Genomic DNA, 288358 nt, shown 5'->3' with positions numbered 1-288358 from the left:
GCTCCAAATGACCCGAAACTTGACAGGTGGTCTACCGGTGCTATACCAGGGCCACTTGGCAAGGCTCAGTCCATTCCGAGAATGTTCAACACCCGCACACGAAAAGATACAAAAGGGGTGCACCGGTGCACGTGGGAGTGTCGGATTACGAAACGGACAACGGGGAAAATGCTCGGATGCATGAGACGAACACGTATGCAAATGAGATGCACATGATGACATGATATGAGATGCATGACATGAACAAAATGCAAAACAAAAAACAAAACCCAACCACGGAGGGAATATCATATCAGATAGCCGAAAATGGCATGAGTTGGAGTTACAAATATGGAAAGCTACATCCGGGGTGTTACACACGATCTTTTCTGAAGACCGTGTTTTTACTCCCACATATACTGCCATCACTCCCTCCAATTGAAATGGCTGATAAACAAGAAAAGTAATTGAATGTACAGACATTGTAAGATAGACAGGTGCAATGGATAGTAGGGAAGAAAACAGGGCATGAAATAATTCACATTTATGTTGTCTTACCAAACAGAATAGCAGGACATAATTTCACATATATGATGGCTAATTAAACAGGATAGCATGACACAATTTCACATGTATGATGGCTAACTAAACAGGATAGAAATACATACTTCAAAATATGATGACTATGTAAACAGGATGACATGATATAACTATACGATGTGTCTATTAAAGTGGTTGGCATGCCATAAATCACAAACATGCCGTCGATGGAAACATGATGGCATGATATAATTCACGGATAGAATGACATAATTTAAAATATGATGACTATGTAAATAGGATGAGATGATATAACTATATTATGTCTTTAGAAAATGGGTTGGCATACCATAATTCAGATACATGCTGTCTATGTAAACATCATGGCATGACATAATTCAAATATATGCCTTATATACTAAGGAAGTGAGCAGAGAGCAATCACATATATGATGTGTCAAGTAAGGAGATGGCATTCAATATTGTGTATACGATGTAAAAACTAAGCATTGCAATACAACATATGCACGATATGAGTAATACAACCCTGCCAAGTTTGAGCATACACCTCAGGGGGATAATAGGACCGGTCACCTGCCTCTGAATCCTCCTCTGATGAGCTATCTGTAACCAGCAAGATATCTGCTTCAGCAGGTAGCATTGTCTCCTCTAAAGACCTTGTTTTCACTCTAGATTTCTCCATCACCAATTCTAATGGCTGATGCACTGGAAGAGCAGTTGAGTATACAAACATTGTCGACAAAAATATTGAGAAATACAAAAAAAGGACGCCATGATATAATTCACATATATGACGCTTGCCTAAACAACATGGCATTGCATAATTCACATACATAATGCCTTGCAACAAGATAACATTGCATAATTCACATATATAATGTCTTGCAACAAGATGGCATTGCATAATTCACATATATGGTAATTAGACACTAAACAGGTGGCATTCACACAAAGCATGTCTAAACTAAGAAAATGACATAGCAATGCAAGATACCATACGCACGATATGAGGAACATAACCCTGCCAAGTTAGAGCATGCACCTCGGGGGGAAATATGACTGGTCATCTGTCTCCGAATCCTCCTCTGAGGAGCTATCGGTAACTAGAAAGACATGCGCTTCGTCAGATAGCATTGTCTGCTCTCAAGACCTTGTTTCCACTCCAGATTTTTCCATGACCGTGCCGAATGGCTGATGCACAGGAAGAGTAATTGAATGTACTAAAATTGTTGACAAATTTAACACATAATAAAAAATGATGGCATGATATAATTCACATATAAAATGACTGGCTAACCAGGGTGGCATTGCAAATTTTAGATATATGATGCATGGCTAAACAAGATGGCATTGCATGATTCCCATATACGATAAAGAAACTAAACAGATGGCATTGACCCAAAGCATGTCTAAACTAAGCAGATGCCTTCTTTAATGTATACAATAAGCAATGCAAGGCACCATATGCATGATATTACCGACATCAGCATGCCAAGTTAGATCGAAGACCTCATGGGGCAAATAGGAGTGGTCTTCTCCTTCTGAATCCAACTTAGAACAATTATCTTCCTCTTGATTACGATCCGGAATGGGTGGAGGGGGGCTGCCTTTGCGCCCACCATGGAATGACGTCTACATGAAATTTTATTGCCATGCAAGGCTCGTCTCTTTTGCTCTACATGATTAGTTCCATTGTGTACAATAACTGGCATGCATAGGAATAAAAAATAGTGAGATTATGTAAGGAGTGCATGCACAAATCCAGAGTGATGGTAGCAAACTATGGATAGACCCAAAACTAATGATAGCAGGCAGATAATATCTTTAGTTAAAAAATATAGATAATGGCTCCTTTAATGCTTGTTTGCACCCAACATGAAACTCATAGTAGACACTCGAGATTAACCCGATAGTAGACAGATAGTACTGATTGCTGCCCCAATATGTACCCCACAACCATTTAAAAACTCAAGTTTCAGCATTAGTTTGGACCTGACTCGGAGTCTAATAGGTGAACACAATGATAATGTAGCATCTCATCATATTAAGCGACGCATAACGTAAGCAGACATGGAAGAGTGCTACCTCTCTTGCGGACCCGTGTAGTCCTCATGGTCATCTGCTCAGTTGATGATGGTAATGCAGTTGTCGTGGCTGCCGGCGGCGGGGGAGAAGGTCTGAGGCGGCGAAAGACAGTCTGGAGAGCGGATCCCTGCTGTGGTGAACGCTTCCGTTGTTGGAGCACCTGAGCTGGGGTGGAACACAACGCCGCAGGAGCAGGACAAACCACACAAGGTTTTCTTTGACACATATCTATAAAAGAAGTAATTGAGTAAGGGCTTGTTTGAATTTGAGGATTCTAACAATGCACAGATAGGAAATAGACAGGAATAGGATAGGAATGCACGTGCAAAACAGAGAATTTAAAAACACAGGATTTCTGCCAATCTGGGTATTTGATTCACAACAATTGGAAGATCACAGGATGCAAAAAAGCATGGTGAGATTAAGTCAAACCACAAGAAAATGTACAGTTATAATGCTATTATGCTACTATCTCTTAGTCTTGTGCTTGATGAATAGGAATATGAAAAGGAGGAGAAGTGGAAATTAGAATTCCTATGGTTTTTCTTTCAAGGAGACACTAAAGGAACAAATCCTACAGTTTTCCTTTGCTCCATTCCTTTGCACCAAATTCATGAAAAGTAGTACCATAGGAAACTTTCCAATTCCTATGTTTTTCATTCACTTTTCCTTTCAAGCACTGGCGATTCTAGTAGGCAGGATTGAGCAAGGAAAATCCTACACTAAAAAATGTTTTTGTGCTACTTCTATTACTTTGGACCCAGGCCACTGCCATACTAGCTCAACTCCCAGGCCCATCGACAAACGCACAGCTCAAACGCGCAAAGATAAATAATGATGGCGTTCAAGAGAGTCCATCACGGATAGCTAAGTTGCCAGGTACCTCACTGCTTGTCATATAGTAGGATAAAATAATCGTATTTCCCATTACCACGAGTGCTCAGTGGACTATATATATAACATGTAGAGTAAAAAAGAGATGCAACAAGTGTACAACCTCTGTGGCGAAGCCATGTCGATCTCAGTGTGATTGGGTTGGCCGGTGAGGATGCTCCGGTTGACTTGGCTGTCGGAGGAGGGGAAGAAGATCTTAGGCGTCTGGAGATGGAGCCCGAGGTACTGCTCCATTGTGATGGAGGGTTTTGTCGTTGGAGCAGCTCCGGTGAGTTGTACGACGCCGAGGCTGAAGCAGGACAAGAGAGACAACGTTAACCTGAGTGGAATTCCAATAGCGTCTCCAATACATGACGTAAAATACATAACCACAAAGTGCTAGATGTAAAATACATCAGCCGCTCATCTCTGAACTTAACTGTCGAAACTGAATTTAACTGTCGAAACTGAACTTAATTGTCAAAACTGAATTTTGCTGTTGAAACTGAACACACTAGCAAGGTGAGGCTACACGTCGGTCGACTGACTTTTTCATCTCTGGTCAGTCGATTTTGCAGCCATTGGATACGAAATCAAGGGCCTGTGGTTTATCTTCAACCTCCACCCCCTGAGCCTCCAGCCACCACCGGCCAAACAGCAGCCCCCCACCGCCCGCGGCCGGCGGTGCGCTCCCCCGCCCGCCCCGAAGACACTCCCCACCACCGGTGCGCCGCCGCCCCGGCCATTCCTCTAGCCCCCCTCGTGCCGATCTTTTTCTCTGGCGATCCCCACACCCCACCCCGCCAACGCCCCGCCACCGTCGGGGACCACCGCCCCCACCCTGGACCCTAAGATAGATAGTGGGGTACCTCTCCAGTGAGCCCCCCTCCCCGTTGGGGCTGGTTCTTCCTTCACCCCGGCGAGCCCCCCCCACCCCCTGAAAATCGTCTGACCCAAAAGTCGATTCAGTCGACTGAAGTGTAGCTAAATAGGAGCAACATCGCAAGAAAGAGCAAGAGCGAGAGCAACAGCGCGAGCAAGAGCAATAGCAAGAGCAGACCAGGTAGGGGACCGAGAGCAAGAGCAGAGCAGCAGTGCGAGCGAGAGCTAAAGTAGCAGCAACTCCTACTAATGTGGACGTTGCCACCGAGGAAGCAACACGGTGGAGGAAGTGCCTGGCGACGCCGCCATGGATGGAGCCGTGCCGTGTCGGCTCGAGACCGAGCGCCGGCAGCACCTTGAGATCGAATCAAGAAGAAAATGCGGCGATTAGTGTACAACCTCTTTGGTGGCGTCGATTAGGCCACAGCTTCATCCGAGGAAACGGTGATGATGATGCTCTTCCAGTGGTGCAGGTGAAGACAGCAGCGTGGGAATGGAGGTGGCGTGAAAGACGAGGGGAACTGTCGGTGTCAAAACTGGTGGATCTCGGGTAGGGGGTCCCGATCTGTGCGTCTTAGGCTGATGGTAACAGGAAGCAAGGGACACAATGTTTACCCAGGTTCGGGCCCTCTCGATGGAGGTAAAACCCTACTTCCTGCTTGATTATATTGAAGATATGTGGAATACAAGAGTAGATCTACCACGAGATTGTAGAGGCTAGATCCTAAGAGCTAGCCTATGATGGTATGATTGTAAATGTGATCGGCTTTCTAAGGACCATCCTCTCCGGTTTATATAGACACCGAAGAGCTAGGGTTTACATGGAGACGGTTACAAGGAAGGAAACATAATATCCGGATCGCCAAGCTTGTCTTCCATGCAAAGGAGAGTCCCATCCGGACACGAGCCGAAGTCTTGAGTCTTGTATCTTGACGCTTCCATAGTCCGGACGATGAACATAGTTCGGCTGTCCGGATACCCCCTTATCCAGGACTCCCTCAGTAGCCCCTGACACCACCGAGGATGCGGGTCTAAGCTGCAATCGCCTAGATGCCCAAGTAAGTAACTTCAAAGCTGGACACTTCATTTATATTTATCATAACCTTTATTCTGAAAACCCTGCCGTGGCCAGGAATGGCTTAACAAGGCGGAGAGAATTAGGTGTCCGGCGCCACTTCCTGAAGGATCGCCTGGTCCCACTATTGCCAAGATTCTCGGGCCGGGCGCTCAGCAAAATCCCTTCAGGGAAAGGCGAAGGAAAGGGCAGTGAAGCCGAACTTCACGCGCTATACATCCAGACCGGGGAAATCGCTACCTCTCCTATGGAGGATAGCCATAAAGGGGAGGTCAAAGCCTCCTCCCCGCGCGGGAAGAAGAGGGCCGCCTTCGAAGATTTGGAGGCGGAGATGCCCAAGCAAGGGAAGAAAACATCGCCCAAGGGCTTTGCCGCGACGGGCATCCTCACCGCGCCATGCCCACCAGGGGGCAGCCCTCCAACGAGCCGTAAGTTATTCATTAATTCAAAAAGTGTGGTGTTACTCCAAGATCCATAACCAGGACTTTGTCTTTTGTAGTCCGGCGAGCAGCTCTTCTCAACAGAGTTCATCGTCGGGGGACCTTCGTCTGGAGATGATGGAGAGTGAGACTCCACCCACCTCTCCGCCTTACAAAGCGGGCGACACAGAGGTGTCATCACGGAGGAGTCCGGATCTGCTGAAGCCGGAGGCTAATACGTCAGCCGCCCTAGCCCAGAGCGTTTAGCTCCCACGTGGGGCGATGAGAAGGGTCCGGCGCAGCTTACTGTCCAGCCGGACGTACTGACGGGTCATCTGGAGTGAGCCGCGCTCTCGGAGGAGCACCGCTCCTTAATGGGCATGGTGCTCATAAAGATTTCATCCGCTACCAGCGGTTTGAATGAGGCATTTACAAGCCTGCTCAAAGGCTCTGAGGTATGTAGTAAAAAATGCACAACTTTTTGGTTATGAAGCATGCGCTAGGTGTGCTCCCTATAGATAGTAGCCCCTGAGACTCTGGTTGCCCATCGTAGGCGGAAAACGGGGGATCATATACTAATGTCTGCGCCGTACATGTGCGCAGGTATACAAGGGTTTGGCAGCCAACCAGTCTTTTGAAGCTGCCGAACTAAGGAGGCAGATCGGATCAATAGATGCTGATATCATGCTGGTGAATAAGCGGCTGGAGGAGTCACAGGGTATGTGCTTGGCTTCCCTTATTATGATGTATAGGGAAATGTAAGAGGGGCTGTCGGTGTCAAAACCGGCGGATCTCGGGTAGGGGGTCCCGAACTGTGCATCTAGGCAGATGGTAACAGGAGACAAGGGACACGATGTTTTACCCAGGTTCGGGCCCTCTTGATGGAGGTAAAACCCTACGTCCTGCTTGATTGATATTGATATTGTGGATGTTTACAAGAGTGGATCTACCACGAGATCAAGGAGGCTAAACCCTAGAATCTAGCCTATGGTATGATTGTAAGGGTTGATGTTGTTCTGTCCTACGGACTAAAGCCATCCGGTTTATATAGACACCGGAGAGGGCTAGGGTTACATAGAGTCGGTTACAATGGTAGGAGATCTACATATCCGTATCGCCAAGCTTGCCTTCCATGCCAAGGAAAGTCCCATCCGGACACGGGACAAAGTCTTCAATCTTGTATCTTCATAGTCTTGGAGTCCGGTCGATGATGATAGTCCGGCCAATGATAGTTCGGCCGATGATGGGTATCCGGCTATCCGGACACCCCCTAGTCCAGGACTCCCTCAGTAGCCCCCGAACCAGGCTTCAATGACAATAAGTCCAGCAGGTGTGTAGTCTTTGGCGTTGCAAGGCGGGTTCTCCTTCAAGTTCCATGTACCTGCCGAACAGTGTCCGGCTTCCTCATCAATGTTGCGTTTCTTGGCTTCCACGCCCAATAATGGCCTTCTTCCACGCATCGCACGAATGCGAAAAGCCAGGGTGTCTTTTATGTTTTACCCCCTAGTTGTGCGAATAATCTGCCTATAAGAGAGGCAAGAATCCAGATCCAAATCACACCATCTTCCTCCCGCGAATACTCATTGGAGCGCTTTCGACCAAGAATCCATTCCAACATGGACCGTCAACGCGGCTCCTCTTCTCGCGCTCCCGGCCCTCTGCCAGGAGATTGGAGGAGATGCTCTATTCCGCACAACGAGCTGGTGAAGCTCCAAGCAGGGGGATATCTCCCTCCGGCCTTCATGGTTCCGGTTCGAGCCGGACTGGCCACCTACAAAGGTGGGAAGCAGGCGGAGGCTACCCCAAGTCCCAACAAAGGGGAGCGGGTATGCTTCGTCCCCTATCTGATAAGGGGACTCGGATTTCCTGTACATCCGTTCCTCCACGGGCTCCTGGAGTTCTACGGACTCCAGCTTCATCACCTCACGCCCGCCTCGATCCTGCATATTGCGGGTTACGTAGCTCTTTGCGAGCTATTCCTGGGCGTCGAGCCCCATTTCGCGCTGTGGAAGAGGTTGTTCTGCCTTGTACCCCGCTCTCACGAGGGGTCCATATATCAAGTGGGCGGCGCCGAAATATGGCGCATTGCCGGGATCGGATATCCATCCGGAACCCCTAAGAAGGCGTCCGAAGACTGGCCTTCGGAATGGTTTTATATAGAAGACGCTCCGCTGCCGGACCCTGTTCGGATCGGCCTCCCGGAGTTCAGTCATGCTCCTCTGAAGAAACGCCTTAGTTGGCGCCCGCGGAGCCCCCAACTGGAGGAAGACAAGAGCGTCCATTATTTGATGGGCCGGATAAGGTTACTGGCCCATTCCGGGTTGACCATGATTGGAGTCATGGCAACATGCATTATGCGGGGGGGTGCAGCCACTACAATACAGGGGCCACCCCATGTGGGATTTCAACGGGGAGGACGATGCCACCCGTCATGGCCGCAAAGGGCCGGATTCGACCGAAGACCTGGTGAAGATCCTGTCCGGCCTGTATAAGGGGGAGAAGGAGGATTTCCTTCGGACGAACCTGTTAAATGGGTTCTCCATGAATAATCCCCGGCCTTGGGTAAGCAAACACTCCGCGTGTCCATCCCATGCTTTTGAAACTCGAGTTTCTTTATATTGTGTTCTTCTTTCGACGCAGGAGCTGCGTCGGGTGGTGGAGGACATGCTAAGTCCAGCTCCGCAACCCGAGGATCCAGAGAGATCCTGGGATCCGGCCTCCAAAGAGGATCCGGACATAGAGGTGGAGCTAATCGACGGGGTGTTCCACCAGCTCAGCATGGATAATGCTTTCGTCGCCATTATGGCCGACTATCCCGGACTATATCCGGCTCCCCAGGTGATTGTGACCGAAGTCCTGACACCGTCATTCCTTCCTTTCTTATTTCTGACCACCGTACATGATGGTGCTGTGCAGGAGGCGCCTCTACGGCGGGAAGCCAAGCCCGCAGCGGCTGACCAACAAAGGCCAGTCCAGACCAGTAGGCGGAAAAGGAGCGCGGCGCGGACTGAAACGTCGCCGCAAAGGTATAGCTCACAATTCATTATTTGGAGCAACGTTCCTAGGGAGCGTTTGAGTGCTCATGACTTTTGTAGGAGAAAAAGCGCCCGCCGGACTGCGGGCGTAGAGATTGCCAATCCGGCCTCTACCAGCCAAGCTCCAGCGCCTGGTCTGGAGGGGGAGGCGAGCGCAAGGCGCGAGCTGGATACTCCTCCAACGGAGGATGCCGACAGACTGTCCGCCACCAAATCTAAGGTGGAGAGCGCCATGAACCACAGGCGTCGCCGGACAGTATTTCGTGACGCGTGCTTCTCCCCCGAGGCGTTAAATGCCTTTAACGCGGGGGACGCGCACCTTCGTGCTGCTCAAGATGGTTTTACCAGAGCCACGGAGCAGTATGTAAAAGACATATGGGTAAGAGAATTTAATAGTTATATATGCCAGTAGCCCCCGAGACTTAAAGTAGTTGTATTAACTGATTTAAGGATCATTTGAACTATAGGATCTTACAAAGAAGAATACCCAACTGTCTCAGGAGCTGCAAGAGTGTAAGGCCCAACTTGAGGCCGCACTCGCTGCCACAGGAGGAAACACAGGGACCTCTCCTGGTAACACATTATTTTAAAAAAGATAAGTAGTGTGTGGCCTATGCACAAGTCTGATAATGACGTTGCAGGTGCTGCCGGACAAGATCCGGACAGGCAAGAACTTCTGCGCCAGCTGAAGGCCGGCGAGAGGGTGCTACATAAGGTGCAGCATGAAAGGAACAAGCTCCAGGATGCCCATGCCCAGCTTGGAGAAGAGCTAAAAGGCGTTCGGGCCGAGCTATCTAGCTCCGTTAAGGAGAATCAGCGGCTTCGTCGCGGCATCTATAGTAAGTGCTTGAGCGAACTCCTTTGAAAAGAAGAGTTCGGCGAGGAAGTCAATTGACAAAATATGTCTGTAGGTATACTCACAGGTCGCCCTGTGGAGGAGATGCCCGTATCAACGGGTTATCAACTTCCCGAGTTGTTGCAAATGATCGAACGAGTTCGGCAGGCAATGAGCGGCGTCATCCAGGCTTTATGGCTAGCCTTCTCCCTACCCGAGGGCCTTGGGGAGCTTGCGGAGAAGCTTCAGGGAGTGCGGCAGCGCTTCCATTTATGGAAGATTTCAGCCTGCCGCCAAGGTGCCAGGGAGGCCTGGGCCATGGTGAAGACGCGGTACAAGAAGGCGGATCCCAACCACATGGCCGAGGTCGGACCTGTGGGGCCTGATGGGAAGGAGATCCCTGTGAGTTTAGTATACGGCCAAGTAGAGTTGGCCGCTAAATTTTGCCAACAAGACTGTAAATTAGACAGCCTATTAGACGGGATTGAGGAAGAATACAGTCAGTCGATTTGACAATGTATTATAAAATGACATGTAAAATGCCTTCTAGCCAGATTGTAGATTGTTTGTCTTTGCCGACCTTTTCGCTTCGACCTCGGGACCCTAGAGTCCGGAGTGTGTCCGAATACCTTCTCGGTTATGAAACAACCGGGGTATGCATGGAGACCAGGCGTAGGGGTCATTAGTGCTTTATCAGACAAGTGCCCAACTAGTTATGTTGTATTACATGGTTAGTAAGAAACATCTTCTAGGGAGAATAGTTCCGTTAAGGGTTCCTTTCCTCTGGGGGAGGCATGCCCTAAAGTGCATGTCCGGACTGCGAAAAAAAGCAGAAAAACATCTGGGGGTAGATAAATAAGTAGGTAAGAAATCATCTTTCAATTCACCGACCGAATATTCCCTTAAGAACGCTAGCTTTCGGCTTCACCCAGTCTGAGGTACACATCCGGCTGACCCGGCAGTAACAATCGCAGAGGTGCTCCCTTTACCTCCTAGCCGAACAATCGGGAACGTAGGGGTAAGCACAGGAGCCAGGCAACCCAGCTTGGCCAAAACATAAGTCATATCGATGCATATAATGGTGAATAAAAGGTACATGTGGAAGCTTGACACATGTGCTGGGCATGAAGCCCTTATAATTAAGCTTCTGGTAAAGAAGCCCCCAGGTATAATGAGTGCGGATGGCACATCAAGTTTGTGTGAATAATGCGCAAGTAAGCCCTTAAGGGCTTTTTAGTAAAAGGGTTAAGAGAAGAAATGGAAACAAAAGACAGCTGAAGTGTAAAAATTTGAACGGGGGAAGGGACGAACTCTTAGTCCGGTGCTAGGCATAGAATCTTCGGAGGCGGGCTGCGTTCCATGGGTTCGGCTCGAGTCGGTTGTCCGACGCATTCCGTAGACGGTACGCTCTGCCGGTCAGGACCTGATCGATAATGAAGGGACCCTCCCATTTGGGCTTGAGCTTGTCCTTTTTCTTGTCCGGCAGGCGTAGAACTAGTTCGCCAACGTTGTAAGTCTTGGACCGTACTTCTCTGCTTTGATATCTTCGAGCCTGCTGCTGATAGAATGCAGAATGAGCCTTGGCGACGTCGCGTTCTTCCTCCAATGCGTCCAAGCTGTCCTGCCGATCCAGCTCGGCTTCTCTTTCTTCATACATGCGCACTCGAGGTGAGTCATGAATAATGTCGCAGGGCAGAACTGCCTCTGCGCCGTACACCATAAAAAATGATGTGAATCCGGTAGTACGGTTGGGCGTTGTCCGCAGCCCCCAGAGTACGGAGTCGAGCTCCTCTACCTAGTGCGTGTCAGATTTCATAAGTGACCGCACTAGTCTGGGTTTGATGCCACTCATTATTAGACCATTTGCTCGTTCCACTTGACCGTTGGTTTGAGGATGATAGACTGAAGCGTAATCGAGCTTAATGCCCATATTTTTGCACCATGATTTAACCTCGTCGGCCGTAAAATTCGTGCCGTTATCGGTGATGATGCTGTGGGGGACGCCAAAATGGTGTACTACCCCGGAGATAAAGTCTATCACTGGTCCGGACTCTGCCGTTTTGACTGGTTTGGCCTCTATCCATTTGGTGAACTTGTGGGTTCCCCCTTTAAGGGGTCCAACCATGTCAAGCCCCCAGACCGTGAACGGCCAGGTAATGGGTATAGTTTTGAGGGCGGTGGGTGGCATATGCCTCTGATTAGCAAAGAGCTGACAACCGACACATCTTTGGACTAAGTCCTGAGCATCTGCCCGGGCCGTCGGCCAATAAAATCCTGTACGGAATGCCTTTCCTACGAGGGCCCGGGCTGCTGCGTGGTGTCCGCCTAGTCCGGCATGAATTTCAGCCAGGAGGTCTCGCCCTTCCTCTTCGGAGATACACCTTTGAAGGACTCCGGTTGTGATTTTCTTATAAAGTTCTCCCTCGTGGACCATGTAGGCTTTAGATCGCCGAACTATGCAGCGGGCCTCATTTTGGTCTTCGGGAAGTTCCTGCCTAAGTAAGTAGGCCAGGAATGGTTCTGTCCACGGGGCGATTACGGCCATTATGTCGTGGGCCGAAGGTGTTATTTCAGCGGCGGAATTGCCGCTTATGTCAAATTGCTCTGTGTCGGTTGGTGTGGCTGCTTTCGGTTTGTTATTTCCGGACTCCTCTTCCCATAGTACGGATCGCTTGAACAGCCGTTCCAGGAAGATGTTTGGAGGGACAGCGTCACATTTTGCGCCGATGCGTGCCAATACGTCGGCCGCTTGGTTATTATCCCTGGCTACGTGATGGAATTCGAGTCCGTCGAACCGAGCTGACATTTTTAGGACAACGTTGCGATATGCTGCCATCTTTGGATCCTTGGCATCAAAGTCTCCATTTATTTGGGATATTGCGAGGTTTGAATCCCCGCGCACCTCTAGGCGTTGGATGCCCATGGAGATTGCCATCCGGAGACCATGTAAAAGGGCCTCGTATTTGGCTGCGTTGTTGGAGTCCATGTACATTATTTGAAGTACGTATCGGATTGTGTCCCCGGTCGGGGACGTCAATACGACGCTAGCCCCCAGTCCGGCCAACATTTTAGAGCCGTCGAAGTGCATAATCCAATTGGAGTATGCGCCGTACTCTTTAGGGAGTTCGGCTTCGGTCCATTCAGCGACAAAGTGAGCCAAAACTTGTGAGTGTATAGCTCACCGAGGTTTGTAAGTTATATCGAAGGGTAAGAGCTCAATGGCCCATTTTGCAATCCTGCCCGTTGCATCGCGGTTGTTTATAATGTCGTTAAGTGGTACTTCGGAGGCCACTGTTATCGAACATTCTTGAAAGTAGTGTCGGAGCTTCCGGGATGCCATGAACACCGCATACGCTATCTTCTGATAGTGCGGGTAACGGGACTTGCAGGGGGTTAACACAATAGATACATAGTACACTGGTTTTTGAAGAGGGAATTTATGCCCTTCTGTCTCTCGTTCGACGATGAGTACCGCGCTTACAACTTGACGCGTTGCCGCGATGTATAACAACATTGGTTCACCTAGGTTGGGCGCAGCCAGGACCGGATTTGTTGCCAATATGACCTTTATTTCTTCGAGTCCGGCGGTGGCAGCATCCGTCCACTCGAAGTGTTCGGTGTGCCTGAGGAGGCGATAGAGGGGCAATGCCTTTTCTCCTAAGCGGGAGATAAAGCGGCTGAGAGCCGCCACGCATCCAGTCAATTTCTGGATCTGTTTGAGGTTTTTTGAAATATCCAGCTGTGATAGAGCTCGGATCTTGGCCGGATTTGCTTCAATTCCTCTACCGGATACAATGAAGCCCAAGAGCTTTCCGGCTGGTATGCCGAAAACGCATTTTTCCGGATTCAGCTTAATATCATATGCTCAGAGGTTGTCAAATGTGACCCTCAAGTCGTCTACTAGAGTTTTGACGTGTTTAGTTTTGACGACTACGTCGTCTACGTATGCCTCTACTGTTTTGCTGATCTGGGTAGCCAGACATGTCTGAATCATGCGCTGATATGTTGCGCCGGCGTTTTTAAGTCTGAAGGGCATCGTGTTGAAGCAGAATGGTCCATATGGAGTAATGAATGCCGTTGTGGCTAGATCCGCTTCTGCCATCTTGATTTGATGATAGCCGGAGTATGCGTCCAGGAAGCACAATGAATTGTGCCTTTGCTTTTTGATTTTTTTGTCCGGTGCATGAGTGTAATGCACCCTTTTGTTGCGGACTAGGGTTGTATTCGGGGCCGGATTGTCCCAAAATTCATTTTTGGTTTTCCGGACACTCTCCATCGCACAGTATTTTCGTACTATGGACGCCAGGTCGGCAAAGCGTGTAATTTCACGACGGCTGACAGCGTTCAAGATTCCCTCGTCCGTGCAATTATTGCAGAAAATTGAGATTGCGTTTTCCTCTCGGCAGTCCTTTATCCTGTCCATAACCAGGAGGCATCTGGCCCAGTAGTGATGTACTGTTTCAGCGGGCTCTTGCCGGATTAGAGATAGATCGCATATGTCTGGGCGGTTGGGCGGAATTAAATCCGGAACCCCACCCATCTCAGGGCTCAAGGGCCGAGAAGTTTCCAAATTTGGAAGCTTGGAAAGTGGAACGTTGTCCAACGAGTCCGGTCCGATGCCTGACTTTATGTTCAGCGCTTGATCGAAATCCGCTCCTCTGCGGGAATCCGGCATGGAGGGTTCGGTAGCCCGGAGACGACTAGTTTTCAATATGGGAGAAGGATCGTCGCGATGTTCCTCTACCACCGTGATGTGGTGGGTAACCTGGGGAGAGTTTATATCTCTCAGATCGGTTTTAAGCCCGATCTGATTGTAGTCGGTAGCGACTCCCAGGGCGGCGATCCGATCCAAGACTTCGTTTACAGACGAGAGCTCTGCTGGATCTAGCTGCTCGGTGAATTCCGAGTTGACGTGAAGATTGCTCTCGATGACCCAAGAGGTCATCGTTGAAGCGGTGGCCGGACAGACGGTCATAAGAAAACCTCCTAGCCGGATAGTTTGGCCGGCGGCCAGGGCTCCATTGGCGAAGATACCGTCCTTGAAGATGGGAAGAGGCATCCCTCCTATCGGTGATGGCACAGAGGAACTCTCAATGAAAGCACCAATGTCGGTGTCAAAATTGGCGGATCTCGGGTAGGGGGTCCCGAACTGTCCGTCTAGGCCGATGGTAACAGGAGACAAGGGACACGATGTTTTACCCAGGTTCGGGCCCTCTTGATGGAGGTAAAAGCCTACGTCCTGCTTGATTGATATTGATATTGTGGATGTTTACAAGAGTGGATCTACCACGAGATCAAGGAGGCTAAACCCTAGAAGCTAGCCTATGGTATGATTGTAAGGGTTGATGTTGTTCTGTCCTACGGACTAAAGCCATCCGGTTTATATAGACACCGGAGAGGGCTAGGGTTACATAGAGTCGGTTACAATGGTAGGAGATCTACATATCCGTATCACCAAGCTTGCCTTCCATGCCAAGGAAAGTCCCATCCGGACACGGGACGAAGTCTTCAATCTTGTATCTTCATAGTCTTGGAGTTCGGTCGATGATGATAGTCCGGCCAATGATAATTCGGCCGATGATGGGTATCCGGCTACCCGGACACCCCCTAGTCCAGAACTCCCTCAGGGGCAGAATATAAATGCCATGTGGTTGCACTGCAGATGGTGCTGCCGCCATGCAGGCCCTGAGGGCGGAGCTTGATCTAGCCAAGGAACAAGCTCGGGCTAGCAATGCGGCTGCCCTGAAGGCGGCCGAGGAATTGAGAGCCGAACAGGCTGCTCATCGCCGAAGCGAAGAAAAGATAGCCAAAATAGCTGGGGAATTAAAGAATGCCACCGACCGGTACACACTTCTTGAAAATGAGAGTAAGGCTAGTTCGGCCGAGCTGGACAAGGCACTTAATGCCGCCAAGGAGATGCAGACCGAGATCCGCAGTATGCGGGAAGAACTTCAACAGGCCAACAAAATCGTGGCTGGGGGCTCATACTTGTTGCGGACGAAGTTCTTGGATCCCAGGTATGCTCCCGTGGCGGGGCGCTTGAGTCCGGCAGACGTGTATGCGGATTTGGCGAATAGTACAGCTGACACTGTCAAGTTCTTCGAGGGTCAAGGCGATGAAGAGGTGGAGAATATTTTCTGGTCGCAGTTCAATGCTCCCACTCACCCGCTGCCGCTAAATGAGAAGGTGGCTGCTATAGCGGAGCTCCACAGGCTGTCCGGGCTGGCAATGTAGTCTGTAATAGACCATCTTTGGCTGAAGGGGCCTAAGCCGGACAACTATTTTGGTTTGGTGCAGCAGTTCCTTGGAGCCGTGTCTCGGATTGATGCCATTAAGAGGTCGGCGTGCATGGAGGGTGCGCGGACGGCACTGGCCCGCGTTAAAGCCTATTGGACGGATATGGAGGCCACTGTAATAGCGACCCAGGATCCGGCGGGAGGCCAATATCCGGCCGAGCACTACTTGGCGCAAGTCACGGAAGGTGCCCGCCTAATAGAGGCGCAGTGCCCGAAGAATGTTTCATTCGAGTGATAAGTCTAATCATTGTAGAGAACAATGTTTTAGTTTAATTATGAGGCTATGTTTATACTTTTGCCCGAAAGTATGATTGTTCCCCCTATGCGGCCGTTCTTATATGTATAAGTAGTCCGAAAGATAGCAGTCGTTGGCTTCAGCCCCCACGCATGTAATGCGGGGGTGTTCGCGAAAAAAATATATGCTTAATCACACTTGATCCAACGTCTTGGTCCATGAAGGAGGTGATCGCACGTCGAACTAGGCAACCGGACTATATAGCTGTAACATTTTCGCTTAGCCCTGGGAGTATAATAATGGGGCTACTATGTGGCCCCTGGTACCTTAGCGTGCATCCGAATACGGGCGCATGTGTACATGGCCGTCAGGGTGTGCATTCGGTTTTTTCGGTTCGATTCAGTTCAATTTATACAGTTTTTGGTTTATACGGTTTTTATACTTGGTTTATACGGTTTTATACGTAGATACGGTTCGGTTTCGGTAATAACCATTTACTTTCGGTTCGGTTTCGGTAATAACCAAAATAACCAAAGTTGACGCGAATTTGTATACAACAAAAATTTATTTGGTCACACACTTTCGTTCATGACATGTATGTAGGTTAGATCTTCTTGTGAGAAATGTGTATGTAGATTGGGTAATTAGATGACATGATTTAGTTGTATGCATTTGTAGCAGCAGATACGAGGGATTAGGTAGGTGTTGGAGGTCCACATGATTTGGTCTTGATTAAATGGCAGTAGATATGATTTATTAAATGAGGGAGGAAGCAGAAAATGGAATGATAGAAAAATCTTGCACCTCCACGCGGTCACAAGCCTCAACCCAGGCCAATCCTTCCTTTTTTTGAGCGATGAACTCCCTTTTTAGCGATCAACTGCCTGGGATGACACCGCGCGTGGTGGATCGCTAGACAAAGTGGCCGAATGGTGAATGGGCTGGATACTTTGAGCCCAAATAAACAACGCATGTGATGTGCCCTAGTTCTGGTTGGTTCAAGCTGTAGAGATTTAGTACCACCTCGCCTATTGAGCTGCAGCGGGATGAGCGGATGGCTATAAAAGGAAGGGTGGTGAAGGGCTCAGCTCATATTCTCGCACACAGACGCGAACTTCGGTTATTTCAGTTTAACCGAATGGTTTTCGGTTTCTAACCGAAAAAACCAAATGCTAAATGGTTTCTAGAATTGAAAACTGAAACTGAAACCGTAACCTGAAAAAACTGGAAATTCGGTTCGGTTTGGTTTTTTTGGTTCGGTTTTTGGTTTCCGGTTCGGTTTTGCACAGGCTGACATGGCCGGGAAACAGCCCTTCGTTAATGCGGAGGAATCTTTAGGGATTTTGGTGAGTCTTTGAGTGGTTGAACAGTCTCTCGCTATATCATGACGGTCAGTTTTTAGCTTTCTCTACTGAGGTTCTCATCTGGAATAACCAGGGCACAATCGCAGTAGTTCTCCTTTGGCCTGCCTTAGCCGGATGATAGCAAAACGTAAGGCGCAAACCCAGGAGCCGGGCAAACCCAACATTTGACCAAAGACATGATTCGGAGCTGATGCATATAAGGCCAAACTCGTGACGCCGAATACTCCAGAGGGTATTCGGTCTTTTGTAAAAGAAGATAGGCTGACAAGAGCCTATTGTACACCCTTTATTCCTAGGTACGTGCAATTTAGTCCACCGTGGCCAAATGCCAAAAATGGCAGTATCCTCTGTGGGTATAGAACCCATGGGATGGTTTAAACAACAAGAGGCGGTAGAAAAGGTTTACACATGGGCTTAATCTAGAAAGAAACCTATTGCACAGGGCCCTGTTGCACGTCTGTGCCTTTATCTCCGTTGTGCCGTATCCTGGAAGGGTATCGCGCGAACGTTGTCTGTAAAAAAAGACTTGTAGGAGGGTGCAACGTAAGTATGCGATTAGTAATAAAAGTGTAAGCTATTGGCCTGCCAATAAGGTCGAGCCGAGCGTGGGGCTGTATTGAATATATGCAGCCCCTGGTTTCCATTATGGGATTACATATACGGTGCCCTGTTTGAGTTTTATCCGGGCGACCGGACTCGTCTAACTGTGTCTGCGGTCGTAATGACCAATCATGTTTTCTAATACTGGAGGACGCTTATAGTCCGGCCGCCAGGGCCGTCGCGTACTCCTCTGCGCGTGAAAGGCGCTCTATGAGTCCGCTAACGGTGATGACGCCACGTGGACTGGACATCTTGATTATAAGGTGGCCATAGTGTGGCAGTGCGTTGAAGCGGGCGAAGGCCGTTCTTCCTAGCAATGCGTGATAGCTGCTTCGGAAGGGTGCGGCAGTAAAGAGCAGCTCTTCGCTTCTGGAGTTGCCTGGGGAGCCGAATGTTACTTCTAGCACGACGGAGCCCCTGGCGCAGGCTGCAACGCCTTGTATCACCCCTTCAAAAGTGGTGTTGCTTTGTTTAATTCTAGATGGGTCTATCCCCATTCTGCGGACTGTGTCTTCGTATATTAAATTGAGACCACTGCCGTCGTCCATGAGGACACGGGTGAGATGGTATCCGTCGATTATTGGGTCAAGCACCAAGGCCTGTGATCCTTCTTGCCAAATTGTAGTTCGGCCATCCATGTGATCGAAGGAGATCGGACGGGACATCTAGTGAGACGTGGGTGCGATAGGCTCTACATCGTGCGCTTCTATGGGCGCGCGTTCATGCCTTCTCATGGATGTGTAAGTCACGTGGATCATATTTACTGTTTTAACCTCTGGCGGGAATTTTTTCTGTCCCCCAGTGTTCGGCTGGTGAGGTTCATCCTCTTCTTCGCTTGGTGTGTCCCTCCCCTTGTGTTCGGCATTTAATTTGCCGGCCTGCTTGAAGACCCAGCACTCCCTATGGGTGTGGTTCGCAGGTTTCTCTGGGGTGCCATGAATTTGGAATAGTCTGTCTAGGACTCTGTTTAGACCGGACGGTCCATCTTTACTGCCTTTGAATGGCTTCTTTTGCCGATCAGGTCGAGAGCCCCTGAATCTGGCGTTGACCATCGTGTTGTCCGGGCTCTCTTCCTTGTTTTGGTGCTTGTTTTTATTACGCCGTGGCTTCCCATTGCCATCCCTTATTTCGGATGTGCTGGGGTCGCTGGTGCCTTTACGGGCCAGCCAGCTATCCTCACCCGCGCAAAAGCGGGTCATAAGGCTTGTTAAGGCTGCCATTGTCCTTGGCTTTTCTTGGCCGAGGTGTCGGGCGAGCCATTCGTCACGGACGCTGTGTTTGAAAGCCGCCAAGGCTTCAGCGTCCAGACAGTTGACAATTTGATTCTTCTTAGTGAGGAATCTGTTCCAAAGATTGCGGGCGGACTCTCCGGGTTGTTGGATTATGTGACTTAGATCGTCTGCATCCGGAGGCCGGACATAAGTCCCTTGGAAGTTGGCCCTGAAAGCGTCTTCGAGTTCCTCCCAACTCCCAATTGAGTTTTCGGGGAGGCTTTTCAACCAGTGTCGAGCCGGTCCCTTCAACTTGAGGGGAAGGTATTTGATGGCGTGGAGATCATCCCCACGAGCCATGTGAATATGCAGGATAAAATCCTCTATCCAGACCCCTGGGTCTGTCATGCCGTCGTATGCCTCTATGTTCACATGTTTACAGCCTTGTGGGAATTCATGGTCCAGTACTTCTTCGGTGAAGCACAGGGGGTGAGCAGCCCCTCTGTATCTGGGCGCGTTGTGGCATGTAGTCGGCTGTTGTTGTGTCTGGGGTTGATTCCGAACTGGCATCTGGCTTGTATGAGCATTTGGGTGACCAAAGTCCCTTGCTGGGGTGGGTCTTCTAGATCCATATATGGACCTGGCTGCACCGGCCTTCTTATCCGGATGCCCGCGTGGATCGTGCGCAGTGTCCACAACCGCTCTGTTATGTTTGTGAAGCGGTACGTCTGGTTTCTTGGTCGGATTTTCTTTTGGTGGAACGTCCGCGTCGTCAAATTTTGGCAGTAGCTTGCGCTTTGGATAGCTTTTCGTATGGCGGTCATCGCCATATCTTTCTTCAGTGTCTAGCACTTTATTCCATCTTCAGCTGAGCTTTTCCTGTGTGGCTTTGAGACGTTGCTTCTGCATTTTTAGACTTCTTGTGGTGGCCATAAGCTTTCTGTGGAGGTTGTCTCGTTCCACTTGTTCGTCCGGGATGATGAATGCATCGTCGTCCGGACTGTCTTCCTGTTCTAGGGCGGCGTCATGAGCTCGTCCCTCCGGATCATTGTGTTCGGGTATTTGTTCCGAACTTGATTTGGCGTGACCAGGCTCGTCCTGCTCCATCGCTGGGTCCGTGTGGTCATTATTGCTCTTGGAGTTTGTGGGTATATCAGCCCTTATTGCGCTCTTGTTGCTATTTTTGCCATTGCTGGACTTTGAGCAGCGTCTGCGCCACCTTTTAGGCTTTTTCCCGGGTGTTTTATCTTGCGGTTTATTGTTGTCGTCCTTATTGGGAGTATCTACCATGTATATATCATGGGACCAGGTAGTAGTCCCGCGCCCTGGGGATTCTGGAACTTCTCCTGCATCGTCATCCATACTGTTGATGTCTTCGGAGCCGAAAGCATGCACATGGTTAAATCTTCGATCATGGCAATGAAGTGGGTGGTGGGTGGGCATCGAATTCCTTCACCGCCTGCTTCCCACTCGGGCCGGACATAGTTCGGCCTAGAGTCTCCTAACAAAGAGAGAGATCTTACTAAGTTCAGCATGTTGCCCAAGGGCGAGTGTGAAAGATGTCCGTAGCTGTAAACTCCATTACCGAAGCCCAGCCTGGCTCGGCTGGCTCAAGAGCGGGCGGACCGGGGCCAACAGCCGGATATGAGTCCGGGGGCCCAGGGTAACATGCCTCCACAGAGGTGGGACCTGTGTTCGGCTCCACCGCTGATGAGTGTGCGGCCCGCGGGGCGGGGTCCAGCCCTCCGTCTATAGGCAACGCAACCTGCCCTAGATGTAGATCCAGGGCTGCTTGGGGGATGATGTCCTGAGTATTTCCTGACTGCAGGTCTAGGCCGTGCTCGCCTTGACTGTCCAGCGCTCCTGGCACAGGCTCGAATCCACCGAAGATCAAGTATCCGCAGATGTCTTCCTGGTAGATCAAGTTTCCAACCCTGATCTGGCGGCCAGGGGCGAAGCTATCGATCTACTCCAACTGGCCAAGCGAATTGGCCCGCAGTGCGAAGATGCCGAACACAAAGATCTGTCTGGGGAGAAAAATCTCACCCTGGACTGCGTTGTTGACGATAGAGGATGCCATCAAGCCTTGAAGCAACGACACAAAGGAACTCTCAATGAAAGCACCAATGTTGGTGTCAAAACCGGCGGATCTCGGGTAGGGGGTCCCGATCTGTGCGTCTTAGGCTGATGGTAACAGGAAGCAAGGGACACAATGTTTACCCAGGTTTGGGCCCTCTCGATGGAGGTAAAACCCTACTTCCTGCTTGATTAATATTGAAGATATGTGGAATACAGGAGTAGATCTACCACGAGATCTTGGAGGCTAGACCCTATGAGCTAGCCTATGATGGTATGATTGTAAATGTGATCGGCCTTCTAAGGACCGTCCTCTCCGGTTTATATAGACACCGGAGAGCTAGGGTTTACATGGAGTCGGTTACAAGGAAGGAAACATAATATTCGGATTGCCAAGCTTGTCTTCCACGCAAAGGAGAGTCCCATCTGGACACGAGCCGAAGTCTTGAGTCTTGTATCTTGACGCTTCCATAGTCCGGACGATGAACATAGTTCGGCTGTCCGGATACCCCCTTATCCAGGACTCCCTCAGGAATGTCGGGGCAGCTCCTTGGAGGTGGAGGACAGGGTGGCTGAACCGGTGGGACGACGAGATCGACGACGGATCTTCATCCAGTATGGTGGATGAGGGACGTCAAGGTGTTGCTGTGGACGATGTCGTCGGGTAAGAGGCTCCGGCTGGGTGGCGGACGGAGCAGGGTGTGGGGTTTCATCGCGGGTTTTCACAACCTCGATGTACGAATGGGTGGGCGGATGGGATGGCAGTGGGGAACCATGGCTTAGGGACGCGCTTGTCCGAAATGTGGGGTAAGTTACGAAAGTACCCCCACCTATTTGAGGCGGTTCTTTCGGTTCAGGGGTACCACGGGCATTTTGTGTGTCGGGATTTCACAGGAGGTGGGAGTTTTCGTGCACGTTGTAATTTCGGAATAGCAAGGCGCGGGTTGGGATGGAGGGAGTTGTTGGAGCACACCAAGACAAAGATATATCTTAAATATTTCGGGCTAACAAGGCGCAGGTTGAAGAGGCGGGAGTTTCACAGCACGATAGACAGAGACGCTAGCTTGAATTTTCGGCATAACAAGGTGCAGCTTGAAATTTCGGGAGAACAAGCTTAACGTGTACCAAAAAAAAAACAATTTGCACCTCAACACGCACAACACACACACAAACACCATTTAGACTAGAGTAAGGTACACGTGCATTGCACGCATGAGATTTGGCAACCAAATTATGAATAAATACCACATTATAGCATGTAAGCTTTGAGTCATATATGCATGATGTAGATGTTCATTTAATTCTTATAGTTCATTTCATTCAAAATCATCTAGTTCTTATAAGAAAGCTAATCTATTTTAAGATTCATGGAATTGTGCGTTGTAAGACATAAAGTAAAAACAAATAATGGCAAATCATGTAGAAAAACATTTGGGCAATTCTGATACGGAAGATTCTAGCACAAAGAAGAAGTGCTTGTGTTTTGATGTTTGTGCATTATGCTTAAGTTCAACCATGGAGTCTTCTAGATTATACATGTGGCGAAATCTGGTGGAATCTAGATGATATCCAACGGCCAGTAGTGCTCAAATTAGCCATCTTTGGACCATCGGATTCGCCTCATCCAATGACAATCTTTCAAAGTTAAAGTTACCCACACACAATATAAAAAAATATAAAATATAATATATATAGGGGTATAGATATAGATATGTGATGCGAAAGCCACCCATCATCTCCAATTAGAATAGTGTGTCCATGCATGGATGCGACGTGGCCAAATGATGTCTGCCATCGGTATCTCAAATTCAAATCAGTCTGACCTTGTTCAATTTGTATACATTACAACATGCTCGTTTCCAAACCACACCGCGCAGATCTTCATTATATTCATGCATGCATGGGTTTCAAACATCAAGATCTCTTATTCAAATATTTGAATTCAACTTTACATTGATTATGACCTCACCTAGTCTTTTACACCCACACAGCCGTCTTCTCTTTATAATTGTACCACTAAGTTTGTCTCGTGCATGCATGCACAAACACTACCAGTCGGCATTATCCATTGCACACATGCAATCTTTTTCTTCAGGTCGGTCTCCCATGAAGGCACACACCCACACACATCCCCCTCTCCATCATATCAGGCATTCTTTATCTCTCACGTGTGCATGCGCAATTATTGATGTTCCTCTATGTATGTGTATATATAGCTAGGTCTTTCATAGTTTTCCACACAAACCGATCAATCGATATGTCCAGTGAGGTCTCACCCTCTTTCCCACGTCCACATCGATCAATCTATACCTCTCTATATAGGATTAACATATATAGCTAATACACCCACATTAATTATATATCCAACATCCCCCTCTCATCATCCATGCCTTCCGCTTCATCTCTCAGACGTGCGCACAATGGCGAAGACAGGGGGCAGTAAGGGCCCTACCCCCCCTAACATCACTATATATCGGGGCTAATATGAATGTGATCATAAGACAATTGCTGCTAAAAATGGTTTAAGTTCATGAATTAACCCTCCTCGTAAAGGATTAGCAATGCTTGCCCCCTAGCTCATTTATTTTTCATGGCTCCGCCACTGCTCGCAACAATGCACGTTCTCGCCCCCTCTCTCTAAATACCGATCTCGCACTTGTGCATTCCTTCATAGTCTCCCTCCACTCGGCCCCTCGCACTATCTTCTAGCCCCCCACCGGATTTTGCCACATTTACAATCTAGCAAACTCCATGGTTGAACTTAAGCATAATGCACAAACCTCAAAACAACAGTGGTTCTCTTTTGTTCTAGAATCTTCCGTATCATAACTGCCCAAACTCTTTTTCTAGTTGAATTGCCATTATTTGTTGTTACTTCATGCTTTACAATGCACAATTCCATGAATCATAAAATAATTTAAGGGCTTCTTTGATACAAAGGATTCTCAAAGGAATTTTGGAGGATTCTAATCCTTAGGAATTTTTCCTGTCTTGGTTGTTTGATTCGTAGGATTGTAAATCATAGGAATTTTTCCAATTGATTCATTTGCACTAGATTTGATAGGAAACATCCCATCCAGTCAAACCTCTTTGAAAGAAGTCTGCGTTTTTTCTATGCACAATCAAACACTCGTACAATCTTGTAGGATTCAAGACGACATTCCACTATAATCCCAGGTTTTTCCTATTCCCGCCTTTTGGAAATCCTATGAATCCAAGAGGCCCTAGCTTTTTTATAAAAACTAATTGATTTTGAATGAGATGAACTATAAGAATTAAACGAAGGTCTACATCAGGCATATATGACTCAGAGCTTACATGCTATAGTGTGGTATTTATTCATAATTTGGTTGCAAAATCTGATGCGTGCAATGCACGTGTACCTTACTAGTACTTCGAGTATGTGCAAAACACGTAAATTAGAATTCCAATGGCACGCTAAATTCATGAAGTCACGTGGCACATGTGGAGGTGTTGTCGCGACCTGCTTGTGTGGATTGATCACAGTGATGTGTTGCTGGTTCCAGAAGAATGTACTCGTCCTCCCTGAGCCATACTGTCGGTACATGCACGAAGCGAAGATGTGCACGCACGCCACGCATGCACTCATTCCCTCGCACGCACACGCGGGTACACGGGCGGACACAATTTTGTACCAAGATCCACCCCATGTGATAATTTTACGCGTGTAAAGTCGTTCACTTCATTGATGCTCATTTAATACAGCGCATGCAAATTGAGTGGACGTGAGGGCGGAAGAAAGACATTACTACTCCACTGCGCGCATGCGATTAGTTAAATCATGGGTTGCTAGTAGTACTTCCATTGGTCTCCTTCGTATTTTGTGCCAACTTTTGACAGTAACATAATATTTATGCATTTGAGCAGTGTAGTCTACTAGAAATTTATGTTCCAATAAACTCATCGGGCACCATTTCGGGCCTCGAAACCAAAACCATCAATTAATCTTTACCTTGTTCCCATCCCATTCGAAAGCCTGCTCACACCTACTAGTATGTACCAAACCTTAACATGTTCCCACTATGCAGGTACTAGTACTAGTACTAGTACTTAGGTTATAAAAAGGCGAACTACCTAACTCTCGTGGAATTATCACGCCAGATGTCCTAACAAAAGGACTTAGTCATCGAGCCCTCGCAACGAGATTAGCTTGAAGGGGTTAAACTGGAACAAAGGACACGAGGAGTTTATACTGGTTCAGCCCCTTGCGGTGAAGGTAAAAGTCTACGATCCATTTGTTGTGGGATTGATTGATCTCGATGAGCAGGGAGCGAATCCGCTTTACCTATCTCTCGAGCTATTGTTTCTTGTCCCTGAACCGCCGCCGGGTCGTCCCTATATATACACAGGTTGATGCTCGGCCGGTCTACAGAATCCCAAGGCTGGCTCATACAAGTGTCCGGCTCGGTTTCTTCCTTTCCCTAACTTACAATACAAGTTGTACATGTATGGCGGTTTACTACTATGGTCCCTAATCCTCCATTGGGATCTAGGCTTCTAAGCCTCCATAGTTAAAGCGCCATGTACTTCGTCTTCATGTGTTCTTTATGAAGGACTCCTTGTGAGTGTAATCCAGACCCTCCTGTGCGGTTTAACTCAGTAATCATATCCCCAACATTAGGACCCAGATTGGTTTGAACCTGTTCATGTCAATCTTCAACTTAGAGAAATTCTGATTTGAACATTTTCATGTTGATCTTGTAAACCGCCGTGACATCCTCTTCTGTAATCGTCGTAAACCGCCGTGACGTCATCTGCATAAAAATGTCACATATATTCCTCTTTTATTAATTGACCTCCGAAGATCGAGGCGGCAGCTGTGCCCTACATTCCCTTTTTAGGCTCCTCGATTTTCGTGCCTGTCACTTATACCTTTGCCTTTATAAATAATATCGGGGGTCCTTTCCATTCTCCCCCTTGCCTCTTCGCATCTTCTTCTTCGTCACGACCCCGAAGAGCTCGAGCATCGCCGCCGCTATCGACCTTTGCATCTACACCAACAAGGCCGCTGCATCAACCTGTTCTTGACAAGAAACACTGCGACACTCCTCCGCTGCCCCGCAGCCTTGGTAAGTACTCATCTTCCCAACTATCAGATCTGCATTAGGGTTCCATGGTTCTTCTATGTTTCATCAGGGTTCATCGGTGCTCGTATGTTTTCCCTTACTGTCTCATTGAATCTAGACAAACCCGACATCTTCTTTTTGCGGCTGAAGCTGTAGCTTTAATCCGCCTCGCCACAATATCTCTTCGTTCCTGGATAGATCTCATCTGGACCTTTGCTGTTCTGCTGTCGCCATTTTAGGGTTCAGAAATTTTTCTTTACTGAACCATGGTAGATCCAAAATTATAACACCATCTTGTGAAACCTGTTTCTGCAGCACTTAGTAATTTTCGGATATGTTTCTTCCACTGTAGGCGGTTTAACTTTTAGAAAATGATAATCCGCCAGGTACCATTAGCCCTCATGTAAACCGCCATCTTGACTTGAGCATCAGTATCTGGTTTAACATGCATACATGCTCCGATTAAATCCCCCGGTTTAACACCGGTTTATGCGCATCAATCTTGAACCATGAACCGTCATTTGAACTTCCTTTACAGTTTGTCATCAAAAATGGCCAAGCAGTTCTCTTCTTGCAATTGGGTTCCCTCCCGGATCAAAGAAGAGCAACTTACGGGGTATGTTCTGACTGGCGCTTTAGCCAAGAAGGAGATCATTCATTGGCGAGTCCCTGGCACAGAGAATCCTCCTGAACCTCAAGATGGAGAAGTGGTTGTGTTTATGCAGCATCTGGACTGAGGGTTCAACCCTCCCGGATCAAAAAATTTCTGTGATGTGCTTGATAGCTTCCAACTCCATCCTCAAGATATTTGACCGAACTCTGTGTCCAACTTCTGTAACTTCCAAGTGTTTTGCGAAGTTTACCTGCAAGAAGAATCAACTGTTGACCTGTTCAGAGACTTCTTTCACTTGAACCGCCGAACCGAGTTCACTGACGGCCCCAATACAGAGCTTGGCGGGGTATCGATTCAAAAAAGTAAAGAAGTCAATTTTCCTCATGCCAAACATCACAGCCACCCCAAGGATTGGAATCAGACATGGTTCTACTACCGGAGCACTGCTTCTGCTGATGAAAATCCTCTGCCGGGTTATCGTGCTTACCGGCTCAGCAATGAACATCCACTGCCTCAACGGCTTACTGCTAGAGAACGACAAACATATGCACCACAGCTTGCTAAGCTCTAGGCTTTTATGGCAAACGGTTTAACCGGTATTGACCTTGTTCTTGCTGGGTTTCATGGGGTATCTTGCCCTTAAGCCGTCACACCAGATTAATGCACGAATATACTGGGGAAGTCAAGGATCCTCAACGGCACACTGAAATACAGATGACTAATGATGAGGTCACTGAGTCTGTCAAAAAGATACTAGATGAACTGATATCTGAGTGCAGCAAGATCGGGCTGCGTCCCTTTTATGCCTCCAACAAACCGCCAGCTGTAAGAGTTTTATCCTTCTGCTTTTAATCCGTCCTCCTTTTAACACTTTCTGGTAATCTTCTGTTTATCCTTGCAGGACAAAGATCTATTCTGGAAAAAGAAATCTCAGGATAAACCGGCTAAACCAGTGGACAAACCGGTGAGAAGCACCCCGTGCTAAGAGCAAGGCCACAAAGAGGCCAGCAAAGAAGAAAACCGCCGAGTCCTCTGATCCGCCCGAAGATGTTGATGAATCAGAGCCAGAGGTAGAACTTGACTCCCTTGGTTCATTTTTCATACATCTTATTAACAATGACCATTATCAGGATGATGCGGAAGCGAGCCATGCTGGCCACGTAGAGGTAATCTCCCTTTCCTCCAATTCCGATCATGTGCCAGTATGAAAAGTTCGTCGCGCAGTCTGAAAAGTGAAATGTTCACATCCTCTCACTCATTTGGATCCACAATTTTGTTTGAAGACACATCACCCTGAAGCTCGTCGCACAACCCGACATAGTGGCCAGCAAGTCACTTCCTCCGGTTTACCAGACACCCCAATCCGGAAGCACCGTGCAGATGTCTCTTGTAATTCTAACAAATCTTATCCCTTGGCGGGTTACTTCCGATACCCTCTTAATCCATCTGACTCGAATTATTAGGTAACTTCCAATTCATGTTCTGGCCACTCATCAACCACACAAATGCCTCCTCTCAAGACCGTCCTTGGGTGAGTATGATAATTTTAGCTTTACATCTTGCACCGGTTCACCATATTAAGCTCTGTTTGCTATTTGTAGGACCAAAGCCCGACTCAGCAAAAAAGCAAAACTGAATACTCCCACTAAGGAGTTTTAACAGGAGAGGACCTCAGAAGGTACTGGTGGAGATATTGATATTGCTATGGATGATCCTGTGCCACAAGGTCAGGACACTTATGTTGATCCGCCAGAAATTAATCCGGCCAGTCCTCATGTTGATCCACCAAGCCCAGCTGCCAATCCACCAAGTCCAGCTGCTAATCCACCAAGTCCAGCTGCTAACCCTTCAAGCCCAGCAAGAGCCACTGCCAAACTGTCCAACGCAGATGAAATTATTGATGGCAAGACTGACGATGTGATAATCACTAGTTTTGGCCACACTTCTCCTGGCAACCATGTCGCTTTGTCAAAGCACAGTGCCAAAGCGGAATCTGCTACTGTGGAGAAAGGTAAATGGAAGACTAATTTGTCAAGCTGTGCTCATCTCAGTGCTCAGGAGCTCCATTCCGGATTTCTAAACCGCCTGTACACAAGTCGTGATTATGAAGCCAGTTTGGTTAACTTGATGAAGGAGCGCCATGAGGTAACTTTGGTTCAAACATTTATAAATCTTTCCTTGTGCTTTATATCATCTTCATTATAGCCCCCAAGGGCCGGTTTATCTCTTTAAGATGAATCGGGACTTTCTGTTGCAAAGCTCAACTTTGTTGAATTCCTTTACATCCGGTTGATCTGATCAATTAGGCATTAGCCCCCAAGTGCCAAGATGAATACTTGTATTGAGCCTTGGGACTTCAGATAACAGTTATTTAAGAAGCAATCCGCATTAGCCCCCAAGTGCCAAGTATATAACTTATTATGTGCTTGGGACTTTCGATAACAGTTATTTAAGAAGCAATCCGCATTGGCCCCCAAGTGCCAAGTATATAACTTGTTATGTGCTTGGGACTTTTTGATAAAATATCTGTTTTTTGCAGGTTGACTTGGGCAACAAAGATTCCCAAATCGCCGATCTTCAAGAAAATATCAAGTCCCAGTAAGCAAAAACTTCCAAAGCCAAGGATGAATTGAAGGGCGCTTTAACTGCCATGGAGCAATTAAAGGATGGCTTCAAAAGTGAGCGGGAAGACTGGGAAACTGAAAGGGCCGCTCTGTTAAAACGGGCTGAGGATGCTGAAGAACCTCTTAAACCGGTGGCAGAAGAGGTCACTGGATTAAAGCGTCAGATCAATGCAATGACTTGTGCTATATTTGGTAAGTACTCTTTGCAAGAGCCTTTCTTAAACATTTGTGAAACTGCCGGTTTAACAACAAATTCTTAAACCGGTGCAGGTAGTCGTGTTGCTCATCTGGTCTCGGATATGCGATGAAGTTAAAAGCAGCTTATACTTTAATAGAACAACTATATACCGGTGCTCAAAGAGTCATCTGCGCGGCCTCATACAATAAACCGCCGCCAAGCTTGATCAAGGACACTTTAGCCAAATTATTTATGACACCTGCCTAGATAGAGGAGGTGAAGCGATCTGCTACAAGGGCTGGTGCTTTATCAGCACTGACTCAGTAGTCATATCCCCAACACTAACCGAAAATTACTCTACCTTTCCTCCTCATAAGTGCTTATTCTTCGTCTGTCCTTGCCATGGCTGGTGAGCAGAGCTCTAGGTCGAGAACTACTCATAACACGGGAGGGACAACCAAGGCTGCGGAAAAAAAGAGGGCTCGCCACCACGCAGAGACCTCGAAAGATCTCTGGCGGGCAGGCGATGGCTCCTAGGAGTGCCCTAGCCGCGGAGGCGAACATGCCGAGCCGGCGGCGCTGGAATCGTTATCCCTCGATGGCATGCCCGATCAGCTCAATAAGCACCTCAATAAGCAGAAGGAGTTCATCTAAGGTTTGGTGGAGCTGGTGAAGGAGAGCCTCGACGACATGCCCGTTGAGCTTAATAAGCAGGGGGAGTTAACCGCCGGCTTGGTGATGCTGCTGAAGAAGAGCATTGCCTCAGAGAAGAAGGCGACCGGCGAAATCCTGTGACTTCGGGAGGACAAGGCGAAGCTCTGCCACTAGATCAACCTATTGAAGGAGAAGAACGCCGGCTAGAAGAAGCTGCATGAGAATAGTAGTTCCTCGATGAAGATGCTGCAGGCCCTCATCATGGAACAGAAGGAGGAGTTGGCGAAGCTCCGCATCAAGCACCCAGCTGCTGTCAAGGTACATAATGCGACCGTGGAACAGATGATGAAGGCTCGCGTCGAGAAATCCCGCATCATGGACAGAATGAAGAAGATGGCGGAGGAGACGCGCAAGGAGATGGAGGTTATGGAGGCGATGAAGAAGCAGTTACGACTCCGCGGTGAATTAGATCATTTGGGGTGATAATCTTCCTTCTTCTTTTGCTCCAGTGTTTCATCTTTTGCTTTGGGTGTTTCGGCGCACGTGTCACGTTCTCTGCGAGGCATGAATAGAACAATGCTTTTTTTTGAGGGAATGAATAGAACAATGCTAACAATGAGATTGTCGGTGTCAAAACCGGCGGATCTCGGGTAGGGGGTCCCGAACTGTGCGTCTAGGCGGATGGTAACAGGAGACAAGGGACACGATGTTTTACCCAGGTTCGGGCCCTCTTGATGGAGGTAAAACCCTACGTCTTGCTTGATTGATATTGATATTGTGGATGTTACAAGAGTGGATCTACCACGAGATTAAGGAGGCTAAACCCTAGAAGCTAGCCTATGGTATGATTGTAAGGGTTGATGTTGTTCTCTCCTACGGACTAGAGCCATCCGGTTTATATAGACACCAGAGAGGGCTAGGGTTACATAGAGTCGGTTACAATGGTAGGAGATCTACATATCCGTATCGCCAAGCTTGCCTTCCACACCAAGGAAAGTCCCATCCGGACACGGGACGAAGTCTTCAATCTTGTATCTTCATAGTCTTGGAGTCCGGTCGATGATGATAGTCCGGCCGATGATAGTTCGGCCGATGATGGTAATCCGGCTATCCGGACACCCCCTAATCCAGGACTCCCTCAGTAGCCCCTGAACCAGGCTTCAATGACGATGAGTCCGACGCGCATATTGTTCGGCATTGCAAGGCGGGTTCCTCCTCCGAATAATAGAAGATTGTGAACACCAGGATAGTGTCCGGCTCTACAAAATAAATTCCACATTCCACCGTAGAGAGAATAATATATACACAAGTTCAATCTGCTGACGTTTTTTGCGGCATGACGTCACACCACTACCAAGCCATTACTTGAATTGTTTTTTACTTTACCACCTCAGCGCATTTAGCGAAGCGGTTTCCTTGGCACGTCTTGTCGAAGCAGAGATCGTGTTCCCCCTTAATCCGGGATTCTCATCAATACGGACGTGGGTAACCCAACCGCGCCCGTCGCCACGCTCCCTCTATCGAAGGCGAGTCCCGGGCGGTCACGGAGACGGCTCTTGGTATTCTCCCTCTTTATAACGGGACCAAGGCTCGTTTCTTTTCCTCAATCCTCCATTGAATCCTCTTCCTGCTCCAAGTTCCAGCACCTAGAGCCCCAGATTCGAGCGCTTCGGACCTTCAATGATGTCCGGTTCCGACCTCCAGGGCCGGTGGATGCCCTCCTCCGTCACGGAGGAGGACGTGCTAAAGCTGCGGGAGGCCAAGTACCTGACTTACGAGATTTCGCACAGGTTGCCTGCCGAAGAGCAGGCCATCCCCACCCCCGAGCCCGGCGAGTATGTTGTTTTTGTATCCCACCTCCGTCGGGGTTTAGGCTTCCCGATGGATCCTTTTGTGAGAGGGCTCATGTTTTACTATGGGTTGGAATTCCACGATTTGGCTCCGGAGTCCATCCTCCATATCTCCGCATTAATCTTGGTCTGCGAGGCCTTCCTCCGCGTCACCCCTCACTTCGGCCTGTGGCTGAAGACCTTCAATGTGGCGCCGAAGATGATCAGGGGGCGTCAAACGGAGTACGGCGGGGCGGCCGTAAGTAGGAGGGCCGATGCCCCGTGGCCTGCGGGCTCCTTCCAAGAGGAGCTCGGCCTGTGGCAGCAAGAGTGGTTCTATATCACCATTCCGAGGGGCAGCAGACAAAAGCCGCCGCCCTTATTCCGCCCGGGACCTCCACGACGGTTGATGTCGTGGGTCAACCAAGGGTTCAACTGGGGGCCGTCAAAGGACGTGCCCCTACTGCAGGGCCGGATTCGAGATCTCCAGGCGAGGGAGATCGATCTGGTCGTGGTGATGCAGGTTATGCTGATCAGGCGCTACTTGCCCTGCAAACGCCGTCCTCTCCGACTATGGGAATTTAATCCGGAGGGACCACGGATTCTCCAACACTCCATGGGCAAGACACCCGTGGAGATGTACAAATTATTCTTCGGACCTCAAGTGGCGCGTCCGGAATTGACCGAGGATGCTGGCCTAAGGTGCAATCGTCCGGATACTCAAGTAAGTAGTTCCAAGTCCGAACATACCGTTTGTTTTCCTTTTGATGATTCGCCTTATAACCCATTTCCTTCTAAACAGGAGTGGATAGCGGAAGCAAAATTGATATGGTGTCCGGCCCCCCTCCCCGAGACCGCGCCGATTTCCGTGCTGGTCTGGATGCTGGAGGTTGCGCCACCAGAGGAAGGCGAAGGGGAAAGTGGAAAAGCTACTGCCTCACCTAAGGAGGCTCTTGAAAGAGGGGGGATCGAGAATCCCTCCCTCCAAGGGGAGAAGAGGATTGCCTCCGAGGACCCGGGGGCTAAAGCCCCTAAGCGGGGGAAGAAATCTTCGCCAGAGGGTCCTGCTTCCGGGGAGGCCCCGGCCGCACAATCTCCCTTAAAGGATCAGCCCTCCAACGAGCCGTAAGTAGAAAGAAAGGATTTTTATAATAAGGGACATCCCTTTTAGTGCTTCTGAGGATAACTAAAGTTTTTACCTTGTAGTTCGGATCTCCGTCCTTCGCAAATGAGCTCGTCTTCGGGGGACCTTTGTCCGTAGATGATGGAGAGCAAGACGCCTCCGTCCGGGGCGCCGTCGGATAGGGCGGACGAGCCTGAAGTGTCGTCAAGGAGGGAGCCCCCGGGTTTGGCGAAGCCGGATAGTGCGGCGCCAACTGGTGTACGGCTAAAGGATCTGCTTGAGAAGGCGTCTATCTCAGAAGATCACCACACATTGATGAGTGTGGTGATTGAAAGGATTTCATCCGCCGAAGGCGGGTTGCATAATGCCGTCAGGAGTTTGCTGGCGGGTTTGAGGTACGTAAAAATGACACACCTTTTGACAGCTTTGCATATAGAATGCGCCCTATATAGATAGTAGCCCCTGAGACTCGGTAGGTTGTTGAAAGCGACAGCGTGTCGAGGATCAAAATCGCAGGTTTAAAGTTTCGCCGTGCCTATGTAGGTGGCGGGTCGTCCGGGGGCCAGCCGGACTGATGGAGTTGCTGAACTAAAGCGGCAACTCACCGTTGCGGATGCGGACATCACGCTGGTCAACAGGCGACTTGATGAGTCGCAAGGTAAGTGTTTCTGTGCGGTCACTTGGTAAGGGAGCCGAAGCCAACTTCTTACTACATGTGTGTGAAATGCAGATAGTGCTGCTACTGTGGAGAGCCTTCGGGCTGAACTTGCTCAAGCCAAGGAGCAGGCCAGAAGGAGTAACGTGGCGGCCTCGAGGGCGGCCGAAGAGTTAGCGACCGAAAGGGCCGCACACTGCCGAAGCAGGGAAGAGATGGCCGAAATGGCCGTGAAGTTAAAAGATGCTACCGACCGCAATGAGGCTCTTGAGAAGGAGCGCCTGGCGGGGCAAGAAGCCCTGGGGAAGGCCACCGACGAAGCCAAGGATGCCCGCTCAGCAATGCAGGCTATAAAGGAAGAGCTGCGCCAGGCCGAAGACATTGTAGCTGGCAAGCCTTTTCTGCTGCGCCGAAGGTTTACGGATCCAAGGTATGCTCAGCTGGGCCAACTGTGGGGTCCAGAGGACCCTTATATGGACTTAGCAGCGAGTGGGGCGGATGCCGTTGTGCATTTTCGAAGCCAGAAGGATCACAAGACGGAAGAGCTGTTTTGGTCTCAATTCCATAGTCCGGAGCGTTCACTTCCGCTGACCGACCGTTTGGCCAAGTGGGCTGAGCTGAATAGGTTGTCCGAGCTTGCCATGACGGATATCGTGACCAATGTCTGGCCGGATAGGCCCAAGCCGAAGAGTTACTTTGGCTTATTGCAGCAATTTCTTGGGGCGGTGCTGCATATCTAGGCGATGAAGCGGTCGGCCTGCATAGAGGGTGCGCGGATGGCACTCGCCCGTGTGAAGACACATTGGACAGAGATGGATGCCACCGCTGTTGCGACCCCGGGTTCGGACGATAGCCGGTTACCCGCCGAGCACTATTTTGGCGAAGTGCTGCGTGGTGCTCGTGTAATAGAGTCGCAGTGTTCAAAAAATGTTACGTTCAAATGAATGTTTTATGTTGTAAAACAATATTTATGATGTAAGCGCCTTTTATACTTGTGCATTCAAGTAATGTAATATCTCCTATGCGGCCGTTCATGTATACATGTGTATAACCTGAAAGATGGCAGTCGTCGGCTTCAGCCCCCACGCACAAGGTGCGGGGGTGTTCGCAAAAAATAGCACGTTTTCACACTTAATCTGACGTCTCGGTCCTGTAAAGGAGGTGGTAGCGTAGAAAACGAGGCAACCGGACTATAATGCTTTATCACTTTCACTTAGCCATGGAGTTCGAGGGTGGGGCTACGACATAGCCCCTGGGGGCACCGCGCTCTCCGAATTTGGGGCGCGTATGTGCCTGATCGGGAAACGGCCCTTCGTCAAAGTGGAGGAATTCTAAACATTCCCTTGGTCGATCGAGTGGTTGACCAGTCTCTCGCTGTATCATGACAGTCAGTTTTTGGCTTTCTCTACTGAGGTGCTCGCCCAGCCGAACTGGGGCACAATCGCAGTAGTTCTCCTGGTGCCGCGTTAGCCGATGATACGGAACGTAAGGTAGCAAAACATAGGAGCCGGGCAAACCCAACATTTGACCAAAGACATGATTCGGAGCTGATGCATATAAGGCCTAACTCGAGACGCCGAACACTCCCAAAGGTGTTCGGTCTTTTACAATAGCGGGCAGCATAATGCCCTAAGCCCCTTGTGTCCAGGTACGGGCAGGTTCCTCTGGCGCGGCCGATGCCAAAACGCCAGCCTCCACTCTGGTTATAATGAGAAACCAGTGGATTATAGCAACAAGAGACTGTAAGAAAGGTTTACATGGGGTCTTAGTCTGAAAAGAATCCTTGAAACGGGTCCCTACTCCACGTCTGCGCCTGTGTCTCCATTGTGCCGTATCCTGGACGGGTGTGCACGTCGTTCATCTGTAAAAAGAGAGGAACTTAGTTTGAAAAGAAATCGTGCAAAAAGGTACATAAAAAATTGAAATATAAATGTAGAAAGCTGAGCTTATGGTAGCTCATTATAGCTTATATACATAAACCCTTGTAAAGGGGTGTGCGGCTAGGTAGCCCCTAGCTTATTTATTCCGGACCCGTCCAGCCGTGTCCGGGGTCTTAGCCGACCTTTTTAATGAAATGATGCCACGTGGACCGGGCATTTTAAGCGTAAGAGACACGTAGTGTGGTATTGTGTTAAAGCGGACGAAAGCTTCACGTCCCAGTAGTGCTTGATAGCTACTTTTGAATGGGGCGACATGAAAGGTTAGCTTTTCTCGTCGGAAGTTGTCAGGTGACCCAAACACAACTTCTAGTAATAATGAGCCTGTGCACCTGGCGTAAGGGCCTAGCGCCACTCCTTTGAAGGAAGTGCGGCTATGTCGAATTGTAGTAGGGTCTATCCCCATCTTGCGGATTGTGTCCGGATATAGCAGGTTTAAGTCACTACCGCCGTCCATCAGAACTTGCGTAAATTGCAGTCCGTCTATTATGGGATCCAATATCAGAGCAGTCCATCCTGCATTCCGGATACTTCTGGAATAATCCAGATGGTCGAAAGTGATTGGTTTTGACATCCAATCTCGGTGTTCCGCTGGGGTGGACCGTGTGACACTTGTCTTAGCGAGTGCCGTGTTGTATTTCTGTACTATCACATGAAGTGAGTTTACTGTTTTGACTTCTTGTGGGAAAGTCTTCTGACTTCCGGTGCTCTGCTGGTGGGGTTCGTCATCATCCTCGCTTGGCGTATCGAGCCCCTTGTGTTCGGTGTTGAGTCTGCCGGACTATTTAAAAACCCAACAATTTCGGTTGGTATGGTTTGCAGGCCTTCCGGAGGTACTGTGGATTTGACATATCCGATCCAAAATTTTGTTTAAGTTGGATAGCTCGTCACTGTTGTCCTTAAGAGGCAGTGTTTTATTGTTTGGCCGCGAGCTTGTGAATCCGGCGTTGACCGCCGTGCTCTTTGGGCTTTTTTCTTTATTCCAGCGCTGATCTTTCCTGCGCCGTGATTTTCCGTTTCCATCTCTGATCTCGGATGTACTCGGGTCGCTGGTGCTGCATCTTGCTAGCCTGCTGTCTTCTGCTGCGCAAAAGCGCGTCAAGAGGCTTGTTAGCGCGGCCATTGTTCTTGGCTTCTCTTGGCCGAGGTGTCTGGCGAGCCATTCGTCTTGAACGTTGTGTTTAAAAGCTGCTAAGGCTTCTGCGTCCGGACAGTCGACTATTTGGTTCTTTTTGGTAAGGAACCTGTTCAAGAATTTGCGCGCTGACTCTCCGGGCTGTTGAGTTATATGACTTAGATCGTCTGCATCCGGAGGGCGGACATAAGTCCCTTGAAAATTTGCTCTAAACGCGTCCTCAAGCTCTTCCCAACTTCCAACAGTGTTTTCTGGGAGGCTTTTGAGCCAATGCCGAGCTGGCCCTTCGAGCTTGAGGGGTAGATACTTTATGGCGTGGAGATCATCTCCTCTAGCCATGTGTATGTGTAGTATGTAATCTTCTATCCAGACTCCGGGGTCTGTTGTGCCGTTGTATGCCTCTATGTTTATGGGTTTGAACCCTGCTGGAAATTCATGATCCAGCACCTCATCAGTGAAACATAGTGGGTGTGGGGCGCCCCTGTATTTGGGTTTTAGCCGCTGTCTTCGAACACTTGTCGTGTTGTTTTACTTCCTGGGGCCCTCCTTTTTGGCCCATAGATGGACCTAGTTGGGCCGTCTATTTTGCCAGGATTATAAGTCGACTTGTGTGCGGCGCCGTTTGCCGCTTTTGGCCTGTCATCTGGCCGTCTATCCGGCCAGGCGGCCTCTTTATTTTTTGATTGTGAGGGCTCTATGGCTTCCTTGTCAAATTCCGGCAGCAGCTTGCGCTTCGGGTAGCTCTTTGTTTGATGGCCATTGCCATACTTGCCTGCGGTCTTGAGTACTTTGCTCCACTTCATTCTGAGTATGTCTTCCGCTGTTTTGAGCTTCCGTTTTTCCTTCTTCAAACTTCTTGCAGTGGCGACGAGCCTTTTGTGAAGGTTCTTATGCTCCGGTGGTGTGTCTGGTGTGAGGTTGTCCGGACTGTTGGTTGCTCTGGGAAGGGGTTGATCATCCGGTTCGTCCTGTTCGGACGGTTGCTTGGTTGCATGTTTGTCGTCCACTGGTTTGCCCTGCTCTATAGCTGGGTCATTAGGAATGCTGCTTTGATCAAGGCGGGACTTAGGGCGACGTTTACGTCTCTGTTTGGTTGTTTGTCGACGGGATTATCCTCTGCTGCGTCCCGTTGTTCCTCGTTATCGCTTCCTTTTGGGGTGTCCACCATATATATGTCATGTGATGAGGTGGCCTTCTAGTGCCCTGTAGGTGCTGGATCTTGGTCGTCTCCGGCACTGTTGTCCATACCGTCGATGTCTTCGGAGTCGTAGTTTAGCACATCGGTTAGATCGTCGACAGTGGCTACGAAGTGGGTGGTGGGTGGGGTTTGAATTTCTTCGTCGTCCACATCCCAACCATCCTGGCCGTAGTCCGGCCAGGGCTCTCCGGATAGCGAGAGGTGCTTCAGCGAATTTAAGATGTTGCCGAAGGGTGAGTGCTGAAAGATGTCTGCAGCAGTGAATTCCATGATCGGTGCCCAATCGGATTCGACTGGCAGCGGCACAGGAGGTTCCGAGTCCGGCAAGGAGTCCAGCACCTCGGAGTCATGGGCTTTATGCGGGACAAGGTCAGTGTTCGGCTCCATCGCTGTAGAAGTTGCAGCTCCCGAGGCGGTGTCCAGCCATCCGTCCTCGATCTGTGCTATCGGCTCCAGACTATAGGTCGGAGCGGATTCGTATGCGGCCTCCAAGGTGCTGTGCAGCGGCAGAGTTAGGTCGTGCCCATCGTGACAGCGCGGCATGCTCGGCTGTGGCTCTGATCCATCGAAGATCAAGTCCCCGCGGATGTCGGTCGTGAAGTTTAGACTTCCAAACCTGACCTGACGACCAGGGGCGTAGCTTTCGATCTGCTCCAGATGGCCAAGTGAGTTGGCCCGCAGTGCGAAGCTGCCGAATATGAAGATCTGTCCGAGGAGAAAAGTCTCACCCAGGACTGCGTCGTTGTCAATTGAAGAGGCCATCAAGCCTATCGGTGACGACACAGAGGAACTCTCAATGAAAGCACCAATGTCGGTGTCAAACCGGCGGATCTCGGGTAGGGGGTCCCGAACTGTGCGTCTAGGCGGATGGTAACAGGAGACAAGGGACACGATGTTTTACCCAGGTTCGGGCCCTCTTGATGGAGGTAAAACCCTACATCCTGCTTGATGGATATTGATATTGTGGATGTTACAAGAGTGGATCTACCACGAGATCAAGGAGGCTAAACCCTAGAAGCTAGCCTATGGTATGATTGTACGGGTTGATGTTGTTCTCTCCTACGGACTAGAGCCATCCGGTTTATATAGACACCGGAGAGGGCTAGGGTTACATAGAGTCGGTTACAATGGTAGGAGATCTACATATCCGTATCGCCAAGCTTGCCTTCCACACCAAGCAAAGTCCCATCTGGACATGGGACGAAGTCTTCAATCTTGTATCTTCATAGTCTTGGAGTCCGGTTGATGATGATAGTCCGGCCGATGATAGTTCGGCCGATGATGGTAATCCGGCTATCCGGACACCCCCTAATCCAGGACTCCCTCAGAGATGACTAGCAAATTAGATCATTTTTTATCGCCATATGGCACTGGGCTGCCATGTTTCGTGCTCCTCCATCATAGTACTATTCCAGTGGAAAACTTGAGTATACCGGATGGTTCTTTGCTCCTCCTTAGGTCGTCGACGCATTTATATGAGCAGTCAAATCACAAGGCCCCGCCTTCCAGCAGTAATGAGCCATCAAATCACAAAGGCCCTCGCCTCTCGTGAAACCGACCAAGCTAGACTGCCCGGCCCTCTAGCCTTTTAAATATTGTATACTTTTGTACAGTAGTAGTATCGATGGATTGCGCCATGGAGCAAAACTTGAAATTTTTAAAAAAGGTGGTACATATAGAGAGTGCTCGTCGCCAAATTATGCATATAGTACTATTAAAAAGGCTAGTCACAATAATGGTGTCTTGCACAACCCACCCCTCAAATAAAACTAAGCATCCTGGAATTCTTTGACAAAACTAAGCACCCTGAAATTCTTTGACAACTAAACTGATGGCTATATGATGTTGGCCATATATACTGTACATATATAATGTGAAGAAACGAGTGGTAGTACTATACCAACTAAAAGATGAAATGTAAGAAATACTAATATGTACGTACTTAAGAGTTAAAGTAACGAGGAGAAACATAACATAGTTCTGCTGGGGGCTCAGCACAACACACCCCTCAAATTAAATTAAGCACACCTGAAATTAAACTTTGCAACTATTCCGGTAGACACTGCATTAGAACCACCATGAGCAACGACACTGCCACCTTACTCGGACTCCTTGTCCACGTCCTCGACTTCAGCCTTGTCCCTCTTCCTCTTGGGCGATACTTCTTTGCTTGAACCGCACACTTAGCTCTTGCTCTTCATCCAACCCTTGTAGATATTGAAACAAAGATAGCCATCCATTGCAGCATAGTGGATGTGGTCTACATCTAGTGCATTCCGCTGCCATGCATAATGATGCAACGTGTATGGAGGTTTCTCTAGTTTACCGTACGAAGGATGAACCATGGCTCTTGCCAGGGTCAACATTGAAGGCTGACGAGAGGACACCAGCCGATTCTTCTAGAGGTCGAAGGGGTTGCCTACAACGAGGCCTATCCGACCCAGGACTTCTTTGTCGTTCCTAAAGTCTACAAAAACGAATTTGACTAGGTTGCTCTCGAGGAAGTTCTTAAAATCCAGGCATTTAACGTTGGCATGGCATATGTGGTAGACCAAGCATAAGTCATGCACGCAAACCTGGATCATGGTGGGCATCTTCCTCTCTTCGTCCTTTAGATCCTTCTCTCATCCCAGGACTGTGGTGTACTCTACATCTAGCCCAGCGACCCACTCATCATCTGAGTTTTTGAACATGCGTCTGAAGCGAGAAAGGAATCCTTTCACCATCGGGGAAGAACGGGTGTAGGTGACATCGAACTCATCGCCGGTGATGGTTCTAACCTTGTACTCACCGTCGATCATGGAGATTTGGGACACCATGGATTAGGGAGGAGGGTTAGGATTAGTGGAGCTACCATCATGTGAAAGGACGGGACGACTAGGAGTGAACTGTCGTAGTATTAAAGGACGTGCGGGGACGAGTAGGAGCGAACTGCCAGCGTGCGACGGCAGGGTAGTGGCTTTCCATTCTCCCATGATACGGGCTTCCGAGAGCCCTTGGATCTGAGATCGAACGGTTGCATGGCGTGATTCTAGACCTATGGGTGAATATCCTATCCTGGAGGGTTATTCTACAAATTTTCAGCAACTTAGCATGCGACCGTTTGATCTCAGATCCAAGGGCTACCAGCAGTCCGTATCATGGTCGCGCCTACTGTCGGTGTCAAAACCGGCGGATTTTGGGTAGGGGGTCCCGATCTGTGTGTCTTAGGCTGATGGTAACAGGAAGCATGGGACACAATGTTTACCCAGGTTCGGGCCCTCTCGATGGAGGTAAAACCTATTTCCTGCTTGATTAATATTGAAGATATGTGGAGTACAAGAGTAGATCTACCACGAGATCGTAGAGGCTAAACCCTAAGGGCTAGGCTATGATGGTATGATTGTAAATGTGATCGGCCTTCTAAGGACCATCCTCTCTAATTTATATAGACACCGGAGAGCTAGGGTTTACATGGAGTCGGTTACAAGGAAGGAGACATAATATCCGGATCGCCAAGCTTGTCTTCCACGCAAAGGCGAGTTCCATCGGACACGAGCCGAAGTCTCGAGTCTTGCATCTCGACGATTCTACAGTCCGAATGATGAAGATAGTCTGGCTGTCCGGATACCTCCTTATCCAGGACTCCCTCAGTAGCCCCTAAACCAGGCTTCAATGACGATGAGTCCGGCGCGCAGTCTTGTCTTCGGCATTGCAAGGTGGCTCCCTTCTCCGAATACTCCAATGTTCCCATCATGACGAACAGTGTCCGGCATCTTCATCAATGTTGTACTCCTCGGCTTTAGTGCTTCAATAATGACCATTTACACGTGTCGAGCGAATGCGAGGAGTCAAGGCGTTTTTGCATTTTCCACCCTCAGTCCTTCGGGCTAACCGTCTATTTGAAGAGACGGGGATTCCCGGATCCAAACCTCACTCTCCCTCCTCGAGCAAGCATCCAACAGAGCGCCCAGAAAAAACCACCCCAACATGGCCGGTCGTCGCAGCTCTTCTGCTCGCTCCACTTGCCCCAAGCCGGGGGACTGGGGAGAGTGTTCAGTTTCCCATAGCGATTTGGTAAAGTTACAAACCCAAGGGCTCCTCCCGCCCGCGTTCATGGTCCCTGTCCGGGCCGGAGTGGCCACCTATAACGGCGGAGAACAAGCGGAGAGATCCCCCAATCCATCTCGAGAGGAGCGAATATGCTTAATTCCGCATGTGTTAAGGAGTGTCGGCTTTCCTATTCACCCGTTCCTTCATGGCCTTCTGGAGTTCTACGGCCTCTAGTTGCACAACTTTACCCCAGCCTCCTTACTGCATATAGCAGGGTACGTCGCCCTTTGCGAGCTATTTCTAGGCCGCGAGGCTCATTTCGGACTGTGGAAGAAGCTGTTCTGCCTTGTCCCCCGCAACCAGGGAGAATCCCCATGTCAAGTGGGCGGGGCCGAAGTATGGCGTATCGCTGAGACCGGATACCTATCCGGTACTCCCAAGAAGGCACCAGATAACTGGACTTCTGAGTGGTTTTACATCGACGACGCTCCCCTTCCGGATCCAGTACGGACAGGACTCGCCAAATTAAGTAACACCACGCCGAGGGCATGTCTAAGCTAGCGCCCCTGCGGCCCCCAAGAAGAGGATTCCAGGGAAGTACATTTCTTGATGAGTAGGATGAAGTTACTGGCCAAATCCGGACTGACGATAGTCGAGGTGATGGAAATATGCATAATGCAAGGAGTGCAACCGCTTCAATACCGGAGCAATCCCATGTGGCACTACAACGGGACAGACAGTGCCACCCGCTGTGGCCGTAAGGGTCCGGACTCCCCCGCCGCACTGGCAAGGATACTGTCTGACCTATACAAAGGAGAAGAGGAAGAATTCCTTCATATCAAACCGCGGGACGGATTCTCCATGTACAACCCCCCAAACTGGGTAGGTCGTCATTTATTTCATCGCTTCACTTATTGTGGTGTACTTTGCTAAAGTTACCTGCAATGATATTTCTGAGCAGGAACTGAGGAGGGACGTGGAAGGAATCTCCAGCCCTTCCCCGCAGCTAAAGGACCCCGAAAGGGCCCTGAATCCGGGACTCGAAGAAGACCCAGATGCGGCCGTCGAGCTTGTCGACGGGATATTTTATCGGGCGAGCCGTGACGGCGCCCGGTAGCTATCGTAGCTGATTATACCGGACTGTTACCTTCGTCGCGTGTAAGCCAAGCCGAAAACTCGACCCTCCGAAGAGGATTCTTTCCTGATGTTGCACCTTGTCCCTGACATGTCGCGCTTTTACAAAAGCGACGTTCGGAGCGCATGGGCGAGCCCCTAGGGACCTGTCAGCCATAGGTGTCCGGATTGGGTAGGCTCAAGAGGAAGGCGATTAGAACCGACACGCCTCTACAGAGGTAAGCAAACAACTTGTCATGTAATTTGTTGTCGTTTGAAGTATAACAGTGCCCTTTGTACATCTTGGCAGGAAGAGGAATATCCGGACAGTATCCGGAGATCCTGCCAACCACGCCTCCACCAGTCGGGCTCCAGGACCAACTCTGAGAGAGGAGGCGGACGTAGGGCCGACGCCGCGTAGTCCTCCGACAGAGGACACAGACATGCTCTCTACCACAAATTCGGAGGTAGAGAGCATCATGCATCCTCGGTGTCGATGGGTCATGCTTCGCAACAACATCTTTTCCGAAGAGGCATTTAATGCCTTCAATTCGGGAGACGCATACATCCGAGCTACTCAAAGCGGACTCGCTCGGGCGACAGTCCAGTATACCAAAGATATACGGGTAAGAAAGCTTGATTAGCATATATATAGTAGTAGCCCCTGAGACTTGAAACGGTTGAAGCAACAGGTTTAAGTATCAATTTGTGTGCAGGTTCTTGTAGATAAGAATGAGCAATTGTCTCGGGAGCTAGAGGAGTGCAAGACTCAACTGAGGGCCACAGTTGCCAAGCTAGAGGAATCCCAGAAGGCCTCATGTGGTAATATTTATCTGAATTTTATGAAAATGCACCATTTGGCAACTGGCTAGTATGACGAATTTAACAGAAAGTTCTGCAGACAACCCCAGAGTAAATCCGGAGGGCGGCGGGGATGACGAGTCGCATCTCCAGTGGCAACTAAAGGCCGGTGAGCGCATTCTGACGCAAGTGAAGCATGATAAGAATATGCTCCAAGATGCCAATGTTCGGCTGGACGTGGAATTGAAAGACGTCCGCGCACAGCTTGCGGACTCCATGAAGGAGAACAGAAGGCTTCGCCGGGGCATTTATCGTAAGTGCCTAAACGAACTATAGTATAGTTCGGCGAGGAAGCATATTGAAAAAGTTATATTTGCAGGAATGCTGACGGGTTGCCCTGAGGAGGAGATGCCCACTTCTGCAGGTGATTTATTGCAGGACCTCTCACAACTGCACGAGCGAGCTCGGCAGGTGATGCTGGGCATTGCGTGGTATTTGTGGCCATCAAGCTCCCTGCCAAAAGGCATGGGTGGGGGGCTTGTGGACATGCTTCAGGGAGCACGGCAGAGCTTCCGTTTGTGGAAGATATCAGCCTGCCGGCAAGGTGCAAGAGAAGCATGGGCGATGGTGAAGACGCGCTACACCAAGCTGGACCCGAACCATATGGCCGAAGTTGGACCAGCCGGGCCAGATGGGCAAGAAATTCCCGTGAGTCTAGTATATGACCAGGTGGCGTTAGCCGCAAAGTATTCTCAACAGGATTGTAAGTTAGATAGCATGTTGGATGGTATAGAGGATGAATATAATCAGTCCAAATGACTGTGTAATTCGATGGACATAAGTAGCCCCTAGCCGGATTAAAATCATTTGTCGTGGCGGACCTTTTCGCTTCAGCCCCCGGATCCTAAAGTCCGGGGTGTGTCCGAATACCCGCTCGGTTATATAAAACCGGAGTATGCGTGGAGACCAGGCATAGGGGTCATAAGTGCTTGAATAGACAAGTACCCAACTAGTTATGTTATATTGCATGGTTAGCAAGAAACATCTTCCAGGGAGAATAGTTCCGTTAAGGGTTCCTTTCCCTGGGTAAGCATGTGTCAAGGCACATGTCCGGACTGCGAACCAAAGCGCAGGATACAAAACTTCTGGGGATTAATGTTATAATAAACGAAGACATCTTTTGTTCACCGACCGAATATTCTCTTAAGGAAACTAGCTTTCGGCTTCACCCAGTCTGAGGTACACATCCGGATCAACCGGCAGTAACAATCGCAGAGGTGCTCCCCTTATGCCCTAGCCGAATTAACGGGAACGTAGGGCATAAACACAGGAGCCAGGCAACCCAGCTTGGCCACGTCTTAAGTCATATCGATGCATATAATGGTGAAGAAAAGGCACACATGGAAAGAGAAACGCATGTGTGACGGGCAAAGAGCCCTGAAAGTAATTTATATTAAGCTTTCGTATAGGAAGCCCCCAGGTAAAGTTTACACACGTAGTGCAGCCGTAATAATCCGGGAATCCGCACTGTATTGAATACTGTGTGTGAAAGGGAAGGGATCGAGAAAGGAAAAAAAAGGGGGGAGCATAATTGATAAAGGAGGGTTAAGGAGACGAACACTGAGTTCGGCGCTAGGCGTAGAATCTCCGGAGTCTGGCCGCGTTCCATGGGTTCGGCTCGAGTCTGTTATCGGACGCATTACGTAAGCGGTACGCTCCTCCGGTGAGAACTTTGTCGATGATGAAGGGGCCTTCCCACTTGGGCTTGAGCTTGTCCTTCTTCTTCCCTGGTAAGCGTAGAACGAGTTCGCCAATATTATAAGTTTTGGCCCGCACTTCTCTGCTTTAGTATCGTCGGGCCTGTTGCTGATAGAATGCGGAACGGGCCTTAGCGACATCACGCTCCTCCTCCAGGGCATCCAAATTATCCTGCCGATCTAACTCGGCTTCCTTCTCTTCGTACATGCGTACGCGTGGCGAATCATGTATTATGTCGCATGGTAGTACTGCTTCCGCGCCGTACACCATAAAAAATGGTGTGTATCCGGTGGTGCGATTCGGCGTGGTCCGCAGCCCCCAGAGTACGGAGTCGAGCTCCTCGACCCAATGAGTATCCGACTCTGTCAAGGATCGCACTAGTCTGGGTTTGATGCCGCTCATGATGAGACCATTTGCCCTTTCGACCTGACCATTTGTTTGAGGGTGGTAGACGGAAGCATAGTCGAGCTTAATGCCCATTTTGCTGCACCAAGCTTTTACTTCATCGGCTGTAAAATTTGAGCCATTATCGGTGATGATGCTGTGGGGACACCGTATCGGTGTACGACCCCGGATATAAAGTCTATGACTGGTCCGGATTCGGCCGTTTTCACTGGTTTGGCTTCTATCCATTTGGTGAACTTGTCAACCATGACCAATAAGTATTTTTTCTTATGGCTTCCCCCTTTAAGGGGTCCGACCATATCCAGCCCCCAGACCGTGAAGGGCCAAGTTATGGGGATTGTTTGGAGAGCGGTAGGGGGCATATGACTCTGATTGGCGAAGAGTTGGCAACCGACGCAGTGTTGGACAAGGTCCTGTGCGTCTGCTCGGGCCGTCGGCCAATAGAAACCTGTACGGAAGGCCTTGCTGACTAGTGCTCGAGCCGCAGCGTGGTGCCCGCCCAGTCCGGCATGGATCTCAGCCAAGAGCTGCCGCCCTTCCTCTTCGGAGATGCACCTTTGGAGCACTCCGGTAGCACTTTTCTTATAGAGCTCTCCTTCATGGACATTGTAGGCTTTAGAATGCCGGACAATGCAGCGTGCTTCGTTTTGGTCTTCAGGGAGCTCCTGCCTATTTAGGTAGGCCAAGAAAGGCTCAGTCCACGGGGCGATGACAGCCATTATTTCGTGGGCTGACGATGTTATTTCGGTGGTAGAACCTCCGACTATGTCTGATAGTTCAGAATCTGGGGATGTATTCGGATCCGTGCTGGTATTGCCGGATTCCCCTTCCCATACCACGGATGGCTTGAACAGTCTTTCCAGGAATATGTTTGGTGGGACGGGGTCGCGTTTAGCACCGATGCGGGCAAGGACGTCTGCCGCTTGATTGTTTTCTCGAGCCACATGGTGGAATTCGAGCCCCTCGAACCGAGCTGACATTTTAAGGACGACATTGTGATAGGCCGCCATTTTCGGATCCTTGGCATCAAAGTCTCCATTTACTTGTGATATTGCGAGGTTTGAGTCTCCGCGCACTTCTAGGCGTTGAATGCCCATAGAGACTGCCATCCGAAGACCGTGCAACAGAGCCTCGTATTTGGCTGCATTGTTGGAGTCTGTGTATAATATTTGGAGGACGTATTGGACCGTGTCTCCGGTGGGAGAGGTCAGGACGATGCCTGCTCCCAACCCGGCCAGCATTTTAGAGCCGTCAAAGTGCATGATCTAGCTAGAGTACGCGCCGTACTCTTTAGGGAGTTCGGCTTCCGTCCATTCGGCGACAAAGTCAGCTAATACTTGCGACTTGATAGCCCGCCGAGGCTTGTATGTTATGTCAAACGGAAGGAGCTCGATGGCCCATTTGGCGATCCGGCCCGTGGCATCGCGGTTATTTATTATGTCGTTTAGCGGTACTTCGGAGGCCACCGTAATCAAACACTCTTGAAAGTAGTGTCGTAGCTTCCGGGATGACATGAGGACCTTGTATGCTATTTTTTGATAGTGTGGGTATCGGGCTTTGCATGGGGTGAGGACTGTGGATACGTAATAAACCGGCTTTTGTAGCGGGAATTTGTATCCGTCAACCTCTCGTTCGACGACGAGTACTGCGCTTACAACTTGATGTGTTGCAGCTATGTACAGCAGCATAGGTTCGCCGATAGTTGGTGCTGTTAGGACTGGATTACTGGCCAATAAGGTCTTTATTTCATCTAGTCCGGCCGCGGCTGCGTCCGTCCACACGAAGTGTTCGGTGCGTCGAAGGAGGCGATAAAGAGGCAATGCCTTTTCTCCTAATCTGGAGATAAAGTGGCTTAAAGCAGCCACGCATCCAGCTAGTTTCTGGATGTGTTTGAGGTCTGTTGGTATAGCCAACTGTGACAAAGCTCGGATTTTTGCCGGATTAGCTTCAATTCCTCTATTGGAAACGATGAAGCCCAGCAGTTTTCCAGAGGGGACGCCGAAAACGCATTTCTCCGGATTCAGCTTGATGTCGTATGTTCGTAAGTTGTCGAACGTAAGCCTCAAGTCATCAATTAGGGTTTCGACGTGTCTTGTTTTTATGACTACGTCGTCCACGTATGCCTCCACTGTTTTGCCGATTTGCTTTTCCAGGCATGTTTGAATCATGCGTTGATAGGTTGCTCCGGCATTCTTAAGCCCGAAAGGCATAGTGTTGAAGCAGAAAGGGCCATATGGCGTTATGAAAGCTGTTGCAGCTTGGTCGGACTCTGCCATCTTTATTTGATGGTATCCAGAGTATGCGTCGAGGAAACACAGCGAGTCGTGTCCGGCTGTGGCATCGATGATTTGATCGATGCGAGGGAGGGGAAAGGGATCCTTGGGGCAAGCCTTGTTAAGGTCTTTGAAGTCGACGCACATGCGCCAGGATTTGTCCTTCTTTGGTACCATTACCAGGTTCGCCAGCCAATCCGGATGTTTGATATCTCTGATGAATCCGGCCTCAAGTAGCTTGGCTAGCTCCTCCCCCATGGCTTGCGTTTGGGCTCCGAAAATCGCCTTAGGGTCTGTTTAACAGGTTTGTATCCCTTCAGTATGTTGAGGCTGTGTTTGCCCAATCCATGTGGGATGCCCGGCATGTCTGATGGGTGCCAGGCAAAGATATCCCAATTCTCGTGCAAGAAGTCGCGCAGTGCAGCGTCCATAGCGGGGTTCAACTGTGTCCCGATGGAAGCTGTCTTCGTGGGGTCCGTTGGGTGGACTTGGAATTTGACTATCTCATCTGCGGGTTTGAATGAGGTGGACTTGGGTCGCTTGTCGAGTATCACGTCGTCCCTGTCCACGGTGGCGCGTAGCATGGTTAATTCTTCTGCCGCTAGGGCTTCGGATAATGCTTCCAAGGCCAGCGCTGCGGTTTTGTTTTCGGCGCGGAGTGCGACGTCCGGATCACTAGCTAGAGTGATGATTCCATTGGGTCCGGGCATTTTAAGCTTCATGTACCCGTAATGGGGTATGGCTTGAAAGCTCGCAAACGCGTCCCGCCCTAGAAGGGCGTGGTATCCGCTGTTGAAAGGAGCCACTTGGAAGGTGATTTCTTCGGACCTGTAATTCTCTGGGGTACCGAATACCACATCGAGTGTGATTTTTCCCGCACACCGTGCCTCCCGACTAGGGATTATTCCCCTGAAGGTCGTGCCACTTTGTTCAATGCGGCTTTTGTCAATCTCCATCTTCTTGAGTGTTTCTTCATATATTAGGTTTAATCCGCTTCCGCCGTCCATGAGTACTTTAGTGAGCCGAAAGCCACCCACTATTGGGCTAAGGACCAGAGCGGCCGGCGCCCGGACGGACTGGAATTGGGGTTCGTCACTGGCATTGAAGGTTATAGCAATGTCGTTCCATGGATTTACTTTTGCCACATGGCAAATTTCAGCGGAGCTTCGATGCGCTCGCTTGCGCCTATTGTTTGAGGCGAAGGTCTCGAAGACTGTCAGCACCGTATTGTGTTCCTTGGCGGGATGTGGTTCTGCTTTATGGCTCTCGAGGAGATCCTCGCCACTCTTAGCTACCTGCCGGAGTATCCAACATGCTCTAAGGCTATGGGTCGGCGTTGCATCCGGCGTGCTGTGAAGCTTACACGGCCCGTTGAGCCATTCCTCCAATACGGTTCCACGCCCTGGGGCGGGTTTTGGTTTCTTGGGAATTGAGTTGGTCGATTTACGAGAGTTCGGCCATTTAGTTCGGACAAAGGTTCCGGTGAGGGCCGTACTATCCCAAAATTCTGTTTGGGTTTTCCAGGCACTTTCCATCGCACAGTACTTTTGTACTATGGTTGCTAAGTCTGTAAAGTGCACTATGTCACGGCGACTTATAGCATTAAGGAGTCCTTTGTTCGTGCAGTTCCTGTAGAAAAGAGAGACTACGTCTTCCTTGTGGCAGTCCTTGACCTTATTAAGAGCAAGGAGGAATCTAGCCCAGTAACGATGTACCGTCTCCTGGGGTTCCTGCCGGACACGGGAGAGACGGATAAAGTCCGAGCGGGCGTCGTTGGCTGAATCCGGATTTTGATCCGATCTGACGCCCGGGGGCACGGGAAGTGCCGAGCCTGACAGTTCGGGATCTGGAGTATTACCTAATCCCTTTGGCCCAGCGCCCGATTCTAAGTCCGGGACCTGGGTCACGTATTCCTTTGGGTGGGTGTTCGGCTCACTGAGTTCGGTGATCCGGACATAATTCGTCCTCAAAGTTGAGGAGCAACCCACGTGTGGTTCCTCCACTACCGCTATCTCATGGGTGGCCGGCGGGGATCTAATGTCCCTCTGGTCGGGTTTAAGCCCAATCCGGTCGTAGTTCGTACCGACTCCCAAAGCGGCGATGCGATCCAAGAGCTCGTTAAGAGAGGAGAGCTCCATCGGATCCATCTGTTCGGCAAGCTCCGAATCAATGCGAAGGTTATGCGTGATGACCCGAGAGGCCATCGTCGGCGCGACAGCCGATGGGGCAGTCATAACGAAGCCGCCAAGTCGGAGAGTCTGGCCTACAGCCAGCGCTCCCCCATAGGTGATGTCGTCCTTGACAACGAGACGAGCCATCGAGCCTTTGCAGCTGGCGACACAGAGGAACTCTCAATGAAAGCACCAATGTCGGTGTCAAAACCGGCGGATCTCGGGTAGGGGGTCCCGATCTGTGCGTCTTAGGCTGATGGTAACAGGAAGCATGGGACATAATGTTTACCCAGGTTCGGGCCCTCTCGAGGGAGGTAAAACCCTACTTCCTGCTTGATTAATATTGAAGATATGTGGAGTACAAGAGTAGATCTACCCTATGATGGTATGATTGTAAATGTGATCGGCCTTCTAAGGACCGTCCTCTCCGGTTTATAAAGACACCGGAGAGCTAGGGTTTACATGGAGTCGGTTACAAGGAAGGAAACATAATATCCGGATCGGCAAGCTTGTCTTCCATGCAAAGGAGAGTCCCATCGAACACGAGGCGAAGTCTTGAGTCTTGCATCTCGACGCTTCTACAGTCCGGACGATGAATATAGTCCGGCTGTCCGGATACCCCCTTATCCAGGACTCCCTCACCTACCACTACCATCGCGTCGCTCGCACAGTCGCACCCTTGGAGATTTAACACGGTGCGTTAGTCGATCTGATGTTGGCATGTCATACATAGTCATCACTTAGTCACTCATACTACAACAAGGTTAGCTATAAGGTTGGCTATAAGTGTATTTTTTACTTCTCTCTATCTCTTTCTTTGTACTCCCTCCGTCCCATAATATAAAAAGTTTTTGACACTAGTGTAGTGCCAAAAAGGTTCTTATATTATGGGACACATGGAGTAGTATTTATTGCATTTGCCAAGGAGTGACCTCTTCCAATGAAATGGTGTGCTTATTATTTTTTGTTGCTTAAGTAATGGGTAGTATCATAAGTTAGTATCATGCATATGATACTAGTATATGATACTACCTCCCTAATGCATAGTATCATATACTAGTATCATAGGTGGCTTTATTTATTGCCATGCATGACACAAAGTTGTATTGCATTTATTATGATACGGTATCATGATATGACACTTAACCCTCTCTTTCTTCATTTAATTCTATGCCACCTCATCTAAATTTCCTAGTTGGCATGCATGATACTAGCTATGATACTCCCATTACGACCATCCAAGTTTCCTTCATTTAGATAGCTATAGAATCAAAATTGTCTTTTCACCTAGGTACACGCGCTTAGCACCATTTCTTCCTTGGGTCACCATTTGGCAACTGGCTAGTATGACGAATTTAACAGAAAGTTCTGCAGACAACCCCAGAGTAAATCCGGAGGGCGGCGGGGATGACGAGTCGCATCTCCAGTGGCAACTAAAGGCCGGTGAGCGCATTCTGACGCAAGTGAAGCATGATAAGAATATGCTCCAAGATGCCAATGTTCGGCTGGACGTGGAATTGAAAGACGTCCGCGCACAGCTTGCGGACTCCATGAAGGAGAACAGAAGGCTTCGCCGGGGCATTTATCGTAAGTGCCTAAACGAACTATAGTATAGTTCGGCGAGGAAGCATATTGAAAAAGTTATATTTGCAGGAATGCTGACGGGTTGCCCTGAGGAGGAGATGCCCACTTCTGCAGGTGATTTATTGCAGGACCTCTCACAACTGCACGAGCGAGCTCGGCAGGTGATGCTGGGCATTGCGTGGTATTTGTGGCCATCAAGCTCCCTGCCAAAAGGCATGGGTGGGGGGCTTGTGGACATGCTTCAGGGAGCACGGTAGAGCTTCCGTTTGTGGAAGATATCAGCCTGCCGGCAAGGTGCAAGAGAAGCATGGGCGATGGTGAAGACGCGCTACACCAAGATGGACCCGAACCATATGGCCGAAGTTGGACCGGCCGGGCCAGATGGGCAAGAAATTCCCGTGAGTCTAGTATATGACCAGGTGGCGTTAGCCGCAAAGTATTCTCAACAGGATTGTAAGTGAGATATCATGTTGGATGGTATAGAGGATGAATATAATCAGTCCAAATGACTGTGTAATCCGATGGACATAAGTAGCCCCTAGCCGGATTAAAATCATTTGTCGTGGCGGACCTTTTCGCTTCAGCCCCCGGATCCTAAAGTCCGGGGTGTGTCCGAATACCCGCTCGATTATATAAAACCGGAGTATGTGTGGAGACCAGGCATAGGGGTCATAAGTGCTTGAACAGACAAGTACCCAACTAGTTATGTTATATTGCATGGTTAGCAAGAAACATCTTCCAGGGAGAATAGTTCCGTTAAGGGTTCCTTTCCCTGGGTAAGCATGTGTCATGGCACATGTCCGGACTGCGAACCAAAGCGCAGGATACAAAACTTCTGGGGAATAATGTTATAATAAACGAAGACATCTTTTGTTCACCGACCGAATATTCTCTTAAGGAAACTAGCTTTCGGCTTCACCCAGTCCGAGGTACACATCCGGCTCAACCGGCAGTAACAATCGCAGAGGTGCTCCCCTTATGCCCTAGCCGAATTAATGGGAACGTAGGGCATAAACACAGGAGCCAGGCAACCTAGCTTGGCCACGTCTTAAGTCATATCGATGCATATAATGGTGAAGAAAAGGCACACATGGAAACAGAAACGCATGTGTGATGGGCAAAGAGCCCTGAAAGTAATTTATATTAAGCTTCCGTATAGGAAGCCCCCAGGTAAAGTTTACACACATAGTGCGGCCGGAATAATCTGGGAATCTGCACTGTATTGAATACTGTGTGTGAAAGGGAAGGGATCGAGACAGGAAAAAAAAGGGGGGGAGCATAATTGAAAAAAGAGGGTTAAGGAGACGAACACTGAGTTCGGCGCTAGGCGTAGAATCTCCGGAGTCTGGCCGCGTTCCATGGGTTCGGCTCGAGTCTATTATCGGACGCATTACGTAAGTGGTACGCTCCTCCGGTGAGAACTTTGTCGATGATGAAGGGTCCTTCCCACCTGGGTTTGAGCTTGTCCTTCTTCTTCTCTGGTAAGCGTAGAACGAGTTCGCCAATATTATAAGTTTTGGCCCGCACTTCTCTTCTTTGGTATCGTCAAGCCTGTTGCTAATAGAATGCAGAATGGGCCTTAGCGACATCACGTTCCTCCTCTAGGGCATCCAAATTATCCTGCCGATCTAACTCGGCTTCCTTCTCTTCGTACATGCGTACGCGTGGCGAATCATGTATGATGTCGCATGGTAGTACTACTTTCGCGCCGTACACCATAAAAAATGGTGTGTATCCGATGGTGCGATTCGGCGTGGTCCGCAGCCCCTAGAGTACGGAGTCGAGCTCCTCGACCCAATGAGTATCCAACTCTGTCAAGGATCGCACTAGTCTGGGTTTGATGCCGCTCATGATGAGACCATTTGCCCTTTTGACCTGACCATTTGTTTGGGGGTGGTAGACGGAAGCATAGTCGAGCTTAATGCCCATTTTGCTGCACCAAGCTTTCACTTCATCGGCTGTAAAATTTGAGCCATTATCGGTGATGATGCTGTGGGAGACACCATATTGGTGTACGACCCTAGATATAAAGTCTATGACTGGTCCGGATTCAGCCGTTTTCACTGGTTTGGCTTCTATCCATTTGGTGAACTTGTCAACCATGACCAATAAGTATTTTTATTATGGCCTCCCCCTTTAAGGGGTCCGACCATATCCAGCCCCCAGACCGTGAAGGGCCAAGTTATGGGGATTGTTTGGAGAGCGGTAGGGGCATATGACTCTGATTGGCGAAGAGCTGGCAACCAACGCAGTGTTGGACAAGGTCCTGTGCGTCTGCTCGGGCCGTCGGCCAATAGAAACCTGTACGATTGGCCTTGCTGACTTGTGCTCGAGCCGTAGCGTGGTGCCCGCCCAGTCCGGCATGGATCTCAGCCAAGAGCTGCCGCCCTTCCTCTTTGGAGATGCACCTTTGGAGCACTCTGGTAGCACTTTTCTTATAGATCTCTCCTTCATGGACCTTGTAAGCTTTAGAACGCCGCACAATGCAGCGTGCTTCGTTTTGGTCTTCAGGGAGCTCCTGCCTATTTAGGTAGGCCAAGAAAGGCTCAGTCCACGGGGCGATGACAGCCATTATTTCGTGGGCTGACAATGTTATTTCGGTGGTAGAACCTCCGACTATGTCTGATAGTTCAGAATCTGGGGATGTATTCAGATCCGTGCTGGTATTTCCGGATTCCCCTTCCCATGCCACGGATGGCTTGAACAGTCTTTCCAGGAATATGTTTGGTGGGACGGGGTCACATTTAGTGCCGATGCGGGCAAGGACATCTGCCGCTTGATTGTTTTCACGAGCCACATGGTGGAATTCAAGCCCCTCGAACCGAGGTGACATTTTAAGGACGACATTGCGATAGGCCGCCATTTTCGGATCCTTGGCATCAAAGTCTCCATTTATTTGTGATATTGCGAGGTTTGAGTCTCCGCACACTTCTAGGAGTTGAATGCCCATAGAGACTGTGATCCGAAGATCGTGCAACAGAGCCTCGTATTCGGCTGCATTGTTGGAGTCTATGTATAATATTTGGAGGACGTATTGGACCGTGTCTCCGGTGGGAGAGGTCAGGACGACACCTGCTCCCAATCCGGCCAGCATTTTAGAGCCGTCAAAGTGCATGATCCAGTTAGAGTACGCGCCATACTCTTTAGGGACTTCGGCTTCCGTCCATTCGGCGACAAAGTCAGCTAATACTTGCAACTTGATAGCCGAGGCTTGTATGTTATGTCAAACGGAAGGGGCTCGATGGCCCATTTGGCGATCCGGCCCGTGGCATCGTGATTATTTATTATGTCGTTTAGCGGTACTTCGGAGGCCACCATAATCGAACACTCTTGAAAGTAGTGTCATAGCTTCCGGGATGACATGAAGACCGCGTATGCTATTTTTTGATAGTGTGGGTATCGGGCTTTGCATGGGGTGAGGACTGTGGATACGTAATAAACCGGCTTTTGTAGCGGGAATTTTTATCTGTCAACCTCTCGTTTGACGACGAGTATTGCGCTTACAACTTGATGTGTTGCAGCTATGTACAGCATCATAGGTTCGCCGATAGTTGGCGCTGTTAGGACTGGATTACTGGCCAATAAGGTCTTTATTTCATCTAGTCCGGCCGCGGCTGCGTCCGTCCACATGAAGTGTTCGGTGCGCCGAAGGAGGCGATAAAGAGGCAATGCCTTTTCTCCTAATCTGGAGATAAAGCGGCTTAAAGCGGCCACACATCCAGCTAGTTTCTGGATGTGTTTGAGGTCTGTTGGTATAGCCAACTGTGACAAAGCTCGGATTTTTGCCGGACTAGCTTCAATTCCTCTATTGGAAACGATGAAGCCCAACAGTTTTCCAGAGGGGATGCCGAAAACGCATTTCTCCGGATTCAGCTTGATGTCGTATGTTCGTAAGTTGTCGAACGTAAGCCTCAAGTCATGAATTAGGGTTTCGACGTGTCTTATTTTTATGACTACGTCGTCCACGTATGCCTCCACTGTTTTGCCGATTTGCTTTTCCAGGCATGTTTGAATCATGCGTTGGTAGGTTGCTCCGGCATTCTTAAGCCCGAAAGGCATAGTGTTGAAGCAGGAAGGGCCATATGGCGTTATGAAAGTTGTTGCAGCTTGGTCGGACTCTGCCATCTTTATTTGATGGTATCCAGAGTATGCGTCGAGGAAACATAGTGAGTCGTGTCCGACTGTGGCATCGATGATTTGATCGATGCAAGGGAGGGGAAAGGGATCCTTGGGGCAAGCATTGTTAAGGTCTTTGAAGTCGACACACATGCGCCATGATTTGTCCTTCTTTGGTACCATTACCAGGTTCGCCAGCCAATCCATATGTTTGATATCTCTGATGAATCCGGCCTTAAGTAGCTTGGCTAGCTCCTCCACCATGGCTTGCTGTTTGGGCTCCGAAAATCGCCTTAGGGTCTGTTTAACAGGTTTGTATCCCTTCAGTATGTTGAGGCAGTGTTCGGCCAATCAACGTGGGATGCCCGGCATGTCCTATGGGTGCCAGGCGAAGATATCCCAATTCTCGCGCAAGAAGTCGCGCAGTGCGGCGTCCATAGCGGGGTTCAACTGTGTCCCGATGGAAGCTGTCTTTGTGGGGTCCGTTGGGTGGACTTGGAATTTTACTATCTCATCTGCGGGTCTGAATGAGGTGGACTTGGGTCGCTTTTCGAGTATCACGTCGTCCCTATCCACGGTGGCGCGTAGTGTGGTTAATTCTTCTGCCGCTAGGGCTTCGGATAATGCTTCCAGGGCCAGTGCTGCAGTTTTGTTTTCGGCGCGGAGTGCGACGTCCGGATCACTAGCTAGAGTGATGATTCCATGGGGTCCGGGCATTTTAAGCTTCATGTACCCGTAATGGGGTATGGCTTGAAAGCTCGCAAACGCGTCCCGCCCTAGAAGGGCGTGGTATCCGCTGTTGAAAGGAGCCACTTGGAAGGTGATTTCTTCGGACCTGTAATTCTCTGGGGTACCGAATACCACATCGAGTGTGATTTTTCCCGCACACCGTGCCTCCCGACTAGGGATTATTCCCCTGAAGGTCGTGCCACTTTGTTCAATGCGACTTTTTAAATCCCCATCTTCTTGAGTGTTTCTTCATAGATTAGGTTTAATCTGCTTCCGCCGTCCATGATTACTTTAGTGAGCCGAAAGCCATCCACTATTGGGCTGAGGACCAGAGCAGTTGGCGCCCGGACGGACTAGAATCGGGGTTCTTCACTGGCAATGAAGGTTATAGCAGTGTCGTTGCACGGATTTACTTTTGGCACATGGCAAATTTCAGCGGAGCTTCGATGCGCTCGCTTGCGCCTATTGTTTGAGGCGAAGGTCTCGAAGATTGTCAGCACCGTATTGTGTTCCTTGGCGGGATGTGGCTCTGCTTTATGGCTCTCGAGGAGATCCTCGCCACTCTTAGCTACCTACCGGAGTATCCAACATGCTCTAAGGCTATGGGTCGGCGTTGCATCCGGCATGCTGTGAAGCTTACACGGCCCGTTGAGCCATTCCTCCAATACGGTTCCATGCCCTGGGGCGGGTTTTGGTTTCTTGGGAATTGAGTTGGTCGACTTATGAGAGTTCAACCATTTAGTTCGGACAAAGGTTCCTGTGAGGGTCGTACTATCCCAAAATTCTGTTTAGGTTTTCCAGGCACTTTCCATCGCACAGTACTTTTGTACTATGGTTGCTAAGTCTGTAAAGTGCACTATGTTACGACGACTTATAGCATTAAGGAGTCCTTTGTTCGTGCAGTTTCTGCAGAAAAGAGAGACTACATCCTCCTTATGGCAGTCCTTGACCTTATTAAGAGCAAGGAGGAATCTAGCCCAGTAACAATGTACCGTCTCATGGGGTTCCTGCTGGACACGGGAGAGACGGATTAAGTCCGAGCGGGCGTCGTTGGTTGAATCCAGATTTTGATCCGATCTGACGCCCGGCGGCACGGGAAGTGCCGAGCCTGACAGATCGGGATCTAGAGTATTACCTAATCCCTTTGGCCCAGCGCCCGATTCTAAGTCCGGGACCTGGGTCACGTATTCCTTTGGGTGGGTGTTCGGCTCACTGAGTTCGGTGATCTGGACATAATTCGTCCTCAAAGTTGAGGAGCAACCCACGTGTGGTTCCTCCATTACCGCTATCTCATGGGTGGCCGGCGAGGATCTAATGTCCCTCTGGTCGGGTTTAAGCCCAATCCGGTCATAGTTCGTAGCGACTCCCAAAGCGGCGATGCCATCCAAGAGCTCGCTAAGAGAGGAGAGCTCCATCGGATCCATCTGTTCGGCAAGCTCCAAATCAATGCGAAGGTTATGCGTGATGACCTGAGAGGCCATCGTCGGCGCGACAACCGATGGGTCAGTCATAACGAAGCCGCTAAGTCAGAGAGTCTGGCCTACAGCCAGCGCCCCCCCATAGGTGATGTCGTCCTTGACAACGAGACGAGCCATCGAGCCTTTGCACTGGCGACACAGATGAACTCTCAATAAAAGCACCAATGTCGGTGTCAAAACCAGCGGATCTCGGGTAGGGGACCCGATCTGTGCGTCTTAGGCTGATGGTAACAGGAAGCATGGGACATAATGTTTACCCAGGTTCGGGCCCTCTCGAGGGAGGTAAAACCCTACTTCCTGCTTGATTAATATTGAAGATATGTGGAGTACAAGAGTAGATCTACCCTATGATGGTATGATTGTAAATGTGATCGGCCTTCTAAGGACCGTCCTCTCCGGTTTATAAAGACACCGGAGAGCTAGGGTTTACATGGAGTCGGTTACAAGGAAGGAAACATAATATCCGGATCGGCAAGCTTGTCTTCCATGCAAAGGAGAGTCCCATCGAACACGAGGCGAAGTCTTGAGTCTTGCATCTCGACGCTTCTACAGTCCGGACGATGAATATAGTCCGGCTGTCCGGATACCCCCTTATCCAGGACTCCCTCACCTACCACTACCATCGCGTCGCTCGCACAGTCGCACCCTTGGAGATTTAACACGGTGCGTTAGTCTATCTGATGTTGGCATGTCATACATAGTCATCACTTAGTCACTCATACTACAACAAGGTTAGCTATAAGGTTGGCTATAAGTGTATTTTTTACTTCTCTCTATCTCTTTCTTTGTACTCCCTCCGTCCCATAATATAAAAAGTTTTTGACACTAGTGTAGTGCCAAAAAGGTTCTTATATTATGGGACACATGGAGTAGTATTTATTGCATTTGCCAAGGAGTGACCTCTTCCAATGAAATGGTGTGCTTATTATTTTTTGTTGCTTAAGTAATGGGTAGTATCATAAGTTAGTATCATGCATATGATACTAGTATATGATACTACCTCCCTAATGCATAGTATCATATACTAGTATCATAGGTGGCTTTATTTATTGCCATGCATGACACAAAGTTGTATTGCATTTATTATGATACGGTATCATGATATGACACTTAACCCTCTCTTTCTTCATTTAATTCTATGCCACCTCATCTAAATTTCCTAGTTGGCATGCATGATACTAGCTATGATACTCCCATTACGACCATCCAAGTTTCCTTCATTTAGATAGCTATAGAATCAAAATTGTCTTTTCACCTAGGTACACGCGCTTAGCACCATTTCTTCCTTGGGTCACCATTTGGCAACTGGCTAGTATGACGAATTTAACAGAAAGTTCTGCAGACAACCCCAGAGTAAATCCGGAGGGCGGCGGGGATGACGAGTCGCATCTCCAGTGGCAACTAAAGGCCGGTGAGCGCATTCTGACGCAAGTGAAGCATGATAAGAATATGCTCCAAGATGCCAATGTTCGGCTGGACGTGGAATTGAAAGACGTCCGCGCACAGCTTGCGGACTCCATGAAGGAGAACAGAAGGCTTCGCCGGGGCATTTATCGTAAGTGCCTAAACGAACTATAGTATAGTTCGGCGAGGAAGCATATTGAAAAAGTTATATTTGCAGGAATGCTGACGGGTTGCCCTGAGGAGGAGATGCCCACTTCTGCAGGTGATTTATTGCAGGACCTCTCACAACTGCACGAGCGAGCTCGGCAGGTGATGCTGGGCATTGCGTGGTATTTGTGGCCATCAAGCTCCCTGCCAAAAGGCATGGGTGGGGGGCTTGTGGACATGCTTCAGGGAGCACGGTAGAGCTTCCGTTTGTGGAAGATATCAGCCTGCCGGCAAGGTGCAAGAGAAGCATGGGCGATGGTGAAGACGCGCTACACCAAGATGGACCCGAACCATATGGCCGAAGTTGGACCGGCCGGGCCAGATGGGCAAGAAATTCCCGTGAGTCTAGTATATGACCAGGTGGCGTTAGCCGCAAAGTATTCTCAACAGGATTGTAAGTGAGATATCATGTTGGATGGTATAGAGGATGAATATAATCAGTCCAAATGACTGTGTAATCCGATGGACATAAGTAGCCCCTAGCCGGATTAAAATCATTTGTCGTGGCGGACCTTTTCGCTTCAGCCCCCGGATCCTAAAGTCCGGGGTGTGTCCGAATACCCGCTCGATTATATAAAACCGGAGTATGTGTGGAGACCAGGCATAGGGGTCATAAGTGCTTGAACAGACAAGTACCCAACTAGTTATGTTATATTGCATGGTTAGCAAGAAACATCTTCCAGGGAGAATAGTTCCGTTAAGGGTTCCTTTCCCTGGGTAAGCATGTGTCATGGCACATGTCCGGACTGCGAACCAAAGCGCAGGATACAAAACTTCTGGGGAATAATGTTATAATAAACGAAGACATCTTTTGTTCACCGACCGAATATTCTCTTAAGGAAACTAGCTTTCGGCTTCACCCAGTCCGAGGTACACATCCGGCTCAACCGGCAGTAACAATCGCAGAGGTGCTCCCCTTATGCCCTAGCCGAATTAATGGGAACGTAGGGCATAAACACAGGAGCCAGGCAACCTAGCTTGGCCACGTCTTAAGTCATATCGATGCATATAATGGTGAAGAAAAGGCACACATGGAAACAGAAACGCATGTGTGATGGGCAAAGAGCCCTGAAAGTAATTTATATTAAGCTTCCGTATAGGAAGCCCCCAGGTAAAGTTTACACACATAGTGCGGCCGGAATAATCTGGGAATCTGCACTGTATTGAATACTGTGTGTGAAAGGGAAGGGATCGAGACAGGAAAAAAAAGGGGGGGAGCATAATTGAAAAAGAGGGTTAAGGAGACGAACACTGAGTTCGGCGCTAGGCGTAGAATCTCCGGAGTCTGGCCGCGTTCCATGGGTTCGGCTCGAGTCTATTATCGGACGCATTACGTAAGTGGTACGCTCCTCCGGTGAGAACTTTGTCGATGATGAAGGGTCCTTCCCACCTGGGTTTGAGCTTGTCCTTCTTCTTCTCTGGTAAGCGTAGAACGAGTTCGCCAATATTATAAGTTTTGGCCCGCACTTCTCTTCTTTGGTATCGTCAAGCCTGTTGCTAATAGAATGCAGAACGGGCCTTAGCGACATCACGTTCCTCCTCTAGGGCATCCAAATTATCCTGCCGATCTAACTCGGCTTCCTTCTCTTCGTACATGCGTACGCGTGGCGAATCATGTATGATGTCGCATGGTAGTACTACTTTCGCGCCGTACACCATAAAAAATGGTGTGTATCCGATGGTGCGATTCGGCGTGGTCCGCAGCCCCTAGAGTACGGAGTCGAGCTCCTCGACCCAATGAGTATCCAACTCTGTCAAGGATCGCACTAGTCTGGGTTTGATGCCGCTCATGATGAGACCATTTGCCCTTTTGACCTGACCATTTGTTTGGGGGTGGTAGACGGAAGCATAGTCGAGCTTAATGCCCATTTTGCTGCACCAAGCTTTCACTTCATCGGCTGTAAAATTTGAGCCATTATCGGTGATGATGCTGTGGGAGACACCATATTGGTGTACGACCCTAGATATAAAGTCTATGACTGGTCCGGATTCAGCCGTTTTCACTGGTTTGGCTTCTATCCATTTGGTGAACTTGTCAACCATGACCAATAAGTATTTTTATTATGGCCTCCCCCTTTAAGGGGTCCGACCATATCCAGCCCCCAGACCGTGAAGGGCCAAGTTATGGGGATTGTTTGGAGAGCGGTAGGGGCATATGACTCTGATTGGCGAAGAGCTGGCAACCAACGCAGTGTTGGACAAGGTCCTGTGCGTCTGCTCGGGCCGTCGGCCAATAGAAACCTGTACGATTGGCCTTGCTGACTTGTGCTCGAGCCGTAGCGTGGTGCCCGCCCAGTCCGGCATGGATCTCAGCCAAGAGCTGCCGCCCTTCCTCTTTGGAGATGCACCTTTGGAGCACTCTGGTAGCACTTTTCTTATAGATCTCTCCTTCATGGACCTTGTAAGCTTTAGAACGCCGCACAATGCAGCGTGCTTCGTTTTGGTCTTCAGGGAGCTCCTGCCTATTTAGGTAGGCCAAGAAAGGCTCAGTCCACGGGGCGATGACAGCCATTATTTCGTGGGCTGACAATGTTATTTCGGTGGTAGAACCTCCGACTATGTCTGATAGTTCAGAATCTGGGGATGTATTCAGATCCGTGCTGGTATTTCCGGATTCCCCTTCCCATGCCACGGATGGCTTGAACAGTCTTTCCAGGAATATGTTTGGTGGGACGGGGTCACATTTAGTGCCGATGCGGGCAAGGACATCTGCCGCTTGATTGTTTTCACGAGCCACATGGTGGAATTCAAGCCCCTCGAACCGAGGTGACATTTTAAGGACGACATTGCGATAGGCCGCCATTTTCGGATCCTTGGCATCAAAGTCTCCATTTATTTGTGATATTGCGAGGTTTGAGTCTCCGCACACTTCTAGGAGTTGAATGCCCATAGAGACTGTGATCCGAAGATCGTGCAACAGAGCCTCGTATTCGGCTGCATTGTTGGAGTCTATGTATAATATTTGGAGGATGTATTGGACCGTGTCTCCGGTGGGAGAGGTCAGGACGACACCTGCTCCCAATCCGGCCAGCATTTTAGAGCCGTCAAAGTGCATGATCCAGTTAGAGTACGCGCCATACTCTTTAGGGACTTCGGCTTCCGTCCATTCGGCGACAAAGTCAGCTAATACTTGCAACTTGATAGCCGAGGCTTGTATGTTATGTCAAACGGAAGGGGCTCGATGGCCCATTTGGCGATCCGGCCCGTGGCATCGTGATTATTTATTATGTCGTTTAGCGGTACTTCGGAGGCCACCATAATCGAACACTCTTGAAAGTAGTGTCATAGCTTCCGGGATGACATGAAGACCGCGTATGCTATTTTTTGATAGTGTGGGTATCGGGCTTTGCATGGGGTGAGGACTGTGGATACGTAATAAACCGGCTTTTGTAGCGGGAATTTTTATCTGTCAACCTCTCGTTTGACGACGAGTATTGCGCTTACAACTTGATGTGTTGCAGCTATGTACAGCATCATAGGTTCGCCGATAGTTGGCGCTGTTAGGACTGGATTACTGGCCAATAAGGTCTTTATTTCATCTAGTCCGGCCGCGGCTGCGTCCGTCCACATGAAGTGTTCGGTGCGCCGAAGGAGGCGATAAAGAGGCAATGCCTTTTCTCCTAATCTGGAGATAAAGCGGCTTAAAGCGGCCACACATCCAGCTAGTTTCTGGATGTGTTTGAGGTCTGTTGGTATAGCCAACTGTGACAAAGCTCGGATTTTTGCCGGACTAGCTTCAATTCCTCTATTGGAAACGATGAAGCCCAACAGTTTTCCAGAGGGGATGCCGAAAACGCATTTCTCCGGATTCAGCTTGATGTCGTATGTTCGTAAGTTGTCGAACGTAAGCCTCAAGTCATGAATTAGGGTTTCGACGTGTCTTATTTTTATGACTACGTCGTCCACGTATGCCTCCACTGTTTTGCCGATTTGCTTTTCCAGGCATGTTTGAATCATGCGTTGGTAGGTTGCTCCGGCATTCTTAAGCCCGAAAGGCATAGTGTTGAAGCAGGAAGGGCCATATGGCGTTATGAAAGTTGTTGCAGCTTGGTCGGACTCTGCCATCTTTATTTGATGGTATCCAGAGTATGCGTCGAGGAAACATAGTGAGTCGTGTCCGACTGTGGCATCGATGATTTGATCGATGCAAGGGAGGGGAAAGGGATCCTTGGGGCAAGCATTGTTAAGGTCTTTGAAGTCGACACACATGCGCCATGATTTGTCCTTCTTTGGTACCATTACCAGGTTCGCCAGCCAATCCATATGTTTGATATCTCTGATGAATCCGGCCTTAAGTAGCTTGGCTAGCTCCTCCACCATGGCTTGCTGTTTGGGCTCCGAAAATCGCCTTAGGGTCTGTTTAACAGGTTTGTATCCCTTCAGTATGTTGAGGCAGTGTTCGGCCAATCAACGTGGGATGCCCGGCATGTCCTATGGGTGCCAGGCGAAGATATCCCAATTCTCGCGCAAGAAGTCGCGCAGTGCGGCGTCCATAGCGGGGTTCAACTGTGTCCCGATGGAAGCTGTCTTTGTGGGGTCCGTTGGGTGGACTTGGAATTTTACTATCTCATCTGCGGGTCTGAATGAGGTGGACTTGGGTCGCTTTTCGAGTATCACGTCGTCCCTATCCACGGTGGCGCGTAGTGTGGTTAATTCTTCTGCCGCTAGGGCTTCGGATAATGCTTCCAGGGCCAGTGCTGCAGTTTTGTTTTCGGCGCGGAGTGCGACATCCGGATCACTAGCTAGAGTGATGATTCCATGGGGTCCGGGCATTTTAAGCTTCATGTACCCGTAATGGGGTATGGCTTGAAAGCTCGCAAACGCGTCCCGCCCTAGAAGGGCGTGGTATCCGCTGTTGAAAGGAGCCACTTGGAAGGTGATTTCTTCGGACCTGTAATTCTCTGGGGTACCGAATACCACATCGAGTGTGATTTTTCCCGCACACCGTGCCTCCCGACTAGGGATTATTCCCCTGAAGGTCGTGCCACTTTGTTCAATGCGACTTTTTAAATCCCCATCTTCTTGAGTGTTTTTTCATAGATTAGGTTTAATCTGCTTCCGCCGTCCATGATTACTTTAGTGAGCCGAAAGCCATCCACTATTGGGCTGAGGACCAGAGCAGTTGGCGCCCGGACGGACTAGAATCGGGGTTCTTCACTGGCAATGAAGGTTATAGCAGTGTCGTTGCACGGATTTACTTTTGGCACATGGCAAATTTCAGCGGAGCTTCGATGCGCTCGCTTGCGCCTATTGTTTGAGGCGAAGGTCTCGAAGATTGTCAGCACCGTATTGTGTTCCTTGGCGGGATGTGGCTCTGCTTTATGGCTCTCGAGGAGATCCTCGCCACTCTTAGCTACCTACCGGAGTATCCAACATGCTCTAAGGCTATGGGTCGGCGTTGCATCCGGCATGCTGTGAAGCTTACACGGCCCGTTGAGCCATTCCTCCAATACGGTTCCATGCCCTGGGGCGGGTTTTGGTTTCTTGGGAATTGAGTTGGTCGACTTATGAGAGTTCAACCATTTAGTTCGGACAAAGGTTCCTGTGAGGGTCGTACTATCCCAAAATTCTGTTTAGGTTTTCCAGGCACTTTCCATCGCACAGTACTTTTGTACTATGGTTGCTAAGTCTGTAAAGTGCACTATGTTACGACGACTTATAGCATTAAGGAGTCCTTTGTTCGTGCAGTTTCTGCAGAAAAGAGAGACTACATCCTCCTTATGGCAGTCCTTGACCTTATTAAGAGCAAGGAGGAATCTAGCCCAGTAACAATGTACCGTCTCATGGGGTTCCTGCTGGACACGGGAGAGACGGATTAAGTCCGAGCGGGCGTCGTTGGTTGAATCCAGATTTTGATCCGATCTGACGCCCGGCGGCACGGGAAGTGCCGAGCCTGACAGATCGGGATCTAGAGTATTACCTAATCCCTTTGGCCCAGCGCCCGATTCTAAGTCCGGGACCTGGGTCACGTATTCCTTTGGGTGGGTGTTCGGCTCACTGCGTTCGGTGATCTGGACATAATTCGTCCTCAAAGTTGAGGAGCAACCCACGTGTGGTTCCTCCATTACCGCTATCTCATGGGTGGCCGGCGAGGATCTAATGTCCCTCTGGTCGGGTTTAAGCCCAATCCGGTCATAGTTCGTAGCGACTCCCAAAGCGGCGATGCCATCCAAGAGCTCGCTAAGAGAGGAGAGCTCCATCGGATCCATCTGTTCGGCAAGCTCCAAATCAATGCGAAGGTTATGCGTGATGACCTGAGAGGCCATCGTCGGCGCGACAACCGATGGGTCAGTCATAACGAAGCCGCTAAGTCAGAGAGTCTGGCCTACAGCCAGCGCCCCCCCATAGGTGATGTCGTCCTTGATCGGCCTTCTAAGGACCGTCCTCTCCGGTTTATAAAGACACCGGAGAGCTAGGGTTTACATGGAGTCGGTTACAAGGAAGGAAACATAATATCCGGATCGGCAAGCTTGTCTTCCATGCAAAGGAGAGTCCCATCGAACACGAGGCGAAGTCTTGAGTCTTGCATCTCGACGCTTCTACAGTCCGGACGATGAATATAGTCCGGCTGTCCGGATACCCCCTTATCCAGGACTCCCTCACCTACCACTACCATCGCGTCGCTCGCACAGTCGCACCCTTGGAGATTTAACACGGTGCGTTAGTCTATCTGATGTTGGCATGTCATACATAGTCATCACTTAGTCACTCATACTACAACAAGGTTAGCTATAAGGTTGGCTATAAGTGTATTTTTTACTTCTCTCTATCTCTTTCTTTGTACTCCCTCCGTCCCATAATATAAAAAGTTTTTGACACTAGTGTAGTGCCAAAAAGGTTCTTATATTATGGGACACATGGAGTAGTATTTATTGCATTTGCCAAGGAGTGACCTCTTCCAATGAAATGGTGTGCTTATTATTTTTTGTTGCTTAAGTAATGGGTAGTATCATAAGTTAGTATCATGCATATGATACTAGTATATGATACTACCTCCCTAATGCATAGTATCATATACTAGTATCATAGGTGGCTTTATTTATTGCCATGCATGACACAAAGTTGTATTGCATTTATTATGATACGGTATCATGATATGACACTTAACCCTCTCTTTCTTCATTTAATTCTATGCCACCTCATCTAAATTTCCTAGTTGGCATGCATGATACTAGCTATGATACTCCCATTACGACCATCCAAGTTTCCTTCATTTAGATAGCTATAGAATCAAAATTGTCTTTTCACCTAGGTACACGCGCTTAGCACCATTTCTTCCTTGGGTCACCATTTGGCAACTGGCTAGTATGACGAATTTAACAGAAAGTTCTGCAGACAACCCCAGAGTAAATCCGGAGGGCGGCGGGGATGACGAGTCGCATCTCCAGTGGCAACTAAAGGCCGGTGAGCGCATTCTGACGCAAGTGAAGCATGATAAGAATATGCTCCAAGATGCCAATGTTCGGCTGGACGTGGAATTGAAAGACGTCCGCGCACAGCTTGCGGACTCCATGAAGGAGAACAGAAGGCTTCGCCGGGGCATTTATCGTAAGTGCCTAAACGAACTATAGTATAGTTCGGCGAGGAAGCATATTGAAAAAGTTATATTTGCAGGAATGCTGACGGGTTGCCCTGAGGAGGAGATGCCCACTTCTGCAGGTGATTTATTGCAGGACCTCTCACAACTGCACGAGCGAGCTCGGCAGGTGATGCTGGGCATTGCGTGGTATTTGTGGCCATCAAGCTCCCTGCCAAAAGGCATGGGTGGGGGGCTTGTGGACATGCTTCAGGGAGCACGGTAGAGCTTCCGTTTGTGGAAGATATCAGCCTGCCGGCAAGGTGCAAGAGAAGCATGGGCGATGGTGAAGACGCGCTACACCAAGATGGACCCGAACCATATGGCCGAAGTTGGACCGGCCGGGCCAGATGGGCAAGAAATTCCCGTGAGTCTAGTATATGACCAGGTGGCGTTAGCCGCAAAGTATTCTCAACAGGATTGTAAGTGAGATATCATGTTGGATGGTATAGAGGATGAATATAATCAGTCCAAATGACTGTGTAATCCGATGGACATAAGTAGCCCCTAGCCGGATTAAAATCATTTGTCGTGGCGGACCTTTTCGCTTCAGCCCCCGGATCCTAAAGTCCGGGGTGTGTCCGAATACCCGCTCGATTATATAAAACCGGAGTATGTGTGGAGACCAGGCATAGGGGTCATAAGTGCTTGAACAGACAAGTACCCAACTAGTTATGTTATATTGCATGGTTAGCAAGAAACATCTTCCAGGGAGAATAGTTCCGTTAAGGGTTCCTTTCCCTGGGTAAGCATGTGTCATGGCACATGTCCGGACTGCGAACCAAAGCGCAGGATACAAAACTTCTGGGGAATAATGTTATAATAAACGAAGACATCTTTTGTTCACCGACCGAATATTCTCTTAAGGAAACTAGCTTTCGGCTTCACCCAGTCCGAGGTACACATCCGGCTCAACCGGCAGTAACAATCGCAGAGGTGCTCCCCTTATTCCTCCACCTGACAGCAGGGACTCACTGGACGGGCCACCGTATTTCGTGCAAAAATGTTTCCCCCCTGACTGCTGGGACCCACCAGCTACACCTTCGCATGCAAGGAAGTGCATCCGAGGAAAATAAAAAAACGATTCGCCCCCCTGACTGCTGGGACCCACCAGCTACATCTTCGCACGCAAGGAAGTGCCTGACAGTCGGGACCCACCTGGTCGAAGCGTACGTAGCATTGTCATTCTGGTCGCGAACGTGTATGTACATACTGGTCGATGTAGAGGCGCGCACGTGTGGTTGTACAGGCGTGCATGTGTCGTAGTAGAGGCGCACACGTAGCACGTACACGTACGTACAACGGCCAGGGTGCAAGAAAGAAAATACGGCCACATACGTACATACGGGCGGGGTCTCGAATGCCTACTCGTGCATACGTACGGCCAGGGCTCATGTACATGGCTGGGTCGGAATGGAGAAACTGCGTCGTCGTCGTATTCATGGGGAGGCAACGTAATGCGTTGTTTTCATCGGGAGGCAACAGAATGCGTCGAATTCTTCAGGAGGCAACAGAACGCGTGGGAGCCAACCGTCTTGGATGGAACATGCGATGGAAACGAGGCTTGGTGTACCGCACAATGGAGGAAACGGCCTTGTGTTTGACCGGTCACGTTCGAAACGGGATCTTGTTCATCGGGAGGGGTCTGGCGTACCGCCAAACAGAGGAAACGGACCTCCTACGGTCGAAATGGGGTCCTGATGATCGGGAGGGGTGTGGCATACCGCAAAACGGATGAAACGGACTTGTGTTGGAGTGCTACGGTCGAAACGGGGGTCCTGTTCATTGGGAGGGGTGTGGCGTACCGCAAAATGGGACTCCACGAGATACTGTTCATCTCCACCGTTGACCTCCTTCAGCCTCCATGGGCTATTGTTCATCCACCGTCGACCTCCTCCAGCCTCCACGGGCTCCTGTTCATCCAGCCTCCACCGCGCGCTACTCCACCGGCTACTGTTCAACCACCCCTCTCCACGGGCTCCTGTTCAACCACCCCTCCATGGGCTACTGTTCATCCACCCCTCCACCGTCTACTGTTCATCCAGCCCTCCACGAGGTCGTCCTGTTCATCCATCCCTCCACGGGGTCATGTTCGTCCAGCCCCAACCGGCTCGATCGATCGGGGTCCTGTTCATCCAGAGGCAACGCCACGGGGTCCTATTCATCGACCCCCACCGCTCACTGTTCATCCAACCACCCCCCGCTATGCTCACTGTTCATCCAGAGGCAGCATCAATCGGCTTCAGTTAGCAGCAGTAGCAAAGGAATCGCTCGATCGGGTTCAGTTAACAACCATCGATCGATCGCTCGGGTTCAGTTAGAGCCCAATGCCTCGCTCAGGTTCAGTTAGAGCTAATGCCTCGCACACACGCGCGTATATGTACAAGAGAAACACGCATCGCTCGGCCCCTGACCACCCACCATAACCAAGAACTCCCCAAAATTTTCCTCGTCCTCGCTTCTACCATGGATTTTTCCATCATGGACGGCCCAAAGAATGTCATGCAGCTGTGTCTCCAGCCCGCCTAGGATGAAAAGCCCATTTTTCTGTCATGATTTTTTGTTATAGAAGTAGGAGCCCACCACATCTATGATGATACCGGGTTTTGTCACAATTATCGTCATAGAAGTGTCATAAGTATGACAAAAAAATCATTTGGACAAAATGTCACGGATGTGTCTTTTTTTGTAGTGGAAGCCGATCACCTCTACGATCTGTCTTTAGGACTAATTACATGTTGGAGAAGATTAGGCGCGGAGTTGGATGAGGAGGATAGCAAAACCAATCTCTCTTTCTGCAGTCCCACAAAAAATGTAAAAACGATGCCCGTGTGACGTTTTGGCAGAACTGCACAAAACACTCTTAAGAAAAAAGTAATTTGTGCAGTTCACCAAAAGGTCGCAATAACAAGGAGGTGAAAATTGATAGCCCTGTTTGCAAAAGGAGATAGAAAGGAAACAATTACTGCCCGATAACATGAGTTGTAGACACATACACTGACAAATAAGAAGCATATTCCATGTAATTCGGGAAAGATATCACATGGTGGTTTGTCAAAAATGGTTTGAGGACGAGATTGCAAGATGGAAAGTACGCCGGTGGAGATACATTTTAAGCAAACAACTAAAGAAGATCCACATGCAGCAACGTGGGAAGATTAGCAGTGGAGCAAAGCCGGAGGAAGTTGTACCAGAGGGTCATCGGGATGTTACTAGGAGAGCGTCGGCGGCCGGGATCTGCCCATACTGCAGCAGAGAGCAAGTGGCGAAGGCCCTACCGTGCCGGAGCTTGGTCAGAGAGAACAACGGGTACCGCAGATCGGGACGTGCTGCCTCAACACTGTCGAACAGAGAGACGATGCACATCCTCCCTTTCCACCGGCGAACGGGATGCGGCCGGATCACTGACCAATGCTGAGAGAGTGAGAGAGGCCACCGCCGCCTTGTGTGAGATGGTGTGACGAGAGACAAACCCATTTTTCCATTTTCCCATGGAAATCGTTTTATATTCTGTACGTGCCATTGAGGAATATATAACTTTATTTAATACTAACGCATTAAGTCGAACTTTGTTCCATCTAGTCGTGGTACCCGACCCTCCTTTGAGTAAACAACCGCTACACGCATCAAAATTATCACGTGGGCTACCTTTTCGTACAGAAATGAACTCCATCGTGTACCCGCGCGGGTGTGGCCAGGAACGAGATGTGAGTACGTGTGTCCTGCGTGCACCTCTTATTTAGGTGCAGGTACGTACATGGGTGGGTGTGAGAGAGATGGTTTGTGCGAAACAGAGGTAATGTGTCGATGATATCTCAAACAAAAAAAACGTAACATATGCAATGTGTGTGAAACTGAGTCATGGACGTGAGATATCGATAGAATTGAAAACAGGGATGAAGTGTGTGGCTGCGCGATCGATAAAGAGTGCCATCGAATTTGTATTTGCCCACGTCAAAGATACACGGCGGCTGGCCTACTGGAATTTGAGAGGGCAGAGGTGCAGTTTTTCTCTGTGGCATGGATACCTACCTACAACGTTCGACTATCGGTGTGTGTGGGGGGGGGGGAGGGGGCAGAGACCGATCGACTAGTATATGTGTGGGGAAGGAGAGAGACCTAGCTATGTATTGAGGGAGATCGATCGGCATCCATGGATATGTGTAGTAGATGAATAAGGTTGGGAGAAAGACAAAGGTAGAGTGTCGAATGGTTGGTGGTGGAGTGGAATCTCACAACTAGTGGGAGAGGCCTGCTAGACAAACGGAGGGTACGAGTGCAATATCAATAAGAGAGGGCGGGGGATGTCTGTCTGTCTATGCACGTGCGTGTGAGACACGGATCGGGAGGTATGCAAGGATGATGAGGGGAGACGATATGGTTTTGGTAAGTGTCGGTGTCAAAACCGGCGGATCTCGGGTAGGGGGTCCCGAACTGTGCGTCTAGGCGGATGGTAGCAGGAGACAAGGGACACGATGTTTTGCCCAGGTTCGGGCCCTCTTGATGGAGGTAAAACCCTATGTCCTGCTTCATTGATATTGATATTGTGGATGTTTACAAGAGTGGATCTACCACGAGATCAAGGAGGCTAAACCCTAGAAGCTAGCCAACGGTATGATTGTAAGGGTTGATGTTGTTGTTGTGTCCTACGGACTAGAGCCACCCGGTTTATATAGACACCGGAGAGGGCTAGGGTTACATAGAGTCGTTTACAATGGTAGGAGATCTACATATCCGTATCCCCAAGCTTGCCTTCCACGCCAAGAAAAGTCCCATCCAGACACGGGACGAAGTCTTCAATCTTGTATCTTCATAGTCTTGGAGTCCGATCGATGATGATAGTCCGGCCGATGATAGTTCGGCCAATGATGGTAGTCCGGCTCTCCGGACACCCCCTAACCCAGGACTCCCTCAGTAGCCCCTGAACCAGGCTTCAATGACGATGAGTCCGGCGCGCATATTGTTCGGCATTGCAAGGCGGGTTCCTCCTCCGAATAATTCGTAGAAGATTGTGAACACCAGGATAGTGTCCGGCTCTGCAAAATAAATTCCACATTCCACCGTAGAGAGAATAATATATACACAAGTTCAATCTGCTGACGTTTTTTGCGGCATGACGTCACGCCACTACCAAGCCATTACTTGAATTGTTTTTTACTTTACCACCTCAGCGCATTTAGCGAAGCGGTTTCCTTGGCACGTCTTGTCGAAGCAGAGATTGTGTTCCCCCTTAATCCGGGATTCTCATCAATACGGACGTGGGTAACCCAACCGCGCCATTGATGGTGATGCTTGGGAGATAAGCGAGTTTTACCAGGCAGGTGGGGGACGCATAGACTTCGTCCGCCTATATAAGGGATAAGGATTCACCTTTTCACCTACGCCTTCTTCCTCCTTTGCTTATCCATCTCCGCGCACTCGAGCTCCAGCGCCCAAGTTCGCGCATCTCGTCTCAACCTTCTCTGACCATGTCCGGAGCGGGAGGTAAATGGTTGGCCTCCACCATTAAGGAGGAGCACATCGCCAAACTGCGCGGCGCCGGATACCTCTCCGGCGACATCGCGCACCGGCTGCCCGACGAGGGGCAGCTCATCCCCACCCCCAGGCCCCATGAGAGGGTCGTTTTCCTTCCCCACTTCCTCCGCGGACTGGGCTTTCCATTTCACCCCTTTTTCCGGGGGCTCATGTTCTACTGCGTCCTGGATTTCCATGATCTGGCGCCGAACTTCATCCTCAACATCTCGGCGTTTATCGTCATGTGCGAGGCCTTCCTCTGCATCCAGCCCCACTTCGGCTTGTGGCTCAAGACCTTCAATGTCAAGCCGAAGGTAGTGAAGGGCACTCAAGCGGAGTGCGGAGGCGCCATGTTGGGCAAGATGCCCAACGTCCTTTGGTTCGAAGGGACCTTCGTGGAATCCGTCAAGGGGTGGCAATCGGGGTGGTTCTATATCACCGAGCCGCGCGACCCTACGTGGGCGGCGGCCCTCGAGTTCAGATCTGGTATCCCTACGCATCTCACCTCCTGGAAAGAGAAGGGCTTGCTGTGGGGTAGTTCAGAGGAGGTGACGGGACTCCAAGCCTGCATCCAGAAACTGGTGAAGAAGCTCAGGCTGGTTAACGTGGTCCAAGTCATGCTCGTCCGCCGGATTCTCCCATGCCAAAAGCGGGCATTCAATCTGTGGGAGTTCGATCCGGAACAGCACCAGGCGTTGAACGGGCTCTTCGACACGATGTACGAAGGCGCCTGGAGGGTGCTGTTTAAGGGCGCCGAAGCCCCCGCATCCGCGACTGAAGATCGCGGATTTCGCTCGCAGCGCCAAGCTGACGAGGTAAGTGATTCTACCCCTTTACGGGACACTTGCTTTTCATAGTTTGATTCTATGCGGGTTTTAATTTCCCCTTTTCCTTTGACAGGACTGGATGAAGAAGGCGGAGCAGCTCGTCTGCCCGGCTCCCATGCCAGAAAACCCAGTAGACGCCCGTCTAGCGAGGCTGCTGGTTCCGGCACCGCACGTGGTGTCGGAGAAGAAGGCCAAGAAGGAGGCCGCGGGTACTCGAAAGAGTTCCCGTTTTCAGGTGTCCGACGACTCCGAGGCGGACTCCTCCCCCGAAAACGAGGAGGAGAAAGAGGACTCTCTCCCAGAGGAGGGAGAGAGGAAGAGGAAGGCTTCCCAAACAGGGGAGGCCGAAGGGTCCAAGAGGGGAAGGACTATTCCCCCGGACAGCTCCGCCAACATCAACGTTGGCGAGGAAGAATGGCCTTCAAGGGCCAGGCCTCCGGCGAGATCGTAAGTATCTGGATTCCTGAATGATTTTTCTTTTGTGTCACATAGTGTCATTCTAATGCCGCATGCTGCCTGTAGTCCGGCCAATGATGATCTCCCCACTTCATCGAGCGGGTCGTTGGCTCCGTCGGATGTAGACTCCATCCCGACCGCCTCCATCCCTCACGGCACCGAGGACGCCGAGGTGGGATCCCAAGAAGGGACCCATCAGGGGGAGGCTCTAGAGGCGCCACAAGGCGGCCTCCCGGACTTTGCGCCGGACTCCACATCGGAACCCGCAGTGGTTCCAGAGTCCGGCCGACGGCCCCTTCGCAAGAAGGGCAAGACCGTGACGCCGGCGGCTTCCGTCCAACCGGAGGCACCGGACAATTTGTTGGAGGCGCTCCAGAGCGCTTCCATCGAGGAAGAACACCGCACTATTATGAGTGCGGTGATTCAGAAGGTACAGCTCGCCAAGAGCGTGCTGACCGAAGCCTGCAGTAGCCTTCTATCAGGCTTTGAGGTAAGAAGTTAAAAATATGCAATGTAATACCGCATAGACAGTAGCCCCTGATGCTCGGTTCGGTGTTCGGAAAGAAAAGCCAGACTGAGGATCTGAAAAAAGATATACGCAGGATTGCTAAAAAATTATGTCAATATGGGTTGCAGGTTGCGCTGCTGACCTCTGCCGCACTGACTGCGGAGGTTGGTGCTTTGAAGCAGGAGCTCGAGCGGTCCGAGCAAGAGCTCGGCCGTGCCAAGAAGCAGCTCCAGGACAAAGAAGGTGAGTAACACCACTTTCAATAGTTACCTTACAGAAATGGATTTAGGTTGCGATAAAAGAATAACAAGGATAACATGGGTACTGCAGGGGCCACGAACGAGGTGGCAACCCTGAAGGAGGCCGTGTCCGCGTCCGAATGCAGTGCGGCCGCAGAACGGACAGAGCGAGAAAAGAAGGAGGCGCAGGTGGCGGCGGTTCGGCAAGAGCTCCAGGCTCTCATGGAAAAGCATGAGAGTTTGGAGCGTGACTCAAAGACTCGAGAGTCCGAGCTTGCCTCGGCTCTCGAAAGTGCCAAAGCCGCCAAGGCCGAGGCCCATAAGTCCCTTCAGGAGATTGAGTCGGTGAAGAAGATAGCGGCGGGTAAGGCATTTTTCATGCAAAGCAAGCATGTGAACGTAAATTACGTGTTACTTACCCGAATTCGGAGCTCTCCAGGGGCGTTTGCAGATCTGCCTCGCAGCGTGTCTGATGCCGCCGCATTCTACCGAGCCGAGGAGGGGAGCTCAACGGAGAAGGTCTTCTGGTCTCAGTACGCTGAGACCGGCCATCCGGTGCTCCCTAGCGACCAGTTGAAGCAGCTGGTCGAGCTTCACAAGGTAGCCGAGCAGGCCATGAAGGGCCTCATAGTCTGGCTGTGGCTGGAGAGGCCATGCCTGGGAGCTACTTCGGCCTCGTGTAGCGGTTGGTGGATGCGTGCCCCTGGGTGGAGGTTATCAAGTGCTCCGCCTGTATTGAAGGTGCTCGTCGGGCCCTTGCCCGCGCAAAGGTGCACTGGGGCAAGCTGGATGCGGAGAAGCTAATCACTGACGCGCCACCAGCGGGCAAGGAATATCGTACGCCCGAGATGTACTATAGGACTGTCCTGAAGGGTGCCCGCAAGATTGCGGATGAGTGCCCCCGAGATGTAATTATTGAGTAAACTCGCTATGTATTATCCTGTGCGCTGAAAACTTTGTTCATATGCGCTAAGCAATGCTTGTTTAATTTAAAATATTACCTTCTGTGCGGCCGTTTATAAAATCTGAGAGATGGCAAGTTGTTGGCTTCAGCCCCCATGCCACTAGTGCTGGGGTGTTCGGGATAAACTTGAGCACTCTTGTTCCCATTTTTGGGTCCATCTAGGGAGGCGCTCAACACGACGAACAAGGCAACCGGACTTATAATGCTTGAACACTCTCACTTAGCCATAGAATTCTATAATTTTAAATTTCGGCGAAGCCCCTAGTATTCGGAAGACCGAATTCGGGGCGCTATCCATGCCTTCGTCAGACATGATCCGGTACTTCGCTCGAAGCGGCATAGGTCTTTAAGGACCCGAAAAGACCTCTCGAACAGCGACCAGTCTCTCGCCTTATCATGACAGTCAGTTTTAGCTTTCTCCACTGAGGCGTTAACCCGGCTCAACCGGGGCGCAATCGCAGTGGTTCTCCCGGTGCTACCTTAGCCGATAGAACGGAACGTAAGGTGCCAAACATGGGAGCCGGGAAAACCCAACTATTGACCCAAGACATGATTCGGAGCCAATTCATATAATGCTATAAATTCGGGGTGCCGCACTTGTGAAAGTGTTCGGACTTTATCACACCATAATGCGGGGAACGTAAGCCCCTGGTGTATTTGGCCGTACCAAAATATACGGATGCAACATGTCGTAAATGAACATATATATATAAAGTAATGCAATTATGGGCAAAAAGTGCTGCATTTTATTCAAGGAGATCTGCTATGAGTGCTGAATGATACAAATAGTGCGGAAAGCATGGGATTGGACGAATTAAAGGCGTCTCCCTCCAGGGGTAGGCCGCGGAGTGGTGTATTTAACAAATTTAATACTCGTAATGGAGACCACCTGAGTGTTCGTCGCAGCCTTTGTCCCTCCCTGGCTGTTGTATCATGAGTTCGGCAGGTTCGCCACCGGGCAGAGTCCTGTATATATAAAAAAGAGAAAAATAAAAGATAAAAAGAGCGACACACTTGGGAGCCCCTGGTGTGGTCGAACCGCACTCTGGGTCTGTTGTGGTCGTGCCTCTCCCCCTATGCCCATGGTATCTCCAGGGTGTAATTATGTACGTGGAGAGTTTGTCTTGCAATTGTGCGAGGGCTGGGGTTGAGGCCGCATTGCTATGCGTGCTCGGAACATGCCAGGTGGTCTTGGTTGATGTTGCTCCGGGCGCGTTTGGCTGTGTCCAGTCGTTTAACGGCCGGACTTGAAAATTGCCTTAAAAGGCTGCTCTATACTTCTGCCACGAGAGCCGCTGTATGTTCCTCCGTTCGAAGGGAGCGTTCCGTGTTTCCATTGATCGTGATGACTCCACGAGGGCCTGGCATCTTGAGCTTAAGGTATGCATAATGCGGCACCGCGTTGAATTTTGCGAACGCCATTTGTCCAAGCAGAGCGTGATAGCCACTGCGGAACGGGACTATGTCGAAGATTAACTCCTCGCTTCGGAAATTATCCGGGGATCCAAAGACCACTTCCAGTGTGACTGAGCCTGTACAATTGGCCTCAACTCCTGGTATGACGCCTTTGAAGGTCGTCTTTGTAGGTTTAATCCTTGAAGGGTCTATGCCCATCTTGCGCACTGTATCCTGATAAAGCAGGTTCAAGCTACTGCCGCCGTCCATCAGGACTCTCGTGAGGTGAAAACCATCGACGATTGGGTCTAAAACCAATGCGGCGAATCTGCCATGGCGGATACTGGTCGGATGGTCTCTTCGATCGAAAGTGATCGGGCAAGAGAACCATGGGTTGAATTTTGGGGCGACTGGCTCCATCGCGTATACGTCCCTTAGTGCACGCTTCCGCTCCCTCTTGGGTATATGTGTTGCGTATATCATGTTTACCGTCTGAACTTGAGGGGGGAATCCCTTTTGTCCTCTGTTGTTCGGCGGCCGGGTCTCTTCCTCGTCATCGCTGTGTAGCCCCTCGTCATTGTTTTCGGCAATTAATTTGCCTGCCTGCTTGAATACCCAACAATCTCTGTTGGTGTGGTTGGCTGGCTTTTCGGGGGTTCCATATATTTGACAAGAGCGGTCGAGTATTCGGTCCAAATTGGACGGGCCCGGAGTGGTTCTTTTAAATGGCTTCTTCTGTTGACCGGGTTTGGAGCCTCGGAATCCGGCATTGACTGCCGTATCCTCATTGCTGTCGCCATTATTGCGGCGTTTGTTTTTGTTTCGACGCGACCTGCCATTGCGGTCCTTGGTATCCGGACTGCCAGCATTTTTGCTGAGATTGTTGCTGCGAGCTAGCCAACTATCCTCTCCCGCACAGAAGCGGGTCATGAGTGATGTGAGGGCTGCCATGGATTTCGGCTTTTCCTGTCCTAGGTGTCGGGCCAGCCACTCGCCGCGGATGTTATGTTTGAAGGCAGTGAGGGCCTCCGCATCCGGACAGTCGACGATTTGATTTTTCTTTGTTAAGAACCGTGTCCAGAATTGCCTGGCCGATTCGTCTGGCTGCTGGATTATGTGGCTTAGGTCATCTGCGTCCTTTGGTCACACATACGTGCCCTGGAAGTTGTCGAGGAATGCGGCTTCCAGGTCTTCCCAGCATCCAATTGATTCTGCGAGCAGGCTGTTAAGCCAATGCCGAGCTGGTCCTTTAAGCTTGAGCCGGAGATATTTGATGGCGTGAAGATCGTCGCCGCGGGCCATATGTATATGAAGGAGATAATCCTCAATCCAAACCGCGGGGTCTGTTGTGCCATCGTAGGATTCGATGTTAACGGGTTTAAACCCTTCAGGGATTTGATGATCCATTACTTCATCAGTGAAGCATAGTTGGTGTGCGGCGCCTCTGTATTGCGCAATATCGCGACGTAGCTCAGGAGAGCATTGTCTCTGTGTTCGGCCCGGCTGGAGTAGTTGTATCCGGCGCGACGGTATTCGTCGTGGGTCTTGGGGCGCCCACGTGATCCATAGATGGATCTGGATTGTCTTGCCTTGTCCTCCAATATGTCCTGCAAGTCCGGCGCGTTCCCCCGTGGCTTCGTGTTTTTTGAGTGGTGCCGGGGTACGGTTTTGGTGGAGGGCTTACATGCCTCTCTATCGCGGCCATGAGGTGGTCAGTCTACCGTATTGTGCGCTGGTGATGTCGGTTTGTATGCTTCCTCCTCTAGTCGGGGGAGTAACGTGCGTTTTGGGTAACTTTTGGAGGGGCGTTCGAGTTCATACTCTTCGGCCGCGAGGACCTCGGTCCATCTGTCGGCCAGCAGGTCTTGATCAGCTTGAAGCTGTTGCTGCTTTTTCCTTAGACTATTTGTTGTGGCCATTAGCCTGCGTTTGAAACACTCTTGTTCGACGGGATCCTCAGGCACGACGAATTCGTCGTCATCGAGGCTTGCCTCGTCTCCGGAGGGAGGTATGTAATTATCATCCTCGACCTCTTCGTCTGCCGTCCTCTCATGAGGGCTTGCTTCTGCCTCCTCCTGCGCTGAATCTTGCTAGAGGTGGTTATCTTCGGCACTTTCTGGGGTGTTATTGTCTCCTGTGCCAGAATCGCCATTCTTTCTGTGGCGGGATTTAGAGCGGCGCCGCTGACGTTGGTGCTTGGGCTGTTTCTTTAAGGAATCTGCCTCCGCTGCTTCTTCGCCGTCCCCATCTTTGGGGGTGTCCACCATGTATATGTCGTATGACGAGGTGGTCTTCTAGTGTCCTGTAGGCGCTGGTTCTTGATAGTCTCCGGCATCGTCGTCCATACCGTCGATGTCTTCGGAGTCGTAGTCGAGTACGTCGGTTAGATCGTCGACGGTGGCTACGAAGTGGGTGGTGGGTGGGCTCTGAATTTCTTCGTCGTCCGCGTCCCAACCATCCTGGCCGTAGTCCGGCCAGGGCTCTCCGGATAGCGAGAGGTGCTTCAGCGAATTTAAGATGTCGCCGAAGGGTGAGTGCTGAAAGATGTCCGCAGCGGTGAATTCCATGATCGGCGCCCAATCGGATTTGACTGGCAGGGGTGCAGGAGGTTCGGAGTCCGGTAGGGAGTCCGGCACCTCGGAGTCATGAGCTTTATGCGGGACAAGGTTAGTGTTCGGCTCCATCGCCATTGAGGTTGCAGCTCCCGAGGCGGTGTCCAGCCACCCATCCTCGATCTGCACGATCGGCTCCGGACTATGGGTCGGAGCGGATTCGCGTGCGGCCTCCAAAGCACTGTCCGGCGGCAGAGTTAGGTCGTGCCCATCGTGACAGTGCGGCGCACTTGGCTGCGGCTCGGATCCATCGAGGATCAAGTCCCCGCGAATATTGGCCGTGAAGTTTAGAATTCCAAACCTGACCTGACGGCCAGGGGCGTAGCTTTCGATCTGCTCCAAATGGCCAAGTGAGTTGGCCCGCAGTGCGAACCGCCGAATACGAAGATCTGTCCGGTGAGAAAAGTCTCACCCAGGACCGCGTCGTTGTTGATTGAAGAGGCCATCAAGCCTATCGGTGACGACACATAGGAACTCTCAATGAAAGCACCAATGTCGGTGTCAAAACCGGCGGATCTCGGGTAGGGGGTCCCGAACTGTGCGTCTAGGCGGATGGTAACAGGAGACAAGGGACACGATGTTTTACCCAGGTTCGGGCCCTCTTGATGGAGGTAAAACCCTACGTCCTGCTTGATTGATATTGATATTGTGAATGTTTACAAGAGTGGATCTACCACGAGATGAAGGAGGCTAAACCCTAGAAGCTAGCCTATGGTATGATTGTAAGGGTTGATGTTGTTGTTGTGTCCTACGGACTAGAGCCACCCGGTTTATATAGACACCGGAGGGGGCTAGGGTTACATAGAGTCGGTTACAATGGTAGGAGATCTACATATCCGTATCGCCAAGCTTGCCTTCCACGCCAAGGAAAGTCCCATCCGGACACGGGACGAAGTCTTCAATCTTGTATCTTCATAGTCTTGGAGTCCGGTCGATGATGATAGTCCGGCCGATGATAGTTCGGCCGATGATGGTAGTCCGGCTCTCCGGACACCCCCTAATCCAGGACTCCCTCAGTAAGCATACGTAACTACATAGGAAGATCAACCGTGTGTGTCCGAGAAAGGGATAGACATAACTAGCAAGGTAAGTGTATCGGTGCATGGGGAGAACGAATTATAGTCGACCTGGCTATATGTAGGGAGATCGGTATGTATACATGCATGCATGTGTTAGAAGCAAATAAGGTTCGGAGAGACAGAAAGGGGGAGAGCGGTGCGGCTAGGAGGTGGTGTGAGATGCCTACCATGTCGAGGGGGGAGGAGTGTGCGAGTATGAGATCAATGAAAAGAGGGGCGGTACTGTGCACCTGCGTGGAACCGTATTGGACATAGGGGGCATGGACGGTGAGAAGGGAAGAGGGGAAGTATATATGTGTTTGTGGTAGGCACACTTGGCTAGAGAGGTATATCTACCGGTGTGTGCCCGAAAGAAGGAGCCGGGGGTCCTACACACACTGCGGGTGAACGACCTAAAGCGAAATAACAAACATGCGCGATGGAGGGTACACTGAGGGAGGGTGAGAGGGGGGTGGTCGTGTGCATGCACGATAGAAAGTTAGCGCTAGCTATCTACAAATAGAAGAGGATCATGAAGGTGTAAAAGATGGACAAAGATCATAATTCATTATAAAAAAGTGGATACAGATACTTGAAGAAGATATCATAATGTAGAACATTGATTATAATTTGGGCTAATGTGTGGCTTTTGCAGCTTAGGGCTAAATACTTGTCATAATGCAGGGGGCGGGTCACTATACTTTGTGTGATAAACACGGTGTACATATGGAACATGGTTTAGATTATGAATATATAGTTAGTACATCAAATGTACTATTATTTGGAATCAACATCAAAGTGTATTCAAAAAATAGAATTCGAGTTCATATAGTACACATGGTTCATATCTATCTCTATAGTAATCATGTGGTGTGTTATTAAGATAATACATGAATGATGGTTGAAGTTGGCAACAATCATGATTGTAGATTCTTATTGAAATAGAGAAACAAATTCAAATTTAGTTCGAATTGCAGCGGTAGTATAGGCATTTAAAATGCACTAAAATGTTGGTATGAGTAGGTTACATACATTATACAGCCAGCGAAAAAAATTAATTGGACATAACATGGATTCATACTCCCTCCTTCCATCTATATAGGGCGTAATGCGTTTTTTAAGACCTGCTACGTCTTGAGCTTGCGTTGGTTTTCCTTGAAGAGTAAAGGGTGATGCAGCAATAGTAGCGTAAGTATTTCCCTCAGTTTTTGAGAACCAAGGTATCAATCCAATAGGAGGCTCCTCACAAGTCCCACGTACCTACACAAACAAACAAAGAACTCGCAACCAACGCAATAAGGGTTGTCAATCCCTTCACGGCCACTTGCGGAAGTGAGATTAGATAGAGATAATATGATAAGATAAATATTTTTTTGGTATTTTATGATATAGATTGGAAAAGTAAAGATGCAAATAAAGTAGATTGAAAGCTTATATGATAAAAGATAGACCCGGGGGCCATAGGTTTCACTAGTGGCTTCTCTCAAGATAGCATAAGTATTACGGTGGGTGAACAAATTACTGTTGAGAAATTGATAGAAAAGCGAATAATTATGAGACTCTCTAGGCATGATCATGTATATACGCATCACATCCACGACAAGTAGACAGACTCCTGCCTGCATCTACTACTATTACTCCACACATCGACCGCTATCCAGCATGCATCTAGAGTATTGAGTTCATAAAGAACAGAGTAACGCATTAAGAAAGATGACATGATGTAGAGGGATAAACTCATGCAATATGATATAAACCCCATATTTTTATCCTCGATGGCAACAATACAATACGTGCCTTGCTGCCCCTGCTGTCACTGGGAAAGGACATCGCAAGATTAAACCCAAAGCTAAGCACTTCTCCCATTGCAAGAAAGATCAATCTAGTAGGCCAAACCACACTGATAATTTCAAGAGACTTGCAAACATAACTCAATCATACATAAAATAATTCAGAGGAGATTCAAATATTTATCATAGATAAACTTGATCATAAACCCACAATTCATCGGATCTTGACAAACACACCGCAAAAAGAGTTACATCAAATAGATATCCACAAGAGAGGGGGAGAACATGGTATTGAGATCTAAAAAGAGAGAAGAAGCCATCTAGCTAATAATTATGGACCCAAAGGTCTATGGTAAACTACTCACAACTCATCGGAGGGGCTATGGTGTTGATGTAGGAGCCCTCCATGGTCGATTCCCCCTCCGGCGGAGCGCCGACGAAGGCTCCAAGATGGGATCTCGCGGATACATAAGGTTACGACAGTGGAAATTGTGTTTCGTTGGCTCCCTGGATGTTTTCGGGATACGTGGGTATATATAGGAGGAAGAAGTACGTCGGTGGAAGCCCGAGGGGCCCACGAGACAGGGGGGCCGCCCTACAGGGGTGGGCGCGCCCTCACCCTCGTGGCCGCCTCGGCTGCTTCTTGGCTTGCACTCCAAGTCCTCTGGATCACGTTTGTTCCAAAAATCACGCTCCCGAAGGTTTCATTCTGTTTGGACTCCATTTGATATTCCTTTTCTTCGAAATACTGAAATAGGCAAAAAAACAGCAATACGAGCTGGGCCTCCGGTTAGTAGGTTAGTCCCAAAAATGATATAAATGTGTAAAATAAAGCCCATAAACATCCAAAACGGGTAATATAATAGCATGGAACAATAAAAAATTATAGATATGTTGGAGAGGTATCAAGCTTCCCCAAGCTTAATTCCTGCTCGTCCTCGAGTAGGTAAATGATAAAAACAAGATTTTTGATGTGGAATTCTACCTAGCATAATTCTCAAAGTAATTTTCTTTATTGTGGCATGATTGTTCAGATCCAAATGATTCAAGATAAAAGCATATAAAACATAAAAATAATAATTCCTCGAAGCATACTAACAAATAATCATGTCCAATCAAAATAGCATAGCCAAACAAAGCTTATTCCTACAAAATCATATAGTTAGGCCATGCTTCATTTTCATTACACAAAATACTCCCATCATGTACAACCCCGATGACGAGCCGAGCAATTGGTTCATACTTTTTAACGCGCTTCAACTTTTTCAACTCTTACGCAATACATGAGCGCAAGCCATGGATATAGCACTATGGTGGTATATGGTGGTGGTTGTTAGGACAAAAGGGAGAAGATAGTCTCACATCAATTAGGCATATCAACGGGCTATGGAGATGCCCATTAATAGATATCAATGTGAGTGAGTAGGGATTGCCATGCAATGGATGAACTAGAGCTATAAATGTATGAAAGCTCAACAAAAGAAACTAAGTGGGTGTGCATCCAACTTGCTTGCTTACGAAGACCTAGGGCATTTCGAGGAAGCCCATCATTGGAATATACAAGCCAAGTTCTATAATGAAAAATTCCCACTAGTATATGAAAGTGACAACATAGTAGACTCTCTATCATTAAGATCGTGGTGCTATTTTTGAAGCACAAGTGTGGAAAAGAGATAGTAGCAATTGTCCCTTCTCTCTTTTTCTCTCATTATATATATATTTCTCTTTTTTCTTTTTTCTTTTCCTTTTTTTCTCTTTTTTTCTTTTTTTCTTTGGCCTTCCTTTTTTTTGGCCATTCTCTTTTTTTTCTTTTTTTCTTTTTTTAAAGTCCGAACTATCATCCCGACTTGTGGGGGAATCATAGTCTTCATCATCCTTTCCTCACTGGGACAATGCTTTAATAATGAAGATCATCACACTTTTATTGATTTACAACTCAAGAATTACAACTCAAAGCTAGAACAAGATATGACTCTATATGAATGCCTCTGGCGGTGTACCGGGATATGCAATGAATCAAGAGCGGCATGTATGAAAATTACGAAGGTGGCCTTGCCACAAATACAACGTCAACTACATGATCATGCAAAGAGCAATATGACAATGATGATGCGTGTCATAATAACGGAATGATGGAAAGTTGCATGGCAATATATCTCGGAATGACTATGGAAATGCCATAATGGGTAGGTGTGGTGGCTGTTTTTAGGAAGGTAATAATGGGTGCATGATGCCGGCGAAAGTTGCGCGGTATAAAAGAGGCTAGCTAAGTGGAAGGATGAGTGTGCGTATATCCATGGACTCACATTAGTCATAAAGAACTCATATACTTATTGCAAAAGTCTACTTAGCGCTCGAAGCAAAGTACTACTATGCATGCCCCTAGAGGGATAGATTGGTAGGAAAAGACCATCGCTCGTCCCCGTCTGCCACTCATAAGGAAGACAATCAAAAGAGCACCTCATGCAACAAATCGGTCACACAACTTTTACCATACGTGCATGCTACGGGACTTGCCAACTTCAACACAAGTATTTCTCAATTTCATAATTACCCACTAGCATGACCCTAACATTACTACCTTTATATCTCAAAACAATTATCAAGCATCAAATTGATCCTAGTGTTTAATGCACTTTCTATGATAGTTTTTATTATACCCAAATTGGATGCTCATCATTCTAGGACCAAATTCATAACCATAGCAAATACCATGCTGTTCTAATATACTCTCAAAATAATATAAGTGAAGCATGAGAGACTAGCAATTTCTACAAAATTAAGCCACCGCCGTGCTCTAAAATATAGAAGTGAAGCACTAGAGCAAAAACTATCTAGCTCAAAAGATATAAGTGAAGCACGTAGAGTGTTCTAATAAATTTAAATCAAGTGGGCTTCTCCCAAAAGATGTGTACATCAAGGATGATTGTGGTAAACAAAAAATCAAATACTAATATCATACACGACCCTCCAAGCAAAACACATATCATGTGGCGAATAAAAATATAGTTCCAAGTAAAGTTACCAATGAACGAAGACGAAAGAGGGGATGCCTTCCGGGGGCATCCCCAAGCTTAGACTTTTGGCTATTCTTGAATATCTTGGGGTGCCATGGGCATCCCCAAGATTAGGCTTTTGCCACTCCTTATTCCATAGTCCATCAAATCTTTACCCAAAACTTGAAAACTTCACAACACAAAACTCAACAGGAAATCTCATAAGCTCCGTTAGTGAAAGAAAACAAAACCACCACATAAGGTACTGTAATGAACTCATTCTTTATTTATAGTGGTGTTAAACCTACTGTATTTCAAGTTCTTTATGGTTCATACCACTTAATACTAGCCATAGATGCATCAAAATAAGCAAACAACACACGAAAAGCAGAATCTATCAAAAACAGAACAGTCTGTAGCAATCTGTAACTAACGCAAACTTCTGGAACTCTAAAAATCCTACCAAAATAGGAAGTCCTGGAAAATTTGTCGATTGATCTACAGCAAAAATAATCAATGCAAAAGCACATTTCTGTGATTTATTGAATTGTTTTCGTGAGCGCAAAGTTTCTGTTTTTCAGCAGAATCAAATTAACTATCATCATATGTTATCCTATAGGTTCTACTTGGCAGAAACACTAATTAAAACATGAAAACACAACTAAACAGAAGGTAGATGCAAAATTTATTGAATAACAGCAAGGAAAAATATTGGGTTGCCTCCCAACAAGCGTTATCGTTTAATGCCCCTAGCTAGGCATTGATCATTTTAATGATGCTCACATGAAAGATAAGAATTGAAACATAAAGAGAGCATCATGAAGCACGTGACAAACACATCTAAGTCTAACATACTTCCTATGCATAGGCATATTATAAGCAAACAAATTTGCAAGGCAAGCAAAAACTAGGATATGCAAGGAAGAAGAAAGAGACGATAGCAATCTCAACATGACAAGAGGTAATTTAATAAGATAAAAATTTATATGACCATATTATCCTTTCTCATAATAATTACATGTAGGATCATAGGGAAATTCAACAAAATAACTATCACAAAACATATTCTCAATATGATCCACATGCATGCAAAGTTGACACTCTTCCAAGATAGTGGGATTAACATTAACTAAAGTCATGGCCTTTCCGAACCCACTTTTATCAAAAATATCATAAGATTGAACATACTCCAAATATGTGGGATCTAAAGTTCACACTCTTCCAAAACCACTTTCAATATTATTGCAAACACTATTATCAATCTCATATTCATCATGGGGCTTAAATAAATTTTCAAGGTTATAAGAAGAATCACCCCAATCATGATCACTGAAACAAGTAGTAGACATAACAAAACTAGCATCCCGAAGCTTAGGGTTTTGCATATTATTAGCACAATTGACATCAAGAGAATTTATAGGAAAATCATTGCAATCATGCTTTTTATTCAAGGAGTTATCGTGAATCTCTTCATAAATTTCTTCATCATAATTTTCAGATTCACAAATTTTGAGCAAAGCTTCATAAAGATAATCTAGTGCACAAAACTCACTAGCAATTGGTTCATCATAATTGGATATCTTAAAAAGATTAGCAAGCGGATGAGGATCCATAGATCTTAGGTTCTCTGTTTAGCAATAAATAAACTACTATTCCAACCAAATGAGCAAACGAGCCAAGTAAGACATCAAAGCAAAAAGACGAATAGAAGAAGGGCGAATAAAACGACAAGGGTGAAGTGGGGGAGAGGAAAACGAGAGGCAAATGGGAAATAATGTAAATGCGAGGGAGATGAGTTTGTGATGGGTACTTGGTATGTCTCGACTTGAGCGAAGACCTCCCCGGCAACGGCACCAGAAATCCTTCTTGCAACGTTTTGAGCTTGCGTTGGTTTTCCTCGAAGAGGAAAGAGTGATGCAGCAATAGTAGTGTAAGTATTTCCCTCAGTTTTTGAGAACCAAGGTATCAATCCCGTAGGACACCTACACAAACAAACAAAGAACTCGCAACCAACGCAATAAAGGGGTTGTCAATCCCTTCACGGCCACTTGCGAAAGTGAGATCTGATAGAGATAATATGATAAGATAAATATATTTTTGGTATTTTATGATATAGATTGGAAAAGTAAAGATGCAAATAAAAGTAGATTGAAAGCTTATATTGTAAAAGATAGACCCGAGGGACATAGGTTTCACTAGTGGCTTCTCTCAAGATAACATAAGTATTACGGTGGGTGAACAAATTACTGTCGAGCAATTGATAGAAAAGCGAATAATTATGAGATTATCTAGGCATGATCATGTATATATGCATCACGTCCGCGACAAGTAGACCGACTCCTGCCTGTATCTACTACTATTACTCCACACATCGACCGCTATCCAGCATGCATGTAGAGTATTAAGTTTATAAAGAACAGAGTAACACATTAAGAAAGATGACATGATGTAGAGGGATAAACTCATGCAATATGATATAAACCCCATCTTTTTATCCTCGATGGCAACAATACAATACGTGCCTTGCTACCCCTGCTGTCACTGGGAAAGGACACCGCAAGATTGAACCAAAAGCTAAGCACTTCTCCCATTGCAAGAAAGATCAATATAGTAGGCCAAACCAAACTGACAATTCGAAGAGACTTGCAAAGATAACTCAATCATACATAAAATAATTCAGAGGAGATTCAAATATTTCTCATAGATAAACTTGATCATAAACCCATAATTCATCGGATCTCGACAAACACACCACAAAAAGAGTTACATCAAATAGATCGACACAAGAGAGGGGGAGAACATGGTATTGAGATCCAAAAAGAGAGAAGAAGCCATCTAACTAATAACTATGGACCCGAAGGTTTGTGGTAAACTACTCACAACTCATGGGAGGGGCTATGGTGTTGATGTAGAAGCCCTCTGTGGTCAATTGCCCCTCCAGCGGAGCGCTGGCGAAGGCTCCAAGATGGGATCTCGCGGATACAGAAGGTTACTGCGGTGGAAATTGTGTTTCGTTGGCTCCCTAGATGTTTTCGGGGTACGTGGGTATATATAGGAGGAAGAAGTATGTCGGTGGAAGCCTGAGGGGCCCACGAGACAGGGGGCACGCCCTATAGGGGTGGGCGCACCCTCCACCCTCGTGGCCACCTCGGCTGCTTCTTGGCTTGCATCCAAGTCCTCTGGATCATGTTTGTTCCAAAAATCATGCTCCCGACGTTTTCATTCCATTTGGACTCCGTTTGATATCCCTTTTCTTCGAAATACTGAAATAGGCAAAAAAAACAGCAATACGGGCTGGGCCTCCGGTTAGTAGGTTAGTCCCAAAAATGATATAAATGTGTAAAATAAAGCCCATAAACATCCAAAACGGGTAATATAATAGCATGGAACAATAAAAAATTATAGATACGTTGGAGACGTATCAAGACCGCATTTGACTATTGACAAGATTAATAGTACATGACATGCACAATGTGAAAATTATATCATTGAAAGCTCCTTTCACACACAAATTTAACGGTGTGCTTTGTGTAAGTTGCATGTCATATATTATTGCTCTAATATTTGGTCAAAGTTAGCATTGAAAAACGCATTAGGCCATATATAGATGGAAGGAGTGAGTAGCTTTGAATAGCATTTGTATAGTAAAACGAAACAAGACTCTCTCTTTTTGTGGTGTGAATAGGTTTATTTTTTCTTTTTTTTTGGTTGAGGGAAGTGTGAATTAATTTGGTACGTACAAGTACAATATTACACGTTAGGCTTGTCCCTAAAACTCAACCCGCGCCTTGTTATATCTCGAAAATTTTCAGATATCGTGCTCCCAAAACTGGCGCCTTCACAACCCGCGCCTTGCTATCCCGAAATTACAACGCGGACGAAAACTCCCCCCAGCTGCCAAATCCTGACACGCGAAATCCCCCTTCTAACCCTGAGCCGAAAGGGCCGCTAGTTCAAATCTGTGGGGGTACTTTTGTAACACACCCTACATTTTGGACAAGCGCGTCCCTAAGTCGTGGTTCCCCCTCCCATCGCCTCCTTTTCGCCATTTGAAATCCCAGGCCTCCATAACATCTCTGCACCAGCCGCGAAACCCCACCCTCCTCCGTACGGCACCTCACCGTTGCCCAGCCAAAGCCTCTTCCCCGACGATGTCGTCCACCGCAACAGCTCGACGTCCCTCGTCCACCTCCTCAGATAAGGATCCATTATCCATCTCGTCGTCCCGCCGGTTTAGCGCCCCGTTCTCCGCCTCCAAGGAGCTGCTCCGACGATCGCCTCATCTATCGAGGCTGCTCCATCCCCACAGCGCCGCCTTAACCTGCTCCACCGGAACCGCAACATCCTCACTAACACCTCTGATGAAGCCAAGGCCTACTCGACGCCAAAAAAGAGGTTGTACACTCATTGCATCGCACGTTCTCCTTAACTCGACCTCCCGGCGCAGACGGTGCTCTATCCCGCACCCCCATGGAGTGGCTACCTTGAAGCCGGCGTCATGGGCGACATCTCCATGGTAGCTCTCCCCCAGTGCGAGGACCCTTTGGCGACAACGTCCATACCAGCCGGATCTGCTGCTGCTTCTCCGGCTCTCGCTCACTCGCTCGCGTTGTTACTGTTGCTCTGGCTCTCGCTCGCTCGCTCGCACTGCTGCTGTTGCTCTCCCCCTTGCTCGTGCTGATGCTTTGCTCCGATTTATCTACACATTAGTCGACTGAATCGACTTTTGGGTTAGTCGATTTTAGGGGGTGGGGGGGCTCGTCGGAGTTAAGGAAGAACCACCCGTAGCGCGGAGGGGGGGTTTGTCGGAGAGGTACCCTACTATCTATCTTAGGGTTCAGGGTCGGGGCGGGGGCCCTAGAGGGCTGGCCGGGGTGGTGGGGCAGCGGCAGATCGGCGGCGGGGAGTTGTTTTGGGGCGACTAGGCGGCGCTGGGGGTGGTAGTGGCTGGCGGCTCAGGGGGGTGCAGGTTGAAGATGAATTGCAGGCCCTCCCTAAACTACATGTCAAGTGCTTCTCTGCTACCATTGTGTTCAGTTTCGACAGTAATATTCAGATTCCATGGTAAATTTCAGTTTCGACAGTTAAGTTCAGAGTCAACAGTTTTTACCTCATCTGTTGTAGTCAGGTGGTTTTTGGTGATGTTAATTTTACATCAGTTTTACATCATCCGTTGGAGATTCTATTAGAATCCCACTTGAGATTAACGATGTGTGTCTTGTGCTGCTTCAGCCTTGACTTCTTACGGCTCACCGAAGTTGCTCCAACGACAGAACGATCCATCACAACAGAGCAGTGCCCTGGACGCCGTCTACAGATTCCTCAGATCTTCCTCCACACCTCCGACAGCCACCTCTGCCTCAACTTCTTCAGCGACCAACCCAATGATGCTGAGGTCGACACGGCTACGGCAAAGAGGTTGTACACTTGTTGCATCACTTATTACTCTACATTCATGTCAATCCATTAGGGCTATTTTGGTTCAACGAAAAAATATAGCAATAGGGAATTTTCCTATGGCACTCTACTATTCAATTATTCATGCATTTTGTTGAAAGGAATGGAGCAAAACATCCACCTAGACCTACTTTTCAAAATCCTATGCATGAAAACAAGACCAAGTGAATTAGTGGCAGAATAACATTCTAACTATACACGCTTTCATATGGTTTCACTTTATCTTGGCCATGTTTCTTTGCATTCCTGTGCTCTTCCTATTCCTGTGAACCAAACACCCAGGTTGACAGAAATCCTGTGTTTACAAATGCTCTATTTACCATGTGCATTCCTATCCTATTCCGGTGTTTTTCCTATCCCTGCGTTTTTAGAATCATGCAAGCCAAATGAGCCCTTACAGAATTACTTCAGTTATAGGTAGGTGTCGAAGGGAACTTTGTGTGGTTTGTCCTGCTCCTGCCGCGACGTCGTCCACCTCACCTGAGCTGCTCCATCGACAGAAGCATCCACCAAATCAGACATCACGACTCCTGACCGTCTTTCGCCGCCTCAGATCTCCTTCCCTGCCGCCGGCACCCACCACAACGGCATCACCATCATTGACTCAGCAAATGAACCTGAGGAGTACACGGGTCCACAAGAGAGGTTGCACTCTTTTGTTTCTTCTTATGTTATGCATTGCTTAAAATTACCTGCTACTTTATCGTCCTGTTCACCTCTTAGACTCCAAGTCAGGTCCAAATTAATGTTCAAACTTGAGTTCTAAATTAGTTGTGGGGCACATATCGAGGCAGCAATGAATAGTATCTCTGAATAATATCTGGTTCACCTAGGGTATGCCTACATTGTTCATCTTGGGTGGGAAACAAATAGTAAAGCAATCATCATTTGTCCTTTTATTAAACTAAAGCAATCATCAGCCTGCTATCATTATTTTTGGATCCATCTACTGGTTGTTACCATCACTCTAAATTTCTGCATGCTCTCCTTACATAATCTCACCATATTTTTTCCGTATGCATGACAGATATTGTACACAGTCATGCTGAACATGTAGAGAAAAAGAGAAGAGTTTTGCACGACAATACAATGTCATGCAGACATTGTTCCATGGTAGGTTCAATGACAAGCCCTCCCCCCTCTCCAGATTGTAATCCAGAGGAAGATATCTGTTCTGAGGCGGATTCAGACGCAGCTGACCACTCCTATTTACCCCCACGGTGTTTCCTCTACCTTGGCATGATGATGTTAGTCATATCTTGCATATGTTGCCTTGTAGTGCCTACTTTTGATATCATATATGTCATCTGCTTAGTTTAGAAATGTTCTGTAATGCCACTTGTTTGGTTTCTATATCATATATGGGAATTATGCAGTCTCATGTCTTTTAGCCAGCCATAATATATGTGAAATGTGCAATGCCATCCTGTTTAACCAGGAATCATATATTTGAATGATATCTTGCCCATCCTTTTCTTCATTAGATTTCCATTTGTCGATAATGCTTGTACATTAAACTACTCTTCCTGTGAATCAGCCCTTTGGGTGGGAGATGGAAAAATCTAGAGTGAAAACAAGGCCTTCAGAGGAGACAGTGCTACCTGTCGAAGTAGATCCCTTGTTGGGTCCCGATAGCTCCTCAGAGATGGATTCAGAGACATATGACCAGTCCTATTCCCCCACTGAGGTGTATGCTCTAACTTGGCACGGTTATACTGCTCATATCATGCATATGGTGTCTTGCATTGCATAATTTAGACATCATATACACAATATTCAACACCATGTTCTTAGTTCAGACATCATATCGAATGCCCTCTATTTAGCATATAAATTACATATGCGAATTAAATCACGCGGTCCTGATTACTTAGATAACATGTAGATGAATTATGTCATGCGATCTTGTTTAGTTATTCATCATATTTTTGAAATATGTTATGCTATGCTATCTAGTTTAGATAGACATCATATATGTGAAATTATGTCATGCTATCCGTTTTAGTTAAACAATATACATGTCAACTATTTCATGCCCTCTTTTTTCCACACTATCTATTGCATCTGTCTCTCATACAATGTTTGTACATTCAACTATGTTTCCTATTTATCAGCCATTTGAATTGGAGCTGGTGATGCAAGTATCTAGTGGAGTAAAAACACGGTCTTCAAACAAAACATTGCTACCTTTTGGTGGAGATAGCACCCCGGTTGTACATGCACAAGAACCAGCCCTACCACGCATAACCCAAACTCTCGCAGATTGTACCCCTACTGTGATGATCAGAGAACGAGCTTCACCCAATCTAACCCCAACCCCAGCAGATAGTAACCCAGTTTCTATTGACACAACACCATCTCCACCATAGAGCTCCGAAACAAGAGTGCTACCTCTTGAGCATGCGTTGGTTTTCCCTTGAAGAGGAAAGGGTGATGCAGCAAAGTAGCGTAAGTATTTCCCTCACTTTTTGAGAACCAAACAGTAGGAGGCTCCACGCAAGTCCCTCATACCTACACAAACAAACAAGAACCTCGCAACCAACGCGATAAAGGGGTTGTCACCCTTCACGGCCACTTGCGAAAGTGATATCTGATAGAGATAATATGATAAGATAAATATTTTTGGTATTTTTATGATATAGATTGAAAAGTAAAGATTGCAAAATAAAGTAGATCGGAAACTTATATGATAGAAAATAGACCCGGGGCCATATGTTTCACTAGTGGCTTCTCTCAAGATAGTATAAGTATTACGATGGGTGAACAAATTACTGTCGAGCAATTGATAGAAAAATGCATAGTTATGAGAATATCTAGGCATGATCATGTATATAGGGATCACGTCCGCGACATGTAGACCGACTCTTGCCTGCATCTACTAATATTACTCCACACATCGACCGCTATCCAGCATGCATCTAGAGTATTAAGTTCATAAGAACAGAGTAACACATTAAGAAAGATGACATGATGTAGAGGGATAAACTCAAGCAATATGATATAAACCCATCTTTTTATCCTGCTATCACAGGGAAAGAACACTGCAAGATTGAACCCAAAGCTAAGCACTTCTCCCATGGCAAGAAAGATCAATCTAGTAGGCCAAAACAAACTGATAATTTGAAGAGACTTGCAAAGATAACCAATCATACATAAAAGAATTCAGAGGATATTCAAATATATCTCATATATAAACTTGATCATAAACCCACAATTCATCGGATCTCGACAAACACACCACAAAAGAGTTACATCGAATATATCTCCAAGAAGATCGAGGAGAACATTGTATTGAGATTCAAAGAGAGAGAAGAAGCCATCTAGCTAATAACTATGGACCCAAAGGTCTGTGGTAAACTACTCACAACTCATCGGAGAGGCTATGGTGTTGATGAAGAAGCCCTCCGGCCGTGATCGATTCCCCCTCCGGCGGAGCGCCGAAAAAGGCTAAAAGATGGGATCTCACGGGTACAGAAGGTTGCGGTGGTGGAAATAGGGTTTCGTGGTGCTCCTGGATGTTTTTGGGGTACATAGATATATATAGGCGAACAAGGTCGGTCAGGGGAGCCATGAGGGGCCCACGAGGGTGGGGCGCGCCTACCCCCCTAGGGCGCGCCCTCCTGCCTTGTGGCCACCTCGGCTACTTCTTGTTGTCCACTCCAAGTCTCCTGGATTGCGTTTGTTCCAAAAAGATCGCTCCCGAAGGTTTCATTCCGTTTGGACTCCGTTTGATATTCCTTTCCTTGGAAACACTGAAATAGGAAAAAAAACAGCAATTTGGGCTGGGCCTCCGGTTAGTAAGTTAGTCCCAAAAATGATATAAAAGTGTATAGTAAGGCCATAAACATCCAAAACGGGTAATATAATAGCATGGAACAATCAAAAATTATAGATACATTGGAGACATATCAAGCATCCCCAAGCTTAATTCCTGCTCGTCCTCGAGTAGATAAATGATAATAACAGAATTTTTGATGTGGAATGCTACCTAGCATATTTCTCAATGTAACTTTCTTTATTGTGGCATGAATGTTCAGATCCAAATGATTCAAGATAAAAGTTCATATTGACATAAAAATAGTAATACTTCAAGCATACTAACATGTAATCATGTCTTCTCAAAATAACATAACCAAAGAAAGCTTATCCCTACAAAATCATATAGTTTGGCTATGTTTCATTTTCGTCAAACAAAATACTCCCATCATGCACGACCCCAGTTTTAGCCAAGCAATTGGTTCATACTTTTTAACGCACTTCAACTTTTTCAACTCTCAGGCAATACACGAGCGTAAGCCATGGATATATCACTATGGGTGGAATAGAATATGATGATGGAGGTTGTGTGGAGAAGACAAAAAAGGAGAAAGTCTCACATTGAAGAGGCTAATCAACGGGCTATGGAGATGCCCATCAATTGATGTCAACATGAGGAGTAGGGATTGCCATGTAACAGATGCACTAGAGCTATAAATGTATGAAAGCTCAATAAAATAAACTAAGTGGGTGTGCATCCAACTTTCTTGCTCATGAAGACCTAGGGCATTTTGAGGAAGCCCATCATTGGAATATACAAGCCAAGTTCTATAATGAAAAATTCCCACTAGTATATGGAAGTGACAACATAAGAGACTCTCTATCATGAAGATCATGGTGCTACTCTGAAGCACAAGTGTGGAAAAGGATAGTAACATTGTCCCTTCTCTCTTTTTCTCTCATTTTTTTGGTGGGCTTCTTTGGCCTCTTTTTTTATTTGGGCTTCTTTGGCCTCTTTTATTTTTCATAAAGTCCGAAGTCTCATCCCGACTTGTGGGGGAATCATAGTCTCCATCATCCTTTCCTCACTTGGGAAAATGCTCTAATAATGAAGATCGTCACACTTTTATTGATTTACAACTCAACAATTACAACTCGATACCTAGAAAAAAATATGACTCTATGTGAATGCCTCCGACGGTGTACCGAGATATGTAATGAATCAAGAGCGACATGTATGAAAGAATTATGAACGTGGCTTTGCCACAAATACGATGTCAACTACATGATCATGCAAAAGCAATATGACAATGATGGAGCGTGTCATGATAAACGGAACGGTGGAAAGTTGCATGGCAATATATCTCGGAATGGCTATGGAAATGCCATAATAGGTAGGTATGGTGGCTGTTTTGAGGAAGAAATAAGGAGGTTTATGTGTGATAGAGCGTATCGTATCACAGGGTTTGGATGCACTGGTGAAGTTTGCACCAACTCTCAAGGTGAGAATGGGAAATGCACGGTACCGTAGAAGCTAACAATGATGGAAGGGTAAGAGTGTGTATAATCCATGGACTCACCTTAGTCATAAAGAACTCATATACTTATTGGAAAAGTTTATTAGCCCTCGAAGAAAGTACTACTATGCTTGCTCCTAGGGGAAGGGTTGGTAGGAGTTAACCATCACGCGATCCCGACCTCCACTCATAAGGAAGGCAATCAAAAGAGCACCCCATGCAACAAGTTTGTTATACAACTTTTACCATACATGCATGCTACAAGACTTGCCAACTTTAACACAAGTATTGCTCTATTTCATAATTACCCAACTAGCATGACTCTAACATTACCACCTTTATATCTCAAAACAATTATCAAGCATCAAATTGATCATAGTATTTAATGCACTCTATATGGTAGTTTTTATTATACCCAACTTGGATGCTCATCATATTAGGACAAATTTTATAACCAAAGCAAACACCATGCTGTTCTAAAAGACTCTCAAAATAATATAAGTGAAGCATGAGAGATCAATAATTTCTACAAAATAAAACCATCGCCATGCTCGAAAAAGATATAAGTGAAGCACTAGAGCAAAATTATCTAGCTCAAAAGATATAAGTGCAACACATAGAGTATTCTAATTAATTCCGAATCATGTGTGTCTCTCCCAAAAGGTGTGTACAGCAAGGATTATTGTGGTAAACTAAAAAGAAAAGACTCATATCATACAAGACGCTCCAAGCAAAACACATATCATGTGGTGAATAAAAATATAGCCCCAAGTAAAGTTACCGATAGACGAAGACGAAAGAGGGGATGCCTTCCGGGGCATCCCCAAGATTAGGCTTTTGGTTGTCCCTGAATTACCTTGGGGTGCCATGGGGCATCCCAAAGCTTAGGCTCTTGCCACTCCTTATTCCATAGTCCATCAAATCTTTACGCAAAACTTGAAAACATCACAACGCAAAACTCAACAGGAAATCTCATGAGCTCCGTTAATGCAAGAAAGAAAAACCACCACTTAAATTACTGTAATGAACTCATTATTTATTTATATTGGTGTTAAACCTATTGTATTCCAACTTCTCTATGGTTCATACCACCCGATACTAGCCATAGATTCATCAAAATAAGCAAACAACACACGAAAAATAGAATCTGTCAAAAACAGAATAGTCTGTAGAAATCTGTAACTTTAGAATACTTCTCGAACTCTAAAAATCCTACCAAAATAGGTAGTCCTAGACAATTTGTCTATTTATCTACTGCATAAAGAATCAACTCAAAATCACGTTTCTGTGATTTATTAGAATTATTCTCGTGCGTGCAAAAGTTTCTGTTTTTCAGCAAGATCAAGTTAGCTTTCACCCAAGATGATCATATAGGTTCTACTTGGCACAAACACTAATTAAAACATAAAACCACATCTAAACAGAGTCTAGATGAATTATTTATTACTAATCAGGAACAAAAAGCAAGGAACAAAAATAAAATTGGGTTGCCTCCCAAAAAGCGCTACCGTTTAACGCCCTTAGCCAGGCATTAAAGCGAGAATAGATCTAAGTATTGCCATCTTTGGTATTCAATTCATAAGTGGCTCTCATAATAGATTCATAAAGTAATTTGATTTTCTTTCTAGGAAAGTGTTCCATGCCTTTCCTTAATGGAAATTTGAATCTAATATTTCCTTCCTTCATATCAATAATTGCACCAATCGTTCTAAGGAAAGGTCTGCTAAGAATAATAGGACATGAATGATTGCAATCTATATCAAGAACGATAAAATCAACGGGCACATAATTCCTATTTTCAACAATAAGAACACCATTAATTCTTCTCATAGGTTTCTTAATGGTGGAATCCGCAAGGTGCAAGTTTAAACAGAAATCATCGAATTCACGGAAACCTAGCACATCACATAAAGTTTTTGGAATCGTGGAAACACTAGCACCCAAATCACACAAAGCATAGCATTCATGATATTTAATTTTAATTTTAATACTAGGTTCCCACTCATCATAAAGTTTTCTAGGGATAGAAACTTCTAATTCAAGCTTTTCTTCATAAGATTGCATGAAAGCATCAACAATATGTTTAGTAAAAGCTTTATTTTGGCTATAAGCATGAGGAGAATTCAACACCGATTGCAACAAGGAAATAATATCTATTAAAGAACAATTATCATAATCAAATTCCTTTAAATCCAAAGTAGTGGGTTCATTTCTACATAAAGTTTTGACCTCTCCAATCCCACTTTTACCAAATTTAGCATCAAGATCTAAAAACTACGAATCATTGGGACGCCTTTTAACTAAAGTTGACTCATCTCCAGTCCCACTTTTACCAAGATTCATATTGAAAAACAAAGATTTAATAGGAGACACATCAATAACTTTCAAATCTTCATTATTATTTTCATGAAAACTAGAAGAACACGCTCTTACAAAGCAATCTTTCTTAACAGGCATCCTAGCGTTTCTTTCTTTGCACTCATCAATGGAAATTCTCATGGCTTTGAGAGACTCATTGATATCATGCTTAGGAGGAATAGATCTAAGTTTGAAAGAATCAACATCAAGAGAAATTCTATCCACGTTCCTAGCCAATTCATCAACTTTAAGCAATTTTTTCTTCCAGCAAAGCATTGTAATTCTTTTGAGAATTCATAAATTCTTTAACACTAATCTCAAAATCAGAGGGCATCTTATTAAAATTTCCATAAGAGTTGTTTTAGGAATTACCATAATTATTAGAGGAATTACTAGGAAACGGCCTAGGATTAAAGTTTCCTCTATACGCGTTGTTACCAGAATTATTCCTACCAACAAAATTCACATCCATAGATTCATTATTATTCTCAATCAAAGTAGACAAAGGCATATCACTAGGATCAATAGGAGCACTCTTAGTAGCAAACAATTTCATAAGTTCATCCATCTTTCCACCCAAAACATTAATTTCTTCTATCACATGAACCTTTTTACTAGTAGATCTTTCGGTGTGCCATTGAGAATAATTAACCATAATATTATCTAGGAGTTTAGTAGCTTATCCTAAAGTGATTTCCAAAAAAGTGCCTCCCGCGGCCGAATCTAAAAGATTTCTAGTAGCAAAATTCAATCCGGTATAAAAAATTTGTATGATCATCCATAAATACAAACCATGTGTATGGCAATTACGTATCATTAATTTCATCCTCTCCCAAGATTGTGTAACATGCTCATGATCCAGTTGCTTAAAATTCATAATATCATTTCTAAGAGAGATGATCTTAGTGGGAGGAAAATACTTAGAGATAAAATCATCTTTGCACTTATTCCATGAATTAATACTATTTTCTGGCAAAGAAGAAAACCAAGTTCTAGCACGATCTCTAAGCGAAAATGGAAATAACTTCAATTTAACAATATCATTATCCATGTCTTGCTTCTTTTGCATATCACACAAATCAACAAAGTTGTTTAGATGAGTAGCGACATCTTCACTAGGAAAGCCGGAAAATTGATCTTTCATAACAAGATTCAACAAAGAAACACTGATTTCACAAGATTCAACATCATTAAGAGGAGCAATCGGAGTGCTAAGGAAATCATTATTACTGGTATTGGAAAAGTCACAAAATTTAGTATTATTTTGAGCCATCGTGACAAGCAATCCAACACACAAGCACACAAAAAGGCAAGCGAAAAGAGGCGAACAGGAAAGAGAGGGCGAATAAAACGGCAAGGGTGAAGTGGGGGAGAGGAAAACAAGAGGCAAATGGCAAATAATGTAATGCGAGGGAGAAGAGTTTGTGATGGGTACTTGGTATGTCTTTGACTTGAGCGAAGATCTCCTTGGCAACGAAAGCAGAAATCCTTCTTGCTACCTCTTGAGCATGCGTTGGTTTTTCCCTTGAAGAGGAAAGGGTGATGCAACAAAGTAGCGTAAGTATTTCCCTCAGTTTTTGAGAACCAAGGTATCAATCCAGTAGAAGGCTCCATGCAAGTCCCTCGTACCTACACAAACAAACAAGAACCTCGCAACCAACACGATAAAGGGGTTGTCAATCCCTTCACGGCAACTTGCGAAAGTGAGATCTGATAGAAATAATATGATAAGATAAATATTTTTTGTATTTTTATGATATAGATTGAAAAGTAAAGATTGCAAAATAAAGTAGATCAAAAACTTATATGATAGAAAATAGACCCGGGGGCCATTGGTTTCACTAGTGACTTCTCTCAAGATAGCATAAGTATTACAGTGGCTGAACAAACTACTGCCGAGCAATTGATAGAAAAGTGCATTGTTATGAGAATATATCTAGGCATGATCATGTATATAGGCATCACGTCTGCAAAAAGTAGATCGACTCCTGCCTGCATCTACTACTATTACTCCACAAATCGACCGCTATCCAGCATGCATCTAGAGTATTAAGGTCATAAGAATACAATAACGCATTAAGGAAGATGACATGATGTAGAGGGATAAACTCAACCAATATGATATAAATCCCATCTTTTTATCCTCGATGGCAACAATACAATACGTGCCTTGCTGCCCCTGCTGTCACTGGGAAAGGACACCGCAAGATTGAACCCAAAGCTAAGCACTTCTCCCATGGCAAGAAAGATCAATCCAGTAGGCCAAACCAAACTGATAATTGGAAGAGACTTGCAAAGATAACCAATCATACATGAAAGAATTCAGAGGAGATTCAAATATTTCTCATAGATAAACTTGATCATAAACCCACAATTCATCTGATCTCGACAAACACACCGCAAAAAGAGTTACATCGAATAGATCTCCAAGAAGATCGAGGAGAACATTGTATTGAGATTCAAAGAGAGAGAAGAAGCCATCTAGCTAATAACTATGGACCCGAAGGTCTGTGGTAAACTACTCAGAACTCATCAGAGAGGCTATGGTGTTGATGAAGAAGCCCTCCGTGATCGATCCCCCCTCCGGCGGAGCGCCGGAAAAGGCTCCAAGATGGGATCTCACGGGTATAGAAGGTTGAGGCGGTGGAAATAGGGTTTTGTGGTGCTCCTACATGTTTTCGGGGTACGTAGATATATATAGGCGAAGAAGGTCGGTCAGGGGAGCCACGAGGGGCCCACGAGGGTGGGGGCGTGCCCACCCCCTAGGGTGCGCCCTCTTGCCTCGTGGCCACCTCGGCTGCTTCTTGATGTCCACTCCAAGTCTCCTAGATTGCGTTTGTTCCAAAAAGATCGCTCCTGAAGGTTTCATTCCGTTTGGACTCCATTTGATATTGCTTTCCTTTGAAACACTGAAATAGGCAAAAAAACAACAATTTGGGTTGGGCCTCCGGTTAGTAGGTTAGTACCAAAAATGGTATAAAAGTGTATAGTAAAGCCCATAAACATCCAAAACGGTTAATATAATAGAATGGAACAATAAAAAATTATAGATACGTTGGAGACGTATCAAAGAGTAGTTAGTAAGGCAGCTCTAGTGCCCAAAGGGCTAGTACTACCACGGTGAACCCCAACTCCACCAGTTAGTACGCCTATTCCTGTGGAGGAAGCACAACCAGCTAGTCGTAGTTTAGCATCTATCACATTTGATGTTGTTAAATCCTATGTGCGTATCTTCCCATCTTGGAAATATTATATTGAAGATGAAGGAAAATGCTAGTTGCAGGTGTTTGTCCAGGAGTTATGTGTAAGTAATGTTATTCATGGCAATTACTTTGCTTTGTCCCATACATCCTACCTCCATTATTGTTATAATACAACAAATTTTCCCATTTTTCTCTATAGAGAAGGACCAATTTGGAAACTCAGGATGAGGTAATATGTGCTAATACCTCTGCTATCTTCAAGAATGCTTGGTGGCAGTATCGGAATTACCTGAAGAAAACTTACTTCACCGACAAAGAAACTCATCAAATTCCCTTATGTTCTCCTGAGACACATTTACTGGATGATGACTGGGAATGTCTTGTTCTGTATTGGTCCCGAACCAAGAATGTGGTAAGGTCTATGAGCTCATTTTCTATTTTTATGTACTATATTCTTGCGTCTTACTGTACTCTGTTCATGTAGAACAAGTGCCTAAACCTGAAGAACAACCGTTCTAATTTAAGATTCCATTGCTATCATAGTTCAAAAAAGTGCTAGGTGTTAATTGTGCGTTTTGCCACCGCCTTGCGCTTTACTAACCAAAGCGCATGCTTATGCGAAGTTATGCACAGATTAAGCATAGTTATGCGCAATGCGTTTTGCCAATGCCTAGAGCCTAGGCGCGCTTAAGCGCTCGCTTAGGCGCGCCTTTTTTAACTATGATTTCTATCGTGCATACTGCTTTCTCTTGTATCACTGTATTTACTCGTACAAACTTATTTTTAAATTGAAGGATCCAATCGAAACTCCAATGGCACAACAGGTATGTTCACACATGTTTCTTTAACAGGTTTGCTCTTATCAATAGCTCTGCTGATTTCAATTTCAATTGTGTATACAGTTGAGTTCTCATATCATGCACATTACTAGCATCACAACAGAGCCAATAGTGTTGTTGTACATGTAGACCCGTGGTACCCATCTGAAATCTTGTTGTGTGGTGTAGTTTCCCACGTTTTGTATTCTTTCACTGCTGCTTTGTCTTGAACTGATTTGATTTGAACCGTGTCTCTATTTTAATTCGGCAAGACAATGCAGTGACCATAGGACATAGATATATGTTTGTTTGATGCTTTTATTATGTACTTGTACTTGGCAATAGAAGACTTGGTAGTTTAATCCTGTCCACCTTACTAATGAACTAGTTCACCAAAATGAGTATCATATACTAGTACATGCTAAACCTATTATGTGTCTGCTTGTTTCTTCTTTTAGAATGCTGACAGAATATTGGGGAAGAGTGCCTTATTAAGCAATGGTAAAGGAAGTAACGTAGATAAGGTTCGGGATAGTGACACATCCTTGTTCGTCTCCAACAAAGCTGATAAAATAGCCAAGGAAGACTATCTTGAAGACAGTGAGACAACCCCAAAGTCCTGTCTCGGTTTAGTGTTCGAGTTACTGGCCACTACAGCTTGCACAAGCTATTCAAACTCACTGTCTGAATCAGTTTGGTTTCTTGAGTCTCAACTAAAAGCTGAAAGACATCGATCAGCCATGCTGTGGCAAGAAGCGGAAGGACTGTGGAAGTCCCTGGAGCATTCAGATGCATACTTTCTAGTGCAACAACAAGCGTTGGAGGATTTTAGTGCCAAATAGGACAAAGCTAATAAGCTTGCTAAGCTTATTGCCAGCATGGTGGATACCCAGGATAACGTTTCTTGAGCTCTTTTGAAGTTGTTTCATTTATGCTCTTGTTTTGCTGCCGCGTTTATTTGCACTGGTGGCCAATTTTGACGGCCAGTGTATGTAATATGCTGCTTTGTTCCCTATATTTGCACTGGTGGCAAACTTTGATGCCCAGTGGATGTAATATGTGTAATAGCGGTGTAGGATCGAAAGTATGTCTAGAGCGGGGGGTGATTAGACTACTTGACCATATAAAAATCTAGCCTTTCCCCAATTTTAGTTCTTGGCAGATTTTCGTAACTTAGCACAAGTCAAGCAATCAACCTACACATGCAATTCTAACAGTATAGGAGCGGAATGTAAAACAATTTCATATGAAGGTAAAGGAAGGAGTTTGAGGAGGCAAACGCAATTGGAGACACGGATGTTTTTGTCATGGTTCTGACAGGTGGTGCTATCGTACATCCACGTTGATGGAGACTTCAACCCACGAAGGGTAACGGCTGCACGAGTCCACGGAGGGCTCCACCCACGAAGGGTCCACGAAGAAGCAACCTTGTCTATCCCACCATGGCCGTCGCCCATGAAGGACTTGCCTCACTAGGGTAGATCTTCACGAAGTAGGCGATCTCCTTGCCCTTACAAACTCCTTGGTTCAACTCCACAATCTTGGTTCAACTCCACAAGTGTAGGTGGTTCTCTCTCAGAAAATGTATGTTGGAAGTGTAGGCATGTTCTGATGGCTCTCTCCACGAATGAAGAGTGGGTGGAGGGGTATATATAGCCTCCACACAAAATCTAACCATTACACACAACTTACCAAACTCGGTGGGACCGAATCGTGAAACTCGGTCAGACCAATTTAGTAAATAATGTGACCATTAGGATTTTCGGTGGGACCGACATGTCATCTCGGTGGGACCGATATGGTTAGGGTTAGGACATAATGTAATCTCGGTGAGACCGATTACTCAAACTCGGTGAGACCGATTTTGGTAATAGATACATAGAGAGTTGGTCAGGTAAACTCGGTGGGACCGATTCACTCATCTCGATTGGACCGGTACGTTACGAAAGGGAAACAGAGAGTTTACATTGCAATCTCGGTGGGACTGATCGCTCATCTCGGTTTCACCGAAACGTTACGAAGGGAAATAGAGAGATTACAATCCCATCTCGGTGAGACTGAGATCCCTATCGGTGAGACCGAAAAGACTAGGGTTTGTGGCAGTGGCTATGTCATGAGAACTCGGTGGCGCTGTATAGAAAGTTTCGGTGGGTCCGAGTTTGACTTTTGGTGTGGGACATATGTGGATGTGAGAATGTAGTTGAGGGCTTTGGAGCATATCACTAAGCATTTTGAGCAAGAAACTCATTAAGCAACACCTCATCCCCTCTTGATAGTATTGGCTTTTCCTATAGACTCAATGTGATCTTGGATCACTAAAATAGAAAATGTAGAGTCTTGTGATTTGAGCTTGAGCCAATCCTTTTGTCCTTAGCATTTTGAGGGATCCACTTTTCTCATCCATGCCATGCCAATAATTGAGCTTTCTTGAAATATTTATCTTGAAATAGCATTAGCTCAATGAGCTATATGCTGTTAGGAATTACCAAAACCACCCAGGGATAGTTGCACTTTCAATCTCCCCATTTTTGTTAATTGATGACACCGTATAGATCAAAGCTTCGACAAATGATAATAAGATTGAAGAACATCGTCTCTTTGAGAAGTATGTGATAAGGAAGAGCTCCCCCTAAACTTGTGCATTATTTAAAATTTGCTTTGGACTGCAAATGCACAATGTGTTAGGATCATGGGTTACTCTTCCATGTCACATACATCTTGGTGGAGCGCTCAAAATGATAATGATTGAACACATGCACTCATCACCAAGCAAAGTGAATGATCATATAAGGATATAAAAGATAGTATCATCCAACAAGCATTAAGGTACCATATGATCAAACACATGATCATCCAAGTATCTCACAAAAGGCATAATGTATCAAGCAAACACACAAATAAAGAAGTTCAACCACCAAAAAACAAGAGAGATCAAAAGCAACACTCTCTCTCGAAGCCTATGATCTGTACATTTTTCTCCCCCTTTGGAAACAAGTTACCAAAAAGTTCACAAAAATGCATAGTGCTAAACGACTCTCAGGCTTGGTCTTCATGAGGTAGTGTAGAGATGACTCCAAGGATGAAAGCATCAGTTGATGTAGCTGGAGCTGGTGGCACTGAAGCTGTAGCTGGTGCAGATGATGTAGCTCTGGTGTTTGGAACAGGCACTGGAGCGGATCTTTGTCCTTTGGGTACTCTAGCAAATGCATCTGTAGTAGAATTTCCCTTCTTCTCCTCCACATCCTCCTGAAGTTGCTCAACTGCAGTTTGGATCTCAGTGACATTCACATCAAGAGAATAGAACTTCTGCTCAATGATTCTCTCCAAACTCTCCTGGTTTTGAGTCAGGGTGGCCACGCCCTTCTCAATCCTCAAGGTGGAGGCAATTAAGTAGCCAAGTTGATCTTGCTTGCTCTTCAGGAACACTTGAGATGCCTCTTCAGTAGTTGGCATCTTTGCAGCTTTCTCTGCCCTTGCTTTCTCTCTCTTCTCATGTGCTTGCACAGATGATAGTTCTTCCTCATTCATCTCAACAGTGTTATCTTCAAACTCAGGATATAGGGGTAGATTCTCCTTATCCAATAGATATGTGCATGTGCCCATCTTTGAGTTGATGAGCTCCTGAATGTATGGAGCATACCCACAAGATCTCTTCTAATCAGCTGTTGTTCTCTTGATTGTTTCCACAATCAGACTCATGACTTTGAATTTTTAAGGTATATCAAACAAGTGCAGCAAGTTGATAGCATGTCCTCTGATCATCTTGTGATCTCCTGACTTTGGTAGCAATGTGTGCCTAAGAATTCAGTTGATTGTAGGCAGACTAGACAACTAGAAGTGTATAGGTCCAAGCTTGTGTGTTTCCAAAGCTTTATCTGGGATCTCTCTGTACATGTGTGCCATAGAGTTGTGGTCTTTCTTCTTCTCAGCATATACATCCAAATCATCTTCAATTTCTTTTGGAGCTTTAATCAACTCAGCCCATTCTTCAATTGTGCATTGGTACCTAGTACCTTCAGACATCCATATGATCTTCCCATGTGGGTAGAAGTGAGCTGTGGAGTAAAACTGCATGATGAGCTCATCATTCCACTTGGTGAGCTTCTGGGCAACAAAGTCATCAACTCCACATGATTTGAAACTGCCATACACTCCTGGATAGTGAGCTTCATTCTTCTTGATGTACTCCCAATTGATCCATCTCATGTCACATACAATGGGCTTTTTATCAAGCAAAATTGTTTCATAAAAATCATGTTGCTCCTTTGTGTGAAATCTGTAGTCAACTGTTGTCCTTCTCCTCACAGCATATGGATCTGACTGTCTCCACAATCTCAGTCCAGCATCCTTTCTGATGTGCATGTCTTCAGCAACTGGATGAGCATCATTATGGTCAGGAATCTTGGGCTTCAACTTCCTCAAAATAAGTGAATCATCATCTTCTTCGGTAGCTTTCAGGCACTGGGGCCTTGTTCTTCTCTGATGCGGGTATATTTCTGGTGTCCCTCTTGGGTGCAGTCTTTTGAGCTGGAGCTTTGGGAGCAGACTTGGGCTTTGATGGAGCACCCCTGACTTGATAACATCTCCCATGAGCTTTTGAGTTTTAGGTGCTGGAGCAGCATCCTCTTCCTCTTCTTCTTCATCATAATCTCTCCTCATAGAGGGCTTGCCAATAACTCTGGCAATTGTCTTCTTGACCCTTTCCTTTCTTTTCTTGCCATCTCCAGTTTCTTTGAGTTCAAGAGTGAACTCCATAGTTTCTCTTGTGGCTACCTTCTTGGGTTTGGATGTAGGCACTCTTCTGGCAGATGCCTTCTTGTTCATGCCTGGCTTTGTTGCAGCAGCTGTGGCATACTCCTTGTTCAGCACTTTCTTCTTTGAAGTGGCCTCATCCTCAACAGCAATATAGTTCTCATCTTCAGAATCTGAGGTTTTCTTCTTCCTTGTCCTGGTGGCTGCTTTTGGAAAATTGCTAGGTGTGCTCCTGCTACCCTCATCATAACTGCTTGAGGTACTAGTGCCCTCACTCATATGAGCTTGTTCCTCTGACTTGTTCTGGCTATCACTTTGATCTGACATTTTGCAAACTTACTGATAGCAGACCCTATGAATAGATATAGATGAGGTAGAGTAGATGAGCATCACAAATCATGGAGGTTTTTGCAAAACAATTGAGTCAAAAACTTAGTTTTAGTTTTCCACAGAAACCATGTCGGAGCTACCGTTTTGTAAACTCGGTTATACCGAAGCAACTTTTGGAACCTAAACTAGTGAACTCGGTGAGACCGAATCACAGTTCAGTGGCTCCGAGACTGCTAGGGTTTCACAACAATGGATCTCGGTCACACCAATTTGTAATTCTCGATTAGACCAAAAATCACATGTGCAATGGCCTAAGCCAAACTGGTGAGACCGATTTCTACAACTCGGTCGGTCCGAGATGAATTCGGCGGAAACCTAACCCTAAATTTTCAAATCAAATCTAATCTACGGAGTGCTCTCGCAGGATAGAATGATTTCAAACGTGGCAAGAATCATGGCAAAGCAATGTGCTACACTACAAAAAAAGACACATCCGTGACATTTTGGGCCGAACGAATTTTTTTCTGTCATACATATGACACTTCTATGACGATAATTGTGACAGAACCCGGTATCATCATAGATGTGGTGGGCTCCTACTTCTATGACAAAAAATCATGACAGAAAATGGGCTTTTCGTCCTGGGCGGGCCGGAGACGTAGCTGCATGACATTCTTTGGGCCGTCCATGACGGAAAAAAACCGTGGTAGAAGCGAGGGGTAGGAAAATTTCGGGGAGTTGCCGGTTACGGTGGGAGGTCGGGGGCCGAGCGATGCGCGTTTCTCTCGTACACATACGCGCGTGTGTGCGAAGCGTTGGCTCTAACTATAACCCAGCGAGGCGTTGGGCTCTAACTTAACCCGAGTGATTGCACTACAGGCTACGCGTTACTGAACCCGAGCGATCGATCGATGGCTGTTAACTGAACCCGATGGAGCGATTCCTTCGCTACTCTGCTAACTGAAGCCAATCGATTGGTTGAACAGTGAGCGTTGCGGGGGGGGGGGGGTTGGATGAACAGTGAGCGGTGGCGTAGCCTCTGGATGAACAGGACCCCGTGGTGTGGAGGGCTGGATGAACAGTAGACGATGGAGGGGTGGCCGTGGAGGGGTGGTTGAATAGGACCCCGTGGTGTGGAGGGCCGGATGAACAGTAGACAGCAGAGGGCTGGATGAATAGTAGACGGTGGATGGGTGGTTGAACAGTAGCCGGTGGAGTAGCGCGCGGTGGAGGCTGGATGAACAGGAGCCCGTGGAGGCCGGAGGAGGTCGACGGTAGCCCGTGGAGGCTAGAGGAGGTCGACGGTGGAGATGAACAGTATCGCGTGGACTCCCGTTTTGTGGTATGCCACACCCCTCCCGATGAATAGGACCCCCGTTTCGACCGTAGGAGGTCCGTTTCCTCCGTTTTGCGGTACGCGACACCCCTCCCGATGAACAGGACCCCCATTTCGACCGTGAGAGGTCCGTTTCCTCCATTTTATAGTACGCCACACCCCTCCCGATCAACAGGACCCCCGTTTCGACCATAGGAGGTCCATTTCCTCCATTTTGCGGTACGCCACACCCCTCCCGATCAACAGGACCCCGTTCCGAACGTGGCCGGTCGAACACAAGGCCGTTTTCTCCATTCTGCGGTACGCCATTCCTCGTTTCCATTACCTGTTCCGTCCAAGCCGGTTGGCTCCCACGCGTTCCGTTGCCTCCCGATGAACACGGCGCATTCCGTTGCATCCCCATGAACACGACGCATTCCGTTGCCTCCCCATGAACATGACGCATTCCGTTGCCTCCCCATGAACACGGCGCATTTCGTTGCCTCCCCATGAACACGAGCCCTCACCGTACGTATGCGCGACTAGGCATTCGAGACCCCGCCCGTATGTACACATACGTGGCCGTATTTTCTTTCTTGCACCCTGGCCGCTATACGTACGTGTACATGCTACGTGCGCGCCTCTAATATGACATGTGCACACCTCTACTACGACACGTGCGCGCCTCTACATCGACCAGTATGTACGTACACGTTCGCGACCAGGATGACAATGCTACGTATGCTTCGACCAGGTGGGTCCCGACTGTCAGGCACTTCCTTGCCTGTGAAGATGTAGCTGGTGGGTCCCAGCAGTCAGGGGGGCGAATTGTTTTTTTTCCCGGATGCACTTCCTTGCATGCGAAGGTGTAGCTACTGGGTCCCAGTAGTCACGGGGGCGAATCGTTTTTTTTGCCCGGACGCACTTCCTTGCGTGCGAAGGTGTAGCTGCTGGGTCCCAGCAGTCAGGGGGGTGAATCGTTTTTTTTGCCCGAACGCACTTCCTTGCGTGCGAAGGTGTAGCTGGTGGGTCCAGCAGTCGGGGGACGAATCATTTTTTTTCCGGACGCACTTCCTTGCGTGCGAAGATGTAGCTGGTGGGTCCCAGCAGTCAGGGGGGCGAATCGTTTTTTTCCCGGGCGCACTTCCTTGCGTGTGAAGATGTAGCTCGTGGGTCCCAGCAGTCAGGGCGCGAATCATTTTTTTCTCGAAATATGGTGGCCCGTCTGGTGGGTCCCCGGTGTCAGGTGGAGGAATAACTATTTTTCACGTAATAAGGAGGCACTTCCTTGCGGCTGCCGTGGACCCAGCTGTCAGCCTCTCCACGTACAGTCCACGTCCAATGGAAGTCGTTCCTTGACCACGTTGACCACGCCGCGCCGAGAGCACCATGGTGGTGGACGACGGCGAGGCCTAGGAAGGGGACGACGCGGAGCCGGGGAAGACACGACAGTGGATGCACACGCAGAGAGGAGTATGAGGGTTCACTGGTTCGGTTGCGCTGCAGTCGCCGCAGAATAACAGGGGGTGTGGGTGAGTGGAGAGATGGCCTGGCCAGCGGTGGGAGTAGTAGGGGGCGGTGAGGCCTCCGCGGCAGCACAGCCGGCCACGGGAGGCAGGAGCAGGCGGCACGATCGACGCTGCTTTCGGCGGCTGGAGCAAGAAGACCAGAGGTTGAAGAAGCACGACGGCCGTTGGATGGACATCGTACGGTCACTGCAGTCAAAATCGTTTATATTGACTAAGTTGACAAAGCCCTTGGTACGTCAACTTAGTAGGCCCATAGGTCAGCTTCCGAAACGATGTGCCCCAGATGTCAGGGGGAGGAATCAATTTTGGGCGGGTGAAGCTAGAATATCCGAGATTGAAGAAGAAGCACGGCACCCGTTGGATGGACATCCAACGGCCACTGCTGCTAGAACCATGTATTGACTATAAGTTGATAAAGCCTTGCATACACGTCAACTCTGTTTTTTTAGGGGACGCGTCAACTTAGTAAGGCCAGAAGTGTGTGGCAGAGAACTTATAGCCCATTTGAGATTTGTAAGAATGTGTAGCCCATTTTTGAATTCTAATGGAATTTACTACATCCCATTTACTGTTTGTTAAAAGTACAGCCCATTTCAACCGACCATTCAAAACAGAATTCAATAAAATTTCCCACATTTTGATGGGATCCGAATATTTTTATCCCGAAATTTCTAGTCAGATTAAATACAATTTCAATATAAATTTATATTACGTAAAAATCCAACGAAACATTGCGCTCGCAACAATTAATGAAATTAAAATTTTCAATATTCCAAAAATAATATTTTATAAAGTAATCACTGTTTGGTGCATTTTTTATAGTTACTACCCAGTTTTTATAATTACATCCCATTTATTATTTCTTAAAGCCCATTTTCTTGTTAAGCCTAATGCATCCCTCCTAGGAAAGATTTGCAGCCCAGCGGGGCGGAGAATAACAACTTGACCTTGCCTGGGTATTCCTAAAAAAAGTATAGCTGGGCTAGCCATTTTCAGCTTGAAAAAAATTAATATCTGGGCTGGATATCTGGCCTGGGCTAGACGGGCCACAGCCCGCCCAGTTAATACCTGCAGCGATGTTTTCGTTGTTGTTCAGAGGAGAAAAATTAATATCTGGGGTAAACATCGAAAAACTCTGCAGTGCTCACACCTCAAAAACACAAATACTGCTCGAGCTGCTTGGTCCCAGCTGTCGGCCGCTTCTTGTGCAATTCTCTCGTTTATTGACTACTCCCTCCTTTCCGGTTTATAATGCTCAATTCAAAAATCTCACCAATCAAGGTAGATGGCGAGTGGTGGAATACTTTTTGTAGTTTTGCAAAAGCACCTAATTAATGCTCTTGTTATCCTCAAAAAATTATGTTTATCAATGCATTAATTGCAATGCATGCATGCATAAAGTACATGCATTGGTCAATTTTCTCTTAATACTTGCATGCAATGATTTAATGCACCTTGGAATCTGAACATGTGATGGAAAACAACCAAATTGAGCCTTATAAATGGAAAAACTAAAATTTTGAGATAAGCCCTATAAACCGGAAAGGAGGGAGTACATAGGTTAACAATGGTGTGGGACCGTGATGTCAAGAAACCAGGAGGAAGCAAAATAAATTATAGTTATATATATATATATATATATATATATATATATATATAATAAGGAGGCACTTGCGTACGTGAGGCTAAGGACCTGGTGGGTCCCCATTGTCATCCTATCCAAGTAAAGTCATCTCCTCGCCTGCGCACGCTTTCCGCCCGAAACAATCAGCGCGGGCCGCCCCGCTTCCCGGTGCAGGCGATTGCTCCGCCTTCAAACAACACAAGTGTTGTCCGTCCGTCCATCTGCCGCACATATTAATGATACGCGGTTACCGAGGCGGCTACTCCGGGGCCACAGATCCGTCCCTCTGCCCGCCCACCATTGCTATATAAACTGCTGCGTCGGCCATAGCCGGAGTCATCCGCATTCGTTCCCTTTCTCCTGTCTACACCACTACTGCCCACCTTGGCTTCCTCGCGCTCCAGTGCTCTTCGGGATGGGCGGACGATGGATCACAAGGAGATGGCAGCCATTGCTGCCAACCAGCTGACCAGCAGGCAGCCGAAGGACGACGACGTCCCAATGGAGAACATGGTAGTCGACGATCCGGCGCCAACCCCCTCCTCTGCGCCATCCTCGCCGGTTCATTGCACCATGACCATCAGCGAGGCCCGTGCCCAATATACGGACAGGGTGAGGCAGATGCGTGAGGAGCAGTTCCGGGAGGCGCAGGCCGACGCCGCCTACAACCACCATCTCCTCCAGGAGCACCTGCAGGCGGAGGAGCAGATCGCTGCGGAGCGGGCGGAGCAGGAGGCGCTGCTCGACTCGTACCACTCCGCCCGCAAGGGCCGCCACGAGCGCTGGTGGTATCGCATGCGGGTGGCGGAGGCTGCGGCCGCCTACAAAGAGGCTAGCAAAGAGGGCGATGAAGCGGGCGAGGCGCTGTTTGGCAAAATCGAGGATGAGGCAGAGGACAATGCCGGATGCGATGAGTCCCCGCTCCGCTGGCGTCGATGACGCCCTGCTCCACCGAGGCCCCGCGGCGCCTACAATGAGGCAGAGGACATTGCCAGCTCTGCCGAGGCCCCGCCCCACCAACAACGAGGCAGAGGACATCGCCGGCCTCAGCCGAGGCCCCACCCTGCCAGGAACGTGGGGGAGGATTTCCACCGCTCCGCTGAGGCGCCGCCCACCGGCAACGAGATAGAGGACATCACCGGCTCCGCCGAGGCCCCGCCCTACTGCCAACGAGGCCACGCCACACAGAAAACGAGGAAGAGTAGAACACGGTAGGTCGCCGCTGCTCGGGTCCAAGTAAGGCCACCGTTGCTACCCTCCGGTTGAAGCCAAGCTAGGCGGGTTGACCATTGACGGTCGGTTAGCTTCTTGGTAGCAACGTGGAGTCGGAGAGCCGCGCTGGAGAAGAACATTGCTTCTACTTAACTACTGGTGCAGTTGGCTGACTGACACGTGGGCCCAACAGGCCACATGTCAGTTACGCAACTGCACCTGCAGTTAAGTCACTGAAACTTCTGTTCGGCTCAGCGGGACACAGGTGGGTAGCTTCGGTTAATTAATTATACCTCCGCGCACCCCTTTTTAGTTTTTTCTAGAAAAGTAGGATGACCCCCGGCCTCTGCATCTGGGAGATGCATGCGGACACAAACACCCCTTTTAGTTGAAGAACGTATGAAATGTAATGAAATCCCGCATGTTTATATGAAATCTGACCGTGTATGAATGAATTTATTCCGATTAGTTTGAATTCCTGTATCACTGGCATTGGATGAACATGCAAAACGATACGTACTAGCATTATTCCCAGGGTGATCACCACGTTTGCAGCAGTTTCACATGTACTCCCTCCGGTTCTTTCTAGTCTGCATACAAGTTTTGTCTGCAGTCAAAGTATCTCTACTTTGACCAATCTTATACAAAAAAGTATGCACTTTCACAATGTGTTAAGTAAAAAGGAACAGAAGGAGTACAAAGAGTTTGAGCAGCTTTTTAGCGTTTCTGTACATTGCAATCAAACACACAGGCCTGGCAATTCATAGAGAACATTCAAAACAATCGATGATTATGCATCTCAGCGACTCACATGTCAGAGGCAATATTTACTTCACAACTAAAGAATAAAGAAAAAATTGATCGCCGCTGCTGACAGCAAAGGGCGTCCCATTCGAAAATATCAAACGCATATCTTGCTAAAATCAATGAGCAAAATTTGACAAGGTTGTCCCATTCCAAAATATCAAATGCCTACGATTGTGGAATGGGCAGGGTTTGCCATCAGTTCGGACATTGACATGGCACCTCGTGCTAAATAAACCAGCTGTTCTTTTTGTGCAGTTCCACCAAAATCAACCAAATTCGCGCGTAGCTTGTATGATTTCGCCCTTATATGTTGCAACGCCTTGAACTTATGGGCACCTCCTTTCTTGTGGTGGAAATGAATGATTCGATGTATTCATGAACATTTTGTGCAGTTCCCGTTGAAATCAAGCTGAGCACCCCTGTTTGCACAAATACAAAAAAGTGATTAGTATAAAGCAAACTGTACTATGAATTGACAGTTTCAACAGGCACATACATGGTCCATGTAGAGCACACTTTTAGAAAAATGGAACTCACCAGAAAGAATCCTAGAACAACATTGTACTCGCGCATCACAGCAAAAAAATGGAGATTTGTCAGTCCTTCTGAGCTGAAGTTAGTTTGGTCTTGTGGGGAGTAATGTAACCATCCTTCAACTGCTCCTTCTGATGAGAAGATAGACAGGGCTTCTTCATCCTGGCATAATCGGAACTAGTCACTTCACGTACTCCATATTCTTCTTCAGAGGAAGATGATCCCTGTTTGCTCGAAAAAAAGGAAAGGAAATATTTAAAACAACACAGATGAAGCACTTCTCAAGGACAATACCACTTTTCATGACAGTATCTAAACAGTAGCACAACACCAATAGAGATGACAAAGCTCAATCATATGGATGAAATCAGTGGGTGAGTACCAACATTTGTCAGGAGGCTGATTGTGTAGAGCATACAGATGAAGCACTTCTCCGGAACCATCTGTTGCTATCTACGGGGGTGGCCATGCTTACTATATACTCCTCGATTAGTTTAATGTTTCCAACATCTTCTTGTGCAGTTCCACTAAAATATATGGTATCTTCAAAGAAGATCCCTGTTTGCACAAGTAGAGATAATTACGTATGGCATCAAATCAGTGGCAAAACAATTGCTCGTTCCAGCCATAGCAATAAATTAAGATGCAAAACTATATCATTACTTGTGTCATCACAGTTCCAGTGCTTCATTACAGCACCGGGAGTTGATTTTTGTTTTTCTTCCGCTTGTTCTTCCCCTTCATCACTTGGTTCAATAACAGACAAGCTTCGCCTTCAATGTAAGATTTGGCATGTCAATTAGGGAGCACAAGTATAGTACTAAACTTAATTTTCTGATGAAAGTGGCAAAATACAGGCCAGCAGTTGTGAAATATCCTTATCTTACCTCAATGGGATATTACGGTGCACATACAGATTGGAAGTCTTGTCTCCATTTGTGCAGTTCACTAAAATCAAGCAACATTATCGTACAAGTAGCACAACATATGAAAGCACACTGCAGAATCATGTGAAAGAAGGCTAGTACTGACCTCTCATGATGCGGAATTCAAACAACTCACAAGAAGAAGATCCGAACCAAATTCGCCTTAACGGATAGGAAGTAAGATCTCCTCTTGTGCAGTTCCACTAAGATCAAGCAATCAAGCAACGTTGTCGGTGTGACATTTTGGTTGAACTGCACAAAACACTCTTAAAACAAAAGTGTTTTGTGTAGTGCAACAAAAGGTCACAATGGCAACAAGGTGAAGTAGATAACCCTGTTTACACAGAGGTGCAAAGGAAACAATTAGTGGTCAATAACGGTGGATGACACAGAAGCCAACAAAAAGAAGCATCTACCTTATCTAAATGGGAAAGAAAGCAAGACAGTAGCATTTCTCAAACGGTGGCATTGATTAATATTAACATAGAGATTATATTAACAATAAAATTCGTTAAACATGTAATTTGCTTTTAACTGTGGCATTGCATCAATTTTCCAGCGGCATTATTAGAGGGTGTTTGTTTACAGGGACATTTTGGTGTAGGGACTAAAAAAACTCCGTGTCAGTCACATCTAAACCAAACAGGAGGGACTTTTCGGGACTAAAAGTGGGCATTTGGGACTAAAGAAAGAAGACCCCGAGGGAGTCTTTTTGGAACTTTTTCCAACAGTTGCCCCTGCCACGCATCGCACCTTGTTTTTGTTAGTTCATTACTAGGGGTAACATGGTCTTTTATCATGTCATTTAATAACCTCTAGTCCATGTTTAGTCCCTGGAACCAAGCAGGTAGGGACTAGGGAGTTTTTAACCAAACAGGGACTTAGATTAACAACAACCAATGAGTTGCACGGGACAGTGGACGCACCAGCACCATCTGCATCTACCGATGTACTATGGTCATGCAGTCTGATGCAACAAAGAACAAACAACCAAGGAGCATATTTGTGTTGGTCCCAGTTTTGTTTTCTTTAGACACCTTTCCCTAGGTAAGCGCACGAAATCTAGTCCTGCTCAAACTCTACAGCCTTGTCCCTTCCTTTCCTTTTTGAACTATTACTTTTGCCCCTTCCTTTCCTCTTTGAACCACGTCCTAGATTTATGTGATACAACTTTCCCCACTACTTTCCCCCATTCCTTTCCTCTTTGAACCACGTCCTAGATTCATGCTATACAACTTCCCCCCTTCATTTCCTCTTTGAACCACGTCCTAGGTTCATGCTATATACAACTTTTCCCACTACTTTCCCCCACTCCTTTCCTCTTTGAACCACGTCCTAGATTCATGGTATACATGCAGCTAGAGCAATGCATGTGGAGTAAGTAAAATATACCTTAAGGTTCTTGGGGCGTGGTTCGGTGGGTGATGGGATGACGGCAAAGAAGAAGGGGTCGGAGACCCTCCCGCGCCGCCGCTGGGTGGAAAGTGAACGGCAACGCCTATAGTGGATTCCCTCCTTCACCGACGGTGATAGCGTTAAGCCTCCTTCCCTTCCCGGCGGACAGATCCTTCTGGCTCTTTGAGCAGCAGTGAGGGGAGAGAGAGGCCAACGAAGTCTTGTTTAGATCTGGAGAGGGTGAGTGAGGGAGTCCTGGACTAGGGGGTGTCCGGACAGAAGGACTATCATCATCGGCCGGACTCCAAGACTATGAAGATACAAGATTGAAGACTTTGTCCCGTGTCTGGATGGGACTTTCCTTGGCGTGGAAGGCAAGCTTGGCGATACGGATATGTAGATCTCCTACCATTGTAACCGACTCTATGTAACCCTAGCCCTCTCCGGTGTCTATATAAACCGGATGGCTTTAGTCCGTAGGACGAACAACCATTACAACAATCATACCGTAGGCTAGCTTCTAGGGTTTAGCCTCCTTAATCTCATGGTAGATCTACTCTTGTAATACCCACATCATCAATATCAATCGAGCAGGACGTAGGGTTTTACCTCCATCAAGAGGGCCCAAACCTGGGTAAAACATCGTGTCCCTTGTCTCCTGTTACCATCCGCCTAGACGCACAGTTCGGGACCCCCTACCCGAGATCCACCGGTTTTGACACCGACATTGGTGCTTTCATTGAGAGTTCCTCTATGCCGTCGCGATCAGGAAGGATGCCTCTTCCCGTCTTTAAAGACGGTGCCATTGCCAAAGGAGCCTTGGCCGCCAGTCAAGCTATCCGGCTAGGTGGCTTTCTTATGACCGCCTGTTCGGCCACCGCTTCGACAATGACCTCTCGGGTCATCAAAAGCGATCTTCGCATTAACTCGGAATTCGCCGAGCAGCTGGATCCAATGGAGCTCTTGTCTGCAAACGAGATCTTGGATCGCATCGCCGCCCTGGGAGTCGCTACAGACTACGATCAGATTGGGCTTAAACCCGATCTAAGAGAAATAAACTCTCCCCAGGCTACCCACCATGTTGCCGTGGTAGAAGAACAACGTGGCGATTCTTCCCCTATGTTAAAAACCAGTTATGTCCGCATTCCCGATCCCTCCATGCCGGACTCCCGCAGAGGGATGGACGTCAACCGAGTACTGAACCTAAAGTCAGGCAGCGGACTAGATCCGCGGGATGATCTCCAGCAATCCAAGCTTCCAAATCCGGAAACTCCTCGGCCCTTGAGCCTCAGATTGGGTGGGGTTCCGATTTTAGTTCCACCACCCACCCAAGTATAAGCGATCTATCACAAATACGGCAAGAGCCCGATGAGACAGTACATCATTACTGGGCCAGATTCCTCCTGGTCATGGACAGGATAAAGGACTGCCATGCGGAAAGCGCAATCTCTATTTTTTGCAATAATTGCACGGACAAGGGAATTATGAACGCCATAAATCGCCGCAAGGTCATGTACTTCGACAACCTGGCAACCATAGTATGAAAGTACTGCGCGATGGAGAGCGCCTGGAAAACCGAAACTAGATTTTGGGACAATCCGGCCCTTAACACAACCTTAGTCCGGAATAAAAGGGTGCCGCATATTCAAGCACCTGGATCAAAAACCAAAAAGCAAAAACCCCCTAAAGGGTACGGAACCGTACTGGAGGGATGGCTCAGCGGACCCTGCAAAATCCACAACGCAGAAGGCGCCAGTCCAACGCATAGCCTCCGGGCATGTTGGATACTACGGCAGGTGGCCAAAAGTGGCGAAGGGCTTCTAGCCCCGGAAAACCAACCTAACAGCACTAGTACGGTATGAACAGTCTTCGAGACTTTCGCATCAAACAATATGCGTAAACGAACAATCCGCAGCCTCGCCGAAGTCTACCAAGTAGCAACAGCAAATCCATGGAGCGACATGGCAATCACCTTCAATGCCAGCGACGAACCTAAATTCTGAACAGCCCAAGCTCTAGCTGCATTGGTTCTCAGTCCCATAGTGGACGGCTTTCGTCTCACCAAGGTACTCATGGACGGGGGCAGTGGATTAAACCTCATCTACGAGGAAACTCTCCAAAAAATGGAAATAGACTGGAACCGCATTGAGCGAAGCAGCACAACCTTTAGAGGAATAATCCCTAGTCGGGAAGTACGCTGCACAGGAAAAATCACACTAGATATGGTGTTCGGCTCACCGGACAACTATAGGTCCAAAGAAGTCACGTTCCAAGTGGCTCCGTTCAGCAGAGGATATCACGCTCTACTGGGACGAGAGGCATTCACAATTTTCCAAGCCATACCCCATTACGGGTACATGAAACTCAAAATGCCCGGGCCCAATGGAATTATCACTCTGATGAGTGATCCGGACATAGCATTACGCGCCGAGAACAAGACAGCCGCACTAGCCCTAGAGGCACTATCCGAAGCACTAGCGACAGAAGAACTCACGGCATTACGCTCCACGATGGATCGGGATGACGTGATACTCGATAAAAGATCCAAGTCCACATCTTTTAAACCAGCAGACGAGATAGTCAAATTCCCGGTCCATCCCATGGACCCCACAAAAACGGCCTCCATCGGGTCACAATTAAACCCTGATGTAGAGGCTGCACTACCAGAATTCCTTCGGGAAAATTGGGACATTTTTGCCTGGCACCCATCAGATATGCCAGGAATCCCATGCAGGCTGGCAGAGCACAGCCTAAATATCCTAAAAAGATTCAAGCCGGTCAAGCAGGCCCTTTGACGATTTTCCGAACCCAAAAGACAGGCAATGGGAGAGGAGCTAGCCAAACTATTGGAAGCCGGATTCATCAGAGACATAAAACATCCGGACTGGCTAGCAAACCTGGTAATGGTACCAAAAAAGGACAAATCCTGGCGCCTCTGTGTGGATTTTAAAGACCTCAATAAGGCCTGTCCAAAGGATCCTTTCCCCCTCCCCCGCATCGACCAAATCATCGATGCCACCGCGGGGCACAATTCATTGTGTTTCCTTGACGCATACTCTGGATACCATCAAATCAAGATGGCAGAAAGAGACCAGGCCGCAACGGCATTCATTACGCCATACAGACCATTCTACTTCAACACAATGCCCTTCGGACTTAAAAATGCCGGCGCAACATATCAGCGCATGATTCAGACATGTCTGGCTACCCAGATCGGCAAAACAGTGGAGGCATACGTAGACGATGTGGTCGTCAAGACCAAACACGTCGAAACTCTAATAGACGATTTGAGGCTCGCATTCGACAACCTCCGAGCATAAGACATTAAGCTTAACCCAGAGAAATGTGTCTTCGGCATACCATCCGGAAAGCTCTTGGGCTTCATTGTATCCGGCAGAGGAATTGAAGCAAACCCATCCAAGATCCGAGCTCTGTCACAATTGGACATCCCAAAAGACCTCAAGCAAATACAAAAATTGACTGGATGCGTGGCGGCCTTAAGCCGCTTCATCTCCCGTTTGGGAGAAAAAGCATTGCCTCTCTATCGCCTCCTCAGGCGCACCGAACATTTCGAATGGACTGACGCTACCACAGCCGGACTCGAAGAAATAAAAGCCGTACTGGCAACAAATCCGGTCCTGGCTGCGCCCAACTTGGGCGAACCAATGTTGTTATATATCGTGGCAACACATCAAGTTGTAAGCGCAGTGCTCGTCGTCGAACGAGAAACAGAAGGGCACAAATTCCCTCTTTAAAAACCAGTGTATTACGTATCCACTGTCCTAACTCCATGCAAGTCCCGATACCCACATTATCAAAAGATAGCGTACGCGGTGTTTATGGCATCCCGGAAGCTACGACACTACTTTCAAGAGTGTTCGATCACAGTGGTCTCCGAAGTACCTCTCAACGACATCATAAACAATCGCGATGCGACGGGCAGAATTGCAAAATGGGCCATTGAGCTTTTACCATTCGATATAACCTACAAACCACGGCGAGCTATAAAGTCGCAAGTTTTGGCAGACTTCGTCGCTGAATGGACAGAAGCCGAACTCCCTAAAGAGTACGGCGCATACTCCAATTGGATTATGCACTTCGACGGCTCTAAAATGTTGGCCGGTTTGGGGGCTGGCGTCGTCTTGACGTCCCCAACCGGAGATACAGTCCAATATGTACTTCAAATAATGTACACGGACTCCAACAACGCAGCCGAATACGAGGCCCTTCTACATGGTCTCCGGATGGCCATCTCCATGGGCATTCAACGCCTAGAGGTGCGCGGGGATTCAAACCTCGCGATATCCCAAGTAAATGGAGACTTTGATGCCAAGGATCCGAAAATGGCAGCCTACCGTAATGCCGTCTTAAAAATGTCAGCTCGGTTCGAAGGACTCAAATTCCATCACGTAGCCTGGGACAACAACCAGGCAGCCGACGTGCTGGCACGCATCGGCGCAAAACGCGACGCCGTTCCTCCCAACATCTTTTTGGAACGGCTATTTAAGCCCTCCGTACTATGGGAAGAGGAGTCCGGAAACAACAACCCAGACACAACCACGCCACGCAGCACCGAACATTCTGACATGGTAGGTGGCTCTGCCAATGAAATAACACCCTCAGTCGACGAAATAATGGCAGTAATCGCCTTGTGGACAGAACCATTCCTAGCCTACATAACTCGGCAGGAACTCCCCGAAGATCAAAATGAGGCTCGCTGCATAGTTCGGCAATCTAAAGCCTACAAGGTCCATGAGGGAGAGCTTTATAAGAAAAGCACAACCGGAGTCCTTCAAAGGTGTATCTCCGAAGAGGAAGGGCGAAATCTCCTGGCTGAAATTCATGCCGGACTCGGTGGGCACCACGCCGCAGCTCGAGCCCTTGTGGGCAAGGCCTTCCGTACATGATTCTATTGGCCGACGGCTCGGCCAGATGCTCAGAACTTAGTCAACGATGCGTTGGTTGCCAGCTCTTTGCTAATCAAAGCCACATGCCACCCACTGCCCTCAAAACTATACCCATCACCTGGTCGTTCGCGGTCTAGGGGCTTGATATGGTAGGACCCCTTAAAGGGGGAGCCCACAAGCAAAAATACCTATTGGTCATGGTGGACAAATTCACCAAATGGATAGAGGCCAAACCAGTTAAAACGGCCGAATCCGGACCCGTGATAGACTTTATATCAGGGCTAGTACACCGTTATGGTGTCCCCCACAGCATCATCACCGATAACGACACAAATTTCACGGCCGACGAGGTTAAACTCTGGTGCAAAAACATGGGCATCAAGCTCGACTATGCTTCAGTCTATCACCCCCAAACTAACGGTCAAGTCGAACGAGCAAACGGTCTAATCATGAGCGGCATCAAAGCCAGACTAGTGCGGTCCCTCAAGGAATCTAACACGCACTGGGTAGAGGAGCTCGACTCCGTACTCTGTGGGCTGCGGACTACGCCAAACCGCACTACCAGATTCACACCCCCTTTTTTATGGTGTACGGCGCAGAGGCAGTTCTGCCCTGCGACATAATTCATGACTCACCTTGCGTGCGCATGTATGAAGAAAGAGAAGCCGAGTTAGATCGGTAGGACAGTTTGGATGCCTTAGAGGAGGAGCGGGACGTGGCAAAAGCTCGTTCTGCATTCTATCAGCAGCAGGCTCGAAGATACCAAAGCTGAGAAGTACGGGCCAAGACTTACAATGTTGGCGAACTCGTTCTATGCCTGCCGGACAAGAAAAAGGACAAACTTAAGCCCAAATGGGAAGGTCCCTTCATCATCGACCAAGTCCTGACCGGCGGAGCATACCGTCTATGTAACGCATCGGATAACCGACTCGAACCGAACCCATGGAACGCAGCCCGTCTCCGAAGGTTCTACGCCTAGTGCCGGACTCAGAGTTCGTCTCCCTCCTCCGTCCACCTTTTTACATTATTCACTGTATCTTGTCCCCCTCCTTCTTCCTCTTTTATTTTTTTTATTTTTTCTTCCAGTAAAAAGCCTTTGATAGGCTGATTTGCGCATTGATCGCACACACGTGATGTGCTCCTAGCACTCATTATACCTGGGGTTTCTTTAACAGAAGCTTATTTGTACGGGCTTCATGCCCAATACATGCGTTATACTTCCGCATGTACCTTTTATTCACCATTATATGCATCGATATGACTTAAGTTTTGTCCAAGCTGGGTTGCCTGGCACCTATGCAGACCCCTACGTTCCCGATTGTTCGGCTAGGAGGTAAAGGGAGCACCTCTGCGATTGTTACTGTCGGGTCAGCCGGATGTGTACCTCAGACTGGGTGAAGCCGAAAGCTAGCGTTCTTAAGGGAATATTCGGTCGGTGACTTGAAAGATGATTTATTACTTATACAATTTATCTGCCCCCAGATGTTTTTTCTGCTCTTTTCGCAGTATGGGCATGCACCTTAGGGCATGCCTCCCTGGGAAAGGAACCCTTAATGGAACTATTCTCCCTGGAAGATGTTTCTAACTAACCATCTAATATAACATAACTAGTTGGGAACTTGTCTGATAAAGCACTTATGACCCCTACACCTGGTCTCCATGCATGCCCCAGTTTTTTCATAACTGAGAAGGTAATCAGACACACTCCGGACTCTAGGGTCCCGAGGTTGAAGCGAAAAGGTCGGCAAGGACAAACGATCTACAATTCGGCTAGAAGGCATTTTACATGTCATTTCAAAATACATCGTCAAATCGACTGACTGTACTCCTCTTCAATCCCGTCTAACAGGCTGTCTAATTACAGTCCTGTTGGGAATACTTAGCGGCCAACTCTACTTGGTCGTACATTATGCTCACAGGGATCTCCTTCCCATCGGGACCCACAGGTCCGACCTCGGCCATGTGGTTCGGATCCGCTTTGTTGTACCACGTCTTCACCATGGCCCAGGCCTCCCTAGCGCCTTGACGACAGGCCGATATCTTCCACAGACGGAAGCGCTGCCATGCTCCCTGAAGCTTCTCGGCAAGCCCTTCAAGGCTTTCGGGTAGGGAAACAGACGGCCATAAGGCCTGGGCGACACCACTCATCGCTTGCCGCACACGTTCGTGCAGTTGCATCAGCTCGGGGAGTTGGTCACCCGTTGAACCGGGCGTTTTCTCCACAGGGCGACCTGTGAGCACACCTAAAGACGAATTTCTGTCAGTCGACTTCCTCGCCGAACTCTTCTTTTCAAAAGAGTTTGCTCAAGCACTTACTATAAATGTCGCGACGAAGCCGCTGATTCTCCTTTACGGAGCCAGACAGTTGGGCCTACACACCTTTCAGCTCTTCTCCCAGCTGGGTGTGGGCATCCTGGAGCTTGTTCCTCTCCTGCTGCACCTTCATAAGCACCCTCTCGCCGGCCTTTAGCTGGCGCAGTAGCTGTTGCTTGTCCGGATCAAGTCCGGCAACATCTGCAATACTATTGTCAGACTCAGACGCACGCCGCACACTGCTTATCTTTTTGAAATATGTGTTACCGGAGGGGGTCTCGGTATCTCCTCCTGCGGCAGCTAGTGCGGCCTCCAGTTGGGCCTTGCACCCTTGTAGCTCCTAAGACAATTGGGTATTCTATTCCGTAAGATCCTGCATATCAAATGATCCTTAAATTAGTTATTTTAACTACTTTAAGTCTCGGGGGCTACTGGCATATACAACTATTAAAATACTTTACCCGTATGTCTTTTACATACTGCTCCGTGGCTCTGGCTAAACCATATTGAGCAGCACGAAGGTGCGCGTCTCCCGCGTTAAAGGCATTCAACGCCTCTGGGGAGAAACACGCGTCACGAAGAACTGCCCGGTGGCGCCTATGATTCATAGCGCTGTCCACCTCAAACCCGGTGGCGGACAGCCTGTCGGCATCCTCCGTTGGAGGAGTATCCGGCTCGCGCCTCGCGCTCGCCTCCCCCTCCGGACCAGGTGTTGGAGCCTGGCTGGCGGAGGCTTGGTTGGCAACCTCTCCGGGCACAGTCCGGCGAGCGCTCTTTCTCCTGCAAAAGTGATGAGCATTAATACACCTCCTAGGAATCTTTTCCTAAACAACGGTCACGAGCCATACCGTTGCAGTGATGTTTCGATTCGTACTGCACCCCTCTTCCGTCTGCTGGGCCGGACTGACCCTTGTTGGTCAGCCGCCGTGGGTTTGGCTTCCCGCCTTGAAGGCACCTCCTGCGAGACACCGTTGTATACAATGGTAAGAGATACGCGAGGACAAAGTAATGGTGTCAAGACTCCGGTCATGATTACCTGGGAAGCCGGAGATAAGCCGGGGTAGTCAGCCGTGATGGCGACTAGAGCATTGTCCATGCTAAGTTGGTGGAACACCCCACCGATCAGCTCCACCTTTATATCCAGATCCTCTTCGGAGGCCGGATCAAGGGATCTTCCCGGATCCTCGGGTTGTGGAGCCGGACTGTGAATGTCCTCCACATCCCGGCGCAGTTCCTGCGTCAAAATCATAGAGTAAGGCACTTAGCTTTGAAAGAACGGGTCGGATGAATAAACGTCCACTTACCTAGCTCCGAGGGTTATTCATGGAGAACCCATTCAATGGGCTCGTCCGGAGGAAGTCCTCCTTCTCCCCCTTGTACAGGCCGGACAGGATCTTCACCAGATCCGCGACCGATCCCGGCCCCTTGCGGCCATGACGGGTGGCGTCATTCTCCCCGTTGAAATCCCACATGGGGTGGCCCCTATATTGAAGCGGCTGCACCCCTCGCATAATGCACATGGCCATGACTCCAATCATGGTCAGTCCGGAATGGGCCAGCAACCTTATTCGGCTCATCAAATAATGGACGCTCCTGTCTTCCTCCTGTTGAGGGCTCCGCGGGCGCCAACTTAGGCGTTTCTTCAGAGGAGCCTTGCTGAACTCCGGGAGGCCGATCCGAACTGGGTCTGGCAGTGGAGCATCTTCCACATAAAACCATTCCGAGGGCCAGTCTTCGGACGCCTTCTTAGGGGTCCCGGATAGATATCCGGTCCCGGCGATGCGCCATATTTCGGCTCCGCCCACTTGATATATTGCTCCCTCGTAATAACGGGGTACGAGGCAGAATAGTCTCTTCCACAGCGCAAAATGGGGCTCGATGCCCAGGAACAGCTCGCAAAGAGCTACGAAACCCGCGATATGCAGAATGGAGGCGGGCGTGAGGTGATGAAGCTGGAGTCCGTAGAACTCCGGAAGACCCCGGAGAAATGGATGTATGGGAAATCCGAGCCCCCTTATTAGATAAGGGACGAAGCACACCCGCTCCCCTTTGGAGGGACTAGGGGTGGCCTCCGCTTGCTTTCCACCTTTGTAGGTGGCCAGCCCGGCTCGAACCGGGACCATGAAGGCCGGAGGAAGGTATCCCTCCGTTTGAAGTGTCACCAGCTCGTGGTGCGGAACTGAACATCTCCTCCAATCTCCTGGCTGAGGGCTAGGAGCGCGAGAGGAGGAGCCGCGTCGATGGTCCATGATAGAGTGGATTTTTTGTCAGAGGCGCTCCGATGAGTACTCGCGGAAGGAGGATGGTGTTATTTAGATCTGGATTCTTGCCTCTATTATAGGCAGATTATTGCCGCAGCTAGGGGGTAAAATATGAAAATACCCTGGCCTTTCGCATTCGTGCGACGCGTGGAAGAGGGCCATTATTTGCCATGGAAGCCAAGGAGCACAACATTTGTGTGGAAGCCGGACACTATTCGGCAAGCACATGGAATTTTGAGGAGAACACGCCTTGCAACGCCGAAGACAATATGCGCGCCGGACTCATCGTCATTGAATCCTGGTTCAGGGGCTACTGAGGGAGTCCTGGGCTAGGGGGTGTCCGGACAGCCGGACTATCATCATCGGTCGGACTCCAAGACTATGAAGATACAAGATTGAAGACTTCGTCCCGTGTCCGGATGGGACTTTCCTTGGCGTGGAAGGCAAGCTTGGCGATACGGATATGTAGATCTCCTACCATTGTAACCGACTCTATGTAACCCTAGCCCTCTCCGGTGTCTATATAAACCGGATGGCTTTAGTCCGTAGGACGAACAACCATTACAACAATCATACCATAGGCTAACTTCTAGGGTTTAGCCTCCTTGATCTCGTGGTAGATCTACTCTTGTAATACCCACATCATCAATATCAATCAAGCAGGACGTAGGGTTTTACCTCCATCAAGAGGGCCTGAACCTGGGTAAAACATCGTGTCCCTTGTCTCCTGTTACCATCCGCCTAGACACACAGTTCGGGACCCCCTACCCGAGATCCACCGGTTTTGACACCGACAGCGAGAGAGTGTGAAGAGAGCAACTACAAGCGCTGAGGCTCCAGCGGGAGAGGGCGAGAGAGCGTGAAGAGAGCAAGTACAAGCGTTGAGGCTCCAGCGTGTATATATATACTGGACAGAGAGTGTGAAGCGTGCAAACCCTAGAAATTTTTTTGACCAGTCAAAGAATCCTCCTGGCAAAAAATATGCTCAAGTGTAGTTACCGAACCCGAGACCTCAAGTTTGATGAGCGAATAGGCTAACCAGCTACACAACCCTCCCGTTATGTTCAACGAGAGGAAAATAACCTTTTATACATTCCTGTATTCGTGTGACAGGCATGACGTGTTTTTTTGTGTGTGTGTGGGAGTCATTAGGATTTCATTTATAATCGTGTCATGTGGCTTTGGTGGTAAGACTATCCACAATGGTGCAGAAATAATGCAGCCTTAGTCACCTTACCTCTCTCCACGTAGTACGTTGGGTCCCACCAGTCAGAGGGTGAAACAAACAAATTAATAAGAAAAATTAAAAGCGCCAGCAGTGTATCTTACTACCTCACACATCTCGCTACTACAAGGGAACACTGTCCAATTGATCCCTCTGTTCGCTCACGTACTATTTTAAGTGAATCCTTATTATAACATGCACACAAATTTTGGGCACTTGTATTCGACTTAAGTCAGTGTGCCACCATATCTCGTATACTTACTACTCCCTCCGTCTAGGTGTAATAAGTCACGTTAGAAGGTGCAACGGGACCAAGGTCCGTGTGTGTGCGTGTGTGTGTTTAACAGCTTGTGTGTGTTAGAGAGTGCGACAGATCGACCTACTCCTACAGAGATATGGTGTGTAGTGTATGATTTTAGCCGCGAGACTTGGTGCATCATCTCGTTTCCGGGCGTGTCCGCTAGGGACATGCGGACAGCTACCACACCCGCTCGTGACCAGCCTGGCCCACCTAAAGCCCCTCCATCGCCCGCGCGCGCTTCCCGCGCAAAATGGTCAGCGCCGCTCCAAAGAATCGGTGCCGCATTCATGCCTGGGCAGAGCGGACGCAACCTCTCACTGGCGCAAGAGTGATGGTTGCTTCGCCCGTCCAACTTACTTCTGGGTCTATGTGATTTGACGGCTCATTGGTCTTTATTACTGAGGTGGTAGGACTGCTGGATGTCCCACGCTTTCGGCGAAAGGAGGTAGTAGATTACAATTTTCTCCATTCTTACAGCGGAGGAGTGCAAGAGCAGTGAAAACACACAGGCTCAGTGATTACATGGCCCACATCACACTATCACCGTGCGACACCTAACTCTTTACATAGTACTCCCTCCGTTCCTAAATATTACTAGATGAGTCCCCGCGTGTTGCCGCGGAACATCGGTATATCTCTCTGCTCAAAATTATCGATTTCATAGAACTAAAAAAAATCTATAACCGCATGAAAAATGTGGTAGCCAAACTAAATAAACTCCCATCATCAGTTAGATCATCCCACGTAAGGAAAAAAGATCAGCCAACTCCTACTGCATAATGGGATTATATTTTTCTTTTTGACATGTTAATGGGACTTAAAAGCTCACTTACATGCATGCTACCGATGCATGCTTGCATGCAGACATGTTGATGTGATTTAAAACCCACTCACATGCATGTGCCACGGTATTTCTGCATGCATGCATGTGGCTTAGTGCGGAGCCTCTCAACGTCTAGATCAGACGGCTATTATGACTGATTTACTTCATCTAATGGCTACGTCAATTTTGATGATGTGGCTCAAGGAGAGGATAGAGAATTCCTAGTAGTGGGGGCTAGCTATTACTAGTTGATAAGTCTTTGTAGAGATTCCACTAGGTGAACTACATACGGAACAAAATGAATCTACACTTAAAATGCATCTATATACATCCGCATGTGGTTAATGGTGAAATCTCTACAAAGACTTATATTTAGGAACGGAGGAAGTACTAGTATAGTACTTGTACGTACTATAATTTATCAGCGAGATAAATTTGTACAATGCTATGAAGCTTCCAGCTCCTGTTACATGTATCTGGCGTCCAAGGTTGCCCGTTGCAATATTTCATCAAATACAAAGGAGACTAACATTCATGCTATTGCATCTCAATGATTGACATATCATAGCAAATATGTACTCCCTCCGTTCCAAAATAAGTGTCTCAACTTTGTGCAAACTTTAGTACAAAGTTGTACTACTACTAATGTTGACACTTATTTTGGAACAGAGGCAGCTAAAGAAAAAAAGATCCATGCAGTCCCTAGCCCTTGAACCGTGAACCCTGACCAGGCTTCAATTTGCTGGCAATGTTCGAGCTTCCTAATAAATGAAGTTTGCAACCTTTTGACCATCGGATCATTTTGTGCAGTTTCACCAAAATCGAGATGAGCATCCCTGTGACAAAGAAATTGAAGAAGCGTGATTAGAATAAGATTACTAGGACTAGTTGATGAGACATAAACTCATCACAAATACAATACGTAGAAGCCAGTAGAGGTATCAGGTATGTGCGGGGCAAACAAGTAGAGAAATATCCACAGGGAGTGATGTGGGCAGCTGGAGCAGTGGTGCAAGCCGGCTGTAAAGGGAGTTGTACCTGAGGGATGTAGCTCAACCTTGAGGAGGGCGGCGGGAGGTGGTAACTGCCCATGTCGCGGCAGTGAGCAAGGGATGAAGGCAACCTCACCGGCTTTGTGAGAGAGAACGGCGGGGACCCTTGATCGGGACGTGCCGACAGTGGGTTTTCGCCGTCGGCGACGGCCACCGCATCTACACTAAGCATCCACCCCTTCCCCAAGCGGACGTGATCCGTCGGGATGTTAGAGATGTGGCCACATTCATTTTGTAAAAGAGAGTGTGAAGAGAGCAACCCCAGCAAGCAACTGTGTAGGCTGGCCCGTCCTGACTATGTATATAGTGGAGTGGTTTCCTTTTCTCTCCATATGAACCTATCATATTGTGTACGTGCCACTGAAGAAGAAAAACATTATTTATAAATGACGCGGCACCTACTACTCGTTCTCCTATAACTTTGCGCTTGGCATCTCCAAAGTATTAACCTTGCGATTGGCTCTTCGCCTCTTTGGGATGTCGAGCAATAATGGTAGTGCAGTATATATCATTCAGGCTATATGAGACCAAATGAATTGCTGCACATCCACCACATGGGCAAGGGTCGAGGGGCGAGGGAGAGTGCTACTACATATGGAGCAAAATGAGTGAATGTACACTCTAAAATACGTCTATATACATCAGTGTTTCGAGTATGTACTAGTAGTTCATATTGAAATCTACTAAATGCCATATATATTCCAAATAATATGATATAATCTCTATAACCAAGGTAGTAGGGACGAGGAGTAAATGGAGGGGGTAGTAAATTTTTCTCCTCGTCCTGCGAGCCACCGCGCGCATGGGCGAGGGAGGAGCAAGCTTCACCTCATCCTGCGAGCCACCGCGCCTGTGGGCGGGGGAGACGGTGTACTAAGCAAGCTTCTCCTTGTTCTGTGAGTTGACGGGACACATCAAAAGTACTCCAGTGTATAGAGCCTTGCCTCTAAGGTAGGCCCCACATGGTTTGCCTCTTTTTTTAATTTAACATAATGCGTCAAGTCGCAATTTGTTTGTTCACCCGTGGTAGACGATCCTCCCTCCACCAAGTGGACAACCAGTACACGTGCCAAATTACCACGTGGGCTGCCTTTTTCATACAGAAATGAGCTCCACCATCGACCCGTGCGGGTGTGGTTGGGAAAGAGACGGGAGTACGTGCGCCGTGCATGCACCTCTTCTCCTCGTGCACGTCCCCCACCTACGTGGGTGTGTGTGAGAGATACAAACCGCGTTCGTGAGTGTTTTTTTTGTGGTGGGGGTAGGGGTGGGGTGGGGGTTTCTTTCGTGAATTATTTGTGGTAATATGTGTCAATGACATCTCAAACAAAATTTTGCATGCAATGTGTGTGAAATGGAGGCCTATCCATATCATACATAGAGGGTCGGGCAATCCACGTGAAGAGAGGGAGGGGTCATAGCTATCGATAGAGTCGAAGAGAGGATCAAGTGGGTGGGTGCGAGATCGATGAAGAGAGCCATCGAAATTGTGTGTGTGTGTGTGCGTGTGTGTGTGTGTGCAAGTCAAAGATATAGACTGGCCTACCGAAACGTTAGAGGGCACATGTCAAGTTTGTGTGTGGCAGGGAGACATGACTAGAGCGCTTGATGTATCGATGTGTGTGGGGTGAGGGGGTGAGGGCGGGGTAGGCAGAGGCCTAACTATAGAGGTAGAACGACTCGTATATGTGTTGAGAAGGAGAGACCTAGCTATGTCTTGAGGGAGATTGGTCGACATCCATACATAACTGAAGGACGGGAAATATGATGGGACAGAGAGAGAGAGAGAGGAGAGAGAGAGGGAGGGAGAGGGAGGGAGAGGGGTAGAGTGCTGGATGGGTGATGGAGTTGCTTCTCGGAGATGTTGGGAGAGGCCTACTAGACAAACTGAGGGTGGAACTGCAATGTTATCAATAAGAGTGGGGCTGTGTTTCTGTGTGTGCCTGTGCGTGATAGATTTGTCGGGACGCATCCATGGATGATGAAGGGGAACCATGTGTTTGGTAAGCAAACCTAACTAGATCGGTAGTTCAATTGTTGTTTGTCGGAGGAAGGGAGAGGCACAACTAATGAGGTTGATCGATCGATGTGTGGGTAAAAACGAGTTATAAGGACCTAGCTGGCTATATGTATAGCGAGAGATCAGTCAGTGTACGTCCATTTGTTAGAGGCAAATAAGGCCCAGCAAGACGGATAGATAGAGAGAATGGAGCTAGGAGGTGGTGCGAGAGGCCCAACTACTAGCTAGATAGGGGGAGGAGTGTGCGGTTGTGAGATCGATGAAAAGAGGGGCGAGAGTTTACACGTGTGTCTGACCATATGAGAGACACGAGGCAAGGACACATAAAGGAGGAGATTGAAGCTGTGTGTGTATGCTGTAGGCAGGCATCGCTGGAGAGGTTTATCGATCGGTGTGTGTCGGAAAGGAGTTGTGGAGACTCTGGGAGAACGACCTAAAGAAAAAAATGAATGTGCCCGGTGGATAGAATGCCGAGGGAGGGGGAGGGCGAGGAGGGCGTGTGCATGCACGAGAGAAAGTTAGTGGTAGCTACAAAGGTTAGAGGATTGTGTGGGTGTAAGAGACTAACAAAGATCATAATTTGATATGAAAGCGGATTCATATATTTGAATAGGAGATCATAGTGTTTTAAACATTGCATGCATGAATATAGCGGTGATACACGTGTTGTGCACATGTTATACCATAATGTGATAATGCATGGCGTTTGCAACTCACAGCTAAATGCCGAACAATCTAAACCATACTATACATCAAACAATCTCACATTTTATTTGAATTTGTGATAATGTGCGGCGTTTGCAGCTTACAACTAAATATCGAGCAATCTAAACAATACTATATATCGAACATTCTCACATTTTATTTGAATTTGTGGTAATGTGTGGTGTTTGCAACTCACATCTAAATACTTGTAGGCGTAGGGGGCGGGGCACCATACATAATGTGATAAACACATTATACATATGAGACATGGTTTAGATTATGAAGATCTAGCTAGAGCTAGAAATGTAATGTGATTTGAAATCAAAATAAAGTGGATTCAAAAAATCTAGTTCGAGTTCATATAGTACACATAGTTCATATGTAACTCGAGACTAATCATGTGGTGTGCTGTGAAGATAATACACAAATGATGGTTTAACTTGACAATAATGATGATTGTAGATCTTATTAAAACAGAGAAACAAATTCAAATGCTTTGACTTCACAACAATCATTACTGTAGATCTTATTCAAATTTAATTCATATTGAAGCGGTAGTATATACGTTTGGAATGCACTAAAACGTTCATTTGAGTAGTAGGTTGCATGCATTATACACGTAGCGAAATATTTTAATTGAACATAACATGAATTCAAAGTTTTGAATGACATTTTTAGTGCGCATTGATTTGGTACAGTACACATTAGGCTTGTCCGGAAATTTCAACCCGCTCCTTGTTAGCCCGAAATATTTAAGATATATCTTTGTCTCGTTGTGCTCCGACAACTCCCTCCATCTCAACCCGCGCCTTGCTATTCAGAAATTACAACGCGCGCGAAAACTCCCACCTCCTGTGAAATCCCGACATGCGAAATGCCCGTGGTACCCCTGAACCGAAAGAACCGCCTCAAATCGGTGGGGGGGTACTTTCGTAACTTACCCCACATTTCGGACAAGCGCGTCTCTAAGCCATGGTTCCCCACTGCCATCCCATCCGCCCACCCATTCATACACCGAGGCCGCGAAAACCCGCGACGAAACCCCACACCCTGCTTCGTCCGCCACCCAGCCGGTGGCTCTTCCCTGACGACGCCGTCCACAGCAACACCTCGACGTCCCTCATCCACCGTACCGGATGATGATCCATCATTGATCTCATCGTCGCACCGGTTCAGCCACCCCGTCCTCCACCTCCAAGGAGCTGCCCCAACGTTCCCCTCGTCTTTCGCGCCACCACCATTCCCACACCACCCTCTTCACCTGCACCACCGGAAGAGCATCATCATCATCGTTTCCTCGGATGAAGCTGCGGCCTAATCGGCGCCACCAAAGAGGTTGTACACTAATCGCCGTATTTTCTTCTTGATTCGATATCACGGTGCTTCCGGCGCTCCGTCCCAAGCCGACATGGCGCGGCTCCATCCACAGCGGCGTCACCGGCCACTTCCTCAACGGAGTCGCTCCCTCGGCGGCGACGTCCACATCAGTAGGATTTGCTGCTGCTTTCGCTCTCGCTCGCGCTGCTGCTCTGCTCTTGCTCTCAGTCCCCTGCCTGGTCTGCTCTTGCTATTGCTCTTGCTCGTGCTACTGCCCTCGCTCTTGCTCTTGCTAGCGATGCTTCTTTGATTTGGCTACACTTTAGTTGACTGAATCGACTTTTGGGTCAATCGATTTTCAAGGGATGGGCTCGCCGGGGTGAAGGAAGAACCAGTCGCAGCCGGGAGGGGGGCTCACTGGAGAGGTACCCCACTATCTATCTTAGGGTTCAGGATGGGGGTGGTGGTCGCCGGCGGTGGCGGGGCATTGGCGGGACAGTGGCGTGGGGATCGCCGGAGAAAAAGCTCGGCACGGGGGGCCTAGAGGGATGGCCGGGGCGGCGGCGGACCGGCGGTGGGGAGTGTTTTTGGGGCGGGCGGGGCGGTGCACCGCCGGCTGCGGGCGGCGGGGGCTGCTGTTTGGCCGGTGGTGGCTGGCGGCTCAGGGGGGTGGAGGTTGAAGATGAACCGCAGGCCCTTGATTTCGTATCCGACGGCTGCAAAGTCGACTGGCCAGAGATGAAAAAGTCAGTCGACCGACGTGTAGCCTCACCTTGCTAGTGCGTTCAGTTTCGACAGCAAAATTCTGTTTCGACAGTTAGGTTCAGTTTCGACAGTTAAGTTCAGTTTTGACAGTTAAGTTTAGTTTCGATAGTTAAATTCAGAGATGAGCGGCTGATGTATTTTACATCTAGAACTTTGTGGTTATGTATTTTACATCATGTATTGGAGATGCTATTAGAATTCCACTCAGGTTAATGTTGTTCGTTATCTCTCTTATCCTGCTTCAGCCTCGGCGTCGTACAACTCACCGGAGCTGCTCCAACGACGAAACCCTCCATCACAGCAAAGCAGTACCTCGGGCTCCAGACGCCTAAGATCTTCTTCCCCTCCTCCGACAGCAAAGTTAGCCGGAGCATCCTCACTGACCAACCCAATCACGCTGAGATCGACATGGCTTCGCCAAAGAGGTTGTACACTTGTTGCATCTCTTTTTTACTCTACATGTTATATATATTGTCCACTGAGCACACGGATTTGTTCCTTTAGTGTCTCCTTGAAAGAAAAAACGTTGGAATTTTAATTTTCACTTGTCCTCCTTTTCAAATTCCTATTCATGAAGCACAAGACTAAGAGATAGTAGCATAATAGCATTATAACCATACATTTTCTTGTGGTTTGACTTAATCTCACCATGCTTCTTTGCATCCTGTGATCTTCCAATTTTTGTGAATCAAACACCCAGATTGGCAGAAATCTTGTGTTTTTAAATTCTCTGTTTTGCACGTGCATTCCTATCCTATTCCTGTCTATTTCCTATCCCTGCATTGTTGGAATCCTCCAATTCAAACGAGCCCTTACAGAATTACTTCTCTTACAGATAGTTGTCAAAGAAAACCTTGCGTGGTTTGTCCCGCTTCTGCTGCGGCATCGTCCACCCCAGCTCAGCTGCTCCAACGACAGAAGGGTCCAGCACAGCAGGGATCCGGCCTCTAGACTATCTTTCGCCGCCTCAGATCTTCTTCCCCGCCGCTGGCAGCCATGAAAACTGCATTACCATCATCAACCGAGCAGATGACCTCGAGGACTACACGGGTCCGCAAGAGAGGTCGCACTCTTTCGTGTCTGCTTACGTTATGCATCGCTTAATATTACATGCTACTTTATCGTCCTGTTCATCGATTAGACTCTGAGTCAGCTCCAAACTAATGGTCAAACTTGAGTTTTTAAATGGTTGTGGGGTACATATCGGGGCCGCTATCAATAGTATCTATCTACTATCTGGTTAATCTCCGGTGTCTACTATGAGTTTCATGTTGGGTGGGAAACAAACAGTAAAGAAGCCATTATCTGTATTTATTAACTGAAGCCATTATCTGCCTGCTATTATTGGTTTTGGGTCTATCCACAGGTTGCTACCATCACTCTGGATTTCTGCATGCACTCCTTACATAATCTCACTATGTTTTATTCCTATGCATGACAGTTATTGTAAACAATGGAACTGAACATGTAGAGCAAAAGAGACGAGCCTTGCGTGGCAATATAATTTCATGCAGACGTCGCTCCATGGTAGGCGCAAAGGCAGCCCCCCTCCACGCATTTCGGATTGTAATCGAGAGGAAGATATCTGTTCTGAGGGGGATTCAGAAGGAGAAGATAACTCATATTTACCCCCTGAGGTCTTCGCTCTAACTTGGCATGCTGATGTTGGTTATATCATGCATATGGTGTCTTGCATTGCTTACTTTATACATCAAATATGTCATCTGCTTAGTTTAGACATCCTTTGTGCGAATGCCATCTATTTAGTTTATTCATCGTTTATGTGAATTATGCAACGCCACCTTGTTTAGCCAGGCATCATATATGTGAATTTTGCAATGCCATCCTGCTTAGCCAGTCATCTTATATGTAAATTATATTAGGCCATCCTTTTGTTTCGTTACATATTACATTTGTCAACAATGTTAGTACTTCGTGTGCATCAGCCATTTGACACGGTGATGGCAAATTCTGGAGTGAAAACAAGGTCTTCTGAGCAGACTATGCTATCTGACGAAGCGCATATCTCGCTGGTTATGGATAGCTCCTCAGAGGAGGATTCAGAGACAGATGACCAGTCCTATCCCCCCCCCCGAGGTGTATGCTCTAACTTGGCAGGGTTATGTTGCTCATATCGTGCGTATGGTGTCTCGCATTGCTATGCATTTGATTAGTTTAGACATGCTTTGTGTGAATGCCACTGTTCAGTGTCTAATTACCATATATGTGAATTATGCATTGCCATCTTGTTGCAAGACATTATATATGTGAATTATACAATGCTATCTTGTTGCAAAGGCATTATATATGTGAATTATGCAATGCCATGCTGTTTAGCCAATCATCATGTATGTGAATTATATCATGCTATCATTTTTTTGTATTACGTGTTCCATTGTCGACAACGTTTGTATATTCAACTACTCTTCCTGTGCATCAGCCATTTGAAGCGGTGATGGAAGTATCTGGAGTGAAAACAAGGTATTCAGAGCAGACAATGCTACCTGCTGAAGCAGACATCTTGCTGGCTACAGAGAGCTCCTCAGAGGAGGATTCAGAGACTGATGACCAGTCCTATTTCCCCCCTGAGGTCTATGCTCAAACTTGGCAGGGTTATATTACCCATGTCATGCATGTTGTCTTGCATTGCTTAGTTTTTACATCATATATAGATTGCCATCTGCTTACTTGCTTACTATATAAATCATATATTTGAATTATATCATGCCATCATGTTTACATAGTACATACACATCATCTATCTGAATTATGGCATGGCAACCCATTTAATAAAGACATCATATAGTTATATCATCTCATCCTGTTTAGTGTTTACAGTCATCATATTTAGAATTATGGCATTCTATCCATGAATGTATGTGAATTATGGCATGCCAACCTATTTAATAAACACATTATATAGTTATGTCATGTCATCCTGTTTACATAGTCTCATATTTTGAACTATGTCTTTCCATCTTTTTTAGTTAGCCATCATAATGTGAAATTGTGTCATGCTATCCTGTTTAGTTAGCCATCATATATGTGAAATTGTGTCATGCTATCCTGTTTGGTTAGACAACATAAATATGAATTATTTCATGCCCTCTTTTATTCCCCACTATCCATTGCACCTGTCTATCATACAATGTCTATACTTTCAATTACTTTTCTTGTTTATCAGCCATTTGAATTGGAGAGCGTGATGGCAGTATCTAAGGGAGTAACAACACGGTCTTCAGAAAAGATAGTGCTACCAGTTGATGCAGATAGAACCACGGTTGTACTTGCCCAAGGACCAGATCCACCACACATAACCCAGACTCTCGCAGATTGTACCCCTACCCAGTTGGACAGAGAACCAGCTACACCCCTTCTAACCCCAACCCCGGCAGATAGTAACCCAGTTCCAGTTGACACAGCACCGTCTCCACCACAGAGCACCCAAAACAAGCGGTTAGTAAGGGAACTGCAGTGCCCAAAGCACGAGGACCACCACTCCGAATCCCAACTCAACGCTTAAAGGAGAAGAAGATTTGTTCTCAGGTCAGGTTCTGTAGCTATGGTTCATACTCCTTTGCTCTTGCATTACTGTATTTACTCATACCAACTATTTTCAAATTTGAAGGATGGAATTGAAACTCCAATGGTGCAACAGGTATGTTTTAAACCTGTTTCTTTAACTGGTTTGCTGTTGTAACCTGCTCTATGTTGATTTCAGTTTCAATTGAATAAACAGTTATGTTCTCATGTCATGCACATTACAAGTGTTGTTATTGCTCTATAGTTACCCACACTTATATTCTGTCTATTCTGCTTTGTCTTGAACAAATATTATTTGAACTGTGTCTCTATCTTGATTTGGCAACAAAAACTAGAATGATATAGACCATAAAGTGACCATGGTACATAGATATATGTTTGTTTCATGTTGTTATCCTGTCCACTTTACTACTGAACTCATTTACCAAAATGAGTTTCATATACAACATGGTAAACATGTGATGTGTCTGCTTGTTTCTCTTTTAGAATGCGGACAAAATATTGGAGAACAGTACCGCGTTATCCAATGGTAAAGGAAGTAATGCAGATAAGGTTCAAGATAGTGAGACATCCCTGTTGGTATCCAAGAAAGCTGATAAAAACTATCTTGACGACAGTGAGGGAACCCAAAAGTCCTGTCTTGATGTAGTGTTCGAGTTACTGGCCACTACTGCTGGCACAAGCTCTTCGAACTCGCTGCCTGAATCAGTTCGTGTTCTTGAGTCTCAACTTCAAGTTGAAAGACATCGATCAGATGTGCTGCGAGAGGAAGCTGAAGGACTGAGGAAGTCCCTATAGAATTCAGATGCATATTTTCTGGTGCAACAGCAAGCGCTGGAGGATTTAAGCGCCAAACAAGAGAAAGTTAATAAGCTTGCTAAGCATCTTGCCAGCATTATGGGTACCCAGGATATTGTTTCTTGAGATCTTCTGAAGTGGTTTCAGTTTTGGATTTGTTTTGCTGCAGCGTTTATTTGCGCTGGTCGCCAACTTTGACAACCAGTGTATATGATATGTTGCTTTGTTCACTATATTTGCACTGGTGGCGAACATTGATGCCCAGTGGATGTAATATGTGTAACAGCCATGATAGCCTAGCATAAGTTGCTTGCTTATTTATTTCCTTGTTGTCTTGCTTATTTGTTTGCTTGTAGTTAGTGCAGTTCTTTTTAAAACTAGGCCACAATAACCATGGGCTAATATTTACTGTAGTGACACTGGGCCTTCTACGGGCCGTAGAAATAGTGGGCCTTCTATGGGCCGTAGAAACAGTAGGCCTTCTATGGGCCATAGAAACAATGGGCCTTCTACAGGCTGTAGAAACAATGGGCCTTCTACGGGCCGTAGAAACAATGGGCCTTCTACGGGCCGTATCATCAATGGGCCTTATATGGGCCGTATGACCATAACGGGCCATCGTTAAAACGCCGTATTTGACGATGCTATGAAAACGGACCAACGTGTTAACGACCCACAAACAGGCCGATGTAACCACGGGCTGAATTTGGCCCACAAGCAGAAAATGATAGTAACGGGCCATAAGTAAACGAATGCTGGAAATGAGCCCAAGAATAAATGGGCTCTAAGAAGGCCGAAAGATAACATTTGCTGGAAACGGCCCAACTAAATAACGAGCCCTTAATTGGTATAAAGTGATATACTATTCATTACAAGCCAGTTTCACCATGGGCCGTTAATGGGTGTAAAGTGATACACTGTTCATTGCGGGCCAGTTTCACCACAGGCCGTTAATAGGCCAAGAGTTACATAGGGCCTCATATGGGCCGAAAGACGTCATGGGCCATACATGGGCCCGAAGTGAAAACGGGCTGGAATCATATTGGATGGCCCAGATGATGCTACTGGGCCTAATTCGTATAGGGCGTAAGGGGCCTTGGGTTAGCGGGTTGTAAATGGGCTATATGCGAACAAGCCGTTAACAGACTTTCCATGGGCCGGCCCGCCATCTTTTGACCAAGTCAAACGGGCTGGCCTTTTCACAGGAATGGGCCTCTGTTGGGCCGTGCCACGTGTCGACGTATCATAGGCGCCTTCTGTCCAATGAGTCGATGACATCTATCCCAACGGTGAGCCGACACGTGTTTCCTCCAGCCAATGATGATTTTACATGTGGAAAATCCCCATTGGTTGGGGCTGTTAACAGGTTATCAGATCCAAAACCCGACCCGATAGCGTAACGGCGTTCCGTTACGGTGGATGCCACGTGTCGGTCACCCTTGACGAAAGCACTTCTGTGACGCGTGATTTATCGTCATGGAAGTGGACACTTCCGTGATGATAATTTTGGTAATGTCATGGAACACTTCTATGACAGCATAGGTATGACTATCTTGATTCTATCATAAATTTGTCATGGATGTACATGCGGGACAAAAAACGCGACCTATTGTGACAAAAACGTATCATCACGGAACTGTATTTTTTTGTAGTGCTAGGAATCGGGGTTAAAGAATAGCACAAAGTTTCAAGTTCATACCGAAATGCGGCGGTGAACTTGCTACGGCGGCAACGGCGGGGCAGAATGTCGTTGACGGCGACGGAGACCAGCGGCGGGAGGTTGCTAGTGGCGAGGAGGAGGATCCGGAGACCCGAAGAGGCAGAGCAGCCTATGCGTGGGCGAAGGGTTTCCAATTTTTTTCTAAAATTTGACCCGTGAGTATATATAGCCTGACCCTGTCGGTGTGACCGAGTGGAACAACTCGGTGGCACCGAGATGCAAAACTGTAAGCAGTTACTGCAACTCGATGTGACCGAAAAGTTCTAATCGGTTGCACCGAGGTTGAAAACCTAGATCAACTTAGTGATCTCGGTATGATTGAAAAGGGTGAATCGGTCAGACCGAAACGCACAAAGAGGTTTTAGAAGTTTAAGTCTATGACGATTCGGGGACTCCGAGTGCTCCTCACACAGAGTGGTTCGAATCTAACTTGATTTAACTTATGTAGCATGAATAGAGTTTGAGAGAAGAAAAGCATAGATAGCTAGAGAAGGTTCTTAGGCATTCTTGTCCATCCACTTGGCAAAAGGAAAGAAACCAAACAATCAAAACGACAAGTGGATGTCTTCTAATGGGTAAAATATGCAACCATCATGCTCACACAATAAAATGGCAAATGAAATTTGTGAGAAAGCATGCACAAACAATTCTAGCATCTATCAAACAATTGGCGATGACTAGGTCATCTATATATGAGTATATTGACATAGGAGTCAAATGAGAACATTTGATCATAGGTCATACTCATCGTTTAAGCACAAGTGGGGTTACCACTTTTACATAAAGCATTGTTGGGTTCACACCATTAGAGTTGCTCTAGCTCAATTCTTAGAGTAAAGCTCCCCCTAGATGTGAGATCTCCCCTAAGAGGGATGAACTAACCTTGGGTTTTGTTGATGATGACTTCATGTAGGTGTTGAAGATGTGGATGCTCAATGTTGATGTAGATCATTTGGAGCAATCCAGTGGAGTGAGTTGCACTTCAATACCTACATGGGTTAGTCCCACAAGGAACAAACAAGGATATCCATAGACATAGAGTGATGCACACACACAAGATGATGTCCATGAAAGCATTAGGTTACCTTGTCCCTTGTCTTACCAACAAGAGGGTTTGTGACTCCATGAACTAGTGCAAGATGTGGAAGTTGATTGCACTTGCCCTTGCCAAAATGATATGAGTGAAGTATGTTGGCGGAGTCACCCTCAAGAACTCTCTAGTTCTTCTTCTTTGGGATCCACATCATCTTGATGGGAATCCTTGGAGTTGTAGATGTACTTGATGAAGTAGAACTTGATGTAGTCTTGGGAACCCACTTGACCAAGGCCTTAGGAGCTTTGTCAAATGCATCAATCTCCTCTTGAAGCTTATCCTTGCCTTTTTGCTTATGGTCTTGTGGTGGAAGATCATCTTGAGCTTGTGTCCCTTTGAAAGAAGTAGGATCATACTTGTCTTGTTGAGGAACAAACTTCGTCTTGGGGTATCGATCTTCTTCCCACTCAACTCCATTGGCATTGAACTTCCATTCAAAACCAACACCTTGATTCTTATGGTGCCTTCCTTGCTTGCGTACAATTTCCTCGAATTGCTTACTCCCGGCAAGGCTCTTGTAAACACCTTTCTCTATAATTCCCTTCAATAAGCTATTTTCTTTCTCAAGTGTAACTTGGCTAAGAGAATCATTAGTGGAATCAACAGAACTACTAGGAGCAACAACATTGGATTTAGGATGATTATTGTTACCACTAGAGGAAGAATCTTTCTTGTTCTTGTTACTAGACTTGACTTGAGGCATGTAAGTAGATAAGAGTAAACGCTTGGCAATGTAAGAAGAACTTTTCCTGCAAAGATCATCATTGACTACCTTTAAAAACTCATGCTCTTGCTCAAGGTTGAGCTTTTCAAAGCGTAACTTCTCATGAGTCTTTAAAAGTTCTCGATGATCTTCCAAGATAGTTTCATGAGCTAACTTAAGAGTGTTTAGTTCTTTAGTTAGGCACTCAATATTCTCCTTATCATTGTCATTCGTTTTATCTTGATTAGCATGGTTAATTGACGTTCCATCATAGTATTCATCACTAGAGTTGTCAACAAGTAAATCATCATCACCTAACAAGTCATATTCATCACTATTGAAATCAACATACTTGGGGTGTGATACCTTTGGGCCTTTAGCCATGAAGCATCTTCCAATTCCTTCATTTGGTGAGTCAAATATGTCGTAGGAGTTGGTTGACACAAGTACTAGACCGGCAACTCCTTCATCTTGATTATATTTAGAGTCGGAGTGATAGCTTCTCTCGGAGTGATTGTCGGAGTCGGAGCCGGATACCCATTCACCAACATGAGCTTGATGTCTTAATTTTGTGTAGCTCCTTGATGACTTGTCCTTCCTTTCCGAATCCTTGCTTCTCCAGGATGTTCTTCGTTCATAATGATCATCTCTACTCCTTATTTATCTTGATGGTGATTCTTCTCTTCTAATTCTTATTTTTGGAGAATCTTCTCTTCTTTTGTAGGGAGCCATACACTCATTGGAATAGTGTCCGGGTCTTCCACAATTGTAGCAATTACGCTCACGCCTAGAAGATCTTTTGTCATTGTAGGACCTTGACTTGGAACTTCTTTCCTTGCTTCTACTCTTGTAGAACTTGTTGAAGTTCTTCACCATTAGGTTCAATTCTTCATTGAAGGCTTGTTTCTCACTTGATGATGTGGGAGCTTCACATGAGGCTTTGTAAGCACCACTTGACTTGTTGTGGAGATCTTCCTTATCCTTGAGTGACATCTCATGAGCAACAATTCTTCCAATGACCTCTGTTGGCTTGAAATCTTTGTAATTGGGCATCATTTGGATCAATGTGCACACTGTATCATATTTTCCATCCAAGGATCGTATGATCTTCTTGATGATGAATTTGTCGGTCATCTCTTCACTTCCTAAGCCGGCAATGTTATTTGTGATGAGAGCAAGCCTAGAGTACATTTCAGCGACACCTTCACCATCCTTCATTTTGAACTTGTCAAGTTGACTTTGAAGCACATCCAATTTGGATTCCTTGACGGATATCACAAGCTTGAGCATTGTATTGCAGCATCTTCAACTCTTCTGCGTTAGCTTCACGGTTCGGTTCTCTCCCATCAAACAATTCACCTTGCAAGCCAATACACACAATAGCCCAAACGGCGGGGTTATGTCCAAGAATATGCATTTTCATCTTATGCTTCCAACTAGCAAAATTAGTACCATCAAAGTAAGGACCTCTATGGTGGTAACTTCCCTTGCTAGACGCCATACTCTCCTAGGTTGTGAAACCAAGGCTATGACCACCAAAAGCTATGGAAATCAAAGCAAATGGAGACCAAAGCTCTGATACCACTTGTAGGATCGAAAGTATGTCTAGAGGGGGGGTGATTAGACTACTTGACCAAATAAAAATCTAGCCTTTTCCCAATTTTAGTTCTTGGCAGATTTTAGCAACTTAGCACAAGTCAAGCAATCAACCTACACATGCAATTCTAAGAGTATAGCAGCGGAATGTAAAACAATTGCATATGAAGGTAAAGGGAGGAGTTTGAGGAGGCAAACGCAATTGGAGACACGGATGTTTTTGTCGTGGTTCCGATAGGTGGTGCTATCGTACATCCACGTTGATGGAGACTTCAACCCACGAAGGGTAATGACTGCGTGAGTCCACGGAGGGCTCCACCCATGAAGGATCTACGAAGAAGCAACCCTGTCTATCCCACCATGGTCATCGCCCACTAAGGACTTGCCTCGCCAGGGTAGATCTTCACGAAGTAGGCGATCTCCTTGCCCTTACAAACTCCTTGGTTCAACTCCACAATCCTGACAGAGGGTCCCAAGTGACACCTAGCCAATCTAGGAGACACCACTCTCCAAGAAGTAACAAATGGTGTGTTGATGATGAACTCCTTGCTCTTGTGCTTCAAATGATAGTCTCCCCAACACTCAACTCTCTCTCACAGGATTTGGATTTGGTGGAAAGAAGATTTGAGTGGAAAGAAACTTAGGGAAGGCTAGAGATCAAGATTTATGTGGTAGGAATGGTATATCTTGATCTCAACACAAGTGTAGGTTGTTCTTTCTCAGAAAATGTATGTTGGAAGTGTAGGCATGTTCTGATGGCTCTCTCCACGAATGAAGTGTGGGTGGAGGGGTATATATAGCCTCCACACAAAATCTAACTGTTACACACAACTTACCAAACTCGATGGGACCGAATCGTGAAACTCGGTCAGACCGATTTAGTAAATAATGTGACCGTTAGGATTTTCGGTGGGACCGACATGTCATCTCGGTGGGACCGATATGGTTAGGGTTAGGGCATAACATAATCTCGGTGAGACCGATTACTCAAACTCGGTGAGACCGATTTTGGTAATAGACACACAGAGAGTTGGTCAGGCAAGCTCGGTGGGACCGACACATTACGAAAGGGAAACAGAGAGTTTGCATTGCAATCTCGGTGGGACCGATCGCTCATCTCGGTTTCACTGAAACATTACGAAGGGAAACAGAGAGATTACAATCCCATCTTGGTGAGACCAAGATCCCTATCGGTGAGACCGAAACGACTAGGGTTTGTGGCAGTAGCTGTGTCATGAGAACTCGGTGGCGCTGGATAGAAAGTTTCGGTGGGGCCGAGTTTGACTTTTGGTTTGGGACATATGTGGATGTGAGAATGTACTTGAGGGCTTTGGAGCATATCACTAAGCATTTTGAGCAAGAAACTCATTAAGCAACACCTCATCCCCTCTTGATAGTATTGGCTTTTCCTATAGACTCAATGTGATCTTGGATCACTAAAATAGAAAATGTAGAGTCTTGTGCTTTGAGCTTGAGCCAATCCTTTTGTCCTTAGCATTTTGAGGGATCCACTTTTCTCATCCATGCCATGCCAATCATTGAGCTTTCCTGAAATATTTATCTTGAAATAGCATTAGCTCAATGAGCTATATGTTGTTAGGAATTACCAAAACCACCCAGGGATAGTTGCACTTTCAAGCGGTAATAGGCTAGCATTAGTTGCTTGCTTATTTATTTCCTTATTGTCTTGTTTGGTTGTTTGCTTGTAGTCACTGCTGTTCTTTTTCCGTGTCTTTCTAGTGGCCACAATAACCTATTTTTGGTAACTACGCCACAATAATCATGGCAACACACAGACTATTGTAACCATGGGCCTCCTGCGGGCCGTATGATCCATGGGCCTTCTACGGGCCGTAGGATCCATTGTTCTTCTATACGGGCCATAGGATCCATGGGCCTTCTACTGGAATAGGATCCATGGGCCTTCTACGGGTCGTAGGATCCATGGACTTTCTACGGGCCGTACGATCCATGGGCCTTCTGCGGGCCATAGGATCCATTGGTCTTCTACGGGCCATAGGATTCATGGGCCTTCTACGGGGCGTATAATCATTTTGCCAATCATTGCCCGTACTATTGGTGGACCATAACGGCCGTTAATAGGCCGTATTTGATAACTCTATGAAAACAGCCCAACGGTTTTTCTGACATGAAAATGGCCCAATGTATTAACGGGCCTCAAACGGGCCGACTGTAACCACAGGCTGAATTTGGCCCACAAGCAGAATATGATAGTAACATGCCATAAGTAATCGAATGCTGGAAATGAGCCCAAGAATAAATGGGCCCTGAGAAGGCCGAAAGATAGCATGGGCTGGAAACGGCCCAATGGAATAAAGTGATACACTATTCCTTATGGGCCAGTTTCACCACGAGCCGTTAATGGGCCAAGAGTTACAAAGGGCCTCATATGGTCTGAAAGGCGTCATGGGCCATACATGGGCCGGAAGTTAAAATGGGCTGGAATCATATTGGATAGCCCAGATGACGCTACTGGGCCTAATTCGGATAGGTCGTAACGGGCCCTGGGTTAGCAGACTATAAATGGGCTATATGTGAACATGCCATTAATAGCCTTTCCGTGGGCCGGCCCGCCACCTTTTGACCATGTCAAACGGGCTGGCCTTTTCATAGGAATGGGCCTCTGTTGGTCCGTGCCACATGTCGACGTATCATAGGCGCCTTTAGTCCACTGAGTGGATGACATCTATCCTAATGGTGAGCCGACACGTGTTTCCTCCAGCCAATGATGATTTTACACGTGGGAAATCCCCATTGGTCCGGGCTATTAACGGGTTATCGAATCCAAAATCAGAGCCGATAGCTTAACGACATTCCGTTACGGTGGATGTGACGTGTCGGTCACCCTTGACGAAAGGACTTCTATGACGCTTGATTTATCATCATGGAAGTGGACACTTCCGTGATGATAATTTTGGTAATGTCATCGAACACTTCTACGATAGCACAGGTATGACTATCTTGATGCTGTCATAAAATCTTCATGGATGTACATGCATGACAAAAAATGCGCCCTACTGTGACAAACACGTATCATCACGGAAGTGTATTTTTTTAGTGTACGGAGCCGCCGCCAAGCCCTATTCTTCCTCGGGAGGGCTGATCTGGAGTCCGTTCGGGGCTCCGGAGAGGGGAATCCATCGCCATCGTCATCATCATCCATCCTCCATCACCAATTTCATGATGCTCACCGTCATGCATGAGTAATCCCATTGTAGGCTTGCTGGACGATGATGGGTTGGATGAGATTTACCATGTAACCGAGTTAGTTTTGTTAGGGTTTGATCCCTAGTATCCATTATGTTCTAAGATTGATGTTGCTATGACTTTGCCATGCTTAATGCTTGTCACTAGGGCCCGAGTGCCATGATTTCATTCTGAACCAATTATGTTTTCATGAATATATGTGAGTTCTTGATCCTATCTTGCAAGTCAATAGTCACCTACTATGTGTTATGATCCGGCAACCCCGAAGTGACAATAATCGGGACCACTCCCGGTGATGACCATAGTTTGAGGAGTTGATGTATTCACCAAGTGTTAATGCTTTGGTCCGGTACTCTGTTAAAAGGAGGCCTTAATATCCCTTAGTTTCCAATAGGACCCCGCTGCCACGGGAGGGTAGGACAAAAGATGTCATGCAAGTTCTTTTCCATAAGCACGTATGACTATATTCGGAATACCTGCCTACATTACATTGATGAACTGGAGCTAGTTCTTTTATTTTGGGTCACTAAAATTTAAAAAAAATCACAGAAAGGAAAATGCATAGGAAAATGTACCAAGGTGGGTCCTCAAGGAAGCAAGGACCAAGGCTCGCGATACGTGAGCCAGACGATGAACCACCGAGGGAAGCTCAAGTGCGGCCTTGTGAATGGCCGTCAGAAGAGTTTATGGTCCAAGCCGGATTCAAGGATGAATTTGACGCGTATGTGCGTAATGCTGATCTTGAGGACTTTATAACCAGGGAAGAGGCAAACGAATATGAGAGGAGGACAGAGGCAGCTCGCCTCCAAGCTGCAGCTCGTCAGGCAGTAACTGGTGCATCTCAGTACAGCCCCGACTATGACTTTGGATATCCCCAGGCCAGTACTGGCCATAGACCAACTTAGGCCAAAATCCTAAGCTTGGGGGAGTACGTATTTCTCACCGACATTATATTCACGTTCACACACTCATGCTAGTTGTCGGTGCTCATACTTTTTCATTGTACTGTCCATGCTAGTTTATTTCCTTTTCTTGCTTTCTTCTTGTGTGTTTGAAAACCCTTAAGAAAAACAAAAAAATAGTTGTAGCTTTTAGCTAGTTTACGTTCCATGCTTGTAGTAGTAATATTAAAAGAAAACCCAAAAAGATTTCTCGTTCTTCTTTTTCTTGTTGGGAGCTTTCCCGTGTAAATAGTTTTATTTCTTTTCTTTTCTTTGGGGTCGAGAGGAGAAGACCATAATGAAAATGTTGAGTGGCTCTCATATGCATTATTGTTGATCTAACTAAGAGCCCATCTTACCTTGTATTCTCCTTTGTATTAAATGCTTGCAGATTCCAGCTTAGTCAAATGCATGTGCACTATTATTATTATCCACACCGTTCGGTCGTGCGAGTGAAAGGCCATAATGACGATGAGAAAGCTGGTATGAACTCGACCTATCTTGTTTTTGTAAATATGATTAGTCCACCGTTCCTGATTCAGCCTATTATGGATGAAACATGTTTGCAATTAAAATTAGAGATTATAGTTGTTCATGCCATGCTTAATTAGCTAGGAGTTTATAATGGTTTATCTTGCATGCCAACATGCTATTAAAATGGTTGTGATGTGGTATGATAGGTTGGTATCCTCCTTTGAATGACTCAAGTGGCTTGACTTGGCACATGTTCACGCATGCAGTTGAAACAAAATCAACATAGCCTCTACGATATTTACGTTCATGGTGATTTATATCCTACTCATGCTTGCACTCATTGTTGATTAATCTGAATGCATGTTCATGACTGTTGTCGCTCTCTAGTTGGTCGCTTCCCATTCTCTTTCTAGCCCTCACTTGTACTAAGGGGGAATACTTCTTGTGCATCCGATTCCATTAACCTCAAAGTTATGCCATATGAGTCCAGCATACCTTCCTATATGCGGTATCTACCTGTCGTTCCAAGTAAATTTGTATGTGCCAAACTCTAAACCTTCAAATGAAATTCTGTTTTGTATGCTCGGATAGCTCATGTATCAACTAGGGTTGTCTATATCTTCCATGCTAGGTGGGTTATTCTCATGATGAGTGGACTCCGCTCATCATTCACGAGAAAATGGCCGGTAACCGGGATGCCCAGTCCCATGCTCAAATCAAATCAAAATAAATGCAAACAAAACTCCCCCGGGATTTTTGTTAGTTGGACGGCACCCGTTGTTTCGAACAAGCCATGGATTGATGTTTGTTGGTGGTGGGGGAGTATAAAATTTACCATTCTGTTTGGGAACCGCCTATAATGTGTGTAGCATGGAAGATATCGAGATCTCTTGGTTGTTATGTTGACAATGAAAGTATACCATTCAAAATATTATTTATCTCTGTTTCAAAACTTGAGCTCTGGCACCTCTACAAATCCCTGCTTCCCTCTGCGAAGGGCCTATCTATTTACTTTTATGTTGAGTCATCATCCTCTTATTAAAAAGCACCAGTTGAAGAGCACCGCTGTCATTTGCATGCATTGCTATTAATTTATATTGAGTATGACTGTGACCGGATCTCTTTTACCATGAATTACAATGTCTAGTCAGTCCTTGATCTTCAGGGGTGCTTTGCATTTATGTTTTGAGGTCTCAGAAAGGGCTAGCGAGATACCATCTTGTTATATCATTTCATGATTGTTTTAGGAAAGTGTTGTCATCCGAGATTTATTATTATTGCTCACTAGTTGATTATGCCATTGATATGAGTAAACATGAGACCTAAATTATTGTGAATATGGTTAGTTCATAACCTTTGCTGAAAACTTGAATGTTGGCTTTACATATTTGCAACAACAAGATCAAACTGAGTTTGTAAAAGTTTTTCTTTATCACTTCCAGTTTGTCAACTGAATTGCTTGAGGACAAGCAAAGGTTTAAGCTTGGGGGAGTTGATACGTCTCCAACAAATCTACTTTTCCAAAAACTTTTGCCCTTGTTTTGGACTCTAACTTGCATGGTTTGAATGCAACTAACCCAGACTGACGTTGTTTTCAGTAGAACTGCCATGGTGTTATTTTTGTGCAGAAATAAAAGTTCTCGGAATGACATGGAAATCCACAGAGCAAATGTTTGGAATTAATAAAAAATATTGGCGAAAGAATCAACGTCAGGGGGACCACACCCTATCCACGAAGGTGAAGGGCGCCCCCTAGGGCGCGCCCCTGCCTCGTGGGCCCCATGAGGCTCCACTGACTCAACCCCAACTCCATATATTCACTTTCGGGGAGAAAAAATCAGAGAGAAGGATTCATCACGTTTTACGATATGGAGGTGCCACCAAGCCCTGTTCTTCCTTGGGAGGGCTGATCTGGAGTCCGTTCGGGGCTCCGGAGAGGGGAATCCGTTGCCATTATCATCATCAACCATCCTCCATCACCAATTTCATGATGCTCACCACCGTGCGTGAGTAATCCCATCGTAGGCTTGCTGGACGGTGATGGGTTGGATGATATTTACCATGTAATTGAGTTAGTTTTGTTAGGGTTTGATCCCTAGTATCCATTATGTTCTAAGATTGATGTTGCTATGACTTTTCCATGCTTAATGCTTGTCACTAGGGCCCGAGTGCCATGATTTCAGATCTGAACCTATTATGTTTTCATGTATATATGTGAGTTGATCCTATCTTGCAAGTCAATAGTCACCGACTGTGTTATGATCTGGCAACCTCGAAGTGACAATAATCGGGACCACTCCCGATGATGACCATAGTTTGAGGAGTTCATGTATTCACTAAGTATTAATGCTTTGGTCCGGTACTTTATTAAAAAGAGGCCTTAATATCCCTTAGTTTCCAATAGGACCCCGCTGCCACGGGAGGGCAGGACAAAATATGTCATGCAAGTTCTTTTCCATAAGCATGTATGACTATATTCGGAATACATGCCTGCATTACATTGATGAACTGGAGCTAGTTCTGCGTCACCCTATGTTATAACTATTGCATGAGGAATCACATCTGACATAATTATCCATCACTGATCCAGTGCCTACGAGCTTTTCACATATTGATCTTTGCTTAGTTACTTCTTTGTTGCCACTGTTACGATTACTACAAAACTGCTACTATAACTTTTGCTACCGTTACCATTACTTCCATACTACTTTGCTACTAAATACTTTGTTGCAGATATTAAGTCTTTCAGGTGTGGTTGAATTGACAACTCAACTGCTAATACTTGAGCATATTCTTTGGCTCCCCTTGTGTCGAATAAATAAATTTGGGTTGAATACACTACCCTCGAAAACTGTTGCGATCCCCTATACTTGTGGGTTATGAATGCACTGTAATATGCAAGGGATGAAAAAAATGATTCCCGAACTCTTCGCGATGCTAAAATCGGTGAACGTAGAAATCAAGAACGAGCATCAAGTGTTGATGGTTAACAAGACCACTAGTTTAAAGAAAAAGGGCAAGGGAAAGAAACGGAACTTCAATAGGAATGGCAAGCAAGTTGCCACTCCCGTGAAGAAGCCCAATGCTGGACCTAAGCCTGAAACTGAGTGATTCTACTGCAAAGGAAATATTCACTGGAAGTGGAACTACCCCAAATATTTGGCGGATAAGAAGGATGGCAAAGTGAACAAAGGTATATTTGATATACATATTATTAATGTGTATTTTACTAGTGTTTGTAGTAACCCCAAGGTATTTGATACCGGTTGAGTTGCTAAGATTAGTAACTCAAAACAGTAGTTGCAGAGACTAGTTAAAAGTGAGGTGACGATGTGTGTTGGAAATGATTCCAAAGTTGATATGATCACCATTGCACACTCCCTCTACCTTCGGGATTAGTGTTGAACCTAGATAAATGTTATTTTGTGTTTGCGTTGAGTATGAACAAGATAGGATCATGTTTACTGCAATATTGTTATTCATTTAAGACAGAGAACAATTGTTATTATGTTTACATGAATAAAACCTTCTATGGTCATACACCCAATGTTAATGGTTTGTTGAATCTTGATCGTAGGGATACACATATCCATAATATTGAAGCCAAAAGATGCAAAGTTGATAATGATAGTGCAACATACTTGTGGCACTGCCATTTAGGTCATATTGGTGTAAAAGCGCATGAAGAAACTCCATGCTGATGGGCTTTTGGAATCTCTTGATTATGAATCATTTCATAATTGCGAACCATGCCTCATGGGAAAGATGACTAAAACTCCATTCTCCGGAACAATGGAGTGGGCCAATGACTTATTGGAAATAATATATACGATGTATGCGGTACGACGAGTGTTGAGGCACGCGGCAGGTATCATTATTTTCTAACCTTCACAGATGATTTGAGCAGATATGGGTATATCTACTTAATGAAACACAAGTTTGAGACTTTTGAAAAGTTCAAAGAATTTCAGAGAGAAGTGGAGAATCATCATAACAAGAAAATAAAGTTTATACGATCTGATCGCGGAGGCGAATATTTGTGTTATGAGTTTGGCCTTCATTTAAAACAATATGGAATAGTTTCGCAACTCACTCCACCTTGAACACCACAGCGTAATGGTGTGTCTGAACATCGTAACCGTACTTTATTAGATATGGTGCAATTTATGATGTCTCTTACTGATTTACCACTATCGTTTTGGGGTTTTGCATTAGATACAACTGCATTCATGTTAAATAGGGCACCATCTAAATCCATTGATACGACACTGTATGAACTGTGGTTTAGCAAGAAACCTAAGCTGTCGTTTCTTAAAATTTGGGGTTGACACTTATGTCAAAAGGCTTCAGCCTGATAAGATCAAACCCAAATCGGAGAAGTGCGTCTTCATAGGATACCCTAAGGAAACAATTGGGTACACCTTCCATCACAAATCTGAAGGCAAGATCTTTGTTACTGAGAATGGGTCCTTTCCCTTGAGCTAAGGACACTTAGTCCCCACCCAATCACTCTGGTAAGTCTTCAAGGTAGACTTCCAAACCTTCACAGACTTCGTTCACCGGCAATCCAAAATGACTCTTGGATGCTTAGAACATGACGCCTAACCGGCTGGAGGATTCACAGTCCTCAAGTGTAACAAGTCTTCAGATCACACAGACAGAAAGACTTCAGTGATGCCAAACACTCTTTGGGCTCTGGGTGGTTTGGGCTTTGTCCTTGCAAGGATTCTCTCTCAAATGCTTTGGAGGTGGGTTGCTCTCAAATGATAAAAGCCACGTACTAACTCTAAGCAGCCCCCAATTTATGGTGTAGGGGGTGGGCTACTTATAGCCACTGGGCAACCCGACCTGATTTGTCCGAAATGACCCTGGGTCACTAAGGAACTGACACGTGTCCCAACGGTCAGATTTCAAACACACGCGGCAGCTTGACTTGGGCTACAAGTAAAGCTAACTCATCCGACTCTGGATAATATTTGCTCTCATTGTCTTCGCTCGAAGACATAGGATTTGGTTGAGCATCACTTTAGTGACTCTGACTTTGTTCACTTGGACCCCACTTAACAGTGCGGTTGTTCCTATGACTCAACAAGGAAGAAAAGGAAACAACAAAACAACTAAGTCTTTGCACTCCATAGTCTTCATGCGATGTCTTCTCATGTCATAGACTTCAACGTGAATAGCTTCACAGACCACCATTGTCTTCAATGTCTTCACACATTTTTAGGGTTCATCTCCGGTAGGTAAACCGAATCAATGAGAGACTACTACCTGTGTTATCCTGTAATTCTCACAAACACATTAGTCCCTCAACCAGGTTTGTCATCAATACTCCAAAACCAACTAGGGTTGGCACTAGATGCACTTACAATCTCTCCCTTTTTGGTGATTGATGACAAACTGGTTGAAGTTTTCAACGGGGATAAAAGTATGTGAAATTGTAAAGGATTAAGATATTGTCTTCATAGGTGGCAAAAAGGCTCCCCCTAAAGATGTGCATATAAATGTTTTGCGTTGGAATGCAAATGCACATGGCAGGTTGTACTTGTGGAGATCCTCTTCACCTTATGAAGACAATACATCATGCATGAACAGATATAACAAGAATAATGACATGCATAATGAAAAATGGATGTCTGCAGAATGACTTCATGCGGGATTTATCATCACATCACAGAATAACAGAAAAAGTAGGAGACGACCAACAAGTTTAAGTGTTACAGCTCAAAGAGCCAAAAGTATCAAAAGCGAGAGTTTTAAACACTTGGCAAAAGTATAGCAACCACCCGTATTGACCCGCTTGAAGACTATCAACATATGCTTCTCCCCCTTTTGTCAGTAAGGACCAAAAAGGATTGAAGACATAGTCTCTACTCCTTCCCATGAGGAGTAGGTGAGGCAGCAGGGTCGTTGTTGAGGTTTCGTGGTGCAGACGAATTTGGTGCAGTGTTGATACGCGCCGAAGTTGGAGGTGGTGAAGTAGCATCATCAGCATCATCAAGGACTCTGGCATTACCAGTTTCCGCGGAGGAGGAGTACTCAGAATCTTCAAGTGATGGAGTCCGACGCAAGACAGCATTCCTGGGAGGAGTGGTATCAAATTCAATCTCTCAGTGAAGCCATCATCTTGAAGATCAGCTTCAGCACTGAGCAATGTTAGACTCTTCCAAGACCTCCGACAGGTTTCATGTGTGACAAATGCATTCTTGGTGGCAAGATTTTGAATGCTATTAATATCCACCAAGAGGTTTTGCATCTGACGCTTTAGCCAGTAATGATGCTTATCGTGTTTCTGATGCAAGGCCACGGGAAGCTCTCAGTCATTAAGCACACGAGATCTCTTTCGAGGCCTTGTAGCAATAGTGCTTTCAGTGGCTTCAGTACGGGCACGGTGAGGTGCACGAGTATTTCCAGCCAGGGGTTAAACAGGAGTGGCAGCAGGAACTCCTTCAACATTCTGAGAGAAACTCTAACGATCGACATTGTGAAGATAAATTGCCTCCTTGGCAGGCTCTGGGTATATGGCTTTGATGGACATATCAACCTCTGGCAAGAATATGAGATGGTTGCGTGCAGAGGGCTGATAGTCAACAGCAGAGTGAAGCTTGATCAGATGCATTACCCATGGAGCATAGAATTTCAGACCAAATATATCTGAGCCAGATGCAGCAAATTGGCGGATGAAGAAATCCTGAGCATTGAAGCTGATGCCATTGAGAATATAGAAGACCAATGTCTTCATTTAGCCTTCAAGCTTTGCTGAGGAAGAATGTCCTTTGATGGGCCATAGAGTTCGCCTGATAATGTGATAGATTGTTCGGGGCAGATACTCTAGGTCTTCAACAAAGAATTCCTTTGGATATTCAGCATCTTGTGGCAGTAGCTTCATCATACTCAGCATTTGACTCATATTGGGCCCAGACTTCTGGAAGATACATTCCAATGCATTGCGGTGAAGCTGACAACCAGGTTCATATAGTTCACCTGGAGTGGACAGGCCAGTAAGCTCAATGAGATCAAGAGCTTTGGCTTCATGGTGTACATTGCCTATCATCCACTCAAGGACCCATGTCTTTCGATCCCTGTTGTAGCCTCGAATGTGTAGAGTTGCATAGAATTGCAGCCGAAGCTCTTCATTCTAATGTTCTTTATCAATCACAAACTAGAGAAGGCATGCATCTCTGAAACAGTCGAGGGATTCTTCTAAGTAAGGCAGGCCCGCAATGGCTTCGCAGTCCCGACGCATATGAGGAAATATGCGCCCTTGATTGCATAGGATATAGGAGTAATAGCTGCGCTGCTGATAACTCCAGAACTGATCAGATGATATTCTTGGCTTGGAACATGGATTCTTGGCTCTATCAACGAAAGTGTTGTGTGCAATGAAGCCATTTACATTGAATGATCCTGGCGCAGATGCAGTACCTGGAAACCTTGGCACCCTTGGTTTTGGCTTCTGAACCTGAGGCCTGTGCTCCACATGATAATCAAATTGAGGTCTGGGAGCAGGAGGAGGAACCAGAATGGCCCATCTGACAGTGACAAGCTCGCCTTGATAAAATGCTTGCTTAATGGTGTGTGGCCTTGGTGCCGGTACAGGAGTAGTGGCATTGGCAATGGCCTCAGGCTGCACATTGGTTACAGGTGCATCATCGGCTTCATGCACCGTGTTCACTGTAGGCGCCACATTAGCTTCAGCCATGACAACATCATTGGCTTCAGTAGTGTTATTGGTGACCGCCTCAGTATTTTCAACCTCCACTTGAGTAGCAGGAGGGTCGGGCACAGATACGTTCTCCTCAAGAACATCTTCTTGGTTGGTAGGGGGTGTGGCAACACGTTCTTCTTCTTGCCGGGGTTCTTGATTTTCATCGGCTGATGTAGCCGGTATGTCGTCAGCAGCTTTGGCTTCAGACGCAAAGACATTCACAGTAGGAGTGCCTTCAGGAAACACTAGTTGTGCTGCTGAGTCTGGTTGCACTTCTCCTTCTGGAACACTCAATGGAGCGATTTGTGGCCTTGGTGCTTTTTGAAGCCTGCGAAATGCGGGCAACGCCTTTGGAGTAGGAGTTGGATGGACCACATAGTCGTCATCATCATCAAGCACCAGATTGGTGACTTGAGGTGGGGGAGTTCGCGGTGAGTCCTGACTTGGAGTTTCTGGTTGGGGGTGATCATCCTATGAGGCATCCTAAGAGATTGGTGTCAACGGACGACCAATATTGATGAGTTCGCTGTTCATGAGAACATGCGATGATACCATTTGGTGCTCGATCTGAGGAAGGACTTCATCATCATCTACATTGTCTTGGGGACCAATGTCTTCAGCCGTGATGGGGTCAACGACTGGAACTTCTTTAGCTTCAGGAGCCTTTGTGGAAGCAGGCTCATGAACTATCAACTGACGCTCTTGGTGTTCGGATGAGGACGAGCAAAAGAGATGGGCTTGATAACAAGGGGCTCTGTGGGAGCAGCCCGATCTTTCTTCTTAGTCTTTCTCTTCTTGGTCGGTGGAGCATCGTCAGTGGTGTTCTTGAACTTGCACTTTCTTGCTTCGGCTTCAACTGCCCTAGTTTTCTTTAGTTCTGAAGCCACTGTGGGGACCTTAGGCTTCGAGTCTGTCATGCTGGCAGGGAAGACAATGCGAGGTTCTTCCCACCCTGAAGCTTCAGCTTGGGTCACAGCAGACTTCTTCCTTTTGGCAGCCAGCTTGGGGTCAATGCCAGGACGCCCAAGTGCCTTGCGCTTCTCTGCTTCATTGTAAGCTTGAACACACTTGGCAGCGAGGTTTTTCATGCGCTCGCGTGAACCTTTGGCTTCTTCACGTTTCTTGCGAAATGCCTCCTTGAGGTCGTGCAACATCAGCTTGAAGTTTTGAACATCAGCCACACTGAGCTTGGCCACGCGCTTCTTGAACGGATCTTTCTCAAAGTCAATTTTGTTCTTTAGTTCAACTATCCTCTGAGCCAGAGCCAGCTCGGGAGCAATGGCGCCTTGAAAGGCGACGCTGATGCCAATTGGGAGCTGAAGATCATCAAAGTTGAGGTTTGGGTTGTCAAACCACTCATCAATGAAATTGTCTAGAATGTTCACATCGAAGAGGGGCAGATCATTGAAGATCTCCGCCTCTTGCTTGCTCTTAATCAGCAGCTCAAGGGCATCATCACCGCACTCATCATCTGTTGACAGATCAATGGCTTCAGTCTCCTTCCTCATAACAGCAGCTGGTTGATACGTCTCCAACGTACCTATAATTTTTTATTGCTCCATGATACTTTATCTACTGTTTTGGACTATATTGGGCTTTATTTTCCACTTTTATATTACTTTCGGGACTAACCTATTAACCGGAGGCCCAGCCCAGAATTGCTGTTTTTTGCCTTTTTTAGTATTTCGAAGAAACAAAATATCAAACAGAGTCCAAACGGAATGAAACCTTCGGGATCGTGATTTTCCAACCGAACGTGATCCAGGAGACTTGGACCGTACTCCAAGTAGTGCCAGAGGCGGTCATGAGGGTGGAGGGCCCCCCTGGGCGTGCCCCCTACCTCGTGGGCCCCTCGACGCTCCACCGACGTACTCCTTCCTCCTATATATACCTACGTATCCCCGAACGATCAGAACAGGAGCCAAAAACCTAATTCCACCGCCGCAACTTTCTGTATCCACGAGATCCCATCTTGGGTCCTGTTCCGAAGCTCCGCCGGAGGGGGCATCTACCATGGAGGGCTTCTACATCATCACCATAGCCCCTCCGATGAAGTGTGAGTAGTTTACTTCAGACCTTCGGGTCCATAGCTAGTATCTAGATGGCTTCTTCTCTCTTTTTGGATCTCAATACAATGTTCTCCCCCTCTCTTGTGGAGAACTATTCGATGTAATCTTCTTTTTTGCGGTGTGTTTGTTGAGACCAATGAATTGTGGGTTTATGATTCAGATTATCTATGGGAAATATTTGATTCTTCTCTGAATTCTTTTATGTATGATTGAGTTATCTTTGCAAGTCTCTTCGAATTATCCTTTTTGGTTTGGGCAACTAGATTGGTAGTTCTTGCAATGGAAGAAGTGCTTAGCTTTGGGTTCGATCTTGAGGTGTCCTTACCCAGTGACAGAAAGGGTTGCAAGGCACGTATTGTATTGTTGCCATCGAGGATAACAAGATGGTTTTTTTTATCATATTGCATGAATTTATCCCTATACATCATGTCATCTTGCTTAAAGCGTTACTCTGTTTTTACTGAATACTCTAGATGCATGTTGGATAGCGGTCGATGAGTGGAGTAATAGTAGTAGATGCAGAATCGTTTCGATCTACTTGTTTTGGACGTGATGCCTATATACATGATCATTGCCTAGATATGTTCTGATGTAGAGTGGAACCCTATAGCGTCGATCTTTCACATTTGGAGTGGATCCTACGGGGAATCATGAAGAACACGCGGAAGCACAAAGGGAAAACACGGGGAAAACGAGAGAGAATCACTAAACCGACAAGGAATCAATCACACAAGTGCTAGATCTAAGAACACAAAGAGATACACGAGATCCAAAGTCAACAAAGGTAAGGATACAAAGGAACCGTTCTTCTCCGCGAGGAGGCCTTGAATCCACAAGGGGATCTTCCCATGAGGGGGTCTTGAATCCGATAGGATCTACTCCGAAGAGGCCACAGTCTCTCACGAGGAGGAGATCCGACGGATGAGCGAAGCTCTATCTCTAACTTGAGCTAAATCAACGCTAACCCTAAAACATAGGTGGAGGGGAAGTATATATAGTCTAAGGGGCGAAGGGGTACATGGGCCTCGTCCCGGAAGCACTGCACGCAGGCAGGGGAGGCCGGATGTCCGGGCTTTCCCGAGACGCCGGGTGTCCGGGCGCTGGGCCGGATGTCCGGGCTGGCGTTGCCCGATTCCTGTACTCTCTGGATAGGCGGGGCCGGATGTCCGGGCAAAGAGGCCGGATGTCCAGGGCTTCGGGAGGAGCCGGATGTCCGGGGAATGTTGCCGGATGTCCGGGCTGTCGGGGCGCTTCCAGATGCATTCTGTGATGGAGGCCGGATTTCTGGGGGTTAGGGCAGGATGTCCGGGCTGGGGCCGGATGTCCGGCCGCTGTAGCAGCTGGCTCTTCTTCCTTCTCCTTCCTTCGGTTCCGCGCACACTTGGCCTTGGTCCTTGGGCTCTCCATGGTCTCCTCGGGTGTACCTGAGTATGCACAAGGTTCGCGCTTGAGGTAGCATCCATATCTTGTATGTGGAAAGTGAAGGTTTACAGAGGAGCGAGTTCACCTTGTGTCCAATGGCGTATGTTCGAGGTCTCGTCATATGTCCTCTTGGGGCTCGGAGAGTAATCGGATTGTACATGGGGATGAACGTGGGATGCTCCGCATCATCTCCCCCCCCTTGGGAAAGAACCGACCTCGGATCGTGATCCTCATCACCATGGAAACGGTTGTCGTGGACGGACTTGTAGTTGGACGAATTTGAAGGCATGGCGCAATCCAAGTATTCCAAGGTGTAGCCGGAGTGGTATACATGCAAAAGAAACAAACACAAACAACACTCGGAAATACCATGGTTAGCACACACAAAGTGTCCATCATGCAAGAATGAGTCCGTGCGGCAAGATTGGCCGTGACAAAGCGCATGAAGCTTATCAAGATGATCTAGAGTGAGATGCAAAGCATTCATGGGAGGAAATGCAATCATTGTGCACACAAATGTGTTGTAAATATGATCAATGCAACCACGATGCAAAATGATGTCATAGTGAGACGGTTTATCAAATGCATGAACATGGCAATGGATGCTCAATATGTGAATATTATCATGCAATTGATGGTCGACAATATGATCATTATGTATGAATATGCCATCAAGGGAGATCACAACAAATTTGCTAAGGAAGTGCACAAGCTCAAATATCATGGATGACATGGGAATACAAGATGTAACAAGGCAATCATAATGTGAGTCAATCCATGCATGAGGTGCAAACTTGTGGTGAGTATGATATGTCCATCGAGCATGACATGTATGAGCACAATCAACAAATATGGAGGTGTTGGTGTACCAAAGCTCGATGTCGAGGCATGAGTGGAGTTTCGAAGGTGCATCCAAGAAGTGCGAGCGCTCCTCAATGTGAAGGTCCATGTAGCCAATCTCCAATGTCGTTCCTCCATTCACTAGATGTAACATGTAGACAACAAGAAGGAAACAACAATGAAAGAGTGACCCATCCAATATGCGTATTTGAGGATGGCTCAAAGAGAAGGAGTTCACCTCAAAAAAGTTCCCAAAGATGTTGGAGTTGTACATCATGTATGCCTTCACATAACCAATATGTCGCATAATGGCACCGCCTTGTGAATCCTCCAAAATGAAAGAACATGACAAACACTCGGAAAAACAAATGAGGTTAGTGGACATGCAAAACCTATCATTCGAGTGGTAATATACCCAACAAGTGTATGCATCATGCTCGTCATAAGAAAGGACAAGGGAACATTTCATAATATGGAGGTATATGATGCAAGAACAACCAAGTACAAGAGGCTCAATCAAACAAGCATGCATCACAAGTAAGGTGTCAAAGTCTCCAATAGCAAGAAGCATAGTATGGTTGCACTCAATACAAGTTGATATGAAAGAGGAAACTAATGGACACAAGAGACAATGATCAAGATATATCATGTGAGAGGCATGAGCATATATGTCATCAACCCAAGAAAGCAAGTAATAGTGGAACATGGGTGATGCAACATAGCAAGCAATCATTGCAATCAAGTCAAGCAAGATAGTAGTGCGAAGATGCAACATACTAGAAGGAATCATGGCAAGCATGTCATGTGTGCAAATAGTGGGTATGAATAATTCACATGACATATGTCAAGCATGAAAGCAAGATATGAGAAAATTATCATCAATGTATTGGTGAGAAGCCATATGTAAATAGCAATGGGTCATCATGACTCTCCCAACACAACAAGCATCAATAGCATGGGGCACATGATAAACATGGCAATAGCAACAAGGATCTCCACCAAGCATGCAAATACACATAGAAGTATCATAATGATGAATCATGGGTAGATGCGAGTGAGGGTCACAATTGCATGGCAAAGGTATAGAAACAAGCATAACATGCAAAGTGAACACAATAGTATGGGCATAAGGTGACAAGTGGTAAATAGCCCATAGCCATGTGAGAGCCAAGTAGAAGAGATGCGCGTAGTCGCTGCACGAAGAGAATGGTGGTAAGGACACTTCACGTGATCCCAAAGCATCGTTGCTCTCAAGAGCTCGTTTCGTCAACTCTTGGGATTGAGAGGTTGACGAGTATACATGAGTACCTACACAAAACAAAGACAAAGAGAAAATTGTGTGTGCATGGTATATGTACACATCATCCATCATGATGCGCACGTGCATGTGTCGGTTAGCACTAAATAGCCAATGCTCAAATAAATGAGATGCGTGATATAGAAACATGTCATCCATCATGAGAGGTTTGTCATTATGTATGGCATAATGGAGACTCAAAAGATGTAATGCATCATGAGAAATATCTAGAGCATTATTATTCATGGAATGCATATGGTGCATGCAATCATGGGAATCATGCAAAGTATGGAATGCAACAAGATCTCCTAATATGTATGAGGAAACTATGGGGGTCTCCTCATGCGCATGAGTAGCAACATCACGTGGAGAATATTTACAACATCCAAAACAATGCAGATTTGGAACAATGTGATCATGGCATGACATATTGTATGAATTGCGCAAATCTTGTAAAGGAAGCATGGCAATATCATCACATGAAAAACAAAAGCCAGTGACCATCATCTTGTCATCTATGCCATAAGTGCAAATGGGATTGATTTTAATGGGGCATGCATAGTTACTATGTTGAGATTCAAATGAAGCAATATGGGAGATCTCACTCATAGCATATGACAAGTTCAAAGGATTGTCAAACATGAAGTGACCAATAGAATTTTCACATGATATCCTATGAAGCATAACATCACAACTAGGCAACTCAACATGCTCATCATCATATTCATCATAAATAGGTAAGTCAAGGCATGAAGAAGTCTCACTAGCATGAAGCATGGGAATAGGTGGGTCAACATCATGGGAGCAATCGATGTCAAGAGAGTCCACTAGTGGGACAAGAGAAGCACCATCACCTATGTTACCTTTGGAGCGTCGCTCGTGTGTTGTAGGTGAGGTGTTGAAGATCCATTCGTTGTCATCTTCATCTTGATGGAACCATGTGGGGGTGTATCATCGTCCACCATGGCCATCGTCGTCTCCATTGGAGGGATGGACTCGTCGAGGATAGGTATGTCGTCATGTAGGAGACCTAGCACCAAAGAAGAAAACACACTAGGAGTAGAGGTTAAGTCGTTAGAAATCATAGTGGCCTCACATGCCGTGTCAACTATCTCACTCGCTAAGTGTTGTGGCTCACTCACTCCCTCAAGGATGCTCTCACTCATATGGTTGGTGAAGTCACTCAAATGGCGCTCAACCTCACATAGGATGTATGGCATGCTCTCATGTGTGGGGCTAGTGGTGGTCACACTCATCCTCTCGTAGGAAATGCTCTCAATGTCACGTATGGTGGAGTCACTCATGTCACTCATGTGGTGGTGGCTCTCCTCACATGGCACTTGGGGCATCTCGACATATGTGGGTGTCGGAGAGATGTAGGTGCAAATGTCTCCATGCTCAACTCCTATCGCCGTGGTCGAAGGGGATGGCCCTTGCTCGACCGTCTTGTCACCGTACTGGTGTGGGAGGCCCATATGATGTGGCACCTCGTAGCTCGTCTCCATGACCGAAGGGAGTTTCCCATGCTCGGCCATCTTCCTTGAGGGTCTTCCGAAGATGGAAGTGTCTCCCTCGCTCGTAGGTGGTCGCCTTGTACTTGATGAAGTCGATGTAGGCGTACACGTGGGAAGTAGGCGAAGATGCCGTATGTCCAAAGGCGAAGATGCCTTGATTGCACTTGGCGAAGATGCTGAAGTGGTTGTTGTAGCCGTAGCGCCATCTTGGTGGTGCTCGTCTCGCGGTCTTCTCTTGTGCTTATGAAGCTTCGACTCGGCGTGAACTAGGGCTTGTTGGGACTTGTGCATTTGCGCTTGTGGAGCATCTTCATGATGATGATGTCGTTGTCGTGCTTGAGCTCCTTGGCGTTTGTCGTCGTCGTGCACATGATGCTTGCAGGTGACTTGCCCTTCATGACGATGTTGATCACGAACATGATGGTGGTCGCCATGTAGATGTTGACTTGGACGACTTGCGCTTGCATCTTGTTTGCGCTCCGAAGACTTGTGGCTTGAATGTCGCCGCCTTGAAGATGACGAAGGGGAAGTAGACTTGAGCAAGGTCCGAATCTCCTCCATCCTTGCATCTTGCTCCTCTTTATGTGCGGCAAGCTTCTTGTCGATGTAGTCCCTTCTCCTTGCTTCGGAGTGATGAATGTTGATGGAGATGTTCTCGATGCGCTCTCGCAATCTTGATTGTGTGCCTTGCACTTGTCGTTGTAGATCGAAGATAGACGCTTTGGTGATGTAGTTGTTCACGCCGTCGTTGTTGTCGTAGACCGGAGAGGAAATGCCTTGCATATCCATCACAAGACTCGAGCAAATATGAGTGGGAGAAAGAGAAGAACTTATACCAATGTACCTTGACCGATGTTGACAATGAATCAAGTTGACTCAAATGCGGACAATGAAATAGCACTATTGGTACCAATCCTTGTCGGTTCTCACACCTACACAAGTAAAGCTTATAGTGGAGCTCGGTGAGGATAGTGGCACAAAAATTTAATGAAAAATGTTAGCAAGAGTCAATAATGTTGAAAGAGATTCACAAATTCGCAAGTGAAACAAATGGACCAATAGCAATATGGATGGCACACGGAAACACACACACGGATAGATAAATGGGGTCGTGCAACCAAGGAATGAGCACAAAATGTGGAATCCACGGAAAACGCTCGTGTTGCACAACTCAAGAGAGACGCTAGCATGATTTCTCAATAGGCGGATACGACACTTGTGCACAACCTATGATATGCAAAATGGATAAACTTCTATCCCAAGTATGCTATGTATGTATGGTTCCCGGTGTTTCTCTCAAGATGATCCAAGATGATCGGATATGACAATCTTATATGCAATGTGGTATGATGCTATGGCACTTGCTTACGCTTTGCGCTCTTTCTTTTGCTTAAAAGCTTATTCTTCTTCTCCTTTTTTTGTATGGCCACTTTGCACAATGCACAAACCAAGATAGCAATTGTGTATATGCGGGAACAAACTTGTGACACAAGATATGATACCAATATATGCACCACAATGATATGGTATATATGCTATGGGAAGTATGATCACTAATGTGCACAAGTAACGTTGCCGGCAATACCCAAATGGTTCTCGATAGGCAAGTAACACAAAATGGGCTACGGGTTAACAATGCAATGGCAAGGGGAATATACAATGGAGGGATACCATGATACCAAGATGATATGGAGGTTACCGTCCGGCGATGATGAGTAGCGGTGTTCTTGATGTAGATACCAAGATGATGGAGACTCGTCCCTAAGTAGCCGAAACACCTTAGGAAACGGAAAAACCGCGAACTCAAAATATCAAACGTCAAATGTCAAAATGGTGGTAGCGGGAATGCGGTGGTGGTTTGCACTTGGCAATGTGGAAGTGAAATGATGGGCTATACACATGTCGGAGTTGAAGTTGCCGTCCCTAAGTAGCCGAAACACCTTAGGAGACACAAGCCACAACTCAAACAAGCTCAAACAACTATTGGGTTAAGTTGGGGTGGCGGAAGTGCGTGGTGGGTAAGCCTATGCGGAAGGTATGGTGGTGGTTGATGAAGAAGCAACCGTCCCTAAGTAGCCGAAACACCTTAGGAGACTCAAGTCACTACTCAAACAACCTCAAATGCTATGGTGAACAAATTGGGTTAGGTTGCGGAGGTCGGTGGTGGTTATGCGGATGATATGGTGGAGGGCCTAGGCAAACTTGCCAAATTTTCAAAAATTTGATGGAGTCAAATGGTGTTGGTGGTATTTTTGTGGGATGGGGGATGTCAATAGCTTCAAAACGAGCGAAAGAACGTCAGAATCGGACTCCGGATGAATTAGTTATGGCCGAAACGGTGAAACGGGGAGGCTGAAATCTACAGGGGCCGGATATCCGGGGGTAGGGGCCGGATTTCCGGGGGTGTATGTCCAGAACCGTGCAGATTTGGTGCTCCAGGGCCCGGATGTCCGGCCGGATGGCCCAGATGTCGGGCCTGAGGCCCGGATGTCCGGCCCAACGATTCCAGATCTCGTTTGGGGCGGAAATTTTCAAATTGGGGGCGGAAATTGATGATTTCGGGGGCAAAATTTGATGGATTTCATGGATGGAAGGTGGGGAAACTTGGGGAAAAGCTAGATGCACTTGAAACCAAGAAAATCCACGAAACAAAATCAACAAAACATCAACAAACCAACAAATCACAAAAATTTTGGGGGCTATTTGTGGTGGGGATTTTCGGATTTAGGACGAAATCAACAAAATCAAGCTAGAAAAAGAGGGGTAGGGGCTCCAAAAACGTGATCAACATGGCTCATGATACCAAGATGATGTAGAGTGGAACCCTATAGCGTCGATCTTTCACGTTTGGAGTGGATCCTACGGGGAATCACGAAGAACACACGGAAGCACAAAGGGAAAACACAGGGAAAACGAGAGAGGATCGCTAAACCGACAACGAATCAATCACAAGAGTGCTAGATCGAAGAACACAAAGAGATACACGAGATCCAAAGTCAACAAAGGTAAGGATACAAAGGAACCGTTCTTCTCCGCGAGGAGGCCTTGAATCCACAAGGGGATCTTCCCACGAGGGGGTCTTGAATCTGATAGGATCTACTCCGAAGAGGCCGCGGTCTCTCACGAGGAGGAGATCCGATGGATGAGCGAAGCTCTATCTCTAACTTGAGCTAAATCAACGCTAACCCTAAAATGTAGGTGGAGGGGAAGTATATATAGTCTAAGGGGCGAAGGGGTACATGGGCCTCGGCCCGGAAGCACTGCACGCAGGCAGCGGAGGCCGGATGTCCAGGCGACGGGCCGGATGTCCGGGCTTTTCCGAGACGCCGGATGTCCGGGCGTTGGGCCGGATGTCTGGGCTGGCGTTGCCCGATTCCTGTACTCTCTGGATAGGCGGGGCCGGATGTCCGGGCAAAGAGGCCGGATGTCCGGGGCTTCGGGAGGAGCCGGATGTCCGGGGCATGTGGCCGGATGTCCGGGCTGTTGGGGCGCTTCCAGATGCATTCTGTGATGGAGGCCGGATTTCCGGGGGTTAGGGCCGGATGTCCGGGCTGGGGCCGGATGTCCGGCCGCTGTATAGCTGGCCCTTCTTCCTTCTCCTTCCTTCGGTTCCGCGCACACTTGGCCTTGGTCCTTGGGCTCTCCATGGTCTCCTCGGGTGTACCTGAGTATGCACAAGGTTCGCGCTTGAGGTAGCATCCATATCTTGTATGTGGAAAGTGAAGGTTTACAGTGGAGCGAGTTCACCTTGTGTCCAATGGCGTATGTTCGAGGTCTCGTCATATGTCCTCTTAGGGCTCGGAGAGTAGTCGGAGTGTACATGGGGATGAACGTGGGATGCTCCGCATCATGTTCATAACTATGCTCAATTCTGTCAATTGCTCAACAGTAATGTGTTCACCCACCGTAGAATACTTATGCTCTTGAGAGAAGCCACTAGTGAAACCTATGGCCCCCAGGTCTATTCTCATCATATCAATCTCTATCACTTTATTTACTTGCTTTGTTTTTACTTTGCCTTTTACCTTTTTACTTTGCATCTATCTATCAAAAATACCAAAAATATTATCTATCAGATCTCACTCTCGTAAGTGATCGTGAAGGGATTGACAACCCCTAAGCGTTGGTTGCGAGTTGCTATCGTTTTGTGTAGGTACGAGGGACTTGTGCGTGGTCTCCTACTGGATTGATACCTTGGTTCTCAAAAACTGAGGGAAATACTTACGCTACTTTACTGCATCATCCTCTCCTCTTCGGGGAAATCCAACGCAGTGCTCAAGAGGTAGCAACAAGAATTTCTGGCACCGTTGCCGGGGAGGCTCACGCAAGCAAGTCAACAATACCAAGTACCCATCGCAATCCCTATCTCTCGCATTACATTATTTGCCATTTGCCTCTCGTTTTCCTCTCCCCCACTTCACCCTTGCCGTTTTGTTCGCCCTCTCTTTCCCAATCTTCTCCTCTCTTTCTCGTTTGCCTTTTTCCCTTTTGCCTTTCTGTTTGCTTGTGTGCTAGGTTACTAATTTTTCGCTATGGCTCTACCTAGATTTGGTGACCTTCACCTTAAAAGGCAAGAGGAGATCGAAAGCTATGTCAGAAAGTTTATGGTTTTGCAATTTGAGCACAATAATTTCTTCAGAAATGAGCTTAAGGAATAAAAAAGTTTTATGAGTTTTATGAATAAATAACTTGATGATATGTCTAAAGAATTTGATGGTATAAGGGCCCAAATTGCTCGTCTTGAAAAGATGACTGCTGAAATTTCGGATATGCAAGCTACCTTAGTCAATAAAATGGCCACTAAACCAAATTCCTATGAAAATCAAGATGAAGATCTAAAAGTTATTGATGTGTACCCCATTAAATCTTTGTTTTGCGATATGAATTTTGATGAAACTGAATATGATCTTCCTTTACCTATAAGGCGTTTTAAGAATTCGGAGTTTCTAGATCTTGATGATGAAATTGATGAAAGTGGGATTGCAAGAAATAAAAACCTATATGTTGCTAAACCCACTATTTTGGATCTCAAGGAATTTAATTATGAAAATTGCTCTTTGATTGGTTGTATTTCCTTGTTGCAATTCGTGCTAGATTCTCCACATGCTTATAGTCAAAATAAGGCCTTTACCGAACACATTGTTGATGCTTTGATGCAATCTTATGAAGAAAAACTTGAGTTGAAAATTTCTATCCCTAGAAAACACTATGATGAGTGGGAACCTACTATTAAAATTAAAATCAAAGATTATGAGTTTCATGCCTTGTGTGATTTGGGTGCTAGTGTCTCTACTATTCCCAAAGCTTTGTGTGATTTGCTAGATTTCCGTGATTTTGATGATTGCTCTCTAAACTTGCATCTTGCAGATTCCACTATTAAAAAACCTATGGGAAGAATTAATGATGTTCTTATTGTTGCAAATAGGAATTATGTGCCCGTAGATTTTATCGTTCTTGATATAGATTGCAATCCTTCATGTCCTATTATTCTTGGTAGACCTTTCCTTAGAACGATTGGTGCAATTATTGATATGAAGGAAGGGAATATTAGATTCCAATTTCCCTTAAAGAAGGGTATGGAACACTTCCCTATAAAGAAAATAAAATTACCATATGAATCTATCATGAGAGCCACTTATGGATTGCCTACCAAAGATGGCAATACCTAGATCTATCCTCGCTTTTATGCCTAGCTAGGGGCGTTAAACGATAGCGCTTGTTGTGAGGCAACCCAATTTTATTTTGTGTTTTTTGTTTTTGCTTCTGTTTAGGAATAAATAATCCATCTAGCTTCTGTTTAGATGTGATTTTGTCTTTTAATTAGTGTTTGTGCCAAGTAGAACCTATAGGATAACCTACGATGATAGTTGATTTGATTCTGCTGAAAAACAGAAACTTTGCATGTACGAATATAATTTTGTTAAATCACAGGAACGCGATTTTGTGTTGATTCATTTTTATGCTGTTCAATAAACAAATTTTCCAGGACTTCCTATTTTGGTAGAATTTTTAGAGTTCCAGAAGTTTGCGTTAGTTACAGATTGCTACAGACTGTTCTGTTTTCGACACATTCTGTTTTTCGTGTGTTGTTTGCTTATTTTGATGAATCTATGGCTAGTAAAATAGTTTATAAACCATAGAGAAGTTGGAATACAGTAGGTTTAACACCAATATAAATAAATAATGAGTTCATTACAGTACCTTGAAGTAGTCTTTTGTTGTATTTCTCTAACGGAGCTCACGAGATTTCTGTTGAGTTTTGTGTTGTGAAGTTTTCAAGTTGTGGGTGGATTCTTTTGATGGATGATGGAACAAGGAGTGGCAAGAGCCTAAGCTTGAGGATTCCCATGGCACCCCCAAGATAATCCAAGGACACCAAAAAGTCAAAGCTTGGGGATGCCCCGGAAGGCATCCCCTCTTTCATCCACTTCCATCGGTAATCATTTGGAGCTATATTTTTATTCACCACATGTTATGTGTTTTGCTTGGAGCATCTTGTATTATTTGCGTCTTTGCTTGTTAGTTTACCACAATCATCCTTGCTGTACACACCTTTTGAGAGAGCCATACATGAATTGGAATTCGTTAGAATACTTTATGTGCTTCACTTATATCTTTTGAGCTTGATAGTTTTGCTCATAGTACTTCACTTATATCTTTTGAGTGTGATAATTTTTGCTCTAGTGCTTCACTTATATCTTTTAGAGCATGGTGGTGGATTTGTTTTAAAGAAACTATTGATTTCTCATGCTTCACTTAGATTATTTTGAGAGTCGTTAACAGCATGGTAATTTGCTTAATGTTAATATACTTGGTATTCAAGATATGTGAACCTTTCTTTTGAGTGAATTGAATACTAAGATAAGTTTGATTCTTGATAATTGTTTTGAGATATGGAGGTGATAATTTCAAAGTCGTGCTAGTTGGGTGATTATGAATTTGAGAAATACTTATGTTCAAGTTTGCAAGTCCCATAGAATGCACGTATGGTTAAAGTTATGAAACAAATTTGAAACATGAAGTGTACCTCGCTTGTGCATCCTTATGAGTGGCGGTCGGGGACGAGCGATGGTCTTTTCCTACCAATCTATCCCCCTAGGAGCATGCGCATAGTACTTGATTTTTGATGACTTCTAAATTTTTGCAATAAGTACATGAGTTCTTTTGACTAATGTTGACTCCATGGATTATACGCACTCTCACCTTTCCGCCATTGCTAGCCTCTTCGGTACCGTGCATTGCCCTTTCTCACCTTGAGAGTTGGTGCAAACTTCGCCGGTGCATCCAAACCCCGTGATACGATACGCTCTATCACACATAAACCTCCTTATATCTTCCTCGAAACAGCCACCAAACCTACCTATTATGGCATTTCCATAGCCATTCCGAGATATATTGCCATGCAACTTCCATCATCATCATCATGACATACATTACTTTTGTCATATTGCCATTGCATGATCATGTAGTTGACATCGTATTTGTGGCAAAGCCACCATGCATTATTTTTCATACATGTCGCTCTTGATTCATTGCACCATCCTGGTACACCGTCGGAGGCATTCATATAGAGTCATATCTTGTTCTAAGTTTCGAGTTGTAATCCTTATGTTGTAATCAATAGAAGTGTGATGATCATCATTATTAGAGCATTGCCCAAATAAAAAAAGAGAAAGGCCAAAAAAGGCCCAAAAAAGAAAAGAAAAGGGCAATGCTACTATCTCTTTTTCCACACTTGTGCTTCAAAGTTGCACCTTGTTCTTCATGTAGTGAGTCTCATATATTGTGCTTCAAAGTAGCACCTTGTTCTTCATGTAGTGAGTCTCATAAGTTGTCTTTTTTATACTAGTGGGAATTTTTCATTATAGAACTTGGCTTGTATATTCCTACGATGGGCTTCCTCAAATACCATAGGTCTTCATGAGCAAGCAAGTTGGATGCACACCCACTAGTTTTCTTTTGTTGAGCATTCATAGCTCTAGTGCGTCCATTGCATGGCAATCCCTACTCCCCATGTTGACATCAATTGATGGGCATCTCCATAGCCTGTTGATTAGCCTCGTCAACGTGAGACTTTCTCCTTTTTTGTCTTCTCCACACAATCCCCATCATCATATTCTATTCCACCCATAGTGCTATATCCATGGCTCACGCTCATGTATTGCGTGAAGGTTGAAAAAGTTTGAGATTATTTAAGTATGAAACAATTGCTTGGCTTGTCATCGGGGGTATAGAAGTTGGGAACATCTTTGTGTGACGAAAATGAAGCATAGCCTAACTATATGATTTTGTAGGGATGAACTTTCTTTTCCCATGTTATTTTGAGAAGACATGATTGCTTTGATTAGTATGCTTGAAGTATTATTATTTTTGTGTCAATATGAACTTTTGTCTTGAATCTTTCGGATCTGAATATTCATGCCACAATTAAGAAGTTCTACATTGAAATTATGCCAAAGTATCACTCCGCATCAAAAATTCTTTTTTATCATTTACCTACTCGAGGACGAGCAGGAATTAAGCTTGGGGATGCTTGATACGTCTCCAACGTATCTATAATTTTTTATTGCTCCATGCTACTTTATCTACTGTTTTGGACTATATTGGTCTTTATTTTCCACTTTTATATTACTTTTGGGACTAAACTATTAACCGGAGGCCCAGCCCAGAATTGATGTTTTTTGCCTTTTTCAGTATTTCGAAGAAACAGAATATCAAACGGAGTCCAAACGGAATGAAACCTTCGGGATCGTGATTTTCCAACCAGACATGATCCAGGAGACTTGGACCCTACTCCAAGCAGTGCTAGACGCGGTCACGAGGGTGGAGGGCGCCCACCCTGGGCGCGACCCCTACCTCGGGGCCCCCTCGACGCTCCACCGACGTACTCCTTCCTCCTATATATACCTACGTATCCCCGAACGATCAGAACAGGAGCCAAAAACCTAATTCCACTGCCGCAACTTTCTGTATCCACGAGATCCCATCTTGGGGCCTGTTCCGGAGCTCCGCCGGATGGGGCATCTACCATGGAGGGCTTCTACATCATCACCATAGCCCCTCCGATGAAGTGTGAGTAGTTTACTTCAGACCTTCGGGTCCATAGCTAGTAGCTAGATGGCTTCTTCTCTCTTTTTGGATCTTTATACAATGTTCTCCCCCTCTCTTGTGGAGAAATATTCGATGTAATCTTCTTTTTTGCAGTGTGTTTGTTGAGACCGATGAATTGTGGGTTTATGATTCAGATTATCTATGGAAAATATTTGATTCTTCTCTGAATTCTTTTATGTATGATTGAGTTATCTTTGCAAGTCTCTTCGAATTATCCTTTTTGGTTTGGCCAACTAGATTGGTAGTTCTTGCAATAGGAGAAGTGCTTAGCTTTGGGTTCGATCTTGTGGTGTCCTTACCCAGTGACAGAAAGGGTTGCAAGGCATGTATTGTATTGTTGCCATCGAGGATAACAAGATGGGTTTTTTATCATATTGCATGAATTTATCCCTCTACATCATGTCATCTTGCTTAAAGCATTACTCTGTTTTTACTTAATACTCTAGATGCATGCTGGATAGCGGTTGATGAGTGGAGTAATAGTAGTAGATGCAGAATCGTTTCGATCTACTTGTTTTGGACGTGATGCCTATATACATGATCATTGCCTAGATATGTTCATAACTATGCTCAATTCTGTCAATTGCTCAACAGTAATTTGTTCACCCACCGTAGAATACTTATGCTCTTGAGAGAAGCCACTAGTGAAACCTATGGCCCCCAGGTCTATTCGCATCATATCAATCTCTATCACTTTATTTACTTGCTTTATTTTTACTTTGCCTTTTACCTTTTTACTTTGCATCTATCTATCAAAAATACCAAAAATATTATCTATCAGATCTCACTTTTGTAAGTGACCGTGAAGGGATTGACAACCCCTAAGCGTTGGTTGTGAGTTGCTATCATTTTGTGTAGGTACGAGGGACTTGTGCGTGGTCTCCTACTGGATTGATTCCTTGGTTCTCAAAAACTGAGGGAAATACTTATGCTACTTTACTGCATCATCCTCTCCTCTTCGGGGAAATCCAACGCAGTGCTCAAGAGGTAGCACTGGTGTCAGTGCTTGACCTGAACTCTGGACATTTTTCTTCCGGGGCTTCTCTTTCTTCTTGGAGATGCGAGAGAGATCTTCAGAATTGATACTTGGTGCAGGAGGAGCAGTTGCCAATGGCTTCGCATGTGAAGCTTTTGATGCAGCAGTAGGTTTTGAAGCCTTAGTTTTCTTTTGCCTCTGCGGCTTAGGAGGAGTTGGCGCTTCATCAGAGTTAGCATCATCAGCAAAGTGATCCACATTTGCACTTTGAACGGAAATGTGAGTGATGAGGCCTTCGAGATTGTAGAAGGGGTCGATTCTGTTTTCATTGGCTTCACGGGTGCCATCTTCTCGAGGAGCAGACGGACCTGGGCTGAAGTCAAGTCCAAATGCCTTCTTGTTCTTCACAGCAGAGTCTTTGGCAAACTTGAAGTTGCGCTTGAACAGATTGAATTCGCGACACCACAGCAGAGAAGATGGGTCAGCATTCTCTGGCTGTGGTCCGCGAACCATGCACGGATAGAAGCCTTGATCAATGGCATCAGACTTGGACCTGGGTGGAAGATTTTTGTATAGGATATCTCCCCAAGGTCGCTTTTGCTGGCATTCTTCTTGGCATACTCAGTAGTGACAAATCTGTACTTGTACCATTCCTCTGCCCAATTTCTTCGAATCCATTGGATTCGATTTTTGCGTTCACCATAGGTTTCTTCTGGGTCAGTCTTGTACAATTCATGCAGATCGGGCGGCAAATCTTTGGATGTATTTCCACGGCGCTGTGTGCCACCCTTTCTTGCTGACTTCTCAGTTGCCATGAAGCTTAGACTGAATGGCTTCAAAACTAGCAAAGGTTTCTGACAGCTGGTCAGACAAGAACTGCTTCAGGGGAATTTATGTGACTCTGTAAGAATTCTGCAAATGAATGCAGACTATGAGAACCAAGGGATTCTCCCACGGACATGTACCTGTGACAGCATTAGAGGTGCGAGGGAAGGGGAAGAGGTCATATGCATTCTCAGAAGATTTTGAAGATAAATTAGTTTGAAGACATTTACCTCATAACGCGAAGACATTCACTTATTTGTTGTGAGTTGGTTCCAGATTTGTACGAATACAAGAATAGGTACAAGTGAGGAATCTAACTTGTAGAGAAGCATAAGTGAACAAACTAGGCATAAATATGAAAACTTGTAGAGAAGCATCTGTTAATTTGGTAAAGAAGGATGAATCTATCAGATCAAAAAGACAGTAAAAAGTAAGTTTTAATTACCACACAAGAACTGCTAGACAGAGCGAAGTTGGAGGCCGAGTAGTTCGATCTCCCGTTCCCTAACTTGGCGATGGAAGACACCTACGGCGGCGGCGGAGAAGACGAGGTCCGCGGCCGGTGTGAGGACGGCGTCGATGAGGTCGCGGCAGCTAAGCCCTTCGTCGCCGGCGTTGTCGAGAGCTAGCAGTGGCGCTAGGGTTTGTGCGAGGTGGCGAGGTGGAAGAACGATTTTTGACCGCAATGAGATGTGAATTTATAAGGAAAGGGATGGCACAATGCAATTACGCAGGTGCCCCTGGCGGTTCACATCTGAAGGGCACGTGGCAAGCATGCAACACATTGAAAGTTGTTCCATGTTCCCACGCACGCCTGGATTGTCGGGGTGGTCGTTCCAGCTTCTCCGGCCTTCACGCAATAAGAATATAGCATTAAAAACAGACATAAATGTTTGTCAGATTGACTTCAGCTGACAAGGTCTCAGTGAAGACAATCGACAGTTTTCAATAGAATGCATATGATTTGGACAGATAGAGTTGAGGTAGAAGCATAGATAGATTAGGGTCCGATCACATTCACTTAGAACAAAGATTCAGCAAGAAGTCATAGCTATAAGTGAATGTTGTAGACGACAGAACACAAAGTATATATCTAGTATAAGACCAAATTAACAGAATGAAGATAAATATGAACATACGTCAAGGATGAAGACAAATCAAATATGAAAACTTTGCAACCATAACGCCAAGGGAAACACTTCAAACAAAAGTTTGGTGGTGGCGTTACCCACCGTATAGGAAGTATTTGACCCAGACACGGCGCACAATTATCATGGCATTTTGAAGTCAAAATCCGCATTAATGTATTCACACTTAGAGTGTATGTCTTCATTGATTGAAGATATACATTACTTCATGTGTTGCACATCTAAGTCATCAAAATGCATAAGTGTTAGGATGTGTGTCCAATCACATGACATTTGAGGATTCCAAGATATTTAGCTCACACCGCAACCTGCAAAATCTTTTCTCATCCAAGGGCTTTGTGAAGATATCAGCCAATTGCTCTTCAGTGTTGACGTGAATGATATCAATATCTTCCTTCATGACATGATCTCCGAGAAAGTGATGACGAATTTCAATGTGCTTTGTCTTCGAGTGCTGAACTGGGTTGTTGGCAATCTTGATGGAGCTTTCATTGTCGCGGTAGAGCGGCACATTCTTCAGGTGGATACCATAGTCCTTGAGAGTTTGGATCATCCAGAGAAGCTGAGCATAGCAAGATCCAGCAGCAATGTATTCGGATTCAGCAGTGGAGAGAGATACACAGTTCTGCTTCTTTGAAGACCAACAGACAAGAGCTCATCCCAGAAAGTGACATGTGCCTGATGGGGACTTGCGATCAACCTTGTCACCAGCATAATCAGCATATGAGAATCCAACTAGATCAAACTCTGAGCCCTTTGGATACCATAATCCTAGTGTTGGGGTGTAAGCCAAATATAGAAGAATTCGCTTCACGGCTAAGTGATGCGATTCCTTTGGTGTCGCTTGGAATCGGGCACACATGCAAACACTAAGCATTATATCTAGCCTAGATGCACATAAGTAAAGTAAAGAATCAATCATGGAGCGATGTACCTTTTGATCCAACTATTTACCATTGGCGTCGGGACTCATATGACTTTTGGTTGGCATTGGCGTCATGTATCCTTTGCAGTCTTGCATTCCAAACTTCTTCACGCAATCTTTGAGGTATTTTTCTTGAGATATGAAGATGCCGTTGCATTGCTGATGGACTTGGTGACCCGGGAAGAACTTCAGCTCACCCATCATGGACATCTGATATTGCTCTTGCATCATGTGACCAAACTCGTCACTGTATTTCTTGTCAGTGCAGCCAAAGATAATGTCATCCACATAGATTTGGCATACAAACAGTTCACCATCATATGTGTTCGTGAAGAGTGTAGAATCTTGTGAACCATGTTTGAAGCCTTTGCTCTTCAACAAGTCTTTGAGTGTGTCATACCAAGCACGAGGGGCTTGTTTGAGGCCATACAATGCCTTGTTGAGCTTGTATACCATATCAGGATGTTTTGGATCTTCAAAGCCAGGAGGTTGTGCAACATATACTTCTTCTTCAATCTTTCCATTGAGAAAGGCACTCTTCATGTCCATTTGATACAGATGGATGTTGTGATGATTTGCATAGGCTAGCAGTATGAGAATGGCTTCAAGCCTAGCCACGGGAGAAAATGTTTCATCGAAGTCAATCCCTTCCAGTTGAGTGTATCCTTGAGCAACAAGACGAGCGTTGTTTCTGACAACTTGACCATGCTCATCTTGCTTGTTGTGATATATCCATTTGGTGCCAATGATATTGTGCCTACGAGGATCAGACGCTTGACCAATTCCCACACATTGTTCAGCTCAAACTTTTGAAGCACTTCTTGCATAGCTTGAATCCATTCAGGTTCCATGAAGGCTTTAACAACTTTCTTGGGTTTAGAGATTGAGACAAATGCAAAATGCCCATAGAAGTTTGTTAGCTATGTTGCTCTTTGCGTTGCTCTTGAACGAGTGAGTGGACCAGGTGCAATGATGTTTTCTATTATCTTCTCAATCTGTACTTCATTTGCAACATGAGGATGAACAGGACGAAGATTTTTCTCTTGCTGATCAATGTCATCATTTGGAGGATTGTCTTCAGGCTGGGCATTGTCTTCAGGTTGATTAGGTGCAGAAATGATAAGTTCCTCTTCAGTCTGAGCCTCAGAAGGGATGATATCTCCAATTCCCATGTGCTTGCTTGATTCACTACGAGGTACTTCATCTAGCACATTTGGCAGGTGCTCTCTGTGCGAGCCGTTAGTCTCATCGAACCGCACATCCACAGTTTCAACCACTTTATAGTGAAAGAGGTTGAAGACTCTGTAAGAGTGTGAATCCTTTCCGTAACCAAGCATAAAACCTTCATGTGCTTTTGGTGCCAATTTTGAAGTGTGATGTGGATCCTTGATCCAGCACCTAGCACCAAATATTATGAAGTAACTGACATTTGGCTTCTTACCAGTTAGGATTTCATAGGAGGTTTTCTTCAGAAGCTTGTGAAGATAAACATTGTTGATGATGTGGCATGCAGTATCAATGGCTTTAGGCCAGAACGTCCGTGGAGTCTTGTATTCATCAAGCATCGTTCGAGCCATCTCAATAAGGGTTCTGTTCTTGCACTCCACGATGCCATTCTGCTGAGGTGTGTAAGGAGCAGAGAACTCATGAGTGATGCCAAGTGTATCAAGGTAAGTGTCGAGGCCGGTGTTCTTGAACTCAGTGCCGTTGTCACTTCTGATATGCTTGATCTTGATGCCATAGTTCGTCATGGCACGATTGGCAAAGCGTTTGAAGACATCCTGCACTTCATTCTTGTAGAGGATTATATGCACCCAAGTATATCTTGAATAATCATCAAGAATGACGAAGCCATAGAGGCAAGTAGTGGTAGTGAGAGTAGAGTAGTGAGTAGGTCCAAATAATTCCATGTGTAGCAGCTCGAAGGATTGAGAAGTAGTCATGATTGTCTTTGAGGGATGCTTGGCTCTTGTCATCTTTCCAGTTTCGCAAGCACCACACAGATGATACTTCTTGAACTTGATGCCTTCGATGCCCACTACATGCTTCTTCTTCGTGAGAGTGTGCAAGTTCCTCATTCCAGCATGCCCTAGCCTTCGAAGCCAAAGCCAGCACTCTGAAGCTTTTGCTAGAAGGCATACGACCATCTGTGGTCCCGCTGAGAAATCTACCATATACAGATCATCTTTCCGATACCCTTCAAAGACTTGCTTTTACCAGTGCCAGCAAATGTGATGTGACTCTTGTCTCATGGATGTAGCGTTGAATCCATCAGTAGACTTTGATCACCAGTCATGTGGTTAGTGCATCCACTGTCCATAATCCATTCGGAAGTACGAGGTGTCAGAGCCTACAGTGCAGTTTGGGGGATAGGCTTCACCAAGCGAGTTGTGAAGCATAAACATTTGACGAACAAGTGGAACATGTAAATTCAGATCTTGGTTAGGATAGATAGGATGAGTGTCAAGGAATCCCGAAACGAAATACATAGTAAGACCATTTGTGCATTTTATCTTGCGCCCCACAAGATGTTTAAGGTCCCCAGCATTAGCATCGGACGTCTTTGATTTCCGGCTGGAGACCTTTCCCTGCAAAAGAGAGTTAATTTTTCTTAACCACCCACAATTTTAGGGGTGGCTTAGAAGCAATAAGTCTAAGTGCAGCATATGAGAACTTCAACTTCGAGCCCTAGTAAATAGCCTTGCAGGAGGTGAATAATACTCATAGGAATAAGCTGAAATGTTCTTTGTTCTATGAACATAGCGGTTTGAGGAAACACGCTCATATTCATGGGTCTGAGTATGATTTCCCTGCAAAACATTGACGTTAGGGTGACTGAGATGAGTCCTCGGTCTATATGAAGCTTTTGGACCATATGAAGCCTTTGGTATGGGGTTTGTCTTCTTCCCAGGTGGTGTCATGATGACTGTCGGTGTCAAAACTGGCAGATCTCGGGTAGGGGGTCCCAACTTGTGCGTCTTAGGATCAATGGTAACATGAACACGGGATTTTACCCAGCTTCGGCCTCTCTTGATGAGATAATACCCTACATGCTGCTTGATTGACTTTAATGAGTATAGGGGTTACAAGAGTTGATCTACCTCGAGATCATATGTTGTGGTCTAAACCCTAGAGGTATGATGAGTAATGTCATGATAATATATCGACTAGCCTGGCCTCGGTTTATATAATGTACCATAGGCCTAGGATAACAAGAGTCCTAGCCGAATACGCCGGTGGGGAGGAGTACTTGTCTTGATCACCAAGTCTTGTGGAATCTTCCTTGTATGCGGCAGCTGTCCGAACTGGCCCAGGAGTATACGACCATGGGGGTCCTCGGCCCAATCTAACTGATCGGGAGACGACGTGGTGAGTACCCCCTGGTCCAGGACACCGTCAGTAGCCCCCTGAACCGATCGTCAAGTTGGGGATGCTCCTCGATTCTTCCAAACTGTTATTCATATTCGGTCATCGGTCTTGTAAACTGGTTCAACAAATCTCATCTTCGATCTTGAGGATCGCCGAAGTGCATCTAAAGAGTTTACACATCGGGTATTCAAGGAGCCCCTTTAAGTTTACGGCCTTTATCAATGCCTTGTTATTTTTATGCCACACCTCGGGTTTGAAGTTGTTCCCGGGTGGCGGTGTCCTCTTGCGTCCGAGCTCCAACGCCCGACTGTATTCAAGGTATCTTTTGTAGACGAGCACCAATGTCGGGCTGTATCCCAGCTCCAACGTCAGACAGTATCCGAGCTCCAATGCCGGACTATATCCAATCTCCAACGCCGGACTGTATCTGAGGTGTCATAGATCACCTTGGTTCTAAAAAGTTGAAGGAGTTTAGCCGAGCTTAATGCCGGAAATGCCCGGTATGGAGCCAGCCACTGGCGCCCGAGCTTTATGCCGGACTGCTTCCGAGGTGGTGCACCACCTTGTCCATGGGCTGATTTTTATGAATTTAATTCCGAATTGTGTAATGTAATCTCGGCCGAGATGTATAGCCAGTAGCCCTCAAGGTGCGTGTTGGCCTAATATCCGGGATGCACCTGAAGTAAAAAATCAAACCGCTGACCCTAGTAGCCCTGAGACTCGGGTCGATTTGTAAAATCAGCCTGAGGATAAATTCCCACCTTGGCAGCATACTTAGGGAAAAACGCGGTGTGTGAAGTCCTCGAGACTCAGGTTGGGTGTGGCTGACCAACCTGAGGATAATAATCTCCTCGAAAACTATATTGCACTTTAAATGTTCTGCATTGGATAGGTAATGCAGTAGCCCCCGAGACACTAGTCGGGTGGCAACACCAGATTAGGGGATCGATGTGCCCCTTTAATATTTGTAAATAATGAGCGCAAAGTCCAGTAGCCCCCGAGCCTTAATGTGGGCACGGGTGGCCGAATTAAGGATCAATATCCGTTTGACAAAAAAATTTGTTGTGTTTAACACAAACTTCTCGGAAAGAGAATAAAGATCTCTTAAAAGAGTTTAGAGCTGGTCAAAATCCGAGCTCGCCAAGGTAGGCCCCGAGGGGTTTAAGAGATGGATTGCATTAAAAGGATTTTACTCGCAATTTTTATGTGTAATGATTATATGTATCCAAGTACTTTACATCATGAATGCTCGGATCCGTATTGTAAAAAACTTTGTTGACCGACCATCGGCTTCCACCTCCTTGGCCAGCAGCCGAGGAGTGTTTGTCCTACTTTCTAAAGCCTTTATGATGGCAAAGATTTACGGCAAACAAGGCAATCCGGCCATACAGTTTTATAAACAAAGGTACGGTGAGAGATATGTTATATTACTTTTGTACATAAGAAACATCTTCATGGTCCCACTATCAGTTCCTTTCTTTGGGTCGTCATGCTTATCATGATCATGAAACCTCACCTCCAGTCAATGTGAGAGGAAATTATTGAGGATTTAGTTCGGGGAAAGTTCCCGATCTCTATGTTATTAATGAAGCAAAATTTTCACTTCCGCCGTTTCCGACCAATGTGATCCTTTAAGATTCCTAGCTTTCGGCTTCACCCAGTCTGAGGTACTTACTCGGATGACCCGGTAGTAACAATCACAGAGGTGCTCCCTTTACCACCTAGCCGAACAATCGGGAATGCAGGGGTAAGCACAGGAGCCAGGCTACCCAGCTGGGCCAAAATCTTAAGTCAAATTGATGCATATTTATGGCTTTATAACGATGATTACGGAAGGCGGCATTTGTATATTAAATACAAATGCCGATGATATGTTTATTTTGACTCTGTTGTGACCGTTTATCAGTTGAAAGTGGCCCATCGTCGGCTTCTACCCCTTTGTAGATACTACGCAGGGTGTTTTCGCAATAACACGACAACCCTTAGCCGACATCTCGGTGCCCGAAGGCGATTGTGTTAGCGGGAACGAGGCAATCAGATATGCGGGCTTTATAACTTTCGCTTAGTAATAGGAGCTTTAAACTGGGGAGGCTAGCTATGAGCCCCCGGTTAGTGTTCGACGATAGCTGAAGTCAAGCCGTAAACACTTCGGCCAATGTTATGAACGGCCCGTCATTTAACATAATCATCGGATCGCTAACCGGTTTACGCTTATTGTGATAGTCAGTTTTCGGCTTTCTCCACTGAGGTGCTTAACCATGCGAGCTGGAAGCACAATCATAGTGGTTCTCCCTATGCACACCTTGTCGAACAATGCGGAACGTAGGAGGCAAGCGCAGGAGCCGGGCAACCCAACTATTGACCGAAGACACAATTTGAAACCAATGCATATATAACAATATCCGAGAATGTTCTTTGCCGAATCTCTAAAGGTGTCCGGCATTGCACATTTACTATAAAACAGCTCATGTAAATTTTAAGAGCCCCCAAGTGACTTGGGGAAAAGAATTTTATGTTATAATGATTGTGTGTACCGAAGTACTTATATCATATCTGCGTTCACCCGAACTTTGAACGCGTCTTAACCGACCGTCGGCTTCTCCCTCCCCGGTTAAGGACCGAAAAGTGTTATGTACTCCACCTGTCAAGAATATCAACGGTGTTTCCGATAACCAGGCAATCAGGCCATAAGGCTATAACAGACAAAGCACGCTCAAGGAACTTATGCTATATTACTAACGAAGTGTAAGAAGCATCTTCGTAAAAAGATAGTACCTCCACCGATACCTTTCTTCGGTTGCTCATTGTTACTATAAGACTTGTGCAATAGATTTTTTGTACTCATGAGTTCTGTTGTGTGCCGACCATGATTGAAAACAATAAGAGCGCTAGCTTTCAGCTTCACCCAGTCTGAGGTCCGAGCTCGGATGAACCGGTCATGACAATCGCAGAGGTGCTCCCTTTACTCCCTAGCCGAACAATCGGGAACGTAGGGGTAAGCACAGGAGCCAGGCAACCCAGCTTGCGGAACATTTAGGTCAATATGGTGCATATTGTGGCGTAATACATGACCAAGGAACGAAGGCATACAAGTATAATCATATGCAAGAGGAAATGCTTCATAAAGGAAGTCCCCCAAGGAAATGGGGTATTTGAATTTGTGTGTCAAAAACAAAGTTTGGACAAGGAAGTTTTTCGCAAACAACTTTTTGCCAAAAAAGTATAATGCTTGGCCGAACCGAACAAAATTTAAAACTGAAAGTTTCTGAGCATGAAAGCGATTTAGCTATTTAATGTGTTCCGCATTGATGACGCAATCTGAGCTTGATGCGGGACAAGGTTCCAGCCCCCAGGCTGGTCCCAATGTGGCTGAGCAGAGAGTTTGGCACTCCGAGAAGATGAAGCCCCCAATCCAGTCGCGGTAATGGAGCAAGTCGGCGCGCCAAGGCGACAACCCAGTTCGGTTGACGGAGGCGACAGCGCGGCTTAGTCTGAGTCGATTGGCTGCATAGATAAAATAGTGCAAACCAAAAGTAATGACAAATAAAGACAGTAATGTATATTAAAAAAATTCTTCTACTTATTTAATACAATTGAAGTAAATAATGAAAGAGATATGGCCTGAGCGTCGAGGTCAATGTCGATGCAGGGCATCGACGTGATGTGGTAAGGGCATGGCAAAGCCCGAATTCACAGGTTGGTCCGAGTTCCGGATACGGTGTTCACCGAACTATGTACGAAAACTGTCCGAACCACTACGTGACCGTTGTTAATGTAGCCACCATTTGATAGACCTGTGTATAGATGATGAAACAAAGCATAGTAATAATTCCTTGGAAAAAATAACCCAAACAAGCAAAAATTGCTAGGATTAATAGTACCTGGTTTATTTGTTGTAGCGGTCCGAAGAAAGGTTACTCCCAAAATTGGGACTCGATCCGCACACCCATTGCTTGATGGGTGATGAAGCAACGGCATGACGATGCTGGCAAAGGTTGGCTCGCCGAGGCAAAGCCCGTGGTCCAGCTAATGTGATGAAGTTGGTCAGTCGGTGATGTCGAAGTCTCCGAGGTAAGTTCATGAAGGGATGACGAAGCCCCCAGTCCCAGCAAGGAGACGGAGCAGGTCAGTGAGGAGATGTTGCAGCTGCCATGTCAGCCGAGCTGTTGAAGTAGTTCGGCGTGATGGACATCGGCTCGATGAAGCAAAGGTTCGGCCATGCCAATGCAGGTCGTAACTTGTGATGTGGTCAATGCTGGCTTGATGAAGTGACCGTGTGGTGATGCCGGTGTGCCCGCTCCGTGTAATCTGTGGGGAGGCGATGTTGGTGATGATTTATCCTTCGTGATGCCGAACTATTGTTCAGCTGGCCGAGATGATGATCTGAAGAAGTTGAGCTCGGCTCAACAAAGCGACGACGTGTCTAGCGCAGGTCGGCCGCCGTGGAGTGATGTTGTCGGGCTAGTTTGACACCGGCGCGACGGTGAAGATTATATTGGAAAAATACTTATAATATTAGTGGGATGCATTTGAGAATAAAACACAATACCCCATACAAAAACTTCCTTCAAAAAAGGATGTCCGGAATCCCGTTCATAAAGAAGATGAACTCGGGTCGGATTCGTTCTCACGCAGAAAACAGATCCGAAAAGTGATGCACTAATCGGAAGGTTCTCGGAGTTTGGACGGTTGGATCGAGCTGAATTTTTGAGAGGTGGTAGATATAGGAATTCCGCAGCCGATCAATGGTTGGATCTTCCAAAGGACATCCGAGCTAGATGCTGGACACCACGCTCCAAACTCGTCTGTATTCTCGTCCAGATTCAACATGGCTCCGGTATATCGGAGATTGCCGGAGATTCCTCCATCGGAACTCAATGAAATTTTGTAGTGTTTTTGTAGACTCAATTCCGCACAATTCCACTGAAGCAATCGTTTAAGCAACACTCGAGGAGGCGGTGGCGCCGGATACAAGTTCGCTGTCCAGAAAAACAGCATGGTCGCCCGAGGGCAATGTTCGACGTTTAGCCCCCGACCTCCATGGATGATTCCTCCATGATCTTGATGGAGATTGGAGTTAATGTTGATGAAGGTCCTCATCCGAACATGATGATCGGAGGTAGGGCACAGTCCTCAGTCAAGCCAAGGTGACCAGTCGAGCTGGTGACGAAGAAGCCGATGTCGCAGTTGATCTGCAGTCGAGCCATTGACCCTTTTGCCGATCACATAGCGGAGCTATCAATGAAATCACCATTGTCGGTGTCAAAACTGGCAGATCTCGGGTAGGGGGTCCCAAGCTGTGCGTCTTAGGATCAATGGTAACATGAACACAGGATTTTACCCAGCTTCGGGCTCTCTTAATGAGATAATACCCTACATGCTGCTTGATTGACTTTAATGAGTATAGGGGTTACAAGAGTTGATCTACCCCAAGATCATATGTTGTGGTCTAAACCCTAGAGGTATGATGAGTAATGTCATAATAATCTATCGACTAGCCTGACCTCGGTTTATATAATGTACCATAGGCCTAGGATAACAAGAGTCCTAGCCGAATATGCCGGTGGGGAGGAGTCCTTGTCTGATCACCAAGTCTTGTGGAATCTTCCTTGTATGCGGCAGCTACCCGAACTGGCCCATGAGTATACGGCCATGGGGGTCCTCGGCCCAATCTTACTAATCGGGAGACGACGTGGTGAGTACCCCCTAGTCCAGGACACCGTCAATGACATTCACAGGAAGATTCTCAAGATAGCTTTCGGGTAGCCATATCTTCTTCATGGGTGGCCCGTTCCTGCAGTTAGTACCAATATACCTGGCAAACATTTTGCCATTCTGATTCCTAAATAGTTTACAGTTTGCATCAAAGGATTCATCAATGATAATAGGGTTAGCAAAAGTGAAACCAGATAAGGTGGATGGATCTACTGAAGGTTCCTTAGTAGCAACCCATGTGGTTTTGGGATACTGCTCAGGCTTCCAATAAGACCCATCGACATTCATTTTCCTCTCGAACCCAACACCCTCTTTCCTAGGGTTTCGGTTCAGAATCTGCTTTTTGAAGACATCACATAATGTCTGATGCCCTTTGAGACTTTTGTACATCCCTGTCTCAAGCAGTGTCTTCAACCTAGCATTCTCATCAGCAATAGTAGTGGTATCCTCGGCAGAGGGGTTAGTTACCACATTGGTAGTTTAAGATATTGCAATAGTAGTAGAAGTAGAACATTCAGCAATAGAGGCAGCATTATCACGCTCAATGCATTTTAGACATGGTGGTTCAAATCCTTCTTGAGCGGAACTGATCTTTTGAGCGCAAAGTGACTCGTTCTCTTTTTGAAGATCTTCATGAATCGCTCTCAATTTTTCAAGATCTTGCTTCCTTTGAAGATAATCGTAGGAAAGCTTTTCATGAGTCGTTGAGAGCGTTTCATGATGACTTTTAAGTTCCTCGTACTTAACATGAAGAATTTTGATGTCTACAATTAAGGACTGAGATCAGGTCATTTCCGCGTCCAACGGGTCATCGCTTTTGTCTAACAGTTTTTGAATATGTTCCATAGCTTTCTGTTGTTCAGTTGCAATCTTAGCAAGAGTCCAATGGGTCATCGCTTTTGTCTATCAGAGTCATCTTCACTTGACGTTTGAAAGTAAGCATTGCGTGATTTTACCTTGGCACCACGTGCCATGAAGCAGTAGGTGGGAGCAGAGTCGTCCTTGTCATTACCATCAGCGTTGGTAACGGAGCCATTGTCTTCAATGTTGAAGATGGACTTGGCAACGTAAGTTGTAGCTAGATCCAGACTTGCAACGCCAGAGTCAGACTCCTCCTCAGATTCCACCTCTGCCTCCTCAGAAGCAGACTCCTCCTCTGAATCCATCTCCTTGCCAACAAAAGCATGAGCCTTGCCAGATGAGATCTTCTTGTGTGATGAAGACTTGGAAGAAGACTTTGAGGATTTCTTCTTCTTCTTGTCATCAGAATCATATTATTTGCTCTTCTTCTTCTTATTCTTCTTCTTCTTCTTCTCATTGTCCCACTGTGGACACTCAGAGATGTAGTGACCAGGTTTCTTGCACTTGTGGCATGTTCTCTTCTTGTGGTCATGGGTGGAAGCTTCATCATTTCTTGAGCTAGATCGTGAAGACTTTCTAAAGCCTTTCTTCTTAGTGAATTTCTAGAACTTCTTCACAAGCATAGCAAGCTCCTTTCCAATGTCTTCAGGATCACCAGAACTGCAGTCAGATTCTTCTTCAGATGAGGAAACAGACTTTGCCTTCAAAGCGCGAGTTCGGCCATAGTTGGGGCCATAGATATCTCGTTTCTCAGATAGCTGAAACTCATGTGTGTTGAGCCTCTCAAGTATGTCAGACGGATCAAGAGTCTTGAAGTCAGGGCGTTCTTGAATCATTAGGGCTAAGGTGTCAAATGAGTTGTCAAGTGATCTCAGTAATGTCTTGACTATTTCATGCTTCGTGATCTCAGTGGCGCAGAGTGCTTGGAGCTCATTTGTGATATCAGTGAGGCGATCAAATGTGAGCTGGACTTTCTCATTGTCGTGTCTCCTGAAGCGGTTGAAGAGGTTGCGGAGAACACTGATCCTTTGATCTCACTGAGTTGAGACACCTTCATTGACCTTGGAGAGCCAGTCCCAAACTAGCTTCGATGTTTCTAGAGCACTCACACGGCCATACTGTCCTTTGGTCAGATGACCACAGATGATATTCTTGGTGGTAGAGTCCAGTTAAACGAACTTCTTGACATCAGCAAGGGTGACACCTTCACCGGTCTTGGGAACGCTGTTCTTGATGACATACCACAGATCGACATCAATGGCTTCAAGATGCATCTGCATCTTATTCTTCTAGTAGGGGTATTTAGTGCCATCGAAGATGGGGCACGCAGCGGAGACTTTGATTATCCCTGCAGTCGACATAGCTAAAACTCCAGGTGGTTAAACCGAATGACACAGAACAAGGGAGTACCTAGCTCTGATACCAATTGAAAGAGCTAGTTATCGACTAGAGGGGGGTGAATAGGCGATTTTTATGAAAGTCTTCAAAACATGGGAGTTTCGAAGACAAACAATAGAAATGACACTATTCGTATGCTGCGGAAGGTAGACTACACTAGGCAAGCCATAGTCAAGTATTTAATGAAGTGAAAGCACGAAGACTATTAGCAGCTAGGTAGTAAGGATTAGGATGGAAGATAGTATGAAGCCAATCAGAACAAGTAGTCACACTGTGAAGTCAAACAGATAATGCAAGCAGGCAATGACTTCACGAAGACAAACTGTAAGTAAGGAGAAGTGAGAGATAGAACCAGTAGCTTGGAGAGGACAGAGATTTGTTCGACCAGTTCCAGTTGCTATGACAACTGTACGTCTGGTTAGGGAGGCTGAGATTCAACTCAGAAGACCGCGTCTTCACCTTATTCCCCTTGATCTAAGGACACTTAGTCCCCGCCCAATTACTCTGGTAAGTCTTCAAGGTAGACTTCCAAACATTCACAAACTTTGTTCACCGGCAAAACACAATGACTCTTGGATGCTCAGAACGCGATGCCTAACCAGCTGGAGGATTCACAGTCCTCAAGTGTAACAAGTCTTCTTATCACGCGGACAGAAAGACTTCAGTGATGCCAAACACTCTTTGGGCTCTAGGTGGTTTGGGCTTTGTCCTTGCAAGGATTCTCTCTCAAATGCTTCGGAGGTGGGTTGCTCTCAAACGACAAAACCGTGTACTAACTCTGAGAAGCCACCAATTTATGGTGTAGGGGATGGGCTATTTATAGCCACTGGGCAACCCGACCTAAGTTGTCCGAAATGACCCTAGGTCACTAAGGAACTGACACGTGTCCCAATGGTCAGATTTCAAACACACTCGGTAGGTTGACTTGGGCTACAAGTAAATCTGACTCATCCGACTCTGGATAAGATTTGCTCTCATTGTCTTCGCTCGAAGACATAGGATTTTGTTGAGCATCACTTTAGTGACTCTGACTTTGTTCACTTGGACCCCACTTAACAGTGCGGTGGTTCCTATGACTCAACAAGGAAGAAAAAGAAACAACGAAACAACTAAGTCTTCGCGCTCCATAGTTTTCATGCGATGTCTTCTCATGTCATAGACTTCAATGTGAATAGCTTCACAGACCACCATTGTCTTCAATGTCTACACACATTTTTAGGGGTCACCTCCGGTAGGTAAACCGAATCAATGAGGGACTACTACCTGTGTTATCCTGTAATTCTCCAAACACATTAGTCACTCAACCAGGTTTGTCGTTAATACTCCAAAACCAACTAGGGGTGGCACTACATGCACTTACACATCGCGAACCTACAAATTATCAAGAAGCTATGATGAGACCATTAAATGGCTTGAGGCCATGAAATCTGAGATAGGATCCATGTATGAGAACAAAGTGTGGACTTTGGTGGATTTGCCCGATGATCGGCGACCCATAGAGAATATATGGATGTTCAAGAAGAAGACTAACGTTGATGGCAATGTTACTATTTACAAAGCTCGACTTGTCGCAAAAGGTTTTCGACAAGTTCAAGGAGTTGACTACGATGAAACTCTCTCACCCATTGAAGGAGTCCTGGATTAGGGGGTATCCGGACAGCCGGAGTACATACATCGTCCGGACTATTGAAACGTGAAGATACAAGACTCAAGACTCCGGCCCGTGTCCAGATGGGAATCACCTTTGCATGGAAGTCAAGCTTGGCGATCCGGATATTGTATTTCCTTCCTTGTAACCGACTCCATGTAAACCATATCCCTCTCTGGTGTCTATATAAACCGGAGAGGTTGGTCCTTAGAAGGTCGATCACATTTACAATCATACCATCATAGGCTAGCTCCTAGGGTTTAGCCTCTACAATCTTGTGGTAGATCTACTCTTGTACTACTCATATCTTCAATATTAATCAAGCAGGAAGTAGGGTTTTACCTCCATCGAGAGGGCCCGAACCTGGGTAAACATTGCGTCCCTTGCTTCCTGTTAACATCAGCCTAAGATGCACAGATCGGGACCCCCTACCCGAGATCCGCTGGTTTTGACACCGACATTGGTGCTTTCATTGAGAGTTCCTCTGTGTCGTCGCTGTAAGGCTCGATGGATCGTCTCGTTGTCAAGGACAACATCACCTCTGGGGGAGCGCTGGCTGTAGGCCAAGCTCTCCGACTTTACGGCTTCATTATGGCCGCCCCATCGGCTGTCGCGCCAATGAAGGCCTCTCGGGTCATCACGCATAACCTTCGCATCAACTCGGAGCTTGCCGAACAGATGGATCCGATAGAGCTCTCCTCCCTTAATGAGCTCTTGGATCGCATCACCGCTTTGGGAGTCGCTACGGACTATGACCGGATTGGGCTTAAACCTGACCAAAGGGAAATTAGGTCCCCGCCGGCCACCCATGAGATAGCGGTAGGGGAGGAACCACGCATGGGTTGCCCCCCAACTTTGAGGACGAATTATGTCCGGATCACCGAACTCTGTGAGCCGAACACCTCCTCAAAGGAAGACATGACCCGGGTCCCGTACTTAGAATCGAGCATTGGGCCGAAGAGATTGGGCAACGCTTCGGATCGCGAACTGTCAGGCTCGGAACCTCCAATGCCCCCGGGTGTTAGATCGGATCAAAATCCAAATTCAGCCAATGACAATAACTTGGACTTAAACCGTCTCCCCTGCATCAGGCAAGAGCCCCAGGAGACAATACACCGTTACTGGGCCAGATTCCTCCTTGCACTTACCAAGGTCGAGGACTGCCACAAGGAGGACGTGTTGGAAATATGCCCTAGAGGCAATAATAAATTAGTTATTATTATATTTCCTTGTTCATGATAATCGTTTATTATCCATGCTATAATTGTATTGATAGGAAACTCAGATACATGTGTGGGTACATAGACAACACCATGTCCCTAGTAAGCCTCTAGTTGACTAGCTCGTTGATCAATAGATGGTTACGGTTTCCTGACCATGGACATTGGATGTCATTGATAACGGGATCACATCGTTAGGAGAATGATGTGATGGACAAGACCCAATCCTAAGCCTAGCACAGAGATCGTGTAGTTCGTATCCTAAAGCTTTTCTAATGTCAAGTATCTTTTCCTTAGACCATGAGATTGTGCAACTCCCGGATACTGTAGGAATGCTTTGGGTGTACCAAACGTCACAACGTAACTGGGTGACTATAAAGGTGCACTACAGGTATCTCCGAAAGTGACTGTTGCGTTGGCACGAATCGAGACTGGGATTTGTCACTTCGTGTAAACGGAGAGGTATCTCTGGGCCCACTCGGTAGGACATCATCATAATGTGCACAATGTGACCAAGAGGTTGATCACGGGATGATGTGTTACGGAACGAGTAAAGAGACTTGCCGGTAACGAGATTGAACAAGGTATCGGTATACCGACGATCGAATCTCGGGCAAGTATAATACCGCTAGACAAAGGGAATTGTATACGGGATCGATTGAGTCCTTGACATCGTGGTTCATCCGATGAGATCATCGTGGAAGATGTGGGAGCCAACATGGGTATCCAGATCCTGCTGTTGGTTATTGACCGGAGAACGTCTCGGTCATGTCTGCATGGTTCCCGAACCCGTAGGAACTACACACTTAAGGTTCGATGACGCTAGGGTTATAATAGAAGTTTGTATGTGGTTACGAATGTTGTTCGGAGTCCCGGATGAGATCCCGGATGTCACGAGGAGTTCCGGAATGGTCCGTAGGTAAAGATTTATATATGGGAAGTCATGTTTTGGTCACCGGAAAAGTTTCGGGTTTTATCGGTAACGTACCGGGACCACCGGGAGGGTCCCGGGGGTCCACCAAGTGGGGCCACCGGCCCCGGAGGGCTGCATGGGCCAAGTGTGGGAGGGGACCAGCCCCAGGTGGGCTGGTTCTCCCCCCTACAAGGGCCCAAGGCGCCTAGGGTTTGGGGAGGGGGCGCCCCACCTTGCTTGGGGGGGGGGGGATTTTCCCCCTCTCCACCCCTTGGCCGCCCCCCTAGATGGGATCTAGGGCTGGCCGCGGCCCCCTAGGGGTGGAAACCTAGGTGGGGGCGCAGCCCCCTCTCCCCCTATATATAGTGGAGGCATAGGAGCAGCCCAATACATGAGTTTCTTCTCCTGTTGGCGCAGCCCTACCTCTCTTTCTCCTCATATCTCGCGGTGCTTAGCGAAGCCCTGCTGGACTACCACGCTCCTCCATCACCACCACGCCGTTGTGCTGCTGCTGGATGGAGGCTTCCTCAACCTCTCCCTCTCACCTTGCTAGATCAAGGCATGGGAGACGTCACTGGGCTGTACGTGTGTTGAACGTGGAGGTGCCGTCCGTTCGGCACTAGGATCTCCGGTGATTTGGATCACGACGAGTACGACTCCTTCAACCCCGTTCTCTTGAATGCTTCCGCTTAGCGATCTACAAGGGTATGTAGATGCACTCTCCTTCCCCTCGTTGCTGGTTTCTCCATAGATAGATCTTGGTGACACGTAGGAAAATTTTGAATTTCTACGACGTTCCCCAACAGTGGCATCATGAGCTAGGTCTATTGCGTAGATTCTTTGCACAAGTAGAACACAAAGTAGTTGTGGGCGTTGATGTTGTTCAATATGCTTACCATTACTAGTCCAATCTTGTTTCGACGGTATTGTGGGATGAAGCGGCCCAGACCGACCTTACACGTACTCTTACGTGAGACAGGTTCCACTGACTGACATGCACTTGTTGCATAAGGTGGCTAGCAGGTGCCAGTCTCTCCCACTTTAGTCGGAACAGATTCGATGAAAAGGGTCCTTATGAAGGGTAAATAGCAATTGGCATATCACGTTGTGGTTTTGCGTAGGTAAGAAACGTTCTTGCTAGAAACCCATAGCAGCCACGTAAAACATGCAAACAACAATTAGAGGACGTCTAACTTGTTTTTGCAGGGTATTCTTTGTGATCTGATATGGCCAAGAAGATTGTGATGAGTGATATGTGATGTATGAGATTGATCATGTTCTTGTAATAGGATTCAGGACTTGCATGTCGATGAGTATAACAACCGGCAGGAGGCATAGGAGTTGTCTTAAATTTATTGTATGACCTGCGTGTCATTAAACAATGCCATGTAATTACTTTACTTTATTGCTAACCGGTAGCCATAGTAGTAGAAGTAATAGTTGGCGAGACAACTTCATGAAGACGCGATGATGGAGATCATGATGATGGAGATCATGGTGTCATGCCGGTGACGATGATGATCATGGAGCCCCGAAGATGGAGATCAATGGAGCTATATGATATTGGCCATATCATGTCACTACTATATAATTGCCTGTGATGTTTATTATGTTTATGCATCTTGTTTACTTAGAACGACGGTAGTAAATAAGATGATCCCTTACAACAATTTCAAGAAGTGTTCTCCCCTAACTATGCACCGTTGCTAAAGTTCGTCCTTTCAAAGCACCACGTGATGATCGGGTGTGATAGATCCTTACATTCACATACAATGGGTGTAAGATAGTTTTACACATGCAAAACACTTAGGGTTAACTTGACGAGCCTAGCATGTACAGACATGGCCTCGGAACACAGAGACCGAAAGGTCGAGCATGAGTCGTATAGTAGATACGATCAACATGAAGATGTTCACCGATGATGACTAGTCCGTCTCACGTGATGATCGGACACGGCCTAGTTGACTCGGATCATGTAATCACTTAGATGACCAGAGGGATGTGTATCAGAGTGGCAGTTCATAAGATGAACTTAATTATCCTGAACATAGTCAAAAGATCTTTGCAAATTATGTCGTAAGCTCGCGCTTTATTTCCACTATTTAGATATGTTCCTAGAGAAAATATAGTTGAAAGTTGATAGTAGCGATTATGCGATCAGTAGAAAGCTTGTGTCCTTAATGCACCACTCAGTGTGCTGAACCCCAAACGTCGTTTGTCGATGTTGCGAACATCGGACATACACGTTTTGATAACTACGTGATAGTTCAGTTAAATGGTTTAAGTAGAGGCACCAAAGACGTTTTAGAAATGTCGCGGAACATATGAGATGTTTCGAGGGCTGAAATTGGGATTTCAGGCTCGTGCCCACGTCAAGAGGTATAAGACCTCCGACGATTTTTTAGCCTGCAAACTCAGGGAGAAAAGCTCAATCATTGAGCTTGTGCTCAGATTGTCTGAATGCAACAATCACTTGAATCGAGTGGGAGTTGATCTTCCAGATGAGATAGTGATGTTTCCCCAAAGTCATTGCCACCAAGCTGCTAGAGCTTCGCGATGAACTATAACATATCAAGGATAGAGATGATGATCGTTGAGGTATTCGCGTTGTTTGACATCGCGAAAGTAGAAATCAAGAAGGAGCATCAATTGTTGATGGTTGGTGAAACCACTAGTTTCAAGAAGGGCATGGGCAAGAAGGGATACTTCATGAAACGGCAAATCAGCTGCTGCTCTAGTGAAGAAACCCAAGGTTGAACCCAAACCCGAGACTAAGTGCTTTTGTAATAAGGGGAACAACCACTGGAGCAGAATTACCCTAGATACTTGGTAGATGAGAAGGCTGGCAAAGTCGATAGAAGTATATTGGATATACATTATGTTAATGTGTACTTTACTAGTACTCCTAGTAGCACCAGGGTATTAAGATATCGGTTCAGTTGCTAAGTGTTAGAACTCGAAATAAAAGAGCTACGGAATAAACGGAGACTAGCTAAAGGTGAGTTGACGATATGTCTTGGAAGTGTTTCCAAGTTTGATGTGATCAAACATCGCACGCTCCCTCTACCATCAAGATTAGTATTAAACCTGAATAATTTTCATTTCGTGTTTGCGTTGAACATAGACATAATTGGATTATGTCTATCGCAATACGGTTATTCATTTAAGGAGAATAATGGTTACTCTATTTATTTGAATAATACCTTCAATGGTCTTGCACCTAAAGGAATGGTTATTGAATCTCGATCGTAGTGATACACATTTTCATGCCAAAAGATATAAGATAGTAATGATAGTACCACCTACTTGTGGCACTGCCATGTAAGTCATATTGGTATAAAACGCATGAAGAAGCTCCATGTTGATGGATCTTTGGACTCACTCGTTTTTTTGAAAAGTTTGATACATGCGAACCATGTCTATTGGTGTATACGCATGAAGAAACTCCATGCAGATGGACCGTTTGGACTCACTTGATTTTGAATCTCTTGAGATATGCAAATCATACCACATGGGCAAGATGACTGAAAAACCTCTTTTTCAGTAAGATGGAACAAGATAGCAACTTGTTGGAAGTAACACATTTTGATGTGTGCAGTCCAATGAGTGCTGAGGCATGCAGTGAATATCGTTATGTTCTTACTTCACAGATGATTCGAGTAGATGTTGAGTATATTTACTTTGAAACACAAGTCTGAATTATTGAATGGTTCAAGTAATTTCAGAGTGAAGTTGAAGATCATCGTGACAAGAGGATAAAATGTCTATGATATGATCATAAAGATGAGTATCTGAGTTACGAGCTTTGGCACGCAACAAAGACATTGTGGAAATTGTTTCACAATTAATACCATCTGGAACACCATAGTGTGATGGTGTGTCCGAACATCATAGTTGCACCCTATTGGATATGGTGCGTACCATGATGTCTCTTATCGAATTACCACTATCGTTCATGGGTTAGGCATTAGAGACAACCGCACTCACTTTAATAGGGTACCACATAATTCCGTTGAGACGACACCGTTTGGAGAAACCTAAGTTGTCGTTTCTTAAAGGTTTGGGGGCTGCGACGCTTATATGAAAGAGTTTCAGGTTGATAAGCTCGAACCCAAAGCGGATAAAATGCATCTTCATAGGACACCCAAAAACAGTTGGGTATACCTCCTAATTCAGATCCGAAAGCAATTGTTTCTTAAATCGGGTCCTTTCTCGAGGAAAAGTTCGTCTCGAAAATTGAGTGGGAGGATGGTGGAGACTTGATGAGGTTATTGAACCATCACTTCAACTAGTGTGTAGCAGGGCACAGGAAGTTGTTCCTATGGCGCCTACACCAATTGAAGTAGAAGCTTATGATAGTGATCATGAAGTTTCGGATCAAGTCACTACCGTACCTCGTAGGGTGACAAGGATGTGTACTACTTCAGAGTGGTACAATAATCCTATCTTGAAGGTCATGTTGCTAGACAACAATGAACCTACGAGCTATGGAGAAGCGATGGTGGGCCCAAATTCCGACAAATGGTTAGAAGCCATGAAATCCTTGATAGGATCCATATATCAGAACAAAGCATGGACTTTGGCGGACTTGCCCGATGATCGGCAAGCCATTGAGATAAATGGATCTTTGAGAACAAGACGGACGTGGACGGTAATGTCACCGTCTATGAAGCTCAACTTGTGGCAAACAGTTTTTTCACAAGTTCAAGGAGTTGACTATGAGGAGATTTTTCTCATCCATAGCGATGCTTAAGTCCGTCAGAATCATGTTAGCATTAGCTGCATTTATGAAATCTGGCAAATGGATGTCATAACGAGTTTCCTTACCAGTTTTCGTAAGGAAAGGTTGTATGTGATACAATCAGAAAGGTTTTGTCGATCCTAAGGATGCTAAAAGGTATGCTAGCTCCAGCGATCCTTCCATGGACTGGAGTAAGCATCTCGGAGTTGGAATATGTACTTTGATAAGATGATCAAAGATTTTGGGTTTATACAAAGTTTATGAGAAACTTGTATTTCCAAAGAAGTGAGTGGGAGCACTATAGAATTTCTGATGAGTATATGTTGTTGACATATTGATGATCAAAAATGATGTAGAATTTCTAGAAAGCATATAGGGTTGTTTGAAAGGTGTTTTTCAATAGAAAACCTAGCTTAAGCTACTTGAACATTGAGCATCAAGATCTATGAGGATAGATCAAAAACGCTTAATGGTACTTTCAAATGAGCATATACCTTGACATGATCTTGAAGGTGTTCAAGATGGATCAGTCAAAGAAGGAGTTCTTGCCTGAGATGTAAGGTATGAAGTTAAGACTTAAAGCTCGACCACGGCAGAAAAGAGAGAAAGGACGAAGGTCATCCCCTATGCTTTAGACGTAGGCTCTACAGTATGCTATGCTAAGTACCGCACCGGTTGTGTGCCTTTCTACATATCTGGCAAGAGAGTACAAAGGTGATCAAGGAGTAGATCACCAGATAGCGGTCAAAATTGTCCTTGGAGTACTAAGGACATGTTTCTCGATTATGGAGGTGATAAAGAGTTCGGCGTAAAGGGTTACATCGATGCAAGCTTTAACACCTATCCGAATGACTCTGAGCAGCAAACCGGATACGTATAGTGGAGCAACCATTTGGAATAGCTCCAAGTGGAGCGTGGAAGCACCATTTACAATATGACACAGAGATTTGCGAAGTACATACGGATCTGAATGTTGCAGACCCGTTGACTAAAACCTCTCTCACAAGCAGAACATGATCAAACCCCAGAACTCATTGAGTCTTAATCACATGATGATGTGAACTAGTTTAATGACACTAGTAAACTCTTTGGATGTTGGTCACATGGCGATGTGACCTGTCAGTGTTAATCACATGGCGATGTGAACTAGATTATTGACTCTAGTGCAAGTGGGAGACTTTTGGAAATATGCCCTAGAGGCAATAATAAATTAGTTATTATTATATTTCCTTGTTCATGATAATCGTTTATTATCCATGCTATAATTGTATTGATAGGAAACTCAGATACATGTGTGGGTACATAGACAACACCATGTCCCTAGTAAGCCTCTAGTTGACTAGCTCGTTGATCAATAGATGGTTACAGTTTCCTGACCATGGACATTGGATGTCATTGATAGCGGGATCACATCATTAGGAGAATGATGTGATGGACAAGACCCAATCCTAAGCCTAGCACAGAGATCGTGTAGTTCGTATGCTAAAGCTTTTCTAATGTCAAGTATCTTTTCCTTAGACCATGAGATTGTGCAACTCCCGGATACCGTAGGAATGCTTTGGGTGTACCAAACGTCACAACGTAACTGGGTGACTATAAAGGTGCACTACAGGTATCTCCGAAAGTGTCTGTTGGGTTGGCACGAATCGAGATTGGGATTTGTCACTCCGTGTGAACGGAGAGGTATCTCTATGCCCACTCGGTAGGACATCATCATAATGTGCACAATGTGACCAAGGGGTTGATCACGGGATGATGTGTTACGGAACGCGTAAAGAGACTTGCCGGTAACGAGATTGAACAAGGTATCGGTATACCGACGATCGAATCTCGGGCAAGTATAATACCGCTAGACAAAGGGAATTGTATACGGGATCGATTGAGTCCTTGACATCGTGGTTCATCCAATGAGATCATCGTGGAACATGTGGGAGCCAACATGGGTATCCAGATCCCGTTGTTGGTTATTGACCGGAGAACGTCTCGGTCATGTCTGCATGGTTCCTGAACCCGTAGGGTCTACACACTTAAGGTTCGATGACGCTAGGGTTATAAAGGAAGTTTGTATGTGGTTACCGAATGTTGTTCGGAGTCCCGGATGAGATCCCGGACGTCATGAGGAGTTCCGTAATGGTCCGGAGGTAAAGATTTATATATGGGAAGTCCTGTTTTGGTCACTGAAAAAGTTTCGGGTTTTATCGGTAACGTACCGGGACCACCGGGAGGGTCCCGGGGGTCCACCAAGTGGGGCCACCGGCCCCGGAGGGCTGCATGGGCCAAGTGTGGGAGGGGACCAGCCCCAGGTGGGCTGGTGCGCCCCCCCCCCCCCACAAGGGCCCAAGGCGCCTAGGGTTTGGGGAGGGGGCGCCCCACCTTGCTTGGGGGGCAAGTTTCCCCCTCTCCACCCCTTGGCCGCCCCCCTAGATGGGATCTAGGGCTGGCTGCCGCCCCCTAGGGGTGGAAACCTAGGTGGGGGCGCAGCCCCCTCTCCCCCTATATATAGTGGAGGCATAGGAGCAGCCCAATACATGAGTTTCTTCTCCTGTTGGCGCAGCCCTACCTCTCTTTCTCCTCATATCTCGGGGTGCTTGGCGAAGCCCTGCTGGACTACCACACTCCTCCATCACCACCACGCCGTTGTGCTGCTGCTGGATGGATTCTTCCTCAACCTCTCCCTCTCACCTTGCTGGATCAAGGCATGGGAGACGTCACCGGGCTGTACGTGTGTTGAATGCGGAGGTGCCGTCCGTTCGGCACTAGGATCTCCGGTGATTTGGATCACGACGAGTACAACTCCTTCAACCCCGTTCTCTTGAACGCTTCCGCTTAGCGATCTAAAAGGGTATGTAGATGCACTCTCCTTCCCCTCGTTGCTGGTTTCTCCATAGATAGATCTTGGTGACACGTAGGAAAATTTTGAATTTCTGCGACGTTCCCCTACAGGACGTAGTCTCACTTTTCTGCAAAAACTGCACGAACGAAGGACTCATTAATGCTATAAGTCGTTGTGACATAGTACGCTTTGCGGACTTGGCAACCATAGTACAGAAGTACTGTGCGATGGAAAGTGCCTGGAAGACCCAAACGGAATTTTGGGATAGTACGACCCTCAGCAGAACCTTTGTCCGAACTAAATAGCCGAACTCTCGTAAGTCGACCAATTCAATTCCCAAGAAACCAAAACCCGCCCCAGGGCGTGGAACCGTATTGTAAGAATGGCTCAATGGGCCCTGTAAGCTTCACAGTACGCCGGATGCAACACCAACCATAGCCTTAGGGCATGTTGGATACTCCGACAGGTAGCAAAAAGTAGCGAATATCTCCTTGAGAGCCATAAAGCAGAACAACATCCCGCCAAGGAACACAATACGGTACTAACAGTCTTCGAGACTTTCGCCTCGAAGAATAGGCGCAAGCGAGCTCATCGAAGCCCCGCTGAAATCTGCCATGTGGCAAAAATAAATCCGTGGAACGACACTGCTATAACTTTCAATGCCAGTGACGAACCCCAATTCCAGACCATCCGGGCACCAGCCGCTCTGGTCCTCAGCCCAATAGTTGACGGATTTTGGCTCACTAAAGTACTCATGGACGGCGGAAGCAGATTAAACTTGATCTACGAAGAAACACTCAAGAAGATGGAAATTGATAAAAGCCGCATTGAACAAAGTGGCACAACCTTCAGGGGAATTATACCTAGTCGGGAAGCACGGTGTTCGGGAAAAATCACACTTGATGTGGTATTCGGCACCCCAAAGAATTATAGGTCCAAAGAAATCACATTCCAAGTGGCTCCTTTCAGCAACGGATACCACGCCCTTCTAGGGCGGGACGCGTTTGCAATCTTTCAAGCTATACCCCATTACGGGTACATGAAGCTTAAAATGCCCGGACCCAATGGAAACATCACTCTAGTCAGTGATCCGGACATTTCTCTCCACACCAAAAACAAAACTGCAGCACTAGCCTTGGAAGCATTGTCCGAAGCCCTAGTAGCAGAAGAATTAACAACACTGCGCGCCACCATGGACAGGGACGATGTGATACTCGACAAGCGACCCAAGTTCACCTCATTTAAACCCGCAGATGAGACAGTCAAATTCCAAGTCCATCCAATGGACCCCATGAAGACAGCTTCCATCGGGACACAGTTGAGCCCTACTATGGACGCCGCATTGCGAGACTTCTTACGTGAGAATTGGGACATTTTTGCCTGGCACCCATCGGACATGCCGGGCATCCCGTGCGGATTGGCCGAACATAGCCTTAACATAGCCTTAACATACTAAAGGGATACAAACCTGTTAAACAGACTCTAAGGTGATTTTCAGAGCCCAAACAGCAAGCCATGGGGGAAGAGCTAGCCAAGCTACTTGAGGCCAGATTCATCAGAGATATCAAGCATCCGGATTGGCTGGCGAACTTGGTAATGGTACCAAAGAAGGACAAATCCTGGCGCCTGTGCGTCGACTTCAAAGACCTCAACAAGGCTTGCCCCAAGGATCCCTTTCCCCTCCCTTGCATCGATCAAATCATCGATGCCACAGCAGGACACGACTCGCTGTGTTTCCTCGACACATACTCTGGATACCATCAAATAAAGATGGCAGAGTCCGACCAAGCTACAACAGCTTTCATAACGCCATATGGCCCTTTCTGCTTCAACACTATGCCTTTCGGTCTTAAGAATGCCGGCGCAACCTATCAATGCATGATTCAAACATGCCTGGAAAAGCAAATCGGCAAAATAGTGGAAGCATACGTGGATGGCGTAGTCATAAAAACAAGACACGTCGAAACCCTAATAGATCACTTGAGGCTTACGTTCGACAACCTCCGAACATACGACATCAAGCTGAATCCAGAAAAATGCGTTTTTGGCGTCCCCTCTGGAAAACTACTTGGCTTCATCGTTTCCAATAAAGGTATTGAACTAATCCGGCAAAAATCCGAGCTTTGTCGCAGTTGGCTATACCAACAGACCTCAAACACATCCAGAAACTAGCTGGATGCGTGGCTGCTTTGAGCCGCTTTATCTCCAGGTTAGGAGAAAAGGCATTACCTCTTTACCACCTTCTTCGGCACACCGAACACTTCGTGTGGACGGATGCAGCCGCGGCCGGACTCGATGGAATAAAGACCTTATTGGCCAATAATCCAGTCCTAACAGCGCCAAATATCGGCGAACCTATGCTGCTGTACATAGCTGCAACACATCAAGTTGTAAGCGCAGTACTCGTTGTTGAACGAGAGGTTGACGGATACAAATTCCCGCTATAGAAGCCGGTTTATTATATATCGACGGTCCTTACCCCATGCAAATCCCGACACCCACACTATCAAAAAATAGCATACGCGGTCTTCATGGCATCCCGAAAACTATGACACTACTTTCAAGAGTGTTCGATTACGGTGGCCTCCGAAGTACCACTAAACGATATAATAAATAACCGCGATGCCACGAGCCGGATCGCTAAATGGGCCATCGAGCTCCTTCCGTTCGACATAACATACAAGCCTCGGCGGGCCATCAAGTTGCAGGTATTAGCTGACTTTTTCGCTGAATGGACGGAAGCCGAACTCCCTAAAGAGTACGGCACGTACTCTAACTGGATCATGCACTTCGATGGCTCTAAAATGCTGGCCGAATTGGGAGCAGGTGTAGTCCTGACGTCTCCCACCGGAGACACGATCCAATACGTCCTCCAAATATTATACACAAACTCCAACAATGCAGCCGAATACGAGGCTCTATTGCACGGTCTTCGGATGGCAGTCTCTATGGGCATTCAACACCTAGAGGTGCGCGGGGATTCAAACCTTGCAATATCAAAAATAAACGGAGACTTTGATGCCAAGGATCCAAAAATGCGGCCTACCGTAATGCCGTCCTTAAAATGTCAGCTCGATTCGAGGGGCTCGAATTCCACCATGTGGCTCGAGAAAACAATCAAGCGGCAGATGTCCTTGCCTGCATCAGCGCTAAACGCGACCCTCTCCCACCTAACATATTCCTGGAAAGGCTGTTCAAGCCATCTGTGGTATGGGAAGGGGAGTCCGGCAATACCAGCACGGATCCGAATATATCCCCAGATTCCGAACTATCAGACATAATCGGAGGCTCTACCACCGAAATAACATCTTCATCCCACGAAATCATGGCTATCATCGCCTCGTGGACTGAGCCTTTCTTGGCCTACCTAAATAGGCAAGAGCTCCCCGAAGACCAAAATGAAGCACGCTGCATCGTCCGGCATTCTAAAGCTTACAAAGTCCATGAAGGGGAACCCTATAAGAAAAGTGCGGCCAGAGTGCTCCAAAGGTGCATCTCCGAAGAGGAAGGGCGACAGCTCTTGGCTGAAATCCATGCCGGACTGGGTGGGCACCACACCGCGGCTCGAGCACTAGTCAGCAAGGCCTTCCGTACAGGTTTCTATTGGCCGACGGCCCGAGCAGACACACAGGACCTTGTCCAATGCTGCGTCGGTTGCCAGCTATTTGCCAATCAGATTCATATGCCCCCTACCGCTCTCCAAACAATCCCCATAACTTGGCCCTTCGCGGTCTGGGGACTGGATATGGTTGGACCCCTTAAAGGGGGAAGCCACAAGAAAAAATACTTATTGGTCATGGTAGACAAGTTCATCAAATGGATAGAAGCCAAACCGGTCAAAATGGCCAAATCCGGACCAGTAATAGACTTTATATCCGGGGTCGTACACCGATACGGTGTCCCCCACAGCATCATCACCGATAATGGCTCAAATTTCACAGCCGATGAACTGAAAGCTTGGTGCGGCAAAATGGGCATTAAGCTCGACTACGCTTCCGTCTACCATCCTCAAACAAACGGCCAGGTTGAACGGGCAAACGGTCTTATTATGAGTGGCATCAAACCCAGACTAGTGCGATCCTTGACAGAGTCGGACACTCATTGGTTCGAGGATCTCGACTCCATACTCTAGGGGTTGCGGACCACACCGAATCGCACCACCGGATATACACCATTTTTATGGTGTACGGCGCGAAAGCAGTACTACCCTGTGACATAATACATGATTCGCCACGCGTACGCATGTACGAAGAGAAGGAAGCCGAGTTAGATTGGCAGGATAACTTGGACACCCTGGAGGAGGAGAGCGACATCGTGAAGGCCTGTTCCGCATTCTATCAGCAACTGTCTCGATGAGACCAGAGCAGAGAAGTACGGGCCAAAACTTATAATATTGGCGAGCTCGTTCTACGCTTACCGGAGAAGAAGAAGGACAAGCTCAAACCCAAGTGGGAAGGTCCCTTCGTCATCGACAAAGTTCTCACCGGAGGAGTGCACCGCTTACGTAATGCGTCCGACAACAGACTCGAGCCGAATCCATGGAACGCGACTAGACTCCGGAGATTCTATGCCTAGCGTCGAACTTAGTGTTCGTCTCCTTACACCCTTCCTTTCATTTATGCTCCATCCCTTTTCCTTTCTCAATTTTTCTTCCTCTTCACACAACGTATTTAATACAGTGCGGACTTCCGGATCACTCCGGCCGCACTATGTGTGTAAGCAATACCTTGGGGCTTGCTATATGGAAGCTAAAAATAATTACTCTAATGGCTTTTCGCCCATCACATATGCATTTCTTTTTCCTTATGTGCCTTTTCTTCACCATTATATGCATCAATATGACTTACGATGTGGCCAAGCTGGGTTTCCTGGCTCTTGTGTTTATGCCCTACGTTCCCGTTAATTCGGCTAGGGCATAAGGCGAGCACCTCTGTGATTGTTACTGCCGGTTCAGCCGGATGTGTACCTCGGACTGGGTGAAGCCGAAAGCTAGTTTCCTTGAGAGAATATTCGGTCGGTGACCAAAATATGTATTCGTTTATTACAACGTAAATCCCAGAGGTCTTGTATCCTGCACCATGGTTCGCAGTCCGGACATGTGCCTTGTTGCATGCTTACCCAGGGAAAGGAACCCCTAACGGAACTATTCTCCCTGGAAGATGTTTCTTACTATCCATGTAATATAACATAACTAGTTGGCTACTTGTCTGTTCAAGCAGTTATGACCCCTACTCCTGGTTTCCACGCATACTCCGGTTTTGTATAACTGAGCGGGTATTCGGACACACCCCGGACTATAGGATCCGGGGGCTGAAGCGAAAAGGTCCGCCATGACAAATGATTTTAATCCGGCTAGGGGCTACTTATGTCCATCGAATTACACACTCACTTGGACTGACTATATTCCTCCTCTATACCATCCAACAGGCTATCTAGCTTACAATCCTGTTGAGAATACTTTGTGGCTAACACCACCTGGTCATATACCAGACTCACGGGAATTTCTTGCCCATCTGGCCCTGCCGGTCCGACTTCGGCCATATGGTTCGGGTCCAGCTTGGTGTAGCGCGTCTTCACCATAGCCCATGCTTCTCTTGCACCTTGCCGGCAGGCTGACATCTTCCACAATCGGAAGCGCCACCGTGCTCCTTGAAGCATGTCCACAAGCTCCCCCATGCCATTCGGCAGGAAGCTTGATGGCCACAAAGCCTGCGCAATGCCCTGCATCGCCTGCCGAGCTCGCTCGTGCAGTTGTGAGAGGTCTTACAGTAAATCGCCTGCAGATGTGGGCATCTCCTCCTCAGGGCGATCTGTTAACATTCCTACAAGCAAAATACTTTCAATATACTTCCTCGCCGAACTATGCTACAGTTCGTTTAGGCACTTGCCATAAATGCCGCGGCGAAGCCTTTTGTTCTCCTTCACGGAGTCCGCCAGCTGTGCGCGGACGCCTTTCAATTCCACGTCCAGCCGAACATTGGCATCTTGAAGATTATTCTTCTCCTGCTTAACTTGCATAAGAATGCACTCGCCAGCCCTTAGCTGCCTCTAGAGATGCGACTCGTCATCCCTTCCACCCTCCGGATTCACCCCGGGGTTAACTGCAGAATTTTTTGTTAAATTCATCATACTAGCCACTTACTAACTGGTGCATTTTTGTACAATCGAGAAAAATGTTACCAGATGAGGCCTTCTGGGATTCCTCTAGCTTGGCAACCGTGGCCCTCGGTTGGGTCTTGCACCCCTCTAGCTCCCGAGACAATTGCTCATTCTTATCTACAAGAACTTGCGCATAAATTGATCCTTAAAACAGTTGTTCCAACCGTTTCAAGTCTCGGGGGTGTCGGTGTCAAAACCGGCAGATCTCGGGTAGGGGGTCCCGATCTATGCGTCTTAGGCTGATGGTAACAGGAAGAAAGGGACACAATGTTTACCCAGGTTCGGGCCTTCTCGATGGAGGTAAAACCCTACTTCCTGCTTGATTAATATTGAAGATATGTGGAATACAACAGTTGATCTACCACGAGATCGTAGAGGCTAAGCCCTAAGAGCTAGCCTATGATGGTACGATTGCAAATGTGATCGGCCTTCTAAGGACCATCCTCTCCGGTTTATATAGACACTGGAGAGCTAGGGTTTACATGGAGTCGGTTACAAGGAAGGAAACATAATATCCGAATCGCCAAGCTTGTCTACCACGCAAAGGAGAGTCCCATCCGGACACGAGCCAAAGTCTTGAGTCTTGTATCTTGACGCTTCTATAGTCCGGACGATGAATATAGTCCGGCTGTCCGGATACCCCCTTATCCAGGACTCCCTCAGTAGCCCCTGAACCAGGCTTCAATGATGATGAGTCCGACGCGCAGTCTTGTCTTCGGCATTACAAGGTGGGTTCCTCCTCCGAATACTCCAAGGTTATTATCGAACACGTAGGTCATGTCCAGATCTGCAAAATGATCCTCACATACCACTGTAGAGAGAATGATACTTCAGCTGAAGATTTTTAGACGACGTGACACGCCACTAGAGCTAGGTCATTATTCGAACTGTTTTTCACAACCAGCCACAGCATGTATTGCGAGGCGGTTTCCTTGACACGTCTTGTCAAAGCAGAGATCATGTCCCCTTATCACGGGATTCTCATCAATACGGGTATGGGTAATCCCCCCGTGCCATCAATCGTGGCACTTGGGAAGTAAGCGATTCTCAACAGGCTAGTGGGGAGGCGCACCGCTTTTGTCGCCTCCATATAAAGGGATAAGAGTTCCCCATTCTTACCCACGCCTTCTTCCTCCCTCGCATACTCTTGCCCCCTCGAGCTCCAGCGCCCTAGCCTAGGTTTTCTCTGCATAGTCAGTCATGTCCGGAGCAGGAGGCAAGTGGGTGGCTTCCACCGTGACGGAGAAGATCACGAATCTCCGGGCGGCCGGATACTTGGCCGCAGATATAGCGCACCAGCTACTAGACGAGGGGCAGGTCATTCCAACTCCAGGACCCCACGAGAGGGTTGTGTTCCTGGCCCACTTTGTTCGTGGACTGGGGTTTCCACTCCACCCCTTCGTCCGTGGGCTCATGTTCTACTATGGGCTAGACTTTCATGATCTAGCTCCGAACTTCGTCCTCAACATTTCGGTGTTCATCGTTGTATACCAGGCCTTCCTCCGCATCAAGCCTCATTTCGGCTTGTGGCTGAAAATCTTCTGCGTGAAGCCGAAGATCGTGAGCGGCCAGCAAGCGGAGTGCGGAGGAGCCATGGTGGGCAAAATGCCTAATGTCACCTGGCCTGAAGGCTCCTTTGCGGAAACCATGAAGGGGTGTCAATCGGGGTGGTTCTTCATCACCGAGCCACGCGATGCCGATTGGGCGGCGGCCCCCGAGTTCCGATCTGGAACCCCTATGCGGCTCACCTCCTGGGAGTAGAAGGGCCTGCTATGGGGCGAATCTACAGAGCTGACCAGACTCATCAACTGCATCAAGGGCATGAAGGACAACAACATTAAGCTCGTCAACGTGATCCAAGTTATGCTCATTCGCCGGATTCTGCCGTGCCAAAGGCGGGCATTCAATCTGTGGGAGTTTGTCCCGGACGAACACCAGACGCTTCAGAGGCTCTACGGCATGAAGCACAAGGACGCGTGGAAGGCGCTATTCAAGGCCTCCGAAGTACCTCCTCTTATAACCAAGGACCGTGGGCTCCAAGCCGCACGGCACCCTACTCAGGTGAGTCCTCAGGCCGCCACCGGGTCCGGTTCTTCCCAATGTATTTATGGAAAATTCCTAAGTGATTGTGTATATTTGATTTAGGAGTATGTGGAGACAGCGGAGCGGATCGACAGTCCGGCTCCACTACCAGAAGGCCCAGCTAATGATCTTCTAATGAAGATGCTGGTCCCGGCACCCTATAAGGGGCCGGAGAAGAAGGCCGACAAGAAGGCCCCGGGGACCCAAAAGGGTCTCCGAAATAAGGTTGCGCAAGCCTCGTCCGGAGACGACGAGGCGCATTCCTCCCCCGAAGGGGAAGAAGAAGAGGAGGAGGAGGAGGAGGCCGCCCCATCCGGAAAGGATGGGGGGCCAGAGACGGCGAGCCAGGGGGCCAGGAGAGGCCCCCGACATAAGGCCGTCATACCCTTGTCGTCCGATGACGACGAGGCAGATTCCTCCCGTGGAGGCAAGGAGGAACAAGGAGAAACACCACCTTCCCGCACTAGGGAGGGAAGAAGAGGAAGGCCGCCCCGGTGGGAGAGACTGGGACGTCCAAGAAGGGAAAAGCATCCCTTCCGGACTACTCCGCCACCGCCGCCGATAGCGAGGAAGGGTGGCTGCCCCGGAAGAAGCCCTTTGTGCGATCGTAAGTGTCCGAACTCAATAGTATTTTCGCTTCATAGTATTGTTTATAATTCCGAACTTATATGCAGTCCGGCGAGGGTCCATCCCGAAGTGTCATCTTCGGACAGGTCCTTGAGTGAGTCAGCAATGAACTCACTCCCGACGGCCACGTCTCCTCGACCCGCGGACGACACGGAGGTGTTGTCCCTAAGGCTCCCGACGATGGCGGAGGTGGCCCTGGAGGCGCCTCAAGGCGGCGTCCCAGACGTCGGACTCGCGGGGTTCAAGGTCCCCGTGGATCATGTTGATGAGAGCCACGGTAAGCCGGGCTCTCAGCCGAACACTGTTCCGGAGCCTTCAGTGGTTCCGGACTTAGGCGGGCAGCCCCTCGTTATGGAGGGAGGGCCGTCTGTAACAAGGACTTCTGTTGCACCCCAGGAGCCGGATTGTCTGCTGGAAGCGCTTCATGGCGTTTCCCTAGGTGAAGAGCACCGTACTCTCATGAGTGCGGTGATTCAGAAGGTTTCGTCCGCCAAGAGCGGATTAACCGAAGCTTGCACCAGCCTCCTAACAGGCTTTGAGGTAAGCAGTAAAAATATGTGAAGTTACCACCCGATAGGTAGTAGCCCCTGATGCTTTGTTTGGTGTTCGGAAAGAAAAACCAAACGGAGGGTCAATTATAATCCGCAGGAGTCTGACAATAATTTTTAATGTAAATAAACAGGCTGTGCTACTGGCCGCTGCTGCTCGCACGGCCTAAATCGCCGGCCTAATGCAGGATTTAGAGCGGGCACGGGGAGAGCTCGGCCTCACAAGGAGGCAGCTCGAGGAGAGCAAAGGTAAATGATTCCCCTATCTCCTATAATGAATAGTAAATAAAATTTGATTATGCTAACAACGAGACGTCGTGATATGGTAACGGAGACCACCACCGAAGTGGCGTCTCTCAAGAAGGCGCTGCCCGAGGCCGAACACAAAGCGGCCTTGGAAATCAAGGAGCGTGAAAAGCAAGAGGCCCGAGTGGGCGAGGTACAAGAAGAGCTCCGGGAGCTCGGCAAGAAGCTCGAATCTGCGGAGTGGGAGCGGAAAGCAAAAGAGGCCGAGCTTGCGAAGGCCCTTACAAATACAAAAGACGCCAAGGCCAAAGCCGAGAGGGCTCAGCAGGAGATCTAGGAGGCCAAGAAAATAGCAGCGGGTAAGAAACTTTTTATGCAAAGCAAACATGTGGAGGAGGCGTTTCTTTTACTTACTCGAATCCGGAGCTCTCTAGGGGCATTCGCAGACCTGCCACGCAGCGTATCCGACACCGCGGAGTTCTACCGTGCCCAGGAGGGGAGCTCAACAGAGAAGTTGTTCTGGTCCCAGTATGCTGGGGATGAACACGCAATGCCTCTGAGTGACCAACTGAAGCAGTTGGTCGAACTCCACAAGGCGGCCAAAGTGGCTATGAAAGATCTCATAGTCCGGATATGGCCTGGCAAGCTTCTGCCCACCAGCTACTTCGACCTGATCAAGGCGATGGTGGATTCCTGTCCATGACTGGAAGTCATCAAGCGATCTGTTTTTATTGAGGGTGCCCGTCGGGACCTTTCCCGCGCCAAGGTGCATTGGGGCAAGCTGGATGCGGAGAAGCTGGTGAAGGACGGGCCGCCGGAGGGCAAGCCGCATCGCGTCCCCGAGAAGTATTATGATGGCGTTATGAAGGGTGCTTGCCTCGTGGCCGATGAATGTAGCAGAGACATAACTTTTGAATGAATTCACTTCTGTCATGTTTGTAATTTAAAGACGAAGTTAGTTACGCTATGTAGCACCTTTGTGATTTAAAATATTACCTTCTTTGTGGTTGTTTATCAAATTCTGAAAGTAGGCCAGTCGTCGGCTTCTGCCCCCGTGTAACTAGTACTGGGGTGTTCGTGGAAAACCCGGACACTTTTTATCCAAATATTTGGTCCCTTAAGGAGGTGTCCGGCGCAGCAAACCAAGCAATTGGACTATATGGCTTTATAACCTTCAGTTAGCCATAGAAGTCTATGATTTTAAATTTCGGCGAAGCCCCTAGTATCCGGAAGGCCGAATTGGGGCGCTCTACATGCCTATATCGGACAAAGCCGAATAATCGCCTAAGGTGGAAAATCTTTAAGGATTTTAAGACCTCTCGAACAGCGACCAGTCTCTCCCCACATCATGTCGGACAGTTTTGTGCTTTCTCTACTGAGGTGCTTGTACGGAAAAACCAGGGCACAATCGCAGTAGTTCTCCCTGCGCTACCTTAGCCGAATTGACGGAACGTAAGGTACCAAAGCAAGGGAGCCGGGCTATCCCAACTGTAACCCAAGACATGATTCGGAGTTGATGCATATAATGCTATAAGTTCGGGGTGCCGCAGTGTTGAAAATGTTCGGACTTGTCTTGCCGTATTATGGGGCGCTATAAGAAGCCCCTAGAAAACTCAACGTACCAAAGTGTACGGATGCAAAATCAAATGAACATTTATAAAAAATGCAAAAAATAAGAAGTAATAATAAGCTGACGTTGTATATTGTCTCCCATTGATAAATAATACGTTTAAGCATATGTTTACAATGAATGCACTTCGCGGAGATAAATAGGATTATTTGACATATCCTATCCAGGAGCAGGCTACGTACAGATAGATAAGCGATCGTGAATAGATTCCACCTGGGTGTTTCCTGGTGTGCCTGAAGCTTGTTACCTCCTGGGTTTCCTCTCCTCTGTAAGTCCGACAATCCGGCTATTTTGGAGAAGCTACACTAAACCAATGTCCTTAAGGGTAAAAGGAAAGGTTACGAAGTGATACCGTACTGTTGACTGAGCCACTGCTATGCCTTCGCCTGTGCCCATGGTATTTTGAGTGCGTAATTGTGTACGCGTGGTACGAATGCTGCCTGGGTGGGACTTGGGCGGAGGCCGGACTGCTAGTCGTGCTCTTGACGTGCCTGCTGATCCTGTTGTGGGGTGTTTCGCCCTTGCTTGACGGAGCTTGAGGTTGTCGTCGCCGGATTGGTGGTTTGCCTGAGGAGGCTGCATTGTACTTCGGCCGCAAGGGCCGCAGTGTGTTCTTCTGTACGGAGAGAGCCGTCCATATTCCCGTTGACTGTTATGACCCCGCGCGGGCCTGGCATCTTGAGCTTCAGGTATGCATAGTGTGGTACCACATTGAATCTAGCAAATGCGGTTCGCCCGAGCAGTGCATGGTAACCACTGCGGAAAGGGACGATATCGAAGATTAACTCTTTGCTTCAGAAGTTATCCGGAGATCCGAAGACCATTTTCAATGTTATAGAGCTCGTACAGCGGGCCTCTACTCCAGGAATGACACCCTTAAAGGTGGTTCTGGTGGGCTTAATCCTTGAAGGATCGATGCCCATTTTGCGCACTGTGTCCTGATAAAGCAGGTTCAGGCTGCTGCCTCCGTCCATAAGGACTCTTGTGAGGTGAAATCTGTCTATAATTGGGTCTAAAACCAATGCGGCGGAGCCGCCATGACGGATGCTGGTAGGATGATCCATACGATCAAAGGTGATCGGACAAGATGACCATGGGTTGAATTTGGGGACAACTGGCTCCATCGCATATACGTCCCGTAGTGCCCGCTTCTGTTCCCGTTTGGGGATGTGGGTGGCATAGATCATGTTGACCGTTTTCACCTGGGGGGGATTTCTTTTGCCCCCCATGTTCGGAAACCGGGGCTCATCGTCATCATCACTGTGCAGCCCCTTGTCCTTGTTTTTGGCGTTTATTTTGCCGGCCTGTTTGAATACCTAGCAGTCTCTATTGGTGTGGTTGGCTGGCTTGTCCGGGGTGCCAAGAATTTGGCACGAGCGCTCTAGTATATGGTCCAGACTGGACGGTCCTTGATTGTTACACTTGAATGGCTTCTTCCGCTGACCGGATTTGGATCCGCTGAATCCGGCATTGACCGACGTATCCTCGGTGTTGTCACCGTTGTTCCGTCGCTTGTGTCTGTTGCGCCGTGGCTTACCATTACTGTCCCGGACATCTGAAGTTCCAGAGTGTGGCGTAGTGCTACTGCGAGCCAACTAGTTGTCCTCGCCCGCGCAAAAGTGGGTCATTAGTGTCGTAAGAGCTGCCATGGATTTGGGTTTAGGTGTATGGCGAGCCACTCGTCACGGATATTATGCTTGAAAGCCGCCAGGGCTTCGGCGTCCGGACAGTCGACTATTTGGTTCTTTTTAGTTAGGAACCGAGTCCAGAATTTCCTGGCTGATTCTCCGGGATGTTGAGTAATGTGGCTCAAGTCATCGGCATCCGGAGGTCGCACATATGTGCCCTGGAAGTTGTCAAGAAATGTGTCTTCCAGATTTTCCCAACTGCCAATGGAATTTGTAGGCAGGCTGTTTAGCCAGTGTCGGGCAGGTCCTTTGAGCTTAAGGGGAAGAAACTTGATGGCATGTAGATCATCTCCGCGGGCCATGTGAATGTGGAGAAGGAAGTCTTCGATCCATACCACAGGGTCTGTGGTGCCATCGTATGATTCAATGTTTACGGGTTTAAACCCTTCTGGGAATTCATGATCCATCACTTCATTAGTGAAGCAGAGGGGGTGTGCGGCGCCTCTATGTTGGGCTATGTCGCGGCGCAGTACGGCTGCGTCTGACTGGTTGTATTCGGCCCGGTCGGATTTAGTGTATCCGGTATGACGGTCATCGTCATGTGCTTCGGCGCGCCCCCGTGATCCATAGATCGATCTTGGTTGTCCTGCGGCGTTATCTAGTTTATCGCGCAGGTCCTGAGTATTGCCCCAGGCCGTAGTAAACCGGCGCGGGGGTACGGGCTGGTATTTCGGCTGATATGCCGTTTTTGTCCCGACCTCAAGGTGGTCGGTCAGCCGTGGGGTGCTCGAGTCCGTATTCCTCGGCTGCCAGGACTTCTGTCCATCTGTCTGCGAGCAGATCTTGATCAGCTTGGAGCTACTGCTGCTTCTTCTTCAGGCTTCTCGCAGTGGCAATAAGCCGACGCTTGAAGCGCTCCTGCTCTGCAGGGTCTTCGGGTACGCCAAACTCGTCGTCGCTGAGGCTAATCTCGTCTTCGGAGAGGGGCATGTAGTTGTCCTCCTCCAGGTACCCGTCCGCCGCCTGTTCTTCTGGGCTGTCATGCCCGTCTTCCTGTTCGTCCTGCTCGAAGGCGGGCTGTTCAGGGTTGTATTCATCGTCGGCACCGTCCGGATTGTTATCGTCTCCGGTGCCGGAGTTGCCTTGGCGGGGCTTGGAGCGGCGCGGGCGACGCCCATTCTTTGTTTTCTTCTTCGGGGTTATCCTCTGTTGCCTCATCACCATTGGTTTCTTTCGGAGAGTCCACCATGTATATATCATATGAAGAGGTGGGTGTCCACTGCCCTGTGAGCGGTAGCCCCTGTATGTCTCCTGCATCGTCGTCCATACCGTTGATGTCTTCGAAGTCAAAGTCGAGTACGTCGGTTAAATCATCGATCATGGTGACAAAGTGGGTGGTGGGTGGGCAGCAAATTCCTTCGTCGCCTGCTTCCCACTCAGGCCGGACATAGTTCGGCCCAGAGCCTCCTGACAAAGAGAGAGACTTCAATGAGCTCAGCATGTCGCCGAAGGGCGAGTGCTGAAAGATGTCCGCGGTGGTAAACTCCATTACCGGAGCCCAGCCTGGCTCGGCTGGCTCGAGAGTGAGTGGATCAGGGCCATCAGCCGGATATGAGTCCGGGGGCCCAGGGTTACAGGCCTCCACCGGGGTGAGACCTGTGTTCGGCTCCACCGCTGATAAGTGTGCGGCCTGCGGGGCGGGGTCCAGCCCTCCATCCGTAGGCAACGCAACCTACCCTAGATTTAGATCTGGGGCTGCTTCGGGGATGATGTCACAGGCACTGTGCGACAGCAGGTCTAGGCCGTGCTCGTCGTGGCTGTCCGGCGCTCCTGGCGTAGGCCCGAACCCGTCGAAGATCAAGTCTCCGCGGATGTCTTCCGTGTAGTTCAAGTTTCCGAACCTGATCTGGTGGCCAGGGGCGAAGCTGTTGATCTGCTCCAACTGGCCAAGCGAATTGGCCCGCAGAGCGAAGCCGCCGAACACAAAGATCTGTCCAGGGAGAAAAGTCTCACCCTGGACCGTGTTGTTGACGATTGAAGACGCCACAAGCCTCGAAGCGACGACACAGAGGAACTCTCAATGAAAGCACCAATGCTAGTGTCAAAACCGGCGGATCTCGGGTAGGGGGTCCCGATCTGTGCATCTTAGGCTGATGGTAACAGGAAGCAAGGGACACAATGTTTACCCAGGTTCGGGCCCTCTCGATGGAGGTAAAACCCTACTTCCTGCTTGATTAATATTGAAGATATGTGGAATACAAGAGTTGATCTACCACAAGATCGTAGAGGCTAAACCCTAAGAGCTATCCTATGATGGTATGATTGCAAATGTGATCGGCCTTTTAAGGACCATCCTCTTTAGTTTATATAGACACCGGAGAGCTAGGGTTTACATGGAGTCAGTTACAAGGAAGGAAACATAATATCCGGATCGCCAAGCTTGTCTACCATGCAAAGGAGAGTCCCATCCGGACACGAGCTGAAGTCTTGAGTCTTGTATCTTGACGCTTCTATAGTCCGGACGATGAATATAGTCCGGCTGTCCGGATACCCCCTTATCCAGGACTCCCTCAAGGGGCTACTGCTATACATGCTTATCAAACTTTCTTACCCGTATATCTTTGGTATACTGGTATGTCGCCCGGGCAAGCCTGCCTTGAGCAGCTCGGATGTATGCGTCTCCCGAATTGAAAGCATTAAATGCCTCTTCGGAAAAGATGTTGTGGCGAAGCATGGCCGGTCGACGCCGGTGATTCATGGCGCTTTCTACTTCGAAATTCGTGGCAGAGAGCATATCTGCGTCCTCTGTCGGAGGACTATGCGGCATCGGCCCCACGTTCGCCTCCTCTCTCGAAGCCGGTTCTGGAACCCGACTGGTGGAGGCGTGATTGGCAGGATCCCGGGATATAGTCCGGATACTCCTCTTCCTGCCAGGATGTAAAGGGTGCTATTATACTTCAAATAACAATAATTACATGACAGGTTGTTTCCTTACCTCTGTAGCGGCGTGCCGGCCCTAACCACCTTCCTCTTGAGCCTACCCAATCCGGACGCCTGTGGTTGACGGGTCCCTAGGGGCTCGGCCCTACGCTCCGACCGTCATCTCTGCAAAAACGCGACACTTCAGGGATAAGGCATGACATCAGGAAAGAGTCCCCTTCGGAGGATCGAGTCTTCGGCTTGGCTTACACGCGATGAAGGTAGCAGTCCGGGATAATCGGCAGTAATAGCCACTGAGGCGCCATCACGGCTCGCTAGATAAAATATCCCGTTGACAAGCTCCACGGCCGTATCCGGGTCTTCTTCGAGTCCTGGATCAAGGGCCCTTTCGGGGTCGTCTGGCTGCGGGGAAGGGCTGGAGATTCTTTCTATGGCCCTCCTCAGTTCCTGCTTGGAAATATCGAGGCAGGTAATCTTAGCGAAGAACACCACAATAAGTGAAGCGGGAAAATGAATGATGACTTACCCAGTTTGGGGGATTGTACATGGAGAATCCGTCCTGCGGTTTGATGTGAAGGAAGTCTTCCTCCTCTCCTTTGTATAAATCGGACAGTATCCTTGCCGAAACAGTGCCGGAGTCCGGATCCTTACAGCCACAACGGGTGGCACCGTCTTCCCCGTTGAAATGCCACATGGGATTGCCTCAATATTGAAGTGGTTGCACTCCCCGCATTATGCATATTGCCATGACCTCGACTATCGTCAGTCCGGATTTGGCCAGTAACTTTATCCTGCTCATCAGCAAATGTATTTCCCTGGTATCCTCTTCTTGGGGGCCTCGGGGGCGCCAACTTAGACGTGCCCTCGGCGGGGTGTTACTGAACTTGGGGAGTCCTGTCCGGACTGGATCCGGAAGGGGAACATCGTCAATGTAAAACCACTCTGAAGGCTAGTTCTCTGGTGCCTTCTTGGGAGTGCCGGATAGGTATCTGGTCTCGGCGATACGCCATACTTCGGCCCCGCCCACTTGACATAGGGACTCTCCCTAGTTGCGGGGGACAAGGCAGAACAGCTTCTTCCATAAACCGAAATGGGCCTCGCAGCCTAGAAATAGCTCACAAAGGGCGACATGCCCTGCTATATGTAGTACGGAAGCTGGGGTGAAGTTGTGCAACTGGAGGCCATAGAACTCCAGGAGCCCGCAAAGGAACGGATGAATAGGAAACCCGATGCCCCTTAACAGATGCAGAATGAGGCATATTCGCTCCTCTGGAGATGGATTAGGGGATCTCTTCGCTTGTTCCCCGCCATTGTAGGTGGCTATTCCGGCTCGGATGGGGACCATGAATGCCGGTGGGAGAAGCCCTTGGGTTTGTAACTCTATCAAACGGCTATGAGGAACTGAACACTCTCCCCAGTCCCCTGGCTTGGGGCAAGGGGAGCGAGCAGAAGAGCTGCGACGACCGGCCGTGTTGGAATGGTTTTTTCGGTGCGCTCTGTTGGATGCTTGCTCAAGGGGGAAGAGTGAGGTTTGGATCTGGGTATCCCCATCTCTTGAAATAGACGGTTAGCCCAAAGGATCGGGGGTGGCAAATGCAAAAATGCCTCGACTCCTCGCATTCGCTCGACACGTGGAAATGGTCATTATTGAGGCACTGAAGCCAAGGAGTACAACATTGATGAGAAGACGGACACTGTTCGTCGTAATAGGTACATTGGAGTATTCGGAGATGGAACCCGCCTTGCAATGCCGAAGACAAGACTACATGCCGGACTCACCGTCATTGAAGCCTGGTTCAGGGGCTACTGAGGGAGTCCTGGATTAGGGGGTATCCAGACAGCCATACTACATACATCGTCCGGACTATTGAAGCGTGAAGATACAAGACTCAAGATTCTGGCCCGTGTCCGGATGGGACTCTCCTTTTCATGGAAGACAAGCTTGGCGATTCGGATATTGTATTTCCTTCCTTGTAACCGACTCCATGTAAACCCTAGCCCTCTCCGGTGTCTATATAAACAGGAGAGGTTGGTCCTTAGAAGGCCGATCACATTTACAATCATACCATCATAGGCTAGCTCCTAGGGTTTAGCCTCTACAATCTCGTGGTAGATCTACTCTTGTACTACTCATATCTTCAATATTAATCAAGCAGGAAGTAGGGTTTTGCCTCCATCGAGAGGTCCTGAACCTGGGTAAACATTGTGTCCCTTGCTTCCTGTTACCATCAGCCTAAGACGCATAGATTGGGACCCCCTACCCGAGATCCGCCGGTTTTGACACCAGCACCCGTAGCGATGCTTAAGTCTGTCTGGATCATGTTAGGAATTGCTGAATTTTATGATTATGAAATCTGGCAAATGGACGTAAAAAATGCATTCCTTAATGATTTCTAAAAGAAGAGTTGTATAAGATGCAACCAGAAGGTTTTGTCGATCCTAAAGATGCTAACAAAGTGTGCAAGCTCCAGTGATCCATCTATGGACTGGTGCAAGCATCTCTGAGTTGGAATATATGCTTTGATGAGGTGATTAAAGCATATGGTTTTATACAGACTTTCGGAGAGGCCTGTATTTACAAGAAAGTGAATGGGAGCTCCGTAGCATTTCCAATACTATATGTGGATGACATATTGTTGATTGGAAATGATGTAGAATTTCTGGATAGCATAAAAGGATACTTGAATAAAAAAATCAATTAAAAGGCCTCAGTGAAGCTGCTGATATATTGGGCATCAAGATCTATAGGGATAGATCAAGACACTTGATAAGACTTTCAATGAGTACATACCTTGACAAGATTTTGAAGGAGTTCAAAATGGATCAGTCAAAGAAGGAGTTCTTGCGTGTATTGTAAGATATGAAGTTGAGTAAAGACTCAAAACCCGACCATGACAGATGATAAAGAGACAATGAAAGCCATTCCCTATGCCTCAGCCATAGTTTCTATAAAGTATGCCATGTTGTGTACCAAACCTATTGTGTACCTTGCCATGAGTTTGGCAAGGGGATACAATAGTGATCCAGGAGTAGATCACTGGACAGCGGTCAAAAATATCCTTAGCTGCCTTAAAAAGGACTAAGGAAATGTTTCTCGGTTATGGAGGTCATAAAGAGTTCGTCGTAAAGAGTTACGTCGATGCAAGCTTTGACACTGATTTAGATGACTCTAAGTCTCAATCTAGATCAGTATTGAACGTAGGAGCAATTAGCTAGAGTAGCTCCATGCAGAGCATTGTAGACATAGAAATTTGCAAAATACATACGGGTCTAATTGTGGCAGACCCGTTGACTAAACTTCTCTCACAAGCAAAACATGATCACACCTTAGTACTCTTTGGGTGTTAATCACATAGCAATGTGAACTAGATTACTGAATCTAGTAAACCCTTTGGGTGTTGGTCACATGGTGATGTGAACTATGGGTATTAATCACATCAAGATGTGAACTATTAGTGTTAAATCACATGACGATGTGAATTAGATTATTGACTCTAGTGCAAGAGGCAATAATAAAATTGTTATTTTATTCCTTATATCATGATAAATGTTTATTATTCAAGCTAGAATTGTATTAACCGGAAACTTGATACATGTGTGGATACATAGACAAAACACTGTGTCCCTATTAAGCCTCTACTAGACTAGCTCGTTGATCAAAGATGGTTAAGTTTCCTAACCATAGACATGTTTTGTCATTTGATAAACAGGATCACATCATTAGGAGAATGATGTGATGGACAAGACCCATTCGTTAGCTTAGCATTATGATCATTCAGTTTTATTGCTATTGCTTTCTTCATGTCAAATACATACTCCTCCGACTATGAGATTACGCAACTCCCGGATACCGGAGGAATGCCATGTGTGCTTTCAAACATCACAACATAACTGGGTGATTATAAAGATGCTCTACAGGTGTCTCCGAAGGTGTTTGTTGGGTTGGCATAGATCGAGATTAGGATTTGTCACTCCGAGTATCGGAGAGGTATCTCTAGGCCCTCTCGGTAATACACATCATAAGAAGCCTTGCAAGCAAAGTGATTATTGAGTTAGTTGCAGGATGATGTATTATGGAATTAGTAAAGAGACTTGCCGGTAACGAGATTGAACTAGGTATGAAGATACCGACGATCGAATCTCGGGCAAGTAACATACCGATGACAAAGGGAATAACGTATGTTGTCATAACGATTTGACCGATAAAGATCTTCATAGAATATCTGGGAGCCAATATGAGCATTCATGTTCCACTATTGGTTATTTACCGGAGAGGTGTCTCGGTCATGTCTACATAGTTCTCTAACCTATAGGGTTCGCATGCTTAACGTTCGATGATGACATAACATTATATGAGTTATGTGATTTGGTGACCGAATGTAGTTAGGAGTTCCGGATGAGACTACAAACATGACTTGGAGTCTCGAAATGGTTGAGAGGTAAAAATTGATATATAGGACGATAGTATTCGGACACCGGAAGTGTTTCGGGAAGCATCGAGTACTTATCGGGTCACCAAAAGGGGTTCCGGGCACCCCCGGCAAAAGATATGGGCCTTATGGGCCAAGAGGGGAAACGCACCAGCCACAAAGGGGCTGGTGCGCCCCCCCCCCATATGGGCTGGCCAAATTGGAGAAGGAAAGGAAAAAAGGGAATAGGATTCCCCCTTCCCCCTCTTCCCTTCCTACTCTGAATAGGAATAGGAGAGGGGGTTTGGCCGAATTGGGAGAGGACCCCAAGTAGGATTTCTCTCCTACTTGGGGTGCCCCCTTGGCTGCCTCTCCTCCCCTCCAACCTATATATATATATCGGGAGGGGGGCACCTACAACATAGAACAACAACTGTTAGCCATGTGTGGCACCCCCCTCCATAGTTTACACCCCTGGTCATATTGTCGTGGTGCTTAGGCGAAGCCCTGCATGGATCACTTCACCATCACTGTCACCATGCTGTCGTGCTGACGGAACTCATCTTCTTCATCGACACCTTGCTGGATCAAGAGGGCGAGGAACGTCATCGAGCTGAACATGTGCAAAACTCGGAGGTGTCATACGTTCGGTAATTGATCGGTCAGAGCTAGAAGAAGTTCGACTACATCAACCGCGTTGTCTAATGCTTCCGCTTTCGGTCTACAAGGGTACGTGGACACACTCTCCCCCTCTCGTTGCTTTGCATCTCCTAGATAGATCTTGAGCGAGCATAGGAATTTTTTTTAAATTGCATGCTACGTTCCCCAATAGGGAGGGGGATGTTTAGCTCACCATCCATCATATAGAAGAAGCATAGAAAATCAAGAGAGAAAGGGAAAGAAAGGAAAGATGAAGAAAGAGTCTGCAAGCAAGCAAAGTGATCTCTTCCCCAAGGTTGTAATCGTTTAGATCCACTACATTGTCTCGTTCAATCTATGATTCCACCATCCTTGATGGGATTGTTCCATACTTCAAATCCTCAGCTATTGAGCCTCAGATCTTGTTATTGCCATCTATGATTGAGAGATCTTGATGTATGCGAGTCTCTAGTGCTATCTAGAGAGAAAAAATTGAATCCCACATTTGATTATAGTGAAAGAAATTTTGGGTGGCTTCGGCCCATGGTTTCCCCCCGACATGTAGTTTTTTCATGTCAAAATACTGGTGTTCATCTCTACTGATTTTATGATATGTGTAAAAATACTGGTGTTCATCTCTATTGATTTTATGATATTGTTCTGTGTACTTTCGCTTTGCATCATACACCTCTGACATGGGTGTTTGAGGTGCAACGCCGCACTGGATAAACTTAAGTTTCGTCTTAAGCTTTGGTTAACAAAACTTACTCTACATTGTCCTAAATTTTGACTTGCAGAACTTACTCCATATCATCTAAAGTTTTGGCTTCCATGACTAAGCAATGATCCATGAGTTAGTTTCCTACATGTGGTGTTGAAGTTACTTTATTTCTGCTATAGTATTTCAGATCACTGTTAAGTGTGCGCTAATTTCCAACATAGTGTATGATATTGCCTACATAGTGCATAGTATCATATGTTAGTATTTTAGATGACCTCAGATAGTAGCACAAAATTTATTATGATACTAGCATCTTCTATTTTCCCAATTAATACTATGGCATGTGATAACCCAGAAGTATAGGGGATTGTTTGTAGCCTTTTTTGATAAATAAGAGTGTCGAACACAACGAGTAGCTAAAGGTAGAACAAATATTCCCTCAAGTTCTATCGACCACCGATACAACTCTACGCATACTTGACGTTTGCTTTACCTAAAAATAGAATGAAACTATTTTGCAAGATAAAACTACGAGTACTTTGTGAGAATAAAACTACGAATAAATTACAAGTAGATAGCTTTTGTCAGTAAGAAAGTCATTTGTCCCTAGGCAATCGATAACAAGTACCGGTAATCATCTTGCAATTTTATATGAGGGAGAGGCACGAGCTAACATATTTTCTCTACTTGGATCATATGCACTTATGATTGGAACTCTAGCAAGCATCCGCAACTACTAAAGATCATTAAGGTCGTGAAACCCAACCATAGCATTAAGTATCAAGTCCTCTTTATCCCATACGCCATAACCCACTTATCCACGTTCAGGTTGTTGTCACCCCCGCAACACCGACAATAAGCAAACCATGAACATATTGCAACACCCTACAGCGGTGGCACCTACATTTGTGCAACACAGAGGGCACCGTAGGACATCACCATAAATAAAATATACAATCATACCAACCAAGATCATGATTAATCTATAGGACAAAACAGATCTACTCAAACATCATAGGATAACCATAGATCATAGGGAAATAATATATGGAGTTGAGCACCATGTTTAAGTAGAGATTGCAGTTGGGAGAACGGGTGTTACACCGCTGCATAGAGGGGGAGAGCGTTGGTGTTGATGGTAGCAAGATTGTTGATGTAGATCGCCGTCATGATCCTTGCCCGGCGGCACTCCGGCGCCAGCGGGGGAGAGGGGAGAGAGCCCCCTCCTTCTTATTCTTCCTTTGCCTCCCCCTAGATGGGAGAACAGTTCCCCCTCTGGTCCAGGGCCTCCATAGCGGTAGAGGGGCGGGAGCCCCTCTGAGATTGGATCTCCCTCTTTGTTCTCTTCTGTTTCGCGTTCCTATTTTCTGACCATTCACCGTTTCTTAAATTCCCGGAGATCCATAACTTCGATTGCACTAGAATTTTTACACGATTTTTTTCCATAAATTATCTTTATTGCGCCCGAAGAAGTTCCCCAACTGACTTACGGGGAGGGCACAAGACATCTGGGCGCGCCACGGGGTTCCCGGCGTGCCCTGGTGGGTTGTGGAGGCCTTGTGCCTCCTTTACGTTGATTCCATCTCTCAAAAATCATAAATATTCCAAAATAATTCTTCATAAATTTTTATCGCATTTGGACTTCGTTTGATATGGATATTCTGTGAAACAAAAAAACATGTAACAAACAGGAACTGGCACTTTGCAGTGGATCAATAAGTTAGTCTAATAAATCATATAAAATGTTGCCAAAAGTATGTGACAGTTGTATAATATTGGCATGAAACAATAAAAAATTATAGATACGATGGAGACGTATCAGCATCCCCAAGCTTAATTCATGCTCGTCCTCGAGTAGGTAAATGATAAAAAAGATAATTTTTGATGTGGAATGCTACCTAGCATAAACTTGATCATATTTCTAATCATGGCATGAATATTAAGACACGAGTGATTCAAAGAAATAGTCTATAATTTGACATAAAAACATCAATACTCAGGAATCCCAACAAACAATCATGTCTTTCAAAATATCAACGCTAAAGAAAGATATCCCTACAAAATCATATAGTCTTGTCACGCTTTGTCTTCTTAACACAAAGTATATATCATGCACAACCCCGATGACAAGCCGAGAAATTGGTTCATACTTTTTAACACGCATCACCTTTTTCAACCCTCACACAATACATGAGCGCGAGCCATGGATATAGCACTATAGGTGGAATAGAGTATGATGATAGGGGTAAATATAGAGAAGACAAAAAAGTAAGAAAGTTTCACATTGAAGCGGCTAACCAACAGTCTATGGAGATGCCCATCAATTGATATCAATGCAAGGAGTAGGGATTGCCATGCACGAATGCACTAAGAGCTATAAGTGTATGAAAGCTAAATATGAAAACTAAGTGGGTGTGCATCTAACTATACAATGAAAAAATTCCCACTAGTATATGAAAGTGACAACATAGGAGACTCTCCATATGAAAAATATGGTGCTACTTTGAAGCACAAGTGTGGAACTAGTATGCCCCTTCTCTCTTTTTCTTTTCTTTTTTTTATTTTTTTCTCTCTCTTTGTCCGGGGTCTCATCCCGACTTGTGGGGGAATCATAGTCTCCGTCATCCTTTCCTCACTGGGGCGATGCTCTAATAATGAATAATGATGGTCATCACACTTCTATTTACTTACAACTCAAAAGAAATAAAAATTACAACTCGATACTAGAACAAAATATGACTCTATATGAATGCCTCTTGTAGTGTACCAGGATGTGCAATGATCTAGCATAACAATGATATCAAAAAATTTACAAGCCATGGAAATAACATGCTAGCTATCTTACGATCATGCAAAGCAATATGACAATGAATGCTCAAGTCATCAAAACGGAAGCAGTGGAAGTTGCATGGCAATATATCTCAGAATGGCTATGGAAAGGCCATAATAGGAAGGTATGGTGGCTGTTTTGAGGAAGATATAATAAGGCTTATGTGTGATAGAGCGTATCATATCATGGGGTTTGGATGCACCCGCGAAGTTTGCACCAACTCTCGAGGTGAGAAAGGGCAATGCACGGTACCGTAGAGGCTAGAATATTGCGGAAAGGTAAGAGTGCGTATAATCCATGGACTCACATGAGTCATAAAGGACTCATATACTTATTGCAAAAGTTTATTAGCCCTCGAAGCAAAGTACTACTATGTATACCCCTAGGTAGGGATGAAAACAGAGCAAAAACGGACGGAACTGGTTGCTACCATATTTGTTTTCATATATTTTTGCAAAAGCAAAAACGAATACAGAAACCTCGGAAAGAATATGGAAACAGATATTACCAAAAATGGACACGGAGCGAATATAAAGCGGACACGGAAATAGAAGTGGACGTTGAACGGAACTTAAAAAACCCTTGAATCATAGACAAATACACATAAAACACAACCAAATTTAATGAATTTTTTACATGGCTACAAAATAACATCATTATGTTAGCAACTTAGCATAGTATTGTAGTAATAATGAACAATTGGGTATACAGTCAAGCTGAGTACATGTGTGATTGTAGAAGATGGGCTCAAATGATCCATTCTACTCGTTGTATAATTGTGTGTTGTTGGTGGTTGGACTACAAAGCAGCCATAGGTCTATAGTAAAAACGGAAATTCCATATTCACAGAAATGGAAAGTTCCGTTTCCACGCCTATTCCACCGGAAAACACCGTTCCATTTTTTTCGTTTCCGCATAAAAAATTCCACTTCCACTTTCGTTTTGCTAATTTCCATTTCCGGTTTCATATTTCCTATTCGTTTCCATTTTCCCCCGGAAAAACGGAAAGTTTCCACTTCATTTTCATCCCTACCCCTAGGGGGATAGATTGGTAGGAAAAGACCATCGCTCGTCCCCGACCGCCACTCATAAGGAAGATAATCAATAATAAATCATGCTCCAACATTATAAAATAACAAGACACTATATGTGCATGCGTCGGGAATTACAAACCTTAACACCAATATTCTTACTAACCACAAACATTTACTAGTACCTCCCACATATTCCATCTCTATATCACAAAACTATTGCAAGGAATCAAACATATCATATTTAGTGATCCACAAGTTTTTTGTAGGATTTTATGACTAACCATGCAATTGGTCAATTCATGTCGACTCTCTAAATAGATATATGTGAAGCATGAGAGTTTAATTATTTCTACAAAATGCCATGCTCTAATAAATATAAGTGAAGCAAAAGAACATTCTACAAATAACGGTTTTCTATGTGAAGAGAAACAGACAATCCAAACTTTAAATGATATAAGCGAAGCACATGAAGCATTCTATAAAGCCATACTCAAAACATATGAAGCATTCTATAAAGCCATACTCAAAACATATAAGTGAAGTGCAATGAGTATTCTATAAATCAACCATGGACTATCTCATACCAGCATGGTGCATAAAATAAAAATGAAACTAAACACAAAAGACGCTCCAAGATCTGCACATATCACATGAACGAAACCAAGACGAAAACATACAGATACTTGTTGAAGAAAGATGGAATGCCTTCCGAGGCATCCCCAAGCTTAGACGCTTAGTCTCCTTGGATATTTAATAGGGGTGCCTTGGGCATCCCCAAGATTGAACTCTTGCCTCTCCTCCTTCTCCTCATATCGAGACCTCCTCGATCTTTGATCACTTCATCCACACAAAACTCAACAGAAACCTCGTGAGATCCGTTGGTATAATAATGCAAATCACTACTTTAAGTACTGTTGCAAACCAATTCATATTTTGTTTTTGCATTTTAGCTATTGTATTATAACTTCTCCATGGCTCATACCACCGATAGAATCAATAGTTTCATCAAAACAAGCAAAACAATGCATCAAAAACCGAATATGTCTTAAACAGGACAATCTGTAGCAATCTAAACATCTACCATACTTTTGTAACTCCAAAAATTCTAAAAAATTAGGACAAAATAAACAATTTGTATGGCAATAGTGTGTAAAAATTTCAGAAACTTTTGTCATTCCAGTAAAAAATGAAACTTCACGCGCTACAACCAAAGTTTTTGTTTTTACACTGCACATACCAACAAGCAATCTAATCATCCTAAAGTTAAATCTTGGCACATTATTTTTATAATACAATGGATTTGTACAAGGGGATAATCATTTTTGCGAGAAACTTCCATGAAAAAACTACATTGTTTCGATGAGCATGAACACAAGTGTTCAAGGTCGACCCTCACTTCTCCAATGCATCACCTTTCAATCGCTTCTCTTTTAGAAAAAAAGGTTTTTAGGTTCCCCTCTATATTATTTTGTTTTTAAACTTTATAAAAGCACTTAACAGAAATAAATGACTCTCTAAAACTTCCGGGTCGTCTCCCTTGTAGCGCTTTCTTTAAAGCCATTAAGCTAGGCATAAAGTGCTCAAGTAATGGATCCACCCGGACCCAAGGTATATCAAAGCCAATTTTAATTAACAATGATTTGGCATTTAGTAGTAAGCACAAAGCAACATATATCATGCAATGACGAAGTCTAAATCTCTTCTTATGCATTGGCATGTCATAAAAGAACAATTCATCCACATCAAGTAAAGGCCAATACCATAGCATACGCAGTTTCTTGCATTTTTATCGTGTTGGAAACATAGAGAGGCGGAGATGTAGTTCCTCTCTCATAATAATTGCAAGTAGGAGCAACAAGCACATGCATATTATCTTCATCAAAATCATGTGCAATGGTAAAAGGCAACCCATCAATTTAATCCTTAATAAGTGCAAACTTCTTTGATATAGTGTAGTTTGGAGAATTCAAAAAGATAATAGGACTATCATGTGTGGGTGCAATAACAAAAGTTCCATTCTTAACATAAGGAACTATAGCAAGTTCATCTCCATAAGCATAATTCAGATTGGCATCTTGTCCACAAGCATAGCAAGCATCAATTTCATCAAAAAGGGATATTTCAAATGAATCAATGGGGTCATAGCAATCATCCTTCGGTAAACATGAAGGGAAATTAAATAATGTATGAGTTTAGGAGTTACTCTCATTAGAAGGTGGGCATGGGTAGCTAAGCCGCTCTTCCTCCTTTTGTTCTTCGCTCTCCTCGTCATCTTTTTCTTCCAATGAGCTCACAGTTTCATCAGTTTCTTATTCCATAGACTCCTGCAAAATATTAGTCTCTTCTTGGACAGCGGAGACTTTCTCAATAAACACATCAATATCATAATTGTAATTTATAATTCTCATAACAATATTTAAGGATAGCACAATTTTCAGGTCTATAAACTGAATAATCAAAATGTTCAAACTTTTTAAACAAAGATTCAATTTCATAAGCACCCTTAAAAGCAACAAATTCTTCTATTCGTTTTACATCATAGTAATCATATCTACCATTAGCATAAGAAGCCAAGGTTTCATTATCACTAAATTTTCATGAAAAGGGAAGGTGTGGAGCCTTCATCCTAGAGCAACGAGTATAATCATATCTCAAGCATAGTTCCCGAGCGAACCAATGCAACATATGGATTTGATCCCATAATAGTTTCCCTTTTTGCGTCAAGCGATAATTCCTAAAGTATTCACGTTGATCCAATGTGTCTCCCATTATCAAGTTGAACGGTGTTTTCTCAGGATTATCAAAGTAGTGCATAATATCTTTCACATAATGAGCATTGAGGCTTTTAGGAGGTTCCCCATCTCCATGAGTAGCAAGTACCACTAATTTTCTTGGTATTTTGTGTTCCATATCCATAACTAAAGATAGAGAACAACATAAAACAGGAAATAAAAACTACTTAGTGATAAAGCAAATAAGCACACACGAGAATATTCACCCCATCCTATTGCTCCCCGGCAACGACGCCAGAAAAAGGTCTTGATAACCCACAAGTATAGGGGATTGTTTGTAGCCTTTTTCGATAAATAAGAGTGTCGAACCCAACGAGTAGCTAAAGGTAGAACAAATATTCCCTCAAGTTCTATCGACCACTGATACAACGGTACACACACTTGACATTTGCTTTACCTAAAACAAGTATGAAACTATTTTGCAAGAATAAAACTGCGAGTACTTTGCAAGAATAAAACTGCAAATAAATTGCAAGGTAATAAAAGTAGATAGCTTTTGTCACTAAGAAATTCATTTGTCCCTAGGCAATCGATAACAAGTACCGGTAATCATTCTTGCAATTTTATATGAGGGAGAGGCATGAGCTAACATACTTTCTCTACTTGGATCATATGCACTTATGATTGGAACTCTAGCAAGCATCCGCAACTACTAAAGATCATTAAGGTCATAAAACCCAACCATAGCATTAAGTATCAAGTCCTTTTTATCCCATACGCCATAACCGACTTATCCATGTTTAGGCTGCTGTCACCCCCGCAACACCGACAATAAGTAAATCATGAACATATTGCAACATCCTACAGTGGGGGGCCCTCTGTTTGTGCGACACGAAGGGCACTGTAGGACAACACCATAAATAAAATATACAATCATACCAACCAAGATCACGATTAACCCATAGGACAAAATGGATCTACTCAAAAATCATTGGATAACCATAGATCATTGGGAAATAATATATGGAGTTAAGCACCATGTGTCGGTGTCAAAACCGGCGGATCTCGGGTAGGGGGTCCCGAACTGTGCGTCTAAGACTAATGGTAACAGAGGCAGGGGACACGATGTTTACACAGGTTCGGGCCCTCTCGATGGAGGTAAAACCCTACTTCCTGCTTGATTGATCTTGATAATATGAGTATTACAAGAGTTGATCTACCACGAGATCAGAGAGGCTAAACCCTAGAAGCTAGCCTATGGTATGATTGTTGTTGTTGTGTCCTACGGACTAAACCCTCCGGTTTATATAGACACCAAAGAGGGCTAGGGTTACACAGAGTCGGTTTACAGAGGAGGAGATCTACATCCGAATCGCCAAGCTTGCCTTCCACGCCAAGGAGAGTCCCATCCGGAAACGGGACGAAGTCTTCTGTATTGTATCTTCATAGTCCAACAGTCCGGCCAAAGCATATAGTCCAGCAGTCCGGATACCCCCTTATCCAGGACTCCCTCAGTAGCCCCTGAACCAGGCTTCAATGACGATGAGTCTGGTGCGTAGATTGTCTTCGGCATTGCAAGGCGGGTTCCACCTCTGTTGAGGATATAGCTATTGAGTGTAAACCGGCCAGGAGGGCCCGGTTCACCCTCGACTATGCTGAAGCCCATGAAGATCCAGAAGAAGGCGTTTTACTAATGAGGCTTAGAAGCCCGCAGCCCAAAGGCGGATTAGGGCCCGTAGTAGTAAACTGCCATGACTATGTAAACTTGTAATATAAGTTTGGAAAGGAGAGACCGAGCCGGACACTTTGTATGAGTCCGACTCGGGGCTCTATAGACCGGCCAGGCGTCAACCTGTGTATATAAAGGGACGACCCGGTGACGGTTCAGGAAACAACAGATAACAACTCGAGACTCAGGCAAGCGTATTTCGCTCCCTGGTCATCGAAACCCAATCAATCCCATCACAACTAGACGTAGGCTTTTACCTTCATCGAAGGGGGCGAACTAGTATAAACTCCCGTGTCCCTTGTCCAGTTTAACCCCTTCAAGCTAACCCGTTGCGATGGCTCCACGACTAAGTCCTTTCATGAGGGCATCTGGCGTGTTAATTCCATGACAGTTGGCGCCCACCGTGGGGCTATCGCACGATGGTGTCGAGTTCTTGAAGGGCTGCTCTGAAGGACTCAAGGGGTATGTGATCGGCCGGATGACCAAAAGTCGTCGTGGCAAGCTCTACATCGACGATGAAGGATGGGGCCCCGAGGTCGGCTCGATTGAGTACGGGTACCGGGTTCCCTTCGGCGGAATTCATGTCTTCATCGGCAAGATCAGTGAACCGGGTCCTGAGCCGGACATTTGCACCGACCTCGTTGAGACGGCTCAGCGTGCGAGTCCAGCCCAGGTTAAGCCCGCCATGAAGCGTACGTTCATAGGATGTGTCCATGGGATCAGATATGAACCGGTGTCTGAAGGCGAGACAGTCGTATACTCCGACGGCGAGTCATCCACTGGTGAAACCGAATCCTTGTACCAGATTCATAGCGGTGTGTTCGAAGGATATTCCGATGGCAACAGTATTCTGGACCTCCTTGAACCGCCAAGTTGGGTTGCTATTTACATGGCCGGAACACAGCCCATGTTATAGTCTTCATCTACCGCAGCGATGAATACTGGATCAGCAGCCGTGACAGGAGTCCCGGCGCACCGTCCGGCGCAAGTCCTCTCTGGTTTGATGGACGCCTGGGCGACCTTGTTAACCACGACAGTCACCCCGGAGACGTAGGATCAGCATAATGCGGACGTTGCGAAACTGAAGGACCAAATAGCATAGGCTAAGGAGGACCTAGCAGCTGAGGATACTAGGATGGCTGAAGAACGGGCCGCTTTGGATGCCCAATCACAACGGATACAGGCACAAAATTACCAGCTCATGCTGGATCGGACCGCATCAGTGGATGTAATGCGAAGGAAGTACCGGTCACGTCTGTCGCCGGTTTACGAAGGGTTAAATCTCTTTCAGATGCCAGGCGCTGGGCCGGGCAATCCGGCAGCAGCAAACCGGACTGAGGTGCCTAGGATAGCTCCTGATCAACTACGGATAACGGAGCCACCCCGACGAACAGATAACCCGCCGCAATACGTGTCTACACCATCGGGTCACTTCTCGAGCCCTCTGGATAACATGATTGCCACAGCCTCACGCCTGGCAGCCATTCCGATGGAGGGTGATTCAATAGCAGCAATCGAGACACGGCGGGCGAGAGACCTTCTTCAAACCGCCGTGGTGCAGCAGCAGGCTTATTCATATAGCCGGGATAGAATTCATTCAACCCCTCGTCTGAGCCCAAGTTATAGCAGGCGTATGGATGAATCAGAGGTGTCTAGCAGCGCGCGGCATCGCAATGCTCAAGATGTGGTGGATCATGGCAGGGCACGAAGGGATGCTGCTTTAGGTCGTTATCAACCCGCCCCGGTTCAACCAGCAGCGTCAGTTGACCGAGGCACCGGGCTTGCCTTTAGTTCCTGGGGAGTGCCATGCCTTATTCCGGCTCTCCGTAATGTGCGCATGTCCAAAGATTTCAAGGGTCCACGCAAAGTGCCTAATTACATGGCGAATCAGCCACCTGAGGCGTGGGTCGAGAGTTATGAGATGGAAATGGAGATGCTGGATGTAGATGAAGCAACTTGTGCAAAGTACTTCACGATGATGTTGGAGGGAACAGCCCGTACTTGGTTGAAGAATCTACCAGCTAATTCAATCGAGTCATGGGATCAGTTGAAGGCCCGGTTTATAGCCAATTTCAAAGACACGTGCAAACAGCCCATGTCCATTGTGGATCTGGATGCTTGTGTTCAAGGAGAGAACGAGTCCATAACTCATTGGGTACACCGGGTCTCAGAAGTGTTGCACTCGTTCGACCGGATTAACGCTGGTCAAGCGATTATCACACTGGAGCGCAATTGCCAGTTTAAGTCACTGAAGATGAAGTTGGGACGGCTTAAGCGCCACTACAACGACATGGGAACCCTCATGGCAGCCTTGGTAAAGTATGCTGATTCTGATAATACCAAGGATCCCGATTCTGATAATGAGAAACCGGAGAAGGGAAAGAAGAATGGCGGTGCAAAGGGACAGCAGCACAACCAAGGAGGCCATGGGAATAGTGGTAAGCGTAAAGCGGATTCAGATTTTGTGGCTAACGCTAATGTGCAGCACCGAAAAGGTAAACTGCCCCAGCGCGGCGGGGCTATGAATCTGGAGCGTTTGTTGAATCAGCCATGTCCAAAGCATGGGACCAAGGAGGTTTCTGCAACGCATCTTTGGAAGGATTGTAACATTATGAAGGAATTCAAAAACTCTGATCTTTTCCGGTATGATCAGGGTCCGTCGGGCGGTTCAGGTCCAGGTTTCCATGGTGGCGGTGGTTCAAACTCTGGGTTTCAGAATAATCATGGCAACCAGAACAACCAAGGTGGTAATAACCAGCAGAATAATCAAGGGAATCACCAGCAGTCGGGTTACCAGAGTCACCCAAAGCAGTTGAATGGTGGACAATATCATGTGGTCACCACTAGTCTGTGCAAGCATGATCAGAAGCTTCAGAAGAGGGCAGTCAATGCAGTTGAACCGGCAGTTCCATGTTATCTGCGGTGGTCGGAACAGCCTATTGTGTGGAGTAGGGAGGATCATCCGCCCCGGGTTGACAATCCGGGTCAACTAGCTCTGGTGGTGGCGCCTCAGGTGGAGGTTATAAGTTCACCAAAGTACTCATGGATGGAGGAAGCAGTATCAATATTCTGTATTATGAGACATTCCGTCGCATGGGGTTGACAAATAAGAATCTTAAACCGTCCAACACTGTTTTTCATGGTGTGGTACCAGGTAAATCGGCATATCCCATAGGTAAGATCGCTTTGGAAGTGGTGTTTGGTGATGAGCATGACTCTAGGTCTGAGACATTGACCTTTGAGGTAGTAAGAATCCAGAGCCCGTATCATGCGCTGTTTGGGTGGCCGGCTTATGCAAAATTCATGGCAAGGCCTTGTTATATTTATTTGCAGCTCAAGATGCCGGGTCATAAAGGGACTATCACGGTTCATGGAAGTCGGAAAATCGCGTTGGATTGCGAGGAAGGTGATGCGTCTTATGCTGAGGCGGTTTGTGCTACAGAGGAGCTAAAGTTTTATAAGGAGAATGTTGATCCAGCAGATATGACCCCTCTGAAGAAGCCCACCACTGAGCATGACCCAACCCTGCATTTTAAACCGGCTGACGAGACTAAGCTTGTTGACTTCGTACCTGGCAATTCATCCAAGCAGTTCAGCATCAGCACCAATCTGGATCCAAAATAGGAAAGCGCGCTCATCAAGTTCATCCGTGAGAACCGGGACATTTTTGCATGGAAGCCTTCTGACATGCCAGGTGTACCGAGGAAACTCGCTGAGCACACTCTTAATATTGATCCGAAGTTTAAACCAGTCAAGCAATTTCTTCGTTGCTTTAATGAAGAAAGACGCAAGGCAATTGGTGAAGAGGTAGCCCGGCTGTTGGCTGCTGGGTTTATCGTCGAAGTGTTTCATCCTGAATGGTTGGTTAATCCGGTGCTGGTTTTTAAGAAAAACGGCACTTGGCGTATGTGTGTGGACTACACGGACTTGAATAAGGCTTGCCCGGCCGATCCCTTTGCTCTCCCGCGTATTGACCAGATCATTGATGCGACGGCGGGTTGTGAGTGCCTGAGTTTTTTGGATGCTTATTCAGGATATCATCAGATCAAAATGGCAGTTAAGGACCAGGAGAAGACAGCCTTCATCACTCCCTTTGGAGCCTTCTGCTATATTTTTATGCCCTTTGGGCTCAAGAGTGCTCAGGCAACTTATCAGCATTGTGTGCAAAATTGTCTTCACACGCAGATTGGGCGTAATGTTCATGCCTATGTGGATGACATTGTGGTGAAATCCAGGAAGAAAGAAACATTGATAGATGACCTCAAGGAGACGTTTGACAATCTTTGGGTTTACAAGATGATGCTTAATCCAGATAAATGTGTTTTTGGTATTCCGGCAGGAAGCTTCTCAGGTTTCTTGTATCCAACAGGGGCATTGAGGCTAACCCAGAAAAAATTAAGGCAATCACATCCTTGGCTAAACCGAAGTGTATCAATGATGTTCAGCGTCTCGCAGGTCGGATTGCAGCCCTTAGCCGGTTTATCAGTCGTTTGGGAGAGAAGGCAATTCCTTTGTATCAGATGTTGAAGAAGACGGATGATTTCGTCTGGAGTGACGTAGCCAATGCGGCCTTTGAGGAGCTAAAGCGGTAGTTGGTTGAACCGCCGGTTCTTGCAGCCCTAGTTGATCATGAGCCTTTGCTGTTATACGTGGCTGCCAATGCCCGAGCGGTCAGTGTGGCAATTGTGGTTGAGCATAAAGAAGTTGGGAAAGAATATCTAGTTCAACAACCTGTATACTACATCAGTGAAGTCCTGATCGAGTCCAAACAACGCTATCCACATTGGCAGAAGTTGGTCTACGGGGTTTTTATGGCCAGTCGAAAACTCAAGCAATATTTTCAAGGCCATCCAATCACAGTGGTTAGTTCTGCTCCTTTGGGCGATATAATTCAAAACAGGGAAGCAACTGGCCGGGTTGCAAAGTGGGCAATCGAGCTTGGTCCACACGGTTTAAAATATGTACCTCGAACAGCCATCAAGTCTCAGGCTCTTGTGGATTTTATCAATGACTAGACCGAGTTGCAAGCACCAGAAGATAAACCGGATAATACGTACTGGACTATTCATTTTGATGGATCCAGGCAGTTGGAAGGACCGGGGGCTGGAGTTGTCCTTACTTCCCCTCGAGGTGATAAAATTTTCTATGTCCTCCGCTTGATGTTTCCTTGTACTAACAATGCAGCTGAGTATGAAGCTTTACTCCATGGTCTCCGTGTGGCCAAAGAGATGAGCTTAAGTCGAGTTTGTTGTTTCGGAGATTCTGATCTGGTGGCTCAGCAAGTTTCTGGTACTTGGGATTCTAAGGATCCACTCATGGCGGCTTACAGGCATGAGGTGGATATTATGGCGGGTCATTTCAAAGGGTATCAGGTTGAGCATATCGATCGGCGCAAAAACGAAGCAGCAGACGCTTTGAGCCAACTTGGATCTCAGCGTAAACCGGTACCTCCTAACACATTTTTAGATATCTTGCATAACCCATCTGTTAAGTTGCCTACAGAAGAGGATTTGGCTGTTCCTGATCCGGAGGCTCAGTTGGTGGCCGCTTTACATGTTGTACCGGATTGGACGGTTCCATATATGGCGTATATGAGCCGGGGCGAGCTACCAAATGATGAAGTTCTGGCTCGACAGATAGTCCGGCAGTCCAAGTCCATGGTTATTCACAATGGCGAGTTACACCGCTGTAGCGTTTCAGGCGTATTTCAGCGTTGTGTTTCTCTGGAAGAAGGCCAAGAAATCCTATGGGAAATTCATGAAGGGGATTGTGGTCATCATGCCGGTTCAAAGTCCCTGGTTGCAAAAGCTTTTTGTCACGGGTTTTACTTGTTGACAGCTCATCCTAATGCGGAGGATCTGGTAAAGCGATGTGATGCTTGTCAAAAAAATTCACACAGAGCTCATGTTCCGGCTCAGGAACTACGGATGATTCCTATCACTTGGCCTTTTGCTACTTGGGGGCTTGATATGGTGGGACCCTTTAAACGTTCCCAGGACAAGAAGACCCACCTGTTGGTGGCAGTTGATAAATTCACCAAGTGGGATGAAGCGGAGCCTGTTAGCAAGTGTGATGTAGCTACGGCGGTTCAATTTCTTAAAAAGATTATCTTACACTTTGGCTTTCCACACAGTATCATCATGGATAATGGTACCAACCTTTCCAAAGGTGAGATGGAGGATTTCTGTCAGAGAGAGCACATCCAGCTTGACCTAGCATCTGTGGCGCACCCTCAATCCAACGGTCAAGCAGAGCGAGCTAATCAAGAAATTTTAAAGGGTCTTAAACCCGGCTCATGATTCCCTTGAAGCGGACGCCGGGTTGTTGGGTGGAAGAATTACCTTCTGTGTTGTGGAGTATCAATACCACCCCCATCGATCAATAGATTACACGCCTTTCCTTATGGTATACGGAGCAGAGGCAGTTCTCCCAAGTGATATACGTCATGACTTGCCCCGGGTTGCTAATTATGTTAAAGCGGACAATGAGCAAGCTCACCAAGAGGCACTGGACCTGTTAGATGAGAAACGGGATATGGCTTTGGCTCGATCGGCGGTTTATCAACAAGACCTACGGCATTATCACAGCCGCCGGGTTAGGACAAGAACCTTTCAAGAAGGTGACTTGGTGCTCCGGCTCATCCAGGATCAGACCGACATGCACAAGTTATCCCCGCCTTGGGAAGGACCCTTTGTGGTCAGCAAAAACCTGCACAACGGATCATACTACCTCATTGACGTTCGAGACAACTCACACAACTCTAAGGAGGAGACCCGGCGGCCGTGGAACATAGCTCTCCTCCGGCCTTATTACACTTGAGCCGTAGGCTCTTCTTTTGTACATATTTTGACTTTGTATATATTATGATCAATAAATAAATCAGCATCCTTGCTCTAAGCGGGGCTTCTGCTGTTTTTTCTCAAATATCCTTTGAGTTACATGGGGGCTTTCGCTGACAAAGCGGAGTACTACCTGTTAAACCGGCTATCATGCCACAAAGCTTGGGAGCTTCACACCCAAGGGGCCAAAGAGAGTATGGATGCTATGCACAACTCAAACATAGGCACCCAATGAGCATAGCTCATCACGTTACTTGGGGGCTCCTTGTGTCAAATACCAAGGAGTTTGAATGGACCCTTGTAGCTGGGTATCGACCCACGGCTTGGAAGCCTGGTATATTTACCTAAAACCCCGGGTTAACCTGCCTTCATCAAGTAAGACACTCCTATCCAGGTCATCCTGGCACGGCCCTCCGAACGTTTGACAGTTACTCTCATTGAGACCCTGCACTTGTCAAAGTTAAAACGGTGATTGGTTAGTTGCAGGTCCATCTTAAAAGGCTTTGTTAAATGGTTCAACTCAGCGGCCTGGCAGCCCACAAAAAGCCTCGAATTTGGGCCTGGCAGCCCTCAAAAAGCCTCGACTACACGGTTTATTTGCGTTTTATTAAACTTTATGTTAAACCGATTTTCTTAGCCTGGTCAGTCATCTTATTAGCCTGGTATTCTTTAACCGGCTTGGTTTGCAACTACACATTAACAGACCTTATTCTTAAACCGGAGTTTGTTAACCCGGCCTGGCTTTGGTCATCTGGTGTGCATCATCACCCGGTATGATTTACTATACGACATCAGTACATGATGGAGTTATACACGAATTTCAGATTTGGGTTTTCACCCTTATCACAATCAAAGTTGATCAACCAATTCAACAGGGATATTACATACCAGGTATGAATCATTTCATATTTTTTACGGTTTGATTCTCAATCAGGCCTTTTCTTGGGCATTATGACCCGTCCGACGGTAAACCGCCAGGACCCTTTTCTTTTTTATGCACACACAGGAGTTGCATATTATGATACCTGAACCAAAATTGACATTGACATGGCGGATCACATAAAGTATCTCCTGCACGATGGCAGCAGATCAAAATAGTTTTTGCTACCCTATTACAAGGCACAGAGGCCCACAGTATGGAATTGTTTCACAACGGATAGTTTTTAACATATCAACCGAATTAACGGATTAAGCTTCACTGCCGGGTTGATGTGAAGTAGATGGATCATCTGGCGTCGGTTCAGCCTCCTCCTCCCCATCCAATGGTTGGAAGTCATTGGTGGTCCAGTCAATCCGGGTTAAAGCCTGAAAGATAGCCTATTCACTTATAAGCTCAGTCCGATCAACGTCAGGGGTGTAAGTGTGCTTACGGATTGGTGGAATAAGGTTCTGCACTTCAGGAATGACAGCTTCAACCCGTTTGTTGTTTGCGTCGTAGAAGGACAGGTGAACCGTTAGGTTAGCCTCTTCTGCCAACTGACTCGCCAGAGGACGCATCTCCCTTGTTACCCGTTTGAGGGCGTCGTTGTCAAATACTTCGCCATTTTCTTGTGCACTGGGGAAGCCCTTGGCTATATCAGCCGGATCAAGATCAGCTATCCATGCCTTGGCTCGAGTCAGTGCTAGTAAAGTGCCAGCCCGGGCAGCGGATCGCTTCAATTCTTCTATCTACGCTGGTGTCATAGATAGCCGGTCCAGCGTATCTTTGATCAGTGTTGGAGCTGCATTGTCATAAGAAGTGGCACAGATAACCCGTTGGACGCCGGTATACAGCTGTTCAATCAGCATATACGCGGCCTTGAGTTTCTTCCGCATATCAGAACCCAGATGAGCAATGCGACTACCTATAGCGGTTTAAGAAGTTCATGTTAAACCAGAGAAAATTTCAAAGCGGAGTATTCATAAAGCCTTGGTAAACAATGCTTACCGAATATTGCAGAGGTCATGGCATTGACTTGGCGCTTTAATCCAGTAAACTCTTATGTCACCGGTTTAAGAGTTGACTCAGCGTTTTCCGCCCGCTTCAGCAATCCAGCCTTTTCGGTATCCTAGTTGGCCTGCTCAGACTTGAACCATTCTTTGACCTGCTCCATGGTGGTCAAGGCGGTTTTCAACTCATCCTTGGCCTTGGTGGTTTCTGCTTGTTGGGATTTCAGATTTTCTTGAAGGTCAGTAATTTGCGAGACTTGTTGGTTTATCTCACTCTGCAACAGTAAGAGAGCATGTCAATATCTTTGTTAAAGTCCCAAGCATATAACCAGTTATACACTTGGCACTTTGGGGCTAATGCAGATCATTTTTCTGCTGATTATTGAAGTCCCAAGGATTAATACAAGTTTTAATCATGGCACTTGGGGGCTAATATGTGTTTGATCATAAATACACAAGGAAATTTCATAAAGTACAGTATGGAATATACAAAGTCCCAGTTTGACTTTCTAAAAGACAAACTGGCCCTTGGGGGCTACAATGCAAGGAAAGTACAGAGCAAGGAGCAAAACTGTTTACCTCATAGCGCTCCTTCATCAGATTTACTAAATCGGCTTCATAATCACATCTTGTGTAAAGCCGGTTCAAGAAGCCGAAGTGAAGGTCCTGAGCAGAGAGATCGACATAAGCTGACAAATCAGTCTTCCCCTTCCCCTTGCTCATAGCAGCAAATTCATCCTTGGCAGTGTGCTTTGATAGAGCAACTGGATTACCAGGGGCGGTATATGCAGTGCCAGTAACAACAACGTCATCATCTTTGGCTGGACTGGATGAATTGACATTTTTAACAGGGCTTGGCGCCTTGGTAGCAGGGCTTGGCAGTTTGTTAACCGGGCTTGGCGGATCAGCAGTTGAGCCCCGCTGTTCCACTGTTGGACTTGGAGGAGCAGGAGGATGTGAAGTATCAACCTCTACATTCGGTTCAACCTCTGGCGGGTTAGCATCAGCATCTTGGTTTTGCCCAGCAGAGCTGTCTATGGCAACTTCAGGGTCTTCGCCATGAGGCTCTGGAGTCTTCTCCGGATTAACATCAACAGTAAGGTCGCTGGTCTTGGCTTTCTTACTTAATCGAGCCTTGGCACTGCAACATCAAAGGTTAGAATATGGTAAACCGACAAATGAAACAAACAAATTAAGGAGTAATATACTTACCCAGCGACGACTTTGAGAGGAGGCAGCTGAGTGGTTGAAGAACCGCCAGACGAGTTGGAAGAAGCCTGGTAACTCGGGTCAGACGGATTGAGAGGGCATCGGAAGAAACCTTTCAAAGGATAATGTTTTTCAGGAGAACAAATCACCTCTGGACGACGTTTCCGGGTTGGCGTATCAGGTAAACCAGACGACGTGATTTGTTGCCCGCTATGCCAGGTTGTGCGACGTTCTTCAGCTTGTTGTGTCTTCAAAGAAAATTTTGGATCCAAATGAGCAAGGGGGTGAGATTGTTTTACTTTCCGGACTATGTGGCGAATTCTTTGAACCGGTACAAGATCTAAATCGGAAGAAAGAAGGATTACCTCAACATGTTCTGCACGGCTGGCCTCAGCATCATCCTGGGAATAGTCATTGTCAATAAGATGAATGAAAAAGGAACCAAGTGAGTCAAGTTCTACCTCAGCGTCTGATTCTTCATCTTCTGGCGGATCAGAAGACTCAGTGGTTTTCTTCTTGCCAGCTTTCTTGGTGGCCTTGGTCTTTACACGAGGAGCCTGGGCCGGTTTAGTCCGTTTCCAAAAGGAGTTGTTAGCCTGAAATTAATACAGGGTTAGTATATAGTCAATACGGAAGCAAATCAATAAAGTATTTAGATGAACTTTATCGCTGGCGGTTTATTGGAGACGCAAAACGGAGCCAACCCGGTTTGGCTACATGCAGACATCGGTTCATCAAGCATTTTCTTCACCGATTCAGTAACTTCAAGATCGGTCATTGCAATTTCATGAAATCGTTGAGGGTCTTTGACATCGCCAGTATATTCATGCATCAATCCGGGGCGGCGGCTTAAAGGTAAAATGCCCCAAGAAACCCAGCAGCGGACAAGATCAATGCCAGTTAAACCATTGGCCATCAGGGCCCGGAGCTTGGCGAGTTGAGGTGCAAAATTCTTCTGTTCTGAGACGGTCAAGCGTGAACGTAATGGGTGGCCGTTGCTAAGCCGGTGAGGGCGATAACCCGGCAAAGGATTTTCTCCATCAGGGGCAGTGTTCCGACAGTAAAACCAGGTCTGATTCCAATCTTTAGGATGGCTATGATGTTTTGCATGAGGGAAGTTGACTTCTTTCCTTTTTTGAATTGAAACGCCGCCAAGCTCTATGTTAGGACCATCTGAGAATTCGGTGTGGTGGTTCAGATGAAAGAAATCCCGGAACAGCTCCACGGTTGGCTCTTCTTGAAGATAAACTTTGCAGAAAACTTGAAAGTTGCATATATTGGACACAAAGTTTGGACCAATATCTTGCGGATGGAGTTGGAAGCTTGCGAGGACATCCCAAAAAAAATTTGATCCGGGCGGACTGAATCCCCGGTCTAAGTGTTGCATAAAAACAATCACCTCTCCTTCTTGAGGTTCAGGTGGACATTCCGATTCCGGAACTCGCCAGTGGAGAACTCTTTTTGAGGCTAAAGCACCAGTGGTAACATAACCGTTGATTTGTGTTTCCGTAATCCGGGATGGAACCCAATTGCAAGCAGCAAATTTTTTTGTCATTATGGAAGGAGGGAACTGAAAGGAAAAAACAAGTGCCGGTTTCCAATTTACGGTTTAAGGTGTACAATCCAGTGTTAAACCGGGGGAAAATACTATGCAAGGTTCAGTTGGCGGTTTAAGAGAGGGCTAATGATATATGGCGGATTGGCTATCAAAAGGTTAAACCGCCCATAGGCAGAAGGGCCAGGATTCAAAATTTCTGCTAAGTGTTGACAGAAACAGGTTTCACACAATGATCAAATTTATTTGGATCTACCGCACATCTGTAAAGCAATTTTTTCTGAAGTCTCTAAAGGCGCTAAGCAGAACAGGGAAGGTCGTGTACTCTACAGAAGTAAAAGAATGATCTGCTAGCATTAAAAATGGATGCTGAGTAACTACCGCATGAGATCTACACTGCTATTGGATCAAAACTACCACGGCAGAAGGAAGGAGGAAGAAGAAGAATGAAGAACTATACAGAGGAGCTCGCAAACCCTAAACACAGATCTAAAGATGAAGGAAAAAGGAAACTTACCACTGCAGGTTTGCTGCGGAGGAGTGCGATGAGTTTCTGGTCTGATTCAGGTTGATGCAGCTGCCCTTGTCGATGCAGTTCTCAAGGATCGCAGACGGTGGCGGAGCTTCAGAGCTTGGGCATCGCGAGGAAGAAGAAGGCACAGAAGGGGAAAAGAGAGAAGGTCCATCGGGTCTTATTTATAGAGGAAAGAGTAAAATGGCAGGCGCGAGAATCAAGGAGCCTGAAACGGCAGAATGGGTGCGCCTGTCGCCTCGATTTTCAGGATAACCATTAAGTGAAGGGAATCTTTTTAATCTTTTTATACAAAGATGATGTCATGATGGACCGTTGCTGTGTTCAGAAGATGACGTCACGGTGGTTTACAAAATTTACAGGAGAAGACGATATGGCGGTTTATGAAAATACAAGAAGACGCCTACAAGATATCTTTGAAGTATTGAAGATTGACATGAACAAATTCAAATCAATTTGGGCCCGGTTCACCCTTGACTATGCTGAAGCCCATGAAGATCCAGAAGAAGGTGTTTTACTAATGAGGCTTAGAAGCCCACAGCCCAAAGGCGGATTAAGGCCCGTAGTGGTAAACCGCCATGACTATGTAAACTTGTAATATAAGTTAGGAAAGGAGAGACCGAGCCGGACACTTTGTATGAGTCGGCCTCGAGGCTCTGTAGACCGGCCGGGCGTCAACCTGTGTATATAAAGGGACGACCTGGCGGCGGTTCAGGAAACAACAGACAACAACTCGAGACTCAGGCAAGCGTATTTTGCTCCCTGGTCATCGAAACCCAATCAATCCCATCACAACTAGACATAGGCTTTTACCTTCATCGAAGGGGCCGAACTAGTATAAACTCCCGTGTCCCTTGTCCGGTTTAACCCCTTCAAGCTAACCCGTTGTGATGGCTCCACGACTAAGTCCTTTCATGAGGACATCTGACGTGTTAATTCCACGACAACCTCCGAATACTCCAAAATTAATTCCAAACACAAGGTTCGTATCCGGCTCTGTAAGATAAATTCCATATAACATCGTAGAGAGAATAATAATCCACGAATCTGATCTGCTGACAATTCTTCGTTGTGTGACATCACGCCATAGCTCGGTAACTTATTCGAACCGTTTTCACAACCTTCTTCCATACGTATCGCGAAGCGGTTTCTTTAGCACGTCTTCTCAAAGCAGTGATCGTGTCCCCTTAATGTGGGATCCTCTTCAATACGGGCGTGGGTAGCCCAACCGTACCACCGATTACGGTAAGTGGGGAACGAGTAGGCTCCGTTAGGCAAGCGGGGAGGTGTAAAGTTTCATCGCCTCGATAAAAGGGGAAAAAGCCTCCTCCCTTCTACCCGCGCCTCCTTCTATTTCCGCTCGTCCCTTTCCTTCCGCCCGAGCCCTAGCGCCCAAGCATTCATATTCCCCACCAAGAAGGGTCCTCCGAAAATGTCCGGATCCGGAGTAGGAGGCAAGTGGATGGCCTCCTCCGTCCAGGAGAAGGATATCAAAAAACTGCGGGCGGCCGGCTATTTGGCCAAGAAAATCGTCCACCGTCTTCCAATGGCGGGACAGATCGTCCCTACTCCGGAGCCCCATGAGAGAGTCATTTTCCTCCCCCATTTCGTCCGCGGGCTCGGGTTCCCCCTCCACCCTTTTGTTCGCGGCATCATGTATTACTATGGGATTGATTTTCACGATCTATCCCCCAATTCCTTCCTCAACATCTCAACATTTATCATTGTGTGTGAGGCCTTCCTCTGCGTCTCGCTGCACTTTGGGCTATGGCTCAAGATCTTCAATGTGAAGCCCAAAGTGGTGAATGGCGAGCATGCCGAGTGCGGAGGTGCCATGGTGAGCAAGATTCCCAAGGTTGTATGGCCGACGGGTACTTCCAATGACTCCGTCAGGGAGTGGCAGCAATAGTGGTTCTATATCACCGAGCCGTGCGGCAAAAAGTGGGCTGCTGCTCCTGAGTTTCGATCTGGAGCCCCTTTGCGACTCACATCCTGGCCCAGGAAGGGCGTGAACTGGTCATCGTCCGATGAACTGTCTGTGATCCAGGCGCGCGTCAAAGGGATGGAGGACAAGGCCGTCAGGCTTGTTGACGTGGTCCAGGTGATGCTGGTCCGCCTGATCCTTCCTTGTCAGCACAGACGCTGTGATTTGTGGGAGTACGATCCGGCCGAGCACCGGACCCTGCGGGAGCTTTTCGGCTCCTCGCACAAGGACATCTGGAAGGTGCTCTTTAAGTCAGGCAAACCATGGCCGGACTCGGCCGCAGACCGCAGGCACCAATTGTCCCGCCCCGCCAGCCCGGTAAGTTGCCATCATATCTTGCCTATTCGCATGTTTCATTGGTATGTCCCGGAGGAGATGTTTTTTTAATGTGTCTTTCCACGGTTGCCTTCAGGAATGGACGAAGGTGGTGGAGCGGATTCATTGTCCGGCCCCGCTGCCGGAAGAACCGGCAGGACCTCTTCTGATGAAGATGCTGGTCCCAGCGCCTTACAAGGCGCTGAAGAAGGAGGCCACAAAAAAGGCCAAGGAGACCAGGAGCGGTCTCCGTCGTCGTGGCACTTCGGACATGAAGTCCGAAGACTCCAGCGACCCTCCCTCCTCTGGAGAGAACGAGGAGGAAGAGGACGAAGAGGAAGAGGATGAGGAAGAAGAAGAGCCCGAGTCCCTACGGGGGGGAGGAAGAAAAGGGCAGCCTCCTCATCCTTAGAGGCAGATTCGCCGAAGAGGGGGAGAACATCCGTCCTCGAGGCGTCCGTTGCGGCTACCGATAGCAGCTCGGAGGAGGATCCCAGGGCCCAACCCCTGGTACAATCGTGAGTGCACGAAATCCGAACATACTCATGCATCCATAACATACTAGAATGTAGTATTTTGATTCCCACCGTGCTTTTTACAGTCCGGCGAGGTCTTCGGCCCAACAGTCCTCATCAGAGGACTCGTTGGGTTCCGATGCCCTGGAGAGTGAAACACCTCCCAGGGCCCCTTCCCAAGAGCCTGGCTGTGACACCGAGGTGTTGTCCAAAAGGGGTCTGAGCCAGGGAGGGCCTACCTCGGAGGCCGTACGTGCAGGAGCGGCGGTTCCCAAGGATTTCGATGGTGGGGGGTTATCATGAATCCGGCCCGCAGCCGGACACAGTCCCAGAGGCCCTTAATGCTCCGAGATCAGGCAGGCAGCCCCTCTTAACTGGAGGGTGTGATCCTTCTCCGCCTGCGGCCTTCATCCAACCGAAGGTATCAGGCGGCCTATCGACAGCACTAGAAAGTGCATCCATTATTGATGAACACCGCGCCCTTATGGGCGTGGTGATAGAAAAGATTCAGGCCGCCGAGAGCGGACTGAATGAATCATGCGTCAGCCTTATAAAAGGCTTGGAGATATGTATAGAAGACTGTCATAGTATAGATAGTAGCCCCTGATACACTGTCCGGAGAGGACAGGAACCGGGTAGGGGATCAACTTCCCGTCTGCAGGAGACCTGGTTAATGACGTATATACTTTATGAATCAGATGTCTGCGACGACTGCCTCCTCTCATGGTGTGGAAATATCCGGACTCAAACAGAGTCTGGTGCGGGCCGAAGAGGAACTCGGCCGAGTGAAGAAGCACCTGGAGGACTAACAAGGTTTGTTCTGAAACTGTTAGTAAGATTTAGCACAAGTAAGTAGTTGTGACTATCTTAGAGTATGTATATCACGCACTCCAGGGGAAAATGCCGAAATTGAGGCGCTCAAGAAGGCTATTGCCCTAGCCGAAAAGAAAGCGGACGCTGAGCAGGCTCTTGATACGTCTCCAACGTATCTATAATTTTTGATTGTTCCATGCTATTAGATTACGCCTTTTGGATGTTTATGGGATTTATTTTACACATTTATATCATTTTTGGGACTAACCTACTAACCGGAGGCCCAGCCCGTATTGCTGTTTTTTGCCTATTTCAGTATTTTGAAGAAAAAGGAATATCAAATGGAGTCCAAACGGAATGAAACCTTTGGGAGCGTGATTTTTGGAACGAACGTGATCCAGAGGACTTGGAGTGCAAGCCAAGAAGCAGCCGAGGCTCCCACGAGATAGGAGGGCGCCCCCCCCCCCTGTAGGGCGCGCCCCCTGTCTCGTGGGCCCCTCGGGCGGCCACCGATGTACTTCTTCCTCCTATATATACCTACATACCCCGAAAACATCCAGGGAGCACCCGAAACACAATTTCCACCGCCGTAACCTTCTGTATCCGCGAGATCCCATCTTGGAGCCTTCACCGGTGTTCTGCCGGAGGGGGAATCAACCACGAAGGGCCTCTACATCAACATCCTTGCCCCTCCAATGAGTTGTGAGTAGTTTACCACAGACCTACGGGTCCATAGTTATTAGCTAGATGGCTTCTTCTCTCTTTTTGGATCTCAATACAATGTTCTCCCCCTCTCTTATGGAGATCTATTCGATGTAATCTCTTTTTGCGGTGTGTTTGTCGAGATCCGATGAATTGTGGGTTTATGATCACGTTTATCTATGGATAATAATTGAATCTTCTATAAATTCTTTTATATGATTGAGTTATCTTTGCAAGTCTCTTCGAATTATCGGTTTGGTTTGGCCTACTAGATTTATCTTTCTTGCCATGGGAGAAGTGCTTAGCTTTGGGTTCAATCTTGCGGTGTTCTTACACAGTGATAGAAAGGGTTGCAAGACATGTATTGTATTGTTGCCATCGAGGATAAAAAGATGGGGTTTATATCATATTGCATGAGTTTATCCCTCTACATCATGTCATCTTGCTTAAGGCGTTACTCTGTTCTTTATGAACTTAATACGTACTCTAGATGCAGGCAGGAGTCGGACGATGTGTGGAGTAATAGTAGTAGATGCAGGCAGGAGTTGGTTACTTGTTATGGACGTGATGCCTATATATATGATCATGCCTAGATAATCTCATAATTATTCGCTTTTCTATCAATTGCTCGACAGTAATTTGTTCACCCACCGTAATACTTATGCTATCTTGAGAGAAGCCTCTAGTGAAACCTATGGCCCTCTGGTCTATCTCTTATCATATTTGCTCCCAAATTACTTTTATTTGCATCTTTACTTTTTGCATCTATATTATAAAATACCAAAAATATATTTATCTTATCATACTATCTCTATCAGATCTCACTTTCGCAAGTGGTCGTGAAGGGATTGACAACCCCTTTATCGCGTTCGTTGCGAGTTCTTAGTTTGTTTGTGTAGGTGCGTGGGACTTTTGAGGAGCCTCCTACTGGATTGATACCTTGGTTCTCAAAACTAAGGGAAATACTTACGCTACACTTGCTGCATCACCATCTCCTCTTCGGGGAAAACCAACGCAAGCTCAAGACGTAGCAAGAAGGATTTCTGGCATCGTTGCCGGGGAGGTCTTCGCTCAAGTCAATACATACCAAGTACCCATCACAAACCCATCTCCCTCGCATTTACATTATTTGCCATTTGCCTCTCGTTTTCCTCTCCCCCACTTCACCCTTGCCGTTTTATTCGCCCTCTCTTTCCCAGTCTCCTCCTCTCTTTCGTTTGCCTTTTCTGTTTTCTCGTGTGTCAGTTCGTTACCTCGTCGTTATTTCTAGTCTTCCTATCCTCATTATGACTCTCGAACATGAAGTTCTTAATTATAAGCAAAGGGAGGGAGAAAATTTAAAAGATGCTTGGCATAGAATTTGCAATGCTCAAAATAGATCTACTAGGAAGCTTTCTACTTCTGTTCTTCTCCGCAATTTTTATGTAGGCATCACTCCTTGGAATAGATGTGTTCTTGATACTGTCGTCGGAGGTGATTTTTTGAGTAGACGTACGTTTGATGCTTATAATGATATATTAGATTTGTTTGGCCCACCACCTCTTTTGGTTAATGGAACTGTTTTAACCTTAGAACACGTTATGCAACGGCTTGATATTATTGAAAATAAAATTGCCACTGTTGAGTTGATTGAAAATTTGGATAAAAATATTCATAATCTTATCACTCAATATGAATCTAGGGTTGGAGTTACTTTGAAAAATCTTAAAGAGAAAGAACCTATAGTTAATGAAAAAATAGATCTTGATTCTGCTAGAATTGGTAAACTTGAGGATATAATTACAAACTTAGGTTCGGCGCTTTCTCCCATGAAAAACACTCCAAAACCCCCTACAAAAACTGCCAAGTTTATTTATGTTCCTAAAAATAAGGGTGAAACTTCTAGTAAGGGAGATGCGGATCTCAAATCCATAAGTGTTCATCCCAATTGTCTTTCTATCGTTAAGGAACCTTTCGCTACAAACGAATTTTTTGAATTTTTGCCCAAAGGTTTAATCATTGGTAAAAATGGAGAAACCCCTAAAGTTTATAAGTGCTCTATTGAATAATTTAGTGCCAAAGAAGGCACTCGTTAGATCTATCTTCGTTTTTCTGCCTAGCTAGGGGCGTTAAACGATAGCGCTAGTTGGGAGGCAACCCAATTTTTCTTTATGTTTTTTGTTTCTGCTCCTGTTTAGTAATAAATCTTGCATCTAATCTCTGTTTAGATGTGTTTTTATCTTTTAATTAGTGTTTGTGCCAAGAAGAACCTATAGGATAAACTATGATGATAGTTCATTTGATTCTGCTGAAAAACAGAAACTTTGTGCTCACGAGAAAAAATTCAATAAATCACAGAAACGTGATTTTGCATTGTTTCTTTTTGCTGATGATCAATAGATAAAGTTTCCAGTACGTCCTATTTTGGTAGGACTTTTATAGTTCCAGAAGTTTGCGTTAGTTACAGATTGCTACAGACTGTTCTGTTTTTGACAGATTCTGTTTTTGTGTGTTGTTTGCTTATTTTGATGCATCTATGGCTAGTAAAATAATTTATAAACCATAGAGAAGTTGGAATACAATAGGTTTAACACAAAAATAAATAAACAATGAGTTCATTGCAGTACCTTATGTGGTGCTTTTGTTTTCTTTCACTAACGGAGCTTATAAGATTTCCTGTTGAGTTTTGTGTTGTGAAGTTTTCAAGTTTCGGGTAAAGCTTTTATGGACTATGGAATAAGGAGTGGCAAGAGCCTAAGATTGGGATGCCCAAGGCACCCCAAGATATTCAAGAATAGCCAAAATCCTAAGCTTGGGGATGCCCCGGGAAGGCATCCCCTCTTTCGTCTTCGTTCATTGGTAACTTTACTTGGAGCTATATTTTTATTCGCCACATGATATGTGTTTTGCTTGGAGCGTCGTGTATTACATTAGTCTTTGATTTTTAGTTTACCACAATCATCCTTGCTGTACACACCTTTTGGGAGAATCCTACTTGATTAGAATTTGCTAGAATACTCTATGTGCTTCACTTATATCTTTTGAGCTTGATAGTTTTTGCTCTAGTGCTTCACTTATATCTTTTAGAGCACGGTGGTGTCTTAATTTTGAAGAAATCTCTAGTCTCTCATGATTCACTTATATTATTTTGATAGTCTTTTAGAACAGCATGGTATTTGCTATGGTTATAATTTGGTCCTAGAATGATGAGCATCCAAGTTGGATATGATAAAAACTATCATAGAAAAAGAATTGGATGCTATGATCAACTTGATGCTTGATAATTGTTTTGAGATATAAAGGTAGTAATGTTAGGGTCATGCTAGTGGGTAATTATGAAATTGAGAAATACTTTTGTTGAAGTTGGCAAGTCCCGTAGCATGCACGTATGGTAAAAGTTGTGTGACAAATTTGTTGCATGAGGTGCTCTTTTGATTGTCTTCCTTATGAGTGGCAGTCGGGGACGAGCGATGGTCTTTTCCTACCAATCTATCCCTCTTGGGGCATGCGTAGTAGTACTTTGCTTCGAGGGCTAAGTAGACTTTTGCAATAAGTATATGAGTTCTTTTTTGACTAATGTGAGTCCATGGACATATGCACACTCATCCTTTTACTTTGCTAGCCTTTATTAATATCGCGCAACTTTCGCCGGTATCATGAACCCTTTATTTACCTTCCTCAAAACAGCCACCATACCTACCTATTATGGCATTTCCATAGCCATTCCGAGATATATTGCCATGCAAATTTCCACCGTTCCGTTTATTATGACACGTTCCATCATTGTCATATTGCTCTTTGCATAATCATGTAGTTGACATCGTATTTGTGGCAAGGCCACCTTCATAATTTCCATACATGTCACTCTTGATTCATTGCATATCCCGGTACACCGCCAGAGGCATTCATATAGTATCATATCTTGTTCTAGCTTTGAGTTGTAATTCTTGAGTTGAAATCCATATAAGTGTGATGATCTTCATTATTAGAGCATTGTCCTAGTGAGGAAAGGATGATGAAGGCTATGATTCCCCCACAAGTCGGGATGAGACTTCGGACTTTACAAAAATAAAAAATGACAAAAGAAAAAAAGGCCAAAAAGAAAAAAAAGGTCAAAGAAAAAAAAGAAAAAAAGAAAAAAAAGAAAATGAGAGAAAAAGAGAGAAGGCACAATGCTACTATCTCTTTTTCCACACTTGTGCTTCAAAGTAGCACCATGATCTTCATGATAGAGAGTCTCATATGTTGTCACTTTCACATACTAAGTGGGAATTTTTCATTATAGAACTTGGCTTGTATATTCCAACGATGGGCTTCCTCAAAATGCCCTAGGTCTTCGTGAGCAAGCAAGTTGGATGCACACCCACTTAGTTTCTTTTGTTGAGATTTCATATATTTATAGCTCTAGTGCATCCGTTGCATGACAATCCCTACTCACTCACATTGATATCTATTAATGGGCATCTCTATATAGCCCATTAATATGTCGAGTTGATGTGAGACTATCTTCTCCCTTTTTGTCCTCACAACCACCATATACCACCATAGTGCTATGTCCATGGCTTGCGCTCATGTATTGCGTAAGAGTTGAAAAAGCTAAAGCGCGTTAAAAAGTATGAAACAATTGCTCGGCTCATCATCGGGGTTGTGCATGATGGGAGTATTTTGTGTAATGAAAATGAAGCATGGCCTAACTATATGATTTTGTAGGGATAAGCTTTCTTTGGCTATGCTATTTTGATAGGACATGATTATTTGTTAGTATGCTGTCAAGCATTATTATTTTTATGTTTTATAAGCTTTTATTTCGAATCATTTGGATCTGAACATTCATGCCACAATAAAGAAAATTACATTGAGAATTATGCTAGGTAGCGTTCCACATCAAAAATCTCCTTTTATCATTTACCTACTCGAGGACGAGCAAGAATTAAGCTTGGGGATGCTTGATACGTCTCCAACGTATCTATAATTTTTGATTGTTCCATGCTATTATATTACCCCTTTTGGATGTTTATGGGCTTTATTTTACACATTTATATCATTTTTGGGACTAACCTACTAACCGGAGGCCAGGCCCGTATTGCTGTTTTTTTGCCTATTTCAGTATTTCGAAGAAAAGGAATATCAAACAGAGTCCAAACGGAATGAAACCTTCGGGAGCGTGATTTTTGGAACGAACGTGATCCAGAGGACTTGGAGTGCAAGCCAAGAAGCAGCTGAGGCTCCCACGAGATAGGAGTGCGCCCCCTGTAGGGCGCGCCCCTGTCTCGTGGGCCCCTCGGGCGGCCACCGACGTACTTCTTCCTCCTATATATACCTACGTACCCCGAAAACATCCAGGGAGCACCCGAAACACAATTTCCACCGCCGTAACCTTCTATATCCGCGAGATCCCATCTTGGCGCCTTCGACGGTGTTCTGCCGGAGGGGGAATCAACCACGGAGGGCCTCTACATCAACATCCTTGCCCCTCCGATGAGTTGTGAGTAGTTTACCACAGACCTGCGGGTCCATAGTTATTAGCTAGATGACTTCTTCTCTCTTTTTGGATCCCAATACAATGTTCTCCCCCTCTCTTGTGGAGATCTATTCGATGTAATCTGTTTTTGCGGTGTGTTTGTCGAGATCCGATGAATTGTGGGTTTATGATCAAGTTTATCTATGGATAATAATTGAATCTTCTCTGAATTCTTTTATATGATTGAGTTATCTTTGCAAGTCTCTTCGAATTATCGGTTTGGTTTGGCCTACTAGATTGATCTTTCTTTCCATGGGAGAAGTGCTTAGCTTTGGGATCAATCTTGCAGTGTTCTTACCCAGTGACAGAAAGGGTTGCAACACACGTATTGTATTGTTGCCATCGAGGATAAAAAGATGGGGTTTATATCATATTGCATGAGTTTACCCCTCTACATCATGTCATCTTGCTTAAGGCGTTACTCTGTTCTTCTTGAACTTAATACTCTAGATGCATGGCAGGAGTCGGTCGATGTGTGGAGTAATAGTAGTAGATGCAGGCAGGAGTCGGTCTACTTGTTATGGACGTGATGCCTATATATATGATCATGCCTAAATAATCTCATAATTATTCGCTTTTCTATCAATTGATCGACAGTAATTTGTTCACCCACCGTAATACTTATGCTATCTCGAGAGAAGCCTCTAGTGAAACCTATGGCCCCCGGGTCTATCTCTTATCATATTTGCTCCCAATTTACTTTTATTTGCATCTTTACTTTTTGCATCTATGTTATAAAATACCAAAAAAATATTTATCTTATCATACTATCTCTATCAGATCTCACTTTTGCAAGTGGCCATGAAGGGATTGACAACCCCTATATCGTGTTGGTTGTGAGTTCTCAGTTTGTTTGTGTAGGTGCATGGGACTTTTGAGGAGCCTCCTACTGGATTGATACCTTGGTTCTCAAAACTGAGGGAAATACTTACGCTACACTTGCTGCATCACCATCTCCTCTTCGGGGAAAACCAACGCAAGCTCAAGACGTAGCAGCTCTCCGTGAGAAACACAAAGCAAGGGTCGTGGAAGCTGAACGAGAGCTTCAGGAGGCTGTAGGAAGAAGCGAAAGTTTGGAGCAGAGTCTATCATTGAAATAATCCGAACTCACCCAAGCTGTCCGGACCGCGAATGAGGTTCGGGAAGAAGCCCAGACGGCGCTGAAGGCTATTCAGGAGGCGCGGAAGATTGCGGCCGGTAGGGTTTTTTTATTTTTGTTTAAAGTGCCTTACGCTTTCGCAGGGAAGATTCATGGTGACCCATTGAATCCCAATTTTTTCAGGGGCATTTGCGGATTTACCGCGCAGCATATCTGATGCCGCCCTATTCTTCCAAGCCGAGAAGAAGGAAACTGCAGAAAGGCTCTTCTGGTCGCAGTATTTGGTGCCGAATTATCTGGTGCCATTTGTCGACCAGCTCAAACAACTGATTGAGCTGCATCAGGCGGACGAACTAGCCATGAAGGATTTGGTTATCCGGCTGTGGCCCGCTGAGCCCATACCGAGCAGTTTCTTTGGGCTCGTGAAGCGGATTGTCAGGGCTTGTCCTCAGCTAGACGTCATCAAGCGGTCGATTTGCATAGAAGGGGCACGAATGGCCTTTGCCCGTGCGAAAGTGCACTGGGGGAAGCTTGATGCTGAGAAGCTGATGACTGAGGGTCCGCTGGAAGGGAAGGAGCACCGCAAGCCCAAACTATATTATGATGGTGTCCTGAAAGTCGCCCGCCTCGTGGCCGAGGAATGTACAAAAGACATTATTTTTCCCTGAAAGCGGGTGTGCTATCCATTGTAAGGCAAAACAGAGTCGCTTATATGTAGGTGTTTGCTATGTGTAAATTCTATTCCTGTGCGGCCTCTTTGACATGTTAGTCTTGAGAGTTGGCTAGTCGTCGGCTTCTGCCCCCACGTAGGAACTACGGGGGTGTTCGGGATAAACCTGAATAATCTTTATCCCATTCTTGGGTCCATGAAGGAGGTGTTCAGCACATCGAACCAGGCAATCAGACTATAGGGCTTTATTACTCTCACTTAGCCATAGGAATCGAGTATGGGAGGCGCAGCCCCTGGTGTTCGGAAGACCGCACGGGGGCTCTAATAGCGCCTGATCAGTGGACTGATCCTTTGCACGCTGCATTTTATTATGGCATTTATGCGGAATAAATCCTTAAAGATTTGGCAACCTCTCGAACAGCTGACCAGCTCTCGCCTTATCATGACAGTCGGTTTTCGGCTTTCTCTACTGAGGTGTTCGTTCGGCAGAACCGCGACACAATCGCAGTAGTTCTCCCAGCACTACCTTAGCCGATATTGCGGAATGTAAGGTACCAAAACATGGGACCCGGGCAAACCCAACCAATGACCCAAGAAATGATTCGGAGTTGATGCATATAATGCTATAAGTTCGGGGTGTCGAACGACCGAGAAGGTGTTCAGACTTTAGTCGTCGTAGTACGGGTGCAAGGAAGCCCCTAATGTTTAACGGCAGAACTTGATGTTCGGATGCCGTTATGACAAAATGTCGTTGAGAAATAACAGATAAGCGTCAAATGACTCTACATGATGTATTTAAGTAACACGTCTATGCGTATGAGTATGGTGCATGTTATAAAAGAGAGGCATGACGGCAGAACCTGTTAGGGTCGGGCGGTAGTTGGTTGTGCGTGAGTCCGGAGGAATATTCGGATTGTATTCAGGTGGGGTAGATATTCCCCCTGTGTGCATCTGAGCTGCTTCCGCGTTGTTGGTCCAGTTGTGCGCGGGGGCGAACCTGCGAATAATGCTTAAAAGGCGTGTGTGAGTAGTGGCTGAGCCGTCGATGTGATCCGTCCGGCTTACGCTGAAGGGTCTGTATGAGCTATGGTTAGGTTGGGGTATTCTGAAGTAGTTCGGACTCCTTTGTCGGTGCCCGAGAGTTCGGCTGTCGAATCTAAGTTCGATTGAAAAAACTGTGACTCGCTTCTTCAGTGAATAAGGTAGCCGGTTATTCTTTGGCACCGAGGCGAAGCTCGGTCTTGACCGCATTTGTGATTTCATCACGTGGGTCTTGGGTGGTAATGCATCGAGTCACGGTGTATCCTGGCGGTGCTGAGTGGCTACTGCTTGAAGGCGTTAGACCGAAAGTTGGTATGACATTTCCGGCTATCCGGAAACCAGCTCCGGGGTGGCGGGGCCTAGATGGCCGTCATGCCTCTTTATGATACTCTAGCATGAGTTATTTGGTGAGTCTGATCCTCGAGTCAGTGGTCCCTAGACTTGATAATATGGGCTTCTTCATGCTCCTTTCGGCACCGGCCTGCCGATTTGTTTAAAGACCCAGCATTCTCTATTGATATGATTGGTAGCCGCTCCTGGAGTGCCATGAATTTGACATGGACGGTCAAGTATGCGGTTCAAGCTGGAGGGGCCCAAATTAAGATGTAGAAGTCTCTTCTCCCGCTCGACGGGTTGAGGATTACGGGCTCCTGTGTTGATCGCCGTTCCCTGGGCGCCATTGATTGCCTTGGGACGCTTATGTTTGTTGCACCAGCGTTTGTAGACTCTGTTTCTGTCCGCTGATGCCTCCGGGGTGCTTCCCATGTTGTTGTTTGGTATAAAATGCCGGTCTTGTGTGCAGCCCCTTGTCGCGGTGTGCTGTCGGCGGGGTGTAGGCCTGCGTTTACTTTTTAGTGCCGCCTCCTCGAATTGAGGTAGCAGCCTGCATTTTGGGTAGTATTTTGTTTGGCGCTTGAGTCCGTATTCTTCAGTTACCCGGGCATTAGTCCGTCTGTCTGTGAGCAGATCTTGGTCAGCTCGAAGCTGTTGCTGCTTCTTTTTCAGGCTACGTGCAGTGGCTATAAGCCTGTGCTTGAAGCGCTCCTGCTCTATGGGATCCTCTGGTACGCCGAATTCGTTGTTACCGAGGCTCACCTCGTCTTCGGAGGAAGGCATATAGTTATCATCCTCCAAGTATTCGTCTGTTGCATGTTCGTCTGGGCTAGCCTGCCCGTGTTTCTGTTCGGCTTGCTTGAAGGTGGGTTGATTAGGATCATATTCCTCTTAGACGCCATCTGGATTTTCTTCTCCAGTGCCGGTATTGTTGTGGCGAGGCTTGGAGCGGCGCCGATGACGCCCATGTTTTGCTTTCTTCCCCGAGGGGTTATCTCCCGTTGCCTCATCACCATTGTTTTCTTTGGGAGTATCCACCATATATATATCATATGAAGAGGTGGCAGTCCAGCGCCCTGTGGGCGGTGGTTCCTGTTTTTCTCCCGCATCGTTGTCTATACCATCGATGTCTTCGAAGTCGAAGTTAAGCATGTCGGTCAAATCGTCGACCGTGGTTATTAAGTGGGTGGTGGGTGGGTAGCGAATTTCTTCGTCGCCAGCTTCCCACTCGAGCCGGACATAGTTCGGCCAGGAGTCTCCTGACAAAGAGAGAGACCTTAATGAGTTCAGCATGTCTCCAAAGGGTGAGTGCTGAAAGATATCTGCGACAGTGAACTCCATGACTGGAGTCCAATTAGATTCGATGGGCACGGATGCGCGCGGTCCGGAACACACTACCGAAGATGAGTCCGGGGGTCCGGAGGTACAGATTTCCTGAGGAGTGGAGTCCGTGTTCGGCTCCAACGCCGATGAGAATGCAGCCTCCGGGGCGGGGTCCATCCACCCATCCTTGGAAGGCACGACTGCTCTGGAACGAAGTCCGGAGCTGAAGCAGGTGCGATGTTTCAAATAATGTCTGACTGCAGATCTAGGTCATGCTCGTCGTGATTGTTCGGTGCACCTGACACGGGCCTGAATCCGTCGAAGATCAAGTCTCCGCGGATGTCGGCGGTGTAGTTTAGGTTTCCAAACCTGGCCTGATGGCTAGGGGCGTAGCTATCGATCTGCTCCAGATGGCCAAGCGAGTTGGCCCGCGGTGCGAAGCCGCCGAACACGAAGATCTATCCGGGGAGAAAAATCTCACCCAGGGCAGCATGGTTGAAGGTTGGAGAAGCCATCTAGCCCTGTAGCGACGACACAGAGGAACTCTCAATGAAAGCACATATGTCGGTGTCAAAACCGGCGGATCTCGGGTAGGGGGTCCCGAACTGTGCGTCTAAGACTAATGGTAACAGGAGGCAGGGGACATGATGTTTACCCAGGTTCGGGCCCTCTCGATGGAGGTAAAACCCTACTTCCTGCTTGATTGATCTTGATGATATGAGTATTACAAGAGTTGATCTACCACGAGATTAGAGAGGCTAAACCCTAGAAGCTAGCCTATGGTATGATTGTTGTTGTTGTGTCCTACGGACTAAACCCTCCGGTTTATATAGACACCAGAGAGGGCTAGGGTTACAAAGAGTCGGTTTAAAGAAGAGGAGATCTACATCCGAATCGCCAAGCTTGCCTTCCACGCCAAGGAGAGTCCCATCCGGACACGGGACGAAGTCTTCTGTCTTGTATCTTCATAGTCCAATAGTCCGGCCAAAGCATATAGTCCGGCAGTCCGGATACCCCCTTATCCAGGACTCCCTCACCATGTTTAAGTAGAGATTACAGCGGGGAGAAGAGGTGTTACATCGCTGCATAGAGGGAGAGAGAGTTGGTGTTGACGGTAGCAAGGTTGTCGATGTAGATCGTTGTCACGATCCTTGCCCCGGCGGCACTCCGGCGCCAGCGAGAGAGAGGGGAGAGAGCCCCCTCCTTCTTCTTCTTCCTTGGCCTACCCCCTAGATGGAAGGAGAGTTCCCCCTCTTGTCCATGGCCTCCATGGCGGCGGAGGAGCGGGAGCCCCTCTGAATTGGATCTCCCTCTCTGTTCTCTTCTGTTTCGCGTTCCTGTTTTCTGACCCTTCACCGTTTCTTAAATTCCCGGAGACCCGTAACTCCGATTGTGCTAAAAAAATTACATGATTTTTTCCATAAATTATCTTTCTTGCACCTGAAGAAGGGCCCTAACCGACTTACGGGGAGGGCACAAGACACCTGGGCGCGCCAGGGGGTGCCCGGTGCGCCCTGGTGGGTTGTGGAGGCCTTGGGCCTCCATTTACGTTGATTCCACCTCCCAAAAATCATAAATATTCCAAAATAATTCTCCGTCATTTTTTATCACGTCTGGACTTTGTTTGATATGGATATTCTGCAACACAAAAACATGCAACAAACAGAAACTGGCACTGGGCATTAGATCAATAGGTTAGTCTAATAAATCATATAAAATGTTACGAAAATATGTGAAAGTTGTATAATATTGGCATGAAACAATCAAAAATTATAGATACGACGGAGACATATCAGCATGTCATCAGTATGCTTTGCATGAGGTTGCATGCTGCTCCCTCTAGTCCTTTTTGATGGGGAACATTGCATGGAAAAAAATCTACGCACACGCAAGATCTATCCATGAAGATGCATAGCAATAAGGGGGACGAGTGTGTCTACGTACCCTCGTAGACCGTAAGCGGAAGCGTTTATTAACACGGTTGATGTAGTCGAACTTCTTCGCGATCCAACCGATCAAGTACCGAACGTACGGCACCTCCGCGTTCAGCACACGTTCAACTCGGTAATGTCCTTGCCTTCTTGATCCAACAAGACGGGTGAAGTAGTAGATGCGTTCCGGCAGCATGATGGCATGGTGACGATGGTGGTGATGCTATCTCCGCGGGGCTTTGCCTAAGAACTTCGAAAATATGACCGAGGGACGAAACTATGGAGAGGGGCGCCGCACACGGCTAAGAGATTGTCGTCGCCTATGTTGTCACATCCCTAGTCTGGTATGACCTAGACTAGCTAGTCATTTGTGCATCATGTTTAAAATTCATTTAAATTTGAAATGAGGATTGGTGGAACCCTCAGAATCATTTTTGAAAATGACCCAAATAAAAATTTCTCCAAAAGGGTCCAAGAAAATGCTCATGTTGCTCTCTGAAAATATTGGACAGAGATAAAAATCAAACCAATATTTTTAGGAGCTTATGGATATTTAATTTTGGCCATTTGGATTAATCCGATAATTATTTGCTTTGGATATATATTGTTATATATATAAAATATTGTCCAAAAATTATGCCATTTATAAAGGAGCTCTGGAATAATATAGCTAGCTCCTGCAAAAATTGGCATAAGGTAATTAAATGATTTAATATTTTAATTAAATCAAAACAAATGTCAGAAAAAATTAGAAAACAAAAATAAAAGAGGGAGACTTACCTGGGCCTCCTCCCTGTGCAGCCCAGCAGCAGCAGGCCGGCCCAGCCAGCAGGCGGCCCAGCCCGCCTCCTCCTCTGTCGTCTTCTCCCCCTCGCCAAGCAGCTGCGTGCCGCGCGCACCGCCGCGCCGCGCCACCTCCTCCCTCTCTGCCTGCCTGCCCTCTCCCCTCCTCGTCTGGATGCCCCGGGAGACGCCACACCCCCCCCCCCGTACCCTCTCACTCTCTCTCGTTCCTTCCCCCCTCCTCTGCTCTCTCTCTCGCGCGCAGCTGAGCGGAGCTCATCGCCGCCGTCCACCGTAGCCGTAGCCACCGCCTCCCCCTCGCCTCCCCGACACGCTCCCCAGATCCGCCGCGACCCCCTCTACCTCCTCGTCGAGCCACGCAAGACGGAGCACCCCGTGGAGCCGTCGCCGTCGCCAACTTCGCCTCCAGCCGCCGTGGATCCTCGCCGTCGATTCGGGAGCTACCGGGCATCCCCGACCTCGCCCTCGCGCTCGCTGGTCTCGCTGTGAGCCCCCGCACCGAACCTCCCCCTCCCCGATGCCGATTTCTTCCTCCAACCGCGGGCTCCGTCGAGCCCGAGAGCTCATCGCCGCCGGCCACGAGGTCGCCGCGGCTAGATCCCCCACACGTCGCGTCTGAGCACGTTGTCGTCCTCGGCGCGTTCCCAGGAACACAGAGCACCTACCCACTCTTCCTCCCGTGCACCATAGCGCTCCGTCCCTCTTCACCGAACTCCGGCCGCCGCCCCGAGCTTTGCTCCGGCGAGCTCCGGCCTCCCCAGCTCCTCCCACCTGCCCCTCCAGATGCGCGAGAGCCCGGGCTACGCCCCGGTGCTCTCCGACGCCGTCCCCGTGGCCGGTATTGCGGACGCCGCCGCGTCCAGAGGTCACCGCCGATGACCTCGCCGGCTTGACGGGTGGGCCCCATCGGCCAGGTGATTAGCTTAGTGCTAATCACCATTAACTAACCCCCCTGACACTGACAGTGGGCCCCAGCGCCACTAACTTTTAATTAGGATTAACCTAACCTCGGTTAAACCCCCCTGTCACTGACGTGTGGACCCCACACGTCAGGTTTGACCCCAGTCAGCCGCAGTTGACTGCTGACATCGTGCTGACGTCATGCCGGCGCAATATATATTTTCTGGAATTAGAATAAATCAGGAAATTCCAGAAATTGATTTAAACTTCAAAAATTCATATCAAATCAACCGTAGCTCAGATTAAAATAATTTATATATGAAAAATTATCAGAAAAATGCAATCTATCCATCTGTACTAGTTTCATGCATGACAAACCAACTTATACATGCTGAATATGGGAAAACACATTATGGCATATTAAGAGACTTAATTTAGAATTGCATTTGAGCTTATGGTTCAAATGGACTTCAAACCAAATGATTACTAGTTGCATTAGCTCAAACAACCTCACATCCTCATGCCATGTTCATGCATCATATTGTTACATATGTTTGTGTATTGATTGCCGACACTATTCCTTCTCGATAGGTCCTGCTCCGGAGTCTGTTCCAGAGTGCCTGTCTATGAAGCAGTGCCTTCCTTGTTGATCTACCAGGCAAGCAAACCCCCTTTTTCATTTCGATAAAACCCTACTCTCTCGCTCCTGCTCTCAGTTATTGCATTAGAACAACAACGATTCATCTGCTACTTTGTGCTGCAGTAGTTGAACCCATTCCTCTGCATGACCTGTCATTGCCACAGTAAATAGTTGAAACCCACTAGCATGTGTAGGAGTTGATTGCAGCCACTGATGTGTTCCTACCATGCTATGCCTGCTATTGCTTAGAATTGTGTCAGGTCTGATTCATTGGGATGAATTGGAGTGTTACGATATGTTCTGGTGCTGAGAGTTAAGTGTGTGAACACGATTTGGTAAAGGTAGCGGTGAGAGGCCATGTAGGAGTACATGGTGGGTTGTCTCATTGGAACCGTCCTTAAGCACTGAGTTCTATGTATGTTGTCCAATGACTCGATACTACCACACATTGGAATGCTTAAGTGCCCCTCTCGACTTATTAGCCAACTTGATCTCTGTCCAGGAGTTGCAACTAGTTTCTGGTGTTTGTAGGTAGTGCTATTTTTCTACCAAGTGGCACCCGGCAGGGTGGGCTTGGGACAGACTAGGCACAGGTGGCACGGTGTACCAAGTGGCACCCGGATGGTGGGCTTGGGAATCCTGCTCACATCGTTTGGGGCCGTGAGCGACAGCCCGGCCGGATCTCCTTGCGGATGGAACCCGAATAGGCGATAAACCTGGGCTAGAGTCTTGTGTGGTTAGTCAGGTCGTGGCCGACACCCTCGCCAGGCTTCCGCTTGAAGGTTGCCGAGATACATGACGTGTACATGGCGGTAAGTGGCGAGAGCGTGTGTGAAGAAGTACACCCCTGCAGGGTTAACATGATCTATTTGAATAGCCGGGTCCGCGGTTATGGACTTCTTGGATGCTTACATGGTACATAGACAACTTGAAGTGGATACTCTAAAATGCTCAAGACAAGTGTGAGTGCTATGGATGGCCTTCTCGTAGGGAGACGGGGATGAATCCATAGTAGTGTATTGTGTGGTGATTAGTGGACTCGTGTATGTTGTCTCACCTCAAGATTTTCTGGTAGTCGTAGAACAGGATAGCCACAGAGTCAAAGCTGGCTTGCTGCAACTAAACCCCACATTACCCTCTTGATACAAATGCATGTATGATAGGATCTGATGTAAGTCTTGCTGAGTACCTTTGTACTCATGTTGCTTTATTTATGCTTTTGCAGCGGAGACTTCGGTCTTACTAGTGTTCTCATGGACTTCGACGAGTAGCTTGTACCTCAGCTACGATCTTGATAGGACGTTGTAGATAGTCAGGCTTTCAGCCTTTTTCATTTATAGATGTCTGTACTCAGACATGTAATGCTTCCGTTTGTTGCTTGATTGCTCTGAACGTTGGGTCGTGTGACCCCTGGTTGTAATATTGCTATGTTGGCTCTTTGAGCCTTATCTATATGAGTTGTTGAGTTATGCTGTGATGCCATGTTGTACAGCACATACTTGCATGTTATGCATACGTGTAATGTGTATTGCTATGTGTGGGATCTGACTATCTAGTTGTTTATCCTTAGTAGCCTCTCTTACCGGGAAATGTCTCCTAGTGCTTCCATTGAGCCCTGGTAGCTTGCTACTGCTCCGGAACACTTAGGCTGGCCGGCATGTGTCCTTCTTCGATCCTGTGTCTGTCCCTTCGGGGAAATGTCACGCGAGGAATACCGGAATCCTGTTAGCCTGCTACAGCCCGGTTCACCGGAGTCCTGTTAGCCCAGTGCTACAGCCTGGATTCACCCGCTGATGACCGACACATTCGATGCTGGGTCATGGATGCCTGTCCCTGTAAGTTAGTGCCACTTTGGGTTTACGACTAGCCATGTCAGCCCGGGCTCTTTATCATATGGATGCTGGCGACACCATCATATACGTGTGCCAAAAGGCGCAAACGGTCCCGGGGAAAGGTAAGGCGACACCCGTGGGGATACCGTGCGTGAGACCGCAAAGTGATATGAGGTGTTACATGCTAGATCGATGTGGCATTGAGTCGGAGTCCTGACAGCGTTGGTATCAGAGCCTGACTGCCTGTAGGATTACCAAGCCAAACTGGTCGAAGTTGAGTCTAGAAAATCTTTAGTTATGTAAGGGAATTGATTGTGGGTTGGAACGTAAGGCTCTTTTTACTCCTTATACCTCATGGCCTTCTGATCTGAGTCATCCTATCCTTTCTACGGGGTTAAGGAACTAGGCTTTCTCTTCCGTCTATCAGGATCACGTGTTACTACTCCGTAGTCCCATAGGATTGGTTGATCAGAGTCATACCCCAGTTTTCGAGTACTCCTGGTGTAGCCTGTTTAGTATGATCTCAGAAACTTGAGTAATGTTGATGAGTATGTTACTACCCTATTTTAGCGGGATGTCTCATTCTGAGCATTTTACTGTCGTTATGCTGCCGGAATTTCCCTAGAAGTTCGAGAGATACTAATTCCTTGTCCTACATTCTACAGTCTATAGTTGATGCTGACTCCGTCCCTGGTTTCGTTTCTCAGGATGTCATCAAGTTCTATTATTTGTAGCCAGAACCATGGAGATGGTAGGGATGAGGATCCTCCCGACCCGCCTTCGTTGACAGAGTTCATGTTAGAGATGGAGAGGAACAAGCGTGAGTCTAACCGTTTGTTGGCACGTATCGAGGAGAACACCGCACGTCAGTCCAATAAGTCTGCGACCATTCATGACTTCATTCGCTTGCACCCACCTACCTTTCATCATTCCATCGAGCCACTCGATGCAGATGACTGGCTCCGTAGCATCATTCATAAGCTGCGTTCCGCGAGCGTAGCTGAAGATGACAAGGTCACCTATGCCACATACCACCTGGAAGGTCCTGCTAGTCTTTGGTGGCAGAACTATGAGGCTATGCTTCCAGCTGGCCAGATTCCTACCTGGAGAGATTCCACTGAGGCTTTTCGCGAGCATCACATTCCCCAGGCCCTCCTTGATCGCAAGAGATAAGAGTTCTGTAGTCTCACCCAGAGTAAGATGGCTGTTGATGCTTATAGTAGAGAGTTTGAGAACCTCGCCCGCTATGCTACAGAAGAAGTGTCCACGGACGCCAAGAAGCAAGCTAGGTTCCGGAAGGGTCTCAACCCCAAGTTGCGTCGTGATCTCCACCTGCATCATTGTGATACATTCCAAGCCCTTGTGAACAAGGCCATCAATGCAGAGACAGCTCAGCTCACTTACGAGGAGTCTCGTAAGCACCCCCGTGATTTGGGATCTTCTTCCGGTTCTAGTTCTCAAAAGCACCGGATTTGGGTTCCAAACTCCGCTCTTCCTTCCGGTTATACACCGAGGTCATCCCATGTGGTGCCTCCCCCAGCTCAGTCATATGTTCCACCCAGGCCTACTGGTAGACCCCTTGTCAGTGCGGGTCCACGTCCAACCTCAGGGACTTGCTTCACATGCGGGAAGCCAGGACACTATGCACGTGACTGCTCTCAGACTAGTTATGCTCCACCCCAGCCCGAGAAGACTGTTGGATGTGTTAAGCCATCACGCAAGATGATCAGTGTCAAGTCAGCCCCCACTGAACGTGGACGTGTGCATCACGTCTCAGCTAAAGATGCTCATGATGATCCGGATGTCGTTCTTGGTACACTCCTTGTCAATTGTCACCCAGCATCAGTTCTATTCGATACTGGAGCATCTCACTCCTTCATTTCTGAAAGCTATGCTAACTTGCACAATCTGTCATTTTGTGATATGCCAACTCCGCTAGTCATCCAAACTCCTGGATCCAAATGGCAAACCTCTAGTGTAAGCCATGGTAACGAAATCCTTGTTGACAGACTTGTATTCCTTGCCTCACTCGTAGCCCTCAAGTCCTCAGATATTAACATCATCTTGGGTATGGACTGGATGATAGCTCATCATGCCAAGATTGATTGTTACACAAGATCTGTTCAGCTTACACACCCATCTGGCAAGATAGTCACTGTCTCCACTAGAGTTGCAAAGCGTCAGCTCTATGCTCTTAATACCAGCCCTCTTCCAGACCTTGAAGATATCCCGGTAGTCCGTGACTTTCCGGATGTCTTTCCAGAGGAACTGCCAGGTGTTCCACCTGACAGAGATGTAGAGTTCGTCATAGATCTTATCCCAGGAACAGCTCCAATCTCTAGGAGACCTTACAAGATGGCACCCTTGGATCTAGCCGAGCTTAAGAAACAACTTGATGAGTCCTTGCAAAAGGGTTTCATCCGTCCTAGTTCTTCTCCTTGGGCTTGCCCCGTCCTCTTCGTCAAGAAGAAGGATGGTACGGACCGGATGGTTATAGATTATCGTCCCGTTAATTTGGTCACGATAAAGAACAAATATCCGCTCCCCAGGATCAACGATCTGTATGATCAGCTCGCTGGATCCTCAGTCTTATCCAAGTTGGATTTGAGGTTAGGATACCACCAAATTAAGATCAGAAACGGGGACATTCCCAAGACAGCTTTTGTCACTCGTTATGGCCAGTACGAGTACACCGTCATGTCCTTTGGCCTAACCAACGCCCCAGCCACATTCTCCCGCTTGATGAACTCGATCTTCATGGAGTACTTAGATAAGTTCGTCGTGGTTTACCTTGATGATATTCTTATTTACTCGAAGAACGAGGAAGAGCATGCCGAACATCTTAGACTTGTGTTAGAAAAACTCAGAGAGCACCGCCTTTATGCCAAGTTCTCCAAGTGTGAATTTTGGTTGCTAGAAGTGACCTACCTAGGCCACGTAATCTCTGGTAAGGGCATTGCTGTCAATCCCGAGAGAGTTCAAGGCCGTTCTCGATTGGACTCCACCTGAGACCGTTAAACAAGTTAGGAGTTTCCTTGGTTTAGCCAGCTATTGTCGCCGCTTTGTTGAAAACTTCTCCAAAGTAGCCAAACCCCTCACGGAACTTCTCAAGAAAGATAAAAAGTTCGAGTGGTCCCCACAGTGTGAGTACAGTTTTCAGGAACTGAAAAGACGCCTGACTTCTGCTCCCATACTTGTGCCACCGGATTTCACTAAAGACTTTATTATCTACTGCGACGCCTCACGACAGGGACTAGGTTGCATTCTTATGCAGGATCGTCATGTGATTGCCTATGCATCTCGACAGTTGCATCCACATGAGGGTAATTATCCTACACATGATCTAGAGCTTGCAGCCGTAGTCTATGCACTCAAGACCTGGCGACATTACCTCCTTGGTAAACGTTGCGAGATCTACACCGATCACCAGAGTCTCAAGTATATCTTCACCCAACCGGATCTGAACCTTAGGCAAAGACGTTGGTTGGAGTTAATCACAGATTATGGTCTAGGGATTACCTACACCCCAGGCAAAGCCAATGTCATGGCTGATGCTCTAAGCCGTAAATCCTATTGCAACAATTTCATGTTGCAGCAAGGCCAACCACTTCTCCATGAGGAATTCTGTAAGCTTAACCTTCACATGGCTCCTCATGGATTCCTTTCTACCTTGGTGGCGAAACCTACCCTTGAAGATCAGATCATCTCTGACCAGAAGTTTGATAGGGGTGTTATCCGCATTAAGAAAAACATTAAGAAGGGAGTTGGTGGATGTTTCTCTATGGATGATCGTGGTGTTGTTTTCTTTGAGAATCGCTTGGTGGTTCCCAAGAATCAACATCTGCGACAATTGATTCTTAAGGAGGCGCATGAATCTCCTCTCACAATTCATCCCGGTAGCACTAAGATGTATCAGGACCTACGCCAGAGGTTCTGGTGGACTAGGATGAAGAGAGAAATCGCTGAGTTCATTGCTAAATGTGACGTTCGTCGTCGCGTTAAGGCAGAGCATCAGAGACCTGCTGGCACCCTTCAGCCTTTAGCTATTCCTGAATGGAAATGGGATAAACTTGGTATGGACTTCATCACCGGCTTTCCCAGGACCAAAAGAGGGAATAACACTATCTTCGTAGTCGTTGATCGTCTTTCCAAAGTGGCTCACTTCCTTCCTGTTCGAGAGAGTATCACCGCTAGTCAGCTTGCTGACTTATACATTTCTCGAATAGTATCACTCCATGGTGTTCCACTAGAGATCAATTCAGACCGTGGCAGTCTTTTCACTTCTCATTTCTGGGAGAGTTTCCAAACTGCCATGGGAACCCATCTTTCCTTCAGTACCGCTTTCCACCCTCAGTCGAGTGGTCAGGTGGAATGGGTCAATCAAATTCTCGAAGACATGCTTAGAGCTTGCGTTATCTCATTCGGTATGGATTGGGAGAAATGTCTTCATTTTGCCGAGTTTGCTTATAACAATAGCTATCAATCCAGCCTCAAGAAAGCTCCTTTTGAGGTTCTCTATGGACGAAGATGTCGAACACCTTTGAACTGGTCAGAAACCGGTGAAAGACAATTCTTTGGACCGGACATGATCCAGGAGGCAGAAGAGCAAGTTCGCATCATTCGTGAGAATTTGAAAACAGCCCAGTCTCGTCAAAAGAGTCAGTATGATCGTCATCATAAGGATATGACTTATGAAGTTGGTGAAAAGGCTTACCTTCGGGTTACTCCCTTGAAGGGTACCCATCGTTTCGGTATCAAGGGCAAGTTGGCTCCTCGTTACATTGGTCCTTTTCGTATTCTCGCTAAACGAGGAGAGGTTGCCTACCAGTTGGAACTACCCCCACATCTTTCTCGAGTTCATGATGTCTTCCACGTCTCTCAACTCAGGCGTTGCTTCTCGGATCCCATCCGCGGAGTGGACCACGAAACGCTTGATCTCCAAGATAACCTCACATACCGAGAGTACCCGGTTCGCATTCTTGATCAAGCCGAGCGTGTTACCCGACGTCAGAACATCAAGTTTCTCAAAGTTCAGTGGTCTCATCATTCCGAGAGAGAAGCTACTTGGGAGCGAGAAGATCGTCTTCGACTGGAGTACCCCGCTTTCTTTCCGTCGACCCCTGAATCTCGGGACGAGATTCTTTCAAGTGGGGGCGAGTTGTCACATCCCTAGTCTGGTATGACCTAGACTAGCTAGTCATTTGTGCATCATGTTTAAAATTCATTTAAATTTGAAATGAGGATTGGTGGAACCCTCAGAATCATTTTTGAAAATGACGCAAATAAAAATTTCTCCAAAAGGGTCCAAGAAAATGCTCATGTTGCTCTCTGAAAATATTGGACAGAGATAAAAATCAAACCAATATTTTTAGGAGCTCATGGATATTTATTTTGGCCATTTGGATTAATGCATAAATATTTGCATTGGAAATATATTGTTATATATATTAATATATGTCCAAAAATTAAGCCATTTATAAAGGAGCTCTGGAATAATATAGCTAGCTCCTGCAAAAATTGGCATAAGGTAATTAAATGATTTCATATTTTAATTAAATCAAAACAAATGTCAGAAAAAATTAGAAAACAAAAATAAAAGAGGGAGACTTACCTGGGCCTCCTCCCTGTGCAGCCCAGCAGCAGCAGGCCGGCCCAGCCAGCAGGCGGCCCAGCCCGCCTCCTCCTCTGTCGTCTTCTCCCCCTCGCCAAGTAGCTGCGTGCCGCGCCGCGCCACCTCCTCCCTCTCTGCCTGCCTGCCCTCTCCCCTCCTCGTCTGGATGCCCCGGGAGACGCCACCCCCCCCGTACCCTCTCACTCTCTCTCGTTCCTTCCCCCCTCCTCTGCTCTCTCTCTCGCGCGCAGCCGAGCGGAGCTCATCGCCGCCGTCCACCGTAGCCGTAGCCACCGCCTCCCCCTCGCCTCCCCGACACGCTCCCCAGATCCGCCGCGACCCCCTCTACCTCCTCGTCGAGCCACGCAAGACGGAGCACCCCGTGGAGCCGTCGCCGTCGCCAACTTCGCCTCCGGCCGCCGTGGATCCTCGCCGTCCATTCGGGAGCTACCGGGCATCCCCGACCTCGCCCTCGCGCTCGCTGGTCTCGCTGTGAGCCCCCGCACCGAACCTCCCCCTCCCCGATGCCGATTTCTTCCTCCAACCGCGGGCTCCGTCGAGCCCGAGAGCTCATCGCCGCCGGCCACGAGGTCGCCGCGGCTAGAGCCCCCACACGTCGCGTCTGAGCACGCTGTCGTCCTCGGCGCGTTCCCAGGAACACAGAGCACCTACCCACTCTTCCTCCCGTGCACCATAGCGCTCCGTCCCTCTTCACCGAACTCCGGCCGCCGCCCCGAGCTTTGCTCCGGCGAGCTCCGGCCTCCCCAGCTCCTCCCACCTGCCCCTCCAGATGCGCGAGAGCCCGGGCTACGCCTCGGTGCTCTCCGACGCCGTCCCCGTGGCCGGTATCGCGGACGCCGCCGCGTCCAGAGGTCGCCGCCGATGACCTCGCCGGCCTGACGGGTGGGCCCCGTCGGCCAGGTGATTAGCTTAGTGCTAATAACCGTTAACTAACCCCCCCTAACACTGACAGTGGGCCCCAGCGCCACTAACTTTTAATTAGGATTAAACTAACCTCGGTTAAACCCCCCTGTCACTAACGTGTGGACCCCACACATCAGGTTTGACCCCAGTCAGCCGCAGTTGACTGCTGACGTCGTGCTGACGTCATGCCGGCGCAATATATATTTTCTGGAATTAGAATAAATCAGGAAATTCCAGAAATTGATTTAAACTTCAAAAATTCATATCAAATCAACCGTAGCTCAGATTAAAATAATTTATATATGAAAAATTATCAGAAAAATGCAATCTATCCATCTGTACTAGTTTCATGCATGACAAACCAACTTATACATGCTGAATATGGGAAAACACATTATGGCATATTAAGAGACTTAATTTAGAATTGCATTTGAGCTTATGGTTCAAATGGACTTCAAACCAAATGATTACTAGTTGCATTAGCTCAAACAACATCACATCTTCATGCCATGTTCATGCATCATATTGTTGCATATGTTTGTGTATTGATTGCCGACACTGTTCCTTCTCGATAGGTCCTGCTCCGGAGCTGTTCCAGAGTACCTGTCTGTGAAGCAGTGCCTCCTTGTTGATTTACCAGGCAAGCAAACCCCCTTGTTCATTTCGATAAAACCCTACTCTCTCGCTCCTGCTCTCAGTTATTGCATTAGGACAACAACGATTCATCTGCTACTTTGTGCTGCGGTAGTTGAACCCATTCCTCTGCATGACCTGTCATTGCCACAGTAAATAGTTGAAACCCACTAGCATGTGTAGGAGTTGATTGCAGCCACTGATGTGTTCCTACCATGCTATGCCTGCTATTGCTTAGAGTTGTGTCAGGTCTGATTCATTGGGAATGAATTGGAGTGTTACGATATGTTCTGATGCTGAGAGTTAAGTGTGTGAACACGATTTGGTAAAGGTAGCGGTGAGAGGCCATGTAGGAGTACATGGTGGGTTGTCTCACTGGAACCGTCCTTAAGCACTGAGTTCTATGTATGTTGTCCAATGACTCGATACTACCACACATTGGGATCCTTAAGTCGCCCCTCTCGACTTATTAACCAACTTGATCTCTGTCCAGGAGTCGCAACTAGTTTCTGGTGTTTGTAGGTAGTGCTATTTTTCTACCAAGTGGCACCCGGCAGGGTGGGCTTGGGACAGACTAGGCACAGGTGGCACGGTGTACCAAGTGGCACCCGGATGGTGGGCTTGGGAACCCTGCTCACATCGTTTGGGGCCGTGAGCGACACCCCGGCCGGATCTCCTTGCGGATGGAACCCGAATAGGCGATAAACCTGGGCTAGAGTCTTGTGTGGTTAGTCAGGTCGTGGCCGACACCCTCGCCAGGCTTCCGCTTGAAGGTTGCCGAGATACATGACGTGTACATGGCGGTAAGTGGCGAGAGCGTGTGTGAAGAAGTACACCCCTGCAGGGTTAACATGATCTATTCGAATAGCCGGGTCCGCGGTTATGGACTTCTTGGATGCTTACATGGTACATAGACAACTTGAAGTGGATACTCTAAAATGCTCAAGACAAGTGTGAGTGCTATGGATGGCCTTCTCGTAGGGAGACGGGGATGAATCCATAGTAGTGTATTGTGTGGTGATTAGTGGACTCGTGTACGTTGTCTCACCTCAAGAGTTTCTGGTAGTCGTAGAACAGGATAGCCACAGAGTCAAAGCTGGCTTGCTGCAACTAAACCCCACATTACCCTCTTGATACAAATGCATGTATGATAGGATCTGATGTAAGTCTTGCTGAGTACCTTTGTACTCATGTTGCTTTATTTATGTTTTTGCAGCGGAAACTTCGGTCTTACTAGTGTTCTCATGGACTTCGACGAGTAGCTTGTACCTCAGCTACGATCTTGATCGGACGTTGTAGATAGTCAGGCTTTCAGCCTTTTTCATTTATAGATGTCTGTACTCAGACATGTAATGCTTCCGTTTGTTGCTTGATTGCTCTGAATGTTGGGTCGTGTGACCCCTGTTTGTAATAATGCTATGATGGCTCTTCTGAGCCTTATCTATATGAGTTGTTGAGTTATGCTGTGATGCCATGTTGTACAGCACATACTTGCATGTTATGCGTACGTGTAATGTGTATTGCTATGTGTGGGATCTGACTATCTAGTTGTTTATCCTTAGTAGCCTCTCTTACCGGGAAATGTCTCCTAGTGCTTCCACTGAGCCCTGGTAGCTTGCTACTGCTCCGGAACACTTAGGCTGGCCGGCATGTGTCCTTCTTCGATCATGTGTCTGTCCCTTCGGGGAAATGTCACGCGAGGAATACTGGAGTCCTGTTAGCCTGCTACAGCCCGGTTCACCGGAGTCCTGTTAGCCCAGTGCTACAGCCTGGATTCACCCGCTGATGACCGACACGTTCGATGCTAGGTCATGGATGCCTGTCCCTGTAAGTTAGTGCCACTTTGGGTTTACGACTAGCCATGTCAGCCCGGGCTCTTTATCATATGGATGCTAGCGACACCATCATATACATGTGCCAAAAGGCGCAAACGGTCCCGGGGAAAGGTAAGGCGACACCCGTGGGGATACCGTGCGTGAGACCGCAAAGTGATATGAGGTGTTACATGCTAGATCGATGTGGCATTGAGTCGGGGTCCTGACATATGTGTTGTGCCCCCTCCCTCATATATATAGGTGTGGGGGAGGGGAGGCAGCCAGGAGGCACCCCAAGGGTGGCCGCCGGCCCCCTTGGGCTCCTGCCCTGTGGCACCCCTCCCCCCCGCCCCCGCGTACCTTGTTTGCACAAGGGGGAGGGAAAGGGGAGGAGAGGGAAGGAAGGGGGAGGCTGACTCCCCCCTTTCCTTCTCTCCCGAAGGGCTGCGGCATTAGAAGGGGCACGCCAGCCCCTTGTGGGTTGGTGTGTCCTCCCCCTTTGGCCCACACTAGTTGTTGGGGCCTGCCATTGCGGGTCGCTTGAGAGGAAGATATGCGCACCTTATCATCATGTCAAAAAAATTAAAAAGATATTCTCGCATCACATAGACATCACAACCATCTTAAAAGAACAAAGAAAAAGCCTAGAAAAGCTTTTCTCGAAAGCCTCCCTACCATTTAAAAAACTCCAAAAAAAACATTCTCACCATGACCAACCAGCATGCAACACATGGCGTAGCTGGTTGACCACCATTATAGCGCCTCTTAATGGGTTTAATGGCCCATTAACCTCCCGGGGGTTCCTGAAACCCCTTCCGGTGATCCGATGACTACCCGGTATCTCCCGAAACTCTTCCGGTGTCCAAATAGCATCATCCTATATATCAATCTTAACCTCCGGACCAATCCGTAGCTCCTCGTCCTATTCGTGATCTCATCTGGGACTCCAAACAGCATTCGGTCACCAACTCATATAACACTATATCGTCAAGGAATGTTAAGTGTGCGGATCCTACGGGTTCAAGAACTATGTAGACATGACCAAGATACCTCTCCGATCAATAATCAATAGCGGAACCTGGATTCCCATATTGGTTCCTACATATTTTATGAAGATCTTTATCGGCCGAACCTTATGACACCATACGTAATTCCCTTTGTCTATCGGTATGTTACTTGCCCGAGATTCGATCATCGGTATCTTCATACCTAGTTCAATCTCGTTACTGGCAAGTCTCTTTGCTCGTTCCATAATACATCATCTCGTAACTAACTCCTTAGTTACTTTGCTTGCAAACTTCTTGTGATGTGTATTACCGAGAGGGCCCAGAGATACCCCTCTGATACACGGAGTGACAAATCTTAATCTCGATTCATGCCAACTCAACAAACACCTTTGGAGATACATGTAGAGCATCTTTATAATCACCCAGTTACGTTGTGATGTTTGATAGCACATAAGGTATTCCTACGGTATCCGGTAGTTGCATGATCTTATGGTCGAAGGAATATGTATTTGACATTAAGAAAGCAATAACAATAAACTGAACGATCATATGGTAAGCTAACGGATGGGTCCTGTCCATCACATCATTCTTCTAATGATGTGAGCCCGTTATTAAATGACAACACATGTCTATGTTAGGAAACGTTAACCATCTTTGATCAACGAGCTAGTCTAGTAGAGGCTCACTAGGGACACAATATTTCGTTTATATATCCACACATGTATTTAAGTTTCCGATTGTAGCGACAATACCTCAAACAGTCTGATCTCTGTGCATCAGTGTCATCCCTGGATCAGTAATGCTGACACGCACAGTACTCGAAGGATTTATAACAGAGTAGCAATCACACACTTATTACATCGAATGTCTCAAAAGAGAACTTATTACAATAAATATGGCTTGAGGCCATCTAATAACGATAATAGCGGAAGGCTTGGAAGATAAGAAAGTCCATCAACTCCAATGGCATCACTGAGTATAAGACCACGACCTAAGGCACCTTACTCGTCCTCTGAAAAGTCTGCAACATGAATGTTGCAGCCCGAAAACGGGTCAGCACATGGAATATGCTGGCAATGAAACACATAGAGAGTAATGAACAGAATAATGCTATACTACATGCATATATGGCTAGTGGAAAACTCTATGTTACAGTTTTCAATAAAGCCAATTATTCCCTACTACAAAGGAATAAATTTTATTTAACTATCATGGTGGTTGTTAACATTGAGAAGGTTCACCCAACTCAATCCCAATTAAGCATAATCATTAAACCCAACAAATTAAATTAAAGTAACATGATGAGATTCACATGAAAATCCAAGTACTAGATACTCAAAACGTCCATAACCGAGGACACGGCTAACCATGATTAGTTTGTACACTCTGCAGAGGTTTGAGCACTTTCCCCACAAGACTCGATCTCCTCCGTTGGAATTCTCGCACTACAAGGTGTTTGAGAAACGGATGGTCGAGACATAGTCTTTCATAACCGTTTGCACCTTAAGATCGGGTAGACAGTTACACCTACTTTCCCCTACATCTGCTAGTCTACCACTATAAGAGTTCACATGACTTAATCAACTATTCTAGAGCCCATAGTAGCTTGCGCCTGCACACGGAAGTTTCTAGCATGAATAATCTCATGGTCCCTTTGAGCCTGGGTGGCGGTCCATCAAAAAAACAGGCAATCACCGGGTTCCCCAGGTGCCTCAATCCACCCAGATGTGTATTAAAGTTGCCACCTTAAATAAACCATTAAATAACAATCTCACATCTGTCATGGATACACTCACCCAATCCACGTCTACTAGCATAGCATGGCAATATAAGCAAACATAGAAGTAACTCCCAAAGGTTTGATAATAAAACAGGTAATAGGTACTACCTCAATCTACTTCCCAAAACCCACAGTTTAAAACAGATCCTAATCATGCAATTGTTTGAGGGTTGATCTAATTCAATAAAACTGGGTAGTAAAGAGGTATGATCAAAGTGTTACTTGCCTTGCTGATGATCCGTGAAACCTAGAGATTTGAAGTAGCAAGCGGCGCACTCCGGGTACTTTATCGCAAACAAACAAGCATGCAATAAGCACTCAACTAATGCACAGGTAAAACTCAAATAAGAGATCTAACCAGAAAGTTCAACTTAAGAACTCCGGTTTGCAAAAAGAATCAAATCAACTGAAGCAACAAAAGTCAAACGGCGAAAGAAACAAGCTTCTTTTACTAATCTGGACCTAAGTCAAATTTTATAGTAGCAAAAACTTGTTTGAGTTGGTTAAATGGAAAGAGGGTTTCGAGACGAAACTCTAGGTGCTTGAATCGCCTGATTCCGATAAACTGACGAAAATTTATACTAAAATGAAAATCGGATCAGAAATTACGATCTGGAATAATCGCGGAAAATCTGAGAAAAAGAAAAACGGACGAACAGGCTATCGAACGAACGTTCGCTGTCTGCGACTAAACGACGAAAACCGTTCGTTAAAACGAATGTACGTATGAACGTCCGTTAAATAACTAAACCGAGAAAAAACGACGAACCAAAAAAACAGATCTAGGGTTTTTAAAAAAACCGAACGGGTTTTTTTAAAAACGGCGACGCCGGCGGTTACCTCGTTGGGTCCGACGGGACTCGGGGCTCCGGCGGGGCGGGGAGGCGGCGGCGGCGGCGGCGGAGGTGGCGCACGGTCGGCGGTGGCGGCGGCGGGCGCGGCACACGGCGGCGGCTACTGCTGCTGCTGCGGGCGGGTGACGGCGGGGCGGCGGGGTATTTAAGAAGGGGGTGCGTCCGACTTGGGAGAGGGGGGACCCCGGGCGGCGGCGGCGGCGCTGACCCAGACTCCGACGGGAGTCCGGCTCGGCCACGCTCGGGCGAGGCAGCGCGAGCAAGTGGGCCGGCTGGGCCTTCGGCCCAGTTCGGTCCGCGGGAAAAGATTTTAAAAAAAAAATTCCGCCAAAACTAAAATAAATCCTAGAAAATAAAATAAAACTCCAAAAATGCCCAAAAAAAATTCGCCATCTAAATAAAATATTTAGGACGAGATGAACATTTTCTTGGCCCTAAAATGCAGTTTTAAAAAACGTGCAATTTTCCTAAATTCAAATAAAATAGCGAAAAACTCCGAAATAAAATATTATTTGATTTTATCATTAAATCCTCAATATATTTTTATTTTGGGAAAGTCATTTTATTCCCTCTCTTTTATTTTTGTAATAGAAATATTTGAAGATAAAATAAATAAAATCAAATGATCCTATTTTCAAAATTTGAGAAAACTCAAATATGAAAATAACGAAATCCCCAACTCTCTCCGTGGGTCCTTGAGTTCCGTAGAATTTCTAGGATCAAGCCAAAATGCAATAAAATATGATATGCAATGATGATCTAATGTATAATATTCCAAATTGAAAATTTGGGATGTTACAAACCTACCCCCCTTAAGATGAATCTCGCCCTCAAGATTCGGGTTGGCTGGAAAATAGGTGAGGTTGGTCCTTCAGTAGATCTTCCTCTCGCTCCCAGGTGGCTTCATCCTCGGTGTGGTGGCTCCACTGAACTTTGCAAAACTTGATAACCTTGCGAGTGACTCGGCTGGCATATTCGAGAATCTTAACGGGTTTCTCCTCATAGGTCAAATCCCTATCCAGCTGAATCACTTCCAGTGGCACTGTATCTCTCAGTCGTATCTCAGCCATATCCGCATGGCACTTCTTCAACTGAGATACGTGGAACACATCATGAACTCCTGACAATCCTTCGGGCAATTCCAACTTGTACGCAACTTCTCCCATACGCTCCAAAACTTTGTATGGTCCTACAAAACGTGGCGCTAACTTTCCCTTAACTCCAAAACGCTTAACTCCTCGAAGTGGAGATACATGAAGATAAACTTTGTCTCCGACTTCATAAACTGTCTCCTTGCGTTTTGAATCTGCATAGCTCTTCTGCCTGGTCTGGGCTACCTTGAGCCTATCGCGAATCAACTTCACCTTCTGTTCAGACTCTTTAATCAAATCTGGCCCAAACAACTGACGGTCTCCAACTTTGTGCCACAATAACGGTGTCCTGCACCTCCTTCCGTACAAGGCTTCGGAAGGGGTCATCTTCAAACTACATTGATAACTGTGGTTGTAAGCGAACTCCGCATACGGCAAATTCTCGTCCCAACTAGATCCATAAGCTAGCGCACAAGCTCTCAACATGTCCTCCAAAATTTGATTGACTCTCTTGGTCTATCCATCTGTCTGCGGATGAAAGGCTGTACTAAACTCTAGCCTGGTACCCAAAGTTTCATGCAACTGATTCCAGAACTTTGAGGTAAACTGGGTTCCTCTATCTGATACAATGCTCCTCGGAACTCCATGCAGACATACGATCCTGGTCATGTATATCTTTGCCAACTTAGCACTGGTGTAAGTGGTCTTCACTGGGATAAAATGAGCTACCTTCGTCAAATGATCGAGTACAACCCATATTGAGTCATAGCCTGAACGAGTCCTGAGCAATCCTGTGATAAAATCCATGCCTAGTTTATCCCACTTCCATTCGGGTATCAGCAATGGTTGTAGCAATCCTGCTGGTTTCTGATGCTGTGCCTTTACTCTCTGGCATACATCACAAACTGCTACGTACTCCGCAATATCTTTCTTCATTCCGGTCCACCAGAAAGTGTCCTTCAAATCCAGATACATCTTGGTATTTCCTGGGTGAATTGAGTGTGGCGAATCATGGGCCTCCTGCAGAATTAACTTCCTGATCTCCGGGTCATTAGGCACATAAACGCGGTCCTCAAACCATAAGGTATCGTGCTCATCCTCACGAAATCCTTTAGCTTTTCCTTTGCTCATCCTCTCCTTTATAGCGGCAGTCTCCTTGTCGGTCTTTTGAGCTTCTCTGATGTTATCCATCAAAGTAGACTGAATCTCCAATGCTGCTACATAACCTCTCAGAACTATCTCCATACATAGCTCGCGAAGATCCTCGGCTAACTCCTTTGGTAACTCTCCGGTCAAGAGTGTGTTGACATGGCTCTTGCGGCTCAATGCATCGGCTACTACGTTAGCCTTTCCAGGGTGATAATGCAATCTCATATCATAATCCCTGATGAGCTCCAACCATCTCCTTTTCCCGAGATTTAACTCCTTTTGCGTGAAGATGTACTTCAAACTCTTGTGATCCGTGTACACCTCACAATGATTTCCGATGAGAAAATGCCTCCATGTCTTCAATGCATGCACTACGGCTGCTAACTCCAAATCATGTGTAGCATAATTCAACTCATGGGGCTTAAGTTGTCCTGAGGCATATGAAGCAACTCTTCCCTCCTGCATAAGTACTGCTCCAAGTCCTCAACATGAAGCATCGCAATACACCTCATAATCCTTGCGCTGATCTGGCAAAATCAACACTGGCGATGTAACCAAATGTTTCTTCAACTCCTGAAAACTGGCCTCACATTCCTCAGTCCATTTGAATTTGGTGTCCTTCTTCAACAACTCCGTTATGGGCTTTGCAATCCTTGAGAAATTCTCAATGAACCTCCGGTAGTATCTTGCAAGTCCAAGAAAACTCCGGATCTCTCCAACTGTCGTTGGGGCTTCCCAATTTGTCATAGTGACAACTTTGGTGGGGTCTACTGTTATTCCTTATCCGGATATAACATGTCCAAGGAATCCAACTTCCTTCAACCAAAATTCGCACTTACTGAACTTGGCATATAACTGATATTCTCTGAGCTTCCCAAGTACCAAACGCAAATGCTCCTTATGCTCCTCTTCATTCTTCGAATAGACCAAAATGTCGTCAATGAACACCATGACGAACTTATCCAAAAACTCCATAAACACCTTGTTCATCATGTTCATGAAATAGGTAGGTGCGTTAGTCAGACCAAATGACATAACGGTATACTCATACAGCCCGTACCTGGTGGTAAATGATGTCTTAGGTATATCCTGCTCTAGAATCTTCAATCGGTGGTATCCTGATCGCAGTTCGATCTTGGAAAATACCTTAGCTCCTTGCAACTGGTCAAACAAATCATTGATCATAGGCAACGGGTACTTGTTCTTGATTGTCACTTCATTCAATCCTCGATAATCAACAACCATCCTCAATGATCCATCCTTCTTCTCCACTAGAAGCACTGGCGATCCCAAAGGTGACGAACTTGGGAGAATATAGCCTTTATCCAGTAATCCCTTAATCTTCTTCTTAATTTCCTCCAAATCTTGTGCGGGCATCCTGTACGGTCTCTTAGATATTGGCCTTGTGCCTGGCAAAAGCTCAATCAAAAATTCAATGTCTCTGTCCGGTGGCATGCCTGGCAACTCCTCCGAAAATACATCGGGGAAATCCTTCACCACTGGTACTTCCTCTTGTACAACTCCGGATAATGAATTCACTTGAGTCCTCTTCGGCTCATGCCGTGATACATACTTGATCCTTCTCCCTTATGGGGTGGTAAGCAAAATCGACTTACTGGCACAATCGATGTTTCCTCCATACATCGATAGCCAATCCATACCCAGAATCACATCCAAACCTTGCGATTCTAAAATGATTAAATCCGAGGGGAAAACATGCCTACCTATGCTCAATGGCACTTGAAAACATCCTTGGTTGGCCATATACTCCGCTCCTGGTGAGCTTACTAACATAGTTGTTCTAAGAACTTTGGTGGGCAGTTTATACTTATCCACAAATCCCCTTGATATGTATGAATGTGATGCACCAGTATCAAAAAGAACGATTGAAGTAAATGACTTAACCAAAAACTTACCTATTACTGCATATAGCTGGGCTTCAACCTCCTCCACGTTAACGTGGTTCACCTGTCCCCTGTTGAAAGGGTTCGGCTTCTTCCCAGAGCTTCCATTACCATTTCCATTCTTAGCTTCAGGACATTCATTGGCATAATGTCCAGTCCTCTGACACTTATAGCAAGTGACTTGGCTCAGATCCCTCTTGGCTGGGGTTGATGGGTTGGTACAGTTATGGCTGTTGCTTCCTCCATTCCCATTACCATTCTTGGGGCCACTATGATTGTGCGAGCTCCCTCCTCCATGGGTATGCTGAAAATGTCCTCCCGAATTCGGGGTAAAACGAGGCTTCTGCTGAGCTCCAGAATTGTACTTCCCTTGTCCATACTTCCTCTTACGGTTGTCAATCTGTTGTTGTTTCCCTTCAATCATGAGAGCTCTATCTACCAACTCCTGCTGGTTGTTGAAGGTTGCTATCATCAACTGCATGCTCAGCTCATCATTCAGTCCTTCCAGAAACTTCTCTTGCTTAGCTACATCCGTAGCAACGTCATTTGGGGCATAACATGCAAGCTTACTAAAGTCATCCACATACTGGCCAACAGTACGTCCTCCTTGGCGTAAGTTTCAAAACTCACGCTTCTTCATGGCCATAGCTCCTGCTGAAACATGGGCAGTATGGAAAGCCTGCTGAAACTGGTCCCATGTGACAGTATCGATAGGATAAGTGACTGTGAAATTCTCCCACCATGATGTTGTGGGTCCATCTAGCTGATGTGCGGCAAAACGCACCTTTTCCGCATCCGTGCATCCTGAAGTGGTCAACTCCCTTCCCGTCTTGCGGAGCCAATCATCTGTAACTATCGGCTCGGTGCTACTGGAGAACACCACGGATTCAGTCTTAAGAAATGGGTTAAGTGATCAATAGGTGGTGGTGGCGGTGGGTTATTGTTGTTGTTGTTGTTCCCCTGATTCTGATTCTGGACTAGAAGCTGCATCAATGCATTCTGTTGCTGGATCAACTGAGTGTGCTCTGGTGGGAAAGCAAATCCATTGTCACATCTCGGAGGCATCTGATGGTTTAGAAAAGATGAGAATACATAATAGAATGAGGTCTAGAGGGAAAACACTACCCATATGAACATGAGACAAAAAGAAAATAATATCATTTCAATCAATTCAAGCAAGGGCATACAACGATCTAACTATCGTTACAAAACTGCTCGGACTATACTATATACATGGGGGAATACTACTAATGTTATGGTGGTCGACTAGAAAAAATTGATCGGTCGAAGACTCCATGATATCTGCTCCAGCTTCATCAACATAGTCATCATCGCTATCATCTGGGTCCAAGTCGGTGTCGTCGATGATGATATAGTTCTCCGGGCAAGTGAAATCATCGTCTTCTCCTCCAATCGCGGGAAATCCCATAAACACCTTTAGCTTCTTCTTCAGATCTTCATTCTTCTCCACGAGTGTTGTCATTTCCTCCTCATATCCATCGCGTGTAGACTTGAGTTCTTCCTCCAGCTCTGTGATCTTGGTCATAGCCTTCTTCAGATCTATCATGCATGCGCACATCTGATTCTCCTGGCGACGAATGTGTTGATTTAACTCCTGGATGAAAGCTACAATTGATCTATCCTTTCTGGTGCTGATCATCTCCCATTTCTCATCTCGGCGCCCACAAATCTGGTAAATAGTATCCTTGAGCTCCTTGTGGTAAACTTCTCCAACGCGTCCAATGGTGATGTGGGATGCCATGCTCTTTCCTAGACTCCAGGTTGGTGCATCGAAGGAAAACTCTATGTGCTGAGTGACGGGCATGAACATCCTTCCTAAAACTTGAACTTGAATCATCCAACGCTCCTCTTCGGGTAAAGTGGCGATGTAGGTCCCGGTGAAGCTAGGTACTCCGATGTTCAGGTACTTAGTGACTTCCTTCAAGTGGCGTCCAAAGGGTGTATCTTCATCCGGTTGCGTGAACTTGTTCCTTGCATCCGCCATTCCTAAAAGAGTAGAAAAGATGAGGTTTCAAAAATGAGAAGAGAGGGTAGTGATCTAGGGTTTTAGCTTAGTGATCGTGTCCTACAGTCAATGTGTGCTCTGATACCATCTTGTAGCAACCAGACCTCAAACAGTCTGATCTCTGTGCATCAGTGTCATCCCTGGATTAGTAATGCTGACACGCACTGTCGTGGAATTAACACGTCAGATGTCCTTAGTGTGAGGACTTAGTCGTGAGGCCAACGCATCTATGTGGTAGCTTGAGAGGGGTTGAGCGGAATCGAGAGATGCAACGCAAGACAAGGGTTTAGACAGCTTCGGGCCCCGGGAAACATCATTCGGTAACAACCCTACATGATGTTTGAGGCTAGATCTCATTATCATCATGAGGGAGTCGCCGTAAACCGGCTTTCCTCTAGTTGTGTCTAGCCCTAGAGATTGTTTCTTGCTTGTCCCTCTTTGGGGAGCCCTGCCCCTCTTTATATAAGTTAAAGGGGCAGGTTACATCTAGAGTCCATCTCGGACTAAGACTTAAACTATTTTGACTTCCCTTCCTGGGCTTCTTAACGTCTGTCGGTTTAACATTGCCTGCCGGTTTAACATTGTCTGCCGGTTTAACATTGTCTGCCGGTTTAACATTGTCTGCCGGTTTAACATTGTCTACCGGTTTAACATTGTCTGCCAGTTTAAGATTGTACGTCGGGCTATCATCTGACTTAACTCCTGCCGGATTATCATCTGACTTAACACCAACCAGATTATCACCTGACTTAACACCTGCCGGTTTACCACCTGCCAGTTTACCGAGTCCCGGCCGGGTTACGACTCCGGCCGGGTCATACCGCAGGGTATATCCCCGACATTAGCCCCCAGTTTAATTTTGGATTTATCCATGTTAAACTGATCCTGAGCATCCTTAAATCCTTGTCATTTCCTTCTTCTAGAAAATCCGGTTTAATAGGCTAGCTTCATAATCAACTTGCTGACATTGGTTTCTCATAGAAAATATATTATGAAGAATAACTCCTTTGATTCAGCTACCAATGCTTAAAAACAATATTGGTCCTTGAAATACTCATCTGATCTTCAGCCGGTTTAAGAATGTAAAACTTGCCGGTTTAAGAATGTAGAACTTTGCCGGTTTAGAAATATTGATGGCACCGAATCATAACTGTTTGTTGACATCAGCTTTTGAAAACATACCTCTTATATACCCATCACTTGTAGCCCTCAAATCTTAAGAAGGTAACATAGTAATATCTTAAGATTTGCTTCAATATGAATGTCACATGCTTGAAGAAATCCAGTTTGTTCATCTCAATCACTAGTCAGAACTGAGTATTCCACATATGTAGCCCCCAAGTGTCGGGTTGTCAAGCTTGCAGCAACCTGGGACTTGTAATTTCCTGATGCTCATAAAAACTTCAACCACTGTAGCCCCAAAGGGCCGGATCATTATGCAATAATGAGCAGGGACTTTGTAAATATAATCATGTAAACTTTGAATAGCAATGGTGTAGCCCCCAAGGGCCGGCTCAGTAAGATAATATTGAGCTGGGACTTGATATATACTTCAATAAAAAATAACATCATATGATGTAACCCCATCATGGGGCTTGAATCCACGTCCACATGGTTAAGAGCCTTGTGTTTTACCAACTGAGCAGTGGACCCTTCAATATAATGAATAAAAAGCTTTGTACCTTGAATTGTTGACAGGAGCAATTGGTAGCCCCCAAGGGCCGGCTCATTACAATGTGATGAGTCGGGTCTTCAATAAGATGAGCAAAAAATGACTTTGCATTAGCCCCCAAGTGTCATGGTGCATGCTTGCAGCGACATGAGACTTGTGTATTTGATGTAATCCCAACTTAAATAATGTAGCCCCCAAGTGCTGGGTCGTAAGCCTGCGGTGACTTGGGACTATTCCTTTGTAGAATAAATCATACCCATTGATAAAATAATATCCAGTGCGCTGAAGCGACTTTGAAAACCTCAATCATAATATTGGTTATTGATAACCATAATAAAAATCCAGCCATGTTGGCTATTTGAATAATATACCCAATGATTTATAAGCGCATGATTCCAATGGCGCAATCCAAATATATACTGGCGACTTATAGTCCAAAGCCAGGCCGGGTCAATAAACACCAGATGATAAGTGATTATGTACTGACAACTTGTAGTTGAAAGTCGAGCCGGGTTAATGAACACCGGGTTAATTTGATGACTGATAGTCATGCCGGGTCAAAAGACACCGGTTCAACATAAAATTTTATCAAAAGAGAAAAATCTTGACAAAGGCAAATCAAATAAAACTTGTAGTCGAGGCTTTTCAAGGGCTGCCAGGCCGAAATTCGAGGCTTTTCATGGGCTGCCAGGCCGCTGAGTTAAACCATTTTGCAAAGCCTTTTAAGATGGGCCTCCAACTAACCAATCGTCGTTTTAACTTTGAAAAGTTCAGGGTCTGTATATGATTGACTTGCCAAACATTCGGCGGGTCATGCCAGGATTACCTGGATAGGAGTGGCTTACTTGATGAAGGCAGGTTAACCCGGGGTTTTAGGTGAATACACCAAGCTTCCAAGCCGTGGGTCGATACCCAATTACAAGGGTCCTTTCAAACTCTTTGTTGCTTTGCACAAAGAGCCCCCAAGTAACTTTGTGAGCTGTGCTCAATGGGTGCCTATGTTTGAGTTGTGCATAGCAACAAGACTCTCTTTGGCCCCTTGGGTGTGAAGCTCCTAAGCTTTGTTGTGGCGTGATAGCCGGATTAATGGACAGAACTCCGCTTTGTCAGCTGAAGCCCCCATGTAACCAATAATATGATAGCCAATAATGCGGGATACCCATGTTTGAACCGTGCATCATGGCAACAGGTCCTCTTTGGCAACCTTTAACTTTTTGCAAGAGATAACTTTTTTCTTGAACCGGCACCTTAAACCGGAATCTTTATTTTCAGCCGGAATTTTTCTGGCGGCTTTTAAACTCGAACTTGCGAGAAGTTAATTATTTGAACTGGACATTCTTAAACTGGATTTCAGAGCTTCATAGCTTTGTGGGAGAATAGATTTCCCTTGAACCGGATTGTAAACCGGATATTTGAGAGCTTCAGTGAGACTGACTCCCCTTGAGCCGGATTTTAAACCGGAATCCTTTCTGATGACCCGAAACTTCTTCCTTAAGCCGGGATTCTGTAACTGTCATATCCTTTCTAAGCCGGAAATTTTCTGACAGCCTTTAAACTTTCATAAATATAACAATAGCCTCCGGGACTGGGTTATCTTTACCTCCATCGTCCTGGGGTTCTTAAATTTGCTGAAACTGGCAAGATTTGCTGAGTCATGTCATCGTAGCCCCCGAGTCTCAAAGGTGACTCGAGGAGTTGGCTTGAGACTCTCCATATTTGACTGTGATATAAACCGGCATAGCTTATATATCATTGGTGTTGATAGCACGGTGTGAGTCCACAGAAGGTTGAGGTGACTGCGGCGGGTTATAAATGATCACGTGTGAGCCATGTCAGCAACTCGGCCAATGGTTCCTTCCAACTAGCGATTTGAAGGTAACCAAACTGTAGTGCAGCGATTTGTGCGCATGTCCATTAAACCATCCAGCGCAGACAGTTGAACGATAATTTGCCTCCAATTTGTTGGAAGAAAACCGGGCTACCCAAGCAGTGACTCGCTTTTTATTCAATATATAGCTCATGCAAACAGATGCGGCCCGGTATGTTGATGTAGACCAGGTCACGAGAGACGAATGACAAAGACGACCACAACATCAGAAGCAGCTCGGACAGATGAGTCGACCGCGGCATTGTAAGCCGGCGCGGACGAACGAGTTAATTCCCAGGGACGGTCCGGGTGCAATGTTGCTAGTACGTGCTTCATGTCCGTGCTATAAACCACATTTGTAGTGAATAGTTGTCCTGCGTACAAAAAATACAGCAGGGTGGAGTAGTTGTTTGTCGAAGGAAATCAACATGTACTTAACAAAATATGTAAGATAAATATCACCTGATATTTAGATGACAGATCATCATTATATGGCGTCTGTAGATAACCAATAACTTTTGTGTTGATCCTTTCACGGGACTTGCCAGAGTTCGATGTAGTTCGTATAATCTTCACTCCAAGAAATTGGGGCATATTTATCCTCGGGAATGCCTCGTATATCTTCTGATATGATCAAAAGTTTTTTTTCAACACTTAACCACTTTGACTTTTCTTCTGTTGTTTCCATCAGCGCAGGGGCGTAGGAAGGGAGCAGCCTGCAGGGCCAGGGCGGCCGATTCAGAAGCAAGTCACTGGCAAGGCCGCGGCGTAGAGCAGTTTGCAGGCGAACGGCAAGCTGAGGCCGACGAGGTGTGTGGGGCGGCTCACGAGCAGAGGCATCAGGCGGCTCGTGATGCGGGATCTAGCATAGAGGGAGGACGGTTCACCGGGGCTTGGCGGGTCAACAGGGCGTGTTACAGTGAAAGCAAGCAGAGGCGCTCTGGAGGAATCCCGGCGCGGATATATGAGCGTTGACCAGCTCGGCAGTACAGGCTTGCATGAAAATACAGCCCAGTTCAATCATAGCATCTCGTGCTTCTTCAGTCCATGCATCGTACCATTACCCTTTAAATGCTTCAATAAGAAAGTCCATGCAATATCCATGACAACTGTCAGGCAACACCGATGGTATCTTGTTGGAGATCACACGTAACAATCCATCGCTGTGTCCCCAAACGATGACCTTTCACGGTTTCAGCTTCACAGGTGTGTTTCAGATAGGCCCGGCGGGTTCCGGTAGCGGAGGCCGCAGCCCATGGTGGAACGGCTCAGTGCTCACTTCGGCGGTGAGGCAGATGAGGCTGCAGAAGCAGAGGCCAGCGGTTTAAGCGCGAGTACAAGTAGTTTGGCGGTGAGCGACAGTAGAGCCGGTTTAGAGCGGGTGACGAGCCGACGGCTACTTCCCTCAGATGGCGATGGTTCAATGTAGAGGAGCGAGCTGGTAGCAGACAGGCGGGCAACTTGCGATACGAGAAACCCGGTGCGGAGACTCGCGTACAAACGGAGGGGCGTCGACCGCGACGATGGCATAGGCGGGTCGACAGATGCTGGATGATGCTTAAGTGCTGATTGAGATGCATGTTAATGTTTGTAGCGCCTTTTGACCTGTGTAATAACTCAATCTGAAAGTGATTTCTCAGCCAACAGATAATCCATAGATGATTAGCACTGCGTAAAACGTGCACGTCTTTGAACTTGTCCAGGTCATAACCCTCTTTAGTAGACCATAATTGTGCATTTGAAAAGTTTGCTTCTCCTCAAGAATTAGCTGGCTTCAGCCTATTATATTTATCTGAACACATGCAGCAGCGCTCTGACCACTGCTAATCGGAGTAGCAGCAATTTTTCTTCTTCTTTCTTTTTAGCTGTGTGTATCCTCCTCCGTTCTATCCATCCATCGAGAGGTGTCTTGCCGCGATACGTTCCTGTCTCTGTATCCTGCACCTCGAGGACGCAGGGCCGACTGCTTTGGCGATTCGGGGCCAGTGGTTTGATGAGGCGGCGCGTTGCCGGGTCAGGTGGCAGCTCGAGGATGCGGTTGTTCAGCACGGGGGCGGTTTAAGGATGAGCGACGGGGTGGACCGTCGGCGGGAGCAGCTCGAAGGCACCGCGGCGAGGTAAACCGGGTGCTTAGAGCGGCGCAGTCGCGGGGGCGACTCAATACTGTCGGTGGCTCACGGTGGCGGAGGCGGATGAAGCCATGGAAGCAGAGGCCAGCGGTTTAGGCGCGAGGCCGGGCGGTTTGGCGGCAAGCGACAGCGGAGGCGAGGCCAGCCCCGGAAGCGTTGGCTCGGCGACTCGAGTGGAGGTGGCCGGTTGGAGGAGAACTGCAACAGTGACGAGGCCGCGGGCGTAGAAGCGGCAGCGCCGTCTCAAGGTGCGGCAGCGTTGGCCACAGAGGCCATGCCGGTGACTCGGAGCCGTGCAGCAGTGACTTGGAGTTGAAGGGCCACTACAATGGCTTAGAACTTGTCCATTTGACCATATTGGAGGTTGACGGAGATACAGAGGCCGTCTCGAAGCGTGCCGGTGGGGCGAGTCACGGCAACGCGGCGGCCCGGAAGTGAAACGAAGCGGCCAGCAGTAGAAGTGACCGGCCCAGGCCCGCGTACAGCCGAAGCGGTTCAGAACGGCGATGGCGACTTGAGGCAGCAACAACCAGCCGTGTTAACGTGTAACCATGGAGGCAAGCAGAGGCAGGCGAGCACCGCGAAGGCAACTTAGCACGGGGCCGCGGAGGTCGTTGGCCCGAGCAGATTGATCCGGGCGCAGGACGACGGGTCTGAGGTTGGCAGGCCTCGGCGCCTCTAGGCCATACAGGCAAACTGGTCGACTCGGCGGGACGGCTAGAGTGGCCCAATGCAAAGGCGCAGACGGCGGGTCACAGCGGGGTGAGATGACGACAGACGGGGCCGTTGGAGGCGATTTGTTGGCGTAACTTAAGAGCATCTCCAATAGCCGCGCTAAACTAGCGCCGCGCCGAAAAATAGGTCGTTTTAGCCCGCGCGCAATGCGTCAGGGCGCTCCAGCGGGCGCGCAAAAATGGCGCGAGCGCTAAAACGGGTTGGGCGCGTGGTCAAAAACACTTACCCGCGCGGCGTATTTCGGGCGCCCACTACAGCGCGCGGCACGCTCGAGCGCTCACGCCCGCTCTTCCTCTCGCGCTTCCACCCCCGATCGGCCGCGCCGC

This window comes from Triticum aestivum, chromosome 6B (assembly GCF_018294505.1).
Source record: "Triticum aestivum cultivar Chinese Spring chromosome 6B, IWGSC CS RefSeq v2.1, whole genome shotgun sequence".
NCBI lineage: Eukaryota > Viridiplantae > Streptophyta > Magnoliopsida > Poales > Poaceae > Triticum > Triticum aestivum.
This window is presented reverse-complemented; position numbering follows the sequence as displayed.